Genomic DNA, 231,491 nt, shown 5'->3' on the forward strand with positions numbered 1-231,491 from the left:
ATGCGTATATATTACTAGCTGCTTTATTTTTTTTCTTCATAAATAATGTAGCTATATTGAAACAACTAATGTTCTAACCTGCTCAATATATATGACTAAATACAGAAAAAAAAAAGGAGAGTTCAAATAAATAAATATACATTTGTAATAAATTCCTCTTTTTCTAATAATTTGCCATTATTACCAGATTTGCACATAAAAATTTATCTACAAATATTTATCTACCCAGTTTTTTTTGTTTTTTCTGGTGGGCGGAATAGCCTACCAAAGTTATGTTGCTACCATAATGCACTTCTTTATTAAAAAGTAAAGAATAGTTCACAAAATATTCTTAAATCCGTATTAAAATTTTTTTGTTTTTGTATAATATATGTAAAGAAGATATCTTCTTACGCCTTCCTTCGTATAAAACAAGGATTGAGCGTACTTGGCACTTGGAACGATTAAGGCACATAGTATGTATCAGTAAAAATTTGTACAGAGAGTGTACCCAGTGTAAAAATGTCATAATAACCTAACATGCATATACTGCTGTACATAATGGTTTATTTTAGGAAAAACATTAAATCTAAACCCTGGAATCCTTAATCTTGAAACCATGAACCCTACACATTATTCAAATTGAAACAACCCTTTTTTAAAAACATAAAAGAATTTGTTTTTGTATTTTTGTTCATATATAATTTGTTCTTAAATTGTACCATAATTTATTTTAATTTAATAATGATAATTTTTTTTCTTTGCATATACAACATTCACTCACAAGAACATGGTACATTCGAACAGAACAACTGTCAACGGTGCTCTACGAACAGTTGTGCAAGCCAAAACGGGTAAGGACCACCACAGGGACAGAGAAATTTCCGCAGCCAGTAACGAACATGAAACCAATGGGAATAGGGCGCAAAAGTTTCCTTTTTTCTCCAGGAGAGCAACTATTCTGTTTTTTATTGTTACTTGCATTTTTTTAAAGGTCAGTTTACCCCCTCACACATAAAAAAAAAAAAAAAAAAAAGAAAAAGAAAAGGAGTTGTATGATCAAATATGGGCGTATAGAGCGTACAAGTTGTGCAAACTGAGCGTACTGCACGTGCTACGAGCCATGCCACTATCGCGCAGCTACTGTTAAATGCACATGTTTTTGTCACTCTAGAATGTTTTCCTTACTTTAAGTTTATGTGGACGCTGTTTATTAATGCTGTATAGGAACCATGTTCTATAACATACCACAATTATATATAACGTCCGTTAAATTCACCATCATTATCACCTTTGTCCTTCTACCTTGCAGCATCAGGATGACTTCGCAAGACAGAAAGAACATCTCGCCCTATTACTACTAAGTAATAGAGTTGCTAGAAATTTAGCCATGGAAACAGAACGAATTTTATCAGGAGATGAGCTCGAACTGGCACAGGGTGAAAATACAAAAGTAAGGACAAAGTCCCATGTACGGACGCAACTTGCTGCCACTAAACTTATTACTAACCCTGGTTATTCTGGTCCTCCTGGAGCTGGCGCTGCTTCCTCCCTCGACCCTGGTCTTGATGCTAAGAATGGGCAGGTTCCTGGTCAAGGTACTGAAGCTCCCGGTTCTAATAGTACGGGTAGTAATCGTAGTATAGGTTCTGTTGTTGTTCCTACTTCTAATGAAGCAAATTCAGTGAGCTCCCCAGGGGAAGAACCACCCCTAGTATCAGCAATAGAAAATCCGGGAATAGCTCCTACAGCGGAATGTGCTGCGGGTGATGTTGTAAAGGTGGCGGATCCTTCAAGCGGCAACCGTAAATTAGAAGGAATTGCAGCAACTCCATTAGAAGAGGAGCTCGAATTGGCACCAGATGAAGAAGCGGATGGACCAGCCGAACAGGAAGTCGAGGAGGTGGACTTGAGCTGTTTTCCCTTTTTGCTATCCAATGGAAAACAGTGTGTAACATCCCTTCGGGATATATTTCGTCGTAATAAGGAAGAGGTAAAACAAGAAGAAGAAGTAAAAGAAGAAATTAAAAAAGAACTAAAAAGCGGAATAAAAGCGAAGTGGAAGAAATGGAAGAAGAATGAGAAACAAACAAACGAGGAAGTCAAGGAAGAAGTAAAAGAAGAAGTAAAGGAAGAAGTAAAAGAAGAAGTCAAGGAAGAAGTAAAAGAAGAAGTAAAGGAGGAAGTAAAAGAAGAACTAAAAGAAGAAATCAAGGAAGAAGTAAAAGAAGAAGTCAAGGAAGAAGTAAAAGAAGAAATCAAGGAAGAAGTAAAGGAAGAAGTCAAGGAAGAAGTAAAAGAAGAAGTAAAAGAAGAAGTGATAGAAGAAGTAAAGGAAGAAGTAAAAGAAGAAGTCAAGGAAGAAGTCAAGGAAGAAGTAAAAGAAGAAGTGATAGAAGAAGTCAAGGAAGAAGTCAAGGAAGAAGTAAAAGAAGAAGTAAAGGAAGAAGTAAAAGAAGAAGTCAAGGAAGAAGTAAAAGAAGAAGTAAAGGAAGAAGTCAAGGAAGAAGTAAAGGAAGAAATAAAAGAAGAAGTAAAAGAAGAAGTAAAGGAAGAACAGAAAGAACAAAAAGATCACGCAGGGGAAGAACCATCCCTAGTATCAGCAATAGAAAATCCGGGAATAGCTCCTACAACAGAAAATGCTAAAGAAGAAGCTCCTCAGTTCGAAACGGAAGCTGCCAAAAAAGAAGTCACTAAATGTACAGAAGAAGATAAAGGAACAGCTGAACAGCAGGTACAGGAAAAAAAAACATATTTCTCAAATAGATACCTGAATTTTGACAATTTTTGTCAGAACCTACGAGAATCATATGAAGACGTAGATAATGATGATAATAAGGAACAAAAAAAGAAAAGGAAGAAGAGACAGGGAAAAACAGGTAAAATGCTAAAAAGGGTAAACAAATATGAGAATGAAATATCAAAATATGGAGAAAGATCATTACGATATGATAAGGAAGAACATATATATGATGAGCACGGAATGGACGAATTATTATTTGGGGAAATTAAAAAATATGAAAAAAACGGAACCCATAGAACTAGTAATTTCTACTACGAAATGTCTTGTTTTGATGATAGATTGACAGATAAAGAAATAAATAAGAAATTAGAAAAAATGGAAGAATTCCCTGAAAAATGGGAATTAGTCTCCCTCTACTGGCAATCATACACAAATGAAAGAGGTAGATATATTGATGTTAGAAAATGTTTGCTAGAAAAATACCTAGAATTAAAAGAGGAACAATCTTTCGAAGCTCTCCAAAAATATAATAAGAAATGGAAAAAATGTGAAGAGATAATGCACAATAACTTTGTAAAACAACACAAGCATATTAATGATGTATATTATACCTTCGCTGCAAAAGAAAATGTAAGCAGAGATGAATTCAAGGAAATCTTAAAAAGCGTGAGAGCTTCATGGGAAGATTACGCGCTTAAGACAACGGACAAATGTATAGCTCTTTTGGAGGAACCAGTTGTCTCAGAATTCAAGTTCTCGAGGTATGTCGGTTCAGGATTCGTGGCTGAGGGTCCACGGTATGTTATTCAAGGGTTCTTTATTTAGCTGCAGGGTGCACTAAATGTGTTTAACTATGCAAAACCTTAATCCGCGATCGAAAAATATTGAAAATTTTTTTTTAGTATAAATTAATTTCTTCTGTTTCTCAATTATAGTATAATTGAAATTTCTCTTTTTTTTATGTAATATTTTACCATCAATAATCATACTCATAATTTTACAGAACAACTTATAATGATATGTAGAGATATGTTTTATGCTTATACGGAACCTATATTTTTTACACAAAAAATATTATTAATGCACTATATATTTCATTAACATATTGTAATTTCGGGGAAAAAAAGAAATTAACATTTAATTTGTGTAAACTATAAAAGATTTTTACAACACCCTATGATTTCCGTTTCAAGCAGAATTTTATGAATGTTCTATTTTTTTTTTTAGCAACAATAATACATATAAATCAAAAATTGGAAGTAAAATAAATGTATTGGATAAAATATCATTAAATAATTATTTGAAATAATTTTTACTAATTAAAATTTAAGGAAACGCCTCCATTACTTTTTTAGCAATTTGTAAAAATTCCTATATACTATTAAATGAGAAAAATGGCTACGTATGTTGTAAAATCAAAAGTTAATGTATTTATAATAATATAAACATAAATATATCACAAAACAGGGGGTAATTAGATAATATGAGGAATTAGTGCATTTAACAGCATCAATACGACCTGCACAAGTGGAAAATAAATCATTATCTCTATAAAAAGTAAAAAGTACTGCCACAAAATTATTCACTTCTATTGTATAGAATCATTAGTATTGATAATCATATTTAATATAAATTTTAAGTGTTCATATAATATTTATGTGCGTATCCAAAAGAATGAACAATATGGCGTAAATATATATTATAGAATTATAAAGAACATATATATATTTTTTTTTAGTGCTAATGAGAAATTTACAACGTATAATTCTGTTCCTCTTCTTATTATACACTAGGATCTATTTATTAATTTTTTTAAAATCTTGATATTTATAAGAATTACCTTCATTTTACATTAGTGCGATTCTTGCAATTAAGAGAATATAATTGGAAAAAATTACTTAATATTATTATTATTTATTTTTTTTTTTTTTCTTTTTCAATTGAAGAAAACCTTATTTTCCATAAATAATATACGTCGTACGTAAAATATAATACACGAATTTTATAAAATGCGGAAAAATCTTTTGAAGTAAAATGGAACAATAATTTTGTTGAATAATATCAAAGGAAAAATATTATATAATAGAATAAATTTTTATTGCTTTTCACACATTTCTGAAATTTGAGGCATACACAACATGAAGGGAAACAACAAGGGCATCTATTTTCTAAATTTCCTTATGCTTGCCATTTTAGCAACCCCATGGAAATATTCTAAAGAAGTATGTATTTAACAATTAAATTTAATATTATATATACCAACATTTTCTACATTAATACTATGCACAATATGAACATTTCCCTCTTCACATGTTTTTATACCCTGATGAAACTGTTATCCATGTGTAAATAAATATGCTATCGTTAATAACATTTAAATATTTTCCCTAATTTTTAGATAACTACTGACTTGGGTGAATCACAAGATAGGATAATCAACCCTAGAACAATATTAAATTGCAGAAATGGCAGATTGCTAAGGGGAGACATAGACATAGATTTGGAAGTAAAATACGACCTCTTCAAGGATAAAATTGTGAACGTAGTGGATGAGGATGACTACGCATTCGAAAACAGAGTAAAATCAGTGATGCAAGATGATAAATTTAGAGAATGCTTTAATAAAATAAAATGCAACGAGAGTTCTCATAGATCTGACAACTTTAATGATTCTTATGAAAATGTTCTGAGTTATGACCAGTTCTATGATTCCTGCCAGAAGAATGATCATAATTTAGACCAGTTCTATGATTCCTGTGAAAGTATTAATAGTTCTGACAAATCATCTAATAAAAACAATTATGATGATGAAGATGAAGAACTTGGTAACACTTACTATACTGTTGCCCACAGCGGAGTTCCACAATATAACGCAAAGGAATACGAGATGCCTTTAACGGGTACGCGTAGACACAGGAAAAAATCTATATTTTCAAGAATATTTAAATTTCTGAAAAAACAAGATGCAAAATATGAAAAGTACATATATAATACACTGAATGGTGACATACCTCAAAATGTTAAAAATCTTTTAGATGGAATTATATCACCAGAATTAATGAAATTCGTTAATGTACTCACAATTTTCTTTCCAGTTATATCGATCTCTTCACTACTATTTCTAGTAGTGATAATGAGTTATTTCGTATCGGCCACTATAATGGCCCCACTTATTTGTATATTTATTGGTCTCCTAATCATTGTATTCATGCCTATTTTTTACAAATACGAGAAGTGCAAACGTTTGACTAAAATATATGGACCACATATATCTGCAGGAAAACATTAGCTATTATGAAAAATATATATAAAAGGCATGTAAACCCCAACAGTCCATGCACTAATTCTATAACATATATAAACATTTTTTTGATACAAGCGCATAGAAAAACCTTCTACGTGCATATGTACATGTCACATATATAAACAATTAACCTTCTTATGTAATTTAAAACCTTAAAACGTACCTTCCTTTGTATTATTGCTTCGTACTTTTGTCCTCAAAAATATAATACTCTCGTATTAATTAGTTCTTTATTTTTTTTATTTCGCATGTGCTGTATTATAAATAGTATCTTCTAAAAAATGTGTTTTAATATTTTCCCTTATACTACACTATATTTGGCATATACATTGGTAAAATGTTTTTATACCTGAACTTTTTCATTTCCGATAAACTTTGATGAAATCCAATTCAACATTTTTCCGTGGTAAAGACTTTTACCTGTCTTCTTGCATAGAGATTTCACGCATTAGCTAACTTTAATAATCGTTATTTTAAAAAATAAATGTACTAAATACGCACTGACGCTCATTAAGGTAAAAAGGCAGAACATTATACGAATTCTAACTTTATATGAATATACATATGTATTTTTAAATTTCTGTACATTCCTGCAGTGATTAACTCCTTCTCAATTATTCTAGGCATTCCATTTTTTTCATTTAAAACATCAACTATATTATTATATAAAGTAGCACATTTGAAGTTACTATTTCATCACATATAATTTCAAAAAAACACATAGACGCGTTTTTGTCTTACAACGCCATTATTTCGTGGGTCACCTTATTACAGTTGTAGCGAATTCATTATATGTGTGGAACATTTTTATATAATGTTACTTTATTACTTTTTTTTTAATTTCTCATTGGTCAACACATATATTGCGCTCTTGCTATAAATGAAATTTGTAAGGACCATCTAATCCCTGGTTCCATATTTTGACAGGTGCTATTATATAATAAAGGAAGGCAGCGCTACTTATATCCTTTTCCATTTTCCCTTTTCCAACACACTTGACATAGTAAAAATCATCTTAAGAATGATTCTCTTTATTAATTATTAGTGCTCCTTAATATGTTAATTATAATATATAATAGAATTGCATTAAAACAAAAGGAAGAAAAAAAGAATGGGCGCAAAAATAATTCCGTAAATAAAGAAAGTATGGGCTTATATATAAATATATTTAACCCAATCCATACAAGTCTGAGTGCATATACGTAATTTTTTTCTGTATATGAAAAAATACTTATATGCTTATGTATATATATTCTAAGAATAAGCATTTGTTAGAACGAATCATTAGTACATTTAAATTTATCTGGGTCATTCATTGAGCTTTATTGCATATATACTAACATTTTTAATATGTGCTGTGGAAAAATATTATTTTTCCCTGTTTCAGTTTTTTATAAGTGGAACATAGCAACAGTTATAGACAACGTAACACGTATTTCAATAAGAAATGTAAAAAAGTAATATTATAAAGCAACGCATTTTATGTAATTTATTAACGTTCCTTTTTTTATTTCATTAGATATTGCTTCAGTGCGCTCCATTATTTTTAATTTATTAGAAAGTAGACAATATCTTCAAGTTTTTTTGTGTTTTAATACATTTTTAATTGGTATTATTACGCTATATCCATATCAACATTCGGCTTTTTTTTCTTTTTTTTCTTTTCTTCGTTTTCCATATAAAATTTGTTCACTATAGCACTGTACGATCATAGTTGACTTTATTTTTGCACATAAACTTTTTATATATATTAGTAAATTAGCGAAGTATTGTTTACATGACTATCATGTTACTCCAATTCACCCATAATTGGGAATAAATCCATTTGGCACTGCGCCCTCTTTTGATAATAATTCATTGTACTTATATATATGTCCAGCTGACTAGACACTTATAATTCAAAGATGTCATTTATTTTCGAGAGCAAATTATAGAAAATCTACTATGCTAATTTTCTTTGTGGGAACATCACCGACTGTGCAAGAAATACGTGAATGTGCAACACGGGAAGCACACAAAAAGGAAATAATTATAGAATAGATAGAACCAATTATTACATAAAATTGTAAGTTCTCTCACAAATTAGCATATGAGAAGATATATTCTTACTCTGAAAACATAGTCTTCCCTTTATCACATTATAATTTGACATAAAGAGTATAACGCTGATCAGATAATAAAAGTGTATTTACTAATTAGATAACTTCATTCTTATAAGCCTTTTTTAATAAATACTTCCATAATTGAAAGTATTTTGCAACTTTTATAATCACACAAAATATAATGCACAAAAAAATACAGTACATCGACACTCTGAAATGTTGGATTATTTATTTACGCGGATGCAATTAAAGATGCACACGATGTATTTAAACATGCTTCATATAAAGAATATTTCAGAAATATTTGCTAAAAAAATAGTGAATAATGTGCCTTAGATTTTATTTATCCATGTCTTCGAATAATTGAAATAATAGAAGGAGCATATGACTAAAAATTATATTAATATTACCATCATAAAATATTGACAGAAGGTTTATTCCACTTGTTGTGCATTGCAAATTGAACTACTGTAAGAACATAACACTGGACTTGTTTATAATATCATATAAAGTGTGCCAGCAGTCAGACTTATCTAAAATTTTACACCTAATTAATATCAATAAAATAATGGAACTTTCATCTTATTTTAAAAAATTTAATTAAGAAATTCTTATAAGACTTAATTATTCATTTTGACAGAATTAAAGGAACCAATAATAATTCTATACTTTAAAAATATAGATTTTCTTTTTCATTTTTCTTTGCACAACTGTCATTTATAAAGTCGTTATGTGCCCATTAATATGAATAGACACTCTGAAGGAACATTTTTAGAAAACATTTTTCAAAATTTTCTAATAAATTACCCCCTAAATATTTTTTAACATTATAATGTATATTACGATAATGGAAGTATTTACGAATGCTTTAATATTTTTGCTATGACTCCTTAATGCTTCCTTAATATTTACAATTTTTACAAGAATTTTGCTTAATTTTATAGAAATACGAAGTTATAAATATTTATGCAGCGCGATATATTGTTATTCTTACATTTTTTGTACTTTTTTTTTTTTTTTTTTTTTTTTCAACCCCTATCATCTAAAATTACACAAAAAAATTCGTAAATTTGTAATTCGTGTGCGTATATTTATGAGTTAAATATACTTATAATGGTGTTTTTTATACCCCGCCCGTGTCCTTTCCACACTTGAATGATATATTGCCATATAAAATTAATCACACATTTGCTTTGCGTACTCCGCGATAATGATATATGATTTTTAATTTTTGCAAAACATAATTTAAAAAAATTACCTTAATTTTAATTTAATTTTTAACACTGATAATTAATTTAAATGTTAGTTTGTAATATTTTTTTTTTTTTGGGAACATTTTACATAAATGATTACGCAGGAATTGCTTTACACAAGGATGTACATTTTTTACGCATTTTAACATAACACATAATCATTGAAATTTCACACTTTACCAGCCCTTTTAAGTGAGAAACGCTTGAAAAAAAAGCATTAAAAAGTATTAAAAAGTATTAAAAAGTATTAAAAAGTTTTAAAAATTGCCAAGCGATAAGTAAAAAACACCGCAAAGTGTAACGCTGAATATTACACAAGGGAAAAATCATTATATAGGAAGCTAAATAAATAAATTTTTCAATTACTATAATGTCTTAAAAACATTAGATTATCAATGAAAGAAAGGACAGACCGTAAATCACACTTCTTTACTATTACTCTTACCGTTACCCTTTTTATTTCGACCTGGAGACACATATATGATGTAATAAAATATGGAAATTAAATTTAATGATATATTAGCCCTATCACTTTTTTTTTGCATTTTCACTTATAGAGAAATATTTTGTTCACTTTGCTAATATATACATCCGTTTAACTCCTTTTTTTCCTGTCTTTTAGTCACTCAGTACTGCTAATGCATGGGACAAAAGAGTCCTCCCTCAAAATATCACCTTACACACAGGACCCGGTAGAATATTAAGGGGTGATATTGAACCAGAAACACAGCAACAATATACGGCACTAAAAGAAAGAATTATAAATTTGCTAGATGAAGATGATGAGTCATTCAGAGAAAGGCTAAATGCATTAGCACAGGATGATCATTTTCGGAAACAATTTAATGCGTTAATGCGGGATGGCCTCTCTCAAAAAGGGGGTAACAAAATAATTTTAGACAAGTTTTTTCATAAACATGTTAACATATTAAATGAGAGTGATAATAATTTGGAGAAAAACCCTTTTCTCATCTCACCAGATGTAAATCACAGTAATCATGACAATTCGGACCCGTTCAAATTTTATAACAGTTTGGAAGAACTTTCTGATGAACTGAAAAGTAAGAATTACTACAAAGCGAAAATAATTGACGAATTAAAACGTCATGAAGAGTATAAAGAAAAACGGAAGAGTAAAATAAAACGAACGAATAATCTTAAGAGAGAACCAACCAATGGAACAGAACATGCTGTGCTCTCTAAATTAGAAAAAGATGATATTTTCGAAGGATTTCTCCATCGTTATGCGTATGAAGAATTAGTAAAACCAAGAAAAAGATCAATGTTACCTACCTTCCTAAAAAAAGCGGATAAAAAGTTGAAAGCAAAAGTGAAACGATTTTTAAAGAAAAAAACACCTGGGCGTTATGCTGATAATGGTCAAGACATCATGGGAAAGTCCTTTTTATTTGTAAAAAAATTCAGAGTTTTTATTCCTATTTTGTTTTTTTTGCCATTAGTTATTTTAGCAACTCCACTTATTATTTATTACACATTTGTATTTCAAACGAGCATTTTAGCCATGTTTTCGTTAGTAGGAATATATCCCCCCGTTCTACCGATATTGTTTGCTGCACTGATTGCATACGGTGTATTTAATTTGATAGTGCGTCCCCGCAGGTCTAGCATATAAAAAAATATCTGTTGGAATGAAATATATAAAACGGAAATACTTTCAATGCACATTATTGTGGACCTTTTCATTTTGATGAAGTAATTTGAATGTACATGAAAATATTATATGGACGCAATCAAAATATGTATATGCGTCCAACGTGTTTGACACATTCGAATGAAATATTCCTTTAAAGTTTCACACTAATTTTTTTTTTTTTTACTTATTTTGTGTGCGCACATATGTAAGTAGGTTGCTCCTTTTTTAAACATTAACATTGATGACATTCCTCATTTGCACAATGATGTACCTTTTTTTTGCAATTTTTTTTTCGTTATATATATGTGTATGTGTTTGTATATATACATACCCATAAATTTTTTGCACACTTGCTCGAAAAATGTTATATTTCCTATGCAAAAAGTAATGTATCATAGAATAAGCGGTACAATCACTTTAAAATGTGCATAGTAGGAACCGCAAGACCATTTGTTATTTTTATTTTAAAACCTTTAAAACTGAATACAATTTATAAATAATACTTTATTATTCTGCTGGCAAATAAAAATACAAGGATGTATTAAGGAAAAGTGCAACATTATAAAAGGATGGAGCACGGTGTGTGATATTATTCCTATCTGAAGTGTCACATAGAAACAGTTGAATAGTTAACACTTTAGTGTTACATACATAAAACAGTGTTCATTGGGATACACTTTCTTACACCACGCACTTTGTATCTCTGTATGGCACTAACTTATAATAAAGAATCATCATACTTTTCTGTATTATGGTGCTGCCGAAAATGGAAACATGTTAGCACACGCTTATCTTTACTAAATTATGCAATGAATAAATAGTAGTAACAGAAGAACAGGGAAAAAATGCTTTACAGAAGTTTTAACGGAAAATAAGTGTACGTCGGATTGTACATTTTTTAATTTGTTCCATATTATGGTATACATGGATATATTTGTTCAAACGAGGAAAATAGGACTATCTTACAAGCGCTATCATATAATTAAGAATGAAACGAAAGCGGCAAAAGGGGAAACAATTTATATACCGAAGTACACAGCAGTTGTAATTGCAATTATGTTACTCTTACATGGAAAAAATCTGTACAATAATTTTTTTCCGGTTAAAAAATAACACAAATGATTATTTGCTATTAAACAATTTTTCGAACAAACAGACATTTTAAGGAACGGCGCTGTAATGTATTAAATTATTCCATGCATTTCTATTTGATGATTTCAAATAAATGTGCATATATATGTCACGCGTGTGCTGCGTCACACGTAAATAAAACGATGAACCTTTATTTTTACGTACACCTGCATTATATACATAGAAGGAACATGTACGTACAACTCATTAGTACTTGACAAGATTAACAGGTGGAGATTAGGTATTATACCCATTTGTTTCTTATGCGTCCTCTTAATTATTTGTGCTATATCACCTTTTATTATTCTCTTTTCATTTTTTAAAAAAGCGCCCAAATAAATTCTTATTTTGCCATACCATAATTGGTAGTATGGGAATTGTTTTATATTACACAGGAGGAAGTGTGTATTGGTCTATGGGAAGGGAGGGGCACCCGCACCCTTATTAGGACTAAGTATAATATACTCGAATATATCGCACAACTTTAAACAAAGGAGACAACTCAGTTGAAAATTGGCACTTTATATATTAATCTGTGTCAAATATTTTGTACTCATATGTGTAGTAAATTGTATGAGTAACATGGGGCTCACGTTGCGCATAAGCATACGAAGTATATTTTTTTTGTTGAAATATATTCTGACGCATTATTATCAATTATTACGCTACAAATGTGTTGCCGAATGGATCCTATGAATTTTTTTTTTTTTTTTTTTATTCTAACAATGCAATGCAAGTAATATTTTTTTCCCGAAGGAAGGAAATGAAAAATATGTAATATATTTTTTTCTCTTTTTTTTTTTTGTTCTATATTATGCAGTAAATGCACGTTCATGCGAATATTAATGGATAGCGCAGCATACGTTTCTTATGCACATTGGTATGCTCGTGAGTGGGATGTGTGAACAGTGGCATAATTAACGAAAACAGGTTGAATTAACGACATTGTTAAGGGGAAAAATGTAAAAAATTGGCTTATCTATATTTCCTATATTTGAAAGGATTAAGACATACTTATCTGCGTGCTGGAGTTAATGATACTCACCCTCCCGCGGCACATTACAAATATGTGTACACATGCAATAATTATTCGTCACGCCGTTTATCACCCACTTATTTTGCATGTAGGTACATCCGCTTTACGTTATTCATAATATACTCTCAGATATTTTTATAAAAAAAAATAGATGGATGTTCTGCATGTTGTGGTCAATCTGAATAATTCGCTATATCACTTATATATATAAATTTCCTTTTTTTTTTTTTGAACGTCCAGCTTCTTTTTTCATCATGTAGCTATGTGCAACGGCTATTTTTCTTTATTTTTTTTTCCTCTTTATAGCTACTGCAGAACCTAATTTATGTCATATAAACTTTAAGTTCAATTTCAAAATTTTCCTAACCTTTTGGGACTAATTCCCGCAAAATGTAATTTCATAGAAGGGTAGAAAATTAGGAAACGTCTCTACATAAAACGCCCTTTCAATTAGAAAATACCACGTTAAAGAAGCACTAAAATAGCAGGTTCCATTAATGGGGAAAAAATACATACTGTGTTAAAAATAAGCCCTCCTTTTTTCAGATGTGCGTAAAAAAAATATATAGATATAAAAATAAACAAATGAATCCTTCTTCATTTCCATCTTTTCTGTAAGAATGTAAGAACTACTTAACAGAAAATTTTAACATATTGACGAAGCAATAATAGGCTTCTCATTTTAAACTACCCTCGCCCTAAAACTAGCCTTAAAAAATAAGAAGGGCTCTTTTCTGTAATATCCACAATTGGGCTTAAATATGTGATGGAAATAGCTTATTCCTTATTTATTTTTATTTTGATAAATGACAAAAAAAAAAAAAAAAAAAGCCGGTTGCATATGCAGAGGGAAATCCGCCAAAACATGAACACATTAAACATTTAAATATTGACCACTTTGGGATTATAAAAAATTACGAAAAGCCTACATTTACGTACTTGTTTTAAGAGAGTAAGGATAAAATTCTGATCTTATTTATCAAAAAGCTCAAAAATCAGGAACAAAAAAAATTTTCCTTCCCTCTGTGCAAATTAAAATTTGCTTTCGCCCATGGAAATAACTTTAAAATGATAATAGATGAATTATATCCACATATTTAGTACTATAAAATAAATGCATTTTTGATAAACTTCGCTCACTAATACCCATCAATCCCGTGTAATTTTTTCAATGGAGCAATTTAATTAACATACATTTGCACCTAAAACATTACATGCAAATAACAATTGTGGAAAATATTAATAATTTCACATAAATATTGTTCTCTAGATTGGATAAATTGTTCGAAATTCTTAATAAAAATTTTGATTTTTCTCTAAGGTACTCGTTTTTTAAGCTTATTTTAATTAAATCCGTACATTTTTTGCATTAAAAACTTTTTTTTCCTACACTTTTTTAACCAACATATATTATTACCCGTTTCTTGGAAACAAAAAGTTAATAAATTAAAAACGCTAGAATGAATTTACTTATAAAAACATATGTTAGATGCATATTCTTTTTTTAATGATGATACATTAATCAAACGTGAATATTGTTACCATTTTTCATATTTGATTTTTCACGTGGGAACTTTTAATTTTTAAACTGCCAACAATTTATTTATTTCGTTTTTTTGTATATCGCAACTTTTACAGTACAACTAATCATCTGTGAATGCTTCCATATTTAGATCAATAAAATCAAACTCACAGAAGGGAAAATTAACGAATTTAAATTGTAAACTATTTAGTACAAAAGTAATCCTTACATTAAAACGGTTTTTTGCGTTCACAAACATGGCTATTTTTAAGGGATACAACGCTACTGAGAAAATTAACATTTCTCAGTTTCTCTGCAGAACATTTTTTGTCACTCTTCTAATTTGGTTCCTAAATTGTTCTAATTACGTAAGAAAAGAAAAAGATATAAAAGCTGCTCTACTACTTTGGGCGCCATTTTGTATAGTTGTACGATGTGGAAGCATTTTTGCGTATACGTGTATGTTCGTGCACGGCATACCTTCGTAGCATTTTCATTAGTCCCAAAAAGTAACTATTCATTTTTTCCAATTATACAAATGTTCACGCATTTTTTTTTTTTTTTTTTAGCAAAAATGTGACGGGAGGAGTGACCTTCAGAGTGAGCTGAAGCCCACTACCAGCAGATCCTTATCAGTAGTACGAAGAATGGGAAAGTACAACCCTCCACTCAGAACCCGCGTAGTAAAGGAAGTTACCCGTGGAGGCTTTAAAGAGTATGAAGAAAAATATGAATCCAAGCATTACACATTAAAGGAAAACGTGGATGAAAAAAATAAGGATTGTGATGAAAAGTACGAAGCAGCCAATTACGGATTCAGAGAAAAGTGCCCCTACGAAGTGAACCCATATACTGGTGCAAATGGACCTGATATTTTATTATTGAAAAAGAGATTCCATGAGACTTTGAACAGAGATGAAGATGATGATGATGACGATGAAGCGTTACTAAGTAGTAAGCTACCAGGTTCATTAGACGCATGCGAAGGAGGATATGGTGGAAAAAAAAAAAGACGTTCCAAGGCAGACGATGAATATCCTACTATAATAAAAGAATACGAAGAAGTTGGCGCACAAGGATATAATAGAGGCCCTGGAGGACGAGGCAAAGGAAAAAAACGCCCAACACCACATGGTCCAGACGCAGAAGAATACCCAGAAGAAGATATGGGAGCATACGGACCACCACCAAGAGCAGGACGCCCAGTTAAAGTAACAGAACCTGATGATGATGAAATGATGGCCTATGGACCACCTACAAGAGGAAGAGGCCCAGTTAAAACGGGACAACATGGCGCACCGGGTCCATCAAAAGATCCCTTTAAGGACCAACCACATGGAAATTTCAAGAAAGGACAAGCACCAACAGTACACCAGGGACCAAAGCAACCAACCAACGGACCCAAGCCCCCCGTAAATCAACAAGCCCCACCTAAACCAACCGTAAGTCAACAAGCCCCACCTAAACCAACCGTAAGTCAACAAGCCCCACCTAAGCCAACCGTAAATGAACCACCCAAAAAGGAATCTAAAAAGGATAAATCCAAAAAGGACAAATCTAAGAAAAATAAAAAATGAATAACCAAAGAATAAGCAGAAGATAGCGTATATTATTCTATATCAAAAAATGTGGGGATAGAACATCAAAAAGCTTTAATGTTGTCAAAATGAGAAATTTTATTATGGAAATGAAATACGATAAAATTCAATTATGAAACAATATAGAGGACTTCATATGCGCAAGGAGCTAAAATGAGATTTAAGTCAAATAAAAATAATAGCATATCATATAGAAATACAATTGACAGTTTATAATTAATAAAATTTCGACTGTGTATATATAATCCCCCTCCAAAAAAAAGCGAAAAAAGAAAAATTGAATTAAATTAAATTCACATATATATTTTTTTAACAATGTATTTTTAAATTATTTTCCCTTATATGTGATTAATTTAATATGTCCATTTCATATTTTTAAAGTGAGTATTCATTCTATTTAGTTCTATACATATTTTCTTAATATTTATATTTATATTTATATATTTATATTTTTTTTTTTTTTTTTTTTTTTTTTTTATGTATTATGTTTTTTCCTATTTTTCATGATGAACGAGTATAAAAAAATTACAGTGTGACACGTAGGTAAATATATATTATATATATATATATTTTAAAAAACAATTTTTTAACTTAAAGGAAAATATAAATCGAAAATGTAATAAAACAAAATGAGGTGTAAAATGGTTATGTTACAGAAGGAAATTTAACAAAAATGTCTCGAATAATCGTTACAACTGGATTAGGAAAACACAAGCAACAAATGCTTCCCGTTTTTTCGTTTTACCTAAACTTTTAGTGTTCATTTTAGATCCATGCACAGATTGGGTTATAACGGGGCGCCCCCACAATTAAAGTAAAAAATGTTGCATCTTTGAAAATTATTATGAACAGCATGTAACATACATACGTCTGCTAATTCTATTTTGTTAAAAAAGTTTGCCATTTATGCGTCTAAAATAAATTCGGAACGGAAAAATGAAGAATCGACCTTTTTTCCTACAACCTTGAATTATTATGTTAAGAAAAATCACGCTACCCCCCCAAGGTGCATCACTCAGTATACGTAGAAACAATTGAACATTTTAAATAATCCATTTGAGGAATAGAAAACACATACATATGTATTTCTACTTAAATTTTGATTCTACATCGTCCTTAAATTTGTAAATTCCTTGGGATATACTGCTAAATTGGGCTCCCTATTACACACTGCAGCTTGGTGGGAAATATCTTCACAGAAACTTGTAAGCGTATGAACGTAAGAACATGTGAACATATATAATCCCCCTTTGTTAGCTAATTCACCGTGCACACCTTTCCTATATAAAAATATAACACGTTACCCATTTTGTTTCATTTTTCATCATTTATTTGAAACTCCCCTTTTGAAGGTGCGCCCTTTATTTAAACGGTCTACAATTGAAAAGTCTTGCTGTTCACGCGGATCGCACGTAGTGGAGCATTTTAAAAGTCAATAGAACGGGCGTTCATAAATAAAAACAAAATAGTGGACAGCACCAAACGGAACGCATCGTACTGAACATATTCCCAATTTTAATTTTTATTTTAATTTTAACACGGATGTGCATGTTTTCTGCCATATTATAACCTTTTTTTTACAGGAGAATGTGGGAACAAGATTTACACAACTATAATGAATAGCCAACGTGGAAAGTTGTATTGAAAAATAAAAAAATCAATATTTTTGTTTAATCAGATAATAAAAATTTTAATAAGAATTAAAAAAATAACTTAATTATAAAAAATGAAGATAAATATATATAATGAATAAATGTATTTTTCGTTAAACACAACTAATTCAGTATTACTGTACAATAACTAAAATTCTCTAAATTAGTAAGCGCTTAATTTTATATGCAAATAAAATATATATATGTATGGTACAGCTTAAACTTCTTTAAATGGTGCACGTAATACAAGAATTACACAAAAAGAAATAAAAAAAAAAAATTAATAAGTAGGTGTACATATGAATGCATACGATAACAGTCGAACATTGCACTAAAATAATACTCTGCATTGAAATAATATTTTCCACATGAAATAGAAAAAGATAAAAATTACTGGTTCCCTTGAAAAGTAAAAAGCTTCGCATGTTTTTTTACCTTCACCGTAATGTATATTTTGCAGCCTTCTCTATATTAAACGTAGACTTTCAAGCTGATCTTGATCTCTATTTTATTTCCTTTTATACTGTTCATTTTATTTATTTCATTTTATACTGGTTTCATTTTATGCTGTCTCATTTTATACTGCTTCATTTTATACTGTTTCATTTTTCTATTACAATGCTAGTCCCATAAATCCACGCTAAAGCAAATAAGCTTACATTACCTATAACCAGGTATCCGTTACGAAATAGGTGCTCCTCCAAATAGTGTGATGTCTAGCGTAAGGATAACTATAGTTGGGTATGGAGTCTATACCCACAACATAGCGTGGGCAATTTTTTATGTGCCATTTTATTTTTTCCTTTTGGGATGATCGTTTTAAACCTTGTATACTTGTATTGCACTTGCACCATATTCTTATTTTGCTTACTTATTTCTTTAATTACTAGTAAAACCATACTTTCTTCACAAGTGATTCCTTATATTTATATCATAACTTCTCAAAGTTCTCTCGTAACAATTTCACTTCATTTGAAAGGGCAGCAGCATAGGCAAGAAAACAAGCTCCTTTTGTTCTTCTTTTTATTTTTTTTGCCTTTTTTATCTGATGAAGAAATTGGACCTTCCGTATATATCTCGTCTTCGGGATCATCTTCCGGGGATTCCGTTAAACTATCTGACTTTTCTCCATCTTCTAAAGCATTTGGAGAACTTTCACCTGCAGAATCATCTTTCGATTTTCCAAACTCATCTTTTCTTTCTTTCTCTTCATGTTCACCTTCTAATTCTCCAGGTTCTTTTACAACAGGACTCTTATCAATTGAAGAAAGGCCTGGTAGCGGTTTTTCCTTATTTTCCCCTGCTAACTTAACATGAGAACTGTCACTTGATTCAACATTTGTTCCTGCTGGTTCACTTTTATCCCCCTCTTGAGAGTCCTTTTCTTCCTTAGGGCAAGTGTATTTGCACAACGCAGAAGACGGAGGATTGTTCTGTTCAGTTTCGTTTACCTCAGGTTGTTGGTACTTACACAACGCATAAGCAAATGGGTCTTTCGTGTCAGCTTCCGTTAGAGTTGGAGTCTTATCTGTGGTGGAGGGATCCGTTGGCTTGTCCTTCTTTTCAGCTTCTGTTACAGTTGGAGTCTTATCTGTGGTGGAGGGATCCGTTGGCTTGTCCTTCTTTTCAGCGTCCGTTACAGTCGGAGTCTTATCTGTGGTGGCAGGATCCGTTGGCTTGTCCTTTTCAGCGTCCGTTACAGTCGGATACGTGTACTTTCCATACGTGTATTTTGGCTTGTCTTGTTTTTCAGCGTCCGTTACAGTCGGATACGTGTACTTTCCATACGTGTATTTTGGTTTGTCTTGTTTTTCAGCTTCCGTTACAGTTGGATACTTCAACGTTCCATAAGTATATGTTGACTTGTCCTTTTCAGCTTCCGTTACAGTTGGTGTCTTATCTGTGGTGGAAGGACCTGTTGGTTTGCCCTTCTTTTTAGCTTCCGTTACAGTTGGTGTCTTATCTGTGGTGGAAGGACCTGTTGGTTTGCCCTTCTTTTTAGCTTCCGTTACAGTTGGAGTCTTATCCGTGGTGGAAGGACCTGTTGGTTTGCCCTTCTTTTTAGCTTCCGTTACAGTTGGAGTCTTATCTGTGGTGGAAGGACCTGTTGGTTTGCCCTTCTTTTTAGCTTCCGTTACAGTTGGAGTTTTATCTGTGGTGGAGGGATCCGTTGGCTTGTCCTTCTTTTCAGCTTCCGTTACAGTTGGAGTTTTATCTGTGGTGGAAGGATCCGTTGGCTTGTCCTTCTTTTCAGCTTCCGTTACAGTTGGAGTCTTATCTGTGGTGGAAGGATCCGTTGGCTTGTCCTTCTTTTCAGCTTCCGTTACAGTTGGAGTTTTATCTGTGGTGGAAGGATCCGTTGGCTTGTCCTGTTTTTCAGCGTCCGTTACAGTTGGAGTCTTATCTGTGGTGGAAGGATCCGTTGGCTTGTCCTGTTTTTCAGCGTCCGTTACAGTTGGAGTCTTATCTGTGGTGGAAGGATCCGTTGGCTTGTCCTGTTTTTCAGCGTCTGTTACAGTTGGAGTCTTATCTGTGGTGGCAGGATCCGTTGGTTTGTCCTTCTTTTCAGCGTCCGTTACAGTCGGATACGTGTACTTTCCATACGTGTATTTTGGCTTGTCTTGTTTTTCAGCGTCCGTTACAGTCGGATACGTGTACTTTCCATACGTGTATTTTGGTTTGTCTTGTTTTTCAGCTTCCGTTACAGTTGGATACGTGTACTTTCCATACGTGTATTTTGGTTTGTCTTGTTTTTCAGCTTCCGTTACAGTTGGATACTTCAACGTTCCATACGTGTATTTTGGCTTGTCCTCTTTTTCAGCTTCGGTTACAGTTGGATACTTCAACGTTCCATAAGTATATGTTGACTTGTCCTTTTCAGCTTCCGTTACAGTTGGATACTTCAACGTTCCATAAGTATATGTTGATTTGTCCTTTTCAGCTTCCGTTACAGTTGGAGTCTTATCTGTGGTGGAGGGATCCGTTGGCTTGTCCTGTTTTTCAGCGTCCGTTACAGTTGGAGTCTTATCTGTGGTGGAGGGATCCGTTGGCTTGTCCTGCTTTTCAGTACCTTCTACTGTGGGGTAGTGAACTGTTGGGGGAGTATCCGTTGGTTTGTCCTGTTCTTCGGTATCTTCTACTGCGGGGTAGTGAACTGTTGGGGGAGTATCCGTTGGTGTGTCCTGCTCTTCAGGATCTTCCTCTGTGGGGTAGTGAACGGTTGGTGGAGTATCCGTTGGTGTGTCCTGCTCTTCAGGATCTTCCTCTGTGGGGTAGTGAACTGTTGGGGGAGTATCTTTCAAATGGCTTATTTCTTGATCATCCTTTTGTCCCTCTTTTAGCATGTTTTCTTTTTCATCTTCTTGTGAATCTTCCCCCCTTTCTACCTCCCTCAGTCCTTTTTTGGGCGTGTTTTTCATAGCATTCTCCTGTGAGTTTTCCCCTCTTTCTACTTCCCTTTGTCCTCCTTCTGGCGTATTCTTCAGTTCAGCTTCTCCTGAATATTCCCTTTTTCGTCCCTTTCTTAACCCCCCTTGTACCTCATTCTTTAAATTGTAATTACCTCCTCCTTCACCCTTGTCATATAACCTCAATCCACTATACATACTATTCTTTAGAGGATATATTGACTCTTCTTCCTTTACCTCGACTTTTGACTTCTTTCGATTTTTCTTTTTTGGGGAGTAAATGATTGTGTTACATGCTCTTAAAGAACCTGGCAGCGTGTCCATTAGAGAACCTGAACCTTCACCATCGTCATAAAAATCCCTTCTCATAGGAAAATTGTGTCTGAAGCTCTTCACATTTGGTCCTTTATAAGGCACTCCCCGAGGCATTTCATAGGGACCCCCCTCCTTGAATCCATATCCTGATGCTTCATATTTTTCATCACACCTTCTTTTTCCACTATCTAGCCTCTCCTTAAATTTAAAACGCTTCGTTTCATAATTTTCAGTATACTCCTTATAACCAGCAGGTATAACTTGCTCCACTAAACGAGTTCTATGAAAGCGATTCCCCCTATGGTTACTATGATTCAACGCTAAAGACCTGCTCCTTAATTCAAAGTCATCACCAAAGTCATTTTTCTCACCAGGCGCTTTACCATATTTACTCTGAGAAGTGCGAAAAAAAAAAAAAAAAAAATGGAATAGATGAAAGAATCGTCAAAGTGTGCACATAATCTGAAGGCAAGATGAGCGTACACACAATTGCGTACTCGTATTTTATTGCCTTACTTGGTTAGAACAATTTAGTGCCGAAAATATAACAAAAAAAAAAGCTGTTTTTATAAAGAAGAGGAAAATATTCAATTTCCCTCTCCTACTGTATTCCTTTATTCTTCCCATCATATGGCTTGTTCTAAAATTTGTAGTTTTTTTTATAATGCATTCACATCAAAAGAAAATAATATTCATTTATTAATTCAGCTTTTGTTATCTCTTCTTGTTTGGCCACATATGGAAAATTACATACAAAATAAATGTGTAAAAAATAAAAAATACAAACTTTCTTTTTTTTTTTTTTTTTTTTTTTCCGAATGGAGAAATATACAATACACAAAAAAAAACTAGGAAAATGGTAAAATGTGTAAATCAAAAGATATTAATAAATGCCAAAACGTATAGACAGATTTATTCATAAATTTAGGTGAATTACCCTTAATAATTTTCTCTCAAGGAAAAAATGAAAAATGAACTGAACACATTGGGCCAGAATTAAAAAAATGTTAACAAAGTATACAAACTGAACCTAAAAGGGCTCACGTTCAAAACGTACGCTTAACCTTTTTTAGCAAATCAAAACACTTACTGTGCTTAAAACACATCTTCCGATCCTTCTTTCTTTAACTATGTACACAAGTACATGCATATAGGTGGTTGTACATATTATTCATACATATTTTATATACTTATTTTTATACAAATTTTTATGCATATATATACATATTTACATACATATTATGTATGCATTTATATATGTATATATTTATGTAAACATTTATATAAACTTTTATATAAACATTTATATAAACTTTTATATAAACATTTATTTACATATTTATATAAATATTTATTTATATTTTTATGTACGTATTTATATGCATATTTATTTATATATTTATTTAGATTTTTGCGTAGATCCTTGGATATTTATGTAGATCCTTATTTACATATTTAATTTACATATTTACATAGATCTTTTTATATAAATATTTATTTTTACATGTTTATTTACGCATTTACATAGATATCCATATAGATCTTTCTACCGGTACTTATTTACAAATTTATTTACATATTTACATAGATCTTTTTATATAAATATTTATTTTTACATGTTTATTTACGCATTTACATTGATATTTATATAGATCCATCTACCGGTGCTTAATTTACAATTTATTTACATATTTACATTGATATCGATATAGATCTTTCTACCGGTACTTATTTACATATTTATTTACAAATTTATTTACATATTTACATAGATATTTACATATTAATTACATGTAATATAGGTGGATATAAATATTAATTTACATGTAATATAGGTGGATACACATATTTATTCGCATATTTATTCGCATATTTATTCACATAATTATTCACCTATTTATTCACCTAATTTATTCACATATTTATTCACATATTAATATTCATGCGCATTTACTGCTTCATCCCTAAAGTGCAACAATAATGCAAATTTTTTCTAAAAAAACAGAAAAGGGGAAACTACTCCAAAATTTAGAGTAGCTATATTCGTACACCCCCCTTTTTACTGTTATACGAATTATGCGGCATCCGCGTTATGGGTATACGGCACATTTTCACCACATTTCTGTATTTTTTTCCCTAAAAAAAAATTATACAAATCTAACAGTTTCTTCCCTTCACTTAATATCAACTTGAAAATACGTTTTGTTCTGTACCTTTTACATTTTTTCTAAAGTTACAGAATAAATCGTAATATATGCTGTGCTAATAATTTGAAGAGAACGCGTATTATTGCAAGCGCGTCGTCCCCTTTACACAATTACGGCATGGTATTTTATATAGTATACCAATTTACCAATATGATGAATAATAGCAATTGTGAAACTTCCCGGATAATGCCTTTTTTGCACTATGCCCATTCTAGCTATTAATAATTATGACTCCCCACATTTAATGCTTCCTTTGAAAATGTATATGCCAACAGCTAGTTGGCGCATTTAATGAGCGCTACATACCGTTTATCCATCCTGGTAGTTTAACACAAACAGGTAGCCCCTAAATGAATATGTGCACTACTCTAAATATCTCCTTCTCTCCCTCGCACTTCCTTCCCATCTACTTAGCAAATTGGATTTCATAGTTTGAATCCTGTTACTAATAAGGAACTTTCTCCTTATTTTTTTAAAAGTTTGTAAAATGAACTACTTTTCTCTTCAAAAAGGCTGAAAAATGTTCTTACGCTTAGCTTCCCTTTTCTCCACATAGAGAACGAAAGAATTCCATTTTTTTACGAGCCTTATAGCTTCTTAAACATTTTCCATTCATGCATATGTACCTACTCTGGCCTTCCCTCCTTAGTTCCTCATTCTTTAAATAATATGCCCCCCGAGTATTACTTCTGCACCACGGCACGCGTCAGGATATGTCTACATAAATATTCGCTCCCGCATATATCTACACAAAACCTCTTCCCGTGTTTGATGCAAAATGTCTATTCGGTTGAATCATTCGAGGAGGGCACATAGTAAAAAACACGCAAGCTCTGACGTTCTTTTCTTACTATAGCTTGAAACTTTCCAGCATAGTACTTTTATCGTTTTGTATATATTCTAACTGCGAATATTTGTAGTCGCCAATGAGAAATTCTTTTGGCACATACATAAATCGCGAAACGTAATTGTTCCTATGCACAATAATGTGAAGCTTATAGAAAAACCTGCTCAGGTGTATAAACCATTTTGAAGGACCCTCAGAAATACATATTCAACTTAATCACTAATAAAAAAAAAATTACGCATGAACGTGTTGTAGGGGTGTAAACGTAAAAACATTTCAGCATATCTAAAAGAACGCACCTCTTAACAAATTATGCACCGCAAAAGGTTTGTAGAGTTCTTTACAAAAGATAAAAATAAAATGTGCTCCCCCAAATGGCTAATTCCACATGGCACCCGATATATCTATTATGTCAATATCCTTCCTTTTTTCCTAACATAACAATTGTCTATAGCAATGACGCAACCTAAATAATTACACTGGTTACTTCTAAACGTATATAATGCAAATGCCCCCTCTGCTAAAATTATTCTCACAATAATGCACATGGCACACCATTCATACCTTTTCGAGACATGCTCCAAATAGAAAAGGTAGATTCATTAAAACCTAGTTCGACAGTTCACCCGTTTAATGGTAACAGTATATTTTCCTAATCTAACCAAAACGGAAGACATTTCTCGGCCGTCCCCGTCAAATCGTTCTAACACTCTGCGTGTACATTCATTCGATGTATGAGTAAATAGCGAAGGAGGATAAAATGTTCCTACTTGAAACGCAATAACTCACTTTCGGATGCACTCACGCATGGTTTACGCATATCCAGATACTAAAAGAAATGTGTACACAGGATACCCCCCTTTTATTTTATGCCTTTCCACTATATGTAGCTGATCTTATTAAAATTAATTTCCACCTCTTTTATATAAAGTTCCTAAATATTTTAGCATGTTCATAAACATAAGAAAAAATTTTATTACATGAAATTAAAAAATAATAAGAGGAAATCTCTAATACACGGTTAATTCAAGTAGTTGCTTGAATTATTCCATGGGGAGTGAATCACCAAATCCGCGGGAAAATGATATTCTACAGTCCGCTGAAACTCCGTTTAGAAATTTTTAATCCTTAAAGATTTTGATGGCGCATCATAAGTTATCTGGCCGTTCAGTGTGCACACAGTTTTTGACCTCCCTTATAAATTAAATTTATTCCCAGAAGGTACATGTACGATCCTCCCGCAAATATCGCGTGTATATGCCAAATTGTTGCAACTTAGGGGGGAAAACACCTCATACGACAGTTTGAGCTTAGCTTCACTACATTTTAGCTTTCTTCTTCTCTACAACTGCTGGTGTGCGTTACACAAATATGTCCTTTCTTCTTACTTCGAAACGTCTTGATTCACCATTTGTCCCTTTCGATAGCAGCTTGATTGCAGAAAAGAAAATTACGTTTCCACGATATCCTTTAAACGGTAATCAGAGTCAGTCCCTTCGCATTTTGTTCAGTCCTTCTGTCGTTCAGTCTAGCCTAGTCCTAGACCAATATCTCGTGTCACATCCAGTATACACTTCCACACTAAATTGGGGAGAATTCACAAAATAGAATTATTCGTCGTTCTGCGATTCGCTGTGTTGGTAATTGTTCTTGAATTTCTCATTTAATTCTTGTACAACTTTATCATAATTTTCGTCTTTCCTTTGGAAGTAATTCTTCTGCTTCTTTTCAGAGGTGGTAGCATCTGCGGAATCATCGTTCATTAAACCTTTCAATGAAGACTCACCCAACTTTCTTGAAAAACCATTGTGCCTCTGCAATGCATTAAATTCCTTTCCATTTTCGACGATGAGGGTGTTCTAAGAAGGAAATGATATATAACACACATGTTTTCTTAAAAATTCCTGCGGTAACATTTATCTCTCCCACAGAAAAAAAGCTAAACACATAAGTGAAACATATATACGGAAAGACAAAAAAAAAAAATGGACGCTTTTAAATTTTTCAATTTTTCGCTATACCTTGAGAAAGAAACATACTAGAGAAATAACGAAAAAAACAAAAACCTTAGAGGTGGCAACTTTGGCAAAACCTCTACTTCGCTTTCCTTGCTCCATCAAACATCCGGAACGATTGTTGGAGTTCTTCCTATTTCCTGCCGCCATAATGAAGGACTTAACGCTTCTTATTTTACTTTTTCCCTCAGAAGATGGATAAAAGCTTTTGTTTAATAATAAAAGAGTACCCCTTTTAAAATGTATGGTCCGTTTTTCCCAATATGTTAAGGAAACACAGGGTAGTAATATTTATATATATTAGATTAATGCACTGAAGGGTGAGGGAGTAATCAAAACGGGGGAGAGTCAGATCAACCTAGAATGTTACAAAAATTTATTTTTAAAAAGCGCTCCAGTTGTGCAAGGAAGAACTTTTTTAAATTAAAATTTACTCAAGTTAATAAAATTCATAAAATTCATTCTTTAATTAACCAATCAAAAAAACAACCAACCGATCGACGAATCAACGATCAACCAATCAACCAATGAACCACTTAACAGTCCAACCGATGAACCGATGAACCAATCAACCAATGAACCACTTAACCGTCCAACCGATCAACCGATCCTTAAAACAACATTTTTAACAATTTTAAATGGTTAAATTTAAAGAAAGAAAATTTTAACTTCCCTTTTTTTGCCCATCCATTTTGATAAAGCGAAGCAGTCATTCAACAAAATAAAATTCGCAACCAAATAGCAGCGAAAAAAAAAAAACGGTCAACACACCGACACTCTCATCGCTTCAGCGCTACTTTTCAGTTTAACTGCTACAATGGCCAGTACAACGGCCACATCATTTTATAATTTCTTCGAACCAAATAACTCAATTATGTAAGTTCGCTCACTCAGAACGAATTTACTTGATTAGCAAATTACAACTTCCATCAAAATTTTAGCAACCTTTATGTGTAATTTTAAGAAGCTTGCGTTATACACAAGGTTAAACGTACAACTTTTTTATAATATATTATTTCGTAAAAAAAGAAAAAAATGTAAACTCCCCATTTTTTAATGTAATTATGTAACCCAGCGTAAATATGCTAGCTACTTCCTCAGCTGCGATAAGATAAAATAATTCGCATAAAGCTTATTGTATTAACCCCATCGATGCATTGCATAATAAATTTTTTTTTTTCCCCCCCCCCATTTTTATACTAACACTGCTATTAAATGCCAAGAAGATGGCCCTATACACTATGTTGCATGTTTCTAAAAAACATAAAATAATTAAATGCTATTTGTTCCTATTATTAAGGAATAGACTTCTTGCTGTAATTACACACCATGCGTATAAATGGTGCATCTCGCAGTAACAGCAACTACTGAGAAAAAAAAAATAATCGCGCAAAATTAATGCGCGAAAAACGTTCGAAATGGAGAAACAAACGGCGAATGGACAAATTATTACACTCACCCAAATAACAACATTTGCACACTCCTTACACATGTTAAGCCAAACAGTAAAGGCCAAAATATGCATGCACGTGTAAATTTCTACAAAGAATGCACAGAAAAAAGGTTCTAATCGTTCAATAAATCCTACTCATTTGTTCTAATTTCAGTGCACACGTATATTTACTTCCATTATCCTACAGGGGGATGGTATATTAATTTTTTTGTTTTATTCTATATGCTTTTTTTTTTCCTGTTAATTTATACTATTCCTATTAAACTATCCCCTGCTACAATTTATCATTTATTTGGTTCTAAAATGGGTTCCAAGAAGGGGTAAAATTGTGGCTATATTCATACATGCACAGAATATATATTTTTTTCCCGTATTTTATAAAAGACCCCAAGTGAACGAACAACAATCGAAAGATTCTACACAGTAATATGTCGTCTCAAAAAATAATCATTCCTTCCTCTTCAGATAGGACTCTCCTTTGTTCAACACTTGGGCAAAATTAGGGGAAAAAAAAAATCCGCTTTTTTCTTCTCTCACAAATAGAAGCAACTCTTCTTTTTTTTTTTACCTAAGTACCCATTTTGGAGTTCACTTGTTACCGTAATTCTGCTAGCCCATTTTATCGATCCATTGACAAGGGGAAAAATGTAATACACCCACGCGGTGTGTACAATACAATTTCACAATTTATAATATAATTCAACTGTATATGCGTGTATATACATCTTTCTGCGTGTTAAAAATTACCTATTTGTCTGATTTTCTACTTTTAAGCTTACAAATAAACAGTGCACTGTAGCACCCGTAACGGAATGTTACGCTTCTTGTACGCTGTGACTTTTTAGTCTTTCCATTAATCTCTCCTTCCACGAATCCATCATTGTAGTTGTCATGTATGTCCACGATTTCCTCTTTTTATCTATGTACTTGTAAAACTTCTCTTTCTTGCAGGGTCCATTTTGAACTAATTCTTTAAACTCTAAATAATCATTGTGTTCCTTTTGCAGCAACTCACTTATCATGTAACCAGCGACTTCTTGCCATTCCCTTCTTTTAATGTGATCGGGTATGTTATATTCCTTCTGCACATCGTCACACATTTTCCACAAATCCTCATTCTTCCTTAAATATTTTTCTCTTCCGAACAATTGAACATAGTGCCAGATTATAAACATGTTTTTTCTGCTCACATCAGGCGGTAGTTTTGCGATCCTCAAATTTAGATCCCTTTCTGTAATCTTCTCACCAATATCTTTCATCGTAACACCATATTCCAATTCGCTATTATCTTCCATACTATAAACGACATTTTCTTTTAGTTGTATATTTTTGTATTTACTGGCGTCAATGAAATCAAAAATTTCTTTCATTTCATTTTGGCTTATTTCTTCGTACAAAACGTCTTCATATTTTTCTTTCAACTCCGCTGTAGTCATTATTCTATTTTTTTCATTTCCCTTCTGCGTGTTAGTATTTGGAGTGTTTCCCTTCTGTGGGTTCGTATTTGGAGTGTTCCCCTTCTGCGTGTTCCTATTCGCAGTTGTTCCCTTTTTTGTGTTTGTATTGGGAGTGTTCCCCTTCTGCGTGTTCGTATTGGGAGTGTTCCCCTTCTGTGGGTTCCTATTCGCAGTTGTTCCCTTTTTTGTGTTTGTATTGGGAGTGTTCCCCTTCTGCGTGTTCGTATTGGGAGTGTTCCCCTTCTGTGGGTTCGTATTTGGAGTGTTCCCCTTCTGTGGGTTCGTATTTGGAGTGTTCCCCTTCTGCGTGTTTCTATTCGCAGTTGTTCCCTTTTTTGTGTTTGTATTAGGAGTGTTCCCCTTCTGCGTGTTCCTATTCGCAGTTGTTCCCTTTTTTGTGTTTGTATTGGGAGTGTTCCCCTTCTGCGTGTTCGTATTTGGAGTTTTCCCTTTCTGCGTGTTAGTATTTGGAGTGTTCCCCTTCTGCGTGTTCGTATTTGGAGTTTTCCCTTTCTGCGTGTTAGTATTTGGAGTGTTCCCCTTCTGTGGGTTCGTATTTGGAGTGTTCCCCTTCTGTGTGTTCCTATTCGCAGTTGTTCCCTTTTTTGTGCTTGTATTGGGAGTGTTCCCCTTCTGGATTGTCTTTTCCGGCTCATCAAAATGTATTTGCTCGTTTACTGTAGTAATTTTATCCTCCTTTTCCATACAACTGGGTATCGGCTCGGGGCCTACTTGTTTCAAGCTCTCTTGCATTTGTAATTGTTCCTTGCACTTTCCCAAATGAACACTATCTTCATTTTTAAGGGCCTGTCCACCAGATTCAGCACATTCCCTCAGTTGTTTTATTTGAGCTAATTTCCTTGAACATCCATTTGTGCTTATTTCTAATTTGGAAAAGGATTTCCACTCTTCATTATTGTAGTACATATTCTATAGGCATAGTGAAAAAAAATATCCTTTTTCAAAAGAAGTTTTTTTTTTTTTGTAAGACTAAAATTGGGCATAAAGAAATATATCCACGGGCTTATGTAGACTTCAAAATGAACAATTATCCTACCTGCATAAGGAGATTCAAAAGGGTTAGAACAAACAAAATAAATATTCTGGACCTTGCAATCTTTGTGTAGATTTTACCTGTAATGATTTTATTTCCCTGCTCTAATGAACGGATGCAACGATTTTTAAAACTGTTCTTATTCGCCACTAAGGAGGAACTACTCCTTCCCAAACCACCATGGAAGCACCCACGACCACATAAGTCACCATCCATTTTTTGGTATATTACTAAATTCTATAATTTTAAATGTTCTATTTTTTACTTATAGTTGGATTTAAAACATTAAATATGGAGAGTTCATATAAAAGGGCAAAAAATTTCGCAAAAAATCACATAAAAAAAAAATGATCTAATAATTATAATATTAAAAATTTTAGATAAAAAAAAAAAAAAAAAAGTTCTACAAAAAGTTAACTTACTAAAACCTTAAAACGTACGGAATAAAAAATTCTTTATATATTGTAATTACTACATGTATAAAGCATACAACTGAACAAATAGAATAAATCTAACGAGTAAAAGGGATGGGTTGGGGTAACATGTAAAAAATATATACCTCTCTATAATACCTCGTTTTTTTTTTCTATCAAACATAAGCAACGGTACGAAGAAGATTATTTAAGTTCTATTTACTATATTAATGATAAACCGATCCATATCAAATTACTTTTTTTGCACCACAGCCACAATAATTCACGTCGTTTCATCACTCAAATTTTAATATTACGTTTTAATACATTTAACAACGGAGCTAGTGACAGATGCCGCACAACAGGACGCTTATTCAAAAATGAACTATTTCGCTTTTTTTAAAAAGGAAGTGCGCCACCAAAACAGTGATTTATATATAGTTGTATTTTCTCCTTAAGCGCAAAAGGTAAAAAAAAAAATTATTCACTAAACATGACATCTCGAATTTAAACTCCACACAAGGGTTTGAACACATGTTTGAACACATGTTTGAACGCATGTTTGCAAACCTTTTTCTGAAGGTTGATTTATTTTTCTAAAATGTGTTAATATAACCATTTCATCTAAAAAAACATAGAATGGTATTACGTTTCTGCTACTCTCTTGATTCTTTTCTTTTTTTGTCATTACTTGGGCTATGTAGAATTTTATCACTTTTAAGCTTATCCTGTTTGGTATTAAAAAATTGAAAGGAAAAAGCAAAATGTTCTGTTTATTTAATAACCGGTGTTGCAAAATATTATATAACATTTTTGGAGCACATTTGTTACAAAAAAAAAAAGAAAAAAAGAAAAAAAACACACTCTAAATGACAACTTAAGCTAAACAGTCGTGTGAAGTTAAAAGGGGAGGAATATCTATATAGCACAAAAAATAGTGATGCGTCAGCATGAAAGGATGTCTGAACAGTTACATAAAGGGGCATAGTAATTTTATTCTTTTATGTTATACTATGTTGCGTTGTACTATCTGGGCAGTGTTAGTTAAAGAGCTAAAAATTTCTAACCGGAACAATTTCGACAGAGAAGAGAATCCTCATGACGTAGGGTTCAATAATTTTTACCACTTACTATGCATCCTCCATTTGTCTGTAATTATACATATATTTTGCACGCCTATACATGTGTGTGTGCCTACACGAATGTAATGGAACGGTGATAACCTTAAATTGAAGGAGCTTAAATAATTTCATTCCATCTTGTGTAAATTCCCTTTAAGATAGATATCTACATATATTATAACTGCATTGCTTTTTCCTTTTTACAACTTTCTGAAAGTACAAAAAAAGGAAGTTCATGACAATTCTGTATAAATATTTTGCACTTGTAATATTTCTTCTTCAGACATGCAATTTAGTTTTTCCCTTTTGATAAACAAGTCAAAGGAATAAATTAAACAACATCGGTGATGCTTAAGCAGCAGGAAGTCTATTATACGCAACTGGTATATAGTAGCTCAAACAAATAAATTGAGCAATTGGAAGTTGTGTGTGTGTCCGTATATATGATACGTGTGTATGCACAGAAGAAATCTTTCATTCCACAGCGTGAGAATGAGTGAATAGGAAAATAAATAAGCAAAAAAAGACATGAGTGTATAAACAAGTACGCATACATATACACACACATATCCATGTACAAATATGCACACATTTCCAAATTACTTGCAAAAAAAAAAAAGGAAATCGCAAGCATGTGTTTTCCTTTTAATTTTACAATTTACTCAAAAAAAAAAACAATTAAAATTATTAATAGAGAGCCATATGGACAATGATGCTCCAGAACAAGCACCTGCGCGAAAGGTCTACATGCACATGCACACCTATACATACATATATACATATTTATGACGTCAATGCGTCGTGCAGTCCAGGAGGAATACCCCCCTTGGCACATTTTAAGGATGACCAATTTCACAGCTTTACAAAAACATAGTGTTCAGAAAATAAATTTTTCTGAAATGTATCCTATTAGCAGCACATGCCCTTATTTTTAAAAACTGTCAGTGTGGGCAATTTCTTCAGACTCCTCTAAACTGCACAGATCTTTCAACAAAAAAAAAAAAAAAAAAATGAGATACACTCGTAGGTCATTATGACCTTACTCAGTTTGAGCATCCTAACGGTTTTACTAAACATTTGATAACCAAAGTAGCCATAGCACCCTTATTCATCTTCACTGTTGCAGAGTACTCGAAAAACATAGCACTTCTAATTTCGTCCATTCTACTTACTTGATTTTTTTTCCACCACATGTCTGAATTCACACAATTTATATGAATCTTCTCCTATATTTGAAATCTCCCTTTTTTAAATCCCCATCCCCAGGAGCAAGCACATATGCAGAACAATACATACGACTCCTTCAGCCCCTGCCTTAGATTTCATAAAAAAAAAGAAAAAAATTCTCTTCTATATAATTCACCCTTCTCTTCATTTTTTGAACATTCATATTTGTCTAAAGGCATAAGTGAGCTTAACAGTTTAAGATCCCACTCACCGACGATCATTTCTGTAATGGAAATATACCTAATTATCCTTTTCTTCTTTTTTTAAAATCCTAAGACATCCTTCTACACATTTTACTTTCGCACCTACATACATTCGTACATATACATGTGTACCTGCACATGATTTCTTGTTCACCATTTCTTCATACACTTAAGTTATCCACACTAGTAACCCTTCGAAGTCTTCCATTTACAGGTCCTTTCTTTGTTCCGGGGCTTCTATTTGTAGTTTCTGCTGAAGTTGCATTAGCTTCTTCCTGTTCGGTGCAATGCTTTCCAGATTTATTTCGATTCGCAGTTCCCCTAACTCTCCATTTATAGGCCCATGCCTTCATTTTTAGTGCTTTTTTCTTTTTCCAGAAGCTTAAAAACAAGGTTCGTCTGTTTTTTCCTTCTTTGAATATAATGCCGCTATCATCGTCTCCCATATCTTCTTCTTCTTCCTCTTCTTCTTCCTTTACTTGTTCTTCTTCGTCGCTGCTCCATTCAGATTCATCTTGACAAAATATTTTTACATCTTCTAAGGGATTAGCAAAATGTACTTTTCGCTTTTCTCTTTTTTCACCTGTCTTATTTTTCAAGCAGCTCCGCAGTACTTTCACTTGCCCATCGGATGTTGTCCCTTCTCCACTGGACGTAGTCGAATTGCCGTTCCTTCCTTCGGAGTCTTCACTGCTTGTTGTAGCGCTGCTTGCGGTTGTTGCGTCACTACTCGAGGTAGTCGAATCACTAGTGGGGGTTGCCGTATCACCGCTAGTTGCTGCCGTATCACTGCTAGTTGCTGCCGCGTCTCGGCTAGTTGTTGCTGTCTCGCTGCTTTCTGCCTTCACAGCAGCACCAGCTTCTGCTTCACCACTGCTAGAGGCCTTCACATTAGCACTGTCCCCCTCCGCAGGACCACTTCCGCTTGTCTCTTCCTTATTCTGGAGATGTTCTTCCTTTTGCAAGGACGGCTCAGACACATTATTCTTTTTCACTGTGCTTGCGGGAACCTTCATAGAAGGAGGACTTTTTCCTTGCTCGGCTAATTTTCTTGAATATGTACTACTCAGTTGCACTTTTCCATAAATGTTTCCCTCATCAGAAATGGACGTATTCTGCAAAAGTAATTAAAAAAGAAAAAAAATTCACTTATGAAATAATGATTCCTCAAAAATGACCTTTTTAACAAAAAAAGAAAAACGGTATGGCAAGTTTGTTTATTTTCATTTTCCTATTCTCTCATACTTGTACGAACAGATGTAGCAGGGTAAAAACGAAAAAAAAAAAAAATTTTGAAATTATAAGATTCTTGAAATACTTTTTAATATCAATTTTACTTTCTTCTAACGAATGGGTGAAGAAATATTTGCCACTTCTCTTTCCAGAATGCACAGCTCTTTTTTCTGCTGTACTGAAGAGGATCCTGTCCAGCATCCTATCATGCATTTTATTCATTCCATTCATTTCCTTGTTATCAGATATTTCTATTAAAGAACTAAAAACTTGCATTCGTTTCTTTCACTACGTGGTGTAAAAATGAAGGAACATCATAATTCCTCATTTACACCTTTTAATATCTTCCCCCCAAAAAAAATATAGAAACAGAAGTGGGGCGGCTATATTATATATACATATGCATTACATAATTAGTAAAAACAATATAAGTATATATGCGGCGGGGCTACGTCAAAACATGATCAGCATGGGCATGGTTAGAAAAAAGCTTCTAATTAACCTTACTCTTTTTTCTGCGTAGCTTTATATACATGTGAAGATTTCTACACCTGCGTCAGTTCCACAAAAACAAACTATTGCTATATAACACATTTTTTATAAACAACAATATTTCGTAATATTTTGATTCATCCAAATCCATTTTTCTATTTAACCTATAATACAACATATCTATAATATAAATATATAACTTTATACAAAAAAAAAGAAAAAAGGAAAAAAACAATAAGTTACCTTACTATTTTTACCTTAAAAAATAACGTAAATAAATAGTTACAAAAAAATATAAAAAAAAAATAAACCCAATTTATAATATTAAATGGTATTTTACTGATATAAAAATACGTACTAAAAAAGTCTAAGTCCTTTTTTTCATAATTATTGGTGTTTGTGTCATTCTTAAATTTTCGAGGAAAATTTTAGATATCGTGGAATTAAAAAAAATATGCGCTAAACGTTTTTTTTTTTTTCTCCTCTTTTTTATTTTCCTTTTATTTGTAGTTTTTTTCCTGTTGCCCCTTTTTTTTTTTTTTTTTTTTTCAATTTATACCGGGGTTTTTTCCTTGATTACCCCTATGTTTTGAGTCCTTTCTTTATTTTCCTTCCTCGAGGTTGATGTATTCTCTAATTTTACTATAATTTTTGTTTTATTCTATTTCGGGGAAAATTGCCTACAAATGCAGGGGAATGAAGGAGCACTAAATGCGTAACGAATAATAATTAACGCTATTTATGCATGTAGTGCAATAAAAGCACACCCTACAACAGTAGTAATTTTTTCAATCTCTAAAACCTTTTCTTCCGTCATTTTATATTTGCTCGTATATTTCCTTCCTGCTTTCCTAATTTTTCAAGGGAATGGAAAATATTAAAATTTCTTATGCAGTCTATTTTTTAAAAGCGCTTGTTTTTATTTGCGATCCCTTTTTATATTTTTAACCCTTGTAATTATAAATAAGGGGTATTCACGCAAAAAAAAAAAAAAAAAAACATTTTCGACATAGCGCTAGCGGTTTTCATATCAATAAATCAATTTTATACCCTTTTTATAATGCCCCATTAATGGGCTTATATATATTTTTTTTTAATTTTTCTGCGCTTTGTGATCACTATATAATTTCGCTTAAAGCCACCAGCGAAAGGAAAAAAAAAAAATAAAATAAAAGGACAAGCAAATTGGATCAGTTGAATAATAACACACTTCTTAATAAGCAGACTTTTTCGCATTGTATATATATATACACATTTTGGCATGTCCAACCATGTGTGATACATCGTTTTTACTTATATAAAGGGTTTCATAGAACATGTATCCCGCATTTTCCGGATCCTTTTTATTTTTTCCATGTTGCTCCATTTCGGCTATCCCTCTTTGCTCCTTCATAAGACAGTTGTTCCAGTTCGCATGACGCGCTGGTTCTCCTCTTGCTAGTCTTTTTCTCATTCAAGTAGTGAGATATTTGATGTTCTTAATAATGATGTAATTTTATTTATCGATATATACTTGCATAGAGATAGATATGCATATATACGCACTACCGCCCATGAACGAGCCATAAAAACAAGTGTGCAATAGTTATAAAACGCACTGAACCATCAGCGTGGCAAAAATGTATGTAATGATAACCATGGAATTTACGTTCTATGAATAACCGTACGATATCCACACAACGCGCATGTTTGTCTCATTTGCAACAACAGGAAAAAAAGAATAAAAAATTTTCTCCAAAAGGGGTTTCCTGATAATGTTACAATGGGTGACATGTCTATAACGTTTAGTAAACCAGAAGAGCGTCCATGCAAAGGAAGCGCATTTTTGTTTGCAATTCCTTTATATATTTACTATATCTTCTTTACGATTTGCCGCGTTTTATATACCTTATCCCGATGAGCACTGTTCAATTTGTTACTTCTTCTTTCATAAGGGCTACTCCTATTTAGTCCTACTGTGACGCATCGCCATTGACTTATTCGAGTTACTCTCCCCATAAGACAGAACGATAAATTAAACAAATTCAAATGTTAGTTTAGTGTCCATTTTTGCTCAGATTTCTTCCACGCGAATTGTGAAAAATTATATCCTTCATTCAGATTAAACACAACCTTGGGGGAGGGACTATTTTTTTCTTTTTCTAAAATATAGCCATTATAAAGAGGGGAAAAAAAAAAAAAAAAAAACAGCTGTTCTTTTCTCCTCTGCTGATTTTTTCATAACTACTCGAATAAAATTACCATCCGTCCGTGCATGCGTGCACATTTTTACAACCCAATTAGCAAACATTTAGCCCAATTTTTTTTCTAATATTTTTCACGCTATTATTATTCTGATGAAAAAAGAAGCTTTTCACTTTTCTCACATTAAGAAAAGTCTACCGTTATTTTAGAGGTCCCCTCGGCTTATTTCTCACTTTCGCGCAGAAAAAAGATAACTGAGGGAGGCAAAAAAGAATATTGCGCTTGCGTAGCATGGCTTATTCATAGTTCGCCAAAAATATAAGCAAATTCCCCCACATACGTGGCCTTCACATGCCCTTCACATGCCCTTCACATGGCCTCCACATGCATACAATTGTGCGCTCAACATCTGACGTACCGACGTTTGGCTGAAAAGATATTTTAATTTTATAAAATATTTCCGCTACGTGAGCTAAAAAGTAATCAGTTTTGGTAGATTGACAAAATGTAGAAAAGCAGTGGGTTTTTTAACTTTTTTTTATACACGTTAAAAATACATAGACAGAGGTATAAACATATGTATATATAACATGTACCCAAGTATACATACGTAGTACACATATGCATATTCTGTTAGGGGTGAACTGTGCACGGTGTGTATGATGCTTGAAGGTGATAAAATGAATGTACATTTTTTTCATCCAAATGATCAAAAAAAAAATAAATAAATAAAATATAATAAAATATAATAAAATAAATAACTTTTAAAAATCGTACGGATTGGCTTAACTACCAGGAATTTCTCCTTACGTGGTTTTGCTACACTCATTTGGTGAATTAAAACTTTATATGCACACGTGGTACGCATCCTCTTGGCGCATCCTCTTTGCGCGTCCTTTTGCAGCTCCACTTTTTTTTCACAGTTCATGTAACTTTTCAAAAAAGGGAAAGGACTTCATACAGTGTTTGTATATGATAGGTTTATAAAATTATATAGTAAAATAATATCGTCTCGGTTTGCTATCATCACCACTGTTGAACAAAAACATCGTTTGTTGTCACGCAAGAGATATGCTATGCTACCCACGGGCAAAGTGCATTTTTAAAATTCATTGATTTTTTGCTCTTTGTAAAAAAAAGTAAGCATCTTTTATTAAATTCAGGGTATATAACAATAGGTACGTTTTCTGTGTTCCAATGAACATCATCAACAGGGGGGGGATGGTAGGTAAAATAACTGGAGCTACATTAGTTATATCACGAATTACATTTTGAATAAGGGATGGACCTTCTTCTTCTTCTTCATCTTCTTCTACACAGTTACCAGCAGTATTGCAACAGGATTTATTTCCACACACCATGCTGTGTTTCTCATTAATAAATTTTAAAAATTGTAACAATTGTTCTGGGCTGTCAAAGGGAAATCTTTTATCTGCACTTGAACCTGGAGTAATACCGAACCTTCTTTTCAAAGCCTCTGGTGGTGGTGGCAATACTTTTAATAATTGGATAAGTTCCTCTTCAGTCAATTTTGGTGGACCATGATGGTGGTGGTGATGATTATGTCCTGGTCCTGGTACGTGTCTGGCTTCTTCCTCTTCCATTGCCATCTTATACCTTTCTTCCATCTTTTGTCGGTAAGATTCTTCTGCCATTTTTCTGTATTTTTCTCTATCATCTTCTTCATCTTCCTCTTCCTCCTCTTCAACATATGGGGTGATGCTACTGTCTTCTTCACTTGTTTCGGGCAAACTTGCTATTTTTAATTTTTGTTTTGGAGAGGATACCTTTTTTAAGAATTCTCCCAGGCTTCGATTAGCCCCCAAGTTCATTGGTCCTTGAAATTTGTCTTCACACTCAAATGTGTTTCCGAAGGTGGTCTACAGAGGAGCGAGGATTAAAAAGGTTAACATTAGTTCACGCTTATACTTATAAACAGATGATCAGAGCATTTTTTTTTTTTTTTTTTTTTTTCTTTTCCTTTTAACTGCATGCATTTTTACCTCATTGAAACATTGCAACACCAACACTAGAATACCAAACATGGAAAGTTTGAGATAAAATGGGAACTTGTTGTCCTTCCCATTTTTGTGGCTTTCCCAGGTGTTCTTTCCGCATGAACTAGAATCTTCACTTGCTACAAAGTTTTTTTCACTGTTTCTTCCTTCATTTTGGGCGACGTGCGAAATATGACTTGTATTCCTGTTAACCATCTTGTTTAGTAACTATATTCTTAATTTTCAAATAGATAAAGAAACACAACAGAACAGAAAAACACGACTGCTTTATGTAGTACAGAATATGATGCAGAAATAAATTGTCCACAAATAAAACACTATTAAAAAGAAGAATGCTTTTCTTTTATTATTTTATCATAACTAGAATGTTTAAAAATAACATTACGTCTTCTGTTTAAGCCCCAAATTGAGCAAAATAAATTCAGTAAAACGTAAAAATTACTTATAACAACAACAAAAAAAGAATAATTACTATTAAAAAGAATTTTTAAATATTTAATGCATTTAAAACGGCTACTTCATTATGGGCGTTCTTTGCAAAAATTAATTTGTTCTTTCAGACAAAAAACAAAACGCTACAAGAATAAACTAAAATGTAATTTTTTCAATTAAACCTTCTCTATATAATACTTTAAAGAAAAAAAAAGAAAACAACAATAAAATATAAGGAATAAATATTATGAACGGAATGTTTCTTCTCGGCATAAAAATATATTTCTTGTCGCTCAATTATTATTTTTTCGATAATATTAAAAAATTAAGGCATTACATATTATATTTATTATTTATTCATTATGAATGATAATTCTTACAAGTAAAAGCGCAGAAACAACGTTTTCTTTTAAAAATTTATGGGCGAATGCTGGCATGCTATTATATGCTAATAATTATTTCTTGTTATTCTAAAAGTACGAAATAAGGAATTAACTTTAATATTTGTCACATTTGTTATTATTTATTTTTATCTATTTGTTATTATTTATCGCATTATTATTATTATTATTCATTCCTGTTATTTATTCATGCTTATTTATTTATTATTTTTTTCAATTCTATACTCTGTTAATAAAACGCCCCTAAAGAAAAATGCATAAAATTAAACGATATACTTTAATATCCGTATCAGGGACAAAGTTAATCAAAAGTTGTAGGTCGCATATAAATGACGTATGCATATATACATATATTTAATACATTTATACGATATAGTAAAAAACAAAATACGTCAATAATAGGTATGTATATATATATATACTTATTTAAGGCTATTGTCGTTTCTGCTCCAAAAGAAACCCAGTGACCACTTCAAGGGCCGATACCCTTATTTAGGATCACGCTTCTTCTTCCTATCCGTTGTTCAAATTCTTCATTGAAAAAAAATAAAAAAAAATACCGCGCCACTTTTGCATAATCTGCACATATATTTAGATCATGCCGCGGTTTTCTATACCTTTTCAGATCCTTTTTTTTTTTTTTTTTTTATAGTAATAATTTAATAAATGAATTAAAAAGTATACCTTAAAAAAAACTACGGTATCAGAAGGATTATAATTTTTTTACCCATGTTTATTTAAAAATTCTAAATTGGAGGAGCGCTTAAAAAAGGGAAGTCGTGTCACTCGCCTTCCTTCTCATTAAAGTATAAAATAAAAAAAAAAAAACCTTTTCAAATAGCAATTTTCCCCGCCCTGTGGAAAAAGTACTTGTAGAAAGTTGTATATATTCGCCTAAATTCGCGCAACTAGGTTCAAAATTGGTAGTTTTCCTTCCTACATGCGGAGAATTTAAAATTCTCTATTTTTGGCACCATAAGCGTGTTTAATATTCTTTATTATTTGCCATTATATAATGTTGTATGTGAAATACCTTCCATTCGACGAATAAGTCAAATGAGCGGAAAAATAAAAAGTCATTCTAATGTGATAAAGCTAAAGCTAATATATAGTAGAATGAACTGACGAGTGATCCCCCCCCCAAAAAAACAATAAATTTATTATACACTAAGAAAAAAAATTATACCACGCAGAGACTACTTAGTTAGGAGGTATCGAGACGTAAGGCAAAACTCCGTTCACTTTCGAACCATGGAACTGTTTAATGTGGCTCGCAAAAGGGGTAAACGGAAAGGCTTATGTAATTATATACTAAAGGAAAAGTATAGCAGTTTTATTATGAATGGCATAGCGTACATAATATATATGGCCTATAAAAGGCCATTAAAATGACTTTATTCGTAGCGTGTAAAAAGAAGCCACAGATCGCTCCCCCTATAAATAATCCTTCCTAGCAGACGCATATACCATACATACACATCCATATATACATCCATATATGTACACATATATACCCACATTTTTGTTCGATAAAAGTATTTTTTGGTTCTTTAAAGAAAGCGTTTTTCTTAATTTATTCAGACAGTTATACTAGTTCAGGAGCGATATGATCTATAACTGCTACTTTGCTTCGGCCATTACTGCCACTTTTTGCTAGAATAAATTTCCCCCCTTTCGGCTTTTTATGACCTTCCTCTGTAAGTCCATCCCATCGGTAAACATAGTGAAAAAAATGTACAAGAGCGTGTACCTGAAATAGCGGTAGGACTTCGCTGTGCGGCCCCTATTGTGTAACATTATATTTGTCCTTTACTATTACGCTATAACTCTGTTCTGTGTAACAGATGTAACAACTCATGATCCCGTCCGAATGATCAAACGACGGAACGACCGGACGACACAATGCTTTCCCCTTCCGTGCAAATGGAGGGACGCGAAAATGTCCACACCGGCCTTCCCTATATGCACAACAAATAGGATAACCAAATGTGCATTCATCTACTTCACCACACCATAATTAAAAAAGAAACTAACATCGCTGAAAAAATATAATTTTAAAAAAAAAAATTTTAATGATCTTTGATAGTTATAGATAAAAGGTGATCAAAAGTTGCAACACTGTTCTAGCCAACTTTATTTGTCTTAACTGTTTTGAAAAATGTGCTATGCAAAAAAATTATAATTGTTCCTGTTTACTATAAATATTGGTACCATTTGTTAAAATGGTGACAGCGCTTCAGCTGTTTCGCACTTATATAGGAATAGCGAACGTGACAAAATGGGGAGACGCCCCTTTCTTGGATGCCTTAAACAGGATGTCGAAATGAAAAACCGCGGGGAAGTGAGCCAACTTAATTCTTCCAATATTTCCCAAAACGGAACGAGGAAAAAAAAAAAAAAAATATCATATCATATCATGTCACATCACATCATATCATGTCCTGCCTTACCTTACCATGTCACACCGCAAAAAGGCTTATTTCCCATTTAACAAATATGCATGCAAAATTTTAACCATTACATGAACGGGTAATTTGCGCAAACGCTCGAGTAGCATAACATTATTCTTATCTTTCATTTTTTTCAACTGTGTGCTTTCTTCTTCAGGCTGATAATTCATCAGATATGCTTTAAGAAAATGTTTTAAGTGTACACCCCCACATAGCAACCCGTTATTTCGAACAAGCATATACATATTTTTTTTTTTTCCTTTTCTTATTTTTTACAACTTTTATTTTTCATTTTAATGCATTATTTTATCTCACACTTCGTGTAGGTATATTTTTTTCAAATTAAATTGTAAAAGGAGAAGATCCTTAAATGCGAAGATTTTTAAAGAAACAAGTGACGCATATTCCTACCCACGCAGTGAAATTATGTGTTATATCTATATTTATACATATTTTTTGCATGCATGTCTAGCTACACAAGGTCGTCTATCTTTTCCTACATTTACTAATTTTTACGTAATTAAATAAGATATGTTTTTTTTTGTTTTAAAATTCTTGGCACACTCGCAAAATGAACCTTCCATTTTTTACAATATTTTCAATTTCCCTCAAAATGTTCGAACAAAATTAGCGAAAAAGAAAATTGTTTCACTGACTCTTTTTTCTTTTTTTTTTTTTTCATAACTTCACATATCTACAATGTTTTATTTTTTTCGAAAAGCCAAGAAGAAAAGTGTAAGTGTAATACATTTAAGTATTACCATTTTAATTCTTCTGTTTAGCTCGTCCCTCTTCTACAATTTCAGTTTAAAGTAAGAATTCATTAAACCCGCCATTTTATGTTAATGCGTATGCAAACAGGCAGCGTGATTCATCGTTCTGCATGCATATGCATCAGGGTGTATCCACTAATATACGTATAAAAGTGGACAAAGATACCATCTACTTGGTACACTCTCCTACTTTTTTCCTTTTGCATTATCAACGGAAGCAACGAAATGGCATGCACTTCCAATTACATTAATCAAATATTTTTACCTTTTTCTGTGCAGACAATGTATACGCCCACAACATGGCACAACACCCTATGGAAGGATAATAGCGACAAGAGATGATATAGTAAAATGGAAGACACCATTTACCATAACTATAAATGTGGAATCGTGCAGTGATGTAAATAATAAAGGGGGAAAAAAAGGAGGAAGAAAAAAGACAGATAAGGGAAAAAATGAGGAATGCACAGACCCGCTACACCTTCTATGCACAAAAACATCTCATGTGTGGGCAGAATCCATTAAAGAAATGGAAAGCACGTATAAAGAGCATACGAAAGAATTGGACGCCAACTGGAGTTCCCATTTGTGGGATACCGTTTGGGTCCCCTACTTAGAAAGTGTGCATACCTTTATTGGCTCCAAATTGAACATTCCAGATTTACCCCTCAGGGATAAAGAAAAAATTATAGACCTTTGGCTCAATTGGACCAAAGAAGATTTTAAGGTTTTTTTAAAACCAGGTCCATGCAGGATGGAGTAACAACATCAGAACTTATCGTAAAAAAGATTGGGAAGAAAATTCAAATGTTAAGTCAACCGTGTTTCTGTATCTTTATGCCCCATTGGTGGCCCCTCCTTATTGTACCCTTATTAAGTATAATCCATACGCACAATTTATAACACATTTTTTAAATTAAACCATTTTAGAAAAAGAATGATGCACCTTTACGGATATGCTTACCTCTGATAAATGACAACCCCCCCCTTAAGGAATATATTCACCCTCCGTGAAGCTGATAAACATGCTCAAGTTTGTGTTGCAAAACACAGAGGGGGAAAAAACATTATTTGTTGTGGTGGAAGAACATATGCTCTCATTTCCACAGGGAGGACATTTAAAAATCTACGCGCAAGAGCGTAGTGAAAATGGCCCTCCTCCCTAAATCGGCGCTTGTTTACATATATTATGCGAAAAAGTGTGACATTTTTTTTATGTAATATATTCTATGTAATTTTTTTTTTTCCTAACTGGGTGACTCATTAACCCATTCACCAATATACCCTTTTAACAAAAACGATTTTTTTGTTGATTGTAGAGATTGCCCTAAAATAAACCTGAAAGGGTTCCACACACCAACCCACTTGGGGCACGATTTTAGTAGCGCACCACCCCTTTTTTCATTCTTTTCAACGCAGCGCCTTGCAACAAGTGTGTTATTAAAAACACCTTTTTACTTTTTTCCCAAAAACCTCCTTTTGTTAAAAAATTTTCATAACAGTTCTCAGGGAAGAAAAAAAAAAAAAAAATGTAATATGTTTCAAATGATTATATTTACTTGTTATTATATCAACACAGCTTAATATTGACACAATTTAAAATGATCGGAAAGGAAAATATGTATATATATATATATAATAAGTAAAGAGATGGAGATAGGAAAATTAATAAATAAACAAATAAAGAATAAACAAATTATATATAGACAAAATGGCTGTATCATCTGAAACATTAAAAATATATATATATATATATATACCACTTCATGTATTCATATTGCGCAATAACATATATAAGATAAACAATTTTAAAAGGAACATGTTCATATGAATATACAACAAACTTTCTTGAATATGTTACTACGTTGAAATTCCTTTTTTTCCTTTTTAAAATTATAATTTATATTCTCCTTCAAACGTTGGTGAAGCCATATTTTGCAAATATTTACACGTAATTAAAAGTAGAGAATTTAAATAATTTTCATATCATAATTTGAGTTAATATTTATTATATTTTATAAGAGAATAATTTGTTCCATTTTTTGCATCGTTCACAATTTTATTTCACTGAGAAATTTATCCCATTCTTCCTCGTCTAGGCGTCCCCACGACAATTTTGAACACAACAATTTAACTGAATGAAGTTTCTCATTCTTCCAATCTGCCCAGTTTTGCCATTCATATCCTAAATATTCGTTTTCTTTATGGAAAAACCATAACATGAGTTCTTTTCTTTGTTCTTCTATATTAGGATTCTCATGGTACCATTCTCGAGACTGCGCCAAATTTAAAAATTTCTGTGTTGACATACGTCCATACTTATTATAATCGAAACCCCCTTCCTTATCATTCCATTGACACACTAGCCATCCTTTAGTTTTCCTGTCTTTAAATTCGCCCACTCCTTTAAGAAGAATATTAAATAAATTCGACTGAGTGTCGTTCAACCATTTTTCAAAGTTTGAATCTATTTGGCCCTTTACTACTATTTTAAAATAATCACTCCATATACCGTCACCCAAATCAGGTTCTACCACAGATCCATCCAGTTCTTCATCTGGTGCAACTTTACCATATACTGACCATTTGTTTTCAATTAAGCGCATCCACTCAGACCACTCATTATCTTTTTTATGCATCCACTCTTTTCTCGATTGTTGTAAGTCCACTTTTAATTGATCCCATTCGTATTTTACGCTTTCCATGAATGTGTTCCAATCAGAGAATTTCGAAATTTCTCTTATTAAATCTTCGCGTTTCAATGGATATGCTGCAGTATCTTCTTTTTCAGAGACCTTTGAAAGGCTCTTGCATTGTACGTCCAGAATAGGCATACTTTCATCGACTAATGCGTCCTTTGGTATTCTTATTGGCATATTCTGTTGTACTGGTTTTTGATAATCTCCGTCATCGTCACGATCTTCGTCTTCTTCTTCTCCTCCATCATGCTCTACTTCATCCTCTTCCTCCTCTTCTCCTAAATATCTTTCTCCGTCCATTTCTTCGTCCGTTTCTCCTTCATAAACTTCTTTCTCGGCTGGTCTTCCTTCATATTCTTCCTCCTCTCTTTCATCGTCCGAATATCCTTCTTCTTCGTATTCTTCATACATTTCTTCGGGGTGGTGTTTATAGATTTCTTGTGGGTGGCTTTCATAGGCTTCTTCTGGGTCTTCATAGACTAATTCGGGGTTCTCGTAGCCTTCTTCAGGGTCCTCATAGGCTAATACTGGATTTTCGTAGCCTTCTTCAGGGTCCTCATAGCCTTCTTCAGGGTCCTCATAACTTTCCTCACTATCTCCATGGCTCTCATCACCATCCTCATAATATTCGAGTTCCTCGTCCGATGGAGCAGCTTCTGTGTTCGCCTTTAAATTTCGGGCAATTCTGTTCCTCACTTGTAATGTCGCAGCAGCGTTTTGTCTTGCGAAGTCATCCTGGTGCTGCAAGGTAGAGGAACGGAATAGTTTGTTAAACAAATAAAGTAGTGGCAATACATAAAATAGTGGAAGAGAAGAAAAAGGAGGAGACGTAGGCTACATCTCACATGACATAAGATGTGTACAGTGTCTGCAGCACTTGCAACGTCCTGTCGGATCTGTATCTACATGTATTATAATGTGCCTTTCTCATCCTTTTTTGCGTGTAGAACTTACCTTTAGAAAAATATAAGCAGCAACAAAGAAGAGCATAGCGGTTCTCTTGGTGAAGAACGATCCTGGTGTACTCTTCTTTGCACCCACTCCATTTTCTGAACTTCGTACTGCCATTTCGTTTTTACCACTTTGGGATTGCACAACTGCTGATGAAGCGGAGCTGGTTATTCCCGTTGTATGCGCCATGTTGTTAATGATCTTATATATATATATAAAATAATTTATCCGTCCGACGGTTCTTTTTTTTTTGTATATAATATTCTTCGTAAAATACTTGAAAAAAAAATATCTGTTATTTCTCTAACAATATTATAACTTCTACAAGGGAAAACGTAAATTAAATGACGAGGAAAAAATATATATATACGCTAATTTACGCATGCTTTTGTAATAATAATTATTTTGTTTCTACAAAGTAGTACACTTTCAAAAATGTTTAATTAAAGAGCGGAAGATACATTTCCTCGTAAAATATAAATCTAAACTATAATAAAAATGTAGGAAAAACATACCTTTTAAAAAGACCAAAAAATATTTGAAAAAACTCTAATCCTTAAACAAATATTAAAAATATAACACATTAATAATTACTACTTTTTATTCCTATTAATTTTTTTAATTTACGCTAAAATTTTTACTATAAAAAAAATACTAATATTTACACTCTCAATTTTTAATCAATTAGATAAGCGGGAATGGAAGGAATAATAATTAAATTAAATTTAAAAAAAATAAAATATCCTAATTTTTTGAGTTTAGGCTTGATGTTGTTTCAGTTTTAGGATTAGGTTAAGGCTTAGTTTTCGATTTAGCGTTCAGGGTTTAGGGTGCACTGAATATGTTCTCCTACGCGAAACGACAAAATTATTTAAAATATCAATAAATTTCTCATCATGCAATACCCCCCCCGAAGTGTATAGTTCAAATGAAGAAAAATATTAATGTAAAAATATTAACATAGAATATATGAAATTTAATTTTTCAATGAATACCTTCTTCCAAATATTTTTTCCATCAGGTCGCCAAAATGGCAAACGTGTAAAGAAAATTTAAAAAAGTAGATGCCTTTGTTTTGTTTCTTTTCATGTGGTGTGTGCTTCAGATTTCTCAAAGTGTACGCAGAGTCGTGAACATTTTTATTTGTATGACCATCCTTTTTCTTTTAAATAATGTGGAACACATTTATAATTTATAGTATTTCTTATTACGACGAAGATTTCTTTATTTTTATAAAATGAATGTGCTCCATTTTTTCTAACACATATATATTATTAAGAGTAAGGACTTTTTTTACGAAAGAAATAAAATAAAAATAGAATAAAATGGCACAAAATTTTTTGTTAAAATATACAGATAGGAGTTGTTTTTTTTTCCTATTCAGTCATATGCTTCATTTAAATTTATTCCCTAATTATCCGTACCTATTTACATAAATCAATCTTTTCCCTTTGTTCCCCGCAGGGGATGTTTCTTGCTCCTCTTCACATAGCCCTTTTTCTTCGGGATTAATTTTTCTGGTCCTGCTTGAGAAATGGGCGGATGAATTGTTGCACGTGTGGGAAGAGCATACCTCCCAGACCGGACAGTGTAAGAGCCTCCTGATAAAATATCGTGGCTATTGTTGAGGATTTTTCTTAATAGAGCGTACTTTCCCGGCATGGCGATGTGGCGAGACAAGCCTTTTTCGGTACTTACACATATGTGAAGGTCTTTCCCATTTTTATCCCCACACGGTTGTTTCCCATGTCCCTAGTTGTGTACCAATTATTATTCTTTTTCCTTTTCCAGATAACCATACAACGTCCCTCTCATAAGTACACCCCTGGAAATTGCCTCCCTCAGTTTCCTTCACATTTCACCAGAACGAGTCTTTCAAAAGGTCGTTGCAAAAAAAAAAAAAAAAAATTACAAACGGAATAATGGAATAATAGACGAATGGACGAACGGCAAAATGGCTAAAAGGGGCAAGCAAACATTTTAAATAAACAAAAAAAAAAAAAGATTAAAAAGCAAGAACATAGTGAAAAAAGGAAGAAAGAATAAAAAAAAAAAAGAAAGAACGGAGGGCCTGACACTTAGGGTGTGAAAGTTCTCACTTTTAAGGTAAGTATTCCGCTTTCAGGATTAAGAGTCAGAGGTATAGGGTTATGGGTTTCACTTTTAGGGTTAAAGGCTCAAAGTGCGTAACCTTAGGTTTCAGGGTGTGTGACTTAAAGCGTTGCAGGTTCCAAGACAACAATGTGGCCTGGTGTTTAATTACCTTAGGGTTTAAATTTGTGTAAAGTTGTGAGGTCAGAAAAGATGTGAGGGTGGAAGTAAAAAAGAAAAAAAAAAAAAAAAAAGGAAGAAAGAAGAACCATCGATGAAATTAATGTTACAAAAAAAAAAAATTAATAATTTAACGCACAAAAAAAGGAGTTAAAAAGAAAAAAAAAAAATTTCCTTAGTTCAAATAAAGCATAGTAACAATAAAAAAATTAATTCATAAAGACTAAAACAAACATATGCACATGTGCACACTAAGGTGTTGAACAAATCTGTGCACACGTTTATAGTGTGCGAGATTTTAAAACAAATGCAGGATACGGCGTGAGTGGGTATGGGTGTATCTTCGCGAGGAAGCAAACAAAGAAAACAAAGAGAACGGGTAAACTATCCACTTTTTCTTCCCTTAGCTCCCAAAGGCGGTGTGTATATTCCTTCAACTGGGAATCGTACACATCCAATATTACATATGCACATGTATGGAACATTCCTTCTTTCTCTTCCCTTCATATTCTATAATTATTCCGATTATGTATTCATAATTGAAGGAAATCATTAAACTTCTTTCCACACACAGAGAACATATTCTGCGTATATTATCTATAATTCACATATGGAAGGTTACAGTTCACATGCGGTTGTAAGCTATATTTTTGCCGTGACCGGTGTATTATTATTATTTGTTCTTGTTATTTCTACACGTGCTGGTAGGTGGTTTGTTAGGTGATAGGGTGGTAGGAAGGTTGTTAGTGGTGGAAGGAAGGTTGTTAGGGGTGGCAAGTGGCTTGTTAGGGTTTAGGGTTCAGGGTTTTTCAGCTTTAGGGTTTAAGGTTCGGGGTTCAGGGATTTTCAGCTTTAGGGTTCAGGGTTTCAGGGTTAAGGGTTTCCGGTTTCAGGATTTGGGTTTAGGTTTAGGGTTCATGGTTTAATGTTTAGGGTTCATGGTTTAGGGTGTGTAAGATTTTGCATTTAGGGGGTGCGAGGTTTTACATTTAGGAGTGTAGGATTTCGCTATTTGGGGGTGTATATAGGATTTCGCATTTTAGGGTGTGTGTGTGTAGGATTTCGCATTTAAGGGAGTTTTTGTAGGATTTCGCATTTTAGGGAGCGTGTGTAGAGTTTCGTATTTTAGGATGTGTGTGTAGGATTTCGCACTTAAAGTAATAGGGTCCGACATTGCGGTGTGGAATTCTACAATCAAAGTATAGGACAAAGGGGAAAGGAATATGAAAAAAAAAAAAAGTCAAGAGAGAAAAAGGAAAGAGAAAAAAAAGGAAAGAGAAAAAAAAGGAAAGAGAAAAAAAGGGAAAGAAGAAAGCGGGGAAAAATGTAACATATGCTCATTCATAATTATCATAAGGGGGAGGGGGGGCAGAATTTTTACACATTTACTTTGTTTGAATGTATAGAGGAATTTTGAGCATGAACTTTATTATATAAAGAAGGGAATATACACACACCATATAGTAACAATGGTGATGGAGGTAATACAATGCATTCGTTACCCTTATCCTCTTAAAATACACATAATATGTTGTGTACACATCATATTTCCTACGTATACACTATTATGGGAAATTATACAGGGGCACATGTTGTTCTACAATAATTTTTTCTTATATAATTTTAGGTGCAGGGTGCGATGGATGATTTACCTTCAGGTGTAATATATAAAAAATTCAAGGAGGCCGCTCAAACCTGTACGGATCCACTCGCAAACATGAGGAAAGGGAAAATTATGGAAATACTTCCACATAATTTGAGTGAAGTGGAACAAATTATGGGAGCCTGGTGCTATGTGCACACCAAAATGGTAACACAGGATGATTTGTATAACGGACGCTGCAATTTCTTATTTTTCTGGATTGGGAGTAAATTACCGGACACCATAGGCGACAGCTCCTTTTTGGACACTATGAATAAACTTTATGCTCCATTGTATACTGGTAATGGGGGAGGTAGGTGTCCCCCGGAATATCCTGACCAAATTGACAGGAGTGTTTTTAATGATGAAAAAAAAGTGTATGAGTATTATCATGACCATAGTAAGATAAGGGAGAAGTTATCATCAACTGGCGATATTGATGGTAATTATGGGTATTGCACACACGTGAGGGAAGCTGCTAAAGCTTACAAGGAAGTACAGAAGCACTGTAAAACGAACCAGACACATAAATACTGCTTAGAATTTACCAGCACGTATGAAAGCAACAACCCAGAAGACCTATTGGCAGGGAAATGTTCATCAACACTTGCATCTGAAGCTTATTTAGGGCCCCAACCTGCGAACTCCAGACTAGAAGTCGTGCCGGAAGTTAAGGGTGGTAGTCAACCTGCTGCTACTGTTACTGATGGTAGTGGTGGTGCAACGACTACTGCTGTAACGGGTACCTTGGCCACGTTAAGCTTACCAACAATTGCCTTCTTTCTTTATAAGGTAAATAAGGAAAAATTCAGAATACATATAAGATATATAATTCATGGACATTTTTTATATATAAGCAGACAAATATAGAATAAATTATATTGTGCACTGTATATATATATATACCATAGTATTAAATTATATATGTATACTCTTATAAAAAAAAAAAATAAATAAATGCATAGAATAAGTTATGTTATATGTACATGTTGTACATTTGCCATATATGCATGTACATATGCATTTGTCACGTGCTCCTATAACCGTTTTCCTCTTTTCACTTCCTTCACACCTCTTTCCTTTTTTCCTACCTTTTCTTTCTTCTTTTTTCCTTCTTTAGTATACCAATTTATTTTCTGGAATATATAACACCTTTATGGGAAATGGACGTAGAAAAAGGAGAACGGCAATTAGGGGCAACTTCAACACATCGTTATCAGACGAGAACTGTACCACCTTATATTCCATAGATAAGTCAATTACACATTCGTCCACAACAGAAGGTGCATCTACAACAGATAATTCTACCATATATAGTAGGCCACCGCGTGTAGGAGGAAAAAACAACAACAACAATAGAATAGAAGGTAATGAAAACAGGAGAAACATTAGTTATCAATGTATGTGATGTAGCACACATGTGGAATGTAACACCGTTGTATGTAATGTAACACATCGTAATGTAATGTCCATCCGAAAGAGGCACTAGTAACCACGAACAGTTTATACAATGTGTAAAAAACAGAAGAACATTTCTTTCTTTCTCCTTCTTTTCGCTCCTTTTTCTTCTTTTTCCTTTTTTTTTTTTTGGTATTGCATGAAAGTTTTTACATGTTCATCTGTAATTAGATAAACATTGATTTCTCTATGTGCACTATAAACCAAATGAACACTGTATCCATATGGATTCGCTGATTCTCATACTTTTAGAAGGAAAACATGGTTACGCACACAACTCTTTTTAAGGACTATATTTAAGGAATGGAAATAAAATTTTCCCTAAGGAAGATAAGTGGCAGAACGACGAACACAGTTAAAAATGAAAACTGTATAAAATGTGAACACAGTTAAAATGAAAACTGTGTAAAATGACGAACACAGTTAAAAATGTGCAAACTGTGTAAAATGTGAACACAGTTAAAAATGAAAACTGTGTAAAAGGTGTGAACACAGTTAAAATGAAAACTGTATAAAATGTGTGAACACAGTTAAAATGAAAAACTGTATAAAATGTGAACACAGTTAAAATGAAAACTGCGTAAAACGTGAACTGTTAAAATGATGAACACAATTAAAATGAAAACTGTAAAATGGGAACGCCGTTGAAATGTGAATCAGTAAATTAAGAATTGTGAATGATGAAATGTGCAAAAAGGATTTCCGTTTTTGGCGTCGCTGCTGCGCGAAAGAAGTGCAACGTGCATCAACGAGCGCACGCAAAGCAAAATTACACGGCATAAAATATTTACAAAAAAAAAAAACAAAAAAAAAAAAAAAAAAAAAAACTATCAATTGATATTACGAAAAAAAAAAAAAAATTAATAATTCATCTCACAAAAAAAAGGAAGAAATAAAAGAATTTAAAAAAAAAACAAGATTGAAGAAAAAAGAAAAGAAACAAAAAAATTAAGTCTACCACCTGTAAAATTTTAAAAGAAGAATGAGGCAAGTACACTCTATAAAAAAAGGGGGAAGCAATAATAGATTCTATTTACTGTTTCGTGGTGAGGGGAATATTATGCGGGATGATAACGTATATTCTTTCGGTGATGACCTCTTGTTGTATTCGTCCTTCTTCCTCTGCTAGAATGTGTAGTAGTAGTAGTAGTGTATGGAGCAGAGTATTCCGTGTTAGAAGCATCTACTGAATCCTCCGCTGTAGACTCTTCCGTTGAGTCGTCTAATGTGGAGTCTCGTGTCGAGGCTTCTGTTGTTGCATATTCGGTGGAGTAGTAGATAGAATCGTCTATTGTATTTTCGAAGGATGTATTAAGTTCACTTCTGATGGATCCTCCCTTTTTTTTACCTCTGCTTCTGGAGTAATTATTTTTACGAGAAAATATGGAGGTGTACTGGAAAGAAGAAGGAAGGAAAAGGAGCAGTGGGAACATGTAATATATGTGTATATTATGGTGCAATCCATATTTACCTGAAATATAAAGACACATTAGTGTATGTTTACGCGCTTATATGTTCCTAATCCTTGTGTACCTTATACAAAAGGAAGGCAGTTAGCGGAAGTGCTACTGTTGCCACTGCTCCTCCAATAGCAGGTAGGATAATAGTGGAAAGTGTTGAATCCCCTGTTGTCTCACCCCCATTGGGGCTGCTCAAAGTTTTCGTTACAGCTTCTTTTCCGGCAGCTAGAATACCAGCACCACCTCCTTCATAACCTACCCCTCGTACACCAGGGAGACCTTCCCTTATGGCCTCACCATTTCGACTATCGAAACCCGGAACACCCCGGCCTTCACTACTAGCCTGCTCTGGGCTGGAATGTTGTGAAGTGGCTGCATCTTGTCCAGAACCACCTTCTGGACTACCTGTAGCATGGAGAACAACGGCTTCCCCTTCCTTGGGACCTTCTTCAGCTGAATAGGAAAAAAGAGAGAAAATAGGTTCTGATATAACTGAAAATGAACGTAACCTTCAGGGCACCGTCGGGATTAGGTGCACCGAGGGTGCAGCTCCTGCTGGACTATGATCTTTCCCCGTCCTTTGGTCCTGATTCAGCCACCTGTCCTTTCGCCTCCCGCCAAGACACTCCCCCCAGCAGGATTGGGGCAGAGGGAGGTTCATCGAATTGATGACCTCCCCTTACCATCAGGACCCTTCAGACGCCCTTGACTATCCTTACCAGCTTCCTGGCCGTCGCGGGCTACTACGGCTTTAATTTCCTTGGGACCTTCTACAGGAGATGGAGTAGCTGTTTCAGCGGGAGCTTGTCCTCCCTGTTTCCCTGTTCCATGTGCCGTATGACTTTCCGACCTTTCCCCCTGTGCTACATCATCTTTTGCGGCTGCGCTTTCCATTTCATTTTTTCGGATTTCTGTCTCTGCGGCCGCTGCTCTAGCTTCCTGCTTAATTCTGTTGCACTCCGTCAAACTTAATTTCTGGAACACCTCCTTTAGACTCTTACCAGCTCGCGCTCTATCCCCAAACTTGCTTTCGAATTCATTACAATATCCGGCCTTCGTGCCCCCATTTGAACACTCTGTCTTCATATTCCCATATATCGCTTTTAGAGTCTTTGCGTACTCTTCACAAGGGTCCCCACACGTTCCAAGTTTCGCCATCACTCTACTTTTAATTCGTGATAAATTTTGCTCATAATCATACAATTCTTTCAGCTTCCTAAAGTCGTCTCCGTCTATACCAGGGCACCTATTAGTACATTCCACATTTGGGACTGACCCCTTTAGTGTTTCGTAAATACTATCCATAGCATACGAAAATGAACCATTGCCTTCTAATCCTCGGGATATTATATCTCCTAACCAATAATAGAAATATTGGCAATGTAGACTACGGAAGACTATATCCTGCCCATAGTTAGTTTTGTTACACCAGGCACTTACAATTTTTTCGGCATAGTCCCTCTGGTTCTGACATATTTTTTGTATTTTTCCCACTTTTTCTTCTATTTGCGGATATGCACTTTTGCAATGACTATAGTTTCCCCTATCACCCAGGTTCTGGTACAATTTATCTGAGACTTGAAATCCTTGCCTCCCTAAACATTGTTCCTGTACGTGCAATAATTGGCATATGTGTACACTATATTATACTTATGTATTCTTACATATTATTTATTCCATAGAGTATTTACTGGGTATTATAGTTTTACTTTCCCTGGAATTCCGTCGTTCCCTGCCATTCTTCCTCCCTCTTTGTACTATAAGACTTTATGAGAATTATAGTATATTATTACATGACCCTCCTCCATTCTTATTTGTTCTTCTTTTGTTTCTTCTACGCTATTATACTTTGTGCGAGTTCGTGTACAAATATGTTCCTTCCTACCATTCCTATTTGTTCCTCCTTCCAAGGTATATTTCATTCTCAAACTGCATATATGAATTCATATAGTATTTACATAGAGCACTAATTATTAAATACAAGGGAAGAAGATGGGAAGGTAAGTTAAGGAAGAATGTTCCTGTGGTATGTGGTATATTTTTTATTTACATCCTTCTTCTTTCCCCGTACTATTATTATACCACTGGTTGAGTTATTCTGCATTACTACATTACCTTCTATCATTCTTATTTGTTCCTTCTTTCCCTTAAGTACAGAACTTCTTTTTTAAAATAAAAGTTTTTTTCCTTCCTTCAAATTTAAATGTTTCCCCTTTTAAAAAAAATTAAAGAACTCTTAAGTATATTACACAGATTTAAGAATTATTTCATACCGACATAAAAATTATTGCTACAGCTCATTATCATAGAGAGGCTTCTATCCATTTTTTTTTATTATTGAATACTTCTATACCCTTTTTCTTATACTTATTTGTTCATGCAAAATTTCGCACTCCACTGCTGCTAAAATTTATTATTGATAATTACTCATACGTATTATATTACTCCCGAATTGAAGGATTCCTTACCTTGCACTTCTAAATAGGACCTGCTTGATACATTAATTTTTTCTACCCTGCATTTATTATGTGCATAGCATGGTTACTTCCATGTTTTTTTTTATTTTTACATATATAAAATGATCATTACACATTTCTTTTTCATCTGCAATTTATACACTCGTTCGTTCTTTTTTTTTTTTTTTCCATGTGTCCATAAGTGTAAAATTCGGTGCGCGCACAAAATATGGTTACCTCCTTCATTCATATGTAAAGCGTTCATGAAACCATTTCTTTGCATCTGCGCGATTTACAGACTCGTTGTCCTCCTTTCTTTTTTTTCTTTTTTTCATGGGTGTGTTCGTAAAAAAATATATGCTATATAGTTCAACAGTGTAAAATTTTGGACGCGCACAAAAACATGGTTCCTTCCCTTCTTTTTTTTTTTTTGGGATAATTTCTTTTTTTGCAATTGTTTCTGTGACAAATTAAATAGGTGTTAATTTCTTTTTTTTTTGTGCAATTCTTTGTGACAAATTAAATAGGTGTTAATTTCTCTTTTTTTTGCACAATTTTTTCTGTGTGACAAATTTATATTAGGGCATTTTTTTCATTTTTGCGGCTAATTTTTTTCTGTGTGACAAAATTTATATTAGCGCAATTTTTTTGGACAATTTTCTGTTACAAATTTATATTAGGGCAATTTTTCTTTGACAATTTTTTTTTTTGACAACTCCTTTTTTTTTGCAATTATTTCTGTGTGGCAAATTTATATTAGGGCATTTTTTTCTTTTTTTTGGGACAATTTTTTGGACAATTCTTTTTTTTTGTGCAATTTTTTCTGTGACAAAATTTATATTAGGGCATTCTTTTCTTTTCTTTTTTTTTAAAAAAAGGGAGGAACTACCTAGTGTACGGAATGGAATATTCAGTTAAGCTGTCTGTTCCTCCACTTTCAGTTAAATTTGATGTGGAATAGTCCGTTTCCGCTGTTGAACTTAGTGTAGAATCGTCCCTCGTAAATGTGACGAATTCTTCCCTAGTGGATCTTTTTTTTCTGCTTCTATTGCTTCTGTTCCTTCCTCCTCCAGAAAAAGAATTACGTATCCCAGAAAATACATTAGTATACTAAGAATAGAAAGGAAGTGAGGGGGGATGATGGAAGGAATGAGTATGAGACATGTGCAAAAACTATATAACATACATAGCATAGTTCAATTAATGTATATGTGTGTATACTTTTAAATACAACAAAAAAACTAGTAATGAATGTTATTATTTACACATTTAAGTGTGATTATAATGGACAATTGTAATTATAATTATTACTCTAAATTATAGCTGCCCATTATAATTACAATTGTAATTATAATTGTAATTACGTATACTTACTTTATATAAAAAGAACAAGACTCCAGGAAGTCCTATTGTAGCAAGTCCACCAGATACAGCAGCAGGGGCGATGCTGCTAGCAGCACTACCACTACCAGCATCGCCAAAAGAACCACTACTACCAGCTTGATTTGGATTGGGATTTGGTTTAGGTTTGAAACAGGGAAGGAGATTTTCCCCATCTTCCCCTTCTTCTGATGGGGGATTCCCTTCAGGCACATTTCCATCTTTAAATATTGATGGTTGTGGAATTTTGTTTCCATCACTTTGTTTGAAGTTCTTGTCCCAGAATTCTGTGCAGAACTTATCATTCACATTAGCGGGACAGCTTGCTTGTATTTGTTTATAAGCATCATCAGCTCCACCATCTGAACTATTTTCCTTATCACCAGTTAGGTAGGTGTCATATGCATTTCTGCAGGGAGAAGACACTTCAGACTGAGAGCTTTTTAGTTTCCTCCATATAGTTTTATAATCATAGTAATAATCGAATATTTGTTTTTTTTGTTTGAAAAGGTCGTCGCTGATAGTATCGTACATAGTTTTGTACTTACATTGGTTATTGCCGCCTTCCAATTTTCCGTAGATTTCCTTCATAATACTCTGAAGTGAATTACCCAATTTCAATTTGTTCCATAATTTATCCCCTAACCAATAATAAAAGAAATCACAAATTACTGAACAGGATGGTTGTTCCTCCTTCTCTCTATTTAATTTAGATAGGAGGCACCAAGCGTTAGTAATATCCTCGGCATAATCTTCTTCATCGCCCCGGATTTTCTTCACTTTATCCTTAAGAATACTCGTTACTTCTGTTACTTTAGAATTGCTAAACGCACATTCACTTCCACCACTCTTGAACTTATTATATATTTGTTTGGAAGGTAATTGATCTGCACTACACTGCTGTTCCTCCTATAAAAAGAACTTATGAAACCCATATACTCCTGTACATCCATAATATTGTACATAAAATAGCACATGTATACCCGTGCACCTTTATTTTATGAAATGGAATCAACTCTGTATTACATTCGTCATTGTTTATGAATATTCCTTCGTACACAACAGAGTTCAGAACTGTTCCTATATTCATAAAATATGGAATGCACATATATGCTGCCCATTTTACCATGATCACGAGTACATATGTGTGTATAGATTTCTACTCCTTCCAACAGTACCTATTCTTCTACTCTTTAAAAAAGTAATAATGAATACGCACACACATTAAATCATCAGATACACATATTTCAGAATAGAATTATGAGCAAGTATACTAAAAAAACAGAATTGTGGGTGAAAAATAAAAAAATCAAAAATTTCATACACTTTGTACCTATACAATACATAATTGAGACATAGGCAATTGCCCGAAATATTATATCATTATTCAACCTCCTTTACTCTGTGTATACATAATAATGGCAAATCCTCCTTTAGGCGGAAACATTAGTATTTATTATTGTTTTATTTACTTCTGCTTATTTAAGGAATTATTAACAACTGTTGATTTACATACTTTAGTTCTTATATGCACAATATATCTCTTCCTCTAACTTATATGTTCACATATTTATACATATTTTTAGTGGAATAGAAACACATATATATTTATAATATGTGCCAACAGAAAAAATTTAATACAGAAGACCTACATTCATTGTAAGCAGCAAGGAAATATACGTACACACATTCCTATATAATAACATTTTACATCATACATCCCTAATACTCCCCTTCTTTTTTCATTTATGGCTACTCAGTAATGGTAATTTTTCCTCTTCCTTCTTTTCGCCCCTTATCAGCTATTTTTTTATACATCTACACAAAATATATATATTCCTCCATCTAAGCTTCCCTTTTTCTTAAAGTTCATATTGTATTCTACATATTATTTTATTCCTTCACCCTTTTTCTGTCTTCTATTATGAGTACACATCAGGATTTAAGGGTTCAGGATTTAGAGTTTAAGGTTTGATCGTTTTGGGTTCAGGCCTTAGATTTCAAAATTTAGTGGTTTTCGGTTCAGGGTTCCTGGTTTAGTATTCAGGGTTGAGTGTTTACAATTGAGAGTTTAGGGTTCAGGGTTTAGGGTTCGTAGTTTAGGATTTAGGGTTAAGGCTTGACAGTTCAGGCTTGAGAGTTCGGGCTTGACAGTTCAGGATTTAGGATTTAGGATTTAGGGTTCAGGTTTGACAGTTCAGGGTTTAGGATTTAGGGTTCAGAGTTGACAGTTCATGGTTTAGGGTTCATGGTTTAAGGTTTCATGTTTTAGGGTTTAGTGTTTCTGTGCTTAGGGTTTAACGTTTAGGGTTAAGGTTTTAGTTTCACTGTTTAGGGTTTCGGGCCTAGGGTGTAAGATTTAGGGTCCAGGGTTTAGGGTTTAAGATTTTAGGGTTTAAGATTTTAGGGTTCAGGTTTAGGGTTCATGTATAGAGTTCAAGTTTAGGTTCATGTTTAGGGTTCAGGTTTAGGGTTGAGGTAGGGTTCAGGTTTAGGGTTTAGGTAGGGTTCAGGTTTAGGATTTAGGTAGGGTTCAGGGTTTAGGGTTTAAGGTTTAGGTAGGGTTCAGTGTTTAGGGTTTAGTGTTCAGGGTTTAGGTTTTAGGGTTCTGGGTTTAGGGTTTAGGTTTCAGGTTTTAGGTTTAGGGTTTAGGGTTCAGGGTTTAGGGTTCAGGGTTTAGGGTTTAGGGTTCAGGCTTTAGAATTCGGGATCTAGGGTTTAGGGTTCAGGCTTTAGAGTTCGGGATCTAGGGTTTAGGGTTTAGGGTTATGGTTTAGGGTTTGGGGTTCAGGGTTTAGGTTTCAGGGTTTAGGGTTTAGGAATCAGGCTTCAGGGTTTACCATTCAGGGTTTAGGGTTCAGGGTTTAGGGTTCAGGGTTTAGGGTTTAGTGTTTCAGTGTTTAGGGGTTCTGGCTTCATGGTTTTGGGTTTAAGTGTTTAGGGGTTCTGGCTTCATGGTTTAGGGTTTAGGGTTCGGGGTCACAGAGTTTGGGTGTGTGTAGGATTTCGAAATTTATGGATGTGTGTGTAGGATTTCGCATTTTAGGGTGTGTATGTGTATGATTTCGCATTTAAGGGGGGTGTGTATGTAGGATTTCCCAGATTAGGGTGTGTCTTTGAAGGATTTCGCATTTTAGGGGTGTGTGTGTAGGACTTTTTCGCATTTTAGGGAGTGGGTGTGTAGGATTTCGCATTTTAAAGTGTGTATGTAGGTTTTCACACTTGGCTCTTGAAGTAGTAATTACTGTGGTGTGTGAACAAACATTTCGCACCCCTATGTAAGAAACATTTTCTGCCTCTTTTTTTCTTTTCTTTTTTTTTTTTGCGCAAAGAGTCAATTTTAGCAAAGCATCCTATTTACACGTGCTTCTCCTCCTCCGCAGAAAAAACATGTTCTTACAAAAAACAGGAATTATAAAAAATTAACCATATCACGTTTGCACGATGAAATAATATTATAAAGGACAAAGCGGGCACATTAAACAAAAAGAAAAAAAAAAAAAATTTTTTAGTTCATCATAAAATGAAAAATCAAACAAACAGTGGACAGGAAAAAACAAAAGAAATGTGCGACTTAGTATAACGTCTCAAGGAGAAAGTTCCTCAAAGGAAGTGCATACATATACTTTATACAATAGTGATACTTCAAGAAAAGGGGGGGGGTAAGGGTAACTTTTCTAACTTCTGCTTTTAACTGTACCATTGTTAAGCCACCCATAAAAATGGGCAATTCTTTCCCTTCCTCCCAAGTTCGGCTTAATTCGGCAAAGACCTTAAATACACCATCCTATGGAATTTTGGACAAAACACTATTCTTTTATTGGATCGTACCCGTGTACGTGCTCCTCTTTTTTACAAAGAAAAATTACTATTTCCTTCTTTTTTTTTTTTTTTTTCTTTTCTTTTCTGTTTTTTTGAGTATTGTACGGAAGTGTTTACATGTTTATGTGTAATTAATATAAGTGGAAGGAAAATTTTTCCTACTTTATTCTTATCTGTTCTCAACTTCCTTACTGAAGATCCAAAATGCACATTTGTTTTTTTTCTACAATTTTCTATTTTTATAATTTTTTTGGTCTAAATATTTTTCTGAAAAGGTTAGTACTTTTCTTTTTCTTTCTTTTTTCGCGCTTCCCGTTCGGGCATATTTCTTTCTCTTCCAATACAGAGTTATTCAAAAACATACAAATGAAAAGGAAGAAAAAAGAAAAAAAAGAATGAAATTAAAAGAACGAAAAAAGAAAAATCATTTTGCCCATGTAATTTATGAAGTTCGCTGTTACTTATGTTCTCCAAGGGGGACATCACATTCATTTAATGTTCTGCATGCGGTGATAAGCTATATTCTTAGGTCGCCTATTATTACTATTCCTTCCTCTTCCCGCGGTTGGCATCCCATATACGGTAGATGCTCCATCTGTGGAATCTGCTTTAGTGGAAGTGTCCGCTCCTGTTGAATATAGTGTGGAAGTGTCACCTTCTGTTATTGTATCAAAGTCATGGCGTCCAACAGCCGCTCTTTTTTTTCTGCTAATAAGAGAGTTGCCTCTAAAGAGGGTGTTACCTATCCCATCGAATAATGAAGTGTACTAAAATAAAAGGGAATAAAAAGGAAGGGGTGAAAATATGCATTATATATACATATATACCATATATGTACATATGGGGTATATATATGCAAGTACATAGTGGTCATAATTATTACTTTATACAAAAGAAAAACAACTGCTGGAAGTCCTATCGTGGTTAGTGTACCCAATATAGCTGCAGGGGCGATGTTTGTACATTCTGATGTATGTTTTAAGGAACATTTTAATTTTAGTAGTTTCTCCTGACTATATGTAGCAATCATTTGCTTAAAATCTGTACACCAATCTTTATTATTCTTTCCTTCTGGACATTTCGTGCTCATATATTTATAGGCTGAAAGAGCTTTCTCCAGGTAACTGGAATAATCGTCGGCACACTGAGCCTTCGGAGTTCCTAGATCTTTTGTGCACCTTCCTACAGTTGAATAGTCTTGAGTGCAGTCATATAAGGTTTTCATATAGTTGAAAGTGGTTTTATCAATACCTTCATATAAATTACTACATGGGTGATCAACATTTAGGCCCTTCAATTTTTCATAGACCTCCTTCATAGCGGTAGAAAATTTGTCCCCCTCGTTAGACAGGTTCAAAGTTGGGAAGAGTGTTTCACCTATCCAAAAATATAAAGCGCGGCAGTACTTATCATCAGTCGGATTGCTCTTTTTCTTCAGTGATACATAACAATAAGCTTCTGCAGCTAATTCTCCATAGCCTGGAATGCCCCCATATGAGGTCAATATACCGTTGATTGCAGTTTTCACTGTTTCTTTGTTTGTTTCACATTTATTCTGGGCAATGGCATTGCTTAATTCTTCGTGCAACTCATAGGAAGGTAGCTTCTGCCTATACGTTTTCTATAAATATAACAAAAGGAAGGAGGATGGAAAATATAAATGGATGTTTACATGTATTCACTGCTCTTATGTTTATTATATTATGTATAGAGCACTGTATGTTTAATATGTTATTGTTTATGTTAGAAAAAGAAGAATGATCCTTCCTCCTCCTTAGACCTCCCTTCCGTTCCTCCTCCCTTAGACCCTCCTTCCCTCCTTAGATATCCTTTCGTCCACCCCTAAAAAACTTCCTTCTTTCCACCCCTAATAATCTTCCCTTCTACCCTACCACCCGAACAACACCATCCTCCCTTCAACCTACCACCACGCTAACAACATCTTCCTTCCACCCAACCACCCTTAACAACACTATTATTTTCACTTACCTCACTAGCAGAACCGTGTCCAGAGGAGCCTGGAGTAAAGAAGCGTTCTGCGGAAGGTTTCCATTCACATTTTAGTTCTGCTAATTCCTGTGTGCAATGAGTCTTGTATTGCTGCATGAATTTGGAACAATATGCACTAATGTTAGGATGAGTAGGACCACTACCAATGCTTTTACATTGATGAGGTACATCAGTAGGGAACGATTTGGGGAAAATGGTGTTGTGTTGTTGTTGATATGTTTCATCGCACAAATTATAATAAGTTTGTAATTGTTGTTGTTTTGGGTGGTAGTCTTGGTTAAGGTCGAATTTCTCCTTCTCTTTAAGGAAGGCATCTTTGTTACTATGATTATCCAAGAGGCTACATTTATTTTCACTAGGAGGATCCCTTAATTGTTCATAGATTTTATTCATGGCCTCCGAGATTGACTCCAGTCTACATTCGTTAAATAATTTACTCCCTAACCAATAATAAAACCAGGAGCAAATTGAGCTATTAGATGTTTTACTTTCCTCCATTTTAGATATGAAGTACCAGGCATTCGCAATGAAAAGTATCTGCCCTTGAACTGTGTTATATGTACTTAAGGCGGTCTCTAATTGGCTCATTAAATTAGTAGTGCTTACTGGGGGGACTACATTTCCTAACATATCATAGATCCATTCGGAATATAATTCAGGTTTCTGCTTTTCCTATAAGTGGTAATGATGAAGTGTACACATGTATTTCTATCCTCCATTGTTCTGTGCCTCAAGGATTATATATACAATGCTTGCACATTTACTTTGAATAAGGGACGAGTGTGTAGTACTTCTCCCCATACCATTATGATTCATATATATTTTTGTTTTTATGGAATCTATACTAAAATATGTTCTATGTGTTCAAGTTGAATATATATATGTGCAAGATCCTTGCGCCAGATAGTAATTACATAGGTTCCTTAGGTTATCATTTCCTTCAATTTTATGCACTGCTCAACTTCTAAAGGAAATGAGGTAAACATCATATAAACGTGAAGCTCTTATACATAATAGGAATGAAGTAGGAACAACCATCATATTCTTCTTCCGACATACACTTTTTCTTCATTTCCCTTATGGGTTATATTATTGGAGTGTAATTATTACTGTTTATACATGTTTATTCAAAATATTACATGATTATGCATACCTCCTCCTATATTTATATTCCGTTCATGAGAACGTAACTTCCTATCACAGAAATTTTCTTCCTTGCAACTTCCCTATTTATACTTCCATAGGGGTGTAAAGGAAGGTTATAAAAAAAGATTAACACGTCCATTCAGCAGTTCATATATATAATTTATTGTTCCTTCCCCTCTTTCACTTTTGAAATGTGCACTTTCATTCATTCATCCACATTCAGTGAAAACAGGTATCTGTATACTCACAATACGTGTATTCACAATACAAATATAACACAAATACAAAAGAAAGTATAGTGCAGTGATATATTATCCTATTTTGTTCAAAGGTGAAAATTCTTGTGTGCGCACTCCTATAGAACTTCATTCCGAAGCAGTCCTTTTCATCTTCCCTTCCTCCCTCTTACGGAATTTGTGTACATATTCATTCCTATTCAAAGGATAGTGTGTGGAACTATTAAATAAACAGAAGGAAAGTATAATGTAAGATGTATTGTATGCACGATAGGTTTAAAGAAATATATGTGTACCTTCATTAAATATTTATCCCATTGAACAACCCATCCACCCCCCTTCTTCCCATTTGTAATCTCCGCAGAATAATAGATTCTTCTCTCTCTTTTTCAAATCCTTTATTTCGGACAAGATTACTGTAACTTAATCAAATATGGAATTTACGTTACACCAGGATATAGGGTTTAGTGTTCAGGGCTGAGTGTTTAGGGTTTAGGGTTCAGGCCTTACAGTTCAGGACTTAGGGTTAAGCGTTTAGGGTTAAGCGTTTAGGGTTCAGGATCTGGGGTTCAGGTTATATGGTTTATTGTTCATGATTTTGGGTTCAGCGTTAAGCTTTAAGGGTTAATATTTTAGGATTTAGGGTTTAGGGCTCAGGGTTAACGGTTTAGGTTTTAGAGTTCAGGGTTTAGCGTTTTGGGTTTTGGGCTCAGTATTTCAGGGTGCAGATTTCAGGGTTTCGGAGTATAAGGCTTAGGTTAAAGGAGTTAGTGTTAGGTTCTTAGGGTTTAGGGTTTAGCCTTCAGGGTTCATGGGTTCAGGGTGTAGGCCATAGAGTTTAGGGTTTAGGGCTTAGAGTTGATAATTTATGTTTCAGGATTTAGGATTTTAGGATTTTTGGTTTAGGGGTTGAAGGTTTTTGTTTTAGGTTTTTATGTTTTATGATTTATTGGTCTTAGCGTTTAGGGTTTAGGGGTTTTAGGTTTCAGGGTTTAGGGTGTGAGTGTTCTCAGTTTTAACGATAAAGCCTTCCACTTTTAGGATTAAGAGTCAGAGTTATAGGAATAGGGGCTTCGCCTTTAAGGTTTAGGGTTGAAGTTGTGTGACCTGAAGATGCAGGTTCCTTGAATGGGTTTTTGCATAGGTTTAGAGAACAACAATAAGGCTTCGTGTCTAATTAGTGCAAGGTTTAAAAGGGTTTATGGTTGGAAGGAGGAAGAAAAAAAAAAAAAAGAAAAAAGAAGAAGAAAAGAAAAAAAGGGGTGTAGGATTTAGCATTTAGGGATGTATATGATTTCGCGCTTAGGGTTTATATGAATACCCATTTAACTTTAAATTTTTAGGGTATAGGAATAACAATGTGGCCTGGTGTTTAGCTATCTTAGGGTGTAAGAACAACAATGTGGCCTGGTGCTTAGATGTTTTGGGGTGTATGGTCAACAATGTGGCCTGGTGTTTAGATGTTTTAGGTTATAGGAACGACATTGTGGCCTGCTATTTAATTGTTTAGGGGGTTGGCAGCGGAGAAAGGAAAAAAAAAAAAAATAAAAGTGAATGAATCAGTGGGGGGAAGAGTGTAAAATTTCACATTTAGAGGTCTATGTAGGATTTTGCATTTTAGGGTGTATGTAAGATTTCACAATTAAGGTTAAGGTTTCAGGGTATAAGAACAACAATGTGGCCTAATATTTAGCTGTTTCAGGGTGTAAGGACAACAATGTGACCTGGTGTTCAGACCTTTAGGGAGGGGTATACATGTAAGGTGTGCATGGGAAAAAAAAAAAGAAAAGAAAAAGCATGTGCAGCGCGCTTCCCTTTGTCCTTCTTCCGCGTTTCGACGTCAGAAAAAAAATTGTGCATTTCCTTCAATTGTAAGGTATGGTATAATTTTTCGCAGATTTCGTCCTCTTTGTGCGACGTTTTTTCTCAGCTGGAAAAAGTGTGTACTTGAGCGGGAGGTACGAAATGGATGTCCCCGATTACACTTCACGGTGGAATAATTCCATTGAAGGGAAGAAAAAGAAAAATAAAAAAAAAGAAGAAAAGTTCATACCGCATAGGGTCACACAATTTTTTCAATGCCCCTTAGTAAATGAGTTCCTCCCGTGCTTGGTTAATTTCCCCTCCGGTCATTTTGAAGGGCTCAGTCGTTTTGGGCTGATTGATTTTGGGTCTCCCCATGAATATGAAGGGTCCCCGACGAGGAAGCAAAACGGCGGAGGCAGAGCGGTTTGGGAGGGAGAAATAAAATTACAGACGTGGAAAAAAACGAAGATGTGGCCAAGTAGGCAAATGGTAAGGTCAGAAAGAACACCCGGATGTTGTCCCCAGGCCACATGCTCCCGCATGCGCATATGATCACGTATGTTCTTTCCTCTTTTACTTGCCTGGGCATGATAGTACACGCATGGAGAAACCGTTTTGAAAAAAAAAAAAAAAAAAAAAAATATACATATATATAGTAAATTGAAGAATGGATTTCCCGTAGGAAGCACACACACTGGGGCAATAAAAATGCCACCATGAGGATGTGTGGCGCGATTGTACTTGAACACCGAGGTGGTGCCAATGGCGCGATGAGGACTGGGTATTGGTAGCAGGCTAAGCCTGGCATGCTTGGCTTAAGATTTCAAGAACAGCTTGACTCCAAACTTGTTACTGTCCGGGAGGGACATTTTGGTTATGTCGACCTGCGGTGGGGTGATTGGCATAGTGATTGGCGTAATGATTGGCGTAGAGTTAGCTGTGGCTACTTTTGTAGCAGTTTTTGACGGGCGCTTATTTGAGGAACACGCAACTTTACCTGGGAGCCCAGAGAGATGGACACAAATTCGTTGTACTTATGGGTGAGCGAAACAGCCACCTTGGTGTCATTACTAATTTTAGTCTTCACAGCGGTGTTCTTATCGTTTAGGTACCAAATGGAGGCTACGTTTATGCTAGACTTTTTCTCTACAATGTTTTGGATTAGCTCAATACTCACTGCGTTGCCATTCAATCTTTTGTTCTGAAAGAAGAGATTCAATGCAAGGCTTCCGTAGGCGTGTTTATTCGTGGGGATGCTACAAAAGGGGGGGGGAATCGCCAACCAATGAGACAAACCACTGCAATGAATGAGCGTCCCAAATTGCGTGGTCATCGAATGGACATCGAAACGGGGAAGAACTTGTCTGAGTAATGCCCAGGATATTCCCCAGTGGGTAAAGTTCCCTCCCTTGCCACGCAACCTTACGATCGGAAGGAGAAGATATATTGGCTGTCGTAGTTATTCTTCGTGTAGGCGCCTCCAAATGAGTACTGCAGGTTTTTCACGTCCATGTTGCCCTGCAGCAGGCCTGAAAAAAAGGAACAAAAATTGGCAATGGTAGCGTCATGCAACTAACAAGCGTAAATAGGAAGGGGGCACCTGTGCGATCGGGGGAATGAATGCACCGCCAAGACAATTCCACAGGACTAGCGTACGCCCAACGGACGGCGTTTCGCTCACCTCCAAATTTAAACTCGGGAAACTTGGGATGCGAACCGACGTGGATATATTTGAAAAAAAGATTCTTCACATTGACGGAGGAAAATATGTTCATGTGAGGAGATGAGTACTCACTATACACCTCAAACGTGTCATCTTCCTTTCCGTTGCTTTTGGTGTACTTCCCGCAGAGGTTAAGGTTCCTCACGTAGGTGGGCTAGGTGGGAGGAAGGTTATTAGGGGGGTAACAAGCAGTGTAAAAAACGTGTGGACAACCTGTCGACCCTGCAACCGTGTTGTGCATGTGGGAAAGAGTGGAAAACTACCTGGTACTTCACATCCAGCAGACTTATTCCCGTGGCGTCGAACTTTATTTCATTTTTTGTGTTGTAAATATTATTTTTCAAATTGGTGTAGATGCTGTAGGTGTTGTTGGCGAAGGTGAATCCGCTCTTCAGGAACTGCGTGGGTGGGGGGTGGTCACGGTGTGGACGAAGCAGCGGTGGTTAAGTAAATTCGCAATGCACCTTCGTAACAGCGCATCTGCGTAACAACATTCTTATAACTTCCTCAGTGTGAGAGATTATTTAGCCCCTCCCATGTGCACTGCTTTGCCTACCGGTTGCTTCGAAATGCTCGTGTGCTCTAACTCAAATTTGTTCGCATGGGGAAAGTCATTTTTAATTAAGTCTGCGATGGGGGGGGAAAACCATGTGTTTAAATGCACGGAGGGATAAGCTGGGCAGCAAAGTGTAAGCAGCGGCACGTGCATATAATATGTGACGTCATTTCCACGTTGGCCCGACAAAAGGAAAGAACAAATATATTCAGGAAGGAAGGGTCGTTACCCAGTGAAGGCTTATTCAGCAGCTTCGGAAAATCCATGGTGTATTACAAAAAGTAGGTCAGTGCGTGTGTCTGCGAATGTAGGGGGTGAGGAAGTTACGCCAGGCTGGGTTCATATACACCTGCATATGTTATCTAGCACACCCACGTGTTTACAATTCTTTGCCTAGTGTACTTTTCGAAATGGTGAAACTCTGACACTCTGTTCAATCCTTTATTTATTTGTTTCTTTATTTTTTAATTAAAGTGAGGGTGGGGTAACTACGCTGATGCAGCGGTGCTTCGTAAATTTCCACTGAAGGGGGATACAAATGTAGGTTCACTTATCGATCAGCTTATGACATTCCGCATTTTATTGCGCTTCATTTTTTTTTCCTTTTTTTTTTTTGTTTTTTTTTTGTGCTTTTCCAAGGTGAGGGGGTTGCCCTTTTTGGTTTCCGTTTAGTATCCGCTTTGCATCAACTTCGGGTTCGCTGTTCACCCTCTTAGCGTTTCCTTTCCTTTCGATTTTTTTTTTTTTTTTTTTTTTCCTGATCCTCCCGCACAGTTTGTCACACTTGCAGGAAAATATGGCGCCCCGGGTGTGCCTTCAGATGTACACCCAGCCGGATCTTGCATCGTCCCGCTAGGTGGAATCGCACCCCCGTGTAATTTCGCGACGAACACGTGAATGTGCAAGTGCTACACGTGCCTTGAGCTAGCCGTTCTTCCAGGCCCCCATCGAATAGTCCCTGCGTCAGCGGTACTACGTGGCAATACCCCCGTAATGCGTCCTCCGCTCAGCTGCCCACACAGACATAAAAACCCAGGGGTGCAAAAGCGAACCCCGCACGTACACCCTTCTTGAATAGAAGTAACAACCAAGAGCGAATTAGCAAGTGCACAAGTCGGAAGTAGCCAACAGGGCGAGTTTCCAAAAAGGAGAAAAAAAAAAAAGGCATACTCCAAATGAGTAACATTCCACACTGTGATACGGTGATGCCTGGCTTCCCCTTCCTTAACTTTTTTTTTTTTCCTTTCACTTCGAATTGGCAGGGGAAGGAAAACCCCAAGTCGTCGTACATGCCTCTACGCGTGTAGGTGCCAACAGGCATACACCCTCGCGTCGCTTAACCGTACAAGTTACGCCCTTCCCTTGTGATACCTCCATATAAGGCACTTCACTGATATTTGCACTAGCTAAATCAGTTGAGCCTCTTACGAAATGATCTTTAAGCATATTTAACACTTATAATTATGGCGCCAGAGGTGGGGTGACCACAGGGCTATTTATTTTAAAAAAAAAGGAAGTTTTTTTTTTTTTTTTTTTTTTTTTTTTACCTCCATTTCATATTTGTGTTAAGTTCTTATCCTGCTTGGCGAGGTGTGATACACCCCATGTTGGAGCGGCCCTCACGGTTGACCTGAGGCAGTTCGCATCACGGGCTCGGTACGAAGGCTCCCCATTTAATTGTCGCCATTTCGCACACCCCACTTGACCGTTCGTATATTTGTTTTTCCCCTTATACGTGTGTTAAACGCACAGGAGGGACTTCCTTCTTCATGCGATAGGGCAAAGGGAGAAAGAGGGGGAAGGGGACTCTGCTGGCACCAGATTGGCAGAGCCACACGCGCCGTTCCAGTGGGCAGGTAAGGCAACAAATTTCTCTCACATTTGCCGTACTGACATAGAGAGGTTTCCCTGTTGAACGACTGAGTGTTCACCCCGCAAGTGGATGGCACCATGGAGGACATACTTAATGAGATAATTTCGTTGAGCGAGAAAAAGCGGGGGGAAAAGTTGCCGACCCAACAGGGGGAGGACCTTCAGGATGATAGCCAAACGAAGCTGAGCGGGGGTAAGAAACCTGACAGGGGGAAGAATCGTCACGGGGGGGAGAAGCATCACGGGAGGAAGAAGCACCAATTGGGAGGTGACCCACCGATGGGGACTGTTCCTCCCTCCACTGAGGACGCCCCGCCGAGTAGCGCGTGGGACTCTTCCACAGTCTGCTCCGTGGATGAGGACATGAGCGTGCAGAAGGCTAGTCTGTTCAGTCGGATAATTAGTGAACGGAGGAGGATGAGTGGGGATAGGAACCTAGACGAGGAGAAGACCCATTTGGGGGATATCGAGCAGGGTATCAACCAAGTTAGCCCGCAAGCCACGCAGATATGTGCAGACGCTCGGCAGGATCCCCCAGTCGATGAACGCACCCCCCTGTGCCAACAACCCAACACGTTCAACTCCTACCTCCTCACCGTTAACCAAATCAACACACACATCTCATGCATATATAAAAACATAGACAAAATAAATTCATGGAAACAAAAAATAGACTTCAACATATACGACACGGAAGAACTGAACGGGAAAATAAACGCAACCATATCACATACGGAAGAGATTGTCTCCCAAGTGATGACAAAAATTTTTCTCTTAAACGAGGAGAACAAACAATTCGAGGCAAGTAGTAACCTCCTGAGCGAAATAAAACTTCGCACAAACATTTTTATTGACGTGGTGCAAAAATACAAAACGTGCATTAACAAATATAAGAATGTCTGTCACCATTATTATGAACACGTGAATGCAAATTTGCTCAAGCAGTACAGGCTGATTTGTCCCAGCGTGAGCGCCACTGACGGGGAAGACGTCGGTAAAAGGCGACGGAGCAGCAACAACAGTACCTCACAGGGAAAAGCATCCAAAGGAGGAAGAGCAAGAACCGACTTGGATGACATAGAACAGTTTTTTAATTTACAAAAAAAAAACAACTACGGCAACTTGGGGGATCATCTACACCCAGAAAATACGGATACAGTTAATATACAAAAAATGAAAAAAAAATACAAAGAATTGAAGATGCTTGAGAAGAACATCTCTACACTCAATGACCTCTACATCGAGCTAGCTTATGTCGTAAAAAAAAGGACCAACTATATTAACAGCATAGAAAATAATGTGTACCAAGTGAAGGACTACACGGATGATGCGCTGCATAATATTGTTGCCGCCAAACGGTACAATGCTCTTGTGAAGAGGAAAATTTTCTACTTCAGCGTCTTCCTCCTTGTTGTCGCCCTGATCATTTTGTTCCCCGTTTTTTTTAACTACACCTATTCAGGGGGGTAGCTGTGGTGGGGTATGTTTTATTTAGTGCGTTACCTGAGGGTCATGTCCTTGATGCGAGGAGCTTCTTGTTTTGCGTAACTTATTTTTTGTGTTGCTCATTTTTGCATTTCTCTTTTTTGTTTTATCCTGGCCATTTTATTTTTTCCCCCTTTTTTTAAATGGCTCATCTGCCGTCCCCGGATTGGCAGACAACACACGCAGTGGGTAGGTCTCTCCCCCTTCCACTGCATGCCTACCAAAAGCGATGTGATAGCTGCACCGCTTCAACGCACTGATGTGTGTAAAAATTTATTAACCTTTATGGAAAAGGTTGACCAGGGGGGGACATTTTTTCTCCTACCTCATTGATCCATTCCGCGTGTTTTCCTTTAACCCAACTGGTTTAATCACTGTAACAAGGTGGGCCACTCATTTGGGGAAGCAGTTGGTGGATCCCCTCCTCATTTCGTTCCTTCCTACAGACCCACTTGCATGCACACCGAAAGGCACCAAAAAAAAATTGACAGCTAAGGGGGGAGTATCTAACACATTGGAAAACATAAACTTCACGATGGATGATTCCCTGTGATGATCGCGCACAGAAAAAAAAAAAAAAAAAAATTCACGGACGAGCGCTATACTCTTGATATATCTCCAGAATTAACTCCTTCAAGAGGGGCGGAGTGAATACTGTCCTCAGTGGGTTCTCATCGATCATCTGCTTCTGGTAGCACTCGCATATAAAGCAGTAGAGGATGGTATCCGTGAGGGTAGACACCGTGGTGATGAAGTGGGAGGTTATCATCCCGCACAGCACTCCAATCGTCTGCGGGGGGGAGAAACAATCCATGGTTAGCAACTCGTATGGAGGTGCATAGTACAGACACATGCACACACACATGTATGTACGCGCATCCACTTACGAGTGCCGCAAAAAACGGGTTGGGGACAAAACTGGGGGAGAGCAAATTGCCGTATCGGTCAAAGTTGTTGAAAATCTGGAAAGGGGGCCAGGAAAGGAGGGGAAGTCGGAACAGTGGTGGAACAGGTCGTCACTCCTGCGGTAACGTCCAACTTGTTGCTCCGTTGACTGACGTGAATTGGAACGCCGTCCTTCGTTCCATCTATCTATCTTTATATCTTTCTCGTTTTACGGTGAATGAGAGAAATGTCACCCCTAGGGTTGTCAGACACGGGAATAGGATGTTAACAATGTAGGTTATCTGCGGGGGGGCCAAAAAAAAAAAAAACGCAATTGCATGTGTACATTATAATGACAGTCTTATTTTCCCGTCCCCCTTGAGACCCGTTCCACCTACCCCATGCAAGGATGCCGCTGGCGAAGTCGAGTTTATTAACTTTTTGGACGACGTGCTGCAGGCGAGTCGGTATGGGTACGACGTCATGGAAATCTGCGAAGAGAGGAAGACCCCAATCGTGGGACGAGCAGATATGAGCTAAGACGATGGTCTCGTGCAGGTCGAATTTGCAATACACTATATTGGGAAGTGTACTTAGGGGGGGGAAGCCTTCTCTGCTGTGCTTCCATCCCCGTAGTTATGTTTTTCCTGTGTGACGATCTGACTTACCTCGCAATATGCAGCCATCGTGTGCGTGTCAATTAAATGCGAAATGGGTCTTAAGAAGAGAGCTGCAGTGCGGGGTGGAGGGCATTGTTTCACATACGTGCGTTGTGCGGTAACGCTGTGCGGCCAGACATGGGTGCATCCCGATTTGTGCGTATTCACGCATGGGTGTGCATACCGAACCGCTCCTTCAACTTGTAAATCGACTCGCTATCGAAGAAGGGAAGGGACAGAGTGCTGTTCGCCCAAAAGAACAGCACACGCAGGTACTTTGTCCATAGGTTGATAAAGCTCGATAGGATCAAACTGCCCAAGTGGTAATTCAGTATTGTCTCTGCAGGGGGGAAGGGGGGCGTTGTGAGGGTACCAAACTTTTACACGCATATCTGCGTCGGACTGGTCTGCTCCGCTTTCGGTTGGCTCGTTGGAACCCAATTGCAAAGGGTAGAATTACTCATAGTCGCTTGGGCGCTGAGCTTGTAGTTGACGCTATCCTTGTCACAGAAGTACCAGACGGCCCCTGTAAAGGTTCACATGTACACAGGTGTTATGTTATTGCACACGCGCTGAAGCGTTTTTTAAAATTCGAAAAGCGTTCCTCACGCCTGGTTTGATCGACATTCCTTCGCTACCTAAATAACTTATGGTGAACTGGTTGAGGGACTGCAGGATTTCACACACGAAGAAGTAGGTGTATATCCAGAATCTGCGGTGCGCGTCGGTACGGTTTGTGGGTGTGGAGGGGGCATATATACACATATACACATATATACATATATATATAAGTTGCGGCAATCTGTATATATGTGCATTACGGTGTCCGCACCGAAGATCCATCCTCCGCTGGATACGCCTTACATGGAAAAGATATACGAGCTCCTGAAGTAGTGGAAGACCTTCTGCAGGGATACAATCTCGCTGTTTCCATTCGAGTCCAGTTCCAAGTTTAGCTGCAAGAAAAAGGGCAACGTGCGCATTGTGTATATGTGTATTGTGCATTGTGTCTTGCACACAGGTTGCCGTTTCATGTGCGGGACAACAACGCAGCGGTGCTTCTTTTCACCTGAACGGGCAATAATGTTCATAAAAAAAAAAAAAAAAATAGCTAGCTAGCTAGCTGTATGACCCGTTCAGGCAAAAATGTAACATTCAAATTTCAACCCGAGGAAAATATTACCCTCTGCTCGTGAAGCGTCCCGGCAGTCATCACATAAATGTATCCATACATCCAGAGAAAAAACCAGGCAAGCGAAGCCGCCGAAACGATGCAAGGCGAGTAAAGCAAATTGGACATACTACTGACGAAGTCCAAAGTGATGGTAATTAACCTGTGTGTGTACTTATATGTATTTCTGTACAAGTACAAGACGAAGAGGAAGATAACTCCATGAGCTAGCAAACCAAAGCACACAAAAATTGACACTAAGTAGTGATACGAAAAAAAGGCTCCCTTAATGGGATGAAACAGGAGAAACAAATGCTTGTGAATAAAGTATACTGGATAAAATAACATGGAAAAGCTGAAAAGAAACAGCGCTAAATGTAGACTGAGGGAAGACAAGTAATACATACAACACAAGTAAAGAACACACAAAAAAAGAGAAAGAACAATAAAAACAAATATATAAACGAACGAATTGTTAAAGGAAAATAAATTAACAAACACCTTGTACCTATCTGTAAATATTACATTTACCACCTTCTCTCGTAACCCCTTATCCAATGGATAGCATATGTTCATAATATTAATCGTATCATAATAGGGGGAAATCAGAGAATATTCTACGTACAAATTGTTGTTGGTACTTTTTGTGTAATCGCTGTATACCACGTTGGTTGCTTTGTTTCCCTGTTTGTCTATAATTTGTTTTGGTTTTTTTTTTACAAAAAGGGAAGTGTACGATGAGGATGACGTGTTAAAAAGAGGGTTATCAAGATAAGGTGCCTTTTCTTTCATCTCTGCATTGTCACTACGGTTTGTCCTTTCTCCATCTTTTTCCTTCTTCATTTTATTCGCCTCATCCGATGTGGGACAAGACTCCAAACACTTCCCATATTTGCTCAGTATTTCCATTTTGGACAATTTAGGAGACAAGGGAAAGTACAAATATGAGTGCTTCTTCATATCCTTTCCACAGATTTTCCCATTGTAGTTGGTCCCATATAAAATGCGCGCATAGTCTCCATGGTAGAGGTAACAAATCATACAGATGGAGAGGACTAACATGTAGGCAAAAAAGTACGCAGTGTATTTATGATCTGTGTGCGTTCTTCTACTCCCCTGAGCGTGGTCATATTTTGTGTGACGTCCTTCCAGATGACTTCCTACAATATGTTCGCCTCCATTTCCAACCATGTATGTTAGGGGCGTGCCTAGTGGTACTTGCTCAGTTGGGCTTTCCCCCATGTTTACCCTGCCAGACGTGATGTCATTTCCGTAAATGTTGCTCAACTCGTGTGCGTCTATTCTTCTACTGCCCATCGGGTCTACCCCTTCCACCAGGGCCTCGTACTCCCCCCTGCTCGCCGCGTCAGTGTGGTTCATGGGAAGCAAGTTTTCACCAAGGAAGCTCTGCCACGCTACTACGTCAAGACGTTGCTATGTCACCACGCTGCTGAGCGCCTACACTTGAGGCGGGTGTAAAGTCACGGGTTGGCAACAATCCGTGTGTCTCATCACCCCTTAGTGGGAAACACGCCCGCGTTACGCTGGGGGATTTGCACGTCCTGGGGGGAATTGTTTGGACATGAGCGGTGTAGGTTATGTATGCACGTATGTACGTATTGGTGTATGCTCTTGTGTGCGTTATTTTTTTCTGCGCATTTTTTTTTTTTTTTTTTTCACAGCGACCGCGCAAATTCATTTTAACCTGACCTTGGTCAGGCGATTTATGGAGTTATGCTTTTCCCCTCCTTCGCCGTGACACGTCTGCGCTACGCTGTCCGTTTTATAAGACCCCTCAAAAGTGTGTACTACCTCAACTTGACATTGGAGCCCTACTGTTTCGTTTAGGAAAGAAAAAGGGACAGACGCAGGGAAGCACCTTCAATGTAGGAAATTTATTTTCCCCTTTGGTAATACACACCCCTTGTGCCTGGCTTTTTTTTTTTTTTTCTTCTTTTTATGAACTGCGTTGCGAAATTGCTAAAGTGCCAAATGTAGAAAGAGTTAGGGGGTGCACTCATTGGTTTATTTATTTATTCATTTATTTATTATTTTTTTTTTTTTTCCCTCCCCCCCAGTGCATGTCCTAAGTGTGTGGTTATCTGTCCACGTGGCATGCAGTCCAGTGTGTACCTATGCGTGGGCAATGAAGTCGTCTGGTTAACCTCCACAAGGCCGCACCGGCTTGTAGTCACTCATTTGAGGATGTTCCACCGGGAGGTTCCGCATACGTGGGTATGCCCCTTCGCCGTTTCAACCTTTTTCGCCCGTGTAGAAATGTCCATGTGGAAATGATCGTGTGCTCATCCTTGCACGCACATGTGCCGATCTGACTGCAATTTTTTTTTTTTTTTTTTTGTCGCTTCCCCAACAAAGGGGGACATTATTTCTACTTCCAACTAAACAATGTATGTCCCTCCCCCATTGGACAGAAAAAAAAAAAAAATATAATAAACGGGAGGTGCGTATAGCGAGACCTTTGATGTTTTTCTTTTACTGCTAAGATATTGTTTTATTTTATTTTTTCTTTTCTTTACTCCGTTTTGGCAAATCAGCTACCGGGAGCCTCTCCCATTTGGTGATTGCCACACGTGGACGGCACAACTACCAACCAATGAGAGGTTCACAAGTGCGCCGTCCACGGGAGTGTCCATACCATGCAGAAGGCATGAGGCGTGCGAAAAAAACAAATTAACCAATTTAACCAAATTGACGAAAATGACCAAACTGACCATAGTGATAACCGCGTGTTAATTCGCTCTGCCCTGCTGCGTCCGTCGGGGAAGCCTCCAGCCCCCCCTGTACACTACGCAGGTTGAAACATTTGCGTAAAAATATTTTTAAAACGTCCCAGGAAGAAACCTGGGTGTCATAAAAGCTACAGTTTCTATTTGCGCAGATACAAGCGCGCGGGACAATTAAGCTTTTTCCTTCACGTTTGTAAATAGCGCCACGGTGAAAAATAGTTTGCAGATAAAAAAAAGAAAATGGACATGGGAGGAGTAAGCGGCGTCGCCTAAGAGAGGACATAGGTGGGGTTGGCCCACCCACCTTATCTCTTTACTTTGTACTTACTTCTTCAACGCCTTCTTAACCTTCTTGGCCTTCTTCTTGTCTCCCTTATTGCTGCTGTCCTTCTTGCTCTTCAGCAAATTCATCTTCTTTTTCAGTTCCCTCTTGGCGTGATATATCTGGAAGCGTTCATAGTCGGTGGCCAAATCTCTCTTCTTCTTAATCGTCAATTTTTTTCCCAAGTTTGACTTTTTAAACTCTCCTAGAATGTTGGTGCTTTTTATGGTCTTGTGGAGGAATCCCGTTTTGCAATTTTTGTTGATTTTTATTCTTTCCTTCAGCAGTTTCAGCCTCTTCAGGGGTATGACCATTCGGGGCACGCTGCACGGGAAGAAGGTTGGGTGTATGAGAATAAGCACAGCCATGTGGCACGCTCAAGATGCACACTCAGTTGGCCACAAGTACTACGTCGCCAAACAGATGGCCATCCTATTAGCTCCATTTTTTATTACCCTGTGATGAAGGCTCCATCGACGATGACTCGGGTCAGCGTCACGATATCCACAACGAAGCAGAGCTGGGTGGGGGAGAAAAAAAAAAAAAAAAAAAAAAAAAATGATTGACCAATGAGCAGCAATTGGCGCTATAATCGCGCAAATGGGTGAGCGTGCAATGTTTGGCATATGCGAATGGCCGCTTCGCGAACTAAACGTGGGGGAGCATACCTTTCCCGCATAGGGGCCATACTCGATGAGGCACAGCCTTCCGGGCTCAACAAACCTCTTAAAGAGGAGGTCCTTGTTTTGAATGTTCTGCTTTTCCTCCTCAGTTAGCTCGACTTTTGGCATTTTGGGATACACGATTGGTAAATGTGGCTAAGGTAAGCCGGTAGGAAAACAGCTAAACGAGGGGAAACGCAAATGGGCTAAGGCTAAAGAAGGGTCAACCCGAAACAGTAACGCGCGGGGATAGGGAACCAACTTGGAAAAGTTCTAACATAAAATATTACAGTGGCATGAAAAAAGAAATAATAAAATATTAAAATAAAAATATTTTTTTTTTTTTTTTTTTTTTGTGCATCGCAAGTGGCAGAATTGTTTTACCAATGTATGTTGCTTTATGCCGCGGCGGGGGAGGGAAAAAAAAAAAAAAAAATTCAGTTCCCGCCATGCATGGCGACGAATGGGACCAAGCTCCATTTGGGTGGGTATGTTTTTACCCCAAACAAACCTCACAAAGTAGTATATTGCAGCGCGTATGCTACTAGCTATAAACAGGTATTATGCACCCGTGACAGGGGCACATACGTTACGTTATATTGTGGTTTTCCCCATTGGTGGCTCAAGGGTATTTTTTGCCGCCCTCTATATGGCACCGCGGAGTCGCCCCGAGGGAAAGGTATAAATATATGCGACCTGCGCGATTTACCCGTTTGCGCTTAAAAAAAAAAAAAAAAAAAAATACATACAATACATACATACATACGTACAATACATATATTTATGTATATGCTAGCGTGTTACGCACCACGTGGATTGTGCCCCACTGAGCAATACAGTTTCCTTCGCAGTGCACGTTCCCCTCACGTGAAGGCGACCTGCACGTCGGCGTGCCCGGCGGCCTCAATAATGCTCGCCATGGCCACGCTCTTCTTCGCAGCGAGGTTCATGTCCTGGCAGAAAATGCACTTAATGCCCGACTGACGGAGCAGCTCTTCTGCCTCATCCTGGTTTGTTCCCTCCAGCCTAACAATAAGCGGCTTGGCAAAACCTGTATCCTTAAATGCCTTAATAATGCCCCTGGCAATAATGTCACACCGCATGATTCCCCCCAGGATATTAATAAAGCATACCTTGGCCTTGGCATTTTTGTTTATAATTCTTAAGGCCTCTGTAATTTCATCCTCCGTGGCCCCTCCACCAACATCCAAAAAGTTCGAAGGGGAACCGTTATGTAGTACGATAAGGTCTAAGGTAGCCATGGCTAGGCCTGCCCCGTTCACCATGCAAGCAATGTTCCCATCCAGGGAAACATAATTTAAATTAAATTTCTTCGCCTCTATTTCTTCCGCATTTTCTTGGGAAAGATCTCTCTGCTGAAATATCTCCTTCTGTCGGTATTCCGCGTTGTCGTCAAAATTCAGTTTGGCGTCACAGCAGAGGACTCTTCCGTCGTTCGTCTCGGAGAAGGGATTTATCTCCAACAAGGTACAATCGTATCTCTTAAATATTTTGTACAAATTCGCTATTACATCTGTGGCGATATCCAACTCGGTATTTTTGAACCCAATTTTTTCACAAAATTCACGTGACTGACCATGACTGAACCCGTTCTGTACATCTATGCTCATTTTATGTATTGCCTCTGGATTCTTTTTACTAATTTCTTCAATAGAGGAACCTCCCATGGATGATCCTAGGAGGAGTATCCCATCGGAACTTCGGTCCAATAGAAAAGCAACATACCTTTCCTTCCTTATGTAAAAACGCTCACATATAAAAACAGTGTTGCACTTCTTTCCATCTTCTCCTGTCTGCTTGGTCACCAATGTGTTATTTAACATTTTCGACGCTATTTCCTTAACCTCTGTACTGTTACGACAAATGTGAACACCTCCTTCGAAATTGTTCTCCTTAAAATACCCTACTCCTCTTCCTCCACTCAGTATCTGTGCTTTGATCACTAGGTCCACGTCCCCACAAAGGCTTTGCAGCTCCAGTGCCTTTTCCTCTGCTTCCTCTGGAGTTTTCGCTGCATACCCTTGTGCACATGGGATCATATTCTTCCGCAACAGATCTATTGACAGATATTCGTGGATGCTTAGGTGCCTTTTACTTGTCAGGACGTGACGGTTCGTCATTCCCGAACGGGTTGTCCACTTGTCTCTCCCATTTGTTATGACGGATGGGCAGTGCCCCATGCTCCTCCGCAGCTTCAGAATAAATTTCGTTTCCCTCCTCATGTTCATCATGTTCATCATGTTCATCATTTTGGTTTTTCTTCTTTTACGTGTAGGTACTTTGGGCAGTCACTTTTCGTTTTTGTTTCTCCTCAAATGAGCGCACTGCGCGATGTGGGTACATGTGCAGGAGTTACACGCGCAGTGCGAAAGGAGAAACACCCTTTATAGTGACACACCAAATTGGGAGGGTTTCCCTTTAAAAGGTTTACACGTGGAAAAAAAAAAATTACATGGCTTGTTTTGTGTGCCTACATGAGAACTACACCGAGTGAATTGAATTCCCCTTCTTTTCCTTCCTCTACCAACTTGGAGATCAAGAAAAATGTGTCGCCCTTTTCCAACAATGGAGTAATCTCACGGAGTGGTTAATTTCGCGCGCGCCGCATGCGGGGGTGAAGAACGAGCCATTTGTGGGTCTCTCAATCTGCAAACCTGTACATCGCAAAATGGCAAAATTGTAAATTTGTAAATTGGTAAATTGGCAAATTAGTAACTTTGCAAAATTGCAAACCTGTAAAATTGGCCTATTTGTGATTTTTTTTTTTTTTTTTTTTTTTTTTTTTGGCTACCTCGTCCATTTTGCCTGAACGGGTCAGGTAAAAAGGCAGAGCCACGCTACAGCAAAAAGGGGAACCGGGCATACGCACATGGTACGTATCCAATCATACCGTTAAGCACTGCAAAGGCTTCCCCACTGTGAGCTTTTTCCAAGAGAGGAAAATTTAAGCGTCGGTGGCACTTTCGCCATGTGCAGAGGGGGAACACACGGAAAAAAGGAAAAGCAAAAAAAAAGAAAAAGTAGCAAAAAGAAACCCCGCAAAAGGACGTCAGCGCAACATGATAAGATAACAAAATTGCTCATCGTTGTAGTGGCCACGTGTGCATAGTATGCACGCAGAATGGGTCTTCCCTTCCCCCGTGCCGTCCTGCACACATACACACACAACACACACGTATTCGTCTCGCCGTCCACTTAGTATGCTATGTTGCTCGGGGAACAGAACGTGATTCTCCCCCCAACCCCTAACCACAGCAACCATGCAACAGGGCAGTAAGCACGGTTGCCTGTCCCCTCTACCGCGCTAAGTCGCATTTTTTACCCCCCCCCTTTTTAAGCTCACCACTTGGCGTGTTCGCCTTTTTTTTTTTTTTTTTTTTTTTTTTTCCATCATAAGGGGCATCCAATTGGCGGACAAAAAATTCTTGCAAAATTGTAAGGTGCCAACCAAGCGAACACCATACGTGTAGGAAATTTTACGTACTCCTGCACAGATGGATTAGGGTGAGGGAAAGGTGAGATGCCCCCTCCTGTACCACTTCATGGGGACGCCGAGCAAGTGGGGAGGGGAGCATATGCTTAATCCCCTGATTTACGTCCACATGTTACTACTTGCACACACACAATCACACATGTGCACACATGTGTATAGTTGTCGAAAGTTGGTTCGCTCTGCGCAGTATCGCAACGGGGGCACACAGGAGGAATAGTCTCCTCTCGACCGAATAAACTGCCAAAAGGGGAAACGCGCAACAAATTTCCCAAAGGTTTATAACCCACTCGGGAATTTGTTTCCGCATTTATTTTTGGCTAGGCGAACTGGACAGGGGGGAGGTGGAAAACCTCTTCACTCGAATCGGTCTTCCGCTCTGCTGATACACCCCCTTTTTACCACTCCGTTTAAGATGAAGAAGGAAGGACAGCAGAGTAAGGACGAGCAGGTAGACGAAAGTGTACTGAAAAAATATGACATCGTGCGAAAAATAGGAAAAGGAGCCTACGGAATAGTATACAAAGCCAAGTGTAAAAGGAACAGAAAAATTGTGGCGGTGAAAAAAATTTTCGGTGCGTTCCAAAACTCTACGGATGCACAGAGGACATTTAGAGAAATTATGTTCCTATACCAACTGAATGGACACGATAATATCATCACCCTGATGGATGTAATAAAAGCAAAAAATGACAACGACATTTATTTGGTTTTCGATTACATGGAGACGGACTTACACGAAGTTATAAAAGCAGATCTGTTGGAAGAAATACACAAAAGGTATATTATTTACCAGCTGTTGAGGGCACTAAAGTATATTCACTCAGGGATGCTACTCCATAGAGACATAAAACCGTCTAACATTTTACTAAATTCTGAGTGCCATATAAAAGTTGGAGATTTTGGTTTAGCGAGAAGCATATCTACAGAACTGAGTGAAAATAAAATTCCCGTTTTAACGGATTACGTAGCTACCAGGTGGTATAGAGCCCCGGAAATTCTATTAGGAAGTACCAACTACACGGAAGGGGTGGATATGTGGTCTCTTGGCTGCATCATGGCGGAGCTTCTACTTGGCAGACCGCTCTTCAGAGGCAACTCCACGATGAACCAACTTGAAAAAATCATACAACTTATTGGCAAGCCAACCAAAAAAGACATGGAAGATATAAAGTCCCCCTTCACAGATACTATTATTTCCTCCTTTGTGGATATTAAGAGAAAAAATTTTTCAGACATTTTTTCCAAAGCTTCCGTTGAAGCACTTGACCTGCTGAAACAACTCCTACAGTTCAATCCTACCAAACGGATCAGCGCAGAGAACGCTCTACGACACAAGTACGTGGAGCAGTTTCACTCAATCATCGATGAACCCGTCTGCAGACACATCATTACCGTCCCCGTGGATGACAGTACTAAGTACAGAGTCAGCTTCTACAGGAATATTGTCTACTACGATATTATGCGCAGGAAGAAGTATTACCCTGGGGGGCGCAGCTTTGAGGGGGAAGGAAAAATGGCAGATACGCCTTCCGGTAGGGGCATCTCCAGTGTAGAATCAAGGGGAAATCCCCCTCAGGAAGACCAACAAGGGGAAATGTTCCCCCCCACGGTGAGCACCAACAAGGGGAAGACACAACCAACCGCATCTCCCCAAATGGAGGACGGCACAACGAGGATCACCTCGCACAACGGAAAATGTGCCCCCAAAAGTAGGAGCACACAAAGTATACACGACAGCAAATCGGCCAACCGTCAACCTAAGAAGAGCAACAAAGGAGAGGGCCCTGTAGAGAGGCACAACGGGAATGCAACTAAACACCCAAATGAAAAACATTACTATGAGGTAGTTGGTGAGGGTAAAGCGGGTAAAAGAATCGACCATTATGAGTATAAAGAGATGAGAGATGTGCAAGTGGAGAGAACCAAGGCGTCTAACGGAGACGCGGCAGGGAAGCTTCACAAATGGCCCAATGAGAGAGGAAAAGCAGTCACCTCAACTGCTTCCGTCAGTGTAACCAAAAGGAACGATCATAAGGGAGGGAGTACGGGGGAGAGAAGGGTCGACGCCAAAACTGTGAACGTAATCAAGGGAGAACACATGGTCGGGCGTGTAGACAGACAGGCAGACAAAATGGTGAGAAGCCACTTAATAAGCGCGTCTGACGTGGAGGCAGTAAAACTGGATCACCCCAGAATGCAGCCCCTTCCACCTCAGAGAAAGGAAACGATAAAGTGGAGGAAACGAAGGAGTGACGTAGGTGCAATGGCCAGACGTGTTGACTTTTTCGGGGCCCACTGCCACGACGTCACAGGTAAGAGAAGCGCTCCAAAAAAAGTCCTTCGAAAAGGTGCTATTCATGCACATACAACATGTTAGCAAAATTGCTCACCCCTTTTTTCACCTTTTCACGTTTCACCAGCAACTACTGCAGAAAAGAAGAATTTAAAAAAGTGAGTCAACGTGGGAGCACTTTTTCATCCCCTTTTTTGGAAATCCTCATGATGAGGGGTCGAAATGTTAAGCTGACCCGAGTTGAATTCACCTGACCTGGTCAGGTAAAAAAAAACGTGCATCCATGTGGACACGTAGACACGTCTGTAAGGATGTTTCGTGTGTGCAAAATGGAAAGCAGTAAGGGGGAGTTTCTCTCCGTTTGTTAGTAAAAGAAGCAGGAGGTTTGGCATGGAAAATTCAAATAACCTCCCTGTGCTTTATGCGGGTTGAGCGCGTCATTGCGCTGTGTTGTGCGTTTTTTATTTTTTTTAATGCTAAGTGGAAGGAACGGGAGAAAACCCTGTTGACCGTTCTGTTGACCGTTCTGTTGACCGTTCTGTGGGCAGTTCTGCTAGGCGAGCCAGACATACAAGTGGATCGGTCCAGTGAGCAGTCTACCTCCAACCCGTAAAGTACAATTTCTTTTCCCTTATTAGCATCGTCCCCCCAGTTGGAACGTCCATCCGTGTATATGCAACATGTACGTGTGTGCATATGCAGACGCTTCCCTTTCCAGGGGATGCATACAGCCAAAAGGGAAGAAAAAAAAAAAAAAAATCCACTCTACGCGCCACATAATTAAACGTTGCCTTTTCAACGAATTGTTTTTGTTTCCCTCTGCGGGTGTGTCCATATGTCCGAATCGTGGGTTGTTACCCCTTCACACCGTTTCGTTCGTTTCTGTTTTTTTTGTTCATGGTGAAAGTATTCCACTGTTCTGTTTTCTGTAGTGTACCTCACGCTGTGCACCTGTTAATTAGTTTCCCTTCGGGCGTGTGCCCCCTAATTCGTTTTAATTAACTACCGCGTGGTTCACGTGTCCCTCCCTGTGTAGTCATCTGCATCCCCACAATGTGCCTTTTCTCATTTGGTTGTCTTGTTATTTTTTTTATTTTTTTTAACAACGCCGTTTTTAACCTACTCGCATGTGCGGAAGGTGAAACGTTAAACACGCTTTTTACGATTGACGCAGTTCTGTGTCCAACGTTGTCATGTCCCATGGGCGGAAGGGGAAGGGAGCTCTTCCTACGATGGGTCTACCCCCCTCGTCTGCCTTAACATTATTTGCAGGTCACAATTGGAAGTATTCTATTTTATTTTTTTCTTTTTACCCCGTTGAGGTGATAAGTCCTGACCCCCCCGCATACACACACACGCACATGTGGACAGGCTCCCATCGGTCCAGACGAAGCAGTTTTTCTAACAGACCCATGTTGCACATTTAAACAATTAAAAAAATATATATATAATTTACCCAGTGGATACATAAGCCTCTCAAAAATAATCATTTAATGTCACCGTGAAAGCGTTGCAAAAATGGTAGCAGGTACGGATATTTTTTTTTTTTTTTTTTTTTTTTTTCCCTTCAGGTGCAGCGGAGGTGCATAGTATGAGCGTGCACAATGGGATGAATTATCGGTAGTTTTTTTTTCTTCCTTTTCCCCATAACATGAAGGGGGAAAAAGAAGCAGAAAAATTCATATATGTGCCGTATGCACTTCCATGTGCACGTGCATGTGTGTGTTCATTCCTGTGGACACATCATTTTTTTTTTTTTTAACACTTGTTGGTTGTGGTGCACTGTCGCACATGTGTAAGGGTAATACGTGGGGGGATGTTAAACCATTTGGGAATATACAGGGACAGTACCACATGTGTGTACTCCTTCCCTCCGCAACGTTTCTTTTTTTAGACTTAATCTGTCTTAAGAGGGGGCACGTTCCTACCTGTTTATATAAAACTTTAGCAGTTGCTACACTGTTTGGTAAAAACGACGCTTGCCCTTCACCAAACAGTGAACAGTGTATGTCCTAGTTTTTCCATCCACGGTTGGAGCACCGTTTTGTAGGCCCCTTCAGAGTAAACCCTGCCACTTATCCCCCTACAGATGAAGTGGCTAAGTTTGTGTAGAAAAGTAATGTATAATACCGAGCAGTCCTTTTTCCCTGTGTGCATACGATGCTTGCGTGGGGTGAAATATGCTTGGGCGTTAGCAGAAATGGGAGGCACACTTTTAACATCGCGTTAAGAGGTGTAGATCTTGTCGTGTGTGCCTGGGGGGGCCTCTATAAATAAGCCACCATGCAACCATGCAAACATGCAACCATGCAAACATGCAACCATGCAACCATGCAATCATGCAATCATGCAAGCATCAGCACATGGGTATATTCACATAAAGGTACAGTTTCCCATGCGTACATACGTTAGCCGAGCACATGCTTCTTCCCAACTATTGACCCCGCCGTGACTACAACATGTTCTGGACCGTAAAGAGGAGGGTCTTCACTTTCATCTTCCTTCCATACGCCATCCTCGTGTGTTCAGATAAAACGGTTAACATAGGAAGTGCACTGGTGGGGGTGTTAACGGGGGGGTTAATGGGGGGGTTGACCGGTAGCTTGGTTAGCGGCCTGACGAACGCCCTACCTCACGCAGCCGCTGGAGGGGGACCAAACATGCAAACGTGCCAGTCAGCCGGATGCTCGTCATACAAAAATATCACGCATGGCGATTCGGGAGATTGTCTAAACGGGTTCATCTGCAAGAAATGTAAAAGAACCCACGCGAAGAACCCAAGCATCTGCTTCTACTCCTCCCTCCAGGGGTACGAAAATCTCTACGAAGCGCATCTAGAGGATTTCACACAAACCACCCCGTACGACAATTTCAACGTCCCAGTGGATAAATCAAGCAAAGGTAAGGGAAACAACAAAGACGCATCCAATGACAGTGGTAAGGAAACCATGTCTGGTAAAAAATCAGGGAGTAACAAAAGGGACAGTAGTTTAGAAGAAGAGGACGATGGTGAAGATAAAGGGAAACTCCAAAGTCGTGCCAAGGGGGAGTTAGATGATGAAGGAGAGGAAAGTGACGTAGAGGATGATGCCGAATCGGAGGAAGAGGACGAAGCAAGTGACACGAAAGACAAACGTGGTGGAAGTGAAGGAGGTAACTCCTCCCAGGGGAAGAACAACGGAGGAAACAATTTTGACGCAGATTCGGATACGGAGTCATTTTTGCAAAAATCGACTAACCATTTGCATGGAAAAGGGGAGTTACACCAGTTGGTGGAAAAGAATAGTAAATCCAGGCCCCCCAAAGGGGAGGATGGTTTTACCAGTTTGTTAGAAACGCACATACAGCTTCCCACCAATGAGGGTCGATATAACAGTGGAAGGTTCGAATTTGCGGGCAGTTCCACCTCTGCTGAGGGCGCCCCCTCCAAGGGTCATTCATTCATCCAGTCCAGGAACGCCAAAGAAAAGATCGTCTACAAACGGTTGAAAATAAACCTGAACAAACACGAGGAGTATTTTAAAAACAAGTTGCACAAATGTCACGTGGGGGAAGACGGAGTGGCCACTTTTTACGTCAAAGTTCTGCTGCAAATTGTAAAGGACAAAAACGACATCTATGTAGATGTGAGTAGGGGGAAAGCGTCGTCTAATATGGCTACAGGGTCGGATGGACAGAAGGGGACAGAAGGGCAGAAGACAAACCGGAGAAGCCAATCGGGGGAGGAGGAAGAAAACGACGAGGATGAAGAAACGGACAATGACAGTGACAGCGACAGCGAAAGTGATGACGAGCGGTCCGGGGGGAACGGCGCCGTGAATAAGTACGCCTATGTGGAGGTGCACAGCGCACAGGCAAAAAACGCACATACAAACAGTGCAAAACCAAACGAAGAATACTCCTTCTACCAGGTGAACGAGGACCTGGACGGAGACTCCATGGGAAACTACTACAAATCCAGAAACGGGTTTTTCAAGTCGATTTTCAAAAGAGTCTTTAAAAAAAAAGGAGAGTCAGAGGATGATACAGGAGGGGAGGACGAAGACACGGATGAACAACCCCAGGGGAAGAAAAAAAAAAGGTGGGGGTTTTCATGGAAGAGACGAAGAGGGGGAAATAAACAACTGCAGGGTGGAGACGGAGACGACGAAGAGAGTGAGGATGAATCACCCACTAATCGACGTCCAAGTGGAAAAAAACGGAGATTCTTCGGCCGATCCAAACGAAACGATGACAACAACAACAATGACGATGATGACGACAACGAAGAATCAGACGATGAAGAATCCACGGGCACCTATGGTCAAAGCGGGGCAGGAAAAAAAGGCAAAGACAAACACAGTAAAAAGGGAAAAGGAAGCAAAGGGGGCAAACTCGAGGGAAATACATCCAAAGTGGTCAATCTCTTTACCAAACTGAAGAAGAAAATAATCCCCGTAAAACAAAAGCTACACATAGAAGCGTTTTTCAACAGCATCATCGTGAAGACATGCAAGAATGCGCTCAAGTGGGAGGGAAACATGTTTCGGAAACAGTCCCTCGTCGAAATGACCCTCAAGGTCCCCGTTAAAATGAAATACATAAAAAAGGAACCTCTACACTTTTTCCGATCTGGTTACGAAGTTATTTTAACGTGTCGTAACTGTGAGGAGGTTCTCTTCAATTCGTGCGTGCAGGTGGGCAGACACACATATGTGATGACATGCATATGTGAAGGCATAAACATATGTTTGCACATCAAAGTCACCTCACCCACACGTACCTTCTTTACACATACCAGCATCTACATACGTTTGTTCTTTTCGAATCACCCCCTTTTTTGCAGCTCTACTGTAGCAAGACGGCCAGCAAAGCGGAACGGCCTGTGGAGCACCACAACGCACACGCAACAGGAGGTGCAGTAGGAAACACTGCTGCTGTTGCAGCGGGTGCAGTTGCGGCAGGAGCACTTGCAACCGGAGCAGTTGCAGCTGGAACACTTGCAACTGGAACAGTCTCTGTTGGGAGCACTCCTAAATCATCACACCTTTATTCGTCTGACCCGTCTGATTTCTCTCCAATTTTAATGTTCGACTACAATGGGCAGTACTTCCCTGGAAATGTAAACTCAGAGACGGATTACAACAACAGTGAAGGACACCTGCACGTTATCTACCCAGTTATTCTTGCCACATTGATGATTGTTCTACTTGTGTAGGTTGGATCAGCGGTGACCTGTGCTGAGGGGTCTTCACCACTGTGCATACAACACGCCAAATGGGACTTCCATATTCCCCGTGTTAGTAATGGCAACGCTTCTAGGAGGCGTGCTTCATCACATTCTTTCCTCTGATCAGCTTCTTCTGCATGTAACGGAACTTCCTCTTGGTGGTCAGGATTTCCTCGGGCTCGGGGGGGTCCTGCGGGGGGAAACAAATGTAGCAACGAGTGGATCAATGAATCAAGTTGTATGTAACGTGGTATGTAACGTGGCATGTGAATTGCAATACATATGACCAGCACGTGGGGTAACCCCCTTGGCGGGCGACAGACACCCCATGAGACTTACCTGAGAGAAGTGATCCTGGTCCACCATTGCCGATGCGGCAAGCAGCTCCCCGGGGGACGGGCCCGAACGGTACACGTGTGCATTGCAAGCTAAGTAAGAGGGCATAAAATTGTAGAGGAGTTTCCCTGTGATGAAGTCCCGAATGATAAGTCTAGTGGCAAAGTTAAGATTGAGGAGTCCTCCTTTACCCCCGGAGATGTACTTTCTAGAAGAACAAAACGCACTTAAAAATTGAGTTGCATCTAAATATAAATGGGTTCTTTTTTCGAACCCATTTTCTGCATCTAACTGAATATCACAAATGAGTCTCTTATCAATTCTGTACTTCTCACACAACTGATGAGGGATGATATTACACAGAATTTGCACAAGGTCGGTTAGATTCCCCTTGTAGTGGTCCACAGAAAAAACCCCATTAAGGATTAAGTCGTATTTACTAAACACCAGAGATGGGAAGATCAACCCGGGACAATCACACAAAGAGAACCCATGACGCTTTAACGGAATGGTTTGAAAATGTTTTGTCTTCCCTGGCTGTCTACTTACACTGACCTTTTTTAACCCAACTAGCGAATTTATAATAGAGCTTTTTCCTACATTGGGAAAACCAATAAACCCTACCATAAACTTGGGGATACTGTAGTCTCCTATTTCTATGTCGTGGTATTCACTTCTTTTCTCTTCCTTAACTTTTTGAATTAAACTAACCATTTCGTTTGTGCTTAATATGTCTGTTTGGTCATTTTTCCTTTCCTCGTATGTTAAACTTCCGTGCCCCACATCGATGGCGGCTTCCTTTTTGTTCTCCTCATACGTCATGGTGGTAGATAGATTCATATGCTCAGAAGGCAATCGTTCTGTTAAAGTGGACGACCCTTCCGCCAATGACATGTCCTCCCTCTTTTCTTGTGTACCCCCCGGAATGGACATCCCATTCGTGTATACCTCTACAGGGAGGGGCAAATCCTGAATGATCACCTTATTCTGGTGGTACAACTCCCTCAAAGCAGAAAAAAAAATAAACTTCACATTTTTCTTCTCAAAAAAGGCTGCCCATTCTTTCCTTTCCTCATAGTTTAAAAAGTCGGACTTATTTAAAATGACGTAGAATTCCTTCCTGGGGTCTACCTTCCTAATGTAATACTCTAACCCCTGGCAGTAGAAAAACATGGGATTTCTCGCATCTATGATGTAAAAGAGGACGTGACTTTTTTCTATTACTCTCCATAGCTGTTTCCAATATTCTATATTTTTTTCATATGGTGTGATTGTATATCCTTCTTCCTCTTCGACAACGCTTAGCAACTTCCTCCATTCGACAAAATGCTCCAGTTCATATTTGTTCACGGTTTCCTTGTTGAGCACCTCCTGCACGTTCAGCCGTTTGTACTTTTTCCCGAGCGCCTCGTACATTCGCATGTATTGGAGGTTCCGCGGGGCTTCCCCCTCCGCAGCGGGGTCGAGCGCGTCTTCTTCGTCATCCTCCTCGTCATCACCGTCGTCGTCACGATCTTCCTCTTCCTCCGATTCGGCGTCACCATCTGCTTCGTCTTCCTCTTCATCCTCTACGTCACTTTCCTCTACTTCATCATCTTCCTCCTTTTCAGACGTATCCATCACTTCTTCTTCCTCCTGTTCGTTCTCCTCATCAACGTTGGCGGTCCCTGTGTTATCCACGTCCACCTCCCCGTTCGGCGCCTTCCTCGCGGGACGGACCTTTTTCCTACGTGAAGACTCCCCCTTCGGGCTTCGCACATTAATCGGTATGAGACTCTTGCCACTCATCAGGAAGCTAATCTTCTTCACATTCTTCCTCTTCTTCTTCTTCTTCACTGGCGCATTTTCCCTCTCGTGGAGAATTATGTTGACCTTGTCTTGGTGCTTCAAAAGAAATGGTCTGCCAGGTATAGGCAGAACGATGTTCTGAATTTCCAAAAAATCTTTCCCCTTGTTCCTATCTCTTAAACTTTTCTTCTCCTTTATTTCATTCTTCTGTATAAACACTCTGCTCACCTCAACGCTGTTAATGACTAGCTGATTATCCAAATAATCATCAAGTGGAGTTTTATCCAAAACGGAAATCTGTTTGCTCACTTTCTTTGTCTCCTCATTTCCTATCTTTGAGTATAAAATGTTGTCCGAAATTTCCTTCTGTAACAACTTGTTCCGCATTAAGCTCCTCCCCATAAAGTTGTTGTTCTGCTTCGTTTTGTTCTTTTTGTAAACTCCCATTTTTTTCACCTTGCCTGTTCATATATTTTATTATTATTTTATTTATTATTTTTTTTTAATATGAAAGGAAATAGCTAGCCATTCGGCGGGTTACCAACTTGGCGATATTACCAAATGGGTTATATTTCTTCCGCCCTGCCGACGTGGGGGTCACATGTATTCTTAATGAATGGTACGTTTTTTCCTTTCTTTTCTCTTGGAGCATTCCCCACGGTATGGGGTTGTGCGTATTTTTTTTTTTTCTTTTTCCAGTCGTGTTGGAGATACTTCTACAAAAAAAAAAAAATTGTCATTCAATTCAGTTGTGCGAAAATCGGCGGAGTGCTCTCGTCTATGCTTGTAGTTCGCGCGCGCTTCATTTTTCTCAGGACATAATTTTATAGGGGAAAGGCAAAGCGGCACATCATCATGTAAACTTTATCATTCCTTCAAGCACATAAATGCATGTCACACGAGAGTCAGAATGCATATATAATTATGCTGCTGGTAGTGCGTCCTGTCCCTATGGACGAGCGGCATGCATTATATATATGATGTGGATGATACTTCCAAGACTCCCGGGGCGTCCGTTTTTCCATTCTACAAACATCCCGCAGCTGCTTCGAATTCATTTCCGTCGCGGGGCTCGGGTGAACCGAACAACCGCTCGGTTAAACCTGTAAAATTGGGGGAATCACGCGCTTCAAAAATTAAAAAAAAAAAATTTTTCAATCCGTTTTTGTTAATCCGCTTTTATTTAATCCGTTTTTTTTTTTTTTTTTTTTTTCTAACATTTTTACCTGAACAAGTCAGCACGTTTTTGTTCATTAGATAAAAATGACGGGCACCCGAACGAGGCTCTCGAAGTGATCCCTATTGTCATTATTAGTTTGTTTTTCGTTTGGGTTTTTGCCGCTTTTCCATCTTTCCTTTTTCTCTTTTTTCCATTTTTCCATATCTTCAATTTCCGCCGAGCATAGAGTAACCGCATTGTTCTGGAAACGAAAGAACAACTAGCCAAGTGGTGACGCACTTGTAGCTCCGCAACGCTTTCCTGATCGTTCCGCGTTAGGGGTTTTTTATTTGTGCGAAAACTAAGCATGCTTATTTACGCACGTACATCCATGCATAAGACGAAGAAAAATTGAAACCAATTTAATCAATTGAAGGGATAAGACCGTTAGAGAAGGGAAGGAAGCAAAAAGAGAATAAATAATAAAGCACTCCATGTTGTCCTCGAGGGTGTACCAATTATAAAGCCATAAGGAGGAAAAAAAAAAAAACGGAGGAAGACTTCCATTTTGTATAAACAGTTCAATTATACGCGATAGAGACGAAGGGAACAATACCGATAGATTAGCGACCACCAATTTGGAAAAGGACGAACTCAACACACATAAAAATATTTCCGAGTGAAACCACCTCAGAACAGACCTACGTAGACAATTCGTGAATGCCACATAGAACATTTGCACGGAAGTGGACACATGCACGTGACTGTTCCATGTGGTATTGCATCTTAGCTTCACCAACACCATTAGGACGACTCACATGAGCAAGAATATATGCTAAAGTGTTGCTCATTAAAGGAAAAAAAAAAAAATAACTATAAACTTTCAGACACATAAAAGGGAAAATGCCACCTTCAACTCTCGAAAGAAACACAACAAGTAAAGGACATCACTTCCATGTCACCTGACTCAGTTCAGAAGGGAAGAAGCTTAAAACGGGAAGAAACACTGGGAACGGATTCACAATTGGGGCGTAAAAACTCAACAAGGGTGTATATGTATATGGGGGGAAGACATATATTCAACGGAGAGAAAAGAAAAAAAACTGGGAGGAAAAACATTGTGAGAGAAGGAATCCCTTTGAGTCATATAAAAAATTAATTATTTTTCATTAAAGGGAGGGGCGAAAAACAAAGTGGAAAGGTTGCCATAAGGGAATTGACAAGACAGCTTGCCCACGCCACCGAAGGATCGTAAGCAGTTTGTTGCATGGGCAGAAGGATGCATTTATCCCCGACCCACTTGGCAGGAAAAGGATTTCCCATTTCGTCGTCACCACTTGTTCCGCTTTGGATTCTTCTTTTTTTTTTCACCTGAACGGTTCAGGCAGCTAGCTATTTTTATTATTTATTTATTTTTTTTTTTTTTTACCTGACCCCCCGGAAAAAACTTCTTTCCACTTCCCCCCAAAATGATGTTGACACTCGATTTTGACGAAAAATGGAATACGCACGTAACAACAGAAGGAGGAAGAAAAACCTGAGCTGCTCCGATGTTAGCTACTATTTAAGAGGAAAGGGTCCCCACAGAAATTGCAAAGAAAGTAAACCAGTCGAATTGTCTGATCAGAATGTGCCTTATGGAGGGGTACTGCACTCACATAACGGTGTGCTGCGTGGAGGACAAAACATGGGGCATTATAACAGAAGGACAAACAATACTTACAATTATTGTAGAGGGGACGGAGCAAAAGAAAATGTTGGAGAGGTCACTTACGTCTTTTACGAGCCACTCAGATATCCTGCCTTTAAGATGGCGGATAGACACAATGAGGGAGACGCAGCAAAAAAGAACCCATGTGACAAATCCGAGGAGGATAAAGTAGTACCCCCCGTGGGTGGCCAAAGTGGAGGCAGCTGTGAAGAATCTGAGGAGATGAGTATGAACAGTACGAACGTAACCCGCGTAGGGAAGACGAAGAAGGCAGGGGAATGCAATTCAAGGGATGAGAAAAAGCAAAGGAGTAGAGATCATGTGGACGTAAAGGGTGATCGTCACAGTGGGGATGAAACCGCGCAAGAGGCACGAATGAGTGCACCATCCTCTACCAAACAATGTGACCTCTCCCCACCCAGAGGAACGAGAGAAAAAAAAAACTTCTTCATTCCAGTAACCCCGCCAACAGTGCATAGACACCCAAGCCAAATTACCAACGAAGTAAAGTTCATTCTACACATGACTATTTTAACTCTCTACAGAGACCAGATCAAGCCTTCCTACAAAAAGATTAAACAGAGACTAGGGTCTTTCCATCAGAATGAAGAACTCAAAAACAACTTTTTGGAAATATTCCTGTCTCTGCAAAATGAATACCTTGTTGTAAAGTCCAAGCGGAATAATATTTTCGTCCTTTTGAGGGAAACGCCCAAATGGTTTAGTGGCTGGATCAAGACAAGGAGCTTTGCCAACCCGTATCCAGAAAAATTTTGGAGGAAGTTCGCTCGTCATCTTTTGCATGCATGCAGGGCGGGACCTTCTTCCCCTCAAGGTTACTTCACGGTACAGTTTGCTAAGCAATTGTGCAGGGAGGGGCACTTATTTTTCCAAAGTTCGGATGCGCTGGAAGGGGTTATAACTCTGTTAGGCCAGCCTAGTGACTCATACGATACGTCTACACATGGTGCAACCACACCCTGTAGTCTTCTACATGATGAACCTGCTGGTAGTTACAGGGAACTCTTCACCTTCAACCTCCTCCACGAATGCTTCTCCTACTTCTCTCACTTAAATGACTCTGCCGTTCGGCTGGTCGATAGTTCACTCGTCAGTCTGTACCAGTCCATTCTGAGCGACGATGGGAACAGGGTGATGAGCAGTAGGGGCAGAAGCGGTGAAGAGGAAAGCATCCATTCTTCACGCAGCCATTCACTATGCAACGATCCACTAGTTGTAGCGGACCCCCCATGGGAACTAAACAGTGACATATACAAAGCGGCCGACGGACTGAAGAAGAGAGGCCTCCCTTTTCTTAAAGACTACTCCGTCGGAAAAATAGCACATATTGTTCAGCTCGGCCTGTATAGTGGACTGCTCCATGAGGAGGGTCAGACGATCAAGCCGGCCTGTTGCTGCAGGGGCGTGGCTGCGTCGGTTTGGGGGGACCCCCCAAGGGAAGAGCCCCCCGGGGGAGGCAATCCGAAAAGGGGAATGTGCGATAGGGTCCCCCTAGTACCAACCGCCGAAGATGCTAAAGTAAAAATAGACCAGCTCCTAAAAGGAAGTAGAGGAAAAATCATCTTCTTCTGTTCACTGAAGGATCAATTTTTTAAAAAGTTCGAAGAGGTGTTAAGTCCTGTCCACTTCGGTTGTAGAAGTTTAGTGGAGTTCCTTTTTTTCCAGTGCCAAGAAGTGTGCAAACTCTTCCTCCTAAATGGAAATATCATTTTAGTGCACCCTAGTTGTGATGAGCAGTCTCTAATGGATATGCTAAGACAGGAGGAGGAGGAGAACGTCGATATGGATGTGGATGAAAATATAATCGAGCAGTTCGACTACACGGAATACGTCTCCAGTGTGACCTATCCTCAGAAAAGTAGTCAGAACCAACAGGGGAGTCTGCAAATCTGCTCAACGGTGAAGGACCTGCTGGGGAACAGGAAGAAGGACAATTTTTTTATTACCTTTTCCTTTTGGAAATATGTAATGGAAAGGGGCAAAGCGCCCACAAGGTGAAAAAAATGTGAACCCCTGTCAAACCTGTAATAACGTAGAAGCACCGTGCGAAGGAATATAAACACGGTTACCAAACGAGGGGAAGCAAATTCAGTTGTGCACCTCGCAGGGGAGGTGACGAACGGGGCGATGCAACGCTTGGTGCAACACTTGGCGCAGTTTACCCAAACGGGTAACCCCTATGTGCCCTCCCTGACCCAGTTGGATGCAATTTATCTAACCCTATTGGAGTGTGTATTATTTAATACTTTTTTTTTTTTTCAAAGGGTTTATACCCTATCTGGTGGTGGCATTAAGTAGACTCCTCCCCACGTGACGTAGATGCGAATGATTTAGCTCCACGTCGTGGGAAGGCGTGTCTGTAACAAAGCGGTGATGAAAAAAGCATCACTCAGAATACAATTGTAGTAGAAATGTGCGTTTTGTTGTGGCGCACCTGCACAACCCTCCCTTTGTTGACCTCATCATAATCAGCATTGTTAGCACCCCTGTCATAACTGCTTGTGTTGGAGCGCTCTTCTGGGTGCCCGATCCTTGTTTGCCTATTCTCTTTCGCTTTTTTTTGAATTCCCTTTGATGCGTCCGATGCTAAATGACGATGCGTAGGTGTGCACCGTTGCATGCGCTACCTCTACTAATCACCCCACTTTTTTTTTTTTTTTTCTTTTTTTGTGTGTTCCGTTTCTTCACCCGTTAGTCACCGCGTTTGTATTTTCCTGCCATGTAACTGCTGTACCCACTGCATGGCTTTCCCTTTTGAAAAACGAACCGACCAATTAGACGTACCCCTTGTGGTTCCCATTTTTTTTTTAGAAATTTGTTCAGTTCAAATGGGTAAGCATCGATTAAAGCATGACATAGCCAAAAGGGCTGCGTACATACAGGTAGACTGCTCCACATTACTACATTTCCAGACATCGCAACATACCGTCTATGACCACCCCTTCTCTGGTGAAGCACACACAACAAAGTGAAACGAGTGGCAAGAAGCTCCTTAACGATTGACCGTTAAGTCATTGCCAGGGGGACATGCATAGTGGATACAAAAAGGGGGGGTTAAAAAAATGCTCACAGTTTACCCATATTTTCGCGTCTGTGTGTGGGGGTCCAATTGGGGGGTGACGTAATATGGAGGAGGTTCCCCCTTACGTGTTAGCCACCACCACCTAGTGACCTGACCACCAGTTGGCCCCCCTAACAAGTCAACTCCCTCAGGCAGGTCCCCTTAAACTGGGAAAAGTCGCTATAATCGAGGGTCTGGATATTTCCGTCCAAGTCGTACGATACGAGTTCCGGTTGGGGGGGATCCAAGTGGTGACTTTTGGCCTGCTCCTCAGATTCACGAATGCATTCATCCATCCGTTTCAGTTGTGCTTCGTTGAAGCTCTTTAGCTCATCCAAATGTGGGTTCAATTCTTTCATGAGGTAGTCTGTCTGTTCCTGGGTCAGGTCAACATACTGAACGGACTCCTCCACTTCATCTGTCGTCTTAGCGGATAAGCCAAAGTACCTAGGCACATAAACATTGACTGGAACTAAACGGGGGACATATTTCTGAACTTCCACTTCTATCTCCTCATTGGACGTATGTATCTCCGGTTGGACAATTTTTTTTAACACAACTTGAGTTTCATTTTCCACGACATGTGGAACTACGTAAGGGACATTCAACTTGTTATAAACAGGTCTCTTAATTTCCTCCCCACTTGGAACCTCAATCGTCTTTTCTACATAATTTGTGATCACCTTGGGGTTATATTTTATGACGTACTTTGGAACCTCCACGTAAACGATTTCTTCCCTTTCTAGATCCTCTTCTACATCTATGGAACTTTCATACATATCTATGTACTGGTAATATGTGGTGATGAGTATTTTTTCCTTCACGATGTAATTTTCCACCTCTTGTGTTCCTTGCAAGTAGACTGTTGGGTCGATTTTACACTTGGGGTTGCTTTTGTAAAGGTCTAGCTGCTTTAAGTAATCTTCCAAATGTGTCTTTAAAATATTCTTGGCACTGTCTGTTGAATAGATATGTAATGCGTTTTGCGCAGTGCTTCCTACGTCTCCTCCATCTACCGCGTCGATGGATTCTCCTCCCTTGTCACCTTTTCCTGATTTTATTTCTTCATCCACGTTTGCCCCGCCACGATTTAAGCTCTGACCTTCCATATCCTCGATGTCCTCCCCTAGATCATTCATCGTTTCTTGGTATTCCATTGGAGAGTTTTTTCCACTGTTCATGTTACAGAGTTAGTTCCTCCTGGCCCAGTCGTACTGATCCTTTTCCTGGACCGTTCTCTACGGGGGAGGGAAACCAGTCACGGTGTTCGCGCAGATCGTGTAACTTGCCAATCAGTCGGTTAACTCCTCTCACGGGTGAACCGTCACACCATGAACAGCCTATTCACCTTTCGCGTTTCTTACCAAATGGGGGAAAAAAAAAACTCAAACTGGAAGGTGTATCGAAAGATGATCTACAAAAAAAAGGATACCAACAAGAAGTTCTTTTATATTTATGCGTGTGCTGTGATGAGTCTCCACGTGGGGACTAACCTCACGATTCATCTCCTTTGCACCTGTTCCTACTCGTCTACAAAGTTCACTTTACAGGTATGAACACATACACACCCTACCCACGCATATTGAAAACACTGCCGCGTGGTCTACCCCTGGAACAACAACGAAGGGGTCGAGTTACATATAGCCTACTCACTTATTTACCTATATGCGCTTTACACACATGTACGCGTGGCGTCTTTTTAAATGCTGACCCATTCCTCCTCCCTCTCAGTAGACACGTTCCTTTTTTTTTTTTCGATTATAAGGAAAACTGTGACAAACGCAAAACAGGTGAAGATCGGGCATACATAATTTTCACTCCTTACTATTATGATATTCTCCACGGGGAAAAAAAAAAAAATATATATAATAGGGGAAAACGATTTTGCTACATACACGCAAAATGCATATGCTCGTATGATACCGATTGGCCTTCCGCGAGACGGCATCGATAATGCACGAGCAAGGGGGGAATTATAAATATACGGAAAAAAAGGCCAAACGGAAGCGCAGACAAAACTGTGGAAAGAAAGACATTCACGCAGTTTTTTTCTCTCCATCCAGTTGCCCTTTCCAAACGTAGCATACTCATGTGGAGAGCTTCAAAATGTGAAGTGGCCACTGCGGAATGATGCAGATGTGAACCATTTGCCACTTGTCCAAGGATATACCTTCCGTTTTGCAAAATGGCTAGTAATTTTTTTTTTTTTTTTTTTTTTTTTTTTTGCCTGTCCTGTTCAGGCAAAACTGGAATTTTTTTCTCAAGAGAGTATAGTTTAGCCAAAGAGGTCGCCGAGTCACGTATTTTTTCTTTTTTATCTTACCTCCACATATGGGATAAACAAAAAGGACGAGTGGGAATCACAAAAGTGTCGCCATTTTGCAAAAACGGGTAAAGTCCTCCAAACAAGCGGAGCGCTGCCAAAACGATGTGCAGACGATTCCCCGTGTTGTGGCGAAAAAGGATCAACACAAAAACGATTGCTCTTTCACTTTCAGACGTCACGTAATGTTAAAACCCCTTTTAGGTACCCCCGCAATGGAAGATGCTCGCTTCGTACCTCCATCGAATGGGGTTACCCAATTTAGAGGATGCACTGTCCTGGTTGGGAAGCGGGACCTAAACATGCCTCCTTTATGTGTGATCGCTTTGTAGGAACATATGTCCGCCCCATTTATCCCACTTGCCACCCCTTATACGCCAATATTTTGTGCTTCCCATTTTGGCATGTCTACAAAACTACCATTCGGTTATATGAAAACAAGTCTGCTTTTTTACAATTCGTAAGTTTGTTCCCCCCCACACACTGGACTAAATCAGCTTCTTTCTGCAAACCGTTTAGCATTCACGTGGTGTACTCTGTGCAGTAAAGGGGGCACAATATTTCCCTCACGTCAACTACACAATTTGCCGATCACGATCAGTTGAGTTTCTTTTGTTTTCCCTCTATAACACTTGAAAATGTGACTCATTTGTTCAGATTTTTTTTTCTTTGGTGTGAGGGGGGAATCCTCTTTAACTTAACGTATCATTAAGTCAGTGTACGATTATCCATTTTTACGGTTTGATTTAACTCCTTCTGCCTTTTATTTGCCTTCTCAGTGCACCGGTGCGTCCCCTTTTTTTTTCCTTCTCCGTGTGGAAAGTTTTAACCGCCCATCTGTGCGCACCCCGGCAGAGTTACTACACTTGTGGAAGCCGCTTTTATTTTTTGCGGGTCCACTTAACCCAAAGGGGAAGAACCGTTTCTCCCATTTTGTGCTAACCACTTTGCAGTAAAACGTCCTACTCGCGATGTTCACGCGGGTGTAATTTTAAGTACCAGTAAACTGTGCCTACAAAGGGAAAGGATCAGCACTAAATGGATATGCACTCATCCTATCGTTAACATCCAATCAGTGGAAAAGCGTGATAAATAATCAGTTGGAAGGAAAAAAAAGAAACACATATGTATATGTATATATGTATGCATAGTTGTATAAGTTCGGTGTGCCCACCATTTGAAAAATCACACAAATGTTTTAAAAGAACAGCTTTATATTTACCAAACAGGAAGATATGTGCAACGGGGAGGTGTGCTGCGGGCACGTTTTACCTGACCCGCGCAGGTGAATAGCCACAAAAGGACCACTTTTCCGTATGACCCGTTCAGGCGAATAACACACACCACAGCAGATAGCTGACCGGAAAAAAAAAAAAAAAAAAAAAAAACACCCAATCCGTGTAGAAAGAGAAAAAGCATGGGATACACGTCTACCTTAAAATTTGTCAACCTAGGTGTTAGGAGGAGGCTCTTCCGGAGGGCCCACAAACAGCCTCACCACAAATGGGACAGCATCAAAAATCAACTGAATGAATTATTAAAGTATGGGCGCATTGAAACGACATTAACCAAGGCTAAGGAATTGCAGGGGTATGCAGAAGAGTTAATTTACCTGGCGAAAAAGAACAATGCGGAGAATAATTTAAAAGTGGAAAGTATGCTAAGAACAGCGCAAGGAAGGAGAAAACTGTACGAATATTATGTGCCGTTATATCGATATAGACCTTTTTTTTTCACAAGAGTTATTAATCAGTGGAGGCTGCGATTACGGGATGCAGCGCCCATGGCATTTATCGAATTTATTGATAGACCAGGGGAATTAAGACCAGCTAAGCCGGTTGGAGCCGACAGAATTAAATACATATATGAGGAGATGAAGAAAAACCGAAGGAATTTTAAGCAGTACTTGCACATCGCAAAGAAGTTTAATTTGCTGGATGAAAACGATCAGCTAATTTCGGACGTGAGTTTTGACACTCTGCAGGAGCACGCCAAACGGGACTTGGTAAAATATATATACATATACATACATACATATATATATCTATATCTATATCTATATCTATCTATATATATATATATATATATATATATATATATATATATATATAATAAATGAAAGGGAGACCACCCTTTAAAGTAGAAACTATCTGGGGTACTCCACAGCCCCAAAGTGTGTGTTAAACCAGACAACATTTTAATTTAGTCGCTGTCCATTTTTAACATCTTCCCTTTTTTTCCATTTCCCCCCTTTTTGCAGTGGAAGGGAGATGACGAGGAAGAAATCCAGATAGACCCAGAACTGATAAAAAGGTATGAGCAGTTTGGGGAACCCATGCTGGCCGGACCTACCAAGGGAAGAGAACCTTTCTACGTGGACCTCCCCCTGCCTAGCCTCGTTGAAAGGGCCTTTTTAAATTACCGCAAGAAGTTTAAGCCGTAGAGCGAGGAGAAGGGAAAAAAATGCCCCCATTCATTGGTCATTTGGTCATTGCTCATTGGTCATTGCGCATATTACGAATGTGTCGTAAATGGACACACTGCGTCACTGAGACGATGTGCGTAGGTCTTTTCTGAGGTGTACGCTTCGCAGTGTGTGCAGATATAGGGTGTGTTAGCTTCCCCCCCTTTCTTCATTGTAATACCTGTGAGCATCAAAAGGAATGACGCAAAAGGGGGTAGACCTGGTAAGCAGCACAGTAGGGATATCCCGTCTGCACAGCGTTTATTCATTGTGGGGCGGCACACACGGGGGGAGTTATATCTGCCCATCCTCCTATCCCCTGTTGTTGCTAACCAAGTGGTATTTTTTTTGTGCCCCCCATTCCACTTTCTTATCACCCCATCGAATGGGGCACCACATGACACAAATATTTAGCTGCGCAAGTAGGAATCGTTTTTTTTTTTTTTAACATTCCGTTTACCGCAACTTATGTGGCCCATGTGGTCGATCATCCCTCACACGTATCGGTGTTTTTTCGGAAGAGGCTCACAAAGGTCCTCCAAGTGTGAGAGGGCCTGTGCGAATTTGTCATTGTATACTCCATCGTGGGGAAACTTAAAAAAAAAAGTACACAACTTTGTCAATTGCACCACTGTTCAGGTGAATTTTTTTTTTTTTTTTTTTTTTTTTCGCGTTGAACTGAATTGTTGCAAGGAAACAGTTCGGCAGAAATGTGTTTAACTTCAGCGTTGGAATGCGAAACGTTGGTCCTGGCATGAGGCACGCGCACAAATACAATAATACATACATGCATACGCACGTGCATACACAATGTATATGTGCACAATGTACGCGTAGCAAGTAAGATACACGCGTACCCACGTTTGCGTTTTTCCGCAATCGCTCTTTCACACGTGGGATGAATCCCCCGGGAAAAATTCAACCTTTCGCGAAGGTGTTAAAAGGAGGAATATCGGAAAAGCAACCACTGACTAGGCTGTAAAGCATACGACGCAGGGGCACACTTGTGCATGTATATACATGAGAGCAATCACTCCTGTGCGTCGCATTCCCACGCACTTATTTGAGGAGCGTGTGAAGGGTGTTAGCAACCGATTTGGGAAGGAGTAGTGAAGAAGGTGAAGTTGAGGAGACGTTTCGAAGAAAATACTCATCATAAGGTTAGGAAGAGAGGGGGCAGGCAGGCTGAGTTGGCGTCACGACGCAGGACCAGTTTTCCTAATCAGCTGACCGGTTAACGGACGCTCCACCCAATGGATGCACTGAGGCGGGCTCTGGGGCTGCGGCGCCCTGTGGCCCACAGCGAAAATAAGGTGCTGCTGAAGAATCTGAACGAAGAAGGCAACCCCCAAGTGACGAATGTAAAGGCAGAGGATTATCCCATCCCGAAAAAGTACCTAGAAGACCCAGAAAAAATACCCAAGTATTACGTCTTCCAGTCTAATATGGTTACCGATGAAGATTTACAACCTGGGATGTTACGACAGTTGGAAGTTGACAAACGATTAACTCTCCCCACGAGGACTCATATTTCTTTTTTGGTAACAGCCACGGATGTTATTCACTCCTGGTCCATCCCAAGCCTTGGTATTAAGGCAGATGCCATTCCAGGGCGGCTACATAAAGTTACTACCTTCATATTGAGGGAGGGTGTGTACTATGGGCAATGCTCCGAAATGTGCGGCACGCTCCACGGGTTTATGCCGATCGTTGTGGAGGCAGTGTCCCCTGAGGCCTACGCCGCACACGCGAAGAAGTACTACAGGGATTAGGTGTGCTTGCACTTGCGCAATGGAGACAACGAACCATTTGAAGCGGTTCATATGCATTTTTTTTTATTTTTTTTTTTTTCCCATTGCGCTTGCATAAATGCAGATGCAGGTGCAGATGCAACTCCATTGGTCAGTTCATTAAATTGATCACCAATAATTTTGACCATTCCATGTAATAAGGGGACCACCACGCAGCCATGTCGAGTGGGTCTCCCCCCTGATCAGTAACAACCATATTGGTGGGTGCAATGTTCGTGGAGGAAACCGCAACAGTCCAGCCATAATACACGCTAGACGGAGGAGCTCCCCCAGGAGGGGTCTCAAATGGAACATGCTGAACGGGCCAACCTTTTATTGGAACACCCCTCCTTCGCAACAACAGTTACAAAAGTTCTTCTCCTTTGGGAACCCCTCGGGGGGGGATAAAAAGTAGTGCGGCAAGAAGTGTAACACTCAGATGCAACAGACTTAATATGACAAGTGTGGTTTAACAGGGTTGTATATGTGTTTGTGTGTGGGGACAGTGTTTAGGGATCCTTGTGACGACTCCGATGTGAAGTCACCCCGTGCTTTAACATTATTCTGCCCCCGCGGTGACCAGATTATCTACATTGCTCTGCTCCGCGATCAAATTTTCCACAGAACTTTTGGACGAGTAAATGGCCTCCGATTTATTGTCCCCCCCATCGACAGGAGGACCGTTTCCACTTAAGTTAGCCTGATGATTGGACTCCCCCTGGGTGGTCCCTGTTGCTAACGTACTACGTATAAAAGGGTTCTTATAAACCATAGGGTTTTCATAATAAACTTTTTGACCCTCATTTAAGCCACATGTAAAATGGTCCTTTTTTTCTCCTTTTGGGATAGGGATATATTGAGCAGGAATGGGTACTTCAATGTAACAGGGTACGTAAATGGGGACCTGAACTTCTACATACTTTGGCCTAACCTTTGGTACTTCTAACCTTTGCTTTACTAACAACTCGATCCCCTTAGGGACGTTTTTTAGAATCTCCGTGTGGTATACCTCCTGTCTTGGTTGCACTATAGGGACGTCAACATATGTTGGTACCTTTACTTCGTTGTAAATAATTTCCTCCTTATTTTCGATCACATCTACGACCTGTTCTATTTCCACTTCTTTTGTTATTACTTTTTTTTTCTTCACGACTTTATCCTTTACCCTTTCCCTAAAGACCACCTTAGGAATCTTCGTCACCTTTTCTACCGTCGTTGTTTTTACAGGCCCACCAGTCACCTTCTGCTTCACATCTTGAAAAATATTTTTTGTCAGAAACAGATCCTCGGCTGTGACGTTTTCCTTCGACTGGGTGATCACCCCGTTGGTGTTACTAAACATGTGCTCTCCGTTTGGTTTGAAAATCATCGTGTCTTTCTCGTTGTTCAGGGAGTCCGTCATGGTATGCCTACTCTACGTGGGGAAGCCGGTGGGTGGGTCTTGACAAAAATGGTATTCCTCTTTGTCCTATTATAACGCTGCTATGACAGGGGGAGGAACATCCATATAATGTAGCGTTTAGCGCTGAGGTGACACCTTAACGTGACAATCAATCGAAGCATAATTAATCGCCACCTGGTTGGCAATTCTTCTTTTCCATTTTTACCTTCTAATGCGTGTCTGCGTGTGGAAGAATTCCTTCCCTGGTTGGACTTCTCTTTTTTCCCTTTGGACAAGTCCTCCCGACGGTGGGAAGTAATCGTTCACAGGAGAAAGACAATCTGTGTGAAGCACTGCCGAAACTGCTGCCTGTTCGATGCAAACATCCCTGCGTGTATTTCATAAGCAAAGTGTTTTCCATGCCGGCCAAGGCATCTATACCCCCCGTGCACACGCACGGCGCTAGAAGATATACACGGCGTCTTCCTGGGGAATTACGAACCCCACCCCGTATGGTGTGTACGTATAGGCATGTGTGTGTGCTGTCCCTCCCAACCTTTCTTTTTTTTTTTTTTTTTTTTTCCTTCCTTTGGTATGTTCTTCGGCACGTCTCCCACAACGTCATTTTTCCACTCCGCTGTAGCACACAAGGGGGAGGATAAAATAAAAAAAAAAAAAAAAAAAAAAAGACATAATATCACCTATGACACTCCATTGAAGGTGTGTAAAATGGCCCTTTCGTATGATGGAGGAAACAACGTGAAACGCACACTTGCTCGCTTCGTCCCTGGTGAGGAACACCCACCGTCCATTATGCCAAGCCCAGCCTGTGTAACTTATCGTTTCATTTTTTTTTCCATTTTACGCGGCTTCCCCCGAATGGAGTTAAGGCTAACTGGGGATTTCCCCTCAGAGGAGTTATTTGAGGCAAGTAAAAACGTTGTAATCATAGAGACGTTAACAGAGTGGGGGAGAAAAAATGTGTGTCCCCCGTTTGGGACAAATGAAAAGGGGAAAATTCAGAAACAGCGCCGCGAAGCGATAAACCATAAACAATAAACACAAACCCATATTGGTAACCCATATGGCTAACCGGTATGCGTATCCCGTATGCGTGTCCAGTATGCGTGTCCGGTAAACGCTGGTGACCTCACAGCCCGCCCTGCTCCTGGAACGAGTCGGCAACTTTGAGGAAACCTGCGATGTTCGCTCCCGCCACGAGGTCAGACTCGCCAAGGTAAAGCCTAGACGCACCGTCACACTGTTCGTAGATGCTTTTCATGATAGCCTGCAGCTTCTGGTCTGTCTCTTCCCCGGTCCACTGTAGTCTCATCGAGTTCTGACTCATTTCCAATCCACTGACGGCTACGCCCCCCGCATTGGCAGCCTTAGACGGGCAAATAACAACACCGCTTTTTTTCAATAAATGCATGGCGTCAATATGGGTTGGCATATTTGCTCCCTCGACAACCATCTTGCATTTATTCTTTATTAACAAGTCAGCATCTTTTTTGTCAATCTCATTCTGAGTGGCACACGGAAAGGCAAGATCACATGGGATCTCCCAAGGTTTTCCCTTTTCAACATATTTGCACGTAGTAGACCAGTCTGCATACTCCTTCAGTCTTCCTCTTTTTACATTTTTCAATTCCATCACATAAGCTAGCTGTTCTTTCGTGAACCCATTTGGTTCATAGATGTACCCATCGCTGTCACTCATTGTCAAAACGGTGGCTCCTTTTTGAAGCAGCTTCTCGACTAAGTACTGAGCGACGTTTCCACTTCCACTAACAACGCACCGTTTACCTGCCAAACTATCGTTCACCTTTGCTAGTGCGTTTTCTGCAAAGTAGACTGCCCCATAGCCAGTTGCTTCGGCCCGGATGTTACTTCCACCCCATTTTATATTCTTCCCTGTTAAAACGCCTTCGAATGCGTTACTTAGCTTTTTGTACTGTCCGAATAGGTAGCCTATTTCTCTTCCTCCTACACCAATATCCCCTGCAGGAACATCCGTGTTCGGACCAATGTGCCTGTATAAGTTTGTCATGAAGGACTTGCAAAAGGAGAGGACCTCATTCGGAGACTTCCCCTTAGGATCAAAGTCCGAACCACCTTTGCCACCACCCATAGGTAGCGTCGTTAAGCTGTTCTTAAATATCTGTTCAAAGCCTAGGAATTTTATAATGCTTAAATTTACAGTGGGGTGGAAACGGAGTCCTCCTTTGTATGGTCCTAGGACGGAACTGTATTGAACTCGAAAGCCTCTATTCATCCTATGCTCTCCTTTGTCGTCTACCCATGGGACTCTAAACTGAATTACTCTCTCTGGCTCTGCAATGTTTTCTAACACCCCTAAATACGCACTATTTTTTTTAAATAATGGCTTGAGAGATAATAGCACTTCTTCGAATGCCTGCAGGAATTCAGGCTCCCCTTTGTTTCTCTCTTTGACTCGTTCCCGCAGGAGGTCCATTTTGTCTTCCACCGAGCCGCTCCCGTTGTATCCGTAGCTATGCATGTTACTACGCAACTTGGCCCGACCTACAAGGGGGAACAACCGGTGGTGAAAAAGTATACAACGGGTCCTGACCAGACGATGCGATGACGCCATGATGCGTGACCTGGTGAGGGACGCACAACGCACTTACCTCTCCCCTGGGCGTGTGCCCCTTTAGCTACCTCCGTGGTCAGAAAGCCTTCCAAAAAAAAAAAAAAAAAAAGGTAAAAGGGTGATTTGTTGATTGGTTGACCGGCTGACCGGCTGACCGGCTGACCGGCTGACCGGCTGACCGGCTGACCGGTTGATTGGTTTTTTTTCCCCCCCAACGTGGTTACGCCCCCCACTTGGCAAGGATGCTTTTACCTGGCGCGACATGCCTGAGATGGTTGGTCTTCGAAAGTCCGAGAGCGCCAGAAATTAAGGCGAAAAGGCCCACGGCAGAGAGGGATAAAACCATGGTGGTCCTCCTTCCTCGTGTTTCTCGTAACCGCTTGACACCACGTCGTTCACTTCTTAACTTGGTATACCTCTACACCTCACACATGCACATGCGAAGAAAAGCGCTCTCTACAAACACAGTTGCTTTCCTGCTACGGGTGAAGTTCAGGTGGATCTCCCAAAATGTAGCTTTCCCGTGAGAGGTGCAACTTCAAACCTGACCCGTTACTCCCTCGTAGCGTTTCGCGATTTGTAGGTGTGTTGCGAGGGTAGCGCGTTTTTGTGGTTGACGAGGTTGACGCGGTTGACGCGGTTTACGGCGTTCACGCAGTTCGTTCAGCACGTAAAACCCGTTGCGCTCCTTTTTTTTCCACCCTTTTAATTATTTTTACATCCCCCTCTTCCTTTTTTTCTTTTCTCCCCTTGGAGGTATTTTCAACCGTCGTTGCGTGTGCAGTTACCAGTGGCGTTCTCCTTCCCGCACCGTTCTTACCGCGTCCTCACCACGGGTGACGTAAGAAAAAAAAGGAACATGTGCCTGATGACAACCTGCTGCACCGACGCAACGTGCAGGTAGTTATAATGTGTGCCCCTCTCAAAAATGTAGAGAGGTGAAAAAAAAGTCCTACTCCTTGCAGCGTTGTTTAAGTTTCCTCTCGCAACAGCTTTGCATGTGAATTTTTTTTTTTTTTTTTTTTTTCAGTCATTCGGTTCGCACGGTCGGGTGAAGTGGTCCCTACGTGGTTGCTATGCTGGATCACCCCGACGTACACGCCCCCCCACACTAGCAGCACCATCTTACCACCGTACCACCCTAATGTTTTCCCCTTTTTACGCTAAAATACTGCGTTATCTTGTTCGTCTTTTTATGAGGCTGCGCCATCGCAACGCTGGGGCACGTACCGCCATGTGCATGAACAGGGTGTAAGAACTCGAAGGTGTATCCAGAAAAAAGAGGAGCGTCAATTAAATAGAGTGGCAAAAAGGAAGCATACTGCTCTTCCGAGGAGCAGAAGCTGCGTAGAGGTATGGTAGCTTCTCTAGAAAAGCATATGCGTATTTCTTTTCTTTTCTTTCTTCCTCCCGACATTGCCTTGTTAATGAAGGTACAGTTAACTGCTATGTGGTCACTCAACCTCGGGGAGGTGTAGATAAAGCCTATGTAACTTCGGAGCTTAAATTGGAAATGGTAAATTTCTTCTTCGTGTTCGCTTACCCATTCGTCCTCCGTGGGGTTTCTGCCCGTTTTTTTTCTCAGCCGATTGAAGTAGTTGGCGTAGTTGCAGTTGTTCTCGGGGGAATTCACCCACAGGTAGATTCGCTGGTTGGCTTCACCGGTAGCCACGTCATAGGGGGAATCATCGGTTACAGGACGATTGTCTGATTCTTCACGGGCCTCCTGCCTAGGAACACCCACCCCGCTCAGCAACGTCCTAAGTTCGTCTGTCAAAACGACTGGAGATTCGTACAAGTGGGAGTGCCCCCTGATCAGACGCTCATACAGAACAAAGTCCACGAAAATGTAGTCGATGCGTGACCCCTCATTGCTCATCCGGTGCTGTTTATACGTATCCCAACAGGTGAACTTTCCGTTAAGTGACGGATAGAAAAAGGAAAACGTGTCTACCATTCTGTCTTCACAGATTAGGTTCTTCACAAAATTGGTGCAGCACTCGGGGGAGGAAGAATGTCCAACGGTGTTGGCCACTTTTAGTAGGTCCTCCTTCGAGAGGGACGTTCCTAACGAAAGGAGGATATCGTTTAGGTGCTTTAAGTAGAGCGTGTTGGCCTTCTTAACGTTGTACTTTCCCTCGATACAGCTTTTGAAGGAATACCTACACAGGATCCTTCTGCACTTTGCACGGGTAGCAATGTTCGTCGAATTATACTTAACGTTTTTTTCCCCCATGCGGAGGAGGTACTCCTCTATCGGGGCGCATTTCTTCTGCATGAAGTGAGAGAAAATAAGTTCGCTTTCCTTGCCGAACGAATCGTACATGTCACGCTCGTCGTGGTTGCCGTGGTGGGTCTCCGATCCGTCGATGTCCTCCCCGTCGATGTCCCCACCGTCGATGTCCCCACCGTCGATGCCACCCCTTTGTTCCTGGAGGAAGAAGAAAAAGTCGTTCGGGTAGACCCCCGCGTACTTGTCCTCCACGAACACCGGCTCCAACGAAAAAAAAAAATAAATCTCCTCCATGGAAGTGAAGCTCCCCCCGACCCTCTTTACTTCCCCCTTAAAGTTTAGGTAAAGTCGAAAGGACTCCCCATTTTCTCCTCTCTGCTTCTTAATAATAAAATTGTCCCGACTGCTGAGTGTCTCTATAATCAGGGGTATCTGCTTGCATATCCTCTGTCTAAGGTCCTCTCGTATGTTCATTTTTCTCACTTCTTTTTGTAGCTCATCCAGGTTTACTACATTGTTCAGGTAGTGCACATCCCTATTCCGGAAGGATATGTTCAGGTCTCCTACGAGGACGATTGGCAGACCCGTCGTTATTCGCAATTCAAGGAGTTTGCATCGAACGGCATGAAGAAACCTCATTTTGTAGTCCAGGCGGTTGTAATTGCAGCCGGAGTACGGGGCGTATATATTGACCAGCACGAACTGCTTATGAATCGTTATGAGCACTCTGCCCTCATTGAACAGATCACTCACTCGCTGTAGCGAAGCGTCAGAAGGGCGTCCTTTGCGTGGTGTCTTACCACCGTACCCACTGCTAACCGCATCGATAACTTCTTCACTTCCCTGTGGCAGCGCGTAGAAGGAAACGGACGAGTTGTCCCACGGGAAGCACCTCGAGATTAGTAGGTCCCCCTCAGAGCAGCCACCCACGGAGAAAAAAAAGTTCCGGAAGGGATCACTACAGCAACATATAACTTTCGCCTTAATCCCCACATAGGTGGCAAGCCCAGAGTACCCCCTCTGTATCTTCTCTCCACCCCCTTTCCTATTGCAACACGTCCAGTAGGATTCATACTCATCCGAATATGCGTCTAACAAGCTGAACTCATTTTCAATCGTAGAGTTATTCGTTTTAGTCTCTTGTAAACATAGGATATCTATTTTAAGCTTTTTCAAAAAATGGGCCACTGTACCTTCTCTGTGCTTTATTAACTCACAGCTCTTCTTCCACCCGTTCACATTCCAGCTAGCTATTTGCAGGCTTTCCATAGCGGGGGGAAGAGAAGTCCATCGTGCGGTGAGGCCATGCCGTTGCGTTCGCTCTGAAGGGGTATAATAGGGTGTGTCGGGGAGGGCATCCTCATACCTCATACACAAGTGTAACTCACATGGTATTGCTTCACCGTAGAGGGGAGTAGGAATGATTAACTGGGAAAGTACACATAAATGCTCATCGTACTTTCCCTTCACTATGTGGTCCTTCTTCACCCCCAGACTTTGCACCTGTGCATGCGGACGGGCATATTTTTCCTCGCAAGTTTGCCACGCTTGTCCCCATCCAGCATGGTGGAATTTTGAAGGGGCACACTGGAAGCGCTACATAATATTGGTAATGTGCATGTGCATATATATGTATATATATTTTTTTGTTAAGCGGACCAAACGGGGAAAATACAAAAAGAAAACAAAATAAGGGGTGCTCGCTCGCAAAGGAGAAAAGTCGAGTAAATTAACCACGTCGCGACTCTCCCTAAATTGCGGCCAAACAAACTGGACGAATCACCATTTGGATGGGAAGAGGCAGCCGCTATGGCAGCCTTGCCTAGTGATCAGAAATTTTTAAATACTAAAAAAAGAGGGAAAGATGATCACAGGCAACGAAACGGGGCAAAGCGCGGCAGAGAGAGAAGGTACCCCCTCTCACCCCCCAATTGGCATATCAGATTGGTTCAGGTTAAGAAGGCACTTGTAGGACTACCCCCCCACAGCGACTTAAATAAAGGGAGAAAAATAACGCTATTCCATAGGGCATATCCCTCATCGTTTCATGTGTGTCTGCCCCCCCCGTTCGTCACAAGGCCCTCCGACGCCGCATGCGGTAGAGCACCACAGCGTTGTTTAGGAAATCTCGGAAGGACACAATAATGTGGGACACCCTACTGGATATTTGGATCAGTTCGGAGAAGTCCTTACAGCTGGAGAACAACTTGGCGTCCATTTTGATCGCCACGAACCCGACGTTGGGGGCGGTGCTTTCTACGTGTGCGCTGTGCCGAGGTGGGTGGCAAGGATCCGGTGGATCAGCCAACTTGGCATCGCTATCTGCGTGCCCGTTAACCTCCCCGCATGGGTCATAATTGGAACCGTCCCCATCGTCTGCCCCCGCGTAGACGAACAACTCCGCAGGCACCAAATGAGCAGGAAAGTCAGCATAAAAGGAAAAGTCCAGGTGTCCATGTAAATCCATCGACTTTGTCGTAGCGTGAATGTTTTTGCACACCCCCAGGACGATACAGCGATCATGCCTATCCACATAGTGCACAGATAGAATCACCAAAACGTAGTCATTCTTCTTCAGCAGATATATGACTTCATTACGTCTAATAATAAATTTAGTGAAAGAATTTTCCTGTACATGTGTTTTGGACAGGAAAAAATGCATGAAAGGTCCACACAGTAAAGCTTCTCGTATTTTGGACAAGTGACTTGCCACGAGGAGCATCTTCTCTGGAGTCCTCGGTACTTCAAACAACTCAATTTGTATGTCGTAGCCAAATTCCTCCTTCTCCAATAAATGTGTGTGTATTTTTAAATTCTGCTCATCGTGATAACAGCTCAGAAAATATTGCATAGTATGCTCATTCCATACATGTTCAAAATGGCTATGTGCCACGTATATTTGCACAGAATCTAGGACGTTGTAGTTGTCCCCTTTGTATATATCCTCCACTTCGTTAACTGTTAAGTATTCTTCATCCAACAATTTTACTGTTGCGTTTGTTTCCTTCTCTAGTGTCACCTTGGAGTGTGCCTCCACTTTGTAGATAATGCCATCCACGTCGTAAATGTATTTGGTCAGCACGTACCTGTTGGTTTCTCTGTCCGCTACCTTGTCGTCCACGTAGCAGGCGCTTGGGATGGAGGGCACCCCTTCCCTCAGCAGCTGCAGTATACTCTCGAATAGCGCCTTGTTGTTTGATAGGTACAGGTTCGATTCGCACTCCAGTTCTTTTATTTTTCTGTACAGCCGTTCGCACATGTTGGGTTTGTGTTCATCCGGGGGGGCAACAAGATGGCGCAGCGAAACGGGTGATGTCGTCACTTCGTCAGCAACTGTTCTGTTAACTTCTCCCTATGCTCACGTGCAATTGTGCATATGCTCTTTTTTGTGCCCTCGCGGGGAACGGACAAACTGGGTTAAAAGGACAAATGCGTTGGGAAATTGTTTAAAAAAAAATAAAATATTAGCTAGCCAAAAAAAAAAAAAAAATAAATTAGCTAGCCAGGAAAAAAAAAAAAAAACATATGCACACTTACACACACATATCAGGTCTATGCGAACGGCGATCCCATTGACAAATAAGGACACTTCCTCCTTCTGTGTCATTCTCTACCTAGCTTCGCCACCCATCAGCAAAAACAAAACAAACAAATGGAAACAGCAAACCGAGTGGAGGGGAAAATGTTCCATAGGGGAAGGCTTGGCCAAAGGGGAGCACACACACCCTCAGTAGGGGGGTACACGGAGAATAACATGCAGGAAATTATCAAATTGGGAAAAGTTGGCGGCGAGCCAGTAGAGTGGTGTTTTCAGCGGAATTTGAATCCCGTTGATTATTATGAACATATAGGGGCTGAAAATTAAGTAATCGTCTTCGACAAAGTAAAAAATGCTTTCCCCGTCGGGGGGCGCACTTGGCACGGCTGCTACAGTTGCTGATACCGCGTCCGCCTCTGCGTTGTCTGGAGGAAGGTGGTCTTCTGCGCCAATCTCACCGTTTGTCCTGTGAGCCTGTGGGTCATCCGCTACCCCCCCCTCTGTTCCGCATTTTTTTATTTTCCTAAAAAAGGAAGGGAACTGCTCGTGCAGAAAGTCCCCCAACGTGTAGGCAAAAAAACGGTCGACTGTATTTTCGGTCCCTTCTGCGGGGGCAATTTTGAACAGAGGACACTTCGTCAACACTTGATTGTATGGGGGTCCATAAATGTGTATAATTATGGGCACCTCTTTAACCACATTTTCGTCCTTCATAAGGGCGCACACGGAATTGTTCTCCCCGCTGGTGCCGCCGCTGTGCCCATTCTGCTGTGCCTGCGCACACTTGGCGTTAAAGTGATCCACGAAACGGACCATATTATAATCGATGTGCTCCCTATACAGGGCACAAATATTTTCCACGTCAAACCGTTTCAAATTCTGCAGTAACTCGTTTTCCACTTGTTGCGGCAACATCTGAAGCACCCTGTTATTTTTGTTAAACACGTAGTTCGCCTTTTTAAGCTGACTGATCAGGCATTCCTCAAAGTCGTGAAATCCTCTATACAGAGGTATGCACGTGTTGTAGGGCAACAGGTTGATGTTTCCATCGTAATTCACTTTGGTTCCTCCCCCTCTTCCGAAATGTGCCTTGTAGTTTTCCTCATCTTTAAAGTGGACAACCAGCTTCCATGGGACGTTCCTATCCGCTATGCTTAAGAACTGCTGATCGTACCAGTCACTATTTATTTTTTTGTTCATTCGCATGTGGTAGTGTTTAACGAGGGGCTCTCCCACGTTTGTTTTGCCTTCATCGCTGCTACATGGCTTCTCCCCAGTGAGGGAATCCTTTGTGGCATCATTCAACGGAAATTTGCTTGAGTGCTTTTCCCCCTCTGTCTGCTCTCTCTCAGCTTCCCCAAGTAAATCACTAATCTCCTTTGGAGTAATCTCTAAAACGCTAACATGGTCAGGAAATAATTCCCCATTGGTGCATCTCTTCCAGTTTGTTTGCTGCTCTTCTAAGCTTGGAAAACTCCAATCCTCCCCTTCCACATCGCAGTATATATCGAACAGTACCCCTATAGGAAGTCTCCAATCGAGTAGGATCCTCTCCTGTAGTGGTTTGTCAACCTCGGTTCTCCAATTGGGATCTTCTCCACAGGAGGACACTTCGCATGTACTGCTATTAATAATGGGACATGTTACGGGAGAAGTTTCCTGGTGTTCTTTCCCATTTGGGTGAACAGGGAAAGGAGTACTTCTTCTTTTTCTCCTCCCTTGGATGCATTCAAAGTACACCCCAAATTTGTTACCATAAAAGGGAAAAACAAACGATCCAAAATATTCTATACATTTAGGAACTATGTTGGATAGGTACATGTACCTATGGACATGCAGAAGGTAATTCGATGGAGAGGTAAGTGAGGGGGAGTCTTTTTCACTAAGGATGAGACATAATACCAATCCGCTATCTTCGATGTCTTTGTTAATTTCCTTTACATTTGGCCTTTCCAAAAAGGGGACTACTCCGTTATCCTTCTGCATGTTGCACGATCTATTTGTTTTTTTTCTTTTTTTCCTGGCTAGCTAATTTTTTTTTTTTTTTTTTTTTTGGCTAGCTGCTACGTTTTTCCTTTCATTTCGTCGTGGCCTCATCTGTCTGTTCATCGTCATACGCGTAAAGGGGGGGGTATCTTCTGTTGTTATGTTGCCTACTCTTAGGAATTTTACAAAGGGATACGACACAGGAAAAAGGAGGGACCCCTTTCCGTTAGCTACATGAGCTGGTCACCTCCACAGTGACGTTCATCAACCTGAATACGGTATTGCCCTCTCCAAAGTGGGGCATCCCCAAATGGCGTGCCCAAATTTTAGACGGAGTTCACTCATCTGTCATACTGCAGAGGAACAATAAAGTGTAGCTCCCCCACGGGAGGGTGGAATGGGCGGATCAAGGAAAATAAAATGGGGCACTTCCACAGGAACTCCGCGGAAGGTACCAAGTTACACCAGGAGGGGTAACTTTCATGTGCCTATCCGTGTACCATCTCAGTTTTGCAAAAAAAAAAAAAAAAAAAAAAAAAAAGAGGGGCACATCATCGGGGGAGGTGTACCAAGATGGGTCACAAAGGAGTTGCATTAATATGCTTCAGGGGAAAAAACGGACTGCTTCCATTTTGCTGTGCCTAAGTGGGGGTTAACAAATACTGGTTTCACTGCGGCGGGGGGAAATGGGTCATCATGGTCGGCTTTCGCGTCGCCGTATCCGCAGCGCAACAATTTGTGAGGCGCACACCAATACAGCATTTGCACGCTCAGAAAAAATTGCTTGAACTGAGCTGTACGAGTTGCTTCCATTCTTTTCCCCCTTTTTATATTAACCCAATTCTACATAAGGTACTTTGTCATTTTTGTGCATCCGTCAAAAGGGTGATCAATCGTGGATCATCCCGAATGGTCCTTTTATCGGTTGAGTAACTCGCCTTGCATGTTGCATGGCCTTGTGTAAATTTTGTGGGGTAGCTCTTTTCTCAATTTTGAGGAGGCCCTCACAAACTCAGGCGTTAAAAAGGTTCACTTGTTGATTGATTGACCGGCTGACCGGTTGATTGGTTTTTTTTTCCCCCCCCTTGGCAATGAAGCTGCTGCGCAAACACGGGGGGTCGCTGGACGAAGAGAAGCTGTTCGAAAACGTGAGCAAAGATGACTCGGGCATGATAAAGAAATTCACGTTGGGTGTGTGTGCCATGGAAAGTAAGGTAGAAAGCGCACCGATGGAGTGTATTTTAAAAAGGCTAGCCAAAAGTGGGGATTTCAACATAATAAAATTTAAAGGGGATATGATCTTAAACCACGATATAGACTCATGGCCGATAGTAGATTGTCTGATAGCGTTTTACTCCACAGGGTTTCCTCTAAAGAAAGCCATCGAGTATGTTAAGAAATACAAGCCAATCACCCTAAACAATTTAAGTAGGCAATTAATCCTAAGGTCGAGGTTACAAATTTATGAAGAGTTAAAAAAATGGAAAGTTCCCCATGCGAATTACGTCGTCGTGGATCACGATGCTGTGAAGAGAGGAGAACATGCATTCGAGGAATACTACGACTACATCGTATACAACAACATTAGACTGAATAAACCTTTTATAGAGAAACCCATAAATGCAGATAATCACAACAACTGGATTTATTACCCTAAGAACACTGGTGGGGGATGTAAAAAGCTCTTTAGAAAAGTCAAAGACAGGAGTAGTGAATACTGTCCCGATGTGCATAAAGTTAGGAACAACGGTACGTATATCTATGAAGAATTCCTTTCCACCTTCGGGACAGATGTAAAAGTGTATACAGTTGGACAGATGTTTGCTCATGCAGAAGCTAGGAAATCTCCTGCATTGGATGGAAAGGTGTGTAGAACATCCGACGGGAAGGAAGTTAGATATGCCGTTATTCTCTCTGAAGCAGAGAAAATTATTGCGTATCGAATCGTGGAGGCATTTCAGCAAACCGTTTGTGGGTTCGACATTTTAAGAACAACCATGGGACCCTTCGTCTGTGATGTCAACGGATGGTCTTTCGTAAAAGGAAACATAAAATACTACAACGACTGTGCACATATTTTGAGGGCCATGTTTCTAGCCAAACTGGAAGAAAAGTACAATATCATTCCTAGAGATCTGGCAGACAACTGGTACAACATTGAAAACGAAGAAGAGGTGTTAAGGAAAACGTTTAGACAACCAGATGACCTGCATTGTTCTCACCACGAGGAATTATGTTCCGTCATTATTGTTATGCGTCATGGGGATAGGAAGCCAAAACAAAAGATGAAGTTCCTCACTGATCGTCCTCTCCTTTTGGACTACTTCAATTGCGAGGAAAATCTTTACAACGTAATTGAAAAGAAGCTCTCTCCAGACGATCAGACGAAGCCTACTCACATCGATCTAAACAATGCAAATAATAACTCACCTGTTAGTTGTGTCCCCTCCGATCGGGTGGACTCCTCCATGTTTCAATACGACGCTGCTACGAAGGCATCCCCAACGCATAGTAAAATATCCTTCATTTCGCAGAAAAGCGGCCAGGTGGTGAGCGCCTCTGGTAAGGAGGCCAACCCGAACGATGTTACAACCGCTGTAAATGCTGCGAATTCTGCCAATGCTACGAATGCTACGAATGCTATGAACACCCTACCTGCAGACGAAGAGGAACGCCGTGACAGCCTCTACAAGGAGTACACCAAGAAGGAAATTAAATTCAAGTCGCCCGAGGAACTGCAGGATCTCTTCCTCCGGAACAATATCATCCTGGGCGACATCGAGAAGGAGTACAAGGCGCTCAAGGCGGAGGCCGAGGTGAGGAGGGCCCAGCAGAACACGATAACTGATCCCGTTGGAAGAACCGATGTGGAGGCTTCTCTTAAGGGTGACGCAATTACCCCGAAGGTCGACGCAATTACCCCGAAGGTCGATGCAATTACCCCGAAGGTCGATGCAATTACCCCGAAGGTCGACGCAATTACCCCGAAGGCCGACGTGACAGTGGGGCGACCCCACGCCGCGATGACGCAGGAGGAGCTGGAGGCAAAGCTGAGCGAATGCCAAATTACCATTGAAAACCACAAGACGCTGCAGAAGGTGCTCGAACGGGGAGATGGATTCACAGGAATAAATAGAAAGATACAACTAAAACCAGTGGAGTTCATCGTACTGAATGATAAGATTGTTGTTACGAAAATTCTGACGGTGGCAAAGTGGGGAGGAGAACTAACACGGATGGGAAGGAGGCAGTCCGAAAATCTGGGAAAAAGATTCAGAGCGACACTCTACCCAGGTGACTCAGACGGATTGCTCCGATTACACTCAACCTTCAGACATGACTTCAAAATATTTACTTCCGACGAAGGAAGGTGCCAGATAACGTCTGCCGCGTTTACGAAGGGGTTTCTAGACCTCGATGGGGAACTAACCCCGATCCTAGTTGCCATGGTGATTAGGAATTCCAAAGCGCACAGTCTGCTAGATGATAACCGACCCAGCTTGAATAGAACCCAATGTAAACAATACATAGACAACCTCCTAAATGAGGACAAGGATATAGATGAGGACCTGTTGAAAAAACTTACCACTGGAAAACATGCCAGAGGGTTACGCGAGTCGTTAAGAAAAATTTCCAACTTTTTCCAACTGATGGAAAAAATAAGAAAAACCATCTACGATTTTTTAAAGGGACTAAACCAGGAAGTACAAAAGTGGCTAAACCTCTTCCCCTACGATGAGTACGCTCTATATGTAATAGATATTCTACACGAGATACAAGTCCGGTGGAAATCGCTCACCAAAATGTGGTTCAGAAAAAATAAAAACAATTACGATACGTCTAAAATACCAGACATTGTAGACAACATAAGGTTTGACCTGATTCATCACCATTCCTATCTCGGTTGTGGATTAGATAAGGCCTTCGAAATTTACAACCAAATAGAACCGCTGGCCAATTTTATTTCCCAAGCGGAATATGGAATCACTCCAGAGGAAAAAGTGAAAATCGGTGTTAACATTGTTGGAAAATTACTTCGTAAATTGATACATGACGTTACCTTCTACAGAGATGAAGAGGTACGCAACAAAAGAAACAACAAGGGGTACTTTGACTTAAAAAATGCCCTCAATATATCCTACATTAATTCGTTTAATCCATCCAAGGGGGACAAAACGACCATACCAACAAGCGAAAAGAACCCACAACAACAGGTTCTGGAAAATGCCAAAGTAGATGCACAACACGCAAACTGGCTAGATAAGGAGATGCAAAAAGACACGCCCAAATTGTTCAGCATGTGTAAGTATGACTCCAGACAAATTTTCATCGACAATCGTGCTCAAAAAAATGGGGAGCAGCTCGTCGCCACGACAATTACGACTGATCCGTGTGCCACCAAATCTGGGGCGTCAGTGTGCAATGAGTCCGACTCGAGTTCGGTGGCAGCGAATTCGACAACGGCGGTTTACTCTAGTGGTGTTCACCCTAGTGTCACTCACCCTGGTGCCGCTCACCCTAGTGAGGCTTTCCCCAGCGCGCCATTATCCTGCGTCACATCCTCCTGTGAAATGCCCCCTCTGAACGAACCGCAGGGGAAGAAGTCCATTTACAGAGAACTCAACCGGAAGGGTGGAAAACTTGGAAGGGATGCCCAAGCTGGAGTTTCCCCCATGGAGGGAAGTTCACCCGAAGTGGTTAAAAATCGAACAGTCACGGAGCCGAATACAGATGTGGAATCCAAAACAGATGTAGAGTCTACAACAGGCGTGGAGACAAACGGGCAGGATAATCGTGCGGGCGGCCCCACTGGATTGAATGGCAGTGGCCTCCTGGACCGCTCCAAGCGCAGCAAGGGGGAGAGGCCAGAGGAAGGCGACATCCGCACGTCGGACAGGAGCCCCACGGAAGTTGCCTCTGCGTCTGCATCTACGTCGGGTGATGCACAGGTTGGTTCGACCCACCATGTTGGTAGTAATGTCAGCAGCAATGTCGTTGGCATGGTTGACACCCCAGCTGGTATTAGCCCACACGAGAGAAACCCCTTCAAGGCAACCGGGGGAGGCGTCACCTACAACGTGAACGCGAAGGACCTCTACGCGCCAAAGCTGATCAACAAGAAGGAGGCCCTGGTGATCAACTCGTCTGATCTCTGGGCTCACCAGAATAAATACAGAAAAGAAAACAATGAAAAACAAAAAATGAAAAAAATAAAAAACGCAAAGGACAGTGAACTGAATTTGAAAAGAGAGGACCACCTAGAAGTAGCGAGTGATTATAGGGGAATAGAAAAAAAGGGAAGTAGGAATAGCTGGATGAGAGGTGCAGGAGGAATTAGTGGAAGTGGAAGCGACACGGCTGCGAAGGAGTTACGTGGGAAAGTAACCACCAGGTGGGATCTACACAAGGGTGAAGAGGATACATTGCGAAGTGGCCATGAATTTACAAACCAGGGGGAAAAAGAAGGAATGACAAACGAGCGGGGAAGTAGCAATACTGTGCAGAGGAAGGCAGAGGAGAAAACGGATCAGGAGTACCAAACGGAGGAGACAGATGGACAGGTGGAAAGCATCCTAGAGGGGAAGAAGGAAAAGAAAAAGGAAAAGGAAGAAGAAGAAGTAGCAGAAGAAAACGATAACGATGAGGAGGGTGAGGAAGAACAAGACCATGATGACGACGAAGATATAATTAGACTAAAAGAAACTGACGCAAGGAGGTTAGGAATTCGGTCTCCTTGGAGGATGGTTAGGTCTAGATACTACGTCACTTCAGCTTCGCATATGATCTCTCTTTTAAGTATTCTGATCCATGCGAAAAATATAGACAGCTCAACTGGCCAAAATATAATAGACAATGATTCCATTAAAAGTGTAGGAGATGTTACAGACTTGCATTACTTATCACATCTAGTTTTTAGAGTCTGGGAGAGAAAACAGCTAAAACGAAATGACAGCAACAGGTTTAGAATCGAAATATTGTTCAGTTCTGGGGCAAAAGATGGGTTCGGACAGAACTATGAACTGCTAGAAAAAGACGCTAAAGCGCAGCAGCAAAAGTATGAGAGACACTTTAGCAAATACGTCGATGACAGCAAGAGGGGCACAGGCGGGGGGGAGGTGAACCCGTCCAATCAGGTAAGCCGTGCAAACTCTGTTGTGAGCAAGGGGGAGAAGAAGCCATCAGGGGAAAGGCCACCCGGGGAAACATCCCCCATGGAGAAGCCTACCACAGCGAAGAATGATCATGTTGCATCCGCGTCGAACAAGGTGGAGTCGAATAACTCCCTCTCACAGGTCACACCCCAGGGGAAGGAAGACAAAGGGAAGCTAAATCCGGGTAATGCATTTCAATTCGGGGACAACGTGGAGGGGAAGGCAGCAGGTTTGGGCGCGTCCAAGCCGAATTTGCAATGCGACGTGGCCAACACGGAAAAGAAAGGCGAAAATAGCATCGACGGTGAAAAGGGAAACCTCAGCAGGAATAACTGCGAAAGGGCCAACATGGGAAGAAGCAACTCTGCGCTTAGAAATGACACTTCCCTAAGAAAGGATATTTTTCTCCGAAAAGACACTTCGCCTAGGAAGGACGCCGTGCGGAGGAATGGACTGTGGAGCCAATTCTCATCCAGCTCAGCAAACCTGTTCCGAAGAACAGAGGAAGGAGAAGAAGATGACGCAAAGTTCCACCATGGGGTTTACAAAAGAGATATGTCCTTCCAATTTGGAGGAGTCCACGAAAAACTTAGTTCAATCAACAAAAACACCACCAGAACGGGAAGCTACATGGTCAGATCCATCAGCTCCAATTTAAGGAAAAAAAAATACAAACAAAAAGATGGCTTAAACGTAGAATACGAAAAAAAAAAAAAAGAAGACATCACAAAGGAAAATTTATTAACGTATGAACATGAGGGTACCATTGATATGGCTACACAAGAAGGTAATCACAAAATACATCGAAGCGTTTCTTGCGTCAGTGATAGGTCCTTCTATGTAAACCCAATGCAGGTCGAGTTGGAAGGAGATGCTAATTCGAGCAAAAATTTTAATGGAAGAAGGAACAACTTTCTCGAAAATGAATCCGGAAGGACCACTTTCCAGCACAGCCTTCAACACAAAATAGAGCGCCCATTCCAACACAAGAACGAACGACCTTTCCAGCAGAAAAGTGACCACCCGTTCGAGAAGAGCAGTGAGCATGACCAGAAGGATAGTAAAAAAGCGAATGTATTTTCCCACGTATTCCAACATTTTAATGAGAATAAAAAAAACTCCACGTCCAATTTGAAGTTCTTTTACAAAACATACATGCCGGATTATGAGAAGATTATAGAGAATGACAAGAAGGCCGAAACATTTGACGTCCCTCCCTACTGTGAGTTGGCTCCCCTCATTGTCTTGACAAAGAATTGCCAGCTGTCCACCTTCGAGAATATCCTCACGCAGATTCTGAATAAGTACTCCAAAAGCGGGAAGGGCAAGGACAAGGGGTACAAGGCGGGGCCCAAGCAACCTTGACGCGGCGCACCAGAATGGCATGCACGCGTCCGTCGTTCCAGCTGCGTGTTCTTCCCTTTTTTTGTAACATACGTGATGTAATTTTATTTCATCATAGTAATAACGTGTGACCTGTTTGGCCTCTTTCCCGATTTGTGCCGACGGTCTGACCGTCACTGCATCTTTAGCAACACCAAAAAAAACAAAAACAAAAACAAAAAAAACAAAACATACAAAAAAAAGCACGCATTTTAACCCATCCCAGTGGGTTAATGCGAACGGGGGGGCTGGCTACCCCATTTGGTTCATCTTTTTCTGCAGGGCGGTCAGATACTCCTCATTGTCTTCCGCGTGCACTGCCTTGGCAATACCCACCTGTTATGGGGGGGGAAAGCGTGATAAATGATAAATGAAGTAGTTACAAGGGTATAGCAACACAGACGGGACGACGAGGCGGGGAGGTCCACCAAATCTGCATGCCACTTACGTAGGAGCTCTTGTGCCCATCTCCCCTCCTGTAAACGGTGTAGTAGTATCTCATGAAGGTTGCATTCCCCAAAATGTACGCGTGGCCATATTCAGGCGAAACCTCGATTTCCATGAACGCCGGCTTGCACATGTCGGACTTCCGGACCAGGTACTGCGCCGGCGTCAGCGTGAAGGGCATGTTGTTCTGCGGGGTGGGGAAAAGTAGCATGTGTTCAATGGCGAGTGTTTAAAATTTTGGCGTGCATGAACTCTTACAGTTCCTCAAGCACGCGTGAACTGCTTAAATGTTGTATGTGCTGTTCGAATTACAATGACGTAGGTCAGGTTGGGGTAACTGGCCACTACTTCGTCTATGTTGCTGTCGTCACATTTCTGCGGGAGGTGGTGCGAAGATGTTTTTTTTTTTTTTTTTTTTTTTTGCAGCTAGCCATTTTGCCCACTGCCCGTGTTGTGTGTGCATTTTTTTTTTTTTTTTTTTTTTTTTGTTCATATAGCTAGCCATTGTATGTCCTGTTGAAGCGATTTTTCCAAACGCACCTTCGACGGGAGGAGCTTGAAGAAGTATTCGATCTCCGACTTAGGGACACTATTGTAGGAGGTTCCAGAATCGAAGATGAGGTAGTTTTTGTTTTTCTTTAATTTATTGTCCTTGTTTCCGTGGTTGGCTCTGCTGATGTGTCTTCTCCACCTGTGTCGCCTTCTCCGTCGGCTGTGTACCCCTTTACGGTGCCTTCCCGGGTGACCACCATACGGGTTTACTTCACCCCCTGTGGAATGTTCTCCATTTTTGTCCTCCCCAGAGAGGTTTTCCCACGATGGGTCTTCCTCCTCTGAGTCTACTTCTGCGTCTTCCCGACGGTGGTGCCAAACATTCGACATATCCATCAAGTGAGTTTTTTTTTTCAAATATTTCCTCGTAAAGGAATTTCTTTGCACTTTTTTTTTTTTTTTTTTCTTTCTCATGTCATAAACAATGGAACCGGAGTCACAACAAAATTTCTGGTGATCAATGTACAGTCCATCAAATTGTATTTCCCAGTAGTATTCTCTCACCACTGGGAACATATAAATGTCTCCTTCGAAAAAGCGTCTGTCCACTCCTCCGAAAATTAAAGCTGAGTGTTTATTGTCCTTCCCTATGTATATAGAGAACTCATTATGGCTTAACTTATATGTGTCCATAAGGTTTTCATAGATGGTTGTCTTTCCTGTGGATAGCATTGCTGGGAATGCCAACCCGACTATGCCTTCGAAGTTGATTCTTTCAAAGACGTTAGATTTTGATTCGCTCCTTTTCTCCCGCTTTACGAGTCCAAACGGTTGGTTGAACAACTTGAAGGGCCCTATGCGGAAGTTTTCCACCCCGATCACGCCTTGGATTATTCCTGTGCCGAACTGAGCACATAAGGGGGGCGTAAATAAGCAGGTGACAGAATAATAACGACATTGCATAACAGCGTGCGTACGTCTATCTTTACACACATATATACACATGCACGAACATGTGCGCATCGCTGACGCCCCACCATGATGTCCAGATTCGTAAGCGGCTTGTAATAGCGGAAGCTCTTCGATAACTTGTAGTTGTACCGGTGCACCTTCAGACAAGTGTCATCCTTGCACTTGGTGCTCACAACCCAGATGTTCCTTCGTTGGGGGAAGACATAGTTGTGTGGTACGCTCGAACATGGGGGTGTGCATACACACATGGGGGGATTCTTTCGCTGGGAAGTTACATCACCAAGTGGCGTATGACCTTTTCCCTTCTTTTCTTCCCCCTCTCCAAACTTACGTGCTCCCGGTGTCAAAAATGGGTCTGATCGTTTGCGGTGGGGTGCCTATTTGGATGTACCCGACGTATTGGCTCTGCGGGGAAGGGGCAGTGAAGAGGAAGTGATTAATAGTTGAGGAAGCGGAAACCATTCAGTTGAGCAGGTATGTCCAATCGTGCACTCCCCAGCTGTTGCGTCCAAACGAAACTAAACACGCAACAGTGCCGAAACTAAATGCTCACATCTTGCAACTGTTGCAGGGGTAGGGTCACTTGGTCGGTAGAGGAAGAAGCCTCCTTCTTTTTAAACGCGTTGCTCCAATTGCTCCAACTGCCCAACGACGTCTGGGCCTTCTCCCCCGAATCATCCATAAAGTGCCCAAGGTAATCAGCCTTCCCAGGAGAATCGTTATTCATGTTACAGTCCGGAGTGAGGCATTTTTGAAACTCATCGGGGTGCTTGTCTTCCCCCCCGTCATGGGTTCCTTTGTTATGATGGAAAATCTGGTTGTCCATCGTGACGTCAGAAGGGGATTCTTCTTCCTCCTCCTTTTCCTCATCCCCCTTGGCTTCATCTTCCCCTTCAAAGAAACTGTAAGATCCTTTTTTTTTTTTTTTTTTTTTTCAATTTCTTCTCAGGTAAATTTTGTGGAAGCTCAGATTCTATTTTCCCAATTTTATCTTGAAGATATTTTCGCTTGCTGGGGATGGCCACCATGGGGATTATATTCTGCGGGGGAGATAAAAAAAAAAAAAAAATAGGCGATGAGGCCCCCATTTAGCGTTGTCAAACGCGCTTTGGTGCCCTCCTGGACAGGTACCCACCGCGTGATTACCTCAGACTCCCCCTTCTCATGGATGCACACAGAACAAGCATCGCAGGAGTCACATTTTGGCATGTCCAAGTTCGTCCCTTCCTCCCATGTTAGGTCAGTTGCGAATGTGTGCGTGGCACTAGGTCGTACGCAGCTGCCTTGTCTAAAAAGGAAAAGATGTACTACAAACAGCAGGGATGCCTTTGGGTGAATTAACAAAGTCGAGAGGAGTTTGTTCCCCAGTTTTTGGAAACGGTGGGGGGACATCTTTTCATCTGGAGAGGAGGAGATGTGAACACAATGCAAGGAGCGTAGGGGGGGGAGTAACATCAAAGGGGCTACCCTCATAAGGAGAGATGGATGTCCACACAGTATCACACATGGACTAAAGATTAACGGAGTTGCCTGCTGGCATCGTTAAAAAAGGGAGAAGCACTCTTAACAGGTAGAAGCAACTATATCTGGAAGAAGCACCCTTAACAGGTAGGAGCAACCTTCACAGGAAGATGCCTTCTTTGGGGAAGAAAAATCTCTTTTGCAACAAAAAGTCACTCATAAAAACAGCCACTGGTTGCTCCTTAATTTTGTTCCATGAAAAAAAAAAAAAAAAAAATGAAATTGTCTATGTTGTAAAAAATGCACCACGGTTTGCAAATTTTCACTAATGGCGAGGCGCTAACGCCACAGAGATATAAAAAAGAAAAAAAAAAAAAAAAAAAAATGCAGAAACGAAGTAACTAGCGTAACCGCACAAACACATCAACGAAGCGACACAAAAAGGTAACGCAACGTTGAACGACGCAAAGCAGCCAATGGTCAATGGACAAACTAAGGATGGGGAAAACGAAGCAGATCACACTTGGGGCGCTCCTCGGAAATATTCATACACATTTATATTCGAACGACTGCCACTGGGTGGGGCGATTTTCAATAAATAACGTGGTGAACTAGATTGTTATTTGTTTCCCCCTGTCCTCTATGTGAATGTCATTTGGGCGGATTCTTCCTTGTGTACTGCTCACGCGGGGGGCATAATATCCTCACAAATATGCACGCAAATACGCATCATGGGTGGAGGCGGATACAAATACAAGCGCAAATGCGACGGAGAACAGTTTCCTCTTTGGGTCATGAGGGGCCACATTCGTGCACCCCCTCTTATCATTAATGTCACGACAAAAAATTACCACCAACATGCCTGAACTCACATTCGCGTATGGTATGCCCCCCCTTTCCACAACAACTAACAACGTGCAGACCGTTGCACCTGCGCCCGCTCGGTCACACAAAAAATATCCCGCTTATTTGGCCGGGGAAATCGCAAAAAGGGGAGGGAAAAAAAAATATATGCTTCGCAAATTAGACAAACTTCATCAATTCGCTCACTTCGCAGATCAAAAGAAGTGATAACATCTGCGGTGCCCATCCGGATGCCACACTGCATGCGTATGCACACATGGTGAACAAACCGGATGGGTAAAAAAAGAAAAAAAAAAAGTTGCCATGGGGACGTGCGCCCCCTCAGGGAACGCTGTCAAAAGTCAATCAGTTTGCCGAACAAAATGTGCTGCAGGATTTGGCGCTTCTGGATGATCTCTGCTTGGTACATCTTCAGCAGCCCCGAGCAGATTTTCTCCCTGCGAGAAGGGGGGGAAAAAATGAAGGAAAGTTACACAGACAGCAAACAAATTCACGCGTAAAGCTGCACTACCGGCGGGGTTAATCGTATGAGGAAGCGAAGACGCGCCTCGAATTCCGCTAGCCATACCATGTCTCCACGCCGGAAATGTCGTACAACATTTGGGAGGATTCGTGAAAGGGGGCATGCTTCAGCTGTGAGGAGTGAAACGCGCAGGCAAGCACATATAGCTATGTAGACACGCACGTATACACTGCTGGGCTAAACTGGCGCTGGCACAGAACAGATTCACCACCACGACATGGCATTACCATCGAAATGTATTTCAGCGCGTCAAAATAAAGGTACTTGGGTGCCCACAACTCCAGCAGTTCCTTCTTTTCGATCTGAAGAGCAGGGCACGCGAAAAGCGAAGAAAGAAAAAAAAAAAAAAAAAAAAAAAAAGAAAAAAAAATATAAGAATAAGAATAAAAAATGTCTACCCGTGGAGGTACTACACGTGACGAACAAGAGCCCGCCCGATGGAAAGGGGTCCACCATGTTGCGGAATGCACTCCCCCTTACATCGTCCGTCTTTATCTGTGTGTTGTAGGATAACTGCGCTGCGCCGAACAGAAAAACCAAAAACTGGAAATCGTCCAGCCCCCAGGCGCCTCTGCTCCCTGCAGGCTCCACGGTGTAGGTGATTTGGATTCTCCTCACACATTCAAGGTATCTGAGCGGTTAGAGGGGGGGGTGCAATTAAATACACAGGAATGTGGCTGCTCAACTTTGAATGGCTTATCTACATGCGCCACTGTGCCCTCAGTACATACACGTGGCATAATCCACGTTGCGTAATCCGCTTCGCGCAGCTTGCCCCGCTGGTCTTACTGCCGGTAGAGAACGAGGACGAGGTGCTTATAGTCCGACGGGCCAAAAAAATGCAGCTTGTTAAGGCAAAAGAGAAAGAGCAGAAAATTCAACTCATGCCCCGTACCATAGTCAATTCGCTTTCTATTCCCAACTGAGTTTTTTAAATAGTGACCCAACTGGAAGGTATGTTCGGATGGGTTCTCTAATCCAGATTGGCTTAAAATGATTGGTAATTTTTCATCTACCTCTTTGTAGTATTCATCACAGAAAAGTTGGAAGCCTTTGTTGCCAAACCGAGAGGGTTGCTTAATGGGGGGACATAGATCTATATACTTGTTCATGCTTCTAACCAGCGTGAGTACATTTTGTACGTTGCGTGAAATGACTAGGATATTTTCGACGTGATCAATCCGTGTGGCTACTCCTTCGGTGCTGTCTTCCCGTGCGTAGAAGTGATCCAGCGGATGCATCTCCACCGCCACAACGGAATTGTTCAACTGCGTAATGAAGTCGACCAGCTCCTTGTAGACTGCACTTCTGATGAACCTCTGCACGCTGTCCTCGTCGACGATCTTGAAGCTCAGCCCTGAGTCGTCCCCCATTTGGGTGGGCACATCGTTCGCCATTGTTTAGGAAGTGGCGCGTTTTTCCGGAGGGCAGACAGGGTAGCTTCTCTCCAAACTAGACGGTGTTGTTCACACACAGTTGTAGATATGTATCCCCCCTGCGTGCACATATGTGGGTATCCTTTTTTTTCTTCTTCCACTTTTGTTACTTCCCCCGGGGTGGTTCTACCTCTCTGTGCCGCCTACACAGCAACGTGGAGCTACACAAATTCTGCCCTATCGGAAAGGAAACTCGCTTCACAAAAGGTTTGACTGAAAAAAAAAGGGGCTATTTTATTATATTTTTTTTTTTTTTCGATGTGGATTTCCAAGGGGACAATTCCAATGTCAATCACCTGAGAGTGACCATTTTGTGAAAAATGCCACTGGGAAAAAACGAGTGGGCACCTTAAAACTGTGGATAACTTGGGAGATGTTCTTCCTGCTAGGTGAAAAAAAAAAAAAAAGTTTTTCCCAGCAACAAAACTCCTACATCACTTTTGTGCTCCGCTGTGATGGGGTAGTTCGTTCAATTGGGCAGATAAAAAAAAAAAAAAAAAAAAAAAAATAGCCCCCTGGAGAGAAATAAAGCGAAAATACATTCTACTGATCGATCGGTATTTTTGTGGATGGAGGGTTTCTGCTTTGCTTTTCTTTGCTGTGCTTTCCCTTTTTGCACCTTCCTTTTGTTTTCGTCTGCCCACCTGCATATACGTGTGTCCCCCTGAACTAAATTGTCCATGCGGGGGAGACAGCAAGGTCACACCTGTTTGGTGGAAGGTTACCCCGGGGATCCACGTGATCCCCACGCTGACACATTCGCATGGGGGAGGTGATACTGAGCGAACGAAACGTGTGCAGCGGCAACGTGCAAAGTAGCAACGTGTTTGTGAATGTGTATGGGCTGCTTTGGGGAAGCTTCCACCGCTCCCTCACACGAACAGAGTCAATCAGCTATTCATGTCGTCCAAATTGTGGATCGGACAACACACGGTGAGTTCACCGATTGTTCTTTTTTTCCCTCACATTTGGACAGATGGGCGAAAAAAGGAGGCAGCGTAATAAATAATGTCCCCCTTCTTGTAAAGAGGTAAAAAAACAATGCTGAGTAACCCCTCACCAGTAAGGAGACATTGAATTTATTTTTTTTTAACCATGCGCTATCCCCACAGGAGAAAAAGGATCACGAAAAAAAAAAAAAAAAAAAAAAAAAAAAAATGCAACCTTTTGAAATGCTTTAAAGGTAGCTGCTAATAAAATTGGGCGAGATCATTAATACGAGGAGCGCCTCAAAAGCCTGCTATTTATTTATTTATTTATTTTATTATTTTTTTTTTAAATTGAGAGGTCTTTCCTTCGGTCGCGCGGCGTTGCTACTCCCATTTGGCTTCTCCTCCTTTGCCGCCCACATTTGTTTCTTCTTTTCTCCTTTTCCGTTTCCGCTCGGCACAACCTTCTTAAGGGTGATCCCTATTTGTAATTTATCTCTCCCCTGGGTGGAGGCCATTTACAATTCCGTAAACTCTGCCCCAGTTGGCTTGTTGGCCAGGAGAACAAAACGATGTCAAGAGGATTTGGTTTGCTTTGTTTCAACGCAGTTCATTCACACAGCTTCATCGGAAGGCCGTGTGGATGACCCCACTTGATCTCATGCAGAAGGCGAAGAATAACTATCGTGTCCTTCTGTTTTGTGTGTATTTTAAAAAAGAAGAAGACCCCCAACTACAACGTTTGCTTCCCCCCCGCCGAATCACCCTCCCCACGTGGCCCAACCAACCATATTATGCATGGACATCTTCATAGACGAAGAAATAAATGGAAGTGATGAAAATGAGGCGGTGCTACTAGAGATTGATGACCTGCTGGCTTTTAAGGACCCGCCTCCGCAGAGTAGGAAGGGGGGACATAGAAGAGGTGAAAAAGGGGAAGGAACAAACTACAAACAAGGTCGAGCACAAGGTGGTGCACAAAGTGGCACGCAAAATGGAAAACAACGTAGCAAGCATAATGGCCAACCGAACCAAGCTGGGAGGTACCCCCAGTGGGAAGACAAAAAGGTTAACATTCCCCATCGCGATAGAGAGGACATCACCGATGATGCGAATGAATGGTTAATAAAAAAGGGAGACCTGAGTGGAAACCACCTCACACACTATGAGGGGGAAGCTGATTCGCTGGCTGCAAAGCACGGGGATCAAAACGCCCACTCGCAACCCCCCAGGAGCAAATATTACCCATCCTACAGCTACCCCGTCATTGCCAACATGTATGGAAGAGCAAAACGGTGCTACGGAAACATAGTAGATGGAGTGGCAGAAAAGTTCATTGGGAATATACAGCGCGCTGATGGTGGTTGTGATGGTTTCTTTTACTACAAGAGTCACACGTCGTTCGATTTTTTGCAGATCCTTGCGAACCGTCTGTACTACTCCAGGGGTACCATGTACTTGTACTTCCTTGTGATTGTCCTTAACCTTTTCATTCTTGGGTATACCGCATACACAAAGATGGTTAGTCTGTTTGTGGTCCTCTCGGAGATGTTCGTTATACTGATGCTGGTGTTGGAGGTTTGTCTGCGCTTGGCTACGCAGGTGAGTAATGGCATAATGTAACGTGTATGCCGTGTGAGAATTGTGACACACAAGCGAGAGTGTACCTTGGGGGCGATGCCCGGGCATTTTCCCCCCTTTTTGCACTGCCGCGAACCGATACATGTGTAACAACCCCCACACACACACCAACAGGGCCGCAGCTACTTCCACAATTTCGAGGGGCTGTTCGACGTGACCGTGACGACCATGTGCTTCCTGCTGCTAATCAGCAGCGGGGACCTGAAGGTCTTTTACCAGGCGGAGATTATCAAAACGAAGAACAAAGAAGTGGAGGAAATAATTTCGCAGAGCCTCACCGTTTTGCGCTTCTCTTTTCAGCTCTTCCGGACGCTCACCCTGTTTATGCACTACGAGCGGGTCAAGGTAGGCACGGTGCAACGGCGGCCGCGCGTGCGTTTGCCTAATTTACGTCTCCCCTTTTGCGCCTCTTCACCGCTACTTCATTTCATCCATCCTTTCCTCCCCCAACAGGCGCCAAGCGAGAACATTGACTTTTCAGTTCTAAACTTGCCCCACGAGGAGGAAGAGGAAGATGATTATGTCATCTAACTGGGTGTGCATATTCCCCCCAATTGTCCCACAATTTATAAAGGAGATAAAGGTTCGAAAGAAAAGAAAAAAAACGGACACTTTAAAAAGGGACGAAGAATCTGAGTAACATCCCACTAGTGGTTGAGTTTCCATGGGAAAGGGAAGCGCTTGGACAAGCAACAAATTTGAAAAAAAAAAAAAAAAAAAAAAAATCAGAAAAATTAGCTAGTTCAAAAAAATTGGCTAGTTAAAAAAATTAGCTAGTTCGGAAAAATTTTCCCAAACTAAGCAAACTAAACAAGTGGGTAAAGGCAAACGCGTTAAACAAATGAAACAAACCCGGAAAAGAGGGACGGACAGTTTCTCCGTTTATTACCCCCCTTTAGCACATGTACTACTAACATGTATCCCCTTGTGTGTATGTACCTCCCCCTTTTTTTTTTTTTTTAAAACCTCCGTCGTTTTAAGTCCTGAAAGGACGAAGCGCCATCATGCCTGCCGGGGAACCCTCCCAGGCTATCTTCGTCCTGTTGTTTTTTATAGTCATATGAAAACGAATCGATAAAATCTAATTTTTTTTTTTTGTCATTTAAGACATTAGCGTGATTCTCTCCCATGGTTCTCCTAATGGGGAAGGATTCTATGAAGGGGTCCTCTGGGGGTGATTCCCGCATCCTTGGGCCTGTCCATGCACCTCCGTTTTGATATTTCCCCTGGGTGCTCAAACGGGTACTGGCGTCAATTCGGTTGGGAAAAATTCTTTCACTTGGCTTGACCGCTTCGTGGGCGATATGTATGGGTTGCGCTGCGTTACTCCCTCTGCACACATCACCCTGGAAGGTATATTTGGGAAAGTCGATGGGACCCTGGTGTACCCTTTTGCTATCCACGAGGGAACCGTTTGGGTTAAACTCCGACTTGTTGGCCTCCTTTATAAATTTAAATTCGTCCTCGAAAAAATCCATCAACCTGCTTTTGTCGTTACTGCTAATATGGTTCAACTGGTTGGTCGCCTCTGCGGTGGTGCAAAAGGGTCTCGGAGCAGTTTCCTTTGCGCTACGTTTCTCTATGAATGTGCTGTGAGAGTGGCTTGTTTCACAGTCGAGGTGAGGGTTCACCCGCCCTGTGAGGCTTCCACTGGGATGGTTCCTTTCGCCGCCTGGGTGGGGAGTCCAACTACGACCCACATCCATTTTCACGTTGGTCCTGGCGCCACCGTTAAAGTATGTACTCTGGTAGGAGGACGTTTCTTCTTCCCTGCGTGCATAATTGCGAACAACTCCGCTGTTAACAACTCCCCCATGGTTCATGCCCCTGTGGGCGATACTACTCCCCACCCCCCCACCTGCATAAGGACCACTTCTTATCTCCCTCGAGGGGGCGCCCTGGAAGGAGGAGTCCCCCCCAAGCTTTCCCCCCTTGTGATCATATTGATAGGACGAAATTAGGTTGGAAAATTTGTTCAGACTGGATATCTCCCTTTCGACAGGTTCAGGTGAACCCACATTTTGACTAGCTGTGTTCAGATTTATATTCATATCTAAGTCGTGTAGAAGGCAAAAACCTCTGATGCCTGAAATGAGTTTTTCCAAAAAGGAGTTAGGACAAACGGGCGAAATATTATCCACGTGTTTTCTAATCAGGTGCACAGATGTAAGTCGTTTGTGGCATATGTCCTTTAACGGCTTGTCCGATATTAACTGAAAGGGGGGGATGTTCTGTTGTCTAGCTTCTATTATCCTTGTCCTCAGGAGAATTCTCATTATAGAGTCATTTATTTTTTCTTCCGTTAATTTTTCCTCCTTGTATCGATGTTCCCTGCGGCACTGATTCTTGTCTGTGTTGAAGTATCGATATTTGTTGTCCGGGATGGGGTTGCTCCTTTCGACGGTGGCTTGCGTTATCGGGTAGACTCCTTCATCCTGGTGAGAGACACTACCACGAGTAGCATTCAACAGAGAGGGGTGGGTTTCTTCCTCCAAACGTTTTTCTTCTTTGCCCACATAGTCTCCTCTTCCTTCCCTGTGGGTGAAGTCCTCCCAGAAGGTGCTGCCCCTGTTTCGCTGGCTAGCCTTTTCCTCATACAAATGATCCACGGGATCATTTTCACTTCTCAGCGCATTGGCCTTCTTCCCTCCTTTGCCCGGTTTTCCCTTCTTCTCCTTGTCTACCAAAAAGAAGGGCAATCTAACGGTGTACCTTTGCTCAGAATCCATAATAAATGCCTCCCCCTTGGGCGTTACGCCTACACTGAGGTAACTTAAATCCTTTCCATAGATTAACGTCTCCTTTATGTACTTATCATTCCTGGCCACTTTTAGAAAAGCAGACCACCAGTTGGTGCTTTTGTGTGCCCCATCTCCATACTCCTTAATATTGTGGTAGCCTTTTTTAATTATGCACGATTCTTTGCTTTTTACTAGTACTTTGCAAATGACTCCTATTCCGGTTCTTCCCTTAAGGGAGGAAATGCAACTGAGTAACGTTTTCAATTCCGCGGAGAGGTCTACTCCTTGGTCGGTCGTAAATGCTTGGGGGGAGTTGCTCCTACGTAGGGTAGTATTCACCCCGTTGCGGGAGTCCTTCCTCAACAGAGAGGTGACCTCTGTAGGGGATTTCCCCTTAGCAGGTTTTACACTAACGTCTTCAGCATTCACATCTATTACCTTTGCACCACCCGTCTGTTGTGAACCCATTTTTGTGCCACCCCCCTTCGTGTTTACCTTGCGAATTTCCCCCAAGTAATAAGCGCAATTATCGCAGTTAGCACAGAGGTACATGTCGTATTTCTTCACATAAAAGCAGACGCCGCAGTTGTCCTCCCTGTCGAACACGTCTACATCTGTGCATGTATCTGGCGTCTCATCAAAGTACTCATATATCTTTTTCCTTCGACAGATGGTGGAGTAAGCATAATCGGATGCCTCCGTGAACATACTAATGATACGCTCAACGCGTTGGAAATTCGTTTCGATCAAATTGTTTGCAATATTTTCCCGCAGAAGCAGATTTTTTATTTTCGATTCATCATTTATGTGAAAGAAAAGAATGGCTTCCGCATTGCTGTTGTCTCGACCTGCCCTTCCGACCTGCTGCACGTAAGCCTCCAAGGATCGGGAGAAGCCATAGTGAATGATCCTCCTAATGTCTGGCTTATCTATGCCCATACCAAATGCCACCGTCGCTACGATTATCTGTACTTCGTCTTTTAAAAACTTTTCATGTGCCTCCTTCTTTTCGTCATTACTCAAATCCGCATGGTACATTCGAACCAGTAGTCCCTTCTCCCTCAAAAAAGAGAAGATACTTTCGCACTCCTTTTTCGAGTTCACATAAATAAGGGTAGAATTATACGGGCATATCTTAGAATTATCTATAAACCTTTTCGTCCTCTCCAAGGATCTACTACTTGGGATATCCAGCACATCTCTCAAATCGTTCATTACATTTGTTTTCTCCCTAACGCAGTAGAAAAGGTTCCTCTTGTTAACACTACTTGTTTTGATAAGGCACTTCTTCACGTCAAAGTTTAGGTTCTTTAGAATATCACTTTGGACCTCTCTAGTACATGTGGCTGTTAACCCCATAAAAGGGATACCAATTAGAATGTCCCTCAATTCGTGTAACTTCCTGTAGGAGGGTCTAAAGTCATGTCCCCACTCAGACATGCAGTGCACTTCATCTATGGCCACCAGGAGGATCCTCTTTCGTAACATTAGAAACAGTTGCTTGTTATTCAGTGCATACTCCGGACTGCAATACACTATCTTATACATCCCATGCTTTATTTCCGTTAACACTTGCTGGTTACTAACCTTCTGGCCACTTCCTAAAAAGACGGAAGAGATTCCCTTCCTGTTCAGGTTGTCTACCTGATCTGTCATTAGAGATATGAGGGGTGATATTACCACTGTGAATTTTTTCTTCGCTTCTTCCATAAGGGAGGGTATCTGGTAACATAGGGACTTTCCCATCCCCGTGGCCATCACAATTAAACTGTCTCTCCTATGGAACACTGCGTGCACCGCTTCGATTTGAAAATCTTTCAAATTTTTATACCCAAAGTGCTTCTTCTGCGCCACCTCCATCTTCGTCTTCAGCTCCTCCAGGGAGTAACTTTCTCCCACCTCGCTCCCCTCTGACTGGTCCGTCTCCGTCCCGCTCAGCCGCTTCGCCTTCAGGTACTTCAGCATGGCCACTAGGGTCTACAGCGAGGTGAACCTAAACAGAGAATGGACCCTTATCTGGGTAATCACCTTCTTCGGATGATCCCCCTTTCTAATTTTACCGCAGCGCGCTAAGTGCACGTAAACTACATGCCCCACTGGTGGGATTGACGGACCTGCCAATTTTGACAGTCCCCCACAGACCACTCTCACGCGAAGCCTTAGCCTCGTACCGTCGTCCCCCGATCGGAGTTATCGACTGGAAGGCAATCGAGCCGAGCGCTTCCTCCCCACAGCGCTCCTGCCAAGTGTATGCGCTAGGTTGGGAGTCCACTTGGCATTTCACCCCCAGCGGAAAATATGAAAAAAAAGGGAAAAGAGAGTGAAAAAAAAATGCAAAAAGAATAGCCAAAGAGGGGAAGAAATTACCCAATAGAGTGCCACACATGCAGGTGACTTCCCCGTTTCTTCACAAAAATGTAGCACCTTTTAGTGCGCATTTTTTTTTTTCGATTTTTTTTTTTTTTTTTTCAGCAATTGCCTCACAAAAATGCACATCGCACCCAGAGCCGCGACTCCCTTAGGAGGAGAATATAACGAGAGGATACTCAACCTATACACATTCGCAATGCTCAAGGAAAACCCCCCTACCCGATCGCATACTTTGTAGCAGCATAAAAGAAGGTTTTCCTTTTTTTTTTTCCGACGATGTTTAAAATTCACAGAGTAAATGAACGAGTCGACTTCCTTGACCCCCCTGGGGTGATTTTTCTTTGGTTGATTTTTTTCAAGTTGATGTAAGAAGGGAGAGGGAAAGGCGTGTCCAGGCACAGACTCTACTGGGTAAACCCCCCTCCCCCTTCTTTAAGTTTCCCTAAATGGGAGATGCTAACCGGTTGGCACGATGGGCAACTCTACGACGGCACGCAGGGAAAAACATATTAATCAGGTGGACAGATGAACAGATGGACATACTATGGTGAGACGCTTTCACGCGCACATACACACGCCCCAACGGGAACTTCCCTTTCCGAATGGGCAACGGATTAAAACGGGACAGGTTCTTCTGGTCATCTTCACTCCAAAGGGGCGGATACAGTAACCGCGTCAGTGCGTCTCCATACTGAGGCCCGTTTGGACCAGCGTGATTTTGTCTCCCAGGCTGAGGGCGATTCCCTGGAAAGGGGGGGAGGAAGTGAGGATGTAAGTGTGCCAAGGAGAACAGTGTTGTAACTGGGTGGTGCATCTGTTAGGTGACCGATTGACCGGTTGATCGGCTGATCGTTTCTTACCTGAGTGCGGCTGCGCACGCGGATGCTGCCCGAGAGGCGGCCGTCGGGGTTCTTCTGCACAGACAGATTCGCCAGGGAGTCTTCCCCGAAAATGCTACGAGAGAACAGGTTCACCGCAAAGAAGGCGGAATTGTTCACAAGGCACTTTAAATCCTCCAAACTAGAAATGTAAGAAATGTAAATATCGATGGGGGAAATATTGGCCTGTTCCGGTCTGTTCTTGGCTTCCTTTTCATAGTACTCCAGCGGCATGAACTTTTCCACGATGGTCATGTTGGTCTGTTTGATGATCAGCTTCAGAAGTTCGAAGGCATCTCTGCGAAAGGGGTAAAAATAAAAAAATTGGCGCAAAAATAAGCAGTATAATATGTGGAGGGCAGGAGAATATATATATTATAGCCACTCCACGGCTTAACAGGTTGTAAGGACTACCCACCTGATGGATGTGTTAATGTTGATCTTATTCTCCCACTCGAACTCGGACCACATAATGCGGAACAGGTGCGACGAAATGAACGACGCATTAATGTAATCCGTCATGTTAATATTCAGCTCGCTAAGCACTATGTAATTCTTCCTATTTTCATTCTTCCGCTCATAGAACACATAACCGAAGATGATTCCCGTCTCAGTCGTGTGTACCTTCACGGTTATTTTAAACTTCCTCTTCTCATTTGGACCCAAGTTAAACTCGGGGATCTTATCTATTGGCTTCAAGTTCCCATGAGTCGATAGGCTAATAAATATGTTCTGTAAATAGGCACCCGACTGGTTGTAAACGTAGAACTCTACAATGAGGTTAATATTTGAAACTATCGGGACGGCTTCAATGAAGAGATCATCGTCTATTCCTGTTAGCCTTTGTGAGTTGTACAGCTTGGCCATGAAAAGGGAAGAATAGTTATGCTTAAAGGAGGGGAACTTAAACTCGTTTTCCTCAAAAAGAATGTCATTGCTAAGGGTATACTTCAACTTTAGTTTGTCCAATTTTTCATCCATTAGAACAGCTCTTTCGTCCATTTGCACAGACCTTTCGTCCAGGATATTCAACACATTTTTTTTCTCCTTCAGGATGCGGAAGTATATTTCGTCATCTACGCTTTGCTTGTTTTCACTCGGTTGGGTTGGAGCAGACAGGGCGGTCACTCCTTTGGGCGTATCGATGGATTCTTCTCCGGGGTTATTTCCACCCTTGGTGTCCTGCCCGTGGGGAAAAACACCTCCTCCTGCGCCTACCTGCCGACAACTGGAGCTGTAAATGCTGCTGTACTTTTCCTCCTCCTTGTGAAGGAACTTCTGGTAGTACTCATTCCCACTGAGGAAGGTCAGGATGAGCTTCTTCGTGGAGTCATCCACGGTGCTCATATTGCACGTTATGTTGAGAAATATTTTGAGGCAGTGACTGACCCTCACCACGTTGCTGTCGTTGTAGTGCACATCGAGGGAGCTCTTGTTCGCGTTCTTCTGCGTTAAATACTTAACCATGCTGGCCAGGATGTAAATTCCCTTGTTCCTAAATGCGTTTATGCCGGTACTTGCTTCACCGTTTGTGGCGCTTCCCTTGTGTGAGTCACCCCCCACGTGATGCTTCACAAATTGGGAACCCAAAAAGTGGAAGGCCTCCCCTCCCACCGTGGCCACCAATTTTAAATACAACTTGGTAACACACACACACAAAACGGACAACAGCAAATCGTCATTCTCGGAAAGTAAATTATACGCGAAGGAGTTCAACTCACCGGGGGTGTCCTCACCTGTAGATGCAGTCTGACTTTTCCACACTGCCTCCGTGGCGTACGTCCCATCCTCCAATACGACCGTTTTGGCTTGTATATTCGGCGAGACAGACGAAGAAGTGGCGTTAAAATTTATTGCCATTTTGTTCTTTTTAAACTTCTCACTCTGTAACCTGCTAATAATATCGGCCTCTAAGTTACTACCAAGGAGGGGAAGCAGCTGTTCATATAATTTGTTCAGAAATTGCAGAATAACTTCCTCCCCCTGCATGTACTGTCCCAGGACCCAAAAGAAGATCCTCAGGATGTGTGGCTTCTTCACGTCAAATATAGCCTCCCCTATTTTTTGCAAAATGGTACTCTGCAGGGAGGGATTATTCGCTAGCTTCCTAATGCATACCGCCGCTTCGTAATTTATTTCCTTCTCTTCATCATTCACGTAGGTTAGTAGCAAATCCACCATGCTTAGGCACTCGTTCGAGAAGAGGTTACATATGTGTTGTATCGACTTGAGCAGTATCTTCTTGTAGCTAATTACCTCTTGGTAATTCGTCGAGAGGTTATTACCGATGGGGGTGCTCTCTCCTGCGTTGCTTATACCACTGTTGGGGATTGCACTTGCCGTGGCGCCTCCACCACCGTTTGCACCTCCACTGGAGGAACCTACCACCGCGTTGTTGTTTCCACCCCCACTGGTAAAAACGCTCTTACTATACATCATCGCACTGTTAAGCTTAAGAAGCTCCTTCTTCAGTACGCCCAACACTAAGTGCACATTCCTACTGCTGAGTATGTGAAGTACCAGGTTTAATATTTTTACCCTTATGTCCCTAGAGGGGAAGTTCAATGCCCTCAGTAAATCCATGACGTAGTTTTCCAGCACCTTCTTCCACTTACACATGATATAGTATAGTCTATCTATTACAATCAGCTTAATGTTGTTATCGTGCTGGTTAATCAATAGCTTAATAAAACACTCACTGGCCGTTTTTATGCTAACCTCGGAGGTACTCATATAAAGCAAACAACAGGCACCCTCGTACAACACACTGTTGCTAACGTTCTTGTTCATCATATTCAGGAGGATCTTAATGACGTTGTTTTTGTACTGATTGTAGTCACTTTCGTTTAGCCTGTTCTTCCTAAATTGTATTTCTTCACTTAGCACGTTCAGCATTCCTCCGTTCGTTTCATTCGGGTGGTTGGTCGCTACGAGGGGGTTACTCACGCTAAGTAAGTGACTTCCAAACTTTTGATCCACTGAAGTAATGTGCTTGGTTTTCTTCACCATGGGTCCGTCTCCCTGTGGATGGGGAATCTCATCTCCGGAGAGTAGATATTGGAAGAGGTCGATTTCCCCATCGGATTGGTACCCATTTGGTTCCTCTGCTTCATCTCCTCCTCGGGGAAGAGAAGACCCGGTCATGGAGGCCACACGGCTCATAGCGCCAACACCACTGCGGACCCCCTTGTCCTCCTCACCCTCTTCATCCTCCTCATTTATCGACAAATAGGAGTTGTCAAACACGTGAGGAATATACAGCTTCTTAAAAAGATGTATTACCTCCAGCAGTATCACATCAGCCGTATCGTACAACTGATCGTTCAGCGAGAGAATGTACTTCAGGGTAGTCATCGGGTCGACATCAATTAACATAGATAGTGCACTACGTTTGGTCGATATATCATTTTCTAAGAATAATATTTTCTCGACCTCTTTAACCGAGTTGGGGATTACATCCGTTCCATGCTCCTTTATAATCGTATGAATACAACTGATCGCATTCTTCCTCACATAGCTGTGTCGATGGTTCAGGTTTTTTGTAATGGCTTCTACTAACGGTTCAATTATTTTAAGGTTCTTAATTTTGCTAAGCAATCTCAAAGTGGACCCCCTCACGTATTCATTTGGCGAAATAATATCATTCCTCAAGGCATTACATACGAGAAGCATTTCTTCCTTTAAACTACCATCACTCTTACACTTGTCTACCACTTCAAAGAAGATGTGACTTAACTTTTTCAACCGATGATCCTTGTGCGGCACTATAAACCTGATCACACACATGAGCATATTTCCATAGGGCTCCCCCTGTATTATGTTAAATATGAGGTGTTCCATGCCTTCTATTTTTTTTTCCACATTTTGGCTCTCTAACTTTTTTTGGATTTCACTAATAGATGGCGTTTCGCAGTTGTCTGTACAAATGTACAGCGTGCAGTTGTTCTCCAGTTCGGGGTTCCCCATTTTGTATAGGTGGAAAGTGCTGTAGGGAAAATGCAACGCGATGGCTCACCTATACACGGACGCTACACATGCAGAGCTACATGCCCCTATGCACGTACATTCCCCTCGTTGGCACAGTTGGCTAGCTATCACAGAAGGGAAAAAAAAAAAAAATATAAAATAACACACACGTATGTATGTATGTACGTATGCGAGCAGAGCAACGCTGCTGGAAACAGCTTCCTCGCAGAGGCAGACAAAATGGGCCGCTAACAACCCTCAGCGAAGCGGGCACTCAAATGGAGATCACAAGCGCAGGTGACAACAGAAGCGTTGCGGCGATGAAGCGACGATGCAACGACGCGATGATAAAATGACAAGATGAACAAACGGGGCGTCATTAAGACGAGGAAAAACGCTACATCGTCACGCGGATTGAATAATCAAACGGGCCTCACTCTTCCTCGCAATATGCGACATTTCTTGTTGATGAGAAAAAAAAAAAAAAAAAAAACGTAACCCTAAGATGGTCCCACCCCCCTCTCACATCCTCTAGCAAGCATTGCTCACATTTAAAGGAGTGACAAGCGGAGGGAGATGCCAACAGGAAAAATGCGCAAAAGGCGACAATGAGGGGAAATTAACCTCACCCAGTTTTCATTGCCACTTTAGGGCGGCGAAAGCGTCATTTATTTTTGTTCTTATGAAAGGTTTCCCGCCAATTTTGGGGAATACGCTTGGTATGTAAAAGAAAAAAAAAAAAAAAAAAAAAAAGAGAACAAAAGAGGGTAACCACGATGACGACAAAAGAACAGTCGCGCGCTTGGCCCGATGACACATCAAAAAATGAGTCACCTCCAAGTGGGGCGAATAAACTTGTTTTTCAATGCTCATTTGCTAGTGCGTCACTAGGCGAAGCGCGCTTCCCTTTTGCCGGTTCTCCTAGTCGCACTCTGTAATGGTGAACCGCCGGATGGGCCAAAGCGGCCGCGCGATGAGCGAACGTAGAGGGGGGAGTATGCCACTGCGGCGCTCCGACAAAAAAAAAAAAAAAAAAAAAAAAGTTAACCCGTTCAACTATAACATTACTTCCCAGAAGCGTCCCCCCTCGATATGGTCATCACTCCATTTCGCCTGGGAAGGAACTACACGACAGGCAGAAGCCCATCCCCCGAGCCTGCAAAAGTGTAAGCATGTTACGCATGTGCTATGTATCGAATACTTGGGCGTGGCAGCACAAGCATCCTCCAAACGGTGTTCCCCTCTGGTGGCTGGAAGATGTCCCAAAGTTCACCACCTGTGCCAATCTAAGTTCGAACTGGGGAATGTGCGCTTGGCACCGCCCCACTGCAAATACACCTCAGTAAACTTTGCCTGGGGTTCCCTCCCCCTCGAGTAGGAACTCCGGAACGGTAGAGAGTGGACCAGCATGTTCACCCACTTTTAATGTTTACCAAACTGCATGGAGGGAACAACATTTGCAGAGTTGTGCATCCGTCCTTTGGTATGCTCACGATCGGGCAAATCTGAAATGATTTTTTTTTTTTTTTTTTTTTTTTGTTCATATATTTTTTTTTTTTCCTTACCAAATGGCTAGCTGGCGCGAGTAACGCACACGACAAATGTACCTATGGAAACCATTTTCCTGTCAATTCTACAGAAATGTGGCCACACGTTTGGGACACTTTCGACGCTACATTGAGTGTGTGCTCGAGGGAGGCATTCCACGTGCATGCGTTTAAATATATAGTGGGAGATATACAACTTCGCTGAGCGACCCCCTCGTCTTCTCGTCCAGACGGGTGTATTTTTTTTGGTTAGTCCCCCCCTCGGGAACATGATAAGAAGCTGTAGAGCGGTGAGCAGCCTGACGCTGAAAAGGTGGCTGTTCGTGGGTTCCCCCCCCGCGTGTAATAAAGGGCATACTTGCGCAATGGCAAACTGGATTGGAACAAACCGCACTGTAGCAAACCAAAGAGAAGACCGCCAAGACGCTGAAATTGAACCAAAGCTGAGCAAACATTTTCGGGAAGTGTTCCATGATGGGTCGGAAAAGAACTTCGAATGTCATCCATTTAACAGAAGATTTGCCTACAGCAAGAAGAGCTTCTTCCCCATCGAGCCCCGAAACCTTCGTACCTTGGGTGTGAACAGACAGAGGAAGAAAAAAAGAGGAAGAGGTGATAAGTGTCCAGGAAAAGGGATTAGAGAAAAACACAAGCATAGGAAGTCAGGCAGACCAAACAGTCGTACATTTGAAAGTGGACGAACTCCCTTATACAGGCGGTTGCCAAAGTGGCCCGAGGCATGGCTAAGTAGGCAAAAAAAAAACTATGACTGCCTTAACCTTTCCAAGCTGAGGTACTTCATTGAAAAGGGAAGACTGGACGTGCGGTTCCCAATTACGCAGAGACATTTGCACGACTCCAAGTGCGTAAAAGTGAAAAATGGAGTGAAGCTATTCAACGTGAATGACTATCCTTTCCCATACAAGATTGACATAGAAGTGGCCAATGCGGATCAGTCCTCCATCGATGTGATTAAAAAAGTCGGAGGAACTGTAACCATTGTCTACATGGAAAGGATAAATCTCAGGGCCCACGTTAAGCCCTACAAATTTGAAGTTCTCCCCAGAACGGCTAGACCCAATCTCGATATGATCCATTTTTTGGAAAAAATGAGAAGTAGGGGGTGCCTCGTTAAGTATATAAAACCCTTGTGGTTAATTGAGGAAGAGAAGAGGATCATCAATGAACTCACCGAGGCGGAGGAGAGCTCCAAGCTGTGCCCCGAGGGAACGGACTCTTGGGGGGACGCGGAAGACGAGGAGAAGCGCCGTGACAGGTTGCTCCGTGGTTATCGACTACAGAACACGAACGTCGACGGGGGTAGCCGTTAGGTGAGCGCTCTTTTATGCGCACCCGTGGGCGCTATTTTCCACCGCCATCGTTCACCGCTGCCCAATTTAAAACTTTTTTTTTTTGCCCTTTTTCAAATTGGTAACTACAAGCGGGGTACCCCTTCTGCAAAAGGGGAACGTTCAAAGTAGACAAACAAGATGGTTGTTCACCATCGTGACAGTGAAACATAAAAAGGATGACCCACGAAACAATTTTCACATAAACGCGTTATACTCTGACGCACGAATGGGCAAGCCGCCTGCCAACTCAGCGGCGCTGCCGAATGCTAGAGTTCTTCCGCTGACCGTCCTCCAGCACAGATGACTTCTCCGATGTGTTGGCGTTCCCATCGGTGGTGATGTCACTGCCCGACATTATGTCTTCCTCTTGAGAACTTTCGCTGTGCTTCACTCCGTTCCTGTACTTCTGTCTGTTCCCGTCTTCCTGTGCCACCTTCTCAGTGCACTTGTGCAGCGTGCCCTTCAGCACCATGACGGCTTCATATTCCTCATCACTCTTCTTAACCTTCTCTCGATAGTACAATATTAAATACGTGAAGCGGATGTAAAATACCCACGCAATTGAGCAGAGTAAAAGGATCCAAAAGTTCCTCTGCAGTCGCATCTTCTTGAGGTACGCTCTGTGCATGTGGGGCACATGCATGGAAAGGTCCAAACTGTTCTTCTCATCGTTGTGCTTTTGCAACTCTAAGATGGTAAAGGCCAACCGCAGCAACGCATAAAACGAAATTAGGGAGGACACCGATACGTTCACCTGGTATTTGTAGATCTGAAAATTGACGCTCCTTTTTTGGATGGATATCGCCATACGCTGGAAAAGAGCCACACCACTCAACAACAGGCACGACAGCCCGATCCCCGCAGGCAAGAAGAAAAACGCAATGTCCTTCATTTCTGGGTGAGGGGGATGTCGCCGGCGGTCACCGTGTGTGGTGCCTTTCCACGGGGGAATGATAACTAAAAAAAGAAAACACTCTCATGCAAATATTGACCCACGAGGTCAAGTCAGGTCAGTTCTTTTCAGTTCAGTTAACGCCAGCGTGAAACAGATTTTCCCTCACCAAAATGGATGCTACCTACGTGTGGGCAATCGTCACACACGTCCCTCTCCTACGGGTGTATCTTCAACAAGGGGCAGTGGAGCGAATTTGATTTAGGGCCAACCTTCCACGCGGAGCAGCGCTGCTCATTGTTTTGCCTTTAAATAGGGAAGAAAAAACTGTTCCTTCGCAGACGTTATCCACACGTTTGCGACGTTCGCTACATTCACCACATTGGCTTGCATTTTGGCTCCTGGTGAGCTACGTTACTGTGTTAATTTAATTTAATTTTTTTTTTTTTTTTTTTTTTTTTTTTCCAGATCGGGCAGGTCGCCACGCGGGACACGTTGCCCAAGAGGCACACTAGCTCCACTGCCAAATGAGTGGAACACGTCGGTTCAAAATTGGTAGACCCGTCCCATTTACCCAAGTGGAAGCTTAAAGAAGAAAAGTAGCGAAGAAGGATTGACGGTCTCTCTCCGCTTTCCATTTTGTCATCACCATAGTGGGCTGCGTCATCGAGCGAGGATAGCAAAATTATTAAGCGCAATTTTACCTTCACCCCAGAGAGAGGGGCTTTCATACATTAAAGGAAAAAAAGGCACAACTGCACATGCAAGCATAACATATATGGATATTCTCCAGGTGGAGGGAGGACCCCTCCACGTATCCCTTCCATAATTGGAACAAAATTAACAGGTGCGATCTGCTACAGAATCGGCCTGGACAAATTTTTCAGTTGGGTTTGAAAATATGGGAAAGGCAAATAATTTGAGGCGGCAGAAATGGCGGAAGGAAAAACTGCCCAAGTTCTCGCCTTGGAAATGAAATGACCACAAGGGAAGGGACGGAAAAAAAAAAAAAAAAAAAAAAGAAACAAAAAAAAGCAAATATAAACAAAATAAAAAAATACCAAATGGTAAAGCAAGACGACTCCGCGTGAGGTCTCCCCAGATCAGCCGCAAAAGCGCAAGTCAGACTCGTAACGCTGGGCTATTCCATCCTCCCCAGGAACGACCTCCGGTATGGTGTCCGTGTTGTAGTTCATTTCGACGCCCTTGTACTCTCGGGACGTGTTCTCCACTAAGGTCTCCAAAAAGTACCTACACATGGGCGACCTCTCGTCAAAGGTGGTTATGAATTTCTTCTGTTCTTCTACCGGGATGGGTAGAGATGGATCCACGAGGGGGTGGCACGTTAAGAGGGATTGAGTTGGCACGGACGTCCCCTCAGAGGAAGCCGATGGTTCTAGTCCGTCGCATTCAATAGCCGTGCCCCTTTGGACAGCCCCGTTTGGCGCATCAGCCAGACTGGGGGCCCCCCATCCGAGGGACCACAGCCGATACTTGCCCCCGCGCAAGCCCTCCAGCGAATTACGCACAGACGGTACATCCAACATGTGGAAAAACTCAAAGAGGTACCTGCACTGCCAGTCCATATATCCATAAGCAATAAAAAACTCATAGGGTGTTATAATCTTCTTCGAAAAATCAGCTACTTCAAGGAAGCTCTTTTCAGGACAAGACAAAAGAATGTACATTTCTATGTCGGAAAAATTTTCCAGTTTGGGACCATTCAATTTGTTGGTAGCAATGGTAAAGCACTTCTTCCCCCTCGATCGTAAAATATAACTTAAGCATCTTTTCATTTCCAGACTCCTTTTTAAGTTTACGTTGGCTATTAAAATGCCAAACGTATCTACCATCTTGCACTTTTCTATGAGACCGTACCTTTTCAGTAGTAGTTTATCCAGATCCTTTTTTGTTTCAAAATGGGAAGCTTCATTACTTCCGTTTTTGTTTCCGTTTCCGTTTGCCCCGAGATGTTTTTTCTCCTCCCCTTCGTATATATGCACCCTGTCGGGGTAACATTCATATTCTAGAATACACCTACGCTTTAGGTTTAGATTTCCGTTTGGGAAAAGAAACAAATTGGTTCTTTGTTCTTGCCCTTTCTTTAGGATGACCCCCCACGGAGGGGACATCTCCTCCTTCCGTATGACCTCATAAATTAATGTTCCCACTGTGTGGTTATACAGAACTCTTGTGAGCAACCTACCACAGAAGAAGGCGAACTTCCCCTCGAGGTCTTCCTGCGCGTCCAACTCGATATAGTTCCCGTGGTCCCCGTAGCAGTTTTTGCCCTGCACGTTGCTGGCTATTCTGTTCAGGCACGCGATTACATTGGTGTTGACGGCGTCGTTCTGGATTGCATCCGTGTTTATTGCATCCATGTTTATAGCATCCGTTTCTGTTGCATCCGTTCCGCCCGGTCGGAAGGACTTTCCCCCCACGAGTCGGCCGTCCACCAGGAAAAGCGGCTTCACTCTGTTCTCCCAATCTGCTCCGCCCCCTCCTGCATTACCGCTGACCTCCACAAACGCGTTCACCAAGTGGGACATACACCCCGTGTAGCTCACGTCGCACAAAATCATGCACACTTCACCCCTGTCGGGAAAGTTACTCCCTATGAACCCCTCTTTAACTGTTTTGTAAAACGCTTCCTCCTCTTTTATCTCACTAAAGAGGTAAACCGAAGGAATGGATGACGTTACTATCGACTGACATGAGGGTCCATAATGCAACAGAAGATCTGCCTTCACATGTTCAGCACTTACGTAGTCTTCGCAGCATTCGTTCAGTGATGTGTCTCCTAAAATGTATATGTTAACCCCATCGGGGGGAATTCCAAATGAATTGTCTTCTTTCCCACAGGCATATTCGTCTTTGGTGAGAGATTTTCCGCCACAACATGGGGTGACTATCCCCGTTGGTTCGTGACTGGAAGGGAGAGGTGCACCACCTTGTTTGTGGAGTTCCCCCCTGATGGCATTCGAAAGGAGAAGAGAATCCTCCAGCATGCCGTCAGGCAACTGTACTGCCACCCGTTGGTAATTATTTTTCAAAATGATCCCCGTGGCTAATTCTACTTGGTACCTAGCACAGATGTCGCTGCTGTGCGGGGGCGCCATGGTTCCCACGGGGGGGGAAAACAAAAAAAAAAAAAAAAAAAAGAAAAAAAGAAAGGACCAGGCGGAGTGAACTAAATGAACAAGTCGAACATCGTGACGTTTGTACTGGTGAGGAGAAAAACTTGGAAAATAAAAATGTGGTAACGGCCAACGAACTGCGTCCCCTTTCGCCGCTCCGCAGAAACGGCCTATCGATTCGTTGACGGAAAACGCCCCGCTGCGGTTGTAGAAGTTGCTGTGGTAATTTCCTAAACGAGAGAACAACTGGAAATTTACCTTAACGTGGGCGCAAAAAAAAAAAAAAAAAAAAAAAAAAAAGCGTTGCGTGAAATCGCGCGTTACACGAAAGCGTGACCACGTTCCGGGTGGGGGAATATATGAACTTCGTTTCAACTTAGGTGCGCTTTCCCTCACAACAGGTGCTGCTTAAAATACTCATAAATGGTGATCGCCGCGGATACGTGGACGTTGAGCGAGCGAATGATGCCCTTGCCGGGAATTTCGATGCAGTGGTGAAGAAATAGCAGCACGGACGCAGGCAAGCCCTCCTTCTCATCGCCCAAAATTAAGATCGTCTTCTCAGGGAAGGCAAACTTATTCAGGGGGACACTACACTTGGTCTGTTCCAATCCCACGATAGCATAATTCTTCTTCCTCTTCTCCATTAAGTAGTTCAGTATGTCTCCCTTTTTTAACTCTCCTATATTCATCCACTTATTTGCAGTAGAAGAAATTTTCTGGAATTGAAAATCCTTCACAATATTAGCGTTATGAAGAAGCAACTTTTGCACTTTAAAAATTTCACATGTTCTACAAAGGCCAGCCAAATTGGGTACTTTATCTATCAGCGATGCCACGACAATTAATTTTTTTTTTTTTGTCTTCATTTTGGCTAGCTGGTGATACGTTCTCCTAAATTCATTGTTCACTTGGATGATGTCGCTGATTGGGTCGAACTTTTTCTGGTAGTTCTTCCTATTTCTTTGGAGCATGCCATCCACCGTGGATTCCCCCTCCATGGGGGTCACAATATACGGTGCTTCTCCGTAGTCTACTCCCCCAATGGCTGCCACCTGTACCGTCGATTGGGCCTCCCTGCGCTGCCGCTCCAAGTCCACGTTAAACATTATGGCAGACATCTCCTGCTGCACCGTCCTCCTCACCGTGTCGATGAAACTGTACGAGGAGACCAGCTCATAATTCCTAAGCACATGAGCAAAGGTTTGTGTGTTCTCCTCATTAAAGTCCTCGTCGAAGTAGTTGTAGGAGTAGTTGCATGCAGGCAGGAGGATCCGAATATCTTCAAAGGGAGTTGGGGTCCAGTGACGAAACTGTTCCTTCATCTTTTTTCGGATCCGTTTGCAGTCCTTATTGTGTTTAATGTATGAGTAGGTGCACTGGAAGAAGGGGTCCACTAAAATTTCCTTCCTTCCTTTGACAAAGTAGTAGAAGGTATACTGGGCAATGCTCCTCACCAGCGCTGCGTGGGAAGAACAGAGAGCTACGATTCGAGTGATCAGAGCGAAGAGGCATTTGCGAATATATTCAGAGAAAAAGTGGCTGCGTTGCGGGGGGGCTACCCTCTCTCCAAGGTTAGTCACCCCTTCTGTTTGTTTTTCTACACGGTGAGACTTCCCCACCTCTGCTTGTTTTCCCCCCGTGCGCCTGCCCAGATGAGCCAGCTTCTGCTTGTTCCTTTTCACATCCTGCACAATTCCGTCCTTGTCATTTTGGTTCTTCTTGACGATGTGGTTGATGATTCGTTTGATTTCTCTCGTGTCCTCTTTGCTGCGTCTTTTCTTCTTCTTCCTACCTCCCATTAGGGGAGCCTCCTTTTTCGTAGCGACCACTTGGTTTATACGAAATTTCCCACTAGAGAGACACACACGAGCGAAGGACGGACTCACATGCAGTTCCTCAAAGGAGTAGTAACTGAACTTTGTCTTTAACAAAATGTATGAACATATGATCAGCGTGCTCACGATTAGCTGCGTGTTGGTATTTCCATCCGCCAGGTTCCTCCTTAAATGGGGGTACAACAAAACAAAGGAAGAAGAACTAACTGACATACAGAATAGTTCCAAGTACTGACGCGTGTTATTCAAATGATCGTCCTTAAGCAGTTGGTTCACCTTTGAAATGAGCAACTTCCTTTGAGTTTTCTTTAAATATTTGAAATATTTTGCCAGGCAACACAAGGCTTGTAGTCCCCTCAGTTGGATGTTGTGTCCACTGGAGGACGGCAGTGGGGGGGCAGAAGTTTTGACCCCGGTGGGCAATCCCCCAGAGGATGAGACGTTCTTGTTGCTTATCCGATTCATAATTTGAAGAAGCAGACGCGCATACAACCTTCGGACGAGGGTCTTCCGTTTCTGCCGATCCAGGTTGGCCCCCTCACAGACTGCACCACTATTACCCCCTGGGTGTAGCTTGATGAAGTAGCGCCCCTCGAGCAAGCGAAACAAGTTTATAAGAAACATCATAGTCAGCAACCTCAGGAAGATTGGCATGTGTCTTACGCGATAAAGCTCCTCCGGAAGAGCAATCTCCTCATTCGTTTCTATTCTAGATAAGAAGTAAAAGCATATTTGCTCATTCACAAAGTGGTGCAGAAGAATATTCCCCCTCTTCATCCTATAGTGGTCGTTTACAAAGCTCCTTTTTAAATCCACCAGGACGAATTCTTTGCAAATTAATATGCCAACGAGGACTTGGATAAGCTTGTCTAGGTAGTTGCTGCTCACTTGGATCATGTCCTCGTTTTGGATAAGAGAAAAAAGGAATGAGGACAGAAACGGGATCACAGCGCTTCTCACTATGGACAGCTTCGTCTGTCCGTATTCCATAATTTTCTCTACATAGTTTAGGAGGAGAAAGGGATGCCCTGTCCCCGTTATGCTTGCATCCCAATTATCATTCATAGCGGTGTGGTCTCTACATTTAACGGGATGGTCGTCACTGTTACCTTCTGCATGCAAACCCATGTCGTGCTTTACAATGAGCGGGTGCAACAGCGTAATGAAGAGCAGCTCCAAAATGCGAGCCGGGTATTTGCACGCGCAACACCGGTCAATCAGAATGTCGCTTTGCTTCATCAGGAGCGTTAGGATGTATGTCCTTTCATCCGTTCCAGTGGTGGGGTCTCCAAAAATAGCAGGTATGATGAACCGTCTGATGATCATATATACGTAGATGAGCTCCCCCTTGCACAGCTCGATGTCACTAATAACCTTCTCTGCGAAGGGGAGGATGTCCCCCCCGAGGATGGAGGTGCTACCAAAAGTGCTCCCCCTACACATGCTCTTGTAGGCGTATTTGTACTTGTAGTAATTAAACACTTCGCAGTGGTTGTTCCCGTAGCGGCTTCTGCTTCCGTCATTGTTACTGTCTTTTTCTTTGCTCCTCCCCGTTTTGGACACCCCGCAATTCGTTTGAACCACCTCCAGATGGATTATCATCTGACTTGGGACTGCCTCCACTGGGGGCGAAAACAACGCACAACTGTTCGCTAAAAGGGAGACGGCTAAAATGATCTTCGTGGCATCTTCCTCAGTTCCCCTTTGGGCATAATTAATTACGTACTGGACACACTGGTTATGTAGTTCCCTTGCCTGCAGATGGAAGCGACCATTTGGCTGCACCAACTTTTGGTTACTTGGTAGAGGGAAGAAGTGTTCCTCCTTGTCATTTAGCGTTATATTGTTTTGTTTGTTGAGTGATGATGCCCCCCTGTCCGTTTCAACGTCGTAGTCTCCATGGTAATAATCCACACACTCTACGCACGTGTTGATGCTGTTGGGATGGAGATATTCGAGGGCATCCACAAACGGGAGGAGCTCCTTCAGGGGGATCTCCCCCTGGTGGTCATTCTTAGACGAATCTTCCTTCTTTTCTGCAACCAATTCGTGCGCAGAATTAACCCCCCCACTGAGGAGGTACCTTCCAGTTTTAGCAAGAAGCCCCGTCATTACACTATCCAAACTGACTTCATCAAACAGGTTCCCTACCCCATACTTGAGGACATAAAAAAGGAATCGATTCACTAATTCGTCTACCGGTCTTCCATGAGGAGGCTGGAGGAGGAGACACCCATTCCCCAGACCTGTATGCCTCACCAGCAGAATAAAAAAACGCAGGTATCCCAAAAAGTACACATGTTCATTGGACAGAAGGACGTGGTTAAAGTGGCCAATAAAATGACTTAGAAAAACATCACCGGTTGGATTCTTCATGGAAATAAAAGCTCCTCCCTCTTGGGGATTGTTCTCCCCACTTTGTTGCATCATGCTAGTCACATTTAACTTCAGCAAGGAGTAAAACAGGTCCATATGTTTGGAAAAAAACTCATCTTCGAACGTGTCCAAAAAGACGCAATACCTTTTAATTCCCCTGAATATACTCACGTGGTGACTAATTTTAATGACGACCTCTAACAGCAGCGTTAGAGTATCACTTCGTCTACTGACGGGGATGTTTTTCACATTTTTGGCAATGCCCACGAGGACCTCCTGTAGGTCACACTGCAGGTCATCCTTCAAGGTGCACTTCGATTTGCACTTCAAGCTACACTTCGAGTTGAACTTCGAGTCTGTCCGGCTGGGGTTGCCACCCCCCTGCAGACGCAGCGCCTCCAGCAGTCCCTCCAACACCACACGCACATTGACATAAAAAAACCTCACCCCGTGAAGGCCAACCAGAAAACACTTTACCATTAAAAGGGGGTTCCTCTTCAGCACTTTCTTCACGATCAGGTTTTTCAAACGGAATTCATAAAACGGAATGTCTCCTTTAATGAAGAGCGTTGGTCTTATGCACTCATCAAAGAAAATGTGGAAAAGGAACGTGTCACTCATGCAGTCGAGGAGGGTCTCCACGTCCAGTGACCCATCCGGTTGAGTCGTCCCCCCTGCGGCAGTTCCCCCGGGAAGGGGGTTATCCTCATCTTCCGCTACTTTTCCTACTACTCCTATCGGGCTATATCCCAATTCGTCCCTCCCCATGTCTCCTCGACTGATCAACTGACAGAGGGCAAATCGAGTCACCGTCCCGTTGCTATGCCGAAGCAGCAGCCAAATAAGAAGTTCCGCCTGCCGCAAAATCAAAAAATCCGACAAATGCAAAAATCTTATTTTTCCCTTCCCTACGTCGCTCCCTGCACAGCATTCAAAAATGTGAAAGTCCAGGTCGTCAAAGGGTTCGGGCGTGCTGGCTGTGGTGCTCCCTCGATGGGCCCCTTCACCTGCACGCACGATACGGTGAATAGATCCAGCGTTGCCATGCCATCCATTCGGCAGTTTTGACAACCGCTTCACCTGGTACTTCCTCCTAATCGAACTGGCCACCCGCAACAGGCTAACCATTTTGTGCCAGTTCGCTTTTAACAGGTGGACAGAAAAGTTCTGCATGCACCTTAAGATGCACGTGTAGAGTTCCCAGACTTCGCAGAATTGCCCCCCTTGGTGAAGCTTCCCCTTTTCCTTCCTTTGGACAACACCCTCAATCTCCGTTACGATTCCATCGAACAGGTAGATCACCTTCTTCACTATATCTTCACTCGTATATGCCCTGCTATGGAGCAGCAAGAAAAAACGCACGTCGTCCAAGTTGGCCTTCGTTAAAAATTTCTCATGGTAGAGGTAGTCCATGTAGAGCACTTGGTAAGTGTACACATCGCTTAGCAGATCAGAATCCGTTTCTCTCCATTCTTTTTCGTAACAGTTTGCGTTGTAGGCGAGGTAGGTCCTCATCAGGGGGGTGACCTCAGGACATGTCTCCCCCGCCTCCAGCTCCAACCCAGCACCATCACTGACACGAAAAAACATACGCTCAGTCACTTCCAGACATACTTCCTCCATCTCACACCTAGTGAACAGGTACTCCTTCACCGTATTGCACAGATCCTTTATTATCGCATCGCGCATCGGGGGGTTGCTTACAAATGGGAGGAGGTGCAAAATGTCCCTCGTGATGGACTTCACTTGGGGCAACTGCCATATATCGATCCGTTTGGAGGGTTCTCCCTTTTCACAGTTTTCGTCTTGTCCTCTCTGTTTGGAGTTCCAGGCACGCATGGTGCGTTTCACGTCTGCCCTACCCCCCGCCACACCCTCCTCCGTGCCCTTCCTCCCCACCTTCTCCACCACCAACGCGAACAAGTGACACAAGTCCCTGAAATGAAATTCCTCACTGAGTAGGAGCTCATCATAGGGGAGGCCACACACACACAACGCCTCGTCCTGTGCATTCCCCTCGTCTGCCTCTCCAAACTCACTTACGAACCCACTGCGTGACCCAAACCACTGTTGCAATTTCCTGTAAAAAAGGAAAGTTTCCTTGTTTTCTCTAACGTCTCTCTCCACCCTTCCCCTTATGCACCGCAGTAAACGGAGCAGAAGCTGCACGGTGCCGCTCGTGTCCCCTGGTTCCCCCACTTCAAACGTTAAGACGAGCACATCTGTTAAGAATTTAAATAAAATTGGGTCCTTGAACCCGTTTGATTTGATCAGGTGGACTATCCAAGACGTGTCAATTTTGAGGAACTCTCTGCTGAAGTATCTCTCATAAAGCGAATTTAAAAAAAGAATTAAAATTTTTATTTGCTCGAATGTTTTCTCGTCCAGTGGGTTCTCTGCTTCGACTTGGCTAGCTATGTGGTTGTTTATACGTATGGCCAGTTCCTTTTTATCCACGTGCGCCATGAAAAACTCGGTGATGTCACAGAAGAACCGGTTCAGGTTGTCCTCCCGGCGTTCTACTTTCCCTGTGCCGCTATGGCAGAAACTTAGCAGAGCGTTTAAAACGTCTGCTGTGTCGCGTTCGTCGTTAGCCATGTTGAGAGGGGGGCAAAGCTGCTGCTGGTCCAGGTGGTGCTTACGGTAAGGATGTGCCTTTTTCCCTTTTCGGTTTATGCTCCTGGAGTGATCCTTCCACGAGGCACAATAATCCTATCTCCCGATCTACTGCTTTGCTTATTCCCTGGCAGCACTCACCCAAACTGCGGTGATGAAAAACTAATTTCAGCCTAGTGGGGTCACCGCATCACTCGATAAAGAGCTACAATAAGTTGGCCACCTTTGAAATGCTACTGAACAGATTTTTGGAAAACCCCTGACTTTACCTCCATGTCAAATGGGAAGAATCTGAAATGATTCATTTGGCAACATTGGAAAATCGAATAAACTTTCGTAACTTTTTTTTTTTTTTTTTTTATTGTAACATCTCCCCCGACTTGTTGCCTCTGTTTCTATTTCTATTTTTATTTCTCTCTTTTTTTTTTTTTTTTTTTTTTTTTTTGTCCCTAATGTTTTAGTCGTTCCCCCCTGCAGGGGATGTGGCTAGCCATTCAGAAATAGCCGGAGAGTGAATTTTCCAGGGCATCCAAATATCCGTTTTAGGTTCCACACGCATGTGATGTTATGTGCACTTGTTCTATCCGGCAGGGGAGTCAACGCTGCGAGGAGCGTCCACCGAGTGAACACCCCACATTTGCAACACGTCTTCCCGGAGTTTCTGTCACCCTTGGTTTCTTCATGGGGTAACACGTTTTTGCAAACCTACTTCAGGGGGGTGCATAACATGTTGTATTAGAATGACCTATATGAAGTCATCCTTTTGGGGGGATTTTTTTCCGCGTGGACACATGGGATGACCACCATAAGGAGGAAGGAGAGCCATACTGGTTGGTCTCCAATTTCATAGTTGATAATTATTTGGGGAAAAAATCTCCTCAACAGAGTTAACAATGTTCTATGCGTTCGTTCCGTTCTTTGGCAAAACGTTGCCCGAACTTTATTGGTGTACGTACACACAGGTGGGTTACGCATCGTGGTGGGTACCTCTACCCCCTTTGCACAGTTCCGCGGAGCAAGGGAGACTCACTATTTACGCCGTTGCGTGAGCAAACCGACAAACATAGGACAAACAGTCACCCAACAAAGTACTATGACCCAGCAGACTACTGCCACAACGGGGTTACAACTCTGTAGCGTGTCTTTCCCGTTTCGCCTTTTAGTGGCTTCCCTTTTTTTCACGTCACTGCCGGACAGCTGAAAAGGGACTTTTCTCACGCCAGGAATTGACAAATAATTAACTTCCCTTTTTTTCTGGCGAAACGTCATGGGCCCATTTCTGGGGAATTTTCTCAGGGGGGTTCTCCTGTTCTTCTCTCTGTCGGCCATTAGGGGAGGTCCGATGGGAGCGGCAACCCACCACAGATGTGTGTTGTATTCACATGTATATGCATTTGTGTGTTTGTACGTGTTAATGCGGGAGGTTCCCTTCTCGCCCACTGCGCGCACCCCAGCGCAATTGAGCATAAAAGGAAACTCACCTATGTTTGCCTCAGGTCTTTCCCAAGATGCATGGACCTGCCGCAAAGACTACTCGTATGGGAGTTGCCTCCACCAAGCCTAAGCACGCACCCCTTCTGCTGTCCATCCTCCACAAAATGAGAAAGGGGTTGGATATGCCTACGCACGTATATATGTTCATGTCAATTATTATATTTTTTTTTTTTTTTTTTTTTTTTTTTTTTTTTTTTTTTTTCCTTTTTGGTGAAGGCGTCCATGCGCAGAGGGTACGTTAAGGAGCGAATGAGCTACCACATTTTTCTTCCCTACTGTATGCTCTCCATTCGACAAGCGCCCACTCACCCTCCCAAACACACACAGGTTGGCATCAGGTGAACGCCTCCCAGGAGTGCGTTGCACCGTTATCCTACCGAGGGCCCTGCCCTCGCTTCCTCCAAATGGAAAACAAAACGACACAGAAAAGGTTGCTCGAAGGGGAGTGCCACATTTTCTGGTGAGGCGCACCACTACTGCAGGGGGTGCAGACACTGCTGATGCTACTACTTCCGCTTCTGTCCTTCTGTTCTTTTTTTTCTTCCTAAATGATCACACCCCACACACATTGAAAAAAGGCCCTGCCTAGACCAGTGCGAAAGGAACTACTCTCTCCAGTGCCCCGAACAGTGGGTTCCCGAGGACGAGAAGACGTGCCGTCCCCTGGCCATTTATGAAGGTGGGGACAGGGAGGCCTCTACAGCAACTCGACACGACAAGAGCAGTCCAGAAGGAAGAGCACCCGACCCGATAACACCTGACAATTGATACGTCCTCCCATCCTTTAACAGGAACGTGTCTTCCGTCCCACGACTTTTCCAACATGACTGATGCGCAGAAGGAAATTTGGAGCAACAAGTGCGGAACGGACTGGCCATGCATGGTTAGACACGCAAGTTTGTATTCTGCATGGGGAATACCTTTGTGGGGAATGCCTTTGTGTGGATGTCCCCGTTTCTCCCTTACCCCCCTATCCAGTAAAGGGGCCCCACCGATGCAATGAAAGAGTCACATTCATCTGATTGTGTTTCTCCCGTTTTCCAAGACGTCGTGCAAGAAGGACTATTCTAGAGCGTGCCCCCAAGTAATACAAGGCTAAATGAGTCTGAGTGGATAACATTCACTCTTTCCAAGGGAATGTTAACAGCTCAACAATTATTTATTTTTTTCTTCCTTTTAGGGGTGGACCAAAGAGAGTAACAGAAAGAGGAGTTCCATTCATTGACCATTCGAACTGCGCATTTTTCTCCCATTTGGAATTTTCCTTTTTTTTTTTTTTTTTTTTTGAAAAAATTAGAGGATGGGAGCTGCTACGCCCCCGTAAAATACTCCGGACCATGTCTCTCTCGGATGTCTTTACTGAATGTGGACGAAGATATGAAGGTCGGGTCTCCACAACACGGAGGCACATCGCCACGTGTGCATAACACGACAGGGAGCTCAGAGCGTAGTGCTACATTGGGGGATGCAATAGAAGCACTCCAACGGAGATGAACACCGATTTTTCCTCCCTCCATTTTTCCCTTTACTCTGCGAAGGTGGCACTTGAAAAGCTGTGCAACGTGAGCTTTCCATGTGTAAAGACCTGCGAAGTGGATATGAGCGACGTAAGCAAAGAATGGAAAAAAAAAAAAAAAAAAAAAAAATATAGCGATTATGCTTTTCACCACCATGATGATGACTGCCCTATCCTTGGAAGGACCATTCTTTTTTCTAAGTGGACAGCACATGGAGGGTTGGTCCCCTTTTTTCTTCATTTTTGCAATTCTCCTTTAACAGCCGTGTCCCACCGGATGGTTCGTAAAATCGGATGCCTGCGGAAATGCTCTCAGCTGTCTACCCCCAGATAACTACATGGGTCCATGTGGGGAGGAAACCAAACTCATAGGTAATTGAACTTGTGAAGACAGTGATGCAACTTCTCTACGACCTCCCTCTCTGAGAGCATAACATGCCTACGCGCAAGTCTGCGTAGCAATTTTTGTTACATCGGTCCGACACCCACGTACTGAAGGTCTGACTAACTTGAAGTCGAAAGAGCGTATGGCATATGAGTGTGGCGTCAGGTGGTCCTGTTCTTCAGGTGAGATGCCCTACCGCGAAGAGAACAAAAAGGCAGAACAAAGGAACGAAAAAGAACACCCAAAAAATAAAAAAAAAAACGCAAAGTGAAATCGATTTATTCAAGCACACACACATCAGCTGCCTTTACAACTCTTTCGACATGTGGCATGTCCCTCTTCCTTTTCTATCTCCCCCCTTAAATGGTTCTCCTTTTTTTAACATGACTTTATTTGTAGCTACCAATCCGATTAACTACGAGCAATTCTGCCCAGACGGATGGACGAAGAGCGAACAGGTAGTGCCTGAAAGAGATACGTAGCCAAAGGGGGGGTATACCCCCTCCAATGCTAAAACGCCACTGCCGCTTCTTAACAGTTGTGCAAGTTTAAAAAATGACATGGTTGTACATATGAGAACCAACCAAAACGTAACACGTGGACAAACTTGAGCAACGTGCATACACCCATTTATTGTATTACCCATTTTTTTTTTTTTTTTTTTTTTTCCAATTTGTAGTACTGTGTTGCCCCCCAAAATTATGCGGGTCCATGTGCAAAGAAAAAATTATTTGTATCATTCGAAAGGGGAATGAAAAGGGCTTACGCTGAAGAGTGCGATGGTTAAAAATTGTTTGCTTTTCTTTTGGCAAAATTGTGTAGCCGTGTTGTGGTTGTAAGACGCAAGGCAAGAATTCGTGTGCGTGTTGGGGATCCTTTACACGTGTGCACAGGATTACGCTTACGTTTATGTGTATGCTTTTTATTTATTTATTTTTTTTTTTTTCCCCTTTCAGTTGAATGGCCCCTACTAGGAAGGGAAGCGTCCCGCTCGTACCCCAAAGGCTCCGGTAAGCGATTGTAGAAGGTATCACTGTGCAACGTCCAGTGTGTACCTCTTTCTTCTATTTTTTACGACGTGGCTTCACTTCACTTCAATTTCTTCCCCCCCCCAACGGCAACGCGTGAACGTCTGCAGCCCTACGGAAGAGGAAATATAACATTGGCCCCGTCGAACCATTCATGGGGGCCATAATCTCCGGCACTGTGAAGTGAAGAAACGGGAATTTTTTAGCCACTCATATGGGATCAGTTTGTCCGTTTATGCCTCCCATCGTGGAGGAGTAACGTTGTGTGTACTTGTTTGTCATTGCCCTATTCGAACGTCAGAAAGCGGGTTGGAATACTTATTGGAGGATTCATTGCATACGTTTGTGCCTAGCTCTTTTTTTCTCTCCTTCCTTTGTCTGTTATTCAACCCATTTGGACGCAAAAACGTAAAAGCGCACCACGCACCACACCCCACTGGGTGTAATTGTCGTTTGCCAAAATGGTGAACATATCCATTTATTCCTTTTTTTTTTTTTTTTGAAAAGGAGAATAACATAAACTGCGTCTCCCATATTGTATGCGCTGTCGGGCCATCATACATGACGGTAAAATGAAAGTAAAAACATAAGTTCCACCCGACGGGTGATGAGCTGCTAAATTTTGTGATTAACCTCCTGGGGTGAAAAGCTTTCTTTTTAAATTCCATGCTATCTAGATGGGTAGATAGCTAGCTTTTTTTTTTTTTTTTTTTTTTTTTAATGTGAAAATTTTTGATCCATTTTTACCTGACCCGTTCAGGAAAAAATAAATAAATAAAATATATAAAATCAAGTAAAATAAAGGACAATAAAATATTCTCCTATTTCCCAATATGCACACACATTTTGCGCTTCAAAATTGGTGAAGCTGGCAAACGTGGGAGTGTGTAATCAGGGTGGTATTCGCACACCGAGGGAAATGCGTCCAATTGGTATAGAAACATAGAGTGCTTTTTAAAAGGCGCGTCAGACGTGTTATCGCAGTGTGCGACGCGGCGCTGAGCAGAAGGCCGAAATGTAGCTTATTGCAAAAAGCGGGTAAGTTGAGCCGAACGAGCTAAACTAATGGATAGGAACCCCCCAACGGGAGAATCCTTTGCGCGCTTTTTCCTCGCCATTTTTTTTTTTTTTCCCTGACTGCTCACATTTTTGGAAGTTCTTGGCAACATGTGTGAGGGCGAAAACGAACTGCGGAATCGCGCTGCCGCCGCTAGCGCCTCATCAAACCGGCTGCATCCCTTCACGGTACCCCAACTTGTCTGTCCCTTTTCTGCTAACGTCTAACAAATCGATTTCGAAATGAAATAGGAAGATGTGCAAATAGCTGGGCGTCAGGGGGTACAGAAATGATGCACAAATTGGGAAGCCAAGTAGAAGAGGAGGAAGGGGAAGAAGTGTTCCCCACAATTGGCTCAAAAAATAGCGACATTTCTACATTTCTTTATCGAAAAAAAAAAAAAAAAAAAAGTATTGCTTCCATTTTTGATTTACATAAATGTGTGTGCGGTGTGTAAAATAAAACATAAAACGCAGGGATGTGTAAGGGAAAAAAAAACATACGAAATGTGAACAAAGGAACATGCAGAGAAATCCTAGAGAGAATAAAAAGTGAAAAGGTTAACACCTGCGCATGCACTTGTTCATGAACATACACAGACACTTTACACATTCGCCGCTCTCGCCCAGTTTTAAGAACCATTTTGCGAAAAGGAATACTCGGCGAAGAGGTACCCCACGGGCAGGGGAAAAAAAAAAGAGTAACTGTGTGTAAATGCGTAAAGTGTGTGGAAATTTGCGGAAAATTGCGGAAATGAAGGGGTATACCCAGGCATACCCACGCGCAAGTTCTGCGACTCCTGATGACTTTTTTCGTGATTGCTCTTAATCATAAAAAAACAAATGAACGCTCCTACATAGGGCTTGCCCGCAAAACGCGAAGGAATGCACAGTCACCTGAGAAGTGAACCAAGTAGAATTAATCGCGTCCAGTTGCAGTAGTTACCATACACCCCCCCACCCACAATGCTGCATTTTTTTTTAATAACCCATGAAGGGGGCACTTAAAATATTCGCTTATTTCTACAAATTTTTTTTTTTTTTCCCCCTCAATTATTCCTAAGGCTAGGTATAAATTACGGGGGGGCATAAGCAGAATGCCCATTTTTCGCCTCGCTTTTTTTTCAGTTTCCCCCTTTGTGACTGCCTTTGTCTTAGCGCGCGCATGTGCGGCGCTAATATACTCTACCGCTACTCTGCTGCATTGATGCATGCAGGGTGAAGCACTTTCTCTATGTGGCAATTGCGCAAAAAGGTGACCTGCACATGTGCAGTGGCCACATGCATAGCACACCTGCAACGGAAGGCAACTTTTTTTTCTAATCGGAAACACAACCGACATATGCAACCTGCATGTGGATTTCCCCTCACTGCGCGCAAAAATAAAAAAAAAAAAAACATTGAAGTAACCAAGTGATGAGTGAGTGAACGAACGAAACAACCAACGAGTAGAACAAAGCAAGAACAAAACAGCGAAATAATTTCCAGCCTATCACACAATTCCCTGTGTTGGGGGTGTTGCAAAAAAAAAAAAAAAAGAAGCAACTCTCTGTACATCCCTCACGAGCGTGAAGGTGAATGTTACACCGTTTAAGTCATTTTATGGTCCACTCGAAGGGGAGGGGACAGGCGATGCGAATAACCGCTTAGAAAAAAAATTACCGACGGGGGGAAAGAACCTCTTGGAAAATAACGTGCAGGATGTGCCTACACATCTCCACGAGGGTGTGCCTGTTTTTTTTTTTGTGCGTATTCCTTCGCGTGTGCGATTGGATTCCGACTGACACAAACACTTTCCCCACAACGTCCTGTTCGTATAGACGCAGCAGCTAACCGATGCAATCGCTGGACGATATGCGAATGGTCCTCCTAGCACTGTTTTCTTCTTGCTTGAAGGGGTAAACGATTTGGCATTTCCCTCAAGCTCCCTTTACTGTGTTACTTTACCGTGTTACTTTACTGTGTTGCTCTACCGCGTTACTTTACCGTGTTGCTCTACCGCGTTACTTCACCGTGTTGCTCTACCGCGCTGTTTTTCCACGCTATTGTTTTTTGCCCGAAATGACCACCAGCCTGGGGGACTCGGACGAGCTGCTAAAGGAGTTAGACCTGGAAAACTACGTTACCTTCGTGAAGAGGTGTTTCAAAAATGGAATAAAAAAAGAGGAAGAGGATATCTGCGCTCAGGATTTGAGGAACCTGGCCAAGTGTCTCCCCAGGGTGTCCGGCGTCTGGTACGATTTGCACAAAAACAGTTGGGAAGCCAGGTGGGCTGAAGGGACTAAATCTGCAAGAAAGTATTACTCTGTGCAAAAGTTTGGCTTCCACGAAGCGAGGAAACTAGCCATTAAAACCATCAAAACGAAGGAAATAAATTACATCTACAACAGCATAAATGAGGATTTTAACAAACCCCTCAAGTGGAACCTAAATAGTGAATTCCTAGAGATGAATCACGATCCCATAATTAACCTTAAGAGGAAATATAGATCCCCTAATTGTAAAGTCAGGGAGAAGAAGATTAAAAAGGAACCCAGTAATGGGAACGGTGTTAGTAGAAAAATTAAAGGTGAAAAGAAATGTACCACTCAAACAAGGGGGTTGAGAAGGGGGCATGCTCATTACACTTCTACTACCAGCTGCAACGCCTCTACGAAAGGTAGATTTTACAAATCAGAGGAACAGCATGGCATCTACGGGGACACACCAAATGGGTTGCACACAGATGGCACCACCAACAACCACGGGGAAGACCAAAGTGAAGCCTCGAACATCTTGGACGGCACTATTTCCAATGTGAGAAACGACCATGAAATGGACGACATTGCTGGGCAGCACGCCGTAGAAGGTAGTCCCTCCAGTACTTGTCCGAATCATAGGGAAACACCCACAAACACAAAAATGGCGTTGTCCATAGAGGAAAACTTCCAGCATCCTCTTCATATGGATGAATGCAATGATACTTGCCTAAGTGAGGAAGAACCTTTGGGGAAGGAGAACCTATGCACCATAGATGAAAATGGGAAGAGTCCCTCCAGTGTTAACAGAAACAACGGGAACATGAACAAGACGGACGATTATGATATACCCCCTATACGTACCGCCAGCGAGAATGATCAAATAGAGGAAAACAATTCGAGTAAGCAAGGTGATGATAAAACACCCAAGGAAGAGAACACGCTCCAGAAGCATACCCTTCGCAAAAGAATCCTCAACTGCAATAAAGACATCCATGGGAAGGGCAAAACGAGTATGGTGAAATTCCCAGGCAGAAAAATCCTGAGCTACATGAGACAACAAAAAAAAACGAAGAACAAAAGCACCCTGTATGCCAAACAAAGTGGACTCCTAAAAATGAACTTAAAGCAACTGCCAAGTAAGGTGTTCAGTAAGGAACATGGCTCCAGGTTGAACCGAAAGAACTTAAAAAAAAAAAGTTTCCTAAGTGAAAAAAGGGCAGGCATAAATGGGGGTGCCCTTTTTGTTAAAAAAAGTAAAAGTTGCAATCACGCAGAGGGGAAGAAGTGCAAGAATTGCGACTTCAGGAGGAAGAAGCTGAGGGACCTGCGCGAGCACGATTCACTCCTCTTTTCGAGCGTGCTCCCAAACGGTGGAGAAACCTTCAGTGGCGCAGAAAGCTCCAACGGTGGGGAAACCCTCAATGGGGAAGAATCCCTCAACGCGGACCGGACGCACCAACTCGGCACGGACATGGCCTCCCCCACGTATGGCGAGACGGACGCTCAGAACGGCAACGAAGGGGGTGATCAGACGAGTAAACAATTGGGTTCCCTAAATATAGACGCACAAAGGGAAGAAATGCAAAAGGAAGACGCGCAAAAGGAGGACACGCAACAGGAGTACACGCAACAGGAGTACACCCCACCTGGCGAAATGACTCAGAAGATGAAGTGCTGCGTGGAAATTAACTTAAAGGAAGTCCTCCATTCGGACACGCTTAGCATATTCAAAAATGCAATTAATTTACTGCTGAACGACTTGAAGTGCAAATGTGTGCCCCACATGGATAAGCAATTTTTGAACATCCTGGAGATTATCGATAATCACATGAACTACGTAAACTCCATGCTCAGTGAACAAATTTTAATTACCTATGTTCACTTATTTGACATTTGCGTATCCAACAATATTTTGCCAAGTCAAATGGACCAGAACGTACAGAAGGTTTTTTGCAATGCGCTGATTGCGTTTCATATTCTCCTTTTTAATTTCCTGAAGGATAGACGGGGCTAGGGTGTCCCTACCCTCCACTTGGCGCATGAGCCTTTATTAATGCGCAGAGTGAGTTAACTTAAAAGGAAAGGCGTGCACACGAGGGGGACTCCTCGTCGTTTGCACTGACGTTGGAAGGACGGGTGTCCGTCCTGCCAAGTTAACGCTGAAGTGATGTTTTTTCTTTCTTCTTTATTCTTCTTTTTTTTGTTTTCCTTATATTAGCAGTACGTACAGCCGTCCAGTCGGGATATTGGACACACACAGGCACAACTTCTCCCTCACGCTACCGCTTAACAACTACAACACGTTTCACAACCTCCAAGTGTTTGCCTTTTTTTTCTCACTGGTGCGTGTGCACATTTACGTCTAACTTTTTTTGCCTGAACAAGCTAGCTATATTTGCTTTTCCCTTTTGCATTTTTTTTATGAACAGTTCATGCAAAAAGTTGAAAAAAAAAAAAAAAAAAAAAAAAATATTCATATTTTTTTGCAAATTTTTGCAAATTGTTGTGCGCGCCATTTTGGCTAGCACGTTCGTCCGTCATCCGTTCACTTTTGCGGGGTTATCACTTCTCCCCTGTGCTGGGCAATTCTGATTCATCCACTTCGTTCATTTGGTCTGTTTCGTTTGCTTCATTTTCTTCGTTCGTTTCGTTTGCTTGACTTTCTTCCGCGCGGCGCTGCTCCTCCATCTTCACCCGCTTCAACCAGTGCAACTTCCGCTCATACTTGGAGGGCTTCCCAGAGAAGACAATTCGGCGCGGAATCCTGTTCAAGTTCTCATCGTCGGGGTTGTACTCTGCGTACACAATGTCTTGCGTGTTCTTCTTCAGCAAGAGGCACCTCCCCCCGAGCCTAATAATTTCACGCGCCGCCTTAACTGTAAAGGAGTGCGCCTTCACGATGACATACTTCGCGTAAAACTCAAAGTCGAAGCCGTGCTTCATTTTGTACTTCTTCAAATTACACCCGACGACCTTAATGGGGTGTTTCCGTTTATACTTTCCTATCTGCAGTCCCATTTTGTCTATCACATTCCAGTCAATTTCGAGGTACTTCTTCTGTCCACTTCTTGTGTAGGCCAAGTTAATTAAGTTGAGTGGAATTAATTCGTAATCATACCGGTTGAAGTGGTAACCTGGTCCCATTGGGGCGGCAACAAATTTTGGCAATTTTCTATACAATGGTGTTTGACCCCCTTCAAAGCCTATGGGGATGGACCCTCCACTTCTACTTTTTTGTCCTTTCATTCCTCTTCCGGATGATCCTCCCCTTTTACTTCCTACTCCTCTCCCCTTCCGTCTCCTCTTTTTGTCCTCCATAGAGGGTATGTTAAAAGGAGTAATGAAGTACTCATTCTTTTCCCTATTCCCTCCAACAACTGTTGATTCCCAGTAGACATCCGCCTTAAGCTTCATGTCGTTAATTAATGGGTAAATGGCCCTGGGCCAATCCATCTGTGTCAAGTCCCAAACCAGCGGGGTTTTTGTCTGTTCATATAAATCATCCATAACTTTTTTAATCCCCAATTTTATGGCTTCCTCTTGGTATTTCACATTTACTTCGTTAATTTTTTTTTGGATTTCTTCCCTTAGTTTGACTAGCTGTTCGTTCTTTTCGTCATACACTAGGTATTTGTTCTTTTCCACCTTTTTGATTTCTTCAATGATGGGTTCTATGGCTTCCTCCTGTTCCTTCATCACGTTTTGCAGGAACTTCTTCTGTTCTTCATTGTAGGGAGATTTGAAGATTCCGTTCTTTATGTCCTCCTCTAGTTGCTTGAATTGTTTATACCTCAGGTAAAGCTTCCTATTAATTAGCGCCTTGTACTTTTTGTCCACCAGTTTTTTTTCCTCCTTCAGTTCTTTAAACATGGTGTTTGCTCTTCCTATTTTGAAGCTCCCATCCATCATGGTGCCGAAGATTCCTCTCAGTTCGTTTTGATCGCGTCGCTGCAGCTGCTTAGTTGGGTCACCTTTTCCATCCATGCCATGCTCCTCGTTGTTATTCTGCCTCTTAGCCCGAGCCTGCTTCTCCTCCTCCACATCGAAGTCTATATTAAACTGCCGCTTCACCTTCCCCAAGAGACTGTTAATCGTGTCGATCATGTTGTACTTCTCCTCCACCTCCTCTTCTTTAAAAAGATTCAGGTGCCTTTTCTTCCTCCCTGAAACGATCCCTTTGTGTCTTCGCTCGATCAAAGGGCTTTTCTGCGTCGCGCTCAGGGGGCCCCCCTTGCGGTCGCTGATGACGAATCCTCTTACAAGCGTCGTGCACAGCAGCAGGAAAAAAGCTAGGCACCTCATTTTGGGGGCGACCTTCTAAGCGGCGCCATTCTGCCTTCAGCAGAGCTGAACGAAGCTTCAAGTGGGTTCACGCAGCTTCGAACAGATCAACACATTGCACTAACGTGGGGCCACACCGACGCAGTTCCACGTATCGTTCCACACAACATACGTGAGAACTATTCGCTGCATCTCTGCACAGGTAGATGTTGTCTTATGTCACCCCCCAAGGTGAAGAGGCCCCCCTCCCTCTTTACCAAAAAAGGATGAACCCGATCGGTTCATGCATGTGCGTGTCTGTGGGTCTATGTGTACCCCTCCGAAGTTCAATTCGGTGAAGACTTCTCAAACTGGATGACTGCACAGGGGGCATTGTGCGTCCATTCATTTGGAATCGTTTGGCGGCATAAACGTGCTCGGGGTAACCCCACTGGGGAGAAGCCCACACGGGTGTCCCTTCTCCACGTGGTAGTTTGCGTCCTCTTTTCCGCACCAGTGGCGCTGCTGCTGAGTTACTCCGTACAGGTAACCTGCCTTGTTGCCCTTCTCTGTGTCTGCCCCCGAACGATCACTCCCCTCTGCGACGGCTTCGCCCCGATCTCCCTTTTTTTTGCAAAGCTAACGGGTGAACTTCCCCCGAAAAAAAATGAATGTGCCCCCTGGGAGGAAGAAGAAAAAAGAAAAATATTCAAATGGCACTTCAAAAAGGCAAAGTGCGTTCAACCTTTTCCACATGTGGGGTACTGCATACACATGTATATTTCCGTGTATGTGTCACGCGTAGAGGAGCATTATATTGTTCCTCCTTTGTTCCCAATTTAGGATTTTCCTCGCTCCCCCCCACATGGTCATATAACGCGTAAATGAATTTAAAAAAAGGGTGTATTGACACACGTACGCGAGTTCGTTCATGTAAATTTTAAGGCACGCAAAAGAAACTTGCTCTCCAAATGATGCACTCCTTGAAGGGACCTTCTACTCTGGAAGCGGTGCCTGTATTCAAGAAGTTCGTTTTGTTCTAATCACATGGAAATGTTATTCATCCACTTTTCATTAGGTGAAAAGATGTGAATTTTTTTTTTTTTTTTTTTTTTTTTTTGCAACATTACAAGATAGGGATTGTGTCCACGTTGATGTACTTTTTACAGCTCATTTGAGTTTGCCCAAATTGGAGAATCTACCTCCTCGCATAGGATACACCGCTTTGTTGCATACCTCAACATGCGAACGCACACCGCGCTAGAAATATGAAGCAACCCCCCAGCAATGAAATTCGTTCCTTGCCCCAGAGGGGGAGGCGACGAGTTGGTAGGGACAGCGTCAGTAGTGACGAGATAGAGTCGGAGGATAACGGCAAGCAGAGTGGGTACGACAGCGGCAAAAGCGGGAGCAGCGTTCATATTGACGGCAGCGAAGAGGCAAGCACGCAGAATGTGGCTCTGCCCTATGGGAATAAGAAAATAAAGGACGACCAACTCGAAAAGACATACCAGTACGAATACCTGGACCACCCAGCCGATGTCATCCTACACAGTTACGGAAAGACCCTAAAGGAGTGCTTCGAGTCTGCATGCGTATCAATGTTTAATTATATGTGTAACTTGAATAAAGTGGAGCCAAAATTATCAAGGCACATAACAGCTAGAGGCGAAACCCTGGAAGACTTACTGTATAACTTTTTAACCGAATGCCACTTCTTGTATGGCAGTGAATACATCATTTGTAAAGGTGTGGACATTTTAGTTTTCGATCAGAGGTCCTTTTTCATCGAGGCCTGTGCATATGGGGATGTTTTTTCGCCTGACCTGCACGAATGTGGCACGGAGATAAAGGCTATCACAAAACATGAGCTGAGAATTTGCTTGACGGAGGACCTTTGGGAAGCGTTTGTCCTGGTCGACATATGAGCAGCGATAGTGGCAGGTGTGTGTGTACGTATTATGAGGAGGTCACTCAAGGAGGAGGTCCTCCCCATTTGGGATACCACTCCATGGGTTGTTGTTTTGTTCCACTTTTTTGCATCATCTCAGTCACTATTACTATTACTGTTACTATTAATTTTTTTTTTTTTTTTTTTTTTTTTTTTTTTTTTTTGTTTGTTGCGCCGCCACTTGGCACAGTTCCTCGAAAAAGGAAGGTCGTCCCCTTGTTCCCATTCAAGCGTGCCATCAGATGGAAGCTCTTTTTTTAAATAACGCCTCTCCCGGGATCTTGCATACACGGTTATGCATGCACATTAGTGTGTGTTCTCTCCTTGCCCAGTTTTTCGTCGCGCAGTGTCAAGGGTATATACCCCCCGTGAGGGTTGTCCAACGCTTGTCCACCCCATTTTTTTTGGCGCCATCAATCCGACTGCATACCTTGTAACCTTTTTGGAAACCCTAATATTTTATACATTTCAAGAAGAAGAATAATCCGCAACACGGAATCAAGAGATAAACTAGGAGCAAGGATGTGTCGATAGAGAGGTACCTTGTTACCAAGTTTAAATCTCTTTGTTTTTCCCTTCCTTGTGCTGATTATTAATTTTTTTTTTTTTTTTTTTTTTTTTTTAATTATGTATCATTTGGGCAGTCGAAGCCCCATTGGGGAAATTTTCTCCCCTATTATTTTCCTCTTCATGGTTTGGAAGAGGCGGGGGGAGGGTCCTATACATGAGGTGACCCCGCACAGGATGTTCCTCCACGCGAAACTGATCGATCGATCTGCACCCATGCCATACGACACATTTGTTGTTTCTGCCTTAGCGACGAGGATTACGCACCTACACCTATATGTGTGCTCAACTTTTTTTTTTTTTTTTTTTTTTTTTTTGTAATTTCCGCGAAAAAAAAGGATACTCAAAGAGGAGTGTATAGTGCAACTTTTTTGTTTCACCCCACCGTGTGTGTTTGACAAGCTGGTTTGCATTTCCCACGTGAGATTCTTTAAGCGGCATACAAAGTAACTTGGCATTTATTTTTTCGTTTTACACGCAGGAGGGGACTCTCTTTGTCACTGCGCAGTTTGTGAAGTGTGTTCATGTGTTGGGAGTGCGAGCCTTTTGTCCTTGTTGGCACAGTTGGCTAGCTATAACAGAAGGGTAAAAAAAAAAATAATAATAAATTGAGCATACACACACTAGTGTAACAACATAGCAACGTAACAACGTTACAACACATTATCATATTAACGGATCAACACACACCCTGCTGTGTGTGGAAATTAGCGAAGAAGGAACGCCGAACGTCAGCACTGGTGCGCCCCCCCACGTGAGCACACCATGCAGTAACCTGTCATGGCGCCGAGGAAGGGAAAAAGCATGAAGGCGGGCTGCCACCTACGTAGCGCGAAAGTTTCGGAGAACACAATCAACAAGCGAATCGAAAGGAACACAAGGAGCAAGCGAGGCGAAAAAAACACTAGGGGCAAGCGAAGGGTCACCAAGGGACAGCAAAAACTCCCAGATTTTTCCTGCCTGAAAAAACTAATATATGAACAAAAAAGAAAGGACAACATATCAAATTTATTCTCCTTTAACGACCCAATCATAAAGGAAAAAATAGATAAGTTCAATCAAATAATTGAAAGGAAGAAAGATTTTTTGTGTGAAACAAGTGAAAGTAAAAGGGGTGGACAGGAAGAAATCTCTCCGAACGTATGTGAGACGTCTACCTTTGGGTACACCTTCATCGACAGGGTGGTGAATTACTCCCACAAGGAGGACATAGAGGACTTGATACAGCACGACGAAGATGATGAGGACGATCCTTTTCACTCTGATTACCCATATCAGCACCATTGTGGTCGTTTAGAAAACCGGGAGGATAGCCAAACCACGGATATCTACCTCAGGGATAATAGAAGCGAGCAGGAAGGGGACCTCCTGCCCGGCCTGGAGAACCCGTACTGGGAAGAAAAAAATGGAAGCAAGCATAACCCACCCCAAAGCTTGAACCCCGAGAAAAACAGCAAAAGGGTCACATGCAAAGGGAAAGAAGAAATCCTATATAGCAATAAAGTAATAATTGATAGCCGAAAAAAAGACCTCATCCTGGACCAGCTCAAACTGAAGTTCGATGAATTCAAAATAGACACGCTGACAATACCGCAGAAGCCACTCACTATCGTAGATGAAAATGGGGTCGAGAAGAAGAAACTGTTCATTTTTAACATTAACAACAGCAGTGACAGGAGGAAGAACGAGAAGAAGAGGATCCAAATTGTGTACGACAGGGAGGGGCGATCAGATGTGGGTGCATCACAAGTGGGGATGTTACACGTGGGGGGATCACAAACGGGACAATCTCCAGCGGGAAAATCCCCAACGGGACAGTCTCCAACGGGCCGCTCCCCCCCGGGGAAAACTCTTGACGAGTGCAAGAACGATGCGGACGTGATCGACCTGGTCAGCAGAATAACGGAGCAGAAGGAGTCCTACCTCTACTTCGTCGTTAAGAACAACCAACTAATGCTAAAGAGCAACAACGACTACTTCAGCATTATGATGCATTACCTGTGTGAAGGAACCTCTGGCATAAACCTACAAATGATCTACTACCTTTTAATGAAGCCATCACACATGGACATGCTTCTCTACCTCATCCTAACTTATCATAAATTCTCCTTCGTTGATTTGTTGGACCAGTTCGAAAACGTGTCTGTTAGTAATATCGTGGAAAGTTCCTTCGAGGAAATGACCTTATACGATTACTACTATTATTTTTTTCACATCCTGGAGGTTTCGCATGAGCAGTTTTATATGTCCCTGGAGGTAATGGAAAGCATGAAGCTTCTGCTGAACAAGTATAACTTCTTCCTGGGGCGGATGCACAAGAACTCGATTTTCTCCAACGCCAATTTCGTGCTCGGCATGGGCGACATTTTGGATGTCCACCGGGTGTTCCTACCGGGGGGAGGGAACGAACAAGAGGCGGGAAAAGCGCAAGAAGAAACGAACGGAAAAACGGACGGAAAAACGGACGGAGAAGCGAGTGAAGAAGCAAGTGGAAGAGCTGAATCGGGGGATCCCCACCCCTCGCAAACCCTGCGCAGGAAAAACGGAACCCTCCAGTACATCCTTAACACCAAACTGGAGTTCATACATTACCAGCAAATGAACTTTCTACAGGAGACCCACTGGGATGAGATAGAAAACTACCACCACCTGAATCGGTTGGACAAACTGGTCTACTACACGAAGGACCTCTACTATGAGTTTACAAAGAAGAACATTTACAGCAAATTAGAGGAAATCACATGTGAACAGAAGCACTTGGATAAGGTACAAATAATCGAGTCGTGCAAGAAGGAACTGCCTCCCTATAAAAAGGGGGTAAAGTTCATGAATTTTCTAGGGGTGCATTCTCACTCCTTCGTGTGGCAGGTATACTGCACCGAGATGGAGCTGTTTTGTGTGCTCAAGTTTAAACAAATCCGTCTGGGTGGTGATGCCCCCCCGTCCAGGTGTACGACGGGTGGTGATCATTCCTGGCAGATGCAGCGCACGGACCCACAGGGGGAAGCACCCCACCTGGGACGAATCGAAGCCGAAATAAACGCCGCTCTGCTAAACTTCCAAACAGAAATCAAGGAGAAACAAGTGGAATGCTTGTATGTCCCCATCTCAGTGGAAATCACCAACAGATTCATCGAAAAAACAAAATACATTAATGGAACCCCACTGAACGAATTTATCTACAGCGAGTTCCTCTCCGGTATCGACTTAAAACTCCGGGTCTTCAAACTCAAGTGCATTATGCTAAAGGTTATAAAGGTCGTTATGAGTTTTTTAAACATCCCCACGTTGATCATACTTAAGTGTTCGCGCATCTTTGTTAAGGAGGACAGCCTCATGGTGAATGGCGGCATCCCCCTGGGGTTGCTGTCTGCGGAGTCTGTTCTCTTCCTCCTGGATAACATCGATGAGACAATCGCCACACGCACGTACAGCAAAACGCTTTGGCATTACCTCCCGCCCGAGGTTATCGGGGAGGCACGCGAAAAAAGCGGTGACGGATTAGACTGTCCAAATGACCCAGCAAATGGTGGAAGTTCCCCCCTGGACGGTGCCCCCATGACGAATTGCTTTCTCCTCGAAGATAGGACGCGGTTAGAGAAAGCTTACTCCTACATGATTGGAAAAGTCTTCGAAGAAGCACTTATTGACACCTTCACAGGGGACAAATTCGACTACCTCAATTTCGACGAGGATGTGAAAGATTTTCTAGAATCCTGCTTATCCGAAAATGTGGAACGACGCCAACCACTTAGTAAACTTCCACACCACATATGCTTCTCAGATTGCTTCGATCTATATATTAACATTTACGATGACAATATCAATGCGTACCACAATGATAAGGAGAAAGCCATTCAACTGAGAGACCTAAAGTACATCAACAGCTTCGACTACAAAATGTTTTCTATTCCTTCTGAGTCTTCCTCTCGGGCCCCTTCCTTCTCCTCCTCTTCCGACTCGCGCCACTTTAACACGTCCAGTGGGTACTCCTCCAGTTGAAGGCTCTAACGGAAAGCACCTCCTAGCTGCACTGGTAATGCAAGATTGGGGGGGAGAAGGGAATACCAAGCCACCTCTAATGATCGAGCCAACCTGCCAACCGGTCAGTGCTGTGATTTGCTTTTAATCAAGTAGGGGTAGAGAATGTCGATGCACCTCTGGAGGTTCTGGTAGCTCTTGCCCCCCGTGAGGGTTATGTTGCCCGTGGAAAATATGCTGGCCGAGACGACGTCCACCTTGCTGCGGCTCCTTTCCGCAGTGCTCTGGGCGCTGCCCCAGGCGAAGTTCCCTTCGGCTTGCTGAGCGGGGTGGTAAAACAGTTTATCAGAATGATGATTTATCAGATTAGCAGTTTAGCGGATTAAGCATTTAGCGAACACGCACAGGAACCGTGTTAATGTGCGAATGACCTACCTCGCTCGCCTCGGCGGCGTCCCTTTCGTTCTCATTCGTGAGGGCGATTTTCACCTTGCATGCCGGAAACACATTGGGGTCATAGTCGACCTGGAGAGGAACAACAAAGGGAGAAGCGTCAGTTTAGCGCGGAAACAGATAAGAAAGAACAAATACGCGCAAGCAAGCACTCCTACACATGATTCCCCTCACACCTACACTTTTGTAGTACTGCGCGAACAGGGGCAGCACGATGGAAAATCCCACGTTGTAGACAGCCAGTATGTTTGTGATCGTCACGTTTTTTATGCTTATATTTCTAAAGTTTAGCTGCTTCAACTTCCTTTCAATTTTCTTCATAGCTATTTTACACGCCTCGATGGAATTATTTCCTGTGCAGATTATTTTTCCATTGGCAAAAATGGACACGTTAATAATAATTTTTTCTCTCGTGCTGTTCTGATCGTCGGGGAAAGCATCATCCCCCAGGGTAATGGTGGCCTCCCCTTTGGGAACTTCAACAACCTGGGATGTTGTTGCGGCCCACGGTGGAGGTATAACTACATTAGTCTCATCAGAGGGGCAAACAACTCCTTCACTCCTCTTCTGTCTCTCTCCCTTTTCATTCACAAACCGGACGTACTTTTCTATACTACGGGTACTCACTGGCACGTCAATTCGCATGCACTTGAATTCTCGAGGGTTGTAAATACAGTTGGCAAAGTGTTTGTAAAGGTTATCTAGATTGAGGGAGGAGCACAAAGTTGCATTCATCGAGATGTTGTGGACGCTCATGTTGTTTTCACTCTGAGCGTAGATGTTCTGTGCTTGTTCGCTGTTCAGTTTGACTCTCTTCAGCGGTTGCGCCATGGTCGCTCAGTGGGCTCCACCACGTGGGATGTGCTAACTACACTACTACACTACTACGCATGATCGCTTTCCCCCTTTAATGAGGTGGATCTATCTGCAAAAACGAGTGCCGCTTCAAATATTTTTTTTTTCTTTTTTTTAAAATCTCAACTCCGCGGAGGAGAGGACGTGGGAGGACTAACTATAGGAGCAGACGCGAGCATGCCTTATGTGCAATTCTGTGCACGGAGGAGAGGATCAGACATGCGGTTCATGCACGCTCACACTTGTGAAGAGAAGAAGATGCACTCTTTTACGGCTCACTGCACGTTATCGTAATGATGAAGCGGAAAGGCGTTACAACAGAATAGCCCCGTGCGAAGTACGCTCGCCTTACACGTCTATGGTAGAGGGAGATTCTTTCCCTTATGTGAAGCATACCACCCCTTGCAGCGCATTAAGAAACAGCGCAGCACAGAACCCGCTTCATTCCTTTTCGGGTGGGAAGGAACAAATGCAAAAATCTCTTCACGTGATTCCTCCGACAGATGCTCACTTCATATGATGTTTCAACACGGAGGGATAAAACCCGTGAACAGCTTCCTTCAGCTTGACTCACCTGGGAAGTTCGCCCGTTTATATTCCCACTGCGTAGAATTTCGAAACACGCTACGCACCGTAAATTGGGGGAAAAATCTCCCCCACTGGCTTTTTATGAACTTGTATGTAGCTCACCACAGAAAAGGAGCCTCCCGTATTTTACCAATCAGTTGTTCATACATTCATTCATTTTTTTTTTTTTTTTGTCAATTCTGCACTAACCCGTTATGTTACGAAAAACAAACAAACAAACGGAGCAGGTCCCGTGAACGATCGTAATTTTCCCATTTTACGGAACATTGAGAACGCAGCTTCTCATCTAACGTTGCCATTTCCTTGAAGTCGAATTTCCTTTCAGCTTTTCCCCAGCGTACTAACTGCAACGGGTAAGAATATTGCGGGTAAATACGCGTGCTACATGCGAATGTACGGAGGAGCACAGTTGAGGGGCTAGCAGTAGGGAGATTCTCCAGGTGGAATTCTTTCATGTTCTTTCTTCCACGGGAACAACGTTAAGGGAAAAATGACCCCAAAGGGAGAAACGGGAAAACACAGGGCACTCACAGCTGCGCCAAATTGGCAATCGGGCCATTAACGTGATTTTCTCCATGGTTAGTGGAGGTCACCATGGGAGACGCCCCCGTTAGAAGCAAGCATCACAAGTGATAAAGGAAAAAAAAAAAAAAAAAACATAGTACCACCAGATCCGCGTCGTACTTACACCAAACTGCACAACAATGTGGGCGCGCGCAAGTCTACACAAACGAGGAGCAACGTAGAAAAAGGGTGTCCCAGTTTTCCTCACAGGAAGGAAAGAACAAGTGGGGGAAATTCGCCCGATCAATTGTTGTAGTCAAGAAGGGGGCTCTACAGATTTACGGGGACACCGGTGGGTGGCCTTTCTACAGCGTTCCTGGAGGGAGAACGGCAGGGTGGGGGATCCAGCTGATTCCCCAATTGGAGAAGGCCAAGCGAGGGCTAAGTTGCCAAACCAACCCGCGCACAAAAATGGAGGACGATGAACAGGAAGAAGCAGAGGGAGAAAACGTCCGAGGGGCAGGCCATACAGTGAGACTCCATGGAATGGAAGATAACGAGGAGCAAAAAAGGAAGGTGAGTCAGTTGATTAGCCCGGAAGGTGAACAGATGGAGAAGGCCCAACAGGAAGACTTTTCCCCCGCAAGTGAACCTCTACTCGTAGGTGAAACTTCCCCCAGTGGACCAAGCACCGACCCACCAGATGACCCACACGAAGGAAACGAAGACGACGACAATAAGTGCAACGCGTGCAACTTTTGCGAAGATGTGTGCTTCTCCATCCTCTGCGCAAGGTGCAAAATAAAGAGGAAGAACCTCTACGCCAAGTACAAGAAATATAAAAAGCACAACCTTAGAATATGCCAAGAGAAAATTAAGCTCGTGCTGAAGTTGAACGTGAAGGCGCGAGCAGAGATACAGTCGGGGCGTCTCCCGGATGGGGGGACTAGGGGGCGGTGCGAAATGCTGGAAGCGGCAGATGCGGTAGAAGCAACAGACACGGTAGACCCCCCTAACGGAAAAAATGCGCCGAACCAGGAACACCCCGTCCAGGCAGAGCAGAGCAACCCCAACAGCGAGGGCGACGAAAAGGAAACACCCCGAAGGAGGAATCAGTACAACACGCTAAAGCACACCATCAGGAGGAGCAGAAGTTTCACCTACTCGGAATGCGAAAGGGAAAAAGAAAAAATGGAATACTATAATTACATCAAATATAAACAGTATTTTACCAAATGTGAAGTCAGAAGACACTGCCATGTGAATGACTGCTGGGTAGTGGCCAATGGATACGTGTACGACGTTACAACGATCCTCGGCTATCACCCAGGTGGGATTAATTGTATTTTAAAAAAAGGAGGTGATGATGTTTCTGTGGATTATTCTTTCCATTCCAAGTATGCACAGAAGAATTTTTGGGAACCTTTAAAAATTGGCAAAGTTATTACCTGCTCGAGGGAAGTTAACGACTTGTCGTTGGGAAATCTATCTTCCAATACGAAAAACAAATGCATGATGATGTGACCCTTTTTTTTTTCGTCTTCTGCTTTGAGAGGAGACTGTGCAAGTTTTTTTTTTTTTTTTTTTTTTTTTTTTTGTAGCTTTTTTAGTGAGTTGTTTGGCTAGCTGCCTTATCTTCGACGTTCCTGTTAGTTTGTTTGCCTGTTTGTGTGCCTCCTCGACGATGTCGATATGTACACTACACACATACCACGTCCTATCCGTTGCAACTGCGTAGAGCATAATGGCTTCCCCACACATGGACATTTCCGCATGGGCAGTTCGTTGCTAGCGGAAGAGAATGGCCAACTTGTTCGTTGACTTCATGTGTACCCTATTTTGTTCATTAACCTGTGCATGCACGTTTCCCTTCTCCCCACGCCTTCCTCTTCCTCTTCCTTTTCGTGTTTTTTTTTTAGTTTTTTTTTTTTTTTTTTTTTTTTGTCGCGCCGCTTGCAACCTGCCTACTGATCCACATTCAGTAAAAACTCCAACTTTACCTTTACAAAGTATATCAAGTCCAGCTTCCGCTTCGTCACATGGTCAGTTATGTACCCCCTGAAGAAGTTGTACGTCCTGATGCGGCTGCTCCGGTTACTGTCTTTTATCTGCAGTGTGTGTGTATGTATAAGGAGGCGCAAGGCATTCAGTGCAGGTGGACCAATCGGTGCAACTGCGATGTCAAAGAGGTGTTTTTCCCCCGGACATTACGTTGCGCCGCGTTATACACGCACACACTCAGAAAATCGCATTTATTTGTAAGGAAAAAATTACCACTTTGGCTCTTTCACCCCGGAGCTGTTCCTCACTTTGCTTATGCCGAAGTTGGGAAATTTTCTGAGTTAACCTTTTCATGGCAATTTTTTTGTTCATTTCTTGAGTCCTACAAAAAGGGGGGACGAAAGATACAGGTGGGCAAGCTTTGTCATTTTGTTAGCGTTACAAAAGTTTTTCTTTTCCTTTTTTCCTTCTCGTGATGTGTAACCTTTCCTCCTGACATTCGGTCTTCATCCCCGTTGGCTTGTGCAGGATGGACACACCTGATTCAATCTACGGGGGTGGTGAAAATGGAAAGGTTGGTCAAATTGGGAAGGGTCAGGAGGTGTTCCATATCTCACAGTGTAGTCCCATCTTTCCACTTTGTAGTCCGGTCCCCCTTCCCCAGTGGGACAACCCTGTTGACGCACCTTGTTAACGTTTTGTCCGCCCGGCTTGCTCGACCGGAAGGTCGTAATGATCAAGTCCTTCAAATTGACTTCATCTTTCCTGTGTTCGTCTTCGTGCAAGAAAACTGCGATCGTGGCCGTGGAGGAGTGGATTTTACCCTTTTAGGGCAGGTAAGGATAGGAGGAAGGAGGTGAGGAGTGACAGATCAAATGAGTAGTAAAGACAATACAGCACCATACACGTTTGTCATGTGGGCAGAACTGCTAAGCTGCCTTCTTCACGGAGGGCCGTCCTTACCTTGGACTCATTCCGAGGAACCCTCTTCACTTGGTGGATGCCGCTCTCATTTTTGAACAGATCATAGAGATTCGCTTTGATTTCCTGCCCCTCCTTGGTTATGCACACGTCGGAGGGGGATGTTACCACGAGGGACTCGCTAGCGTCCTGCATGAAGGAGTAGACCAATGAGTGAATTCTTTCGCAGCTGTACAACTGAATAATTGCGCTACGTAGCACCCACGGAGGGAATCCCTTCCCACCGCGTAACACAGGACATTCATGGGGAGATGCATAAAACGTAGAATTTCTGTCGTGGAAATGTGCGCCTCTCTTACGTGGACTCGTTCGACTCGGCAGTTTATCCTCTCCGCAAAAGTTTTGTACGTCTAAACGTGGAGGAAGAAGGGGGGGAGACTGAATAAGATAAAATGCAGTACAGAATTATAGAATGGGTTTGTTGATGTGCAGAAGACCTGTTAAAAGCGTTATATATCCCTGCACACACAAAATATGTGTCTGGCTGATCCACATTATACTAACATTTAACAGCTCCTTTGACCACAGCATCGCTTCTTCTCCCCCCACTCCCGGGCGGAATTCGATGCGTATGCAGTTTTTGTTCTGCACAGATGGGTCTTCCTTTTTCATGTACAGATGGAGGACACTGCTTCTGCGCATTCCCCTGGGGTGTGGTATCGCTTTTCTTGCAAATGGGGTTAGCTAGCCAGAAGGGGAAGGAAAGAAAAATATATATATATACCAACATTTATGCTTGTGTGTCATTTTGGCTAGATCTCATCGTGCACACCCGCACACGCAGCCATACAAAAGGGGACAATACCCTGCTCGACTTTGAACGGACATTTCTGGAACTATTTTCTCTTCCCCCGCAAGCGACTGCGCGAGGTGAATGATCGTGGCAGCAGCAGCAACGGGGGGTGGGTACAAATGTGTTTATTACGAACGCCCCTTGTGTGTACATATCGCACGATGACTGCGCATCGAGAACGCACCTGATCTATGCGGAATCCAAACACGCAGAGAGGGAAACCGAAGAGGAGAAGGTAACCTATGACAATCATCTCCCTTTTGGTGGTGTCGTCAAGGAGACGGGGAGTGGCACGTCCGCTGTCCACCGATGATTAGGAGAACTTGACTCATCCTTCCGTGCTTATACCATTCAGCACACAAACACACAACAATGTGAACATACGTGCATACAACAATATATGTATATACATACACACAATGGTAGATTCACCCCCCGGAGAAGGTTCCCCTCCCCCTGGCGACTTCCCTAGATCGCCAACTCCTTTAAGGGTGGCTTTACGGCCAGCCATGTGTTCCGCGCGCTACGCGTTTTCGTACGGACCTGCCCCCGTAGAATGGGTCAGACGGTTAATCGGTTGATCGGTTACGTGGCTAAGCAAGCCATAATGGCCAACGCGGTCGTTGCGGAAGGCGTGGGGGCCCAGGCCCGCGATGCCACACACCTTGCGGTGAATGTACACCTTCGCTGTGGGGCTTCAAACTGGCGAACGCAAACGCAGAAAAAAATAATACTAAAATAATAAAATAAATAAAAATAAAAAATATATATATATAAATACCTGTTCGGATAGGATGCCAATGCGACTGGCAACCGTTCTTCTTGCGTAGGTCTCATTAAATCGCGGCTGCGCCCCATGGGGGGGAAGATCCCAGGAAAGGGGAAAAAATTGTGCGGAAAAAAATAAAAAAAAAAACATTTAAAAAACTTCCCGAAAGGAAAACCCCATTTATCATCTCACTATGGGTATTACCGCTTCGCGTAAAACTGCTTTATATAGTTGATGAAGGGGCGGGGGACTCATTTTCAAAGTTCTTTTTTTTATATTCAGACGAATGATATGTGGATGTGCTATACATAATGTTCACACGTTTTCCTCTCCAACTATATTGGAAGTAATGGTCGTCTCGTCTGATCCTTCGTAATCTTCTCTATGTTCAGTGATGTGTGTAGAGGAGTTTACTTTTTGCGTTATTTGCACTTGGATGTTTATGTCGCTGTACTTAAGGAGAGGCCCTGCTCGAATTTGGACGTCTCGACAAAAGGGGGGAAGATTTTGCACACCCACATTGAGGGGGGTGGGGGAAGGGCGGTTGCCTAATCAAAGCGCTTGGTTCAAGGAGGTTGATTCAAAGCGGTTGGTTCGAAGCGAGGTGGAACACATGAAGGCATGTGTACAACTTAGATGACGACGCCCACTCGGTCACGAGTGCCCCTACCTTGATGCCGTTCTGGATCAAGCTGTTGTAGAGGGAGAAGGCGTACACGAGCAGTTTGTACGCCTTTGTTGTGATGACCACGCTAAGAAAGATGGAAGAGTCGATGTGCATGCTAGCACAATTGTTCTTTCGGACTTTCTGCAAGGGGGGAAGCAGTGAGAGGAGGGAAGTGGACCAAGCACGTTAGGGGGTGTGCGCGTACATGCGAGAGAATGCGAGAGAATGCGAGAAAAAGTGCGAACAGATGCAAGCAAGTGCAAAGGCATAGGTATATGGCGCTACTTAGCGAGAGGGGAGGGGGAGGGGGAAGACTGCACACCTGCAGTATCAACGCCGAGATGTGCAGTTGGTGGTGTCCACGAAAAAACCGCGCAGACAATGTTGTTATACGTGGCCCGGATTCGCTGAACGGGAGGGGGGGGTCCATGTCGAAGAATTTATCGACGTGGGGGGGAACGTATATACCACATTTTTTTGTGGGGACGCCCACCATATACAGTTTTCCGATGTGGGGACTTTATCACATTTTTTGGGGGGGCAGAACTTATTATACACCACATGGTAGGCGTTCTACAAATGTGTGTACATATATATGTGGGAGATCGACGATGGGGACGTTACCACATTTTGGACATCACTATTTTTGGGAACGTTCTATAAGTGTACATATATGTGCGAGATCAACGACGATGTGGGGGGGTGGAACGTATTATACCACACATTTTGTAGACGTTACCACATTTTTTTGTGGGGGAGGAACTATAATGGGAAAACTATAACACACAGGAAGGACAACCATGGAAAAAATTTATATCACCCACTAATACGGTCAGTAAAGTGGTGACCTATGCCGACGAATTTGTCGATGTGGGGGACGTTATTACTTCGGCGTCCACAATGCAATCTACCAATGCTACGTCGTGTGTAATAATGTCAATATCTCTGATATCCGACATTTTATATAAGGATTTTAAACAAAAGTTTTTACTGTTATATATAATAAATGGTGTACGAGCATTTTTGTCAGTAGTGTACCTACTATACACACACTTCTATATGTATACGTATTTAATAAGTGCGCTGAGCATTTTTCCCCCCTTTATAACATCTTCTATGTTATTTATTTCCTTTCTATATATAAAGAGGGTAATCACCCATTTTGAGGAAGAGGGGGAAACTTCGACTTTGCCTTTTCTCTTCTCTGTTTTCCTAATTTAGCATATTCATATTCATAATTCTGTTACGTATATAAACCGTATACAATATATATGTATATGTGACGTCTTATTGTTGTAATTCAAAAATTGAAGGAATGTGTAGTATTATTGTTTAGAAGAAGGAGGAATACTAAGGAATTCCAATATTTCCCTCATAATAACCATCATATCAGAGGTGAGGGAGTGGGTGAGAAATTTCCCACAAACATAATATGTGCACTTTGCACAAAGGAATGAACAATTTCTAACATAATTATATATAATATATAAGTAGGAAGAACATACCGTTGAAAATGGCAAATGTATGTAGAGGAAAAAAGAACGAAGAAACACGAACAAAAAGAAGAAATGAAAAAAATTATCATCCTTGCCCTATATTTCCCTGCCTGCTTACTGTGTAATAGCAGGGAATGTGCACTTCCATACAACAATTCTTAAGATCACCGCTCAAACAAAAAAAGAAAAAAAAATAAATTGAAGGAAGGAAGGTACACATTGTAATAGTAGTACTAGTAAGGTGGCATTTGTTACCAAAAAAAAAAGAAATCATCATCATCCCTCCCCCTCCTGGGAGGAAGGAAGACATAAATAACTACAAGGTACGTAACTGTATAAGGATAGAATGCCTCTTATTTTTTCTACTCTCCTTTTTTTTTTTCTTTTTTTTCTTTCATTTTTTTTTTTTTTTAAAACTATAATAATTTAATAATATGTGCATACATATTCTATAAGTTCACACATTCCACATTGAATATGCTTACCTATGCACAAACTGTAAGAAGGAGAAGGGGAAGAACGAGCAAGTAAAATTTTTATAAATTTTTTTTCTTCTACTTCACCCTTTAAAAATGAATAATGTACATTAATTAAAGGAAAAATTAATGTTTAATAAAAATAACACAAGGAAGTGGGAAGCAAAAATGTTTCCACATTTCAACTTTTAGATGAATATATATATAATGAACAATTTTTTCTTTAACATAAATATATATAATAGAAAGGAAGAAATACACAATTAGAAGGAAAAAATGGCACCAGACGTAAGTGGAAAAAGAAAACACAAAAGAAAAAATAATTTATCGACTCCGCTTATAATATATAATTGACCATGAACACAGCAATGTATACATAATGTAATAGGAAGTGTGAGAAATACATATATATTTGCCCAATTATCTCTATAGGGGCAAGAAGGAAATGAACTACCTTCACAGAAGGTGTATGAAGCACTCGGGAAGAATGGCAACACTTCTAGTTGTGACACTACCACAGTTGAACAGAGTACACTGTTCATGCGAACTTATGTCAATACACATAAGGATGAAATTAAGAATGCCTGTTGTTACGGACGTACAATAGAAGAAAGTGGTTTATCCAAAGAAGATCGTTGTGGTTTTCTGTTTTATTGGATAATTGATAAAATAAAGACGAAACTGCAGGATGATAAATATCTGCAGGCCACCAAGGATGTTTATCAATTACTGAATTCATTTAAACCTGAATGGCAATGTAGTAAAATATACGATGGTATGGGTGAACCTCTCTTTATGGAAAGTAAAAAATTATTTGATTTCGATTATAACTATAGAACATTACAGAAATCGTCGTTAGGTAATCCACAACCTTGTTGGCCACAATATAACGAAGACTGGGAAGCTGCTAAAAAAGAATACGAAAAAATGGGTAGAACGTGTGATACTGATAATACTTGTACTGCATTTATGAAAAAATATGACCAACATTTTAAGGACAAAGCTCAACCACCGAAATTAGAATGTGCAGAAGTCTCTAAGGAAGAAAAGAAAAAAGAAGAATCTGAGGAAGGTTCCGACGACGAGGACGTTGGGGACGATCTCCTCATCGACCTCGAAGACGAAGACGACGAGGTGGACTTGGCGGAAGGAACATTAGGGGTACGTCCACTTACTCGGAATAAATATGAAAATTATTCATATTATATGATGTGCATATATGTAGAGCACCCCCCTTTTTATGTGCATATTGTGCAATTAAAATTGGTAGGTGGTGGTGTAAATACATAAAAATATATATATTGCCACTTGCATTTGTAGGTGAAAAATTTAAAAGAATTACCTTCACATAGGGAGTTTTATGACATGTTCGAAAGAGGCATGACTAATTGTCAGCAATATAGCAAAGGCGAGTCGTGGCCTAACCAAATGAAGAATGGATTAAAAGGCGATATTCAGGATATTAAAAAGTATGCTGAACAAACTGTGGGAGCGTTTTGTTATGCATCGACCAAGAAAAATAGCCCCCCCACGGACAGTGAAATGTGCAAATTCTTATATTTTTGGTTAGGTAAAATGTTATGGAAAGAAATTAAGCCTAAAAAAGCATTCAGCAGTACTATGAAAAAAATTCTAAGTATAGTAAAGGATTGGCAAACTGATCATGGTTGCACTTTTACATGCAATAATGGAAAGCACCGTAAATTTTTCCAACAAAGAAAATTGCTATATGAATACCTCAAGGACAAAGACACTATAGAACAACAAATAAAAGGTGGTACGGCTTCCTGTACTCAGAAGTACTTGTCGTACTTGGAGAAAATTACTGCTGCTTACATGAACATGTATGCACAACGTAATGGGAAGCAATGGCATCAAATTTGCAAAGAATTTGGTGAAATTGTTGACCAAGAAGTGTGGGGGAAATTAAATGAAGTGGACAAATTGAAATGTTCAGTAGTAACAACAACAAAGAATGGAGCAACATCCGCTAGCTACCCATCTGAAGGGAGTAACAGCGCTACCATCAACAAAATCACTCCTATCGTCTCCTCTGTACTTGGAATAGGAGCACTACCATTGACTGCTTTCTTATTATATAAGGTAATAACTACTATACATTTGAAATATGAGTAAGCGCATTTTACTAACATTTTATTCATATTTCCCTTTTTAAAATACACAAAAGTACACACATAAATAGACATATACACCATATATATATATATATATACAGATACATATTTGCATATCCCTTTTTTTTTTTTTTTTTTAGTATAATATCTTACCTCCGTGGTTCCACAATCAACTTAGGAAAATTGGAGCCAGGAACGCAAGAAAGAGAAGGGGAAGATCCATTGGACATCACCACTTTGAGAACGACACATTCACAGAGGACAATTCAACAATAACAGACTCAACCGACATGTCGGCAGCAGGAGATTCTTCCACATTATATTCGGGAGATACATCCACCGAGTTGTCAACAGTGGCAGACAATTCTATAGACAATGTTACAGTATATACAAGGAGACCCAGAACAGGAAGAACAGGGCCAAAAAATAATAGAAGAGCAAAACAACAACAGCGGCAACGAAGGAAACAACCACAAAGGAATATAGCTTATCAAAACATGTAACACTATTGTAGTATGTAACACCATTGTAATTTAATACTTAGAAGGAAGGGAAATGTTTCCTCCCCGCCCGGGGAAGGACATGAATAAGCATGTATTTTTTACAATGTGGAAGGGCATAATGCAATTTTTTCTTCCTTCTTTCTTTCTTTTATTTTTTTTTTTTTTCTTCTTTGATTTTTCCTTTATTTTTCTTCTTTCCTCCATTCTTTTTTAACTTTTTTTTCTTTCCTTTCTTCTCCTTCTTACTTCCATTTGTGTATGTTTTTGATTACCTCTCTGCATGAAGGAACAATATTCGCAGTACGGTGCAAAAAAAAAAGAGGAAAAGAGAAGAAAAAAGAAAAAAGAAAAAAAAGGAACAACAACAAAGAAGAAGAAAAAAAAAAGATAAAATTCCATTTTCTTTCACCATTCCATTCCTTCTAACATATAGAAAAATTAACTTACCACTTTCACAGTTCCATTTTTTCTTCTTCTATTATTTTTTCACGATTTAATTTTTCCACCCTCTTTATATCTGAACATTTATAAAGAAGAACAACAACACAACAATACAATAACACACAAATACAAGAACAAAAAATTTTTTTGAGCACAAAAAATATACAATTTTAGTGCAAAAAATATGTGAGCATAATTTGCTGCTCAGCCTTCATTTCACACCGTTGGAAGGAAAGTGCGTTCTTGAAAATTGAGCAACATTCTCTTCGGGGGAGAACTGACCACATTTAATATTATTTTTTTTTAAATAATGTCATATTTAATAAAATATTCAATGTAATATTTAATAAAAAAAAAAAAAAAATATGTGTGTTCTGTTAATTTTGCATGATGATATCATCTATATTATTGATTGTGCACTTTTAATTTTTAAATTTTAATTAAAGTATCTTCACACACTTAAAAAAAAAAAAGAGGCAGTATATATCGCAAGCACGTCGCACGTAATCTATTTTATTAATGTTCACTAATAATAAAAAAAAAAAGGAGAAATAAAAATGGCACCCCTAAAATATTCAATACTTCTTTCCTTTCTGCTCCTATGGAAACATACTATCTATGTATGAAAATAAGAACTACTAAATTATTTTTTTAGAATTTGACGCACACACACATACACATATTTATTATGATTAACTTCTTTTCTTCTTTTAATAAAAATAAAAGAAGGAAGAGGAAAGAAAGGGAAAAATATATTTCCTTACCCCCTTTTTTTTAGGTGACTGCAATAAGCACAACAAAGAAGAAAGGAAGTGCCGGTGTGACCGCTCAGGAAAAAAGTACCACCTTTAGCACCATCACCTTTGGCACGCCCACCTTTGGTATAAGAATTAGTCGATCCTTAGCGAGTGGCACTAATGTGGAAGAGCAAACGCAGAAACAAAATGAACTTTCTGAAAGTTCTAATACACCTTCCTGCGGAAGCAACATGTTTGGTAATGTGCGCAAAAAATTTTGCTCTAAAATGCAATTAAAAAAGGAAGCAAGCGAAGAGAATAGAGCAAAAAATAAAACACAGAACAAAAAAGCAGGGAGTCGGTGCGCATTTAAAGCACTCTTCAAGAAGTGCGCATGTGCTGACACCAAGAATAAAGCCTGGTTATGCTTTATGTTGGTCGCTGCAATTTTGTACCCAATTTTTCTGGTATGTATAAGTCCGATTATCACACTTATACAGGGTGGAGGAGGTTCCGGAGGAGGCATGAGCCTAGGAGTCATACTGACATTTACGATTCCAGTAATCATGGGATTTGTGTATGTTGGCATACTCATCTGGTTTTATCGTTCAAAAACATGGATTCGTTGTATTGAAAAAAACATCAACCTACAAAATTGTTCATTAAAGGAATAACAAACAATAGAAAATTTGTCCATTAAAGGAACAACAAACAATAGCAAACATTGTTCATTAAAGGAATAACAAACAATACAAAATTTGTTCATTAAAGGAATAAGAAAACAATAGAAAAATTTTCCATTAAAGGAATAACACAACAATAAAAAATTTTGTTCATTAAAGGAACAACAACAATACAAAAATGGTGCATTAAATAGACAACAAACAACCAACATAGGAAGGTGTGTTAGGGTCGGAAGTGTTAAGGGGAGGAGTTAGGGGGAGGGGGAAAATGCAAATTTTATTCCAATTATTCCATTCCCCCCTCCCCCCCCTTTTTTTTTTCTAGCGGGCAAGTTCTGCTAATACCATAATTTTGATTTTATGTATATGTGTTCATTAGAAGATCCATTTCCCTATGATCATCCTTTTTTTTTTTTTACTGTATTCATGTTAGTGACTTATCCAAATAGGGACATCCTATCCTACCCTACGACGTCAGGAGTTTTAATAATTTGGTGAGGAAGGATGTTGTTTATTTTTTCTTTTTCAGTCGATATGATGTACACATATTCTTTCATATACACAATAAGAAAAAATTTTCCCTTCCTTAATAATATATATATGGAAAATGAAAACATGCTTTTAAGGAAGAAGAAGAAAACATACATTTTAAGGAAGAAGAAGAAAACATACATTTTAAGGAAGAAGAAGAAAACACACTTTTAAGGAAGAAGAAGAAAACATAGTTTTTTAAGGAAAAAGAAAATGTATTTAAGGAAACATATTTAGGACAAAATGTACTTTTAAAAAGAGGGGTGGGGGGACATACACCTTCATGTATTATGTATGTGTATTACATGTATGTATATTTATGTGCACAAATGTACAGAATTTGTGTGTTCCATATTATGATAATTAACATAATTGTCATTTTTATAGAATAGGTGGGTATTTTTATAGAATGTGGGTATGTGCTCTTATGGAAACATATATATTAATTCTTCCTTTCTTATTTACTTATTGGGAGTATTCATGAACCTCTATAAAATTTTCAGAATTCCGCTAATTAATGTTCATAACGTACACACACACTGTATGAATTATGTTTTGCGGTTATTATAATTAATGTGAAGGAGGAAGGAAACATTACACATTCATTTAATGTTCTACATTCAATGTGTTACATTCCACACATAATGTGTGTGTTCTGTCTTTTACATGCGACCATAACGTATATTACGATTCCGTTCATTCTTCCCTCTTGATGATGGTAGTCTGCTGTATAAAGTAGAATTGTCTTCTGTCATGGAATCTGCTATTGTGGAACTGTCCAGTGTAGAATGATCTGTTGTTGTATATAATGTTGTTGAATCGTTCGTTGAGGTGTCGTCGTCGTTGAATAGGTCTGAGTTCCAACTTTTGGTTTTTCGCCGTTTTCTGTTACTTCCATTTTCCCCCCCAAAGGTGTTACGTATTCCAGGAGGTAGAAGATCATACTAAAAAAGGAGAAGGTGAAAGGAAAGGAAGGATGGAAATATATACTTCCGTATACATACATGTAGCATATATATATATATATATATAAAGTAGCTCCCCTCCCCCCCTTTTTTAAACATTTATTTTAAAACGAGACAGAAAATATTAATATGCATTATTATTATCAGTTATACACTTCCAAATATGTGTATAGTGGTGTTAATTACCTTATATAAAAGGAAAGTGACCAATGGAAGGCCTATTGCAGCTAATGCAGAAGGAACTGCAATGGTGGTTGCAGTGGTAGGGGTGCTAGGAGAATCAGTTCCTTCCAATGTGGTTAATTGTTTAGTTGCTCCATTGCACCCTTTTCCTAATAGGTCCTTATACTTTGTGTCTTGGGGCTCCTGATTCACTTTGACACAACATGGATCAGTGCTAGCATTAGCATTGGCACTGCAATCCTTAGTAGCAGCATCAAAAACTTTAGAAACCTCTTCTAAATACGTTTTATGTTTGCTGTCACACCAATTTTTGTCATCGTTCGGTAATTCACCATATATAGTGTCAAAGTCATTATAGTAGTCGAATACGGTTTTTCTTTGTTGGAAGAGGGACCAAGTAACATGGTTAGGGGTGGTTATAAGTGGGCATTTTTTTGTACCAGGTACTTTCTGCAATGCGGTATAAATGCTGTTCATGGCGTCATGAAAATGAGTGCCACTTTTCAGATTTTTTATTATTTGATCACCCAACCAATAATAAAAGTAGTTGCAGCGATCTGCATACGATGGATCACTGTTGCTCATCATTTCCGTTATAAAATACCACGTACCCGCTATTTTTCCTGCACAATCAGTAGTCGTCATCTTGTTCTGTAATGCACTTTGCAAATTACTCTTTATTTTTGGGACACTAGGATAACTATTATTGTCGTATAGCTGACTCATCACGCTGAAATCCTCGTATGCTTTACGTGAAGGTAAACTAATCTCAGTTGATTCCTATAATTATAGTGGGTGAAATATATATGTGTATACATGTCGGCACTGCTACTACATGATATACGGAACATTATAAACATACTACTTTTTTGCACTTCCCAATAGTGGAGTGAATTCTATCGGGCGTACCATTAATGTATCATCTGCTCCATATGCAGTTTTACATTTTGTTTCATGCAGTTGTGTAGGGTTGCACTCTTTATACCTTGTGTTCAGTTCGGAACAATATTTCTTTGTACTAGCATCGCCATCATCACAATCTTTCTGCACCTTTTTATATGCTTCAATGACGTCTTCTACACGTTGACAATACTTCCTATTATAAGGCTCTCCCTCAGACTGTAACTTCCCTTCTATATTTTCACGGTCCTGAGAGTAGTCATACAATTCTTTTAAATGGTAGAAAAGTTCCTCACTGATATTATTGGAGTATGTGATGAAACAATCATTCAACGAGGTTGCGCCATGCCTCATTATGTCGTAAATCCTTTTCATACGTTGTGAAAATTCAAGGTCACCTGAGCCCCCGTTGAACATATTTCCTATATAGAAATAGAGGAAATAGCACAGGTCGCTGGAATATGAACTCATATTGCATTCTTCCCTTCTAAGTGTGCAGCACCAGGCATTTATAATTTTCTTTGCATATTGTTCAATACGAAGATAATCACATAATTCCCCCTTTTTCCCTTTATAGCTATCTTCATGGCTTATGTAACAGTTCTTCTGCTCCAAATTCCTATACATCTCCTCTGAAGGTAATTCCTCCAAATCATCATCCTCCTATAGAGGTAATTGGTATATTACATGTACTTCCATACATTTTTATTACATTATTGATAAAAGATTATATAAATAAAGTATACGTATCTATGTTAAGAAAGTAAAAAAGGAAGGAAAAAAAAGGATGAAATGAAAGAGGAGCGAGGATCCTAACCTGTAATATTCTTCCCTTTAGTTTTGCCATTGTATATATGTGCATTCCTTTGTTTATGTATATAGTATATTTTAAAGAATTTTCACATATTCATTTTTAGCATAAATGAATATATATATATATGTGAGAGAGAACAATGTATGTTTGATCATTATTAATATGAAAACTTTTACTTTTTACATAATGCACATATATTCTTCAATTTGTTAAATAATGGGAATGTAATCCCAGTTATACATATATGTATGTACATTAAAATCATTACATATGTACAAAAAAAAAGAAAAATTAGGAAAAATATATCGGAATAACGAACACAACAACGAGGGAGGATAAAGTTCCTTCTGCATTCCTTATGTATTTATTGTACCTTTGCACAGTTCTGTGCAACTATTCAAAATAGTGCATTACATTATTATTCATTTCTCCTATGTATTGTGCATATAAAGATGTACCTTCTCATAATAGAAATTTCTGCTCACACTTTTAATTTTTGTTAATTTGTTATTTAAAAGTGCTACTTAAAAATTTCCTATATATAGTACATTCCATATATGACATATTCCCCCCTTTTGTGGATTGTGTATACCTGCATTTATATTCAGAAATGCAAAATCGATGTATAAAATAGGAAAAAAAAAAAAGTACACAATAAGAATAATCCCATTTATTCTTACAGCAGGAATCCATATTAAGGCGCTCCCTCCGTTTATGACCGCTGTGTAATAATAATAATTTACTTTTCCTATTTTCGTTTCTTCTTTATAATATGTAGTGCTGAACTTTTCTTACGTAATAGGAACATATCCTATATACACATACATATGTATGCATCAAAATCATGCCGTACCATGTGTACGTACTTAATGCAAGAGAAGTAATACATGTGCTGGAATAACAAAAAAATAGAATGTAAGGGGAAATGAATGATTTAAACTTTTCCCATATATGTTTTTTTCCTTTATTTATTTTTTTATTTGATTATGCATAACCTTCCTAGGAGTATTATTATTATTTACCTCATTCATTTATTTACTATATAACAGCGTAACTCACCCCTCCCCCCTTCAATATGCTCTATATTCCTCTTTTTATAATTGTTTTCAATAGCAATAATAATAATTTGTTCCTTCTCACTTTTTTCTTAAATTTTCCTTTTTTTCATGAGTACATTATAAATAATTCATTCACATGACAAAAAAAAAAAATGTGCACATATTATATTATGTATACCATTTTGAAATACCCACTTATGGAGTTATTCACCTCTCTATAGGGATGATAATGTTGTGTTCATCATTCATCTGGCGGATGATGAAGTAGTGTATGGGATGGAATATTCGGACGAATTAGTTGAATCATATTCCGTTGTTGAGTCGTACTCCGTTGATTCGTCGTCGTCATCGAAATCATTAAATTCTCTCCTAATGGCGGACCTTTTACTTCTGCTTCTTCCATTTCCAGAAGAGGACTTATTCCCCTTAAGGAAGAAGAGGTGCGATTTATACTTGTAAAAAAAGTATGCCAATGCAGGTAATCCTATTGCAGCTAATCCACCAGACACAGCAGCAGGAACAGCGGCACTTCCACCAGGTTCGGAACCTGAACCAGAAGAACCTGGGTTCCAGGTTCCAGTAGAACCTGGTCTTGGACTACCAGTGTTCTGGTTTCCCGTGGAACCGGTACCCGAAGAACCTGGATTCCAGGTTCCTGTAGAACCGGAACCAGAAGAACCTGGGTTCCAAGTTCCTGTAGAACCTGGTCCAGAGGAACCAGGTTTCCAGGTTCCGGTACTGCCGGGTCCGGAAGATCCAGGAGACTGGTGTCCTGTACTACCTGGACCGGAAGAACCAGGATTCCACGTTCCCGTACTACCGGAACCAGAAGAACCGGGATTCCACGTTCCTGTGGAACCTGGTCTTGGACTACCAGTGTTTTGATTACCAGTAACTAAAGTTTCTTCTTTATTTACTTCAGTACACGTCGCTCCCGATAATGTCCTATTACTGTATTTATCGAACTTCCTATAGAATTCTTCACAATAGGAACTTCCACTACCATTACCTGCACAGTGAGAACTCATACTATTATAAGCTTGAGTAGGTTTCTCCCCCAAGGAACTAGAATACACTCCATAATCAAACTCCCCGCCCCCCACACTTTTGCAAATAGCCTTGAGGCCGTAATAATAATCAAACACTTCTTTCATTTTGTAGAAATACTGTCCGTTTATGTCAGAGTACATATTTATACAATCTGAATTAGGGACCTTTGTGTTCAGTGTTGTATATATTGTGTTCATAATATCCCCAAAATTAGTTATGCCCTCACTTGTGCTGCGTACTATGCTTCCTAACCAGTAATAAAAGAAAGAACAACGATCTCCATATGCGGGATCCACACTACTGTTCATTCCTCCATTAACATAGTACCATGCATGCGCAATCTCCTTCCTACAATCCGAAGAACCCGGACATTCCTTCAATATACTCCGCAGACTACTTTCCAATGTTCCCACATCAGGACGACTACCAGGTAAATCCTTCTGAAGGCTCAAAGTATCGTACACTCCTTTCGAATATGAATTATTTCTATGTGGTACCTACAGATATAATTTGTAAAATATATATGTGTGTACATACCCGTGCACATTCCTTATTATATGATACATGGGGAACATTATAAGTATACATAACACTATATATATACATTTGTTAATAGAGAAATCAATTATATTGGTTGTACCATTGTTAAGAGGTGTATATATATATTCTTCTATGTATATATAGTAATGTAAATTTAAGTCAGAACTTCTTTACACATGTGCTCACACATTTATCGAAATAAAGGAAAATGTGAGAATTCTGTTTGCTTCTTAATTATAAATATTAAACATACACCAAACTCCTATTCTTTTCCCTTATATATATACTGCACAGTTCCTTGAACAATGATAACATATTATGCTCATATATATTCAATCACCACATGTATGTAGTTAGAGCCGGCTATAGGAATAAATGTGCTGGAATAACATGAAATAAAGGAGAAGAAAAGAAAAATGGAACTTACAATTTTCTATACACGTTCCTTCTTTATACATTCCTTCTTTATGCATTCTCCACATGGTTCGATTATGCGTGATTATTGAGAATATTATGTTACTACTTACACGCCTTAGCTTCTACATATACATATAATAATGTGCATGCACCCTTCCCCTCTTTGGATAAAAAGAATTTTCATATATATATATGTGTGTATATGTAGGTACATTGCTTATTTTATGTTTTATTGTTTTTTTTTTTTTGGAGGAAGGGGAGACTGCCCATTAAAAAATTGATCACACATATATAGTATTGTATAGTTCAAGCATATGCATAGTACACTCTTCCCCCCTTTTTTAAATGTGTATATCAATTTATACTCATTGAAGTGGCGTTATTTTATGAGCAAGATACAGGCAAAATTTTCAACAGAGAGAATTGCATTATGCTTAGAAAAAAATACAATATGCGCTCTTGTAAGAACACTCCTTCATGTACACTTCCTCCCTTCCTTCTATAATCATTCAATAATAATAATAATTTTCTTTCCATTCCATTCCCTTCCTTTTTTATTTTTTATTCTTTTCCTTTCTGATGTGTTCACTACAAATAACTCCCTTACATAAAATATAAATTGTATTACCTAAGCTGTTCCTTCTCTCTCTTCTTTTAACGGTAGATTACATTTTTTTATACATATGTATATTCATGTTACGTTATTGTTCTTTTTTTTTTCTCTATTTTTTAATTGTTTTTTTTTTTTTTAAGAAAGGGCCATAAAAAACTTTCCCTTCCATGTTCTATATATATTGTTTCTTAGTATATTATTATAGCCTTCCATTTTGTTTATAGAACTTTTTTAGGATTTGCCCCCTTTAACATATAAATTCTGCCGGCACCTTCCTGTGCCTGTTTAAATGTTTTGTTCCAATAAAATGATTCATATGCACAGTTTATATATATATAAATATGCAGAAATAAGATTATAATTATTACAACTTATTTTAACTTGCTTTCCTTCTTTTTATTGTTTCAAACATGTAATTAAAACAGGTGGTGTTATCAAACAAAGATGTGTAAGCATTTTTTTTTTTTTTCCTTAATTATAAATTTCTTCCTTCCCCCATCCCCTTTTTACTTTAAAATCCATATTATACATTTTTTGTATACTCATTCATCCCATGTGTTCCTTTTTTTTTTTTTTTTCTTCTTCCCGGTTTTGAGTTTTAAAAAGGTTAAAAAAGAGTTAAAAGAAGGTTAAGTTAAGCGGAGGGAAGGGATTTAAATGGAAGAAAGAAGGAAGGTTACTCCTTCTTGCGTCCCCCCACCACATTTCCTTAATGCGTTTAACCACACTAAGGGGGAAAAGAGTACCTTTTTTTCCCTCCTTTTTTTTTTGAGCAAATATTCAGTATTCTTATGAAGTAATGTCCACGGTACTACACATTGAAATTTGTTCTACAGGAAGTTTATATGAACTATTACCTGCATATAGGTGCTTTGGTAAATGGCTCCAATAGTGGACACTCCCCATATGGAACGGACACTATATGGTATGGTTGTCCAAACTGAACTTCCAAAGCATGGACCCCATATGGTGGGTAAAAGTGACGTTGCAACCATGGAAGCATGGAACAGCAGTTTTTTAATAAAATGTGTGTACACAGCTACTACAACTGTTGTTCTATGTATACACTTCACACATTGCAGTGTATATGCACAGCTACTACAACTGCTGTTCTATATACACTTTACTGTATACACTTCACACAGTGTGCATAAGGAAGAACTGTATTTTTTTTTATTATTACAACATCAAGCCCCATAAGTAAATGTATAGTATGCGCTGTTCTGCCCCCAATGCGGGGCAGCGCCTACTCCGGTCAAAAAGTATGTTCTCCCATGGTAAATGGAATATTAGAGGCAGTTACTTCTAATGGTTTATGGTAATAGTAAATTTCCTTCCCACCAAGGGAAGGAAGGGACTTCTTAAAGGAGAAGGAAGGGAAGGAAAGGAACAACAATTCCCTCTCTTGAGCAAGAATGCACAACATTACTTCTACTTCAGGAGGAAAGGGAAAGGAACATTCCCTTCCCAAGGGAACAACTTTCCTAAGGGGGAAGGTGAACACTTTAGTGAAAGTAGACACATTAGGGGAAGAGAACAACGTTGCCTTCCCCCCAAGGGAAGGAAAGGGAACAACATTCCCTCCTTGAGGAAGGAAAAGAACATTATATTCCCTGAAGGAAGGAAAGGAAGGTTCTAAGGAGGAAGGAAGGAGATCTAGGGAAGGAGAGTCCAAGGAAGAGTTATAAGGCAAGTTAAAAGACGCATTTAGAAGGATTTAAGGGGGTTGAAGGAGGGGGAAGGAAGAAAAGGTACTTCCTTAAGCGAAGGAACAACATTCCTCTTTCTACTTCAGGAGGAAGGAAGGGAACAACATTACCTTCCTAAAAGGGAAAGAAAGGAAAATGAACAACCTTCCTAGAGGAAGAATGAAACAATTTTCCAGGGGAAAGGACAACTTTCCTAAAGGAAAGGGAACAATACCTTTCCCCCAAGGGGACAGAGGTCCCTTTAGGGAAGTATATGTACGGGTAATATTTTTTCCTCCTTTCACATAAGAATTAATTTCCCCTAAGGGGGAAGTAATAATGTATGTAGGGAGGGAGAGTGTTTATTATATCGGGGGGTATATGTTTTCTACAATGTACATACTTCTGCAGATATAAAATACCGATGTCGTACAAATTTTATACACTTCCCCCCTTTCCCGTTTTCCTTCTTCCTGACATTTGGAAGTAGTACAGAACAAATGTGAACCATTCTGTCGTATAGTGCTTATGCGTGCAAAATTGTGCTCATAATTCTTCATTTCAGCAATTCTATTATAAGTGAATTCAAATATTCGCAATTTTCCCTTAGGTATTTTTTTTTAGGAATAATTCTCCTTCTTGTAGCACATTTATTAATAATTCATACGTGCCATAATTATTTATTTTGAGAGCATTCCTTCTTAAATTATGCACATAGAAGGAAAAAAAATTGAATGGGAAAAGAAGAGGAAGAAAGGAGAATTAGCGCTAAACATAATTTATATCGAAAGAATAAGTTGTATACAACATATATGAATAAACATTGGAAGATTGCAGAATGGAATGTTCTATTCTTTCTTTCCTCCCTTTTAAATTTTTATATTTGTTTGGGAAAAGAATAAATTTTAGATATGTGGGAGAGCACTTTTAATACTGTGCAACTTTAATTGAGCAAAAAAAAAAATCGTTTCCATATTGCAGGTGGAATTCTACTACAGCAAGTGCGCTTTACAGTTCCTTGCGCACTTCATTTTTTCACAATTTATTTATTTGCAATGTGTTACTGACAATTTTTTTCCTTCGAAAAACTGCATATGTAATAAATTCCATGGTGAATGAAATATTTCTTTTTTCTCTGACAATAATTTGTTTTTAGTGAATTTTCTTCCCTTTTTTTTGGTTAACATTATCCTTCTGGTGAACAACAACGTAAACTAATTTGAAACGAACGCACACAAAAGAACATTGCCTCCCACGGCGGAAAAAGAACATTGGTGTTCAGCTTAAGTGTAAAAGTTGTATAGAACAGAATAAAAAATAGGAATAATGTTCTGCATAACAGGAAGCAATAAATGCATAATGTTTTGTAAAGATGAACAAAGAAAAAATGAAAAAGAACAAAAAAAGAAATAAAAGGAAAAAAAAATAAAGTGAAAAGTGAAAAAAAATGAATGAAAAAGGTAAAAAATTCCGCACATATACTACCTCCTGGAAGTGAGCAAATCAGTCAATCAAAGAATGTTAATATGGAAGTAGGAAGAAAAATGCATTAAACATAGTACTTCATGGAATATTAGTTCTATATGGTAAGTAATAGATTAACTGTGCAGTAGAAAAAATGGGAACATTCAGGGATTTGAACGAACTGGTGAATGAATGGATTAAAGCAAAAGGGAAGGAGGAGACTGACGGAAAGGTAAAATACTGTACTAAGGAGTATATGTAAAATAGGGATTTAAGCATAAATATAAAAATAATTCTACTGTATAATGAGGGTGCATACATATCATGCAGAATATGTATATAAATGTATTCTTCCTATTTTCAGAAGAAGCTGGTGCAGGAAATAAAAACATGGATTCAGGCAATGCATGCTGAAGTTGATCAGAACGATCTGGATATTGCAAGGGTAGGGTGCGAGAACATTTACGAGAATGGAAATACGTTGAAAGAGGAAGAGAAAGAGTTGTGTGCATTCCTTGTGGCACATTTGTTGAAAATGCAGGAACAAATGAGAACTGTATCTGGGAATGATCCTGTGGATGTGAAAATAAAGGACTATATTCAATGTGTTATGAGGCAAGTATTGTTCAGCGCATACAGAAGTAGTTATTGTAGGTTCAAGGAAATTATGGAAAGCGTAGAAGAGGCAATGTATACCTTATGCGACGGAATTGCTCAGGGGGAAAAATGCAATAAATGCAGATATACGACAATTAAAATTGAGCATGTGAATAAGGTAAATATCCACGGTCTAATAATTGAGAAGTTAAATGTACAAAGGGGGATGTTACAAAAAATACATAGCATGCTCCCCAGGAGCTTGTGTAATGGAAATAGTGGGAGAAAGAATAGTGTATCACAATTAGGTCCATCGGGTAGTGGTCATGGTACAAGGACAACAGAGTCAGCAACAACCACAACAGTGAGTGGACAACAAACACATCCTCCGAACGAAGCAGGAGATGTTGCACGTAGTGCAACAAACAGTGCAACTAGCAGAGATCCTGCAGGTTGGGGAGACCTTTTATTTATTCTCAGTCCAGAACAGCCCGAAATGATAATAACTCGTGCTCCAGATAACAGGTATGATTACGATTACATTTACTTATATATACATACAGATATATGCTATATATATATGCTTCTTACAAAAGTAGTTGTACGGCAAAAAAAAGGAGAAAAAAAAAGGAGAAAAAAAAAGGAGAAAAAAAAAGGAAAAAAGAAAAGGAAAAAAAAAAAAGGAAAAAAAAAAAAAGTATTTTCTCTCTCATACTCTTCTCTTCATATAGGACAAGTGAAGATGATGTTCCTTTAATTATAACATTCAAGGGAGGGGTACCTCAACCACCACAAACTGGTACAGGTAGTGGCACCTGCACCACTGACTTACATCAGAGCTTAGATACAATCACAAAATGGTGGAAGAGCACCAGGGGGAATCAGGAAGTCGGAAGAATTTATATTTGTCACTGAGGTGTAGACACTCAGAATGGACTGTAGGAATGAATAAATATTCATTAGAAGGATGAATAATAGTTCTGTATAAGTGTAAAGTATACATACATGTACCCTGCTGTTATTTGTAGAATGTCCTGTGGGGCGAAATCAAGGATAGGGTCAGCGACTTCTCCAGAGAAATATCTAAAAGCACTGCAAACGTAGACAATGTGTGCAATAGCATTACGGGAGCAGATGAAAAAACAAAGAAGGTATGCCAATACATTACTGCAGGATTAAAATATACTTATGGAATTGAAAAGGAAACAGATAGAAGTAAGGATAAGAACCCTGAGTATAACTGGAAATTGAAGACTACTACGGCTTGTATGGTATTGAATGCGTACGGGGACATATTAAAGGAGCAGGGAAATTTATGTATAACAGAAGAAACCTTGAAAAAAGCGTTTACTACTGGACAGGGGATTAAGAACTCTGCATGCAAAGAATCTTCATGTGGAGATTGCCAGAGAGATACGTGCGCGGATCTTCCTATTAATGGAAAAAATCTACGGAAAAAAATTAAAGATGAACTCCAGAAAAATGACAAAATACAAGAAACTCTGCGTGATATAAATAACTTTTGCACACGAATACAATGTGTAATAAAGAAATGGTTCCCTAATAGAGGTCGTACGGAATCCGACAAGGGTGACGTCGTAAGGAACAATATATTTTTTTTAAAACAGAGGATGAAAGAATGGGAAGAACGTTACTTATGTACTAAGGGGTAGAATAATTATAAATCTTGTGTATGTATGGACTTCATACACATATGTTTTTCTCTCCCATTATTTATGTAGAATACATTGTGGAACCATGACGTCAAAAAATTATTGAATAATCTGTCTGGTGCTATGACCACTACAGATACACCTGATGAGAAATTATGCAATGGCATGGAAGAGAAAAGTAGAAAGGCATGTGAACTCATTCTTAAGGGTTTAAAGCATATATATAAAATTAAAAAGGGGGATGACCGCAGCAATCCAAAGAAGGTTCTGGACGACCAAATATTCCACCGAACTATGTCATGCCTCCTTCTAAATGCATACGCAAAGAAAATAGAAGAAAAGGCACAGGAGAGAGGCAATTGTGAAGTAAAGAGTGGCATACAATATGCCTTCCAAAAAAGTAAAGACATTAAGGATGGAACAACTGAGTGCAAGGATGATAATAATTGTCACGTATGCCAGAAGGAGAGCTACGAACAGTGCGAAATAAACCATGAAAAGATAAAAGACAGGGTGAATAAATTGCTCGATGGGAAGAAGGACGAAATACAAACAACACTAACTACTATATGTCCACCACCTGCTCCAATCCCCAAAGCCAAATCCCAAACAACAAGTACCAAGGATTGTAACGGTGACATTACATGTTTGAATGAAAAGGTCGGCCAAATGTTCCAAAAGCGATGGGTAAGTAACAGCACTTCTTCTCGTATTTCCTTCACTTCCTTCCTCTTCACACATGTTATATAACATATTTCATGGGAAATGGAACATGCATTCCACTGCAGGTACAAAGTAGTAGTAGTGGTTGTTAGTTTAGAAGGAAGGTTCCTAGGTTGTGGTAGGTAGAAGGAAGGTTGTTAGGTGGGTTGTTAGGTGGTTGGTGGAAGGAATGTTGTTAGGTGGTTGGTGCAAGGAAGGTGATGTTAAGTGGTTGGTGGAAGGAACGATCTAAGGAGGAGGGAAGGAGGGTTGTTAGGTGGTAGGGTGGAAGGGAAGGTTGTGTTGGGTGGAAAGAAGGTTGTTAGGAGTAGTAGGTGTATGGAAGGTTGTTAGGAATGGTAGGTGGAAGTAAGGTTCTGTTAGGGGGTAGAGTTGTAGGTGGGTTGTTAGGTGGCTGGTAGGATGGAAGGAAGGTTGTTAGTTGGTTGGTGGTAGGTAGGTTGTTAGGATGGTGGTGGAAAACGTAATTATATATATAAAAATAAATGTGTACACATGTCCTTCCTTCCTATTTTTAGAGTGCAACAAAGGAGCAAGTGTATAGTTTATTCGATGAATTTTCTAGTGAAGTTGACGAAAATGATAAGAAAAGTAGTTTTGGGACTGTGTGTGATGAAATTGCAGAACGTTCTACTACACAGGGGAAGAACTTTCCCAGATGCTTTTGTAAGATTCTTATAAAAAATTTAGTGAAAGTAACAAACAACAAGAGCACATACACCTACAACGGCAATACGTGGAATGTGAGTGATATTAATATTAAGGCACGATGTGATCTATTAAACTTATGGTTATTATTATATGGGCCAAAGTATAAGGTAACGGAGGACAATATTAAATATGCGTTTCGTGCAATATCTAATTTGAAACAACTGTATGGGCAAAATGAATATGAGGAATGTATACATAAAGGGAATTTTTCAGTGAACGAAGCGGATGATGGTGCTCGTTACAAGGACATTTATAGTTGGTTCATGAATGAGCGCATTAAAACCAAAATGTGGAAAATAAGTGACGGGTCTGCATGCAGTACAAGGAGCAGGGCGCAAAACCACAGTACTATACTTCCAAAGAAGGAACTGGAAGAAATAAATCCACAGTTGGAGACCAAAGCAGAGTCCATTGCTAAAGAAATAGAGAAGAAGCTTCCCATAGTTGAAGAAATTGACGGGGAAATAAATTCCACTAAATCAGCACTTCCCACCTCCCAGTCATCATCCACTGGGTCCAACTGTTCCAATATAAAAATTCAAGGTGTTGAGAATGACGAGGAAGGTATAGAGTTACTTTCCCTTCACTTTAATCTACATAGAATAAACATAAGTTACATAGTGTGTAACGTGCTCTATTGTATGAGCATTAAAAGGAACATATTGAATGTAGAGGTGTATTCGTGTCTATATTACCTTTGTATTATATTTGTAGAGGAGTGGGAGGAAGTCTTTACAGAATTCTTCAATTATGCTGTACAGGATGGTAAAGGATATAATTACGAAGAAGTAGAAGCAATGTCTGCTTGGTGCAAAAGTGAGGAAGATAAGGATATGTTCAATAAGCCGGAACATAAAGATTTCTGTAAAACGCTCATAAAAAATATATTACTTGTGAAAAACAGCGGACATGAGTGTGTGACCAAAGGTAAGACCAATGAACATGGTAAACCATGTGTGAAGAAATGTGATCTACTAAACATGTGGTTAATGATTATGGCTGATTATTGTGTGCCTATGGAAATTGTGAAACCGATTTTTAAGGCGGTAGAAGAAGTAAGGGGTGATTTCTTTGGAATAGAGGACAATGCTGAATGTATGTATGGAAAAATAAGTATTTTAGATAAGACAAATGCAAGTAGACTGCAGGAAGTTCTGGACTGGTTAAGGAGAAAGGCCAGAAAAGGGTGCTTCGGGAATACTGACAAATACGGTGTATGTAAGAGGTGGAGTGATAATTATGTTGCCAGGAGTAAGGGAAAATCAGGAAGTTCCGTGAGTAAGAAACACCTGAATGGGAAGTTAAAAGACTGGGTCGACAAATTAGAAGAAGCTAAGGGGAAAACGGAAACAGTATTAAAAGAAATAAGGGAAGCTGCTGCGAAACCACCTACCACCGGGGAACAACCTGCTTCTGGTGCCAAAGACACAGCCGGGTCCACAAAACCAGCAACTGAGAATACTACTCCGGACATTACTAAACGTACTAATAGTGGATCAGAAACACAAACTTCTGATCAACTATCTAAAACAGATAAGGATAAACAAGGTGAGTGCGAAGCAAGCTCTAAGAGCATTAGTGCTCAGCATGATTTTGGAGCTGTTAGCTTAAGTGCAGGGTGCATTTCCAGGAAAGAACTGGGTGAATCTGATCTTTCACAATTCCCGGAGGCTGTATTTATTGATCCGAGCGCGATCCCTCCTGGTATAGGCTGAAAGAGGGTACGTGTGCACAAGGACATACACCTTCAGTTCTGGGTGTACATACTACATTCTTGAATATATTGGGAGATAACATTCTTCTTCCTTCATATAATCTTCAGGTGTAGTAGTTCCTGAAGATGACTCTAAGGATACAGAAAAGAAAGGAGTTCAGGATATTGACGGAGCAGAAATACAAGGAACTGGTGATCAGAAACCTGATTCAGGTGACAAATCCCCTCTTCCGGCCGCAGACGGCGGTAACGTCGGTGTGAATCAGAGCGGTAGTAAGGATGTTATAGGTGGGGAAGTTGGTAACAGCTTATCGAGTCCTGATAATAGTGTTCCCGGCCAACCTGCCGTTGTTCCTGCTTCTTCACAGAGTCCCCTTGAAGAGCAACCTCCCCAAAAAGCTGATGCTGAAATTCATAATCCCAGTGCACCTGTGGTTCCAGGTGTTGCTCCGGGGGTTGGTACAGCAGGAAGTGTTACTATTCAGACTCCAACTGTATCAAGAACTCGAGCAAAAATTAAAACTGTTCCAAAAACACCAAAGGTTCTCCCACTTATTAACAGGATTGACCACCCCTTCCTTCCTTACCTTCCTACCATTCCTGTCCTAATTGGTACTTCTGTTATAAGTTATCTCCTTTGGAAGGTACGAACAAGAATGAAAAAGAGAAGAAAAAAAAAGAAGAAAAGGAAAAAAAAAGAAAGGAAAAATTATTTTTAGAGGGAAAGAAGAAAGAATAAAAAAAATTAAAAAAATAAGAAAAAAAAGAAAGAAAAGAAAGGATGAATGAATATGTGAATGAGTAAAGGAGTATAGGATTTCGCATTTTAGGGGTGTGTGTGTAGGATTTCGCATTTTAGGGGTGTATGTGTAGGATTTCACATTTTAGGGTGTGTATGTGTAGGATTTCGTATTTTAGGGTGCGTATGTGTAGGATTTCGTATTTTAGGTTGTATGTGTGTTGCATTTCGCATTTTAGGGGTGTTTGTATTGGATTTCGTATTATGGGATGTGTGTATGTGTAGGATTACGCATTTTAGGGTGTGTGTGTGTAGAATTTATGTCATAGGTTATGAATAGTACTTATTCTTCTTAGAAACAACACTCAGTCCTCTTAAAAACACATTCTTTTTTTTTTCTTTTTTAGTATTTTGCGGTATCTGGCAAAAGAAAACGTTACAAAAGAGCTCATCAAGTACGTGGTCCTTCGTCCTTAGGAGAACAACTCCTTGATCGCGTGGACGACCAGGATGATGGTCCACATGAATATACCTTAGTAAAGGAACGAAAACCTAGACGTCCGCCAAGAAGATCATCCGGAAAAAAAGCAGTTAGCCGCCGCATGATTATTGATATTCATTTAGAAGTCTTAGATGAATGTCAAAAAGGGGTCCTGCATTCGACGAAGGAAGATTATTTCACCATTCTTGTTGAAGAATTTATGGGAAGGAATTTTGTAAAAGGAGAAAATGTTCTTAAGGAAGGTGTTCCTAAGGAACAGATTCCAAGTACAGATTCCAGGTTTAGTGAAGAAGACTTTTTTCCTAGGGAAGAAGTTTCTAAGGAACAACTTCCTATGGTTGATGTTCCTAAGGAACAGGTTGCAAGTTCAGATTCCGGGTTTTAGGGAGGACGACCTTGTTTCTAAGGAGAATGTTCCTAAGGAAAGTGTTCCAATTTCAGATTCCGGCCTTTAGGGTGTAGTAAATACATTTTTTTTTTCTTTTTTCTTTTTTTTTTTTTTTTTTTTGTATTGTATTAAGGTGTTTAGCCTCATGTGTAAGCAATATAATCCGAACAAAAATCTTCTCCTCATTTTGATTTGTTTTGGTAGAATTTTCTGTATCGAAGATCTAATAAGTTAAATGTTTTTGTTATAAATTTTTTTCTTCATAATTTTTTTCACTATTTTTAAATACCCAAATATTTTTTGGAAAAGATCAGTTTTTTTTTTTTTTTTTTTTTTTGTTCTGTTCGCGCTTTGTCGGGAGCATTCTTTCCTTATGGGCTTATTGAAACTTACAAATGAAAAAGAAAGAGAAGGAATGAAAAGGAAGGGAGAAAAAGGAAGGGAGAAAAAGGAAGGGAGAAAAAGGAAGGGAGAAAAAGAAAGGAATAAGGCAGAATAAGAAAAGAACGAATGAAAGGGATGAAAGGCGTAGAAGGAAGAAAGAAAGAGAATGTCTCTTTTTTTTTTTTTTTTCTTACACTGCATATAAGCTTTATGATGGTCCCTTATGCGTCTCCCCTCCTGAGGGAGGGTGACACACTCATTCAACATTCCAAAGTTTTACATACAATGGTGTTACATATACGATGATGTTAAATGCGACCATAACCTACATTCGTTCTTTGATGATGACCCGGGGTATTATTATTATTTGTATTTGTTCCTGTTCCTGTTCTTGCTCTTGTTCTTCCATTCCTGGTAGATGGTCCTGTGTATGGAGCTGAAGAACGTACTGTGGAATTTTCTGTTGAAACTCCTATTGTGGAAGTGTCCGTTGAATCGTATGTTGTAGAGTCACCCTCCATCAAATTATCCAGGTCGTGTCCAGGGGATCTCCTTTTTCTCCTTCCTTTTCCAGAGTGGTTACCGAACCAGGAGGTTACTGGAGTGTACGGAAGGAAGGAAGAAAGAGTGTTGTTAGGATGGTGGTAGGGTGGAAGGAAGGTGGTTTGTTAGGTGGGTGGTAGGGTGGAAGGAAGGCTGTTAGGGTTGTGGTAGGTGGAAGGAAAGTTGTTCGGTAGGTTGTTAGGGTGGTGGTAGGGTGGAAGGAAGGCTGTTAGGGTTGTGGTAGGTGGAAGGAAAGTTGTTCGGTGGGTTGTTAGGTTGGTGGTAGGGTGGAAGGAAGGCTGTTAGGGTTGTGGTAGGTGGAAGGAAAGTTGTTCGGTAGGTTGTTAGGGTGGTGGTTGGTGGTAGGAAGGTTGTTAGGGGTGTAAAGGTGGTGTAATTTCTTCTTTTTTAGGTGTGTTGGGGGAGGGGGTATATTTATTTTGTTTTAGGGAAGTGGTGTTTGTGTATTATTAGAATGTGTGGTGTGGTGTGGTGGTAATTATATGTAATGTGCAGTTAATAAAGGGGGACATCACATACGTTGATAATGTATATTATTTCTATTATTCCCGTTCCTTCTATTAGTATTTGTTCCTGCTGTTGTTCTTCTCCCTCCTTGGCTGGGTGGTGGTGGTAGGTTGGTGGATGGTCGTCCTGGTGGAAGGAAGGTTGTTAGGGTGGTGGTTGGTGGAAGGAATGGTTATTAGGGGTGGTAGGTGGGTTGTTAGAAGGAGAAAAGAGGAGCAACATTACCTTCCTGTATAAACTTTTTGCATTTCTTTTAAAAAAGAAGGAAGGAATTAGATGCATGTGGAATAATGATTCGTTCCTCATCTCACCCTCACCATTCCATCATCTTCCTTCCCCCTCTATATGTGTGCACAACAAATTAATACTTTTCCTACGAGTAACATGAATAATATGAATAACACACGTTTACTGTGAATTATATTCTATGTAGGAAGGGAAAAAGTGGTAAATATTTTACATGTGTAAATGGGAATTTAGTACACTATTACTGGAGGGGAACGAGGCAAAAAAAAAAAAGGGGGGGGGGATTATAATAAACATTTCTGTGTAAATCCCCTTCATGAGTAATAATAAAATATGGACACAACATATATATACAAGTACATAAATACTAAGGCGATGTACACATAAAAAAAAGAGTGAAAAAGTTATATAATATATCTCGGGGGTGAGAGCGGGTGGGGGAGGAATATATATATTTCTGTGCCACCTTATACTTTTCCATCGTGCGACTCCTGAATTTTTTTTTGGCGGGGAGGGGGTGGGCGGATTACTGCACCTAGGTAGTATTTATCGAAAGATAAGTAATGTACATTTTAGAGTAATTAAGAAATAGGAAGTAATTGCTACAGAAAAAATGAAAATTTTATTATACATTTATAATTAAATATAAATAATGCACAGAGAGGACGAATAGTGTGGAATATATGCTTCCACACGGGAAAACATGTATACACTGAAAAGTGCACACATATTATAATGAAGTTCCCTTATAGAGCAGAAATATTACAACACAGATTAGAAGAAAAGATGCCAGAGACGGTACACACACATTATCTTTCTTACTTAGAAAAAAAGGAACCTTGTGCATACAGTAACAATATGTACCTAATGGAATTAGTATATATAGAAATATATAAGAACTCCCAACTATACATGTTCTACTTCCCCTTAATTACACTTTTAGCAGGGCGCTTCATTTAAATTACCCTCACAGAAAATATATGAGGCATTTAAGGATAATGAGAACAGTTCTCCCTGTACCGACGCGCAAAGTATAAAGGGTACACTGTCGGGTTATATATTTATTGACAGTTATATAGATAAGATATTGAATGTTTGGTGTTATGCGAAGGGCAGGAAAGATGAGGAACTATTCTATAGTGCATACTGTAACTTCCTATACTATTGGATTGGTGATATGATGAAAGGGGGTAGATACTGGAAGAGTTCATTCGCACAAGTCATGGCGAACATTTATGGCTTATTAGGGGAACTCGGATGTGAACGGGACTGCACTAATATTTACAAAGGTAGCAGCGATACCCTTTTCGAAAGTAGTAAGGAAATATTTGACTTCGCTTATAATCATAGGGATTTGCAAATGAATGAGGAGAGTAATAAATATTTATGTACTGAGGAGTATGATAGTTATCTGAAGAAGGTTGAGGGAGCATATACGCAGTTCTATAGTATTTGCGGTGATGATGATCCATGCTGTAAAGCATTTATGGTAACATATGACCAATATTTTACGAGCGGGCAACCATTAAAATTAACATGCCCTACAGCGCCTGAGAAAGTGGAAAAGCATGATTCATGCCCCTCAGAACGGACAGCCCCCCTTGCCGCCATTCCAGCAGAAGGGACAGAGTTAACTGTAAGTAAAAACAAGTCATAGACGGTTCCATAAGTAGAATTAATATGCATGCACATTATTTATATAATATTTTTCACACCCATATTATATTACATATATATACATATACATACATAATCTGTATATACATGCATATGTATATATAACATACACACATATATATATATATACATATGTATATATGGATTATGTATGTATATGTATATATTACACTCTTCTTTGCCAACTGCATTTATAGAACGAACATTTGGACAAATTACCAACAAGGATGTTGTATAAAAAATTAGAAGACAATTCTGGTAAAGATCATTGTGATTCTAGTGAGATAAACGATGTGAAGGCTAAGTTGACAGGGGTACTAAGTGGGCACGGGGTTGAATTCAGTGACATTAATGTGGAACAGATTATCCATGCCTGGTGTTACGTAACTAAGGGGATGAAGGAGAAGTGTGACCCATTGTATAATGACCGTTTTAAATTTTTCTATTTGTGGCTAGGGGAAAAGCTGTTTGGGCGTACAGAAAGTATTAAATCATTATCTGCAGTTATGGAGCAAGTGCGAAGTGCACTGTATGATATGTCAAATGGTGAGGAATGTGAGCGCGTGTGCGCGAATGGTGTTAAGGAATTTGATTTCCGACAGATGAAAAGAGTATATGAATATTATCAGAACTATGAAACTATAATGCGTCAGTTATCACCACGTAAGCTCTCGTGCAATAAGGATTATGAAGAATATCTGGAAAGAATTACTGACGCATGTGGTTTTGTGAATGCGTACTGTGCGGTAGGGGGGACTTATGCAAGTACTCCATATTGTGAATGGTTCAATGGTGCAGAAGTTAAAACGAACTGTGATCCGAAGGACAATCTACCAAAATTAACATGTACACCAACATCTAGCACGCCATCTCTAGCACAGGAGAGGCCAGAAGCACCCGTAGGAAGACACTCCCTAGTTGGTCAACCAAGTTCAGCTCATGCAACAGGTAAAAAATATGACAAAAAGTATTATTACAACAACACATGCTAAGGGAGGGGAAGAGGAAGGGGAAGTATACAACCCCAGCTAACTCCCCTCCTCGGTGCTCACCTAACCTCATTAAGGTTATATTGTCCATAATGATTATTCGAGAACAAATACTTTTGCCCCCATTTCCCCCTTCGTTCCATTCCCCCTTTTATTCATTTTTCAGGTGATGTCGCAGGTGTGGGCGGTTTAGGTGGTGTACCAGGGGTAGATGGTGTTCCAAATGCTGGTACTCCAGCTGCAGCAGGAGCTGCTGTTGCAGCAACAGTAGCATTACCATTCCTTGCCTTTATGTTATATAAGGTAATGGATACATAATTATAATAGGAGTAAAAATATAAAGAACAGTAATTATTAATATATATTTTTTTATTCAGAAATAAAAATACAGAATAGACTGTAGGCTCTGTATACATATATATATGTTGGTATATATATATAAATGTGCATACTCCGACCCCTTCTTCCTTCATACTCTTCCACCCCAACCACCACACTAAAAACACCACACCACACTAACAACCCACCTACCACCACCCCTAACAACCCACCTACCACAACCCCTAACAACCCACCTACCACAACCCCTAACAACCCACCTACCACAACCCCTAACAACCCACCTACCACAACCCCTAACAACCCACCTACCACCACCCCTAACAACCCACCTACCACCACCCCTAACAACCCACCTACCACCACCCCTAACAACCCACCTACCACCACCCCTAACAACCCACCTACCACCACCCCTAACACAATCTTCCTTCCGCCCTTCCTCTTCCTCCATCCCTATCCTTCCCCTTCAGTACAATCTTCTACCCTCTTGGCTTCGTAATAACCTTTTTGGTAACCAATTTAAAGGAAGAAGAAGGAAAAAAAGAATGGTTGAACACAACTTTGGTACAATAACAGAAGACAGCTCAACAGAAGCATCCACACTATATTCAGAGGAATCAACAATAGGTGATTCAACGGATAAATCTACCATATATAATGGTAGGCCACACAGAAGAACGGGAACAGGAAGAACAAATACGGCACCAAATAGGCGAAATAATATACATTATCATGCAACGTAATATCCCCCTTTATTAACTACACATCACATATAATGTCCCACATCACAGCACACTAATGATACACTCTAATAATAGTACACCACACTCTAATAATAATACCACCATTTCCCCCACCACCACACTAATAACACCACACCACACTAAAAACACCACACCACACTAAAAACACCACACCACACTAAAAACACCACACCACACTAAAAACACCACACCACACTAACAACCCACCTACCACCCCTAACAACCCACCTAACAACCCACCTACCCACCTAACACCCTCCTTACACCATACAAAACTACAGAACTTTCATTGTTTTTTAAACCCTGCCCCCCCATAAAGAAAAAAAAAAAGTGCGAACACAAACTTGTCGTCCTACACCTGAAATAATCACCTTTATAACATACTTAGAAGGAGCAAATTTTTTTGAGCGCAAACATGCACATACACATATACATACATATATAAATTTAACCCTCAGAATATGTAATCCACATTTATTACACCATTAAAAGAAGGAAGGGGGTGGGCCCCCTTGGAGGGGATGTGAGCATGGGCGTTAGTGTGGAGTGTTGAATGAGGGGGTATTGGGGGTGAAGGAAAAAAGAGGGGGTTAAAGGAAAGAAGGAAGGGTAAAGGAAAGAAGAGGGGGTGAAGGAAAGAAGAGGGGGTGAAGGAAGGAAGAGGGGGTGAAGGAAGAGGGGGGTGAAGGAATGAAAGTGAGGGAAGGAGGGTGAGTGTAAGATTTAGGATTAGGGCTGTTAGTGTGTGGGGGGGAGTGTGTAAGGGGGTGAATGTTGTGGGAAAGGGTGTTACATTATTTTTTTTTTTTTTTTTCTTCTCTCTTAAAAGTATATTGACAGCTGTAAATATTAATTTTTGAAGTAACATATAATTATGAAATTAAAATGTATTTTTTTTAATTGAGATATATTCCATTTTATATATTTTATATTGTACGTTGTAATAAAATTCTTTCTTCAGTTTAAATTAGATTTACACACCTTTAAAATGGAAAAACAGCATTATATATCGCAAGTTGCATACGCAAACTATTTTATTAATGTTACCTAATAATAAAAAAAAGAAAATATAATAATAGAATCTATTTATATAAATAAAGGAAAAAAAAAAGGAAATATTTCTTTTTTTACTTTTTTTACACTAAAAAAAAGGAACAAACAAAGAAGAGCAAAATAAAAATGATGGTATCTTTAACCTCTGCGAAGCTGTTCATACTTAGCTTAATACTTTATTCCTCGTGGGCGTATTATCCCCGTCATGTAAGATAATAGGAACTCCTGCTACATTTTTCAAAATTTGATGCACACATATTTATTATGATTAAAAATTTTTTTTACTTTTTGCACTAAAAATTGAAAAAATAAAAAATTGAAAAAAGGAAAAAGAGAATAAAAAAATTTCCACCACCAGAACAACCTTCCTTCCACCAAGTACCACTCCTAACAACCCTTCCCTTCCTTCGTACCTCCTTTTTTTTTACTTATATAGATAGCAGTACGGGCAACCCCCTCATGGGGCAAAACCACGTCAGGATGTAGCACATCAACATGGAGCGCAAAATGGGGAAGTGCCACGTCATCATCATGGAGTAAAGGGATACGAAGTGGGGGTCTCTATGATTTATATGATTTGCCAGATGGAAGCACGGTCGGAACGGTGACAAGTACAACTAGTTCGAAAACACGGCAACGGCCGTGTAAATACCCCCCTGTTCAAAGTACAAATACCTGCTCCAAGAACAACACAAATCCATCAAAATATAAGGACCCATTCGGTGGCCACCGATACAAAAAATCCAATTCTAAAGAATCCCTTCTTAAAGATTCACCACCTAACAACCCATTTGATGAATCACCACCCGAAGAAAATTCACCACCCAAAGAAAATACATCACCTAAAAACCTTTATTCCACCACCCCTAACAACCTTCCTGAAGAATCACCACCCAAAGATTCACTTCCTGAAGGGTCACCACTTAATAACCTTCCTTCCACCCAACCACCTAACAACCCACCTAAAGAATCACTCCCTGAAGTAATTCCCCTTCCTGAAGATTCACCACCCAAAGAAAATTCACAACCTGAAGAATTACCACCTAACAACCTTCCACCTACCACCCCTAACAACCCACCTGAAGAATCAACACCTAACAACCCTCTTTCCACCACCCCTAACAACCCACCTAAAGAATCACCACCCGAAGGAATTGACCTTCCTGAAGAATCACATTCTAAAAATGAATTAACACAATCACCACCTGAAGGACCACAACCTAAGGTGGAATTAAAAAAATCAAAACATGAAGGAAAGAATGAAAAAAAGAATGAAACACAATGTAGTAGGAAGAAAAGTTGGCGTGATAGATTTATATGTAGATTATTCCGTGGTAAAATCAAGACCCATGAATGGATACCACTTCTACTAATTTTGGCCATTCTCTTCATATTTGTCCCACTGTTCTCGGGCATGCTTATGAATGCTATTCCAGGAGACTACCAGGAGCAAGCAACGACGGCAGCAGAAGCGATTCTTGCACTTTTTGCTACCATCGTAATATTATTCCTTTTCGTACTTCGTAAATTTTGGTTTACGAAGGAAGGAAAGAATTTGTCCAATAAATTATTAAAATGCAAACCATCTGCTGAAGAGCAGGTTGCTCTATTCACAGAGAACAAATCTGAAAAAACTGAAAAAATTGAATAGTTGAAAGGGAAATAACGAATCTTTATATGAGTATGTATGACTTTGTTGCTATGTTATAATTCTATGTAGTTCACAAAGCAGGATCAAAATATTCTATATAATATGATATGTATGGGAGTGCTTGTTCCCTCTTATATTGTTACGTTTTATATGGTAAAGTTTTACTTTATTTTAAATGATAGAGTACTATTTATTTTTTTTTCCTATTAATGTATACAACTTGCATAAATGCTCCATTGTCCGTTGTTCCTATAATTAACATTTCATTGTCTCATTGCTATTATTATGAACATTTTGTTCATTGATATATATAATTAACATTTTGTTCATTGATATTATTATTGTAACAAAATTCACTTTAAAAAAAAATGTGTCCTTCTATGCTCTATATATACATATATATATGTACACATACATAGGAATATATGTATATATATATATATATATATGTACATATATTTATGTATGTGTGCATATTTATGTAACCCATAAAGCCGCCCCCCTTTCCACTTCCTTTTTTTTTTTTTTTTGGAAACATCCTACATTGTGCATTATATATATATATATTTGCATTATATATACATTTGTATAGTGATCATCACATATGTACAAGGTACAATGTGCAATGTGTGCAAAGCCAGTACTTATTATGCAAAAATATAAGAAAACTTTTTTCCCTCCCCGTCCTTTTTTACTCAAAAATTGTGCATTACTTCATCTAGAAGATGATGTTGTGTTCATCATCTGGATGATGATGAGGTATATGGAACAGAATATTCTGTTGCAGTTTCTGTTAGGTTGGTTCTAGAATATATTTCTGTAGAAGAATTGTCGTCGTACTCTGATAGGGTGTTCATATCATGTCTGAAGGTGGATCTTTTATTCCTTCTTACACCAGAGTGCTTAGGCTCTTTAAAAAAGAAGTGTGATTTATACTTGTAAAAAAGGAAAGCAACAATTGTTGGTAATCCTATTGTTGCCAACGCAGCAGACACAGCAGCAGGGACGGCACTGCTAGCAGCACTATTATCAGCATCGGAAAAAGAACCACTACTACCAGCTTGATTTGGATTAGGATTTGGTTTGGGTTTTGGTGGCACAGTGCATTTTAATCCTAATTCATCCTTCTGCTCGTAATTTGGATACCATATCTTAAATTTACCACACCACCTACTTTTGTCCTTTTCTTTACATTCCTTACACATAGTTTCATAAGAATCCTTAACACTCTGTAGGTATGCTTCATATTCAGAAGGACAAGGTTGCCCTTCCTCTGTTATTCGTTTTCCTATAACTTCCTTATCTATCTGATACTCGAATAATTTTTTCAATGCTCCGAAAACTTCTTTATTACTTACTGCATATTGAAAAGTTATTGTAGTATTTTTTGATACAAGTGATACTTGTTCTTCATACTTATTCATAACTTCCTCTAATTCTATCATTCCACTAATTTGGGACAATATTCCACCCATCCAATAATAAAAGAGTTCAAGCAGTTGCGCTCCTTCTTCAGTATCCCCCTTTTCTTTTATATAACAGTATACTCTCATAATTCTATCCTTAGCAGTTCCATCATTGGTATACCTCCCTATTTGATACTTTACTTGAGGTTCACATGTTCCACTCCTGTGTCCACCAGTATGGTCCCCTAATTTTTTATATTCCTCCCGTGAAGGTAATGTAACTGAACCGGTCTGCTAAAAGTATAATTAGTAAAAAGTAGGATGTGCACACGGATGCTCCTCTCCATTGTTATTTCTTTGTTGCAACATGTATGAGTTTATATAGGTATATTTATTCATTAATTTGGAAAAAGGAAAATGAAACTTCCTTATGTTTCCCCCCCCCCCCCCTTATACTTACTTGTACCATTTTTTTTTATTAGTATACTCCTCTTTGTACAATATATGTATATAACTCTATACATATATATATGTATACATACATATATATGTAACTACACATATATTGTGTACATATGTATGTATATATATATATATGTATGTTAAAACTACTCCTTCATTTATATATATATAAGGACTGATAAAAGGAAATTTCCTCCTTCCCCCTTTATTATTAGGTATATATTACACTTTTAACTTTCCCCTTCCAGTTAACGTATGCACATTAAGTTCTCTCTACAAACAGCTATAACACATTATGTACTGCATCTGAATTATTATATGTGCCCATATATAATTAGAGACAAAGAAATGTAGGAATGACCTTACTGAAATAACAGCACACGGAAAAAGAAAAATGGACCTTCCTTTTTTTTTTTACATTCCTTTATCCATGCTCCATATTATTGTATTGTTCTCGACTGCTCAAAGCATTATATTATTATTTATATACTTCCATTACTCCGTATATAGAAGAGCGCACTTCTCTCCTCCTGAGGAAAACGTCCATATGTACTACTTAATTTATGTTTATTTGTTATTGAAAGGTACCTGTTAAAAATATTTGTTAACAAATATTGTTAGGAAATGCATTGTTCACAGATTGTTCATATATATATATATATATGTAGTGTACAATTCAAACGCGCATGTAGAATGTAAATTCTATACTATGTGAGTTAACATTACTCTCTCCTCGTCTTCCCACTCCACTTCTTCACATCCTAATCCACATTACACTGCACAGATCATTTGATCTCCCTTTTTCCTTATTTTTTTTCTCATAAGTATAATATAAGGGACCCACTACAAGATATATATACATTACATTATAGCACCTAGGAACCTAACCTCTTCCCTGACCTTATTTTCCTTCCACCCCACTCCCTTTTTACTTTAAAATCCATATTATACATTTTTTGTATACTCATTCATCCCATGTGTTCCTTTTTTTTTTTTTTTTTTCTTCCCGGTTTTGAGTTTTAAAGAGGTAAAAAAAAAAGTTAAAAGGAAGTTAAGTGAAGGGGAGGCATTTAAATGGAAGAAAGGAGGAAGGTTCCTCCTTGTTGCGCTCCTATATTCTATTTCTATTGTGTTATAATATATATATATGGATGATCATATATATGAACCCCTATTGCTCCCTTATGCAGGTACTCATCGTAAGGTACAGTTATAGGAACAATAATTAAATGAAGGAACATACATTTTACAATATTTCTGTGTACTGTGCACGTACACATCTTATATAAGTACATCCTACGTAAGTAATCTGCGTTCCGCACACGCCTATTCACGCATGTACGTGCACCTCCCCCTTTTTATCGTATTCCACGTGTAACGAAGTAGTTATCATATTTTTACGAATGGAAGGAAAGGAAGTTACTTATTATTGTATTAAATTGATATGTGTCGCCACAGCATTCATCACTCCCCCATATGGAACGAACAAAACATACACATCACATTGTAGAACACTTACATTGTGGAACACATATTGTGGAACGGACATTATATATGGTGTGGTTGTCCAAACTGACGTTACAATCATGGAAACATGGAAGCATGGAACAGCAGTTTTTTAATAAAAAGTGTGTACACATAAAAAGTGGTACACTTCACACAGAGCAGTGTATACAAAGTATAGCTACAATTGCTCTATATACACAGCTACTACAATTTCTCTGTATACAGATGCAGCTACTGCTGCTCTTCTATATACACAGTGCAGTGTATATACACACTTTACAGTGTGTGCATAAGGAACAACTGTATTTTTTTTCACTATTACAACATCAAGCCCCATAAGTAAATGTATAGTATGTTCTCCCATGGTAAGTGGAATATTAGAGGCAGTTACTTACTTCTAATGGTTTGTGGTAATAGTAAATTTTGTTCCCCGCATGGGGACACAGAATTCTCTTCTAATGTTCCAGTTAGGAGTCATTTCTTCCACCCTACCACCATCCTACCACGCCTAACATCCTTCCTTCCACCCCTAACAACCGTCCTTCCATGAACCACCTAACACAACCTTCCTTCCACCAACCACCACCCCTAACAATCTTTCTTCTACGTACCACCTACCACCCTATCACCTAACAACCTTCCTTCAGAAGGAAAGGGAAAGTAATTCCTTGCAGGGAAAAATTCCCCAAGGGACAAAAGTCCCTTTGGGGATACAAAGGTCCCTCTTTGGGGACAGTTCCTACAGGAAGTTCTCTTTCCCCTTCTGCTATGAAGGTTAAATTCCCCTGAGGGGGAAGGAATAATATATATGGGGAGGGAAAGTGTTTATTACATTATGGGGGAGGGGGTATGTGTGTGATCTATAATGCACATAATTAAGCAGATATAAAATACCATTACCCTACAAGTTCTATACTTACCTTTTCTCATTTGGAATTAGTACAGAACAAAATGTGAAACACTCCGATTGGTATGATGATGACGGTTATGCGCGTACAAATTTTCGCCTTATAATGTTATTTTAGCAACTTTATTGTTAGCGTATTCCATTGACCGACATTTTTTTCTTAAGTATTTGCTGTAGAAATAATTTTTCCTTAGTTCTTTTCTTTGGCAATGTTTATATGTGACAATTATATATTTTGACAGTTACCTTCTTAATTATTCATAGAAGAAAAATTGAATAGAAAGGAGAAGAGGAAGGAACAGCAACAATAAAAGAAAAAGAAGAAAGAACTAATGTTGAGAATAATTCAATGTCGAATAAATATGAGTTCTACACAACATATATGAATAAACATTGGAAGATAGCAGAATGGAATGTTCTATGTTTTCCCTTTTATTCTAATATTTTTGCATTTGTTGGGAGGGAAAAAAAAAAAAAAAGCATGCAATTTTGAGAGGGATATATATACACGATAGGGAGATAGAGAGAGAAAGCATATATCCTCAACAGCGGTGTTATACATATACATACATAAAAATTCACATATTGAGCAAAAAAAAAAAATTGTTCCCATATTGCACGTGAATTGCAATACTACACGTGTGCCCTATAGTTGCGTGAACATTCTTCTCTCCTGTTGTTCGCAATTTATTCACAATATGTTGTGCGTAATTTATTAACAAGGTGTTCCTAATAATTTTAATGGAAAAATTGTAGATTTAACAATTCTAGCATGCGTAATATTTTTTTCCTGACAATAAAATGTTCCTAGTGATTTTTTTCTTTTTTTCGTGAACAATTTTTTTTCCTCTGTGTGAACAACTCACACTAATTTTGTGAGAGGGAAAAATGCATTATAAAAGAACATTACCTCCCACGGTTGAAAAAAGAAGCATTGTGTTAAGCGCCTAAGTGTAAATGTTGTATAAAAAAACAGAAAAGGAATACTGTGCTGCATGACGACGAAAGGAACGGAATAATGTACTGCATGACGACGAAAGGAACGGAATAATGTACTGCATGACGAAAAGAAGAATAATGTGCCATACCTAAGAAATGTATATAAAATATGCATAATGTTTTGTAAAGATGAATAAAGAGAAGGAAAGGAACGAAAATGAAAAAAATTCCACACTTCTTCTGTAAAGAAATTAGTCAAAAGAATGATAATGTGGGTGGAAGGAAAATGTGCTGCACGCAGTATTTGAGGAAATACTTCGTCCTAATTCGATGAATAACGTAATTATTGAATAATGTGGTAAAAAGAAAAAATGGCTCCAAAGAATAAGTTTGACGAATTGAAAGAGGAGTGGTTGAAGAGGAACAACTATGGAGTAAAGGAGAATAGGAACTTGGGAGAGGTATAATAATATAGTATGAGCTATATAGAGAGGATATGTTAACTGCTGCCTTCAACTATTTTATTTTGTTCTAAATGTAATAATTACATTATACAAAAAGAACGCATATGAATCCACTGTTCTACATTGCAGACAAAATTAATGAACGAAATAGCATCTTGGGTTAATGAAATGTTAAGGGAAATGGTAGACGAAGGGAGTAAAGAACTTAGTAAAGAACTATGCGAAGGAATGAATGAAAAAGAAGGAAAAGGAATGACACCGGGAGAAATAGAAGTGTGCGCCTTCATTGTCAAGAATTTGTGGGATATGAGAAAAAGAAGTATGAGTCAATGCAGGAAGGGTGAAATTAATTCAGAAATGAAAGAATACGTCCAATGTGCAGTAATGAATGCATGGATTGATGAATATTGGAGTGCGCATTGTGAAAGGGCAAAAAACGTCATAAGCAATGCACTCGCTGTAATGGAGGAACTGAACGAAGGATTCAGTACGGGGGATGGATGTGAAGAATGTAAATACAAGGAATTGGAGCCCATGGAAATATTGGGGAGGGTCAGTATGTTAAGTATTATTCGTGGTGCTATGAATGGGAATCCGAAAGTTACGCAATTAATAAGGGAAAATCAAACACCGAAGGAAAAATGTACGCCAGAAGAAAAGAATGTCATACCACAATTACTTCTTCCACATAGTGGTGCTACCCCCCATATAAAGAGTGCGGCTAGTGGAATGCCACCAACAACACGGGTTCCACCACAACGTCCACAAACACCGGTTCGGCAACATCATCCACCAACAATCCACCAAACAACCCACCTACAACAACATCTGAAGAGGAGGCCGGGGCAGATCACCATGACACAAACAGCACCATCCAACGGAGAGGAAATATGGAAAAGGTGGTTACGAACTTGGTTTGAAAACATAAGGAAACACAAAAGTCCGGCAGTTCATGTAAGTGAATATAAGAAGGAATAAAAGGACGAATGAGCACATGTACATATGTGTATGTAAAAATGATCTATGTGGAAATGTATGGAAAAATATATGATTGTTGTTATGTATGTATGTATGTGTATACATGGTTGTTGTATTTACATTGTTGTATACACTGTAGGATAAAATATGGAGTGATTTCAAGAAAACATTTGATGACTTAATCAGTAGATTTAAGGAACATGAGCCGGATGAAATAAAAAAGCTCTGTGGTGAAATCAAGGCAGATGGTTTTGGAAGTGTCGACAATAAAAAAGAACTTTGTAAAGCTATGTTACGAATAAGATATTTTATAAATGGAATTAAGGGAGGGAAAGGAAGAGGGGGCGAGCCGAATATTGAAAAATTGACCGACATACAGTCATACCAAAGGTGTATTGTAGGAATGATAACTATGTTAGAGTTTTTCCAATGGCATTGTAAGTTTGAAGAAATTGCGCAATATGTAGTAGGACCAATGGAAGCAATGTTAGATGTGTATGGACTGAATGGAAAATTTGAAAAGTGTAAAATAGTAGACACTAAAAGTTTAGTAATAGGTCAAAAGGTCGTGAGGGATGAAATTAAAAAGTGGATAAAAGATGTTAAGGGATCAATAGGAAGAGTGCAACAAATAAGGACGGTAGGTGAAGACCATTGTAAGGGAGAGAATCATGCACAAAAACAAAAGGAAGAGGAAGAAAAGAATAGGGAAAATGTTATAAAGTTATTCGGAAGGGAGAAGAAAGAAGAGTTAGGGATATTGACTAATACCAGTAATGATTTTCCCATGGAACATGTGGAAAAAAAATTAAAGGAAATAGATAAAGTTGGAGCAGGTGATACAAAAAGAGGGCAGTTGGAGAAGGAAATAGAGGAAATAATAGGGAATACATCAGGTTGTTCTGCACACTTAGGAAGTAAAGTCCTGAACGAGGAGGAAGGTATAGTATATAACCCTTATATATATATATTTATATTGTTCATGAGGGGCATTATTCATTGTCCTTAAAACATCTGTTCTATTTTGAACATAGTATATTATATATGAACCATGTACATATAAGTGCATGCCTCCTTTCTATGTTCTTCATTCCTTCCGTAGAAAACTGGGGGGAACTATTTACAAAATTCTCAAATCATCCTCTAGATAGTGACACTCATTATGATAGGGACAAATTTAATGCAATGGCAGTTTGGTGTGAAGGGGATGATAGTGACGCAGTTAATTTGAAGGAACATAAGGAATTTTGCCAATTGTTGCTAAAGAATTTACTAATGGTGAAAGAAATTAATTATTCATGTGAAAAAGAAACACTAGAGCATGGAGGAAAGAAATGGTGTGTTAAAGCTTGTGATTTATTGAATATATGGTTAATGCATATACGTGATGTGTGTGTATCCGAGGATGTTATTAAAGGAGTGTTCACAAGAGTGCATGCAGCAGATGAACTTTTCGGGGGTACAGGGGAATACACAGAGTGTATGTATGGAAGGATTAGTAATTTAAGGAGAGATGATGATGATATTTTAAATAATATACTGAAATGGATGGAATGTAAGAAGGGAGAGGGAGAGTTAGATGAAATTCATAAGAAGAATTGGTGCACTGCGAGCAGTGCACTAAAAAGATCAAAAGGATGGACTCAATGGAAAAATCAAAATACAGATAGGAACAGGGAGCTGCAGGGAGAGGAGTATATGAAAAAACTGAACGAAGAAGCAACAAAAAAGGAACATATATTGCAGAAAATGCAGTCCATTGTGGGCTTACAACCCCAACCACCACCTCCCCCCGTCCAACCACTAACCCGACAAGGTAAACACAAAGGAGGATCCACAACTTCTGCTCTTTTCCACAACTTCTCTTTCCACTCACTGTTTTCTCCCTTTATAGGCAAGGACTGTAGAAAGATTAACGACTTATGTCAGCGCGCCAAATGTGTATCAACACAATGGTTTAAGGACAGAATGGATAAAACGATAGGAAATCAGAACTGGGTAAGAAGGGAACAATATATTGTTCACTGTATACAACGTCATTTGTGTGGACCACGTATTTCCTACATATGACAAAAAAAAGGGGGGGATGACCATGAACCATGTACATACTTGATGTACATATACATATATATTCCATTCTACTTTTTTTTTTTTTTCTTTGCATAGTGTACATTTTGGGACACGGACGTCCCAGGAAAATTGACAGGTTTGTCTGAAAAATTAGCAAAGAACGACCCAGAGGTCGATCCTCTGTGCGAGAAAATTTATGGGAAGAATACTACACTAAGTGAAACAGAGAAGAACGCATGTATCTCCATTATTAAGGGATTAAAACATATATACAACATTGAGGTAGATCTGAGTAAGATAGATCCAAAGAAAAATTATGCAGAAGAAAAAAAGAAGAAGGAGAATAGTAGAATATTCCATCAAACTATCAAATGCATCTTCCTGAATGCATATGCTGATAAATTGAAAAAGGAGGTTAAATCCCCATGTAATATCACGGAAGAAACTATAACTGAAGCATTTAAGAGAGGAAATAAAAAGAAGGATGATTGGTGTGAGGAGAAGAAAAAGAAGAATGGAGGTGACTGTTTTGAATGTAAAAGGGAAGCTAACTTTAAAGATTGCACACTACACGTGGATGAAGCATTGTTGAATAAGCCACCAGGTATAAGATGTGAGCAATACAATAAAAATATAAAAGGGAAGTTGGATGACATGCTCAAGAACGACACTAAAATAACAACAACCCTAACAGCTATAAATAATATAAATAATACCTTATGTAATCGCGTAAATTGTGTAACAGTAAAATGGTTTGAAAATAGAATGGGTCCAAATGGGAGAAGTGGGACTTCAAAGCAAAACTGGGTAAGAATGGAACAATATATTGTTCACTGTACTCAACGTCATTTGTGTGGACCAGGTATTTCCTACATATGACAAAAAAAAGAGGGGAGAGACAACCACAAACCATGTAATCACTTTGAGTGTATACACATATATTTCTTGTTCTTCTCGTTTTACCTGTTTCTGCAGTGCACATTTTGGCTGCAGCACGACGTTGGACGCGTATTTAGGGGACTGTCTAATGCTATGACTAATAAAAGGGGAGACACCGACAACTATTGTAATAAAGTCGGGCAGGAGGACAGTGCAGAAAGAAAGGTATGTCAATATATTACTAGGGGGTTAGAATATATATATAAAATTACAAAGAACGAAGTGCCGAAAAGTATAACAAACAAAGAGAATAAGGCAAAGTTAGAAAAGCAATATGCTGATGATCAACCATTTGATCAAGTTGTGGGATGCCTCTTCCTGAATGTGTACGCTGATAGAATAAAGCACAAATGCCTAGCAGCCGAGGCGGGCATAGAACACGCTTTCATGAAAAGTGAACAAATTAAAAATGGAACATCTCCATGCAGTGGGGAGGGTAATAATTGTGTTACTTGCACAAGGAAACCTAATTTTGATTGCACACTGAACGTGGAGGCAGACCTGTTGAATAAGGGCGCAAGTGGAACGTGCGAAAATGACAGAATTAATATACAGAACAAGTTGGGTAAAATGCTCGACCCAAGGACAAACGGGGATCCAAGTGTACAGCCAGCTCTGAAAGCATTAAATAACATATGTCCAACCAAACCACCAGAAGCACCACAACCACAAGCTGCCAAACCGGCAGCAGAAACTACAACTTCTAAGGGTACTGAAAATACCACTCCAAGTAAGAAATGTGAAAATATGGACCAAATTAATGATGCTGAACAGTTGGGAGCATGTCTCGATGCTATGGATAATCAAATTAGTGCCATTCCTGGTAGTATTGCTGATAATGATGATACCCCACTTAGCGGTACCTGGGTATCACCAGGTGGCAAAGCAGGTAAAGTTGAAATGTCTGAAGGTAAAGCAAAACTTACTCCCGATCCTCCACCTACAGGTACAGCATCAGGTCCTACACATACACACTCCCGAACTCCAAGTACAGTAACAGACACACAAACACCTGCATCTTCCAATTCCGTTGCAAGTTCCAGTTCTGGTACTGGCTCAGGTGCTCGGGGTGCTGGAGTTGGTGGTGCTAAGGACACTGCTACTTCCAAAGACTCATCACCGACGACTCCTGATGTGGATATAAAGGGTCCTAAGGTAGACGTACCATTAACTCCACCAGGAGGACCAAATCTTGGTCTATCATCAGGAACAACACAATTAGGAACAGGTCTACAGGGATCAGTTTCAAATGGTCCGCGAAGTAAAAAATTAACACCGAAAAATGCCGCAAAGTTCCTTCCCCTTAAACCAGTTAGTAACAACAAAGGGATCGTCCCTTCTGATCTTACCCCATACCTTCCTTTGGCTCCTGTGTTCCTTGGTTTTTCTACTATGAGTTACCTCCTTTGGAAGGTAAAAGAAGGAGGAAAAGAAAAAGAAAAAAAAAAGAAAAGAAGGAAAAAAAAGGATATAAAAGAAAAATTAATATTAGTAGAAAAAAAAATAAAACAAAATAAAAGAAGAAAGAAAAAAAGGAGAAAATATATTTTCCGCACAAAGAAAAAAAAGGGTTTAGGATTCCGCGTTTAGGGTAAAGGTTTCCGGGTGTAAGAACGACAATGTGGTCTGGTGTTTAACTGTTTAGGGGGGGGGGATGTACAACGGAAGCGTGCACCTAAGGAAAAAGAAGGAAGAAAGAAGAAAAAAAAATTCATATTAGAAGAAAAGAAGAAGGGAAGAAAAGGATATAAAGAGAAAAAAAAAAATAATAAAGGTGAATCAATCAGTGGCGGGGGTGGCATTTCGCATTTTAGGATGTGTTTGTAGGATTCCGCATTTAGGGTGTGTGTGTAGGATTTCGCATTTTAGGTTGTGTGTGTAGGATATCGCATTTTAGGGTGTGTTTGTAGGATTTCGCATTTTAGGGTATGTTTGTAGGATTTCGCATTTTAGGGGTGTATGTAGAATTTCGCATTGTAGGGTGTGTGTGTGTAGGATTTCGCATTTTAGGGTGTGTGTATAGGATTTCGCATTTTAGGGTGTGTATATAGGATTTCGCATTTTAGGGTGTGTGTATAGGATTTCGCATTTTAGGGTGTGTTTGTAGGATTTCGCATTTTTGGGGTGTATGTAGAATTTCGGAATTAGGTTGAAAGTAGTAATTATTTTTTTTAAAACAATATTTTGAACCTTTAAAAAAGCATTTTCTCCCTTTTTTTTTTTTCTGCTTCAGTATTTTGCCTTGCCTGGTAAAAGAAAACGTTACAGAAGAGCTCCTCAAATACGTGGTCCCTCGTTAGAACAGAAGATTGTTGACCATGTGGATGACCAGGCAGATGGTCAACATGGATATACCTTAGTAAAGGACCGAAAACCAAGATCTGTTCCAACGAAAAGGACGAGGAGCCCAAAAAAACGTCCTGATCGCCGTGGTGTAGGTCGCCGCACTATTATTGATATTCATTTAGAAGTTTTAGACGAATGTCAAAGGGGGGACACAAAAGTGGATCAGGAGGACTTTTTTGAAATTTTGGTTCAGGAATTTATGGGAAGCAATTTTATAAAAGAAGAAAATGTTCCTAAGGAAGAGGTTGCAAGTTCAGATTCCGGATTTAGGATAGATGTTCCTAAGGAACAGGGTCGAAGTGTAGATTCAGGTTTAGGGTTTAGGGAGAAAGGCTTTGTTCCAAAGGAAGGTGTTCCTAAGGAACAGGTTCCAAGTTCAGATTCCGGGTTTAGGGAAGAAGACTTTTTTCCTAAGGGAAGAAGTTTGTAAGGAACAACTTCCTATGGTTGATGTTCCTAAGGAACAGGTTGCAAGTTCAGATTCCGGGTTTTAGGGTGTAGTAAATATTTTTTCTTTTCTTTTTTTTTGTATTAAATTGTTTATGCTCACGTGTAATTAATATAAGCCGCAAAAATAATATTTTCTCGACTTTATTTCGATTTTATTTGGTAAAATTTTTTTTATTGCAGATTAAAAAATGCTTATTCCTTCTCTTATAAAATTTTTTAACTTCATAATTTTTTTTTTTTTGTTTTTTAAAATACGTGAATATTTCTTTAAGGAAAGTCAGCACCTTCTTTTTTCTTTTTTTATGTTTCGCGCCCCGTTTGGAGTACATTATCTCAAGTTGTTATTTAAACATACAAATGTAAAAGAAACAGAAGGAAGGAAATATGAAGGAAAGAAGGAATAAGAAGGAAAGAAAAGGAATGGAGGAAAAAAGAAGAAAGTGTGTCTTTTTTTTTTTTTTTCCTACACTGTATAAACTATGAATGGTTATCTATGGTTCCCCTGATGGAGGATGGGAAGAAAACATTCCCCCTTTCCTTCCCCTTCCATGTGTTACATTCCAAATGTGTTACATCCGAACATAACCTATATTATTTCTTTGGTGATAACCTCGTGTAGTACTTGTTCTTTCTTTCCCAGAATGTACAGCACCATATTCTGTTGCTGAATCTTCCTCTGTTGTGGAACCACCTATTGTTGAGATGTTTTCTGTGAGTGTATCAAACGTGCTCTCAGTGGATCGTCTCTTCCTTGTTCCCCTTCCTCCATTAGAATGGTTACCAAACCAAGATGACCACGGTTTATACTGAAAGAAAAGAAGGAAAGGGGGTCGATGGAATGTTGTTAGGGTTGTTAGGGGTGGTAGGTAGAAGGAAGGGAGGTTGTTAGGGGTGGTAGGTGGAAGGAAGGGAGGTTGTTAGGGGTGGTAGGTGGTAGGAAGGTTTTTAGGATTGGTGGAAGGAGGATTCTTAGGGTTGTTAGAAGGAAGTAAGGTTGTTGGGGGTGGAAGAAAGAGTCTTAGGGGGGGGTTCTGGTTTTAGGATTAAGGAAAGGTGGGAACGAAACCTTCCTTATGAGGGAAAGAGAAGGAGTATGTGGAAGAAGATGGGGTGGATGTTGGATTTCGCTTTTAGGGTGTCTGAAGGAGGTGTGAAGGAAAGGTAAGGGGTGTCTAAGGTGAAAGGGAAAAGGTTTAAGGGGGAAAGGACGATCTAAAGAAGTAAGGGGTCTAAGGAAGGAAGGGTTTAGGGAAAGAAGAAAGGAGGGTCTAAGGAATGGAAGAAGGAACGAAAGGGATGATCTAAGGAGGAAGGAAGGAAGGGGGAAAACACTATTATTTTATGTTGTGGAACTGTAATTATAATTTTACCTTGTATAAAAAAAAAAGAACAGCAGGTAATTCTAATGCTGCTATGGTACCGAAGGTATAAGAAAGGGATGAGGATATGCTAGCTTGATTGATAGCATCGTTTAATTGGGATTGTGCTGCTTGTGCTGCCTTCTGGTACTGTTCTGTTAGTTGTTCCAATTTAGATTGAAATTGTGATAGTTTCTCCTGAATTTGTCCCTTATTTCCTGTCCAAAATTTGGTGCAGTACTCATCCGAGTTTTTCTGTTGACAATGTGTTTCCATTGCATCCTTTGCTGCTTTGACTCTGTCAAAGTAACTTTGACATATCTTAGTACCTTCAGGACCACTATAATCTAACAATGTTCGTACAATATTATGATCATACCAATAATCGGATAAGATTTTCTTATTATTGAAAGTGTTAATGTCAAGTTCTCCATTGCAAGGAAGTCCACATACTCCGCTCTTCTCACAATAGTTATTTATAGCTCCGCAAGCACCATTCACTTTAGTAGGGAACAAGTTTTTATTCGACATGCACCCAGATAATGTACTCCCTAACCAGAAATAAAAGAAATGATAGGCTTGCGTGTTGTATGGTTTCGTATTTTTCGGATATGTTTTGAGTACGTAGGCCAGTCCCTTCTTAATTTTGTCTATACAACTACTATAATCATTGCCACCCAAGGCATATGGCGTTATTTCGTTTTTGCAATCACCATTTGCACTTGTACATTCTTCTGTGCTGTATTCGAATTCATGATAGAAATCGAACTCTGACGGTAACCCGCTTATAAGTGGTCCCTACAAAAATGTAATAGGAGAAAAGAAAAGTGCAGCATATGAGTCCGTATTCCCATGTGTTCATCCCTTTTCAATTGAATGTTCTATGCATAGAAAGTACTAAATATTGAATGTGTAATTATTTATATTGAAAGAGAAGGAAAAAAAGGAAGGGACAGACCCGTGCTGGTTTCGCCATTGTTATGGTTCGTTTTATAGGTGTATATTCCTTTGTGTGTATAATGTGAGCTTATATTAAAAACTGTTCCTCTATATATATATATATTAGAAAAAAAAAGGGGGAAGTGTATGTATGCAAGGAATTGTGCTCTTTTGTTTCGTGATTATGGATGAATATGAATATTGAAATTTTTACTCTTCCTTAAGAGTACATATGTTGTTTAATTCCCCTAAAGCAGCAATAACACATCATATACAAATATGTGCACCAGAATCATCATATGTATATATAATTAAAGGTATGAACGGAGACGAATGAATGAAGCCCCCCTCAAAGGGGAAGTCGCACAATGGAATGGATCAGGAAGGAAGGAAAGGGAAGGAAGAAAATTTCAACTTCTCATATGATCCCTATAAATTTGCTATACATTATTGGATTAAGCGCACAACTATTCCGACTGTTATATTATTAATCAACTTTCCCTTAATTTGTTAACAAATATGTAGTAGAGTTCAGGGATCTATATGGAATTCATTCTCCCTTTTTTCTGAATATGTGTACACATTATATTTCGAATATTAATATCGTCCCTTCACTTTTCTTCTCTCTATTCTTTTGCCTTCCTTCCTTTTATTGAGTCCATTACAAAGGAAGTCATTTGTACATATATATGTGTGTGGAATATATATATGTGAGGATTATGTGTGCATGCTCCCTATGCTATTGGAACTACCCTATCCTTTTGCCTTTTCCCCCCTCCCCTAATGTACACAACGTTCCGTGTATGTATGAATAAACTATGTGTAGTGCACTGAGATGGAAGAGGAAGAAGGAAGCGTAAAATGAATTTCATTATATAATATAGATTAAGGAGAAGTGAAAAGACCTCAAATAGTATAATATATATTTTGTGTTTAAACTGCTTATAGTGTTATTATAAGGAAAGGGAAAAAGTATTGCAGAAGAGGAGGGGGGAAGAAGGTTGGTGCAAAATTATTATAACAAACCGATAATAAAGGGGAGGAGATAGGAAGTACTGCACATAAGTGAACTGTATGCAATATCTACGTTAGATGTTCATAACAGTTTTTCTGAGTAGTAGTAATGGAGGAAGAAAAGGTTTAAAATGAATAGTACATGGTATAACATGTGTTATACCATGTTTTTCCACATATATATGTTGAAAGGAACAGTATTCTCTAGGTATGCGTACATGGACTAATAACGGAGAAGGAGGTGCATGTAAACAAATAATAATATATTATTCCGAGTACTCCTGTATCATCCAATAATGCAGTGAATGAAGAACATATGAAAGTCCTACTTCTTTCCTTCTATTTCGCTATTTTATAGCATATTTGCTCCTACTTTTAGCTTATATATGTGCACATCTAATGATTTTGATACATGTGTATGGTATATTATTACATAAGGATTTAACAATGTATGTACAATTATGAGGGAAATAAAAATTCAATAGGCACAATTATAGAACAACCAAAATTCTCACACTTCCTTTATTCCAAATGTGAATACATATAGGGACTAATTTCAGCATAAATTTAATATATACTAAATAATTTACACTAAAAATGGCACCAAAACCACCACAAGGGGCATCACCACTAACGGTTAAATACTAATACCTCCCCTTCCTTTCTTTATTCATAATGAATGCACGCACACACATTATTCATATAAGATCCCATGAACAATATAAAGAAAAATATAGAACAAAAATGGAGGAAGCACACGGAAGAAGCACACACACATAAATTTTGTGCTATTCCCATATTTTTTTTTTTTTAGGTGGATGATTGGTATGAATTACCCTCAGAGAAGGCGTATACTGAACTGAGTGGGATCACAAGTTACTGCAATAAAGTTGAATACGGTGATTCCGCCGAAGGAGTGAAGGAGGAATTAAAGAGTAAGTTAGGGGAACGTCATGGCATAGAGAACATTGTGAATGAAATTGTAGAAACCTACTGTTATATATATAAAGAAAAGAATGTCACCAAGTCTGATCATGATTGGTGTTATTGGTTTTATTATTGGTTAGGGAGTACAGTCTTCCAAGAATCGGGCGAAGGGTTCCTTTCAAATTTCCTGAGTGAAATTTACGGAGCATTAAGCAACTTGGGTGTTATGCATAAGTGTGAAGTTATA

The 231,491-nt window shown here is 40.1% G+C and overlaps 46 protein-coding genes across 46 annotated transcripts; 19 read left to right on the forward strand and 27 right to left on the reverse strand.

The window, feature by feature from the left end:
• Positions 1-1,195: 1,195 nt before the first annotated feature.
• Positions 1,196-3,550, forward strand: PCOAH_00048130 (Uncharacterized protein; the record flags this gene model as incomplete). Its single annotated transcript, XM_020061596.1, has 2 exons — positions 1,196-1,213; positions 1,292-3,550. The coding sequence occupies 2 exons, from the start codon at positions 1,196-1,198 to the stop codon at positions 3,548-3,550; spliced, it is 2,277 nt and encodes a 758-aa protein (XP_019917257.1).
• Positions 3,551-4,863: 1,313 nt separating this feature from the next.
• On the forward strand, positions 4,864-11,017 carry PCOAH_00048140 (Uncharacterized protein; the record flags this gene model as incomplete). Its single annotated transcript, XM_020061597.1, has 4 exons — positions 4,864-4,947; positions 5,124-5,959; positions 9,773-9,869; positions 10,007-11,017. The coding sequence occupies 4 exons, from the start codon at positions 4,864-4,866 to the stop codon at positions 11,015-11,017; spliced, it is 2,028 nt and encodes a 675-aa protein (XP_019917262.1).
• Positions 11,018-14,984: 3,967 nt separating this feature from the next.
• Positions 14,985-16,304, forward strand: PCOAH_00048150 (Histidine-rich knob protein-like protein KPRPC; the record flags this gene model as incomplete). The annotated part of the gene is made up of 2 exons (XM_020061598.1): positions 14,985-15,095; positions 15,297-16,304. 2 exons carry the CDS (start codon positions 14,985-14,987, stop codon positions 16,302-16,304), a joined length of 1,119 nt encoding a protein of 372 aa, XP_019917160.1.
• Positions 16,305-18,945: 2,641 nt separating this feature from the next.
• PCOAH_00048160 (Uncharacterized protein) lies at positions 18,946-22,329 on the reverse strand (the record flags this gene model as incomplete). The annotated part of the gene is made up of 2 exons (XM_020061599.1): positions 18,946-22,092; positions 22,216-22,329. 2 exons carry the CDS (start codon positions 22,327-22,329, stop codon positions 18,946-18,948), a joined length of 3,261 nt encoding a protein of 1,086 aa, XP_019917402.1.
• Positions 22,330-26,363: 4,034 nt separating this feature from the next.
• PCOAH_00048170 (Uncharacterized protein) lies at positions 26,364-26,918 on the reverse strand (the record flags this gene model as incomplete). Its single annotated transcript, XM_020061600.1, has 2 exons — positions 26,364-26,612; positions 26,775-26,918. The coding sequence occupies 2 exons, from the start codon at positions 26,916-26,918 to the stop codon at positions 26,364-26,366; spliced, it is 393 nt and encodes a 130-aa protein (XP_019917300.1).
• A 2,118-nt stretch (positions 26,919-29,036) lies between these two features.
• PCOAH_00048180 (Uncharacterized protein) lies at positions 29,037-30,948 on the reverse strand (the record flags this gene model as incomplete). The annotated part of the gene is made up of 2 exons (XM_020061601.1): positions 29,037-30,608; positions 30,736-30,948. The coding sequence occupies 2 exons, from the start codon at positions 30,946-30,948 to the stop codon at positions 29,037-29,039; spliced, it is 1,785 nt and encodes a 594-aa protein (XP_019917306.1).
• A 2,909-nt stretch (positions 30,949-33,857) lies between these two features.
• PCOAH_00048190 (Uncharacterized protein) lies at positions 33,858-35,205 on the reverse strand (the record flags this gene model as incomplete). Its single annotated transcript, XM_020061602.1, has 2 exons — positions 33,858-34,811; positions 34,942-35,205. The coding sequence occupies 2 exons, from the start codon at positions 35,203-35,205 to the stop codon at positions 33,858-33,860; spliced, it is 1,218 nt and encodes a 405-aa protein (XP_019917202.1).
• Positions 35,206-38,714: 3,509 nt separating this feature from the next.
• On the reverse strand, positions 38,715-39,818 carry PCOAH_00048200 (Uncharacterized protein; the record flags this gene model as incomplete). Its single annotated transcript, XM_020061603.1, has 2 exons — positions 38,715-39,485; positions 39,609-39,818. 2 exons carry the CDS (start codon positions 39,816-39,818, stop codon positions 38,715-38,717), a joined length of 981 nt encoding a protein of 326 aa, XP_019917471.1.
• A 5,912-nt stretch (positions 39,819-45,730) lies between these two features.
• On the reverse strand, positions 45,731-47,518 carry PCOAH_00048210 (Uncharacterized protein; the record flags this gene model as incomplete). The annotated part of the gene is made up of 2 exons (XM_020061604.1): positions 45,731-47,119; positions 47,333-47,518. 2 exons carry the CDS (start codon positions 47,516-47,518, stop codon positions 45,731-45,733), a joined length of 1,575 nt encoding a protein of 524 aa, XP_019917204.1.
• A 20,313-nt stretch (positions 47,519-67,831) lies between these two features.
• Positions 67,832-69,561, reverse strand: PCOAH_00048220 (Uncharacterized protein; the record flags this gene model as incomplete). Its single annotated transcript, XM_020061605.1, has 7 exons — positions 67,832-67,900; positions 68,014-68,272; positions 68,443-68,545; positions 68,698-68,893; positions 69,003-69,137; positions 69,296-69,366; positions 69,525-69,561. 7 exons carry the CDS (start codon positions 69,559-69,561, stop codon positions 67,832-67,834), a joined length of 870 nt encoding a protein of 289 aa, XP_019917242.1.
• A 1,684-nt stretch (positions 69,562-71,245) lies between these two features.
• Positions 71,246-72,637, forward strand: PCOAH_00048230 (Uncharacterized protein; the record flags this gene model as incomplete). Its single annotated transcript, XM_020061606.1, has 1 exon — positions 71,246-72,637. One exon carries the CDS (start codon positions 71,246-71,248, stop codon positions 72,635-72,637), a length of 1,392 nt encoding a protein of 463 aa, XP_019917348.1.
• Positions 72,638-73,238: 601 nt separating this feature from the next.
• On the reverse strand, positions 73,239-76,747 carry PCOAH_00048240 (Uncharacterized protein; the record flags this gene model as incomplete). The annotated part of the gene is made up of 10 exons (XM_020061607.1): positions 73,239-73,442; positions 73,540-73,614; positions 73,771-73,839; positions 73,936-74,028; positions 74,206-74,267; positions 74,381-74,536; positions 74,657-74,722; positions 74,835-74,908; positions 75,061-75,152; positions 75,380-76,747. 10 exons carry the CDS (start codon positions 76,745-76,747, stop codon positions 73,239-73,241), a joined length of 2,259 nt encoding a protein of 752 aa, XP_019917404.1.
• Positions 76,748-78,358: 1,611 nt separating this feature from the next.
• Positions 78,359-79,495, reverse strand: PCOAH_00048250 (Ribosomal protein L14; the record flags this gene model as incomplete). Its single annotated transcript, XM_020061608.1, has 3 exons — positions 78,359-78,760; positions 78,892-78,956; positions 79,105-79,495. The coding sequence occupies 3 exons, from the start codon at positions 79,225-79,227 to the stop codon at positions 78,439-78,441; spliced, it is 510 nt and encodes a 169-aa protein (XP_019917140.1).
• Positions 79,496-79,961: 466 nt separating this feature from the next.
• Positions 79,962-81,368, reverse strand: PCOAH_00048260 (ATP-specific succinyl-CoA synthetase beta subunit; the record flags this gene model as incomplete). Its single annotated transcript, XM_020061609.1, has 1 exon — positions 79,962-81,368. The coding sequence occupies one exon, from the start codon at positions 81,366-81,368 to the stop codon at positions 79,962-79,964; it is 1,407 nt and encodes a 468-aa protein (XP_019917198.1).
• Positions 81,369-83,024: 1,656 nt separating this feature from the next.
• PCOAH_00048270 (Mitogen-activated protein kinase) lies at positions 83,025-85,067 on the forward strand (the record flags this gene model as incomplete). The annotated part of the gene is made up of 2 exons (XM_020061610.1): positions 83,025-84,924; positions 85,033-85,067. 2 exons carry the CDS (start codon positions 83,025-83,027, stop codon positions 85,065-85,067), a joined length of 1,935 nt encoding a protein of 644 aa, XP_019917302.1.
• Positions 85,068-87,364: 2,297 nt separating this feature from the next.
• On the forward strand, positions 87,365-90,102 carry PCOAH_00048280 (Uncharacterized protein; the record flags this gene model as incomplete). Its single annotated transcript, XM_020061611.1, has 2 exons — positions 87,365-89,581; positions 89,731-90,102. The coding sequence occupies 2 exons, from the start codon at positions 87,365-87,367 to the stop codon at positions 90,100-90,102; spliced, it is 2,589 nt and encodes an 862-aa protein (XP_019917191.1).
• A 100-nt stretch (positions 90,103-90,202) lies between these two features.
• On the reverse strand, positions 90,203-92,685 carry PCOAH_00048290 (GTPase; the record flags this gene model as incomplete). The annotated part of the gene is made up of 2 exons (XM_020061612.1): positions 90,203-90,304; positions 90,454-92,685. 2 exons carry the CDS (start codon positions 92,683-92,685, stop codon positions 90,203-90,205), a joined length of 2,334 nt encoding a protein of 777 aa, XP_019917292.1.
• A 2,210-nt stretch (positions 92,686-94,895) lies between these two features.
• On the forward strand, positions 94,896-97,127 carry PCOAH_00048300 (Uncharacterized protein; the record flags this gene model as incomplete). Its single annotated transcript, XM_020061613.1, has 1 exon — positions 94,896-97,127. The coding sequence occupies one exon, from the start codon at positions 94,896-94,898 to the stop codon at positions 97,125-97,127; it is 2,232 nt and encodes a 743-aa protein (XP_019917138.1).
• Positions 97,128-98,321: 1,194 nt separating this feature from the next.
• PCOAH_00048310 (Uncharacterized protein) lies at positions 98,322-99,371 on the reverse strand (the record flags this gene model as incomplete). Its single annotated transcript, XM_020061614.1, has 1 exon — positions 98,322-99,371. One exon carries the CDS (start codon positions 99,369-99,371, stop codon positions 98,322-98,324), a length of 1,050 nt encoding a protein of 349 aa, XP_019917252.1.
• A 2,552-nt stretch (positions 99,372-101,923) lies between these two features.
• Positions 101,924-102,956, forward strand: PCOAH_00048320 (Uncharacterized protein; the record flags this gene model as incomplete). Its single annotated transcript, XM_020061615.1, has 2 exons — positions 101,924-102,518; positions 102,774-102,956. The coding sequence occupies 2 exons, from the start codon at positions 101,931-101,933 to the stop codon at positions 102,954-102,956; spliced, it is 771 nt and encodes a 256-aa protein (XP_019917193.1).
• A 1,274-nt stretch (positions 102,957-104,230) lies between these two features.
• PCOAH_00048330 (Cytochrome c oxidase subunit II) lies at positions 104,231-104,749 on the forward strand (the record flags this gene model as incomplete). Its single annotated transcript, XM_020061616.1, has 1 exon — positions 104,231-104,749. The coding sequence occupies one exon, from the start codon at positions 104,231-104,233 to the stop codon at positions 104,747-104,749; it is 519 nt and encodes a 172-aa protein (XP_019917460.1).
• A 577-nt stretch (positions 104,750-105,326) lies between these two features.
• PCOAH_00048340 (Uncharacterized protein) lies at positions 105,327-106,169 on the reverse strand (the record flags this gene model as incomplete). Its single annotated transcript, XM_020061617.1, has 1 exon — positions 105,327-106,169. The coding sequence occupies one exon, from the start codon at positions 106,167-106,169 to the stop codon at positions 105,327-105,329; it is 843 nt and encodes a 280-aa protein (XP_019917396.1).
• Positions 106,170-107,298: 1,129 nt separating this feature from the next.
• PCOAH_00048350 (Glutamate dehydrogenase) lies at positions 107,299-109,108 on the reverse strand (the record flags this gene model as incomplete). The annotated part of the gene is made up of 3 exons (XM_020061618.1): positions 107,299-108,692; positions 108,800-108,847; positions 109,015-109,108. The coding sequence occupies 3 exons, from the start codon at positions 109,106-109,108 to the stop codon at positions 107,299-107,301; spliced, it is 1,536 nt and encodes a 511-aa protein (XP_019917294.1).
• A 795-nt stretch (positions 109,109-109,903) lies between these two features.
• On the reverse strand, positions 109,904-112,264 carry PCOAH_00048360 (Uncharacterized protein; the record flags this gene model as incomplete). Its single annotated transcript, XM_020061619.1, has 1 exon — positions 109,904-112,264. One exon carries the CDS (start codon positions 112,262-112,264, stop codon positions 109,904-109,906), a length of 2,361 nt encoding a protein of 786 aa, XP_019917236.1.
• An 802-nt stretch (positions 112,265-113,066) lies between these two features.
• Positions 113,067-114,254, reverse strand: PCOAH_00048370 (Uncharacterized protein; the record flags this gene model as incomplete). The annotated part of the gene is made up of 1 exon (XM_020061620.1): positions 113,067-114,254. The coding sequence occupies one exon, from the start codon at positions 114,252-114,254 to the stop codon at positions 113,067-113,069; it is 1,188 nt and encodes a 395-aa protein (XP_019917132.1).
• A 468-nt stretch (positions 114,255-114,722) lies between these two features.
• PCOAH_00048380 (Autophagy protein 5) lies at positions 114,723-116,519 on the reverse strand (the record flags this gene model as incomplete). The annotated part of the gene is made up of 1 exon (XM_020061621.1): positions 114,723-116,519. One exon carries the CDS (start codon positions 116,517-116,519, stop codon positions 114,723-114,725), a length of 1,797 nt encoding a protein of 598 aa, XP_019917209.1.
• Positions 116,520-117,610: 1,091 nt separating this feature from the next.
• PCOAH_00048390 (Acid phosphatase) lies at positions 117,611-124,036 on the forward strand (the record flags this gene model as incomplete). Its single annotated transcript, XM_020061622.1, has 1 exon — positions 117,611-124,036. The coding sequence occupies one exon, from the start codon at positions 117,611-117,613 to the stop codon at positions 124,034-124,036; it is 6,426 nt and encodes a 2,141-aa protein (XP_019917143.1).
• Positions 124,037-124,309: 273 nt separating this feature from the next.
• Positions 124,310-127,365, reverse strand: PCOAH_00048400 (Aspartyl protease; the record flags this gene model as incomplete). Its single annotated transcript, XM_020061623.1, has 8 exons — positions 124,310-124,390; positions 124,503-124,688; positions 124,814-124,876; positions 125,042-125,899; positions 126,031-126,151; positions 126,297-126,370; positions 126,519-126,867; positions 127,101-127,365. Coding segments are annotated over 8 exons (1,989 nt in total), but the record flags the coding sequence as incomplete, so codon positions are not given.
• A 1,259-nt stretch (positions 127,366-128,624) lies between these two features.
• On the reverse strand, positions 128,625-130,210 carry PCOAH_00048410 (Serine/threonine-protein phosphatase 2A activator; the record flags this gene model as incomplete). Its single annotated transcript, XM_020061624.1, has 5 exons — positions 128,625-128,727; positions 128,859-128,923; positions 129,041-129,115; positions 129,294-129,444; positions 129,603-130,210. 5 exons carry the CDS (start codon positions 130,208-130,210, stop codon positions 128,625-128,627), a joined length of 1,002 nt encoding a protein of 333 aa, XP_019917343.1.
• Positions 130,211-131,976: 1,766 nt separating this feature from the next.
• Positions 131,977-133,350, forward strand: PCOAH_00048420 (Uncharacterized protein; the record flags this gene model as incomplete). Its single annotated transcript, XM_020061625.1, has 3 exons — positions 131,977-132,780; positions 132,934-133,164; positions 133,273-133,350. 3 exons carry the CDS (start codon positions 131,977-131,979, stop codon positions 133,348-133,350), a joined length of 1,113 nt encoding a protein of 370 aa, XP_019917445.1.
• A 428-nt stretch (positions 133,351-133,778) lies between these two features.
• On the reverse strand, positions 133,779-137,525 carry PCOAH_00048430 (ATP-dependent DNA helicase; the record flags this gene model as incomplete). Its single annotated transcript, XM_020061626.1, has 1 exon — positions 133,779-137,525. The coding sequence occupies one exon, from the start codon at positions 137,523-137,525 to the stop codon at positions 133,779-133,781; it is 3,747 nt and encodes a 1,248-aa protein (XP_019917178.1).
• Positions 137,526-138,605: 1,080 nt separating this feature from the next.
• Positions 138,606-142,774, reverse strand: PCOAH_00048440 (Uncharacterized protein; the record flags this gene model as incomplete). Its single annotated transcript, XM_020061627.1, has 3 exons — positions 138,606-138,674; positions 138,791-139,106; positions 139,227-142,774. 3 exons carry the CDS (start codon positions 142,772-142,774, stop codon positions 138,606-138,608), a joined length of 3,933 nt encoding a protein of 1,310 aa, XP_019917194.1.
• Positions 142,775-144,590: 1,816 nt separating this feature from the next.
• PCOAH_00048450 (Ribosomal protein L15) lies at positions 144,591-145,652 on the forward strand (the record flags this gene model as incomplete). Its single annotated transcript, XM_020061628.1, has 1 exon — positions 144,591-145,652. The coding sequence occupies one exon, from the start codon at positions 144,591-144,593 to the stop codon at positions 145,650-145,652; it is 1,062 nt and encodes a 353-aa protein (XP_019917296.1).
• A 268-nt stretch (positions 145,653-145,920) lies between these two features.
• Positions 145,921-146,565, reverse strand: PCOAH_00048460 (Uncharacterized protein; the record flags this gene model as incomplete). The annotated part of the gene is made up of 1 exon (XM_020061629.1): positions 145,921-146,565. The coding sequence occupies one exon, from the start codon at positions 146,563-146,565 to the stop codon at positions 145,921-145,923; it is 645 nt and encodes a 214-aa protein (XP_019917398.1).
• Positions 146,566-147,668: 1,103 nt separating this feature from the next.
• PCOAH_00048470 (Uncharacterized protein) lies at positions 147,669-149,684 on the reverse strand (the record flags this gene model as incomplete). The annotated part of the gene is made up of 1 exon (XM_020061630.1): positions 147,669-149,684. One exon carries the CDS (start codon positions 149,682-149,684, stop codon positions 147,669-147,671), a length of 2,016 nt encoding a protein of 671 aa, XP_019917115.1.
• A 410-nt stretch (positions 149,685-150,094) lies between these two features.
• On the reverse strand, positions 150,095-156,514 carry PCOAH_00048480 (rRNA methylase; the record flags this gene model as incomplete). Its single annotated transcript, XM_020061631.1, has 1 exon — positions 150,095-156,514. The coding sequence occupies one exon, from the start codon at positions 156,512-156,514 to the stop codon at positions 150,095-150,097; it is 6,420 nt and encodes a 2,139-aa protein (XP_019917312.1).
• A 1,501-nt stretch (positions 156,515-158,015) lies between these two features.
• Positions 158,016-161,142, forward strand: PCOAH_00048490 (Uncharacterized protein; the record flags this gene model as incomplete). The annotated part of the gene is made up of 14 exons (XM_020061632.1): positions 158,016-158,068; positions 158,243-158,259; positions 158,354-158,486; positions 158,605-158,705; positions 158,818-158,909; positions 159,072-159,110; positions 159,326-159,409; positions 159,565-159,633; positions 159,806-159,914; positions 160,041-160,109; positions 160,327-160,385; positions 160,607-160,709; positions 160,884-160,937; positions 161,066-161,142. 14 exons carry the CDS (start codon positions 158,016-158,018, stop codon positions 161,140-161,142), a joined length of 1,059 nt encoding a protein of 352 aa, XP_019917127.1.
• Positions 161,143-164,072: 2,930 nt separating this feature from the next.
• On the forward strand, positions 164,073-166,265 carry PCOAH_00048500 (AP2 family; the record flags this gene model as incomplete). The annotated part of the gene is made up of 1 exon (XM_020061633.1): positions 164,073-166,265. One exon carries the CDS (start codon positions 164,073-164,075, stop codon positions 166,263-166,265), a length of 2,193 nt encoding a protein of 730 aa, XP_019917120.1.
• A 548-nt stretch (positions 166,266-166,813) lies between these two features.
• Positions 166,814-168,553, reverse strand: PCOAH_00048510 (Ribosomal protein L15; the record flags this gene model as incomplete). Its single annotated transcript, XM_020061634.1, has 1 exon — positions 166,814-168,553. The coding sequence occupies one exon, from the start codon at positions 168,551-168,553 to the stop codon at positions 166,814-166,816; it is 1,740 nt and encodes a 579-aa protein (XP_019917386.1).
• A 1,226-nt stretch (positions 168,554-169,779) lies between these two features.
• On the forward strand, positions 169,780-170,439 carry PCOAH_00048520 (Uncharacterized protein; the record flags this gene model as incomplete). The annotated part of the gene is made up of 1 exon (XM_020061635.1): positions 169,780-170,439. The coding sequence occupies one exon, from the start codon at positions 169,780-169,782 to the stop codon at positions 170,437-170,439; it is 660 nt and encodes a 219-aa protein (XP_019917283.1).
• A 1,394-nt stretch (positions 170,440-171,833) lies between these two features.
• On the forward strand, positions 171,834-175,031 carry PCOAH_00048530 (Uncharacterized protein; the record flags this gene model as incomplete). Its single annotated transcript, XM_020061636.1, has 1 exon — positions 171,834-175,031. One exon carries the CDS (start codon positions 171,834-171,836, stop codon positions 175,029-175,031), a length of 3,198 nt encoding a protein of 1,065 aa, XP_019917180.1.
• A 104-nt stretch (positions 175,032-175,135) lies between these two features.
• PCOAH_00048540 (Transcription initiation TFIID-like) lies at positions 175,136-176,294 on the reverse strand (the record flags this gene model as incomplete). The annotated part of the gene is made up of 3 exons (XM_020061637.1): positions 175,136-175,330; positions 175,446-175,535; positions 175,644-176,294. The coding sequence occupies 3 exons, from the start codon at positions 176,292-176,294 to the stop codon at positions 175,136-175,138; spliced, it is 936 nt and encodes a 311-aa protein (XP_019917447.1).
• Positions 176,295-177,881: 1,587 nt separating this feature from the next.
• Positions 177,882-178,934, forward strand: PCOAH_00048550 (Heme/steroid binding domain containing protein; the record flags this gene model as incomplete). The annotated part of the gene is made up of 1 exon (XM_020061638.1): positions 177,882-178,934. One exon carries the CDS (start codon positions 177,882-177,884, stop codon positions 178,932-178,934), a length of 1,053 nt encoding a protein of 350 aa, XP_019917345.1.
• A 425-nt stretch (positions 178,935-179,359) lies between these two features.
• PCOAH_00048560 (Peptide chain release factor 1) lies at positions 179,360-181,438 on the reverse strand (the record flags this gene model as incomplete). The annotated part of the gene is made up of 8 exons (XM_020061639.1): positions 179,360-179,518; positions 179,685-179,793; positions 179,896-179,960; positions 180,098-180,235; positions 180,375-180,521; positions 180,692-180,742; positions 180,897-181,076; positions 181,370-181,438. The coding sequence occupies 8 exons, from the start codon at positions 181,436-181,438 to the stop codon at positions 179,375-179,377; spliced, it is 903 nt and encodes a 300-aa protein (XP_019917240.1).
• Positions 181,439-199,469: 18,031 nt separating this feature from the next.
• Positions 199,470-206,359, forward strand: PCOAH_00048570 (SICA antigen; the record flags this gene model as incomplete). The annotated part of the gene is made up of 8 exons (XM_020061640.1): positions 199,470-199,547; positions 199,680-200,437; positions 200,757-200,850; positions 200,941-201,510; positions 201,655-202,272; positions 202,827-204,723; positions 204,842-205,377; positions 205,880-206,359. 8 exons carry the CDS (start codon positions 199,470-199,472, stop codon positions 206,357-206,359), a joined length of 5,031 nt encoding a protein of 1,676 aa, XP_019917136.1.
• A 13,771-nt stretch (positions 206,360-220,130) lies between these two features.
• Positions 220,131-226,986, forward strand: PCOAH_00048580 (SICA antigen; the record flags this gene model as incomplete). The annotated part of the gene is made up of 9 exons (XM_020061641.1): positions 220,131-220,220; positions 220,353-220,886; positions 221,341-222,142; positions 222,304-223,017; positions 223,096-223,199; positions 223,368-224,078; positions 224,247-225,099; positions 225,157-225,521; positions 226,444-226,986. The coding sequence occupies 9 exons, from the start codon at positions 220,131-220,133 to the stop codon at positions 226,984-226,986; spliced, it is 4,716 nt and encodes a 1,571-aa protein (XP_019917400.1).
• Positions 226,987-231,491: the final 4,505 nt, after the last annotated feature.

This window comes from Plasmodium coatneyi, chromosome 13, assembly GCF_001680005.1.
Source record: "Plasmodium coatneyi strain Hackeri chromosome 13, complete sequence".
In the NCBI taxonomy this organism is placed as follows: domain Eukaryota; phylum Apicomplexa; class Aconoidasida; order Haemosporida; family Plasmodiidae; genus Plasmodium; species Plasmodium coatneyi.